The sequence below is a fragment of the Misgurnus anguillicaudatus genome, chromosome 8 (assembly GCF_027580225.2).
Source record: "Misgurnus anguillicaudatus chromosome 8, ASM2758022v2, whole genome shotgun sequence".
Taxonomy (NCBI): domain Eukaryota; kingdom Metazoa; phylum Chordata; class Actinopteri; order Cypriniformes; family Cobitidae; genus Misgurnus; species Misgurnus anguillicaudatus.
The window spans coordinates 3162090-3450447 of NC_073344.2; the positions used below are offsets into that span (position 1 = coordinate 3162090).

General features: G+C 37.9%; 3 protein-coding genes and 6 long non-coding RNA genes across 27 annotated transcripts in view; 4 read left to right on the plus strand and 5 right to left on the minus strand.

Annotated features, from left to right (window-relative positions):
• Positions 1 to 4370: 4370 nt before the first annotated feature.
• On the minus strand, positions 4371 to 6041 carry LOC129449950 (uncharacterized). The gene is made up of 3 exons (XR_008646216.2): positions 5966 to 6041; positions 5524 to 5572; positions 4371 to 4538 (listed from the first exon to the last, which is right to left on the minus strand). It is a non-coding gene; the product is annotated as an uncharacterized lncRNA (long non-coding RNA).
• Positions 6042 to 21964: 15923 nt separating this feature from the next.
• Positions 21965 to 157734, plus strand: hdlbpa (high density lipoprotein binding protein a). Its single transcript, XM_073870109.1, is given in 27 exon segments — positions 21965 to 22092; positions 23285 to 23356; positions 66416 to 66530; positions 66642 to 66808; positions 66898 to 67113; positions 68433 to 68639; positions 68806 to 69021; positions 90714 to 90920; positions 91128 to 91235; positions 93482 to 93586; positions 111609 to 111687; positions 111789 to 111928; positions 139855 to 139959; positions 140048 to 140161; positions 144854 to 144940; positions 149860 to 149991; positions 152873 to 153091; positions 153742 to 154194; positions 154303 to 154441; positions 154660 to 154808; positions 154922 to 155026; positions 155307 to 155441; positions 155533 to 155676; positions 155769 to 155948; positions 156113 to 156229; positions 156305 to 156445; positions 157439 to 157734. Coding segments are annotated over 25 exon segments (3834 nt in total). The 5' UTR covers positions 21965 to 22092; positions 23285 to 23356; positions 66416 to 66454; the 3' UTR covers positions 157532 to 157734.
• Positions 114481 to 139846, plus strand: LOC141365622 (uncharacterized). The gene is made up of 3 exons (XR_012370694.1): positions 114481 to 122579; positions 123458 to 135280; positions 136992 to 139846. It is a non-coding gene; the product is annotated as an uncharacterized lncRNA (long non-coding RNA).
• Positions 157735 to 165847: 8113 nt separating the features above from the next.
• Positions 165848 to 176766, minus strand: LOC129450906 (uncharacterized). 2 transcript variants are annotated; one of them, XM_073870113.1, is made up of 4 exons: positions 176266 to 176766; positions 175516 to 175621; positions 167272 to 167457; positions 165848 to 166803 (listed from the first exon to the last, which is right to left on the minus strand). In XM_073870113.1, exons 1-4 carry the CDS (start codon positions 176364 to 176366, stop codon positions 166732 to 166734), a joined length of 465 nt encoding a protein of 154 aa, XP_073726214.1. In that variant the 5' UTR covers positions 176367 to 176766; the 3' UTR covers positions 165848 to 166731. The 2 variants fall into 2 exon arrangements, with proteins under 2 accessions (XP_073726214.1, XP_073726213.1); XM_073870112.1 differs by lacking the exon at positions 176266 to 176766 and adding an exon at positions 175756 to 176249.
• Positions 168207 to 174542, minus strand: LOC129450909 (uncharacterized). Of its 4 annotated transcripts, XR_012370693.1 has the most exons (7): positions 173469 to 174542; positions 172406 to 173314; positions 172163 to 172183; positions 171869 to 171935; positions 171605 to 171674; positions 169764 to 169934; positions 168207 to 169269 (listed from the first exon to the last, which is right to left on the minus strand). It is a non-coding gene; the product is annotated as an uncharacterized lncRNA (long non-coding RNA). The 4 variants fall into 4 exon arrangements; XR_008646483.2 differs by lacking the exons at positions 172406 to 173314; positions 173469 to 174542 and having other exon boundaries at positions 168219 to 169269; positions 172163 to 172384; XR_012370692.1 differs by lacking the exons at positions 172163 to 172183; positions 172406 to 173314; positions 173469 to 174542 and having other exon boundaries at positions 168220 to 168894; positions 169073 to 169269; positions 171605 to 172150.
• Positions 176767 to 198637: 21871 nt separating the features above from the next.
• On the minus strand, positions 198638 to 203047 carry LOC129450907 (uncharacterized). Of its 3 annotated transcripts, none has more exons than XR_008646479.2 (3): positions 203030 to 203047; positions 199440 to 199656; positions 198638 to 198878 (listed from the first exon to the last, which is right to left on the minus strand). It is a non-coding gene; the product is annotated as an uncharacterized lncRNA (long non-coding RNA). The 3 variants fall into 3 exon arrangements; XR_008646477.2 differs by lacking the exon at positions 203030 to 203047 and adding an exon at positions 200647 to 200840; XR_008646478.2 differs by lacking the exon at positions 203030 to 203047 and adding an exon at positions 199980 to 200201.
• Positions 203048 to 218927: 15880 nt separating this feature from the next.
• Positions 218928 to 225256, plus strand: LOC129450910 (uncharacterized). 4 transcript variants are annotated; one of them, XR_008646491.2, is made up of 11 exons: positions 218928 to 220202; positions 220307 to 221495; positions 222020 to 222079; positions 222179 to 222237; positions 222367 to 222614; positions 222725 to 222765; positions 222908 to 222990; positions 223294 to 223432; positions 223513 to 223576; positions 223986 to 224086; positions 224475 to 225256. It is a non-coding gene; the product is annotated as an uncharacterized lncRNA (long non-coding RNA). The 4 variants fall into 4 exon arrangements; XR_012370687.1 differs by having other exon boundaries at positions 222367 to 222542; XR_012370686.1 differs by having other exon boundaries at positions 218929 to 220202; positions 222367 to 222765.
• A 2107-nt stretch (positions 225257 to 227363) lies between these two features.
• Positions 227364 to 288358, plus strand: part of farp2 (FERM, RhoGEF and pleckstrin domain protein 2) — a 360413-nt gene continuing 299418 nt past the window's right edge. For all 10 annotated transcript variants that reach the window (XR_012370688.1, XR_012370689.1, XR_008646476.2 and 7 more), the window contains exons 1-3: positions 227364 to 227519; positions 269871 to 270130; positions 282952 to 283056. Coding sequence is in view for 6 of the 10 variants with exons in the window: in XM_055213942.2 (XP_055069917.2) it covers positions 269930 to 270130; positions 282952 to 283056 (306 nt within the window). In the remaining 4 variants the exon portion in view is untranslated. The remainder of the gene's footprint in view (positions 227520 to 269870; positions 270131 to 282951; positions 283057 to 288358) is intronic.
• LOC129450913 (uncharacterized) lies at positions 236161 to 249406 on the minus strand. Its single transcript, XR_012370695.1, has 4 exons — positions 245877 to 249406; positions 245603 to 245672; positions 243350 to 243520; positions 236161 to 242857 (listed from the first exon to the last, which is right to left on the minus strand). It is a non-coding gene; the product is annotated as an uncharacterized lncRNA (long non-coding RNA).

Below are 288358 nucleotides of genomic sequence, written 5' to 3' on the forward strand. Positions count from 1 at the left end.
CTAAAAGGTTAAAGCGCGAAAGTTGTTCGGGTTGATGAGATCTATATGCGTACCAACTTTCGTACATGTGCAAACATTTTTGCCCGTTCTGTGCCCCAATGTTTGTTTTTGCATTACAGGGGGTGGTACAGAGCTCCCTTGCCACGCACGTGGTCCAGCCTTTGCCAGGACCTGATGGCCGACGACTCTAATGTCTGTGCCAAATTTCAAGAGTTTTTGAGTATGTTAAGGCACCCAAAGTGCCCAAAAGTGCCCAAAAATAATAATAATCTGAGCAAAAACAATAGGGCTTCGCACCTTTCGGTGCAGGCCTCCTCGGTGCTCGGGCCCTAATTAAACAAAACAAAACTGTACTTTACCTAAAGTACCTTGCTAATTAAAACAACACAACCACTACACTTCCTCGACGTGGTTATAACTAAACCAACAGACCATTACACTTCCTCAACATGGATCTGAATTAAAACAATAAAATATACCACTTTTAGGCGGTATACTGTCAATTTTGATACACTTTCAACCACACAAAATTGACCTCTGTGCCTTACACTTCCGACCACAGGCACAGACTTCTATATCATACACTTACACCCACAGATATAGGCAACTCTTATGCATTTCTTCACTTAAAATAAAAATAAAAATTTGCTTTGATTTACTTCGATCATCAAAGCCATCTCAAAATAAAAATAATCATCTGTTCTAATACTACCAAGTACTGTTAGTAACAAAACAGATGAGTGCATGCACATATTTCCCTTGAAAATGAAACCCTTTATTCTAATCATTTAGTCTAATAATCATTCATTTCTTCTTTTTATTCTTAAATTTGGAAGAGCAATTGTGATTAATCTTACCAACACGAGCCATCTCAGGTGAACAATACAATCTTTGAATAAGCAAAACGCTTACCTCTTTTAGGTGGCCACCTAATTGTATTGCCAGGGTCCGAAATTAACTTTTTGGCTCACCTGCCACGGGGACTGGTAGATGAAAAAATCCACCAGCCAAACACATTTTTTACCGGCCAGAATAATAAACAGCCTTTTTTGTCACATGTACATTAATTTAATTTGCTGCATTCATGGCAGGGCTCGCAAAATTTCAAAATCCCTGGTAGCCCTTGGGCAGGCACTCTTCAGTTTTTGGTAGCCCAAAATGAATGCAAGTAGCCTGAATAAAAAATACAGTACTTTTAATGTAGAATATTAAGACAAAACATCTATCAAAACACAAATTTGTTGTTGTTTTGATGCTGTTGTTTTTTAAACAAACAAAAAGACTGGATTTCCATGTAAACCAACTTTTCCTGCTCATCCCCACACAGCAGATTTAATCACCATTTAAAAGTGGTTTAGTGGGTCACAAAACTCACAGTTTGGATCATCCAGTTACAGATTGGATCATTTTTTCGATCAGAAAAACAGGGGCTACTGTCGCTTTAAGAGAGATTCTGCACAGAGTCACTCTCTTCACTGCCCGTACAATCTATATCACTTTAAAGTTTGCTGCGAGAGATTTAATTTTCTTACGTGAGGATAGTAATGACTGACAGGACGAAGTTGGAGGATTTGCCAAACAAATCCATGACAAATCATGACGGATTGCTTCCTGTAATGCGTCTTTTCGCGCGATCGCGAAAGTGAAAGTAAAACTCGAGCGCGCGCTCAAACGTAATTTAAATTCCCAATGCCTGAATTTCATACACCATTATTACCCATCCAAATCTGTGAAAGAATGCATAAGCATTTAAATATATGTTTTCCTCCCTATAAGTCAAGATAGCCCGACGGGCAGGGCGGGGATGCATTTTGATAGCTAATATGCAGCAGATAGCTGGAGACCGCAAGTTACCTGCAGTACTAGCTAGCAACAGACCGTCTCTAGTGCGAGACTTGGAGCGTAGAGACGTTCTGTGGCTAGCTCACCTCGTTCCCAGATCAGTTACTGGCAAACACATTATATTGCATTAATATTTTGGTATGAAAATCACCCGCCAGTGTGGCGGGTAGCCTTTTGAATTTAGTCGCCAAACGGAAAATCTACCCGCATTTGGCGCTTGGCGGGTGTTAATTTCGGACCCTGTGTATTGCCCATCGAGAAGCCAGCTGTGGTCTCTGGTTCTGTGCTCTTTTCATGTCCCATCTGGGTTGCCAATTGTTGTGCTCTTTTCCAGCCCCACGTTGGGCGCCAATTGTTGTGGTTTTCCTTTTGGGTTCTTTAAGAATAAAATACTCAAGCTGTAGATTTCATTTTCAAAAGATAGACTTTTATTAACCAGCAAAATAAAAGCCAAGCAGTCCTGCAAAAACTCCAAGACTCACTGAAGTCTCCTCCTATACAGCAGTTATTTAAGCCTGTCTTCGCACGCAATCCTATTCCCAAGGGTTTGTAACATGAAGAAACATATGGTTTATATCATATAGAAACACATGGTATTTACATTCCTGGGACTGTAGGTCTTTTGTTCCTACCCCTGCAATGCAGTCTGGTAATTTTCCATATAGAAAAACATAAAAACATAATGGTAAAGTAACTGGTTATATCCATATAGAAAAACATAAAAACAATAAAAACAAAATGGTAAATATAAACATAAAGTATTTGATACCCATATTCGGATTAAAACAAACTTCTTCATTCCTAAAGAACCCAAAAGGAAAACCACAACATTGTCAATGTTGTATTTTAAGCATATAAGCAATGTTCATATGATGGTACTGTGACACTGTTTAAAGTTTTTAATATTGTTGTTATTTACAATGGAAACTATTGTAACAGAAAAAAATAAAGAGGGGAAATACAAATTATTTTCTATAATGACTTTTAGTGTGACATATAACATACATTTCATGAACTACATATAAAATTATCTATAAGCCATAATCAAAATAAAAATGCTGCACATGCCTTTCAAAATTATGGTCCATCACAGTTCATTTTTCAAATAACGGTCAACACATTAGTTATTTCAAATAACGGTCAAACTCTGTTAAATAATGATTAAAACATGATTTCAGTTTACATTCAAAATATGCTTTATGAAGTGATGGTGTCAACATGTCATTTATATCTACATTCAAATCATGTTAAACAATTGTTACACCATCCTTTTACGTTTACAGTCAAAACATGTTTTATTAAAAAGGGTTTAAACATGTTACGTTAACTTACAGTCAAATAATGCCATTACATTTAATGGTCTATGCATGTATTTGCAATTATACAGACAAAATATGTTATTTCAGATTACATTTTTTTAATTTTATAGTACTTTGGTCAATGTTCTTTTTTCATGTGGCTGTGTAAACATGTTACTTCAGTTCATGGGGTTTTACCGTTATTTTCCTTAATGGCAAACGTTTGGCACCCTGTGCTGCCATGCATTTGCTTGTTTTTTCTGTTTTTTTTTTACAGTGTGGCTTGGTGGGATGTCAGCCAGCGAGTCCTCTGATTCTGACCTTGTTCTTTTACTACTCAGAGTCTAGAACAAGGAGGGCATATTAAGTGTTCATTGTATTTTCATTTTAAGGGAGCAGCTATGGTTGCGCGTTTCACACACAAACACACACCTATACAGAACTTGTTGACACTGACTGACCGACGCATGCGCTTTTAACTTGTAAACGCAAGGGTGTATGGGCAATGTAGTCTCTGCTCTCGGTGGGACGAATTAGGAAGCGTACATTAAGTGCGCTCTGAAAAGCCGCAGCACAGCCAACCCTGGTGAAAAAATAGTATGCTAAATATATTTAATTTTGATATACTTAAGTATACTTGCAGTCGCACTAATGACCAGTATACTTAAAGTGTGCTATTGATTAGTTTATTTAAAGAGTGCTATTTTGGAACAACTAATTTTGTACTTAATATATTTTAGTTGTATATTAATTGTAACAAAGCACAACTTTAAGTGTATTTAGTGTACTTTTGTGTGCTAAAGTGGAACAACTTTAAGTGTATTTAGTACAATTTAAGTACATGACTGTTTTTGTGCTAAATTCATGCTTGATAAGTGAATTTAGAGTGTGTTTTATTTATGTTAGGAGTACATTACAAATGTATTATGAGTGTCTTGCAAACATACAATCAGTATATCTTAAATAGACTGTTTGCGTACATTCTATATATTTTTGGCCAATCCAAAATTATAAAAACTGCCCTGGTGAAAAATGAATATGCCAAGTACATTACATTTTGTATACTTTTACATACCTGCAGCTAGATTAGTGAGTATACTTCAAGTGCGTTAGTAATTAGTTAACTTAAAGAGTGCTATTTTGGGAATAGATTACTTTAGCTGGTAACATAACCAAAATATTTTTTTCCAAATAAATAAAAGCTGATTAAAACAGTCAAAAACAATTAAGTTTAAATATATTTAAAATATAGTTTTATTCACAGCATTCAAAGTGTACAGTATTTGCCTAAAAATTGAACAATTACTCATTGAAGAATGTCAAGATGATTGAGTTTACAACGTCTTTCTCTCCCAAATCAACTTTAGTCTGGCAGGTTTTGGTTCAGCCTAAGGAAATCTGAAAAAGAGAGACAATAAGCTCAATTAAAAAGTGTTTAATATTAAAACATTACATTTATTTAAGACTTACTGTATTAAATCTATAGTTTACTGGCAGAGATTGTATAGCAGATTGTAATGGTTTTGTTCTGTGTTCTGTGTATTTTTGTATTTTGGACTTTTATTTTGATACCCTGCTCTGTTCTGACTTTTATTTTGATATTCATCATGCCATGTTTCAGTTCACACTTCCTGTCTGTTTTGTATATAAGTCACTTCCTGTTCACCTGTTCCCTGCTGAATATTATAGAATAGTAAGCCAGCCTGTTACCTGCTCCTGTTACCTGTTTGAATCTGTTTTTTGTTATCTGTAAACCTGTTGCCTGTATCTGTTCCTGTTTTGACCTGTGCCTGTATTTGGATATTGCCTGTTTTGCCGCCTGCCTTGAACTATTGCCTGTCTTTGGATTTATGATTTGGATTTACCCTTGTTGGATTTGTTTGCTGGCCCTTTTGGGATTTTACTAAATAAACACCTTTTGCACATGGATTCACCTCTTCTCTACTTTCATTAAAGCACCACCTTACAGAATCAAAATACTTCAGCTCCTAAAGAAAGATTTTATTGTATTAAATTTAAATGTAAAAATTGTCAGAAAGAAAATGCAACAAGCAGACAATTGGGTGTTTCCTGGAAAGGGATTATCTTAAAACAGGACTAGGCCTTAGTTTAACTAAGAAATATAACTAGTTTCAAAAAACATGCCTTAATAAAAACATTACCTGTGTGCATTTTGAGGCAAAACAAAGGACACTGGTGTATTTTAAGATATGTCAGTACAAGTTGTTTTCAGTTTGGACAGCTCTTACATTTATTTTAGTCTAGGACTAGTCTAATCCCTGTCTGGGAAACCGCCTCAATATGTATATAACGTTATCTAAACTGAAGCTTGATTTACTACTACGAATGAATTATTATATCTTAAGAGTTTAATATGACTTACCATTAGCTGCAAAGTCCTCCCTACAAATGTCTTTGAAAAACTTTAGCTTCTGAGGAAAGAATGCAGCATCATTAATACTAAATACAGTTAGGTAAAAGCCTTACAACCTCTAAACAGTCAATAAATGGTTAACTTTCACGCTACATTTAAAAAACAGATTTTCTGACGCTACCTTTTTTCATTAACATATACATACACACCAATACATATATTTAACAAAACAATCGGGTGTACTAATTCGAACAGGCTAACAGTGCTATCTTTCAAACCTTTAACATTAGCTATAAGCTAAGCTAAGCTACACAGCAGCTTATCACTAATAGCGAGTTAGATACCGCGTTATTGACAACATTTCGCATTCAAAATATGATAGTCTACTGATAAACTTCAGAATGGTCAAACGATAATCAAATATAATTAATTTTAAGATATTTTAACGTACCTTGGGACTGAATCCGTCCGCCTTGAACAACTGGTAAAAATCAAAATACGTGCGTCGTGACGTCATCACACACACGTCAGATGCATTATTCAAATCTTCTTCTTCTTCTTCTTCTTCTTCTTATGATTTTGAATGGCGGATTGCATCCAGCTTTTTGGAGCATTACCGCCACCATCTGGACTGGAGTGTGGATCAAGAATTATTCAAATCTTAGAATTCACTTTTCTCTTAAATGCATTTACGAAAACTGTTTAAGTTAATTAATGTGTACAGCTAAAAGCGGTATGCAATTGACTCAAAAACTACAAAAAAACAAACACTCATATTCCCCTTATGAAAATGAATGTTTTTTTTTTGTGGTAAAAGTTTAGTAACCATGGTTTTTTTTGGTGTATTTATTATTAGCAAAACCATGGTTATTTTGTGGTAAAACACAGTTAATTGGTTTATCCAATGCTTGACTATAGTGAAGTTAAAGTGTACCTTATTATGTTAATAGTATATAACAAATGTATACATCTACAATATAAAATGTAACTGAACATACTGCTCTCTCGTAATTTTAAGCCCACGTTATTTCTCCATAAAATAATATACATTTGTACGCCACATATACTTTCAAAATGTAAAATATACAGTTTCAAACGGTTACTAAATAATGTATTTTTTAGGAATATGCTCTCAGTGCATTGTTATAATGATAACTTTAAGCATACAAATAATTAAAGTATACCTAAAATACATTTTAAAATAAGTTTAAATTTAGTATACTTTAAAAATTGCACAAAACTTTAACTTTAAGTATATTTTTCTAAAGTATACTTTTAGAAAATATACTAAAGTATAATTATTTTGAAGTATGTTAAAAGTTTAATTGTAAAAAATACGCGCAAATATGTTGTAAGCATACTTTAAATATGTTTAAAGAAAGTACATTCCTTTGTAAGTATATTTGTAATGTACTATTGCAAAGTTAAATATACTTGAAATACAATAAAGTATATTTGTTTTTCACCAGGGAAAGGATTCAATTAAACCTCTGATTTTTAAACAGATGTGCAAATGAGCGTTACGATACGCTAAAAGCACGTTCTGGACGCACGGAGAGGTGGTGCTATGCTCAAGCAAGGCCGTAGCCAGGATTTTTCAAATACCGAGGACCACCCCTAAAAAATTTTTTTTTTAAATTATTTATATTTTTCCATATTACAGAATAATAATAATAAACGTCCAAACTACGACATAGCACAAATGTAACTGTGTCTGTGAGAATTTTGTTGGTGACTAAAAGCATCCAAAATAAACTGCAAAACTATGTCATTTTTTCAAGAAGCTTCTTAAATGTTCAATTTAGGATGAATTTTTAAGAGTATAGAAGGAGTTTATATATAATATGGGCTCTTATTGGCTGATTTTTCTTCAATATTCAGTGTAAGTCATCTATTTCAAAAATACATTTTTTGTTTTCTAAAAATTATTAACAAAAATTACTAGTCAGTTTGGCACAGGCATATTTTTTGTCTACAAAAGTAATTTCAAGCATTTAACCATGCGCCTTCAGATTAAATGATTTTTAAGATCATAGTTAACATTTAGTCAAGTGACCTTAAACTTTTGAACAGTGGCGTAGGTTTGAATCTAATTGGTAGCCGTATTGCATCCCATATTGTAGGCTATTTGCTGCATAACCATTAACTATAACATTCTTGCATAAACATTCTTGCCTTTCTTGCATACTATTCTGGTATAAAAGCAGTGCTTATCATACTTTGTGCTTTGTGCTTGTTGTACTTGCCATCGTTGCGGGTGTCTGCGACTCGGGCAGACTGCATGTGAGGACCAGGCTGCCTGTGAGTGTCTAGCAGCAGCACCCACTGCTCGTTGAGTGGAGAGAATGATACATGCTCTCGCGTCAGTCTCCAACCACGGCAGAAAAGATCGCTAGATTTGTCCTTTTTCGCTTTTTTTAAGTCGCTAAAAGGGTTTAAAAATTGCTAAATCTAGGCTAACAATGAAAATTCAGCCAATCATCATTGGTTATGTGGTTGTCCCACCCCCTCTAACATACACAGGCCAATCATCATCAGTTGAAGAGAAAAACATTGCCTGTCTGATAGTCTACTCGCTTCAGTGAGATTAACGCGCAACATTTTAATATCAGTAACAGTAACGGCGGAAATGTATTTGATTAGGACAATAGCTTTGTATGTCATCTTCGAGCAAGAGAGAGACGCAAGAGAGAGACGCAAGAGAGTGGCAACACTGTTATCGGAGCTCCGCCGAGTTCATCATCTAAATCCTATTTTCTTACTATCTTGTTCCTATCTATATAATATAACTTACTAGTTCATCTTAGGAATACCTTACCGTGACGATTATTCAACAGTTTCAATAAGTGAAACGATTTATCACTGGTAAACACCCAGTATTAGCATATAGCCCGGTAGCATCAGCAAACGAGGAAACGCTGCTCCGTACATTGGAGCCCCGTCGAGTTCATAATCTAAATCCTATTTTCTTACTATCTCGTTCCTATCTATATAATATAACGTACTAGTTTATCTTAGGAATACTTTACCGTGACGATTATTGAACAGTATTAATAAGTAAAACGATCTATCATAGTAAACACCTAGTGTTAGCATATAGCCCACTAGCATAAACAAACATGCCGGTTGAAGTTAGCACTTGCTCACTGTCTGTTTACTGTAAATCTGCCTTCTTTTCATCCGATGTATGTTTTTCAGACCTTTCCTCACCAGAGCGGGAAGCTGTGGAGGAGTTGTGTCTCGGCATTAGCACCAGGCGGTACAGCGTGCCTCACATCACCCTGGCTCCAGGCACCCAGAGACGACCGAGGCACGCAACGAGCGAGCACCCATCTCGATGCAGCTTCACGGACCGCGGTCTGGCGAACGGAGACGCCATCGCCCAGCATGAAAACGGTAAGACTCCGCTTGTCATTGTAACCTGCACTACTTGCCACATGTACAGTTTAGCTTCTTCCGTCAGCATAGAGGGGTTTACATGTGCTAAGTGTATTGAAGTAGTAAGGCTGACGGAGAAGGTTGCAAAACTAGAAGCGCGCATCCGAACGCTAGTTGAGGACAGTAAGACCGCTAATGTTAATGTTACAAACATTTCGGGTGCGCCGAGTGTTAAGCGTAATACACTTGGCTCGGTTCCGACTTCAGAGTCAAGGCAGCTGACTAACTGGGTGACTGTCAGGCGGCCTAGTCGCATTCGGCATCCAAATCACGTTCCTGTTTTAATATCAAACAGATTTTCTCCACTCAGCAATACACCGGCTGAGACATCTGTTAAAGGTGCCCGGGTTATTGGAGATTCTATACTCAGGAACGTTGCAATTGAGGCACCAGCCACCATAGTCGATTGTATACCGGGAGCCAGAGCGTCTGACATTAGATCCAAACTTAAAGTGCTGGCTAATGCTAACCGTAAGTTTTCTAAGATTGTTATTCACGCCGGCACGAATGACACCAGACTCCGCCTGTCGGAGATCACCAAAGATACTATTAAAGAGGTGTGTGAAATTGCAAAAACAATTTCAGACAATGAAATTTGCTCTGGTCCACTACCCGCATACCGGGGGGATGAAACTTACAGTCGATTAGTGTCTCTTCATGGCTGGATGTCAAAGTGGTGACCTCAGCAACACGAAGGATTTAAAGACAATTGGAAGCATTTCCGGGGAAGACCTGACCTGCTAAAGAGAGATGGCCTCCATCCGTCTCCGGAAGGAAGTGCTATACTCTCTAGAAATCTGACCAATAGTCTTACTTTTGATATTGTCTGACTATCCAGGGCCCAGGTCAGGAAACAGACAGATCGGCTTACCCATCAGTCTGTTAGCTGCCTTGACATGTCAAGATCACATATATCCCAGCACATAGAGCCTTTTTTAACAGAGTACCAACACATCTCGACTGTGTCTGTTCCTCGAACAAATAAATACAGAGCACCGTTTACCTCGTCTCGTACAAATCTTATTAACATAAAACTAGAACACAATACATTAACAGATGAAACTCAAATGTTAAAATTCGGCCTTCTTAACATTAGATCACTTACCAACAAAGAACCAATTATCAATGAAATTATTACTGACCAAAACTTAGATGCACTATGTTTAACAGAAACATGGCTTAAAGCAGACGATTACACCAGTTTAAACGAATCCACCCCACAAGACTATTATTATAAACATGTTCCTCGTCTAAAAGGGAGAGGGGGTGGTGTAGCTACAATATACAATAAAATATTCAAAGTAAACCATAAATCCAACCTAAAATTTAATTCGTTTGAAATAATACTGTTAAATATGGAAATAACTGATCGCAACAACAAACGGCTTTCGTTCATTTTAGCTACCATATATAGGCCTCCGGGGCACCACACAGATTTTCTTAAAGAAATAGCAGACTTCCTATCTGAGCTTACAGTCACTGTAGATAAAGCTCTTATCGTTGGTGATTTTAATATCCATGTGGATAATCCAAAAGATGCATTAAGACGTGCGTTTATGGATGTTCTAAATTCTCTCTGCATTAAACAAAACGTGTCAAGGCCCACGCATACTCGTAATCACACACTAGACTTAATTCTGTCACTCGGACTCAATATTAATGACATCGAAATATCACCCCAGAGCGATGCCGTTTCAGACCATTGCCTTCTGTCATACACAATACTTCTAGATAGGACCGCTCAGTCTACAACATGCTACAGATTAGCTAGAACAATAATTTCCACCACTAAAGATAGCTTTATTAGCACTCTTCCAGACCTGTCTCAAATGAAACATGTAGCAGATAATCGTGAAGATCTAGATATTATAATAGAAAACCTGAACAACGTCTGCTCTAGCACGTTGGATGCCGTTGCTCCCATTCGAAAAAAGAGAATCAAAGAAAAACCGCCAGCTCCATGGTATGACCATCATACTGCAGCCCTTAAAAAAGTAGCTAGAAAAATGGAAAGAAACTATCGAAGCACAAAGTTAGAGGTATGGCGTTCAGCATGGAAAGAGAGTGTTCAACACTACAGACAGGCTATTAAAACTGCCAAATCTACCTATCTCAGTACGCTTATTAAAGAAAATCATAACAACCCTCGTTTTCTATTTAGCAGAGTTGCGAGAGTGTTCAACACTACAGACAGGCTATTAAAACTGCCAGATCTACCTATCTCAGTACGCTTATTAAAGAAAATCATAACAACCCTCGTTTTCTATTTAGCAGAGTTGCGAAACTGACTAGAAACAAAGAACAAACAGAAACCAATAGTAAACTCCAGCACAATAGTGACGACTTCATGAACTTCTTTACTAACAAAATTATGTTTATTAGGGAAAACATAGAAACTACGCAAGCAGCCACCACTCTACCCAATAGTAAATTTTCCACTAGATTACCAAACGAACATCTTGAGTCATTTAATCCTACTACAATAGAAGAGCTCTCTAAACTAGTAACGTCATCCAAATCATCGTCCTGTATACTAGACCCCGTTCCTACAAAATTACTAAAAGAGGTATTTCATGTAGTGTCAGACACGGTACTTAATATCTTTAACTCATCTCTAGAATTAGGATACGTTCCAACAGCTTTCAAACTAGCAGTTATTAGACCGCTCATTAAAAAGCAAAACCTTGACCAGGGAGATCTTAATAACTTTAGACCAATCTCAAATCTACCTTTTCTTTCTAAAATATTAGAAAAAGTAGTGGCAAGCCAGCTACGCACATTCATAGAGAACAATAATACATATGAAAAGTTCCAATAAGGATTCAGGCCCCACCATAGCACAGAGACAGCGCTGCTTAGAGTTACAAATGACCTCCTATTAACATCCGATGGTGGTGAAATCTCAATCCTTATATTACTAGACCTTAGTGCAGCCTTTGACACAATAGATCACACAATCTTACTCAATAGACTAGAAAACTATGTTGGCATCAGTGGTCAGGCGTTAGCCTGGTTCAGATCGTATCTAACCAATCGATATCATTTTGTTTATGTAAATGAGGAAGAGTCATATCACTCCCCCGTTAAATACTGTTTTTCTCATACCTCAGGGATCAGTTCTAGGCCCTATCCTATTCTCGTTATATATGTTACCTCTAGGAGACATTATCAGGAAACATAACATAAGTTTTCACTGCTATGCGGATGATACCCAGCTTTACATCTCGTCGCATCCTAGCGAAACCCACCAGTTTTCTAAGCTAACAGACTGCATTAGTGATATTAGGGACTGGATGGCACAAAACTTTCTTATGCTAAACTCCAATGAGACAGAGATACTTATTATTGAACCGAATCGCTACAAACATAATATGTCAGATTACAAGTTGCCCATAGATGGCTGCACGGTGGTGCCATCTTCCACGGTTAAGAATTTAGGCGTAATGTTCGACAGCAATCTATCTTTCGATAGTCATATCGCCAACACCTGCCGCACAGCATTCTTCCATCTTAGAAATATCTCAAAAATACGCCATATGCTGTCTGCATCAGACGCAGAAAAGCTTATACATGTTTTTATGACCTCTAGAATAGACTATTGTAACTCGTTACTCGGGGGATGCCATGCAAATCAGGTAAACAAGCTACAGCTGGTTCAAAACGCCGCCGCAAGAGTGCTTACTCGATCTAAAAAGTATGACCACATCAGTCCAATTCTGGCATCTTTACACTGGCTACAAGTTAAATATCGCATACAATTTAAAATATTACTAATCACCTACAAAGCCTTAAATGGCCTAGCGCCCTCATATATTAAAGAACTACTATCAGAATACAATCCATCACGTAAACTGCGCTCACAAAATTCTGGTCACTTAATTATCCCTAGAATATCAAAAGTGTCTAAAGGTGGTAGATCCTTTTCCTACTTAGCCCCTAAGCTCTGGAATGATTTACCAAATAATGTTCGAGTATCAGACACAGTCGATCAATTTAAATCTAAACTTAAGACATTCTTCTTTAACAAAGCATTCACATAAAATGTCCAGTAAATGTACATTTCCTGCAGTAGTTAGTTTGTCTAGAACAAAGCACTCACATACCTCATATGGGTAATATACTATTGCCACAATAGTTAGCCTGTCTGGAACCGAGCTGACTTGAACCACTATAATGTTTGACATTTGCATTGCATGCGAACGGCCCCTACACTAATAGAATTCTGTTTTCTCTCCCTGTCTCGTCCTCGACCACGAGGACCATGAGACAAACAGACCCAGTCCGGTTGCTGTGAAGATCATTGCATCACTGATCCACTGGCTGTCCTTCAACGTGATGACCAGCCGATGCCCGACCAACGACCACCGGCTAAACCAGTTTCTATATATATATAAATATATATTAATTCCTCCCAAGGGTTTTTGTCCTTCTAGGACTTTTTCCCATTGGGTTTTTTTTTCCTAGAGGGTTTTTAGTCCCAGGGAGAGTCAGCCAACTTTGGCTTAACTTAGCACTTTACTGTATACGTTACATTATTAATATGCTCGCTTGTACGGTTTAACTGCTTTCTCTACTTCTTATATTATCTATTGATTTCTGTGTTCTCCTCTACATCTTCTCATGTAAAGCTGCTTTGCAACAATTAACACTTGTGAAAAGTGCTATATAAATAAAATTGAATTGAATTGAATTGAATTACTTGTTACTGAAAAAATAACACCGCTAGTAACGACATTTATTTATAACACCGTTATTTCCATTACTGCACGTGATGGTCCGTAGATGCAAGGATAATTGTTTCGTCTGCTATTTTCACATCAAAATGAAACGAAACTTCAAGAAAAACTACAGAGGACATGACCTCGGTGTCCTCAATGGTAGCTACGGCCATGCGCTCAAGAGCTATTTTTGGAAGTGGCGGTACTGAGTACCGGGGCGTTCCGGCCCACTTAAAGCACTGGCTGTACCCCTGGGGTGTAAGAGGCACTCAAATTTCCCCATTGACTTATAATGGGGCAGGGAACATGCCCATATAAGGGAATAAAAACGTCCCAGATGGAATATCTTCACTTTAGAGTGTCGTAGAGAGTCTCTTAGGATTGCCCCACAGCTATTAAGCCACACCTCTAGCAACAATTTTGGGTACCCTAGCAACATCTCCCATAGACTACCATTATAAAAAGCCCAGATGGATGTCTTTGCACCACAGTGTCATAGAGACATGGGGGTGGGTTCATTTTACTCAGGCATCCAATCAGTCTCTTAGGATTCTTATTGAGGTATTTAGCCACGCCCCTAGCAACCAAATAAACAAAGCCTTATATCTCTGGATTCGAACATCATAGAGACATTGGGGTTGAGGATTTGGGTTTTGTTAGCTTCATGCTAGCTTTATTCTAATTTCATAATAAATCTTGCTAACTTCATGCTAAATCATGCTAGCGTCATGTTAAATCTCGTTAGCTTCACGTTAAATCATGCTTGCTTCATGCTAATCATGTTAGCATCATGCTAATCATGCTAGCTTCATGCTAACTTCATGCTAATCATGCTAGTTTCATGTTAGCTTCATGCTAATCATGCTAGCTTCATGCTAATCATGCTGACTTCATGCTAATCATGTTAGCATCATGCTAACTTCATGCAAATCCTGTTAGCATCATGCTAGCTTCATGCTAATCATGCTAACATCATGCTAACTTTATGTTAATCATGTTAAGATCATGCTAACTTCATGCTAATCATGCTAACATCATGCTAGCTTCATGCTAATCATAATACAATCATGATAGCTTCATGCTAATCACGCTAGCATCATGTTAGCATCATGCTAATCATGTTAATATCATGCTAACTTTATGCTAATCATCCTAACATCATGCTAATCATGTTAGTGTCACAGGTCGGAGCGGACCACTACTATCTGGAGTCTCTGTTTCCACCCCGAGGAGGTCCCAAAACACCCCAATGAACAGACACATGAGAAGTATAAAATATAACAAGGTTTATTGAATAAAAGAAGGGGAGGGGGTAAAGGGGAAATCTAAATATAACTTCTGGAACCAGGTGGGGGCTGGAGAACTAGAGTGGATGCCCGTACTCGTCCTCTTAGACAAAAGGGAGCGTAGAAGGGAACGCCTCTAATCGGGCCTTGGACATGGCAGGTAAGTACTCCCGGCTTGTCTTCCTCCTCTCACCCCTAGACGGCAGGTGGATACTCCAGACTTTTGTTCCTGGACTCACAAAAGAGCGTTACAAGTGAAAGTATACAGGTAGGTACGTATGCAGTTAAAGACAACAACTCTTAGCTGTGGGGTATTCAGGGGACATACAGTCCCTGCACTGAATTCTCCGCGTTAAGCGTGCAGCAGACGTCCAGGTGAGTATGCGAGTGCGTATCCCAGCTCTTCTTGTTAACAGACGAGAAGCATACAGGTGAGTACTCTGGGCCTTCAGCTTTGGGCAGACAGGTAAGTGTACGGAGTCTTTAACTCTTGACGTACAGGTAAGTACACGGGGTCTTTAACTTTGGACAGACAGGTAAGTACACGGGGCCTTTAACAATGGACGTACAGGTGAGTACACGAGGCTTTTAACTTTGGGCATACATGTAGATACACTGGGGTTTTACAGGTGGGTATTCGGGTAAGTTTAACTTACGGGCAATCAGGTGGATACACTGGGCTTTAGCTCCGTGCGTGCAGGCGGATACACTGAGCCTTTAGCTTTTGGCGAACAGGAGGTTTTACAGGTGAGAATTCAGGTAAGTTTAACTTACGTGCAAGCAGGTGGGCACATATGCAGAACTTAGCCCTTCGAGGCACAGACGGGTGTAGGAGACGTGTGTGGACACAACCAAACTGTAATTTTCGGCTTGCAAGCAGACTTACGGAGAACTCCCAGGCGTTTTCACTTTCCAACATTCAGTGGAAACAGTCCCACGTCGATACGAGCCCTTAGCTCTGGACCTGTAGGCTGGTAGCAGAGGACACACAACTTCACTCACAATTATCAACTCCACTAGATGTACAGCAGAACATAAAACACGCAGGAGGAAGATGGAAACGATCCTTCGGTTGTGCACGTGTATAGAAGCTGTCCAACACCACCACTAGGCTCTTCATACACAGGGCTCTTTCCTCGGCCTAGGATATGACCACTGACAACACTGATGACAGCACAGCACTGCAATTCTCCACGTGTACTCACTTCAATAAAATCACCCACCGCAATCTTCACACTCACAGTGAATTAGGGTCAGGGTCACGGCTTCGGCCCAGGCTCGGAGACCTGGATGAGCAAACGACAGAGGCAGGAGGGCAGCATGTGAAAGCGTAGAAGCCACGATCCTAGGACTCCTCCTTCTCCTCCGCTAACTCCCACACAACAGTAACTGAAACAGACTGGGTGGTGAATAAATACTGAATGTTGCTACACAGAGACGAGTTTGGACAATGATAGAGCAGAAATAAGGATGGCAGTACACTACAGAAGGAGTTCCAATGTTTCACACTGTTCCTTTAACTGTACGATACCTCACTCCTAACAACAGACATCCCAATTATCCGAAGTGCTTGCCCAGCGGACTACTTCAAACTCCTCCGTCTCCGCTTCCTCTCCTTAGATCCACTTGCTACATCCGTTCGACATCTCCAGTTCCTTCAACACACATTTCAAAATCACAACAGCACTGCAGCAATGAATGGTCTTTCACTTATCTCTGTGTGTAGTTCAGCCCAATATCCGTCTTTCCTTGGCCCAGCCTGTAGATCCACATAAAACGTCTTCTCCAACACACCGGTAGCTTCCACCTCAATTCCCAGCGCACACCGGAACAAACTTCACGCTTCAGTCTCCTTGCTGCCCTATTTATGGACCTCCTCTTCCCTTGAAAGCCCACTTGCTGATCGCCACATTCGCCTTACACACCTGATCGCTATTAATCCAGATTTCTTTTGCCCGGGTGTTTGCTGAATTCGGTCCGGGCGGAACTATTTCCACCATTTTCGTTCCGCCTGTATTAAGTCACTCCATGACATCAGCATCATGCTAACGTCATGCTAATCATGCTAGCATCATGCTAACGTCATGCTAATCATGCTAACGTCATGTTAATCATGCTAACATCATGCTAATCATGTTAGCATCATGTTAACTTCATGCTAATCATGCTAACATCATGCTAACTTCATGCTAATCATGTTAGCTTCATGCTAATAGAAGGGTTGCAGGTTTACAAACATTACTGGGTGTGCGCGCATCCAGGAGGCAGAAAGCCTGCTTGGTGAGCTGATCCGCTACGGCAACAACCCTAATTATTGAAGCGTTCTTTATTCTTTGTATATAAATCAAACTTGATTTTAGTTGGATCTGTTTTTCTGTCTTTATTTTTGCAGTGTTACTGTGATACATGTATGAATTATAATGTTAGGCTAGTAACTTAATAGTCGCATCTACTGGTATGTTAACATCAGGCACCCAGCACTGACTCTGTTGGTACTATTTTCCACGCAACAACTCCTTGGCATTTTGACTTACAGACACCGCTACTAGCCTACAACACAACACACGTCTTTTCTTTCTGCCTCTCGGTTGCGGGCGCCGTGCAACCCGTCTATTATGTTAGCTTCATGCTAATCATGTTAGCGTCATGCTAGCTTCATGCTAATCCTGCTAGCATTATGCTAAATCATGCTAGCTTCATGTTAAATCATACTAGCTTCATGTTAGCTTCATGATAAATCATGCTAGCTTTATGCTAAATTATGTTAGCTTTATGTTAAAAAGCTTCACACTTAAAGCTCCACTGTGTACTTTTTTTAGTTAATTCTTAGCAAAAACCGATGTGTTCTTTCAAAAGTATGTGCTCATTCATATGTAATTACTTCCACCCACTAATCAAAATATTCTCGTAAGTGTAGAATCTGCTATTTAAAATACATACGGTCGAGTCCCTCGACTGGCTTAATCCATGTTGTGCCTCCATCTTTAAAAATACATTCGCCGACGAGGGACATTCCTAAAATTCCAGCTCCGCCTTTCTCGCTTTCAGACTACACTCATGCTGGCCGTTAGCTGGAGCTCCCGAGGTTGCATGTGTAGGAGGTATAAGTCATTAAGACAGTCTTATTTCGAATATTAACAATTAAAAAGCTGACAATTATTCTTAGTTAATAGTAAATTGATGTAATATGCTGATGACTTGCGAATGTAATGCTCAGTTAACTTAAATAAACCAGGCTTGATGATGTATGCAGCCTATGCGACCTGCGTAGACTGAATCCTTTGGATTTTACAACAGCCACACACTGTGATGAACCTGCGATCTAATGCTTTGATTTGAGGCAGATTTGAAAGCCTGTTGAAAACCTATTCTCGAGGACATTAAAACAAGTCGCCAAGGAAGCGAAAAGGGGATTTAAAACGACAATGCGACAGGAGAAACAACAAGACCAAAGTCAATATTGGAGTAATGTTAGTTTTCCAAGATCATGAGGATCACGGGACACCGAAGTTACCTACTTTCTATCTTCTCCACAGTTAATTCAGCATATTTGTTTAAATCTATACAGTCTATGGTGTAAACTCGAAGTTTTATAATTGCTTGTGTAACTATGGCATGGTTATGCATAACTCTTGTTAGTGTAAACACGCATGTGGTTTAATGTGTTCGAACAGCCACACTCTGTCTCTCCGCCCATTTATGTAATCTGAGGTACTGAGATCAATGTTTTTCATCTTTTCTGACCTCTAGCACAAACACACAGTGTACAGCGCTATTTTTAGCCTTTCATTGATAAAAGCGTCTGATCTGCATGTCTTTCGTTTCATTTTACAAGCGTGTGAAAGTTGCGCGATCTTTTTTCACCAATATCAGAGAAAGCTCTTACATATACACGGACATGTAATGTTTACTTAAAACATAAGCATTGGAGATAATATTAGTTCGTGTCCATTTAAACCCGTCATTACTCCCGCTCATGTTTAAATGACAGGAGAGGGACTCGTCCACAGCCCATCCCCTCAGTAATCTGGAGAGAAGCGGTCGAAAATGTACAAAAAGAGACGGATTTAAGTGTAAACGTGATGTGTTTCTCTCATCCACTTGTGATCCGATCGACGAGACTACATCTTAATACCAAGTGTAACAGCCCCTGGGATATTTTTCCTCGCGTCGATGAAAAAGTAGTGTCAAAGCTATGTTTATGGTTGCTTTTTGTTTGTGATTTAAAGCTGACATATCATGAAAATCTTTTTTCATGTTTAACATAAATCTGTGTGCTATGACGGATCACAGGCAAAGGACATTGAAAATTGTTCATTATTTTTCATTGCTTTTGCTTTGTACTGGAAGCCATGTTAACTTTGACATGACACGGCCACCGTACGAGTTAAAACGTGCTCCGAATGGGGGGGCTAGAAAGTAATATTCAGTTGGTTGTCATATAGAATTTCACCGCTAGATGGGAGTAGATCCTACACAGTGGAGCTTTAACCATACTAACAACCAGATAGCCTACTAAACCAAACTTCTGTCAAACTGTTTAAAATGTTCAGACCAGGCTTTGTTAAGCCAACATAAAGTTTGTCCTCAAACTTTAAAGGCGGAGTCCATGATGTTTGAAAGCCAATGTTGATATTTGAAATCACCTAAACACACACGCCCCTACCCCAATAGAATCTGGACCTTCTGTTGATAGACCAGCCCCACACATACGCAACCCGGCATTTGATTTGATTTGATTGGCTATAAGTGTGTTTTGGTAGTCGGCCCGTCTTTTTTTCCAACGCGTTTTTCAAACATCGTGGACTCCGCCTTTAATATCTAGTTATAACACTAATTATTAGTTTAAAGGGGGGGTTTAATGGTATTTCGAGCATTCTGACTTATTAACACAGTTATAGAGTTGTTTCCTCATGCTAAACGTAGGCAAAGTGTCAAAAATGCAGTTGGGCGTGTTTCAGAGTATTTGTGTGTGGAATGCACTTCGCGAGGGGGCGTCCAAGTTTCGGCTAATTTTTTTCGATTACGGTTCTAACTGACGTTTCGGGGGTTTTCGATACGTATCACTTCTTTATATGGGCTTCCGCCGGAAAACTTCCCCCGGAAAACCCCGCCCAGCCGTCAGTCAGCGGGAGACGCTAGAGCTTGCTAACAGCTTATCACGCCACTCAGCCTTGTTTAATTTCAAAAGTCAACAATGGCACAACAAGAAGTGTGTTTTTGGATGTAAGGAGAAGACATCCAGCCTTATGGAAACAATGGATATAGTTTATTATCCGGATTAGCAGCGGAGTTTTGCGTGTGTGTTTGATGCGGTGGATTTTCAGAACCGGGTCATGACGAGTTACACGTGGTAAGTAAGACTTCTGTCTTATGTTGGAAATAGGCGCGTGTGTATTATATAAATGACACGAACATGTAGTGAATCATAAGATAAACAGTGTTGTATAGTGTTGTATGACTCGTACTCGCTCCTCCTGTGTTATAACTCCTCCTTCTTCATTTTTTCGTTCGTTATCGGAAAGATTCGGTAAAGCTAATCTTTCTTTTATAAATCTGATTAAACTAAAGACTCTTCAGAGATATAAAGGATGTCATACTACTCCATAGGTACTCCAGATTAATATCAGAAATGCAGAAACAGCGTGTGTTACGTGAGCTTTAAACACTAGTAGATTGGGAAGAAATCTGATGGTTCAGAATTTCACTTGCCCAGTCAGAATTTTCACTGACATCACAAAAAAGTAAAATATAAAATACAAATAAAATAGGCCTAATCTATATTTGTTGTTTCTGACATGTGTAACCTTAAATATGAAACCTAAGATTAAATGAATGCGTTGAATGCTTTGACATAATATGTTAAATTGTTCTTTGATATTTACATACAAGGTATGTGGCTTTATTAAGTGCAAAAATTATACAGAAACGTTTTTACATGTCCATTTACAACCCTAGGATTTGTCATTTGAATTAAATTCTACACAAGACATTCTACCAGTCCAGTTTAAATTACATTGGTCTTCATTTTATTTTCTTCCCTTTTCCAACTTTGATTTCATAAGTTACGTTTACAAGTATTAAGGTTTAGTTGGGTGTCAGAATGTGAAATTTGCACCTGCAAATTCAAAGCAAAGTAATTATGCCACGTGTACAAAGTTTTGACAAAGTAAAGTCATTTGCGTTATCAGGTCTGATTTTCCTACTTCGATGGTCTATTTTTGCCCTATTTGAAAGGGTCATGAATAATAATGTTGAGCTCTGCTCTGAGGCTCATGCCAGAAGCTCACATTAGTAAACAGACTTTATATTTTGAGCCCATATCAGACGAAAATACAGATTTTGAGGAACAACTAATGGTTAACTAATCTCTGATAGCACACATACATATACAAAAATAATCTGCAGGGAATGTTCTGGGAAGGTTCCCGTTAGGTTACCTAAAAATTAACCTGCAGGAAACGTTCTGGGAAGGTTCCCGTTAGGTTACCTAAAAATAACCTAAAGGGAATGTTCCTAGAACGTTCTTATTTGGTTACAAAAAATAACCATGGGGACGTTAGGGGAACGTTCTGTGTTTGCTGGGATGTTTTCTTTACTGCAAAAATACAGAGTATTGGCTGCTAAAGTTCAAACAAAGACCGGATGCTTTTGAAAATGTTGAAATAATGTCTAGAGATTTACCAATTATTGATTCATTTAAGAAAATCACTGTGTGCCCATATCTGCAGGCTGCAACCAGGTTCTCAACATTCAAGGATATGTAATGAATGGAGTTCTGTGCAGATCTTTAGATTGCATATGGGCCAAAGTATTTTAAGCAAGTTTAGCTGTATGTTATATGCATTTCTTCATGTTCATATAACTTTAGCATAAAATATAACTGTTATACTAATGTTTGTTATATTGTATTTGTATTATCAATCTTTATGAATATAGATAAACAATACAATGCCTTGACATTTTAGTTAGTTTCCTCTCCAGTAAACAGGCGTGTTCATAAGTGTTGACGTAAGGGAATGTGATTGGATAAAAGCTGTGGTATATAATTCTCAGGCAGCTGCTCCTCCCTTTCGTCAGTGGAGTTTCACTACAAGCTTCTGCACCACACAGGGCAGACGGGAACACAAACACAAGTAAGTCATTCTTCATCTCAAAATTCATTTTCCATTATCATACACACACAAGCCCGAAATGTGTATTCTCGAGTTTATACAAGTACGTTCATAAGATAATGTTTTGCTGTAAAAATATGCTCTGGCTCGACTCCATGTAAAATTCTCCCCACTGTTTCAACCTTTGCTAATGCTTACGTGGACTTTGAGTGTAGACAGTTAGTAATGCTGATTTTGTCTAAAAGTAGCCACACTCCGCGATCGTTGAGGCTGTGTTTTTACTTGCTTATTAGACGTTGTCACTCACGAAACAGCATGTTTTAATGGGTCTATAACAGTAAAGTTTTCCTGTTGTGGTGTTTGTTAGCGCTCGCGCTAGCTGGTGTACGTGTCACTATCGCGCACGCGCAGCTCAAAGTTTAGTAGAGTTGGTATCTAGCCTTGACAAGTTTTTTTATCTCAATAAATCAAAGAAACGATACTGTTTTCAGTACAAAGTAGAAGCATTTCGACTGGGAAATGCCGATATATAACGAATTCTACAGAAATTATTGTAAATATATCAAAGATTTAAGGAAGAGAAATCCTTCTTTCGTAGTCTGTTAGCCGTTAGCATGGCGTGTCATGTCTTGTAGCGCAGGGGATTTTTTTCACCATTTGATGTATTCCACACAAGACATTCTACCAGTTTAAATTATATTGGTCTTCATTTTATTTTCTTCATATTGTTTTGTCATTTAAAAAACGGCAAGTGTAAATCCGACATATTTAAACCCATATAAAATTGACATACGCAGGAACGGCCACGTTATCAAGACGCGAGAGCTGCTGGGCCATGTCGTATTGATATGAATAAATCACCTTTTTAGTTGAACATCCGTCATGTATTCTCGCCAACAAATGCTAATTAAGACATTTTGGGTTTCGTAGCTATGATTTAATATTTAAAAACTCATGTTTATATATTCATGACAACGATTAAAAAGTAGGTTACTAAAACATGCGTAAACAGCATAGTTCCCTTTTCCAACTTTGATTTCATAAGTTACGTTTACAAGTATTAAGGTTTAGTTGGGTGTCAGAATGTGACATTTGCACCGGCAAATTCAAAGCAAAGTAATTATGCCACGTGTACAAAGTTTTGACAATGTAAAGTCATTTGCGTTATCAGGTCTGATTTTCCTACTTCGATTTGTTTTTATTTTCTTTTTAGGCAAAAGCTGGCAGGCTGACACGAACGAGCAGCTCTACAGGACGGATTATCTGGTAACTGACCATTTAGCTGGTAAGATTATTGACTACCTTTGTTTCTAATGGAAGGTTAAATTGCTGAAACCTGAATTGGTTATCCTGCTTGTTGCAAGTTTGAACTGCGGGAGTTTTCGCTTCTTGTGTTTGTAGCCACAGGGCATGAATTGCTTGCCCTGTGTGAATCATTAAGATGAGATAAAAATTTAATATCGTCCCTGCTGAAAAAAAAACAATAAAACCATTACAGAAAATTCTAATGGTTTTATTGGGAATTTTATTTGTTCTAATGGAATATGGGCTAAAACACACTACAGCGTATTGGTTTTTGTTTGTCTGTAATGGTATGTATTGGTTCTAATGGAATATGGCCCAAAACACACTACAGTGTAGTGGTTTTAAAGGACAAGTTCGGTATTTTACACTAAAAGCCCTGTTTTCAGATTGCTTATAATGAAATGGATCGGTTTTGACTGAAATTTGGACTAGGGATGGGCATTTTCCAGTAATTTACCATTCGAATATTTAAGCTCATAAAGAACGAATATTCGTTTATAGGGGTGGAACGGTACACACAAGTCCCGGTTCGGTTCGTACCTCGGTTCAGGCTTCACGGTTCGATTCACTTTCGGTACATTGGAGGAAAAAAGCAAAACAAAAATGAAGAAGGCATTTTTTTTAAGCTAATCTTAAAAACATAGGTGTCCTTATCAGTGTTATATTGTGATGTCATGAATATGAACTGAAATGCATTTAACATACTATCTCGTATTTCAAAAATATATACCACTTTAAGTAATCTTGTACTCATCTTGCATACAAATAGGGGTTCAAATGTATTACAAGTGTTACCTAAATACTTTTTTAAATTACATTTTGGCCTTATTTCATATTAATGTACTAAAGAACAAAAAATAGGCTTGTAGGATGAATTAATAGGTGTGTACGACTTCACGAGGCGCTGCAAGAAACGACAAGTGGATGACGTCAGAGTAACGCGAGAGCGATTTGAAATCAGCCTCTTCCGCAAGATTTCTCGCGGTACTCTGACGCTGATGGCGCTGCATAAAGTTTAGCACACTTAAAAAACTGAAAGCAGCTGAACTCGACAGAACTGCCCTGCGTATGCCTGTTGTATATAGCAGGACAATTTATCTCCTACTTCTCAGCGTGAGAAATACAAAGTGTGGCATTTGAACTGACTGAAATGCGTGTTTGTCAAGGTGAATGCGTGAGACTTGAGAGCCCTGATTAGATGTATTTCCACTCACATACCTAACAACTGCTGAACAACGCCGATGCAAGGTCCTCGTCTTTTCCACTAATCTCTCGCCTGTACTATTGTAACTGACTGGAAAACTGAAGTTTTGCCAAACTTGCGATCTTAAAGGGGCCGGCGGATCCTCACCACCATTTGCCATAATCGCTGTCGCTTCTATTTCACTCACTGGACCGTGAACCTGACAAAAAACTGCAGAGTGCCAGAATGTAGACGGGCTCTGATAGAGCGCATACATAGGCGGAGCTCGGCTGCATCGGCGCCAATCAGAGCTTCAGAGCTAAAGCGGGGCAACAGATTAGCTGTCCATAAAGAACCCGCGTATCTAACAGTAGTTCCGCATTACATTAATTATTTTGCACGCAAGTTTTTTTTTATTTTCATACCGTGTATTCTCCGTTTAAATTCATGCACCGAACCGTGACCCCCGTACCGATTCGGTTCGAAACGAATACATGTATTGTTCCACCCCTATTCGTTTATTTAAATTATGTTAATTAAGACATGCGTGTTTTGTATTTTTCATTTTGTCATAATTATACAGAAGGCTTATAATTAGGAAATATCCACAACAAGCTAAACTTATATTCTGAATGTATATATATATGTATGTATTTTTAAGTTGAAAACAATGTAGAAAATATATATATTTTCTTAAATTCTTCTTAAAAAATATCCTACAGAAAAAAGGCGTTAAAACCCCACGCGGAGCGAAGTCTGAGTCAAATCCTTAGTTTCAAGTCGGTCAGTATGAATTAATTACAGTTTGATATTACATACATTATATTATACCAAATATTATATACTAAACCCAAATCTAAGCGAAGTTTGAGGACTTTCGAAGTTTAAAGTTTGATGAAATGACAAAGTAGGCTATCATCATTTAAACAGACTCAAAACACCAAAGAGCCCGGAGCAAACGAAAAAACACATCTACATAACCGACTGCTCAGTCGCCATATAAATATCTCCTCAGTTTAGTTTGACATGTATTTGTGAATAAAGACAATTATCATATTTATCCTACCTGCTTCAGTGAAAGCCCGTTCTTCTGACTAGATACAATTATGACGGTGCTGCGGAGAAAACTCTTCCTCGTGATGATGGTTATCCGATAAAAACAACAGACGGATTGAACAAGATTGAATATCTGTATTTAATATTATTTTACAAATAATGTAAGCGGCTCGATACCTTATTGTTGACTGTGCAAAGTTACTAACGTTAGCTTAATTGAACAACATTTCACAAAGATGGAGCTTTGCTTTTAAACTGCCATGTGCAGTTATCCGGTTCATTTTCGAAAGAGCACCGCATATAATAAATGTTCTCCGTTTCATTTCGTTCTCCGTGTCTGTCTCGTTATTAACAAAATAAAGTAGACTTTATAACAGAAAGCTTACAAATCTCTCATGATGTGTTGATGCGAGCGGCGGAGAAGCACGTTTAATAACACGTGAGCCCTCACTGAGCCAGCCAGTGGCCAAACACGTCGCACCGCGGACAAACCCGGAGATAAAGGAAAAACTTAAATTCGTCTGCAATCTGCATTGCCAAACAATCAGAAATACATGCAAATTAAAGGCTCTCTAAGCAAATCTGCGAGACGTTAGTTATTGTTGACGTTTGAAACTGTTGTCAAACAGACGGAGCGTAGCTAACTCCTCCCCTTCCCCCTCCCTTCCGTGCTTTCATGAACGCGCCCAGCCCCCACCCCCAAATCCTTTCTGTCGTTTATTGGCTGGAATACTTTGTTTTGCTTTGTGATGCTAGGTTTGGCCACTTGTTGATATTGCCGTTTGTGAAGCCTGGGCTGTCTACAGAGATCGCATTTTTTACAGTTTGATCAGCGGACAGGCAGCAAGCAGATAGTGAGGAGATGTTTCCGGTATGTAACGAAGCGTTTTAGACCATAAAACATTTTTTAATTCGCTTAGAGCGCCTTTAATGTTCATGTATATTTTACATTTAAGTCTGTAAAAGACAGTATAGATGAAGTGAAAAAGCATTAAATAAGCCGTAACCCTTTGGTGGCACATTAAAAACAAACAAACATTCGAATAGCATTTTTTAAATTCGAATTACTATTGCCGATCGAATATTCGAATATCCGTGCCCATCCCTAATTTGGACATATGATGCTGTCCCGTGAATTTTCGGGTGTTTGTTCCATCACCTCCCACCTCTACAATGGGTGTATAGGTGGCACTGGAACAATCCTTCCTAAAATGCATTAAACTTTCGTTTACAAAGACGTGAAACTCACCGAGTGGTCAGGGGTGTTCACTAGGGGTGGAACGGTACACAGAAGTCCCGGGTCGGTTTGTACCTCGGTTCAGGCGCCACGGTTCGATTCACTTTCGGTACAATGGAGGGAAAAGCAAAACAAAAATGAAGGCATTTTTTTAGTACTTAAGCTAATCTTAAAAACATAGGTGTCCTTATCAGTGTTATTTTGAGATGTCATGAATATGAACTGAAATGCATTTAACATACTATCTCGTATTTCAAAAATGTATACCACTTTAAGTAATCTTGTACTCATCTTTCATACAAATATGGGTTCAATTGTATTACAAGTGTTACCTAAATACATTTTAAAATTAGATTTTGGCCATTTTTCATATCAATGTACTAAAGAACAAAAAAAGGCTCTTAGGATGAATTAATAGGTGTGTACGACTTCACGAGGCGCTGCAAGAAACGACAAGTGGATGACGTCAGAGTAACGCGAGAGCGATTTGAAATCAGCCTCCTCCGCAAGATTTCTCGCGGTACTCTGACGCTGATGGCGCTGCGTAAAGTTGAGCACGCTTAAAAAACTGAAAGCAGCTGAAATCGACATAACTGCCCTGCGTATGCCTGTTGTGTATAGCAGGACAATTTATCTCCTACTTCTCAGCGTGAGAAATACAAAGTGTGGCGTTTGAACTGACTGAAATGCGTGTTTGTCAAGGTGAATGCGTGAGACTTGAGAGCCCTGATTAGATGTATTTCCACTCACATACCTAACAATTGCTGAACAACGCCGATGCAAAGTCCTTGTCTTTTCCACCACTCTCTCGCCTGTACTATTGTAACTGACTGGAAAACTGAAGTTTTGCCAAACTTGCGATGGCTGGCGGAGCGTCTAACTCTTGTGGAACACCACTTGCCACCCTCGCTATCTCTGCTCACTAACTGACTGGACCTGCGTCGACGTGACAAAAAATTACAGAGTGCCAGAATGTAGACGGGCTCTGATAGAGCGCATACATAGGTGGAGCTCGGATGCATCGGCGCCAATCAGAGCTTCAGAGCTAAAAGCGGGGCAACAGATTAGCTGTCCATAAAGAACCCGCGTATCTAACAGTAGTTCTGCATTACATTAATTATTTTGCACGCAAGTTTTTTTATTTTCATACCGTGTATTCTCCGTTTAAATTCATGCACCGAACCGTGACCCCCGTACCGATTCGGTTCGAAACGAATACATGTATTGTTCCACCCCCAGTGTTCACTGATATGCTCACACAAAAATCGCTGCAAAAGATGCTTTACAAAGGGTGTTTTACTAGCATTCGTTGTAAACTTGTGGACCTATTATTATGCCTCACTCCCGTACATTATTCCGTTGTGAGTAGGGTTGTCACGATTCTCCTAATCCTCGATTCGATTATATTTTCGATTCTAAGGTAACGATTCGATCCGATTTCCGATTTTTACATATTTTTTATATGGCATATAATTTAGACAAAAATGATATGCCATTATTTATTATTATCGTTATAATACTTTAACATTAACATGCACATTGCACAACTCGCATGGGGGTTTTTGGGCTTCACTTAACGTGAGAGCTTGTAGAGAGAGGATTCCTTCTTGCACACACATGGACTATGCGCGGTTGGCAGTTACATGGATCGGGCGGATGACGTGACGAAAAATAATATTTTAATTAAATTCGGGCGGGTGCCGGATCGACTGCTAGTTATTAGCTCTGTCCTTCTAAGCATGCGACATCTCTGTCTTTCATAGTGGCAGCCTCAGAAGTTCAAGAAAAGAACTGAAATGAGACGGTCTAGCCTTCTGAGGACCCAAAATTTGCGTCACCTGCTGCACACGCCCCCAGTAGCACCCACCGCGCCTGTCACCAGAAAACAGCGGAGACATTTCTGACTTATTAAAATAAATATGTAATCACAAAAATATTAATTTATTTTAGAACATATGACACATTGATGTAGATTAATCTATTAAACAGCATATCAAATAATCAACCTAGAAATATACGCAACATAAACAGAATAATATTAACACAAAACATAACTTATAATACTAAAACAGTGACAAGAAAAAGTTTTCTAATAAATACACACTTTTATTTAATAAAGCTTTTAATTGCTTGGGTTATCCTCGGCTGTTAAGGATCCATTCGTTCTCATTAACAGCGCGGAGAAATGAGGATGCATTTTGACACAGCTCTTATCAACGCTGGCGAAGGAGGAACGTGGCAAACTCAAAAAATGAGAATTAAAAACAAAGGAAATAGAATGTCAGAAAGGGTTGCCTGGAATAAGTTTTACAACGTGGTAAATCAGGATGACACCAGTGCAGGCTATGTAATTCGTGTGTTTAATTTAGGCTATTTATTTATTTATTTTTGTCCCTGTGCGCCGATCGAAGACGGAGTTCACTGCTGACATTCAAGAGGTTTCTAGTCTCGCGGCTGTCATCAGCAGCAGCGCCTTGCATCGCCCAGTCAGCGAATGGCGGGCGGGTGCAGTTTTGAAAACTGGTCAGAAACGGTGGTGCGCATGGATGGTGGACGGATGATGAGTTTTGTTATGCGGTTGCGGATGAAATACTAGTCCATCCGCGCATCTCTAACATGGACTTAATGCGCGTGTCTTGGACTCATAGCATCTGAAATAAATCCAGCATAATAAGCAGCTGCGCTTCTCTCTGTCTCACGTGCACGTGCTCGCATCTGTCCGAAGTCTGAACATAAACTAAAGTAGTAATCCTTATGTATTTGTTCAGTTTAATGCATTTCATGCAAGCTGAGGCAAACTATCCTTTTGTATAAGTTAACCCGCTGCATCTTTGCGCCTCCCTCACTATCGTGCACGTGCAGAGAGCTGCACTCTGTCCAAAGTCAGATCACTGGTAATCCTGTTTATGATATGCATTTCAAGAAGTTGTAGCATCCCTAGTGTTTAAAATATGATCGCGTTCCGCTGGACAGATGTTTTTAAAGGCATCTCTGAGAGTTTTTTTCCTCGCTTGGTAAGCCGACCGGACGTGAAATGGGGGCGTGGCAGCATCGACGATCCCATTTTTTAATTCGAAGTTAGAAGCTGTGACTTAATTTCGATCGATTTCGATTTAAAATCGAAATCGTGACACCCTTAGTTGTGAGCTTAAAAAATAAACACTCCAGCCCAGTTGGTGGTGATAATCTGCCTTTGCCAATTGCAAAAATACAAAGTTCCCGGCGCTGAGTAATACCGTACCTCACAGCACATCTAATAAAAGTCAATGGAGTTGGATAAAAACTATGATAAAACCAATAAAAATAGCATACTGTTTCACCCGGACACTTTTAGAGGAGGCACACTTCAAAAAATGTGGCATTACATTGTAGGCGTTAAGAGGTCTGCAGAGAAAACATCTCAGGAGGAGCCAGTGGACAAACAGGCGAAGGTCAAAAAACATTTTTTTTGTAGAATGATGGAGAAAAGCAGACAATGGGGAGTCCTGCGATTGGTTAGTTTACGATGGTCCTGTACACACTTCATATTAATTCAAAGTTGTCACTTTTCCTTTTGATGCTTAATCCTGTTCTGTACACACACAGTTCAGTAATTTATGGTACTGACAACCGCATTCTACAACCAAATTAACTTCTGCAAAATGATGGTTGTGACAACCGCATTTACAGAAACTCTACATAGTGGATACATAACTGAACTGAACAACTAATAGTTAATAAAGTGTTTAAATGTGCATCATGGACATGTCAGGTCTTTCTTCTGAAAAAATAAATGCCTAGAATGGGAAAAAGTCTTCTGTATGCGCGGTACAGAAAATGACAGAGGCACAAGCTTTTGCTGACAAGTGTTGCCAGATCTTACACGAATAAACGGCAAACAAGAAAAATCCAACAATAAACCAAAATAAATCCAAATGCTTTATTTCAAAGATCAAAATATAAAAGTACTGGCACGTTCACACTTTAATAACACCAAAAACTTGATCTCTTCATGAGCCAAAAGCCATAAAAGGTTAGGCACCAAAACTGTATAAGAACAAAAAAGGACACGCATGCGCGTGCAATACACAATGCTAAGAGGAGGTTTATTGCAAAATATAACGCTGTTAAATTATATTGGTCAAAGCTGTGAGTGATGAGCACACGAGACATTTAAATGCGGTTGTCACTCCCGAAAGTAGTTTGCAGTGTGTATGAGGCCGATGAGACAAGTCTGACAATGTTCTGCTCTGTTCTGCTCTTATATTTCACATATAAAGAAAACATCTTAAAGGGATAGTTCACTTTAAAATGAAAATTGTCATTTACTCATCCTCATGTTGTTCTAGACCTGTATGGATTTCTTTTTTCTGGTCAACGCTAAACAAGATATTTTGAGAAAGGATGGTAAACACACAGCGGTAAGTGACCATAGACTTCCATAGTAGGAATAAAAAATATGATGGAATTTAATGGGTACCGTCAACTTTGTGCTTACCATCATTTATCAAAACATTTTCTTAGTCATTTATCACAATACTTCCAAAATATTTTTTCCTATTATGGAAAGTCAATGGTCACTTACTGCTGTGTGTTTACCATCATTTCTCAAAATATCTTCTTTTGTGTTCATCAGAAAAAGAAATTCATCCAGGTTTAGAACAACATGAGGATGAGTAAAAGATGACACAATTTTCATTTTAAAGTGATCTATCCCTTTTAAAGGTGTTTGTTTAACTTAATCTTCCATACTCCAGGGAACTACACTGCGACCATTTTGGTCGCATATGCGACCTTTTGAAATGCCATTGCGACCCTAATTTTTAATGGGTCGCAAATGTATCACTGATTATTTTTGTACCTACTTTGTTTTTGCAATATGCTATGATTTACTATGAGCATTTATTAAAACAGAAATGTGTATTCTAAGAATACGTTTCATAACGTGCTCTGAGCCTTCAACGAGGTGAGCGTTCGCGTGCTTTGTTTCTCAATGAATTGGGACCAGTGCTTTAAGTGGGCCGGAACGCCCCAGTACTCAGTACCGCCACTTCTAAAAATAGCTCTTGAGCGTACCACCACCTCCACGTGCGCCCAGAACGTGCTTTTAGCGTACCGGAACGCTCATCTGTTTAAAAATCTGAGGTTTAATTTAATCATTTGGCTGCGCTGCCGCTTTTCAGAGCGCCCTTAATGTACGCTTCCTTATTCGTTCCACAGAGAGCAGAGACTACATTACCCATACACCCTTGCGTTTACAAGTTAAAAGCGCATGCGTCCTTCAGTCAGTGTCAACGTGCTCTGGAGAGGTGTGTGTTTGTGTGTGAAACGCTCAACCATAGCTGATCGGTTAAAATGAAAATACCATGAACACGTAATATGCCCTCCTTGTTTTAGACTCTGAGTAGTAAAAGAACAAGGTCAGAATCAGAGGACTCGCTGACATCCCACCAAGCCAAAATGATAGCTGCAGGTCAGACGCAAGCCTTGTAGGTACGTGATAATCTCCGCTGTCGCGGCTTTCAGTTTGGTTCCCCTCGACGCAACTTCGGATTTCCTGAGGCGATGTGCAGAAAACAGTCTTGAAATTGTAATATACATTTAGTTTAATTGCTAAACTAAAAGTAAACGAAATTTCAATGAATTTGAACGACGTGCACAGTAGTTTTACCACCCGCAAAATGGAAAACAATGGGACAAAATAAATGACTTTAGAGTTTCAAATGGCCAGTATTTTGTTATTCTTGACCCCATAGACACGGTCTTGGTGTCATTTTAATGTTTTTTTTCAAGCTTTTTCTATCTGAACCACTAGTTTTAGCATTTAACCATGCTGAAAATTTTACTCGCATATCTACCTTTTGCACATTTTATTTATGTTCAAAAACTCTTTCTACAGTAGCTCTTTCTAATGGTATTTTTTCAAAATCCTTTTGCACATTTTATTTATGTTCAGTAGCTATTTCTAGCTCAAGCAAATCCACAAATTTATAAAAGGATTAATTATTTTTTACAAGGTCGTCTTTTGACTGCTAAATATAAAACCCCTTCAATATAGGAGTCGAGTCAGCAAAAAAAAAATAGAGTACCGGCACCTCTTTTGGGCCACTTAAAGCACTGATTGGGACGGTGTGACGCGAAGCAAGTGTCACATTGTATCCTTCAATGTTTCTTGAACTTGAGCAGAGTTTTACCATTAGAGGCCTTCACGGAATACTCGAGACCTGTGCGGTTCTGGGTTTACATTTTAAATGGTCAGTCGCGTCGGGGTCAGTCCTAGTTTCATTACCTTGGTGCCCAAGTCTGATTAATATTTTGTGTAAACCCGAGTCGATCGGAGAACGGCCGTGAACGCTACCGCGCTAAAGCTTGAGTGAAGTTTCAGCGTGCCTCCAGTTTCTATGGCAATCACAACTGGCTCTGTTACGACCAGTGTTGGTCAAGTTACTTGGAAATAGTAATTAGTTACTGATTACTTCCCTAAGAACTGATTACTTATTTTCAAAAGTATGTAGTTACTTTACTAGTTACTTTACTAATTACTTTTCAAAAACATGATGCTATGCTACATAGGACTGGGACAACGCGTCGACGTAATCGATGACGTCGACGCAATCGATGACGTAGACGCAAAAAATACGTCGATGCAAAATATGCGCGTCGATTCGTCAGACCCAAAAAGGCGGCGCCGTAGAATACGTCAGACCCAAAAAGGCGGCGCCGTAGAATAGTAGCAACGCGACTGACTTCAGTCCAAGCCGGTTTCACACAGCAAGTGTGAGCAGTACGTGCGGCGCGTGTTTTTTTCAGCGCCCATGTTAACAAACATGCACCCCGCCGCATGAGCAGCGCGGGCTCGCGGCTCTGTAGCAACAGTGCTGCAATCGTTTCTGCGTCGGTTCTGCTGCGCTGCTCATGCTCAATTAAAGTGAAAGTGCTTTGTTTATGGTTTAAATGCTCATGGATTGATGCGAAAAAGTGTCATTTTGCCTTAAAATCATGAATGTGAAGTGTGTTTTAAACAGTCATGACTTTGAGCAATTTAACAGAAAGCAATGAAATATGTCACTGTTGCCAGAAGACTGCGCTTTCATTCACTCTCTGTACAGCAGTAAATGAGTCCTAGTCTATCTTAACAAACTGCAGAGAAAGAGATTTAATAATATATGTGCTTCTTAAGTCTATAATTGTGTTTATATCTGTCATTAAATGGACTAGAACAGCACGAAAACAATGTGGATTAAACAAATCAAGTTATAAAAGTTACTGACCATCAAAAGGCACATTGGAGAGGTTTTGCTCATAAATGCATGTAAAATAAAGTAATTTGAACTTGAGATTTTTATACTGTTACTAAACTGCACAGTATGAGCTGCAAACGCTTTATTGAATGCTACCTCTGACTAAGAATGCATTTTTTTATTTTGAAATTTTAAGAGCAATGAACATATATTGAAATGTTTACATTCAGATAGGGCTGCACGATAAATCGCATGTGTTTGTCACGCGCGTCTCGTCAGTGGTGCCGGTTCCTTGATTGGTGTTGGATCGCTATCAGCTGTTTTCGGATGGAGCGGCTTTGACTGCACGGAGCCGTAGTTCACTGACGATCGGGGCAATTTCGCATTAATTATCGCTGACATATCGCCTGCGATGTGTATGCGATGTGGCCCGGCTTGTCAGGGAACTACGGCCCTGTGCAGTTAATGTCGCGCCATCTGAAAGCAGCTGTTGGCGATTTAATACTAATCAAGGAACCGGCATTGCTGACGTGATGTGCGTGGTATCGCATGCGATTTATCGTGCAGCCCTACATTCAGATATGTAAATCAACATGTATAAATTGCTATTAGTTAATTAATGGGGAGATAATCGAGAGTCGAATCGAATCGAAGTCGAATCGGACTGATAAAATGAATCGTTAGATTAATCGATGCATCGAAAAATTAATCGCTAGATTAATCGTTTAAAAATAATCGTTTATCCCAGCCCTAATGCTACAGTATAAAGCAACAGGGCCTGGTTGCATAAAGCACCTTAAAGCAACACTATGTAGTTTTTTTTTACCTTTAAATAATGTCTCTAAAATTATTTACCTCCTAGCTGCTACAAGCACAGTCTGAGAGTGGCGGTGGAGGGTAGAGCACACAGCCCCGCCCCTCCCCCTGCCTGCAGAAGAGTGTCTGATACCAGGCACTGTTGCGCTTTTCAACCACATGGGGGAGCTGTAAGTCATTTTTACATGGAAACTACATAGTGTTGCTTTAAGTGTAATTTTCCCTTAAATTCACCCTTATGTTTCATTTAAACTTAAAGGAATAGTCTACTCATTTTCAATATTAAAATATGTTATTACCTTAACTAAGAATTGTTGATACATCCCTCTATCATCTGTGTGCATGCACGTAAGCGCTGGAGCGCACTGCGACGCTTCGATAGCATTTAGCTTAGCCCCATTCATTCAATGGTACCATTTAGAGATAAAGTTAGAAGTGACCAAACACATCAACGTTTTTCCTATTTAAGACGAGTAGTTATACGAGCAAGTTTGGTGGTACAAAATAAAACGTATTGCTTTTCTAAGCGGATTTAAAAGAGGAACTATATTTAATGGCGTAATAGCACTTTTGGGAGTACTTCGACTCTGCGCAGTAACAGTCCCTCTCCCATTATGAGAGTGAGAAGGGGAGCGGACTTTTCAGGCGAGTCGAAGTACTCCCAAAAGTGCTATTACGCCATAAAATATAGTTCCTCTCTAGCAGGGTTTCACAAAATAAAACACAAATAAGTTGTAATTATATTAGTACAAATATTACTCTTCCGCCAAACAAAGTAGTTCCTCAGAATCAAGTGTGGCTGGCTGTAACAGAGCGCAGTTCACAAACAACTAGGGCTGCAGCTATCGATTCTTTTTGTAATCGATTAATCTAGCACTGAATCGATCGATTAATCGAGTAATCGGATAATTTTTTTTGTGTTTTTAAACAACCAAAACAAATAATGCATAACGAAAATGACTTGGCTGTAAAATGTTCAAGCATTTGGCTTTTATTTCTAAAAAAAAGAGGTATTTGGCTCCAAGAAATAAGCCTATTTATTTCAATTTTTTACCCATTTAGTGTTTATAAGTGCCAGTGCCAACAATTAAACACTTTAATTTATTAATATGCACAACAGGTTTCATGCTGTAATCTAGCCCTGACATCAAAGTAAATATCTGGTTAATGTACATTTCTACACCTGCAGCATTTACCATTAGGCTTTTAACATATAATATATCATTTCTGGGGTGAGCCTATTTGCTATGGTAACAACCTGTGTGTATGCGCGCACGTGCACTTGTGTTTGTGTGTGTGCACGCGTTCTGTGCGTGAGGAAGAGTGACACCCCAGTCAGACGTTCAGTTGCTTCATTGCATTTTGGTACTGCAGAAATACATACATTCATTTTCAATAGAACGCTGCATTTGGTTTGCATCACTTGCATTGCGGTGCATTTTAGGTTAAGAATCCGTTCGAAAAATCACAACATCACGTCCCGCTGTATACAGTGAATGCATGCAGCTAAAATTATTGTTGCGTGGCTACATAAAAGTTTAAGCATATGTGATGCATTGCGCGATCGGTCTGACTCGCGTGAGAGAGAATAACTTCCTTATGCTAAACTCCAATAAGACAGAGATTATTATTATTGAACAAAATATGTCAGATTACAAGTTGCCCATATATGATTGCACTGTGGTGCCGTTTTTTGGTACACACACCTGTAGTGCATGCGTGTGTGTCAAGGGGTTCTTTTTTAATCTATACTGTCCTGCAATTGAACGTGAATACGTTTACTACTTAAAAACATCAAAGCTAAACATCATATCTAGTCAAACCGCATAACGACATCGCTACAAATACAGTATGGGATTAAAATCAGCGGAAGCTACGTTACCTTGTTTCATCGACGCTTGGTGAAACAGCAGTGGATATTTTCGGTTCAGATGCTGAATGTAATGATCCCAAACTTTAGACAGTCTCTCTCTGCCGTTTATGGACATATTCGCTCCGCCATCGCGCCAACTAAATTCAAAATGTACCACGCGCAATGATGTGCTTCCTGAACATTGAACAACGGTCCGTGTGAATCAGATCTCGGCGCGTGTAGTGCGCGTCATAGGAATTTAACGAGGCTTCGAGGCAGAATTTTTGCCTCGAGGAATTTTTTGAATCGAGTAAATCGAGTAACTCGATGAATCGTTTCAGCCCTACAAACAACACAGACGCAGCAAAGACACAATGAAAATATGATTAAAGACTGTGGTGTTTATTTTTATATATCAACATTCATCTAAAATATACATTAACATTTATATCGTGCAACTGTTGAAGTGATGATCAAATAACTTATGCTTGAAAGCATGCTTAACTCTTTCCCCGTCAGCGTTTTTTTTTTTTAAGTTGTCACCCAGTTTTAGTTTAATGCCGTACAGAAAAATTATCTTCTTTAAATAAACATAACATATCAAATGAAAGAACAGTCCATCCGCTTTCCAACAACATCAAAAAACGTTTCATCCTACCTTCATTTGTTCTCTTATCAGTTATCACCTCTCAAAATTTTCAGCTAAATGCGGAGATAATTCCATTTTTGTGAAGAACTTTAAGAGATCAGATTCAGAGCCTGATCAAAACTCACACGTCACGCTAAATCCACCACAACGCTGTTGTGTCGAGTGAATGCCTCAGTGTTTAAGTTGGGTAAGATTGCCATCTAGTGGATAATAGCGGAAATATCAATAAGACAAAAAATACATCAGAGAACGAGAACGTTTTCTCTTTATTGACGAAATGTTTTATTTATTGACATTTATCTGGATATCGCCATAATTGTGCAAAGGTAGAAAAATTTAAAAATTATTAAAGACTGTGGTGTTTATTTTCATAAATCAGTACGCAGCAACAGTGGCGCTGTGATATTTGTGATGCGGTCTGAACCGTGGGTTTACCGGGGTATTTTATCACGTCTTAGAACGCGTTTCAACCAATCAGAAGAACCAGAACGAGCCGTTTTATAATAAGCTTTTTTTAATCAGCAAGAAAGAAATAGAAATTTGACCACTTTTACTGCTTCTGCTCTATCTAATAAAAATTATAACCATTATAACATCAGTCACATTTATAATCTTTAGACCTGCACTGTCTATTAATATAGGTATACATAATATTGTATTGAGTTTAATTATAAAGAGGTCATCTAATTGCTTGATATATCAGTGCAAAAACAGTAGTGTTTTTGTGGAGTTTTGTTAATGTTCAATAAATCAAAGTATTGTGTTTGTGTCACACATTATTAGTTCTTTGTCACATGTATAGTAGACCATTTTTTTGTCGGTGGGGAATGATTGCCCTTTTCACGGCTTCCACCACAAGTAAATTTCAGATCTGTGGTAAACACTGCAACGTTAAAAAAACAAGGCGGCATGTGGTTTAAAATAAGGCAAGTAAAATTAAAAAGAGAGAAAGAGAAAATATCAGTATTTCATTGAGACTTGAGATTAAATAAACTACTTAAAGGAATTTTCAATTTTCTTAAAAGAAAAATCCAGATAATTTACTCACCACCATGTAATCCAAAATGTTGATGTCTTTCTTTGTTCAGTCGAGAAGAAATTATGTTTTTTGAGGAAAACATTGCAGGATTTTTCTCATTTTAATGGACTTTAATTAGGGCTGCACGATTAATCTAAAAATAACCGAAACCGAAATTCAGAAACATTAAACGACCCTATTTTATCATGTCGGTTATTTCGGTTTTTAATCCTGTTAATACTTTCCCTTTAAAACTACGGCGTGTGAGGTTACGAGGCTCCGCCCCATCCAGTCAGTAGCATAGAGACACATGGAGGAGAACTCAAACACTGTGTTAACTGAGCAGATCAATTAGTGCCAAAGAAATACGAAGTAGTCGCGCGTGTGCGGGCCGTGTGATAAAACTACGGAATGCGCGATTGGGTTTTTACCGCAAATTTGCATGACGCGTAAAAGTTTATGTCACCTTGCGCTCAGTTGAATCTACCTATGAGTCTACGCAGCCCGAGAAAAGTCAACACATGCCTCAGAACCGCGAGAAGACGCGGGAGCGCCCGCGCATGTTAAATAGACATGGCAGGATGAGAGAGAGAGAGAGAGAGAGAGAGGGAGAGAGAGAGAGAGAACTTCTAGTCTACAATAACACCAGAAACATTATAGATGAGAGTACGGTAAAGGTCTTGTATAGCAGTGCCCAGTTAAGGAACACTGAATAGAAGACAAGAAACGTGTAAAGGATACAATGTGTATTATCCTGCCACTCAACTCATTATCTGGATATAACTTATTGTGTATCTTATGGCTAGAATTAGTCATGTGGTTTGTATGAATCTTTGGTTCATAAGTTCCTATTCTGAAAGTTGAATCAATTGTGCATAATAACATGTGCAGCAACTGCATATGGTCAAGTTTATTTAGTATTTTTCAGTAATGCAGTTATTTTGGGGGGAAATTTTCTGCTTGTGCTCCTTAATTTTCAGTCAGGGGGAACAGTACTCCTAATAACAAAAAAGTTAGTCTGAAGCCCTGAGGTACTAGACTTAAAAAAATAGTTAGTTATTTATTTTCTACTTTTTCTTTAGGAAACTTGCAGTATACAGTAAACTAAAATGTTTTCATTTCAAGCAATGTGTGCTTTGATTTCAGTTGAAGTCAAAATATTAAATAAATAACCTTAACAACTAATACTTTCCTCTTCACTTAATTCTTTTAAAATCACAAAGATAACAACAAATGCCCTTTCAATAGAAAAATATATCCCACCTTTAATATCTGAGCATATTTAAAATACAAACCTTGTCAGCGAACTATGAGGCAAAAAATAATAATAATCGCTCATTAATCGTAACCGATGTCAAATGTTAAATTAACCGAGGTTTTGATTTTAGGTCAAATCGTTCAGCCCTAACTTTAATAGAGCCCAACATTTCATGCTTGACTCAACACTTAACAGTTTTTTCAAAGAGTTTCAAAGGTCTATAAACGATCCCAAACGAGGCATTAGGGTCTTATCTAGCGAAATGATTGTCATTTTTGACAAGAAAAATAAAAATATGCTCTTTTAAACCACAACTTTTCATCTAGGTCCGGTCCAGCGTGACCTAACGTAAATGCGTAGTGACGTAGGGAGGTCACGTGTTACATATATAAAACGCACATTTGCAGACCATTGTAAACAATAAACTGACACAAAGACATTAATTAGTATCAGCTCTGACATACAACAACGTAGGTACGGTCCTCTTTCTCAACACTTGTAAACGCTGGGGCGGAGTTGTGCGTTCGTCCTCTATGACCTCTTGACGTCATGATGTATTACGTGGGGTCACGCTGGCGCATCACGACCGGATCTAGACAAGAAGTTGTGGTTTAAAAGTGGATATTTTTTATTTTTCTTGTCAAAATTGACAATCGTTTCGCTAGATAAGACCCTTATGCCTCGTTTGGGATCGTTTATAGACCTTTGAAACTCAGTTGAAAAAAACTGTTAAGTCTTGAGTTAAGTATTAAATGTTGGGCTCTATTAAAGTCTATGGAATAAATTTCCCGCCTAATGTATTAATGTCACGGATCAAAAAATAATATGCGCGAATAAAAAAATAAGCGCAAATTTGATCTTTAAACAGAATTAAAATTAAATTGCACAAAACTGAAAACGAATGCAAAGTTATCCAAATTGCATACAAAATGACATTTTCTTTGTTTATACTACTCCTTTATTTCTTCTCTCGAATATTTTTTGCTCATATTTATTTTTTTGTATGCTTGTGCTGTTTTTTCTCTTGCTCTTGTTTCCACACTCTGCGCTTGCTTTTCCGGGAGTTGCCGTTGGAGTTTCATGCAAATCGGGGTGGACTTGGGCGTCGCCGTTGGTCCGCTGGTTGTGGATTGACAGCTCCTTTAGCCAATCAGTTGAGGAGGAAGTTGACGTCACTCCAGTGCGACTACCGGCTGCATAGTCGTGCAGGATAACCGTCAGCTGGCAAATATTGGACAATTAAATATCATTAAACAAAATGTAGTTAGTGTTTGACAGAAATACACTTATGTCTGTTGTGAGTACTCTGTCAGTTCTTTAAGATAATGTGTCATCCAAGTAAATGAAAGTCAGTTAACACACATCCTTTAAGCTAGTTTAGGTTTAGGCAGTGGAGTGAGTCTTTGCAGTTTAAGGCTAAAATGAATTACATACATTGGCTTTACACATTCTATGCTCGGTACACTATAATGATAAAGTGATAATAGTTAAGTTATGTGCGAACGTATACAGTATAAAACTAAAAATATTATGATATCATAGGCATTCAGACCTTTCATAGATGGCTGTCTGCTTTTTAGGACAAATACATTTATGAAATTACCATTGGTAGACTTCAGCCAAGTTGTACATCTGAACGATCTTGACTAAAAAAAAACATAATAGCAAATGGCCTGAATATCAGTGTGGTGCTTCAGGTTTTTATTTTGAATAAATGTACAGTAGTTATAACATGTTTCAAAAGGAAGCTTTGTGTTGAACACTACTGTAGGGGTTTTCCCAATATTAATAAGAAATAAAGGCATTTTTAAACGAATTGCTTTTGTTTTATTTTCAGACCCATTGTGTTTACTCGGGCATTACATTATTTGTATTAATATAAATAAATAATAAATAATACAACTCAACAATACAAAAAAAGCTTTGTTTATTATCTGTGCTAGGTATAGATGAGCTGCATAACCGAGTTAAATGACACAAATTAAAATAACTATATCCTAAATTTACATAAATTATAAACTGATGCTTTAAGCTCCAAAGTATCCAGCAAGCTGCACAAAATGAAACTAAATATATCTGCCAACAATCTCTGAATTGTGAATTTCCATTAATAGTTCTTTATTGAGCCAATATTCATATTCTGACAGCATACAAAGAAAATAAGTTTAAAACACTACATTACTTTCTTGCATATGTCGTGTGTGAGTAAATAGATACACATAATATACTTTAAAGATACAATTTGTATTTATGCGCCGCTAGATGGCGCCAGATCAAACAAAAACAATGATGTTGTTTACTGACGCTCTGAAGCAGCGTGGAATTATGGGATTTGTAGTCTTTAACTCAACCGCTGATGGCCATCAATCAGACGAGAACGAGAAATCACGTTGACTGATAAGGTAATCAGGTCTTATAAATGTTGCGTTTGATGACATCGTTTATTTCATTATGTAAGTTTATATGTGATGTTCAAAAACGAAATTCTTAGGCATAGATATTACAGTATTAGTCCAAATTTGATGGTTAACACAGCACAGAATTAAGTTTTCAACTTACAATCTACAATGATTTTTCACATAATGTATTGCAGGGGTGCAAACTTGTCACCTTTCGGCGAAATTCGCCGGTTTTAATCCAAAATAGGTCATTCTTGTGATTCGTCTAGATCCGATGAGTTTTTGAAAATGAGGGGTGAGGGGGGTCTGCGACAGGGTCCCAATGAATGAAAATATGAAAATCATTTCCAGATATTGTGGTAATGATGTCAAATCACTAGCCAGTTTGGCGGTTTATGTTTTACAATTTATAGTCACCTTATTTGCTGCCGAAGTTTAAACAGTCTGTGCAGAATGAGCGCACACACTTAACTCGTAGTATTTTCTAATCAAGGTTACGCGCCCACATCACATCGTGTGGTCACCAAAACGTAACATTTGTAAAGGTATTTAAGCACCGCAGTTTTAAAACAAGTGATTTTAAGCCGTTGAAACAAAAACAACAGTGCTATATGCGCGCATTAGCTGTTTCAGTTTGAAAGGAGCGTGCAGTCGCGCATCCGCCTCTCATTGAGCTTGTGAGTATTTTGCCACTGTATTAGCCTCAAATAAGTTTACACACATGCGTCAAAATTCCCGTCTTTGCAAGTATCCTTATAAACAAGACTATTTAGGTAAGAGAAAGTAAACAGCTCCTGTCACTCGTATTAATAAAACGGCATTGAGAGAAAATCTATCACTGCTCTTAACTAAATCACTTTTCTACCTTTAATACCTGTAATATTTGTATATCGAATTGTATAGGAATTGAATTCGAGTTGCTCGTTCAGGGTTCATAATCATACTGTATTAATATAGCTATGACTGTGAACTAGGGCTGTCGCGGTTACCACCTTCATTTACTAAAATAAAATTATTTTTTAAAATCCAGAACAATGAGGTCAACTAATGTAGAAGGGTAGGCTACATGTATTTCCTCTTATGAAAAAAAAGATTAACACAAGCTATACTACAGCTAAATATATTTTTGAGAAAATAAATTGAAGAACATCATTTAGGCTTGTTAAGCGCAAATTAACAGAGCATCGGTCAATACAGAACACAGCAGTGTCTTAAAGAAATTAAAATTAGCCAGTATTTGTGCACCTGTAAATGTACAAAACGAATGCAATACAGAAGGCAGTGCATAATAATTTAGGGTATTTTTAATAATACATTAGTAGATAAATTAACGTGTGTATATATAAAGTATGAAAACGAATGTATCATTATTTTGGCTAAATTAAGCTGGAGATGTCATTTTTAGTCACACAGATTTGTCATCATTTCAGAACAAGCTTAAATGCTATCTATAATAACTTACATTATATCTTGTGTCTTCCTTTGTCGAAAATATGTAAAAAGCAGAAACGTTTAGCTCACACGGAGCGAAGGAAAGCTGTTAATAAAGCCGACTCTCCGTGTATAGAGGATGCTGGGATGAAACAGTCGAGTCGGCAGATGATCATCAATGTTTAAAATGTTTCACGCAGATACTGTTGATGAAAAACTTGCATATCTAAATGTCTAGGTGAAAGTCAAGTGTGCATTCAGTTCACAAAAGCAACCGCAGCGTTATTGGCTGCATCCACGGAGCGGACGCTGCAGATGCACAAAGAAAAAACCTAAACCTATAAAGGTCTTTTTTATGAGGTTTTAATGCTGGTAAGCAACCAGTTATATTTTGGCGTTATTTGTGTTGATCAGTTATTTCAAAGTAATTTTAATCTTTAAAACTGCATCTAGAGGCAGACGACGCCACAGTTATTCTGTCATCTCAGTTTTACTTTTTCACACATTCACTGTATGATTTAACGAAATATGAAGTATTACATTTTTTATTGAAATTTACGAAAAAAAATTGGCCTACTCTCTTAACTCTTGACAATCTATTTGGCCTTTTTTATGCATGTACTGTATGATGTGAAAAACAAGGCGGCATATAGTTTCATGAATTTAACGTGAAAGGCGCGGTTGTTGCGGTTGCTTTTTTTCCATGCGGTTGGGCTTGTCAGTAGTGCGGTCATGTGGTAATGCGGTTACTGCGACAGCCCTACTGTGAACAGAACAAACCCTGAATTGTTTGTATAGGCCTACTGAATAATAGGAAATACTAAGTTTCTTTTTTAAATACGTTTCTGTAACACTAAACACTTTGTATTTGTTCACATTAGTAAATGCATTATGATCAAACGATGAACAATATATTGTAAGCATTTATTAGTTCTTGTTTATGTCATTACAGTAATTGATGTTAGTTTGTGGTTAACAGTTTCAAATTTGATATATATATATATATAGTACAATGTACAATTGTATGTTTGTCACCTTTTTCACCCCTGAGGAGTTTGCACCCCTGGTATTGACAGTACAAATCTTATTGTGAAGTGTCTTAAAATTACCATTTATATTGCTGTACAATACCTTTTGATGTGCATATCGTCCGCGGGAAGACGCGCTGATTACAATCTACACACGAATGTTGTGATCAATATAATAGCACATTTTTTTGAAGTGTTACGAATCAAAACAACTCACCCATCGCGTAAAACACAAGCAGGATCAGAATCTCGGTCTAGTTAAATGTTGTTGTGAAGCTCTCTCCATCCAGATAATGCAACAACAAATTGATCCTCTCTCGTTTTGTTCCAAACTATTCTTGGGTCGTTTGGTTGGCCCGTACGCTTACAGGAGCTGACACAACAAGCGGCAGACGGTAAAGAGTTATCCATAAGTTCATAAGCAAGCGCATAGCCCGACAGGCGCTATCGCATAGTTACGCATTTGTCCACGACACTGGCTGCGTCCGAAAACTCAAGGCAGTGAGGACTTGTTGCCTCTCTCCCTCATGAGGAAATGACTTCGGACTCGGAGGCCTGAAGGCAGCTCAGAGAAAGGCTTTCCGACGTACTTCAAAGGCAGCGTGTTTGAAATATAAACAGAGAGCGCCTTTGTGATAACTAATCACATATTTGTTTATACGTTTATTTTTACTAAATTTGTGCTCCAGTCGCTTCCTTGGCCGCCATTTTATTTTTTCGAGCTCGACCACTGTTGTCATGTGGTTTATGTCAGTAAAGGCGGTGACAAAGGGTCACATGGATATTAACGTCATTGACAGGAGACTGCACTGCCCCGTAACAATGTTTTGAATGGAAATTTTCTCACGATTTACAAGTAGTTGAAAACATTACAGATATTGATAGTAATCAGCTGGACAAAATATATAACACTGGCCTAGTGGTTTTTGGACATTTTACTGCAAATATCTTACAAATTGCACCTTTAAATATTGGACATATATAAATATTGGACATAAGGAGATTGGTTTAAAGATGTTTAAAATCTCCAGCCTGTCTCTTGGTGTGTCAGCCAGAACACAGAAATGGATCAAAGTTTAGTGCAAAGGTTTATTTATCTCCACATATATTAAGATTATTTAGGCGACAGGCAGGGTTGTAGAAAGGCTACACGTGTTTCAAACTGTACACGGGAAGGCACGTGTACAGTGTACAGTTTTATAGGATCTGTTGCAATAAGACCACGTTATATTGTGCCAAAAAGTGTGCAATATAAACGTAAAAACAAATATATAAACATGCATTTATATCCAGCACAAAAATGCCACTGTGAGTGTATAATGAGCACATTAAAAGCAAAAGTATTCATATAGGCATTTAATGTCTCGTATTACAATAAACATAGCTCTCATAAATTCACATAACAGCATAAATTCATGAATAAACATATAAAGAAGCAGGATTGATATGCAAACTGTACTATTATTACTTAAATAAAGGTTATATTACTGAAGTAAACTTTGAGATAAATACGCTTTAAGCGCTAACCGCTAAGTCTAAATAAGCTCAATAACAGTAGAAAAATAAAATTTTCTCAAATGGACTCTAAATATAATTATTGGCATTTATAAAGAAACTGTACATGCATACTTCACTACCTGTGAATATACAAAAAGTTATCTGAAATTATCAAAGCCCATCTGACGGTTATCCATCTTCACCTGCACAATCACCTGCTTTGAGTCGCACCGAAGTGACGTCAGCACCCTCTCTTCCACTGATTGGCTAGAGAAGGAGCTGTCAATCTAAAACTAGCGGACCAATGGCGACACCTAAAGTCTGCCCTGATTTGCATGAAACTCTAACTGCAACTTTTGGAAATGCAAGCGCAGAGTGTGGAAATAAGAGCAATGGAAAAACAGCACAAGCATACAAAAAAATATATGAGCAAAATATATTAGAGAGAAGAAAAAAATGAAAAATATAAACAAAGAAAACGTCATTTTGTACGCAATTTGGGTAACTTTACATTCGTTTTTCAGTTTTGTGCAATATAACTTTAAATTTGTTTAAAGTTCTGATTTGCGCTTATTATTATTTTATTCATGCATATTATTTTTTAATCCGTGACCTCAATACATTAGGCGGGGAATTTATTCCATAAAAGTCCACTAAAATGAGAAAAATCCTGCAATGTTTTCCTCAAAAAACATAATTTCTTCTCGACTGAACAAAGACAGACATCAACATTTTGGATGACATGGTGGTGAGTAAATTATCTGGATTTTTCTTTTAAGAAAATTGAATATTCCTTTAAGTATTGTAGATCTTGTAGTCAGGGCTTGACATTAACACCCGCCAAATGCAGGTATATTTTGGCTGTGGTGGGTAAGACAGCCAGTCCCACTAGCCACTTTGGCTGGTTGAATATACTTTTTTTTATTGTAGTTTTCTTAAAAGTTATGCGAAATGATAAACAATGCGAACTAATACTGGGAAACTACAACTTCCATGAGCACTCCCTGCACCCAGTGCAATGTACTGAGACCGTGCGATCAGCAGAGCGTTGCGAACCAAAGCGGCACCTTTTTACCAGAGAGAGTGCGAGAGCTGATGGATTTGCGAATGCATGGGATGCAGTCTGAGCGCACACACGTACACTTCGGGAAAGATAGTACAATTGCATGGAAGTGATTGAAGAGATTTAAAGTGCTTGTCCTAGTTTTGTCCGAAATCAAAGGAAACCCACGAGTTTAATGTACGTTGTGCAATAATAATGCCCTCTCGACATTTGCCATTAAAAGTCTTAAAGGCGGAGTCCACAATGTTTGAAAAACGGGTTGGAAAAGGAGAGGGGCCGACTACCAAAACACACTTATAGCCAATCAAATCAAATCAAATGCCGGGTTGCGTATGTGTGGGGCGGGTCTATCAACAGAAGGTCCAGATTCTATTGGGGTAGGGGCGTGTTTGTTTAGGTGATTTCAAATATCAACATTGGCTTTCAAACATCATGGACTCCGCCTTTAAGTAACTTTTAACAAAAAACACGATCATATCAAATTTACTGCTGTTGTTAATAAATATTTAAAGTGTTTATCTAGGGTTTTTGTGTATCTTTTCAGTTAACCTTCTACACCCCGCTCCACTTTTAATATATTCATTACAAGTTAATCTATTTATGCCTTTCTAACATGTTTTTTATGCACCTAAATATATGATATGATCTATACTGATATTACCAGCTAAATAATGTAGTCTTAATTTGGGGGGTCAGTCTGTATTTGAAAGTCAATCTGCATCTAATCTAGCTAAATCAAGTACATTTACTCAAATTAAAGTCATTTTAGGATGCCAAAGTCAAGTTTAATTATATAACATTTATTTTATCAGCAACACAATTGTGGCTAGTGAAGATGCTGAGTGGCTAGTAACTTTGGAAAACAACTAGCCACTTTGGCTGGTGAGCAAAAAAGTTAATGTCAAGCCCTGCTTGTTTTTAACCGTTTTTAATGTGTAACTGCATGTGAAAATTAATACTACAAGAAAGTGGCTGATAAAAACTTTTTGAAGATTTTGAAATCCACCAGATTACTGAATCTATATATGACTTTAAAGGAAAACACCACCGTTTTTCAATATTTTATTATGTTCTTACCTCAACTATAGGGGTGTGACGGTTATTATATAACCATGAGACCGACGGTTATGGTTGAACACCGTCATTAGAACTCTATAACCGCCAAACCGTGTTATTAAAATATATTTTTAAAACATTTTTTTTTCATAGAGAATGTTTAAAGGAACCAGTATGTAAGAAATGTATATCAATTAATCATAAAATGGCCCTGATATGTCACTAGACATTAAGAAATCATTTTCATTTCAAATACTTATAACACTGACAACAGTGGTCTGGCCAGGATATTGTCATTTAAAAAGTGAAGTTGCAGCCCTCAACTGATGTTTATGTTGTCATTTTGTGTATTAGCCACCAGTTTTGTGGTTGCAATACCAGTTTATACATACTGTTCCTTTAAATACTGATTAAAAACAGTTGTTAACAGTCTGTGTTAATAATGTTCTACGTCGTTTCCAAGTGTATTTGATTCTTTGAAAAACAGCATAAGTGAGATGTGCTGACAATGTGCTGACACATAGTACAGACCAGGTTACTTTTTGGTTACTTTTGATATTAAACATATTAAACAAAGTCTCACCTTTCAAATTATTTCTTCAATGTAGTTAAATTATAGCATCAAATAAACATGAATGATCATAAGAAGGAATATTGTTTTAACCGCGGAAAGGTGTCCGTACACTCTGCTTTTCAAAATCAAATCCTTCAGTGTTAATCTAATAATTCTCCTGACTGCTTTGGATGGCAAAGAAGTATGATTGGTCAGATCACCTGTCAATCAAGCTCCATGTGAAGGGTCAATCTTTTCAAACGAAGGGAGACAAAGGTTAGAGGGAGATGCTTCTAGAAGGGGGTCATTGAGTGATAGCGGTGAACGCACATTAACCGCTACACTGCAAAAAATGACTTTCTTACTTAGTATTTTTGTCTTGTTTTCAGTAGAAATATCTAAAAATTCTTAAATTAAGAAGCCTTTTCTTGATGACCAAAATGACCTAAGTAAATAAGTCTAGTTTTAAGACAAATAATATACAATTTAAGTGAAATTGTTCTTAAAACAAGCAAAATTATCTGCCAATGGGGTGAGAAAAAAAATTGTGAAATAAGATTTCGTTTTTCTTAAACACTTAATTCAAGTAATTCAATTTTCTCACCCCATTGGCAGATAATTTTGCTTGTTTAAAGCACAAATTCACTTAAATTGTATATTTTTTGTCTAAAAACTAGTATTATTTTCTTAGGTCATTTTTCTTATCAAGAAAATACATCTTGATTTAAGAATTTTTAGATATTTCTGCTGAAAACAAGACAAAAATACTAAGTTAGAAAGTCATTTTTTGCAGTGTAGTTGTCTTGCTGTTGATCTTAGATAAACGTAGAGCAAGTAGTTAATTAGTGTCTGCTCGTTTGTCAGTTGTCCTATAACAGACAAACGTCGCAAAGTGCAAAGCGCATGATGTCTTATGATGTCATAAGGAGCTCTTATTAACATAATAACACCCCTTAATCTGCACTATCCAACTACAGCACTGCCATTTAGTGCAGAGAAAAGCACAATTGAGTTTTAATTGCAGCATACCACCATCATTGTGATCAGTGTTTGAATTTCATCAGCTCATTGGCATTTTAAAGGACACACCCAACATGGCACATTTTTGCACACGCCTACAAAGTGGCAATTTTAGCTTGCTATTATAAATTATTTATATGGTATTTTGAGCTAAAAGGTCACATATGTGCTCTGGGGACACCAAAGATTTATTTGACAACTTAAACCCCATTCACATAGACCTTTGGTCCCAGAAAATACACGTAAAATTGCCAGACAAGCGTCTGTGTGAACACAAACTTGTCCCGTTAATCTTCTGGGATCGTTGCCGGAAAGAGGACCTAGTCAGATACACGGATAACTCTCTGTGAACAAGAAGCCGAAAGAATGCCGTAATGGGCGTGTCGTAGTGAGGACGCGCGCAACATCACAAAAAAAGTTATGGTTCAGCTCCTTAAAACGAGAGATAACATGCATATAAACATTCACCACGAGAAATGTTGCAAACTATATTGACGCAGTTATCAGGGAATGATAAATGAGACGCATAAACAATGACACACGTGCTGTAGTGAGGACGCGCGTGTCATGGCTCTTGGTAGCTGATGATGTCACTTGTTACGGAACAAAAGAATGCGGATGCACAAACTCAGTGTGACAAGGAAATACTGACAATTTCAGACAAAATGAGCTCAGCAGAAAAACACAACCAATGTTAGACACAAAATAAACTTCAGTATTTATAATGTTTTGTCTTTATTTATCCTCCGATAACATTCCGCTCCAACACGAGCTCAAAAACAACAACCGGCTTTCCGCCCGGGCTTCATAATAAAAGTCCCCTTTTAGCTTCGGTAAAAGGTTATGTGAAATAATAAACAATATTTAGCATGGAGCTATAATATACATAAACACATTTTAATGTCTTAAACTTAACAATGGCAACATGAAGTTGGTTCAACTCTTTAAAATAAGGGATTTACAACATTCACGACGAGAAATGTCAGCAAACTGGACTGAAGCAGATATCAGGTAAGTTAGCTCGTTACTTACTGCGTTGAAACGGAGATCATTCAGCAGCATAAAAGAATATCGCGTCACGTGTTCATTGAGCTATAATTCCGGAAAAATCCCAGATGCCTTTTCTGTGTATTGTACGTAATGTCTGTGTGAAAAGGGCTTTAAAGTCTTGTGCCATGGGCCCTTTAAAATATAGATCACGATTCTCAAGAACTTTGTTAATTTTAAAGCCGTACAACTCCTGAACGTTAGTTAAACATTAGTTTTTACAGGTGCAAAGAATTATGCTTCTGAAAGCTTCAGATAAGTGTAGAAAATTCTTAATTCAGTTAATGTCAATTGTAGAGTGATTATGTATTCATTTTATTTAAAGAAAAATAAAATGCATTTTAAGTAGCCTAAATAAAACTGCCACATTAATTGACATTATTTTATGGTAATAAGCTATGATGTGGTTCGGTGGCAACTAATCCCAAGGCGGAAATGTTTGGTGGCAACCAATCGGAAGGCGGAAACTGTAATGTAAGTAGTCGAGCAGTCAAGTGCAAAGACCGCAAGTGTGGTTATTTGGATGCAGGCTCCCCAAATGTTTCCCCCTGTGCTAAAAATCGAATTGAATCGAATCGAGATCACAATCTTTTAACGATTAATCGTGCAGCTCTACCTATCTTTTTTTAATGCGTGCACTTTTAATCTTTGTACAACGTTTCTTGAATGTGTTAGCATTTAGCCTAGCCCCATTCATTCCTGAATGTTAACGATATGCAAAAAGTACATACCCCAAAGTAAACTATGATACGAGTTATCGTCTCCAAGTAAATCTCTTTTCTTGGACTAAGCAAAAACACACAGATTGTAGGTAGGGATGTTAACAATTAATCGATCTTCGATTAATTGTCTATAAGAATTTACTCGATAAAACTTAACGATTGTTGAAAAACAAGATCATGCACGTGTGTGCGGCGCCTGCGCAAAACACATACAGTCGGGAGAAAAAAAAATTAAGCAAGCGCGCAAAAGTTAAACTACTAGCTATGATCACAACGATGCTCGATGCCAAGCACACGCATGTGCTTTTTAACGTCATGCGAGACGAGGCTGGCTGGCTGCCAACGCAACGAAATTACATCCGCAGTGGATCTGACAGGGTCCGACGCAGAAAATGCAAATACGTTTAGGATACTGAAAGCAAAGACCCTCTTCGGGGAAGCCTGCAAGATGAGCATAGCAACGCTTCTATATACAGAGAAGGAGACCAGAAGCCGTTTTTAATGAACAGATTAAAATGTCATCTTAAATTTTGGCAAGAAACTGTCAAATGTAAACTGTAACTGACTGTCGTACACCCTGAATGCCCGCAACATATATCACTGATCATCATTATTGACTGGCTGAGGCGCTGCGTGTTTTCTAATGGAAGGTTGGCATCTCCGTAATATAAGCATCTTTGCTGAAAGTACGTCTAAGGTGAGGTGACGACGAGAAAAGTGCCCTTCGTGTGCTTCTTGGATATAATTACAAACAGTGTATCAACGACTCGGAAAGCGAGGTAAACAACTTGATAAATAACACTTGATGATAATAAAACTGTTATTTTGACATGGACTTTCATGCGTCTGTTGCAGAGTGCCCATGTGAGGCGGAGTTTACTGTGTCTATTAGTCATTATATTTCATTACGAGATAAGTTTAAATTGATTTATCAAAACAACAACTACATTGACTCATTTTACAATCCCACTAGCATGTTATTTAGACAAAATTAAAAAATTTAATTCGCGTGAGGAAGCTGTCGTTTTTATGCACACGTTTATGTCCTTGGCGATATGCCCCGGCAGTGAAGGCGTATGGCACGATTTCTGTTAACGATTATTCGATTGATTGATCGTTAATTTAAATGATCATCGAATATGGGAAATTGCATAAATTGACATCACTAATTGTAGGTAACTTCCTGGGATTGGTGATGTAGACAAGGCTGACATTATCATAATTCCTCCCGCTTGGACTCACAGCCTGTAAGTTAACTCCTGTTAGCCTTGTGACATTGTGCATTGTGACCGACTCTTTCAAACATGGTAAGGAGCATTACGTTTTCGCCTGTCGTCAGAGGTATTCAGACCAATCACAATGTACAGATTAGCCTGCCAATCAGGCACACAGGGCTTTTCAAATCCGTGTGTTTCAGGAAGAGAGTGAAATCTGAAACCACAAAAATGTAGGGTATGTGTGTTTTCTTACCATAAAATTACCATGAATTAATGCAAATAAATAGATGTTTTTAAAGGGGGTTCACCATTAAAGTGCACTCATTATATTGCTAAAAATGTTTAATACTGATGACAGCAAAGCCACTGGTGTGTTTCAGTGACATTCTGGACTTCTGATAGGATTTGATAAGTTTCAGCTTTAAATCTGTGTCAGAGGTTGACCCAAAATATTTAAAAAAAAGCGTCTGAACTTTAAATGATGCAAGTCTATGAGTTTAAACCCTATATCCATTTGTTGCACATGTCATTATGCACAACTGATCAACAAGAAAAGGTACAACACAGAGTACTGTATCAGCAACATGTCTTAGAAATTAGCCATAGAGATTCCCTATGCTGGTCAGCAGCTAGTAAAAGATTGCAAGCTCCTTTTAAACCCTTAGATGTGTCTTACAGCACACGCAAAATCATCTCCACACCCTCGCGCTGCATCCTCTTTCACCTGCTACATTTCGCTTGCGCGAATACAATTCTTTTTGCCAGTCGAGGGGCGGGACTTATTTCTTTACATGTAATCTCAAATGTCATTGGTTACTACACTATTCTTAAAACCGGTTGTGATTGGACAGTCGTGGTAATCAGCGGCCGCCATTTTGGGGTGAAAATGTCAACTGGACAACAGCACAGATACACACACAGAATGACAACGAAAGAGAAGTCAAAGTGGAAATAAAACACGCAATTTTCAGCAATCCACTGCAAAAACTATTAGTGTGATAGTATCATTGTTTGCTAGTTTTAACCCTTTTTTAGTGTAATAGCAACTTAATTCCTTTAAGAAACGGCAAGTCCTAGCCATAGAAACCATAATAATGATTTATATGAATATGATACTAATTACAATGAGCTTATTAAATATATTTAGTGAATTCATTTATTTCATTGATAACTTATTTTGTATGTGTACCTCCCGGGAAACGGATCTAATGTTATTAAGCAAGAAGAACTCATATCACTTTACTCTTAGCTGTCATTTAGAGAGAAATCTAACATTAATGAATCTCACAGACAAATCAGACAAGAAAATAGCAGCAGATAATTTCTCACATTAAATCATCAGTGAATTTTATGACGAACCTACTTTAATAGCTGTATTATCTTTTCAGGTAGTTTTAGCCTACTTTATTGTGTATTGTTTTAACAACTTTATAAATATATTTACTATTACTTACTAGTATATCTGAAATATATATTGCATGTTTTAATCCCCTGGGACACACCACAAACACAGATTTTATAGAACTTTAATGCTTTGTGTCATAATTTAATAATTAAATAATTCTGGAAGCCGTGGCTGTTTTTAAATAAGGGTTTTATGTTTACAGTCTTGCTTTAATGGGCATTAACTACTCTTTCCCCAACAATTGACAAGTTATCTATTAAGAGAAATTATTACACCAATCCATATTTTCCGCAATTATTCACTAGGTGGCGCAGTCACCCAACTTATTAATTTAGTAGTAGTTTATTTTTTTAATAAGAATATTACCAGCTATATATGAACAGCTATACAGAAAACATATTAATAAAAATATTTTTCAAATATAAGCCATTACTAATAACATTACATAAATCACCTTATTCCATCACTGTCAACATAAAACATAAGATAATACAGCTTTTAATGTAGGTAAGTCATAAAATTTACTGATGATTTAATGTGAGAAATTATCTGTTGCTGTTTTCTTCTCTGATAGGTCTGTGAGATTAATTTATGTTAGATTTCTCTCTAAATGACAGCTAAGAGTAAAGTGATATGAGTTGTTCTTGCGTTATAATTACATTAGTCCGTTTCCCAGGAGGTACACATATTACATACAAAAATAAGTTATCAATAAAATAAATTAATTCACTTAATATATTTAATAAGCTCATTGTAATTAGTATCATATTCATATAAATCATCATTATGGTTTCTATGGGTAGGACTTGCAGTTTCAAAAAGGAATGAAGTTGCTATTTAGGGGTGATCCCGAATAGTCGAAGATTCGAGGCATCGATAGGAGAAGCCTGATTCGACCAGATGTGTTATGAAATGAGGATCATTCCATTTTGGCCGTATATGGGTGCACACATTATCTGATTTCACATATAACAGCTTTCTCACAATATATTAATATACAGCATATTATGATAATGCTGCAAATAGTATGTGAAGTAACAGCTTTCAAAAAATATTTTTAAAATGCGTTAATATATTAATCCAACATCCCCTGTGACCGGGCTACACGGAGGTTTCTTCGTTAATTCTACATTTAAAAGACAAAGCTGGCAATTATATTATGGCTATACTTTTCTATTCTTTTAATAATTTATTTTATTTATAAATCACTCTGGGTTATCTGATTTAACTATTTGGCTTGTGTTTTGTTTCTGTGCACTTGAGGCATTTTGCATATTTGTTCTGCACTTTGTTACTTCTGACCTTATTTTATAAAAAAAAATGTATCTATTATAAATGTAAATTCTGATCTAATTTAAGTTTGTACATTTTGGATAGCTTTTCGTTGAATCGATGTTGGGCTATTGCGTGCTGGCCATGCTTGCGTATGTAATTTAGCCGAACGGGCTAGGTGCTCTGCGTCTCATATTTAGTTCATCAAACTAAACATTAAAAAAACGGATGTTTTTCGACAGGCATACGTTTTTAAAATGTATTTATCATACATTTTGGTTATCTTGTCAAAAGTTAAACTACAAAACAGGTAAGCCGGTTTTTAAAATTTCGGTGATGAAACGGAAGCTATCTGCACCGAACCTATTTCTGCCTGACACGAATGTCTTTCTTGTGATTTAATATATGGTCGGTGTTCACTTTCAAATGATAGCAAAGAGATTCCTGAAATAAATAATATCATCCGGTCTTTCTGTATCTAAAGTGAATACAGAGATGATCAAAGTCAGAGCAAGCAAGCAGGTATTTCTGTGCTAAATAATAACGCGTAGGGTCTATAAAATCATTAATTTCAGTGTTTTTCATGTTATAAATTAACGTTTAATGAATTATAAATAAAGATTAGTTTTTATAATTTACAGTCACAATCACAAATTATTTGTCATTTCTCATTTGTCGGGGTTTTTTTGGTCATGACTGCTTTGACGCGCTAAATCTCCAAATTAAATAAAAACACTTAATTGTAGCCGGGGTTTCCAAGGCAGAATCACCTTTATTTTTTTAGGTTTAGTTATCAAAATGTATTTTTGTGTGATGTTCTGTAGATCGTGGCTTTAAAATGTTATGAGGAATAAATAAACAAATGTTGCCTTACCGTAAAACTTCAAATAATAGCCGAGTCCCAAATAGACGCCTGTCTCTTTTAGACGCCTGGGTAAATAAACGCCTGTCTCAAATAAAGGCCTGGTCTGTTTTTTAGTTTCGGGTTGTATTTAATCTTCTAAAACCCGTCAGATAGTCTGTTTAAGACAGTTCTATGGTGCAGATTGAACACGCTAAAGTTTTTTTTGCTTACCGGTAGATGTCACGTGACAGACGCCGTCGTTCCGTTGCTCAACACTATGACAACACAACAAGCTTCGTCGTCAGGATTGAGGTGATGATGACAGTAGCGAAGTGGCAATCGGGAGAGTCAGGACTTTTCCCGGTGGGCCGGTAGTGTTTTGGGGCCACTGATAATAGCCGGGCTTTCAGTCTTTTGTCATGCATGCACTCCCGCCACACATTGTATTTCTCACGCGGAAACACTATTTATCATATTTAATATGCTGCAGCGCCCAAAATGTATCTGGCCGCACTGCTCTCTCTCGCTATCAAGCCCGTCTTCCCTAGAGTTCTAGTCGAGCGAGCCAATACAAAAAAAAGAGAGGCTACACAATAGCCAATCAGAAAATAGCACTGTTGTATCTGGGTAAGATTTCACGCAACAACCAATAAAAAAACATATCCTTGTTTGCTTTATTTATACTGCCAATAATTTAAGACTGTTGTTATTACACAAACTAATTTGTTAAACACATTCAAATTATAAATAAAACGTAATATGTGGTAACCTCCTGCTGTCATGCTGGAACAATTAAATTAAAAGCCTGTCTCTTATAGACGCCTGTCTCTTTTAGACGCCTGGGGCCTCATGTATAAAGCGTGCATACGCACAAAACAGGGCTGGAAACGTGCATACGCCAGTTCCCACGCAAAGGTTGTGATTTATAAAAAAACAAACTTGACAGGAGAATGGGCTTGCGAGGTGGGATATTAGGATGATTCATGTACGCAAACTTGCTGGTGATCTGTGATTTATAAAGGGAACATTGCTTTGCTTTATAAGTCTTCATAATTTTTGGTGTATGCCATTTTTGGCTTTTGTGCGTACGTAGACTTTTAGTAAGAATCCTACGCACAGTTTTATACATGAGGCCCCAGGTGTGATGATAGGTTTGGGAAAATAAAAGCCCGGGCTATTATTTGAAGTTTTACGGTATATATTTTACCTTAAAAAAATAAATATATAAGTGCATCGTCAGTTTTGTCTTTGTTCATCATTTGAAAGACAGTTTTGGTCACTTTAACAGAAAGTTGTTTATGTGTGCTGCTTGTGAAAGAAAATAAAAGTTAGCAATTTGTACCTGGTCTGGCCCCCTCCCAACCCATGCACACAAACATAGATGATTCGACTATCGGTCGACTATGGAAAGATTCGACAATTCCGATTCGAATATGTAAATCCTTAGTCGAGGACACCCCTATTGCTATTACACTAAAAACAGTTAAAAATAGCAATATCATCATCGATGGATGAATCTATGGATATCTACAGTGAGAAAAATAAGTATTTGAACTCCCTGCTATTTTGCAAGTTCTCCCACTTGGAAATCATGGAGGGGTCTGAAATTGTCATCGTAGGTGCATGTCCACTTTGAGAGAAAAAAAATCCAGAAATCACGATGTATGATTTTTTTTTAACTATTTGTATGATACAGCTGCAAATATGTTTTTGAACACCTGAGAAAGTCAATGTTAATATTTGGTACAGTAGCCTTTGTTTGCAATTACAGAGGTCAAATGTTTCCTGTAGTTTTCACCAGGTTTGCACACACTGCAGGAGGGATTTTGGCCCACTCCTCCACACAGATCTTCTCTAGATCAGTTAGGTTTCTGACCTGTCGCTGAGAAACACGGAGTTTGAGCTCCCTCCAAAGATTCTCTATTGGGTTTAGGTATGGAGACTGGCTAGGCCATGCCTGAACCTTGAAATGCTTCTTATCCTGACTGTGTGCTTCAGGTCATTGTCATGTTGGAAGTCCCAGCCTCGACCCATCTTCAAGTTAGAACTGAGGGAAGGAGGTTGTTCCCCAAAATCACACAATACATAGCCCCAGTCATCCTCTCCTTAATACAGTGCAGTCGCCCTGTCCCATGTGCAGAAAAACACCCCCAAAGCATGATGCTACCACCCCCATGCTTCACAGTAGGGATTGTGTTCTAGGGATGGTACTCATCATTCTTCTTCCTCCAAACAAGTTTAGTGGAATTAAGACCAAAAAGTTCTATTTTGGTCTCATCTGACCACATGAATTTCCCATGACTCCTCTGGATCATCCAAATGGTCATTGGCAAATTTAAGACAGGCCTGGACATGTGCTGGTTTAAGCAGGGGAACCTTCTGTGCCATGCATAATTTCAAACCATGACGTCTTCGTGTATTACCAACAGTAACCTTGGAAACGGTGGTCCCAGCTCTTTTCAGGTCATTGACCAGCTCTTCCCATGTTGTTGTGGGCTGATTTCTTACATTTCTTAGATCATTGGTACCCCACGAGGTGAGATCTTGCATGGAGCCCCAGTCTGAGACAGATTGACAGTCATGTTTAGCTTCTTCTATTTTCTAATGATTGCTCCAACAGTAAACCTTTTTTCAACAAGCTGCTTGGCAATTTCCCTGTAGCCCTTTCCAACCTTGTGGAGGTGTACAATTTTGTCTCTAGTGTCTTTGGACAGCTCTTTGGTCTTGGCCATGTTAGTAGTTGGATTCTTATTGATTGTATGGAGTGGACAGGTGTCTTTATGCAGCTAACGACCTAAAACAGGTGCATCTAATTTGGGATAATAAATGGAGTGGAGGTGGACATTTTAAAGGCAGACTAACAGGTTTTTGAGAATCAGAATTCTAGCTGATAGACAGGTGTTCAAATACTTATTTGCAGCTGTATCATACAAATAAATAGTTAAAAAATCATACATGGTGATTTCTCTATTTTATTTTTAGGTTGTGTCTCTCACAGTGGACATGCACCTACGATGACGGTTTCGGACCCCTCCATGGTTTCTGGGTGGGAGAGCTTGCAGGGTAGCAGGGTGTTCAAATACTTATTTTCCTCACTGTATATCTATTATAGGCAGATATAAACAATATCCACATTTAGTATTTAGAGAGACTTTTATTTAATTATTTGTTTAAACAAAAGTTGAAACAAAAGGTGTTACAACAAACCCTTGGTTTGTTACTATTAACCCTACCCTAACGATTGCACTCCTGTCACTTTCATTATATTTGTATGATAACGGTAGGTACCACAAACAAACTTAAGTGTTCCTTTGTATTCGAGATGTGTGTAAAAATAAATATTAATCTAATGTAAATATTTTTCGAACGATGGAGCCAAGGCCAAAAAGCGTTAGGTTGTGCCCTGCTCTCCCCTACCTTAAATTCGCTAAGTTTTGTGATGCATGCTATATACCAGGGGTCCCCAACTGGCGGACTCCGGTCTGAATCCGGACCGCGTGATGCGTCCATCCGGACTGCAAAGACTTTTAACACAATAAAATACATAAATAGCAAACGCTATTTAACGTTATTATAAAATCCTATTTATATCAGGCACATATATGGTCAGCCCAGTAGCGCTATGTGGGTCCTACATCGACACAGGTTTCAAGTGCGGAGCCAGCGCGAACAGTCACAGACAGGTGTGCAGGGAAGAAAGCAGAGCGCCTCATCTTGCTCGCGAATCTGTTGCGGTTGTCAAAAGTGGGGACATTAAACACCATTACAAAACTAAACAAAGACACTTTGAAGAAACTTACCCTCAGCAGTCCGAGGTAAGGGTGCGAAAAATAAACGAACTAAAAGCCCAGTATGAGCGACCCACACGGGTCCTCGCTCACTCACTCATTGCCCAACAACGAGCTATGCGTCATCGAGCCATCTATGAGTGTTCACTGAAAATACAGTGGGTTTTAGGAAAGCATAACAAGACCTTTACAGATGGGAAAATAGTAAAGGAGTGCGTGGATGCTGCATTTTTGGCTCAACGTATAGTTGCGAGTCAGCATTCTCAACACTTAACATTATCAAAAGTAAATACAAGAATGATCAATGAACATTGTTTTTAAACCCTCTGGGGTCTGACCATTTTGGGACACTCTCAGAGGTTCTGACATGCTCTTACATTTGGTCTTTTTTCAGTTGCTTTAAAACATAATAATGGCAAGTGTCTCATACCACTGCGTTCAGCACAAACTGGGCTAAAATATTATATGAGCTACATGTATGTACATGTTTGTATTTTTGAGAGAAAAATGTTTATGCATGGTTTTTAAAAAAAAGCAAAATTTTTATGTCACTGATATAAGTCCACAAAACCCATACTAAACATGTTTTAACAAGACTTTCCTAAACAGAATCTAGTAGTCTAGAGTTTTTTCTTTAAAATGATGTGACAATCACCATGCCTACTTATTCACATAAAACAATGTATTGATTTAGAAATTTGTAAGACACTTTTTGTTTAGAGGGGCCGTATGCGAGAAGGATTGATTGACAGCAAGCAAACAAAGGCTCGCATAATGAGGCAGGAATGTGAGAATGAACTACAGTAAAGAATGTGAGGACAAATGTATACATGTTTGTTTGAGGTTTATTAAGTTAACAATATAATCAAAATAGAAGTAATGGTTAGTAGGACATTTTAAGTTTATTTGGAAACAAACCTTATTCAAAAGCTTTGTATAAACTAAGAAACTGATACACAATAGAGCTGTAAACTTCATGTGGCTCATGTTACCATATAACTTTATGTCCAAAAAGTGTTTTTCCACTTCATAGTTTTGTACTGATGAGAGAGATGCAGACCTCTAAGAGAGTTATAAACAGCTGTTAGCATAAATTGTCCACAGAAATACCCTTACTTATATAACTGATGGGTAAATGTCACTGATACTAAGTTACATTATACTATCTTGTACATAAACTTAATCTCAGATAAACATCTGCAGCAATTCATATAAAAAGCTGTTTTCAGATGACTGTTTTCAGATGCCCATCCCCTTATCGTCTAGCTTCTGTTTTAAACGGGTTTCTGTAAGCGCGTATGAACTTTAAATGTAACAGATATCCGCCATTACGGGAGGTCACACGGATTTGTTTGTAAATAAGCATGTAAACATGGAATCATATTACAGCACACACTTAAAAGATACAGCAGTTCAGGCTTACTGAAAGTTTCCATGAAGGATATAAGTGAATAACTGTGTTTAATACTGTTACAGCATGCAACAGTGAAATCCGCCATTACGTGAGATCGCGTCCGTTTGTAAACAATGCGAAAGTTTTTCAATCTGAAGCGTGCAGTCTGCTAAGGTTGCTTAAAGTTACTGTATGTAGGCTGAACTGCACAAGCCATGAGCATATTAAGTTACATGATAGCAAATATAAATGGTATAAATGAACTGTTAACGTTACTTACTTCTAAAGGCCCGGGTATACTTTTTTTCCGCGTCCGGCTCGCGCGCGCACGCGTCCGCGCAGCTTTCCGAGTATAGTCCCCGCGGCTACACGCGGATGGCCGCGTTCGACACTATACGCAATACAAATGATTTCTTATTCAAATTATTAGTCTAACAGGCTGTCAGGGCAGCACTGATTTGGAGACATTTACAGTACATTAAAACATTAGGATAGGTGAAGAAAAGTAACTGATCCACCATTGCAAACACAGTTTAGAACAAACAACAAGACAACAAAGTCAGGAATCAAACAAACATGCTCCACAGCTTTCTGTTCTTTGAAGAAGTAAAAGTTAAAGAAGAAAAACGATAGTGTGTGTGCAAATGCTGTCTATTTCCTTTGTATAATTGTTTATAGTGGAGTGTTCTGTCTAAATATTTTCACGCGCATGCGCTGTCGTACGCGGACTGTACGCGCACTGTCCGCACGTTCTCAAATTTTGGGCTGCACGCGGACGGTCCGCGCGGCCGGCCGCTGACCCTCCTGATGACGAAAATGACATCATGCGGACGGCACGCATACGCGGACGTCCCTAGTATACTTTCGGCTTATTCCAGCTCCAGTGCGTTCTCCATTGTTATTCTTAGGTAACGTTAAAGATAAATGCTTCTCTTCCTCAATGTCCAGACATAAATGAAGATATTCCTCACGTGTGTGTAAAGTTTATCTCCCAAACATGCGGTAAAGTCTTTAAATCTGATCAAACTTTACGCTTTGCTTGTTATGGTTGAACAGCTCGTGTCTTCATTACCATGTCAACAGCTGTGGGCGTGACCAAATTAAAGATAATGAAGTCAGCCAGGAAAAACTGTACTCTTTACTTCAATGCAGATTACATAAACAGGCAATATTTGTTTTCGATTATATTTAGCTTGATTAAAAGTAGACATTTCAGGCTTTCTTTGGATATGTGTATCATGCTTGTGTGACGAGTATTCGCGGAGTTTCAATTGATTTTTGTAACGTGTTTTGAGAGACAGCTGGCGGAGACAGAAATGTCTGGATGCACACCCTGTTTATTTTCTTTATTTGACAAAAACACAAAGATCTGTTGTTGTGAATGAACACATATTAAAGAAGACCCTTTACCGTTTCAAATGATGTCAAACACGTAAGTGTATGATTATTAATGATGGAGTATTTTAAGTTGATTCTGCCATGATAAGGATAAAACACGTCAATACGCGGCCCCGCGTTTTTGGACCCCAGGGGGTTAACTAGGACTTTTTATTCTTTTGTCTTTTGAGCTTATTTACATTTTTGTAGACTTGAAGGAACAGTACAAATTAGGGATGTTAACAATTAATCGATCTTCGATTAATTGTCGATAAGAATTAAATCGATAAAACTTAACGATTGTCGAAAAAGCAAGCACGTGTGTCTGGCGCCTGCGCAAAGCACATACACAGCTGGTGAAAAAAATAACCAAGCGCGAAGAAGTTAAACTAGCCATGATCACAACGATGCTCGATGCCAAACAACACACACTTGGGCTTTTTAACCTCATTCGAGACGAGGCTGGCTGCTAACGCAATGAAATGGCATCCGCAGTGGATTTGAGAGGGTCCGATGACGAAAATCTAAACAGTTCGGATACTGAAAGCAAAGACCCTCTTCAGTGAAGCCTGCAAGATTAGCATGGCTACGCTGCTAACGCTGCTATACACCGGAAAGGAGACCAGAAGCCGTTTTTAATAAACGGATTAAAATGTAAAACTTAAATTCTGGCAAGAAACTGTTAAACGTAAACTCTAACTGACTGTAGTTACACTCTGAACGCCCGCAACATATATCATTATTGACTGGCTGAGGCGCTACACGCTAAACACTTTTGCAGGTTTTCTAATGGAAGTTTGAAGTCTTCATAATATAAGCATCTTTGCTGAAACTACGCCGCAGCTGAGGTGACGACAGAAAAAGTGCCCTTTGTGTGCTGCTTGGATATAATTACAACAAGCAGTGTATCAATGACTCAAAGCGAGGAGAACAACTAGAAAAATAACACTTGATGATAATGAAACTTTTATTTTGTCATGGACGCACGGACTTTCATCCGACTGTGCGGAGTGCCTGTTATGAAGTGGAGTTTACTGGGTCTATTAGTCATTATATTTCATTTCGAGATTAAATTGTTGATTCTTATCAAAACACCAACTACATGGACTCATTTTACAATCCCACTAGCATGTTATTTAGACAAAATACAGGGCTCAAAATTAACTTTTTTATTTGTTAGCACTGGTGCTCCCAACTTTAAAGAGTTAGGAGCACCAGCAAAAATTTAGCCGCATCCATCAAAAAATTTAAAAGCGCCACAACTACAATGTAAATGTTAATAGATTTATTTTATTAAAAATAAAACACCACCACCGGGCTTTACACGTCCTATGGCCAGCATTTAAAAGTTGGTCTTCTATTTTATTTTATTTTTGCTGCATAAATTCCTAAATTAATACCCAAATGCTGTTGAAATAGTATTGCAGCAATAATAATTTAACAATTACAGGTAACATGATTAAGATTACATAGAAAATCTAGCAAACACGTAAAACACTGATTAATTGTGACATTACAAAAGTGACCCTAATATAGAAGGCTAATATATATTGGTATTGATAACTGCATTACCATTATGCTTTTACTACTAAATAGGCAATGTTTTAAAAAATACAACAAAAACATACCATTAGCATTGTCGTATTCCACAGCAACATGGACCACAAGGATGTTTGTCGGATGTCCATTCACCAGCGCATGCGCACATACACCATCAAACACACTTTGACAGACAGCTCGGTGTCTCTATCAATAATAAACACATTTGTCATGACACGTCTTTTATTTTTGGCACTTTCGCCATGTTTAAGCAAGGTACGTCTGGCGCTTAAAATGTTTTGATTCCGCCATTAACGCCGTTTTACAGGATTTACAGTAAACACAGTAAGTTACATTTTCGTAGCGGAGACACTCGAAATCTTTAAGCCACTCTCTCTGAAAGGTTTAACGTCAACTCGTATTTTCCGGTGGTGGAGTTACATTTGAATCCGGATCGTCGTCAAAAAATACAGTAATAACCTTGGCTGTAATCGGCTCGCTCTCGTCATGCTCGCGGCGCGTTCGTCTTTTCACATTTCCGCGCTTCACGGCAACAAGGAATGACTGACGCTCATATTAGCCAATCTGCGGTCTTCATTAAACGCAAGAACTTAATTGTGAAATTTGATTGGTTATGTATCGTTGGAGAGAACACTGAACCTGGGACAGCGCCAGCACGCAGGATCACAATCAACTCGCGTTACAACAAAATTGGCAGTCGCACAAATGCTCCCAAATATATTTTAAGGTCGCACAGATTAAATTTCGGTCGCATATGCGACCAAAATGGTCGCAATTTCGAGCCCTGAAAATAAAATCTTAATTCGTGTGAGGAAACTGGCATTTTTACGCACTTATGTCATTGGCTATATGCCACTGCTGTAAAGGCTTATTGCACTATTACTGTTAACGATTATTCGATTGATTGATCGTTAATTTAAATGATCATCGAATATGGGAAATTGCATAATTTGACATCCCTAGTACAAATTAAGAGAGAAATGTTTTCCTGCACTCTTTCAGTTTTTTCAACACTGGCAGTTTACTTTTACCTGTTTGTGTTTATGAATGATATTGATGATGATCTTTTACCAGTGCAACTTGAAGCACAGAAGAGGGTGTTCAACATTTACATTTAGTTAAGTACAGACAATAAATGAGAATGAAGGTAACATGTGTTATGATTTGATTAAGCCAGAGAGGTTTGTGTTCATTGATTGTGATTGTAAATCTCAGTTTAGCAGAAAAGAGCACTTTAGTTTTCCTTTTAAGTTGTTATGTGGAAATGAATGTGTGTTTTGCAGATTTAGAGATGAATGCATTTTGCACTGTTCCCTTCATATTTTTGTCAGACATTTTTACTGGATAAATTTAGATATTTTGTACCAAGCAACTGATAGGACATACAGTAACAGAACAGCATTAAAATGAAATCCATTTTGTGAAAGATTATTTATGTTTATACATATGAAGAAACATTATTCAATATACTTGATAATACTATATTTTGTTCAATAAAACAAATATTTACACTCATTTCTTTAGTCTGGCGAAAGCGGTCAATTTATGTTTTTACGTGCAGTACATGATTGTCCGTACCTCGGCTGGTGCGGAGGGTTCATTTACTGGAGCTCCACCAATTTTAGTTGAAGACCCCTGCTATACACCTTCAAGTATGCATGTACATTAAATTTTTTTTAAGTCTATTAGAAATATGTACATCTGCGTCAATGACGTTTATCCTTTTTCCATCTTACGTGACATGACTGGCCAAATTAAGGGTCATTGCGGGCCAACTTTGGGCACCTCTGATCTAGGGTAACAGATGGTCAGCTCTGACTCCCCAAAAAAGGATCCATCCTTGATCAAACTTTTTTCTTGATTTTATTTAGAAAATTATTTCATGGGATTTGAAAAACATTTTTCAGAGCATTGTTGTTTTAAAAATCTGATGTAGGAAGTAAGCTCCACCCACATTAATAAGCAGTTTATTTCCTGGGTCTATTCATTTTAATATTGACAATCATTTCAATGATAATTTCACCAAACCTTCAAGCCTATCTTGATTTGTAGTACTCACCTGAGCTCTTCCTTTTCAGTGGCACACTCGGACTCTGTGTAACCGTGGAATTTCGACCATGAGCTCAGTCGCTGTACTTACGCAAGAAATATTTAATGAGCATCGCAGTGGCCTTCTGCCAGAGCAGGTTAAAGGTGAGCAATTCTCCAGGACCATTAAGACTCATTTTTAACTGTTTTCTAGTGTGGTGAAGCAATCATGTTATTGTTTATCTTGCTTATTAATTTTTTTTCTGTTCCTTTTAGCTCCTGGTATGAGCCCAAGCAGTGCAGAAGAGGAGGACAGTCTCCCCACCTACAAGGATGCCTTTCCACCTCTGCCTGAAAAAGCTTCATCACCAGAGGGAGTGCATGAGGCTGGAAATGCCTGGGCATCTAAGCTCAAACCCCTTAAGTCCTCCGTCATTACCCAGGTACAAGCTAGTTACACTCACATTTTTTGCTAATGATCTATTGGTGAACCTGACTGAGGCTTTTTTTTGCTTTTGTCTATGGCCTTCAGGTTTTTCATGTACCCCTGGAAGAGCGCAAGTACAAGGACATGAACCAGTTTGGAGAAGGAGACCAGGCTAAAGTGTGTCTTGACATCATGCACAAGACTGGAGCTCACCTGGAACTCTCTATGGCTAAGGACCAGGGCCTCTCCATTATGGTATCTGGGAAACATGACGCTGTCATGAAGGCCCGCAAAGAAATTGTTTCCCGACTACAGACTCAGGTTGGTGTTATGGTATTAAACTGGCCTAGATTTGAGACGTATTATTTAGGGCTGTGTTGAAAAAATCGATTAACCGATTCTGAATCGATTTTCATGTTAATTTCTAAAGATCGATCCGTAACTCAGAGGATCGATTTAATAATTAATAACTTAAACTTGCCGCGTCATTAAGTTCACGCATGCGCGCGAGGTGGAAGGACATTAAAACAACAAACATAGCGGTCAGTAACGTTAAGCAAGCAGTTGTTTTGAAAACTGTAGAAACGCTCAAATCTGCGATCTACATGTAAAATAATCCACTCATAACAAACAAACGAGTTATTTGTGTCATTTTTATAATAAGCGCCAGTGAATCCACCGCGGGTCTCCAGCTAAACTCTCTCTCTCTCTCTCTCCCTCCCTCTGTGCTCATGAAGCCGGTCTCTGACGGGCAGAGGTTTCTTGAAGCGCGCGCCAACGAGTCGCCAAATAAAGAGTTCTTCTCGCACATAATGCTAATAGTTGTAAAGTTTTCTGAACTTTAAACAAGCTAAGACAAAACTCGTGTTTATATCAGTGGCACGTGCGCTGCTGGAGCGATGTAGTTTGATGCCTAATTCGCTTATAGTACAAACATCTTTGATCAGAAAGACGAGAAAGAGACGCAAATGTTAAGGTCTAATAATAGAAAGTAAAGAGCGTCAAGACCTTAAAACAGACTTCATCACATCATAGCACCTGTCATATTTATAATATCCATATTGTCTCTCGTATACATGTATTTATCCTGTCTGTAGGTTTGTGGATATATTTACACTTTTCATTTTACATATTATCTATTTTAAATGTACTGTATGGATAAATACAAAATACAATCCATACTATAGCTTCAATAGTCTATAAAATTAATAACTCAAGATTCTCTCTGTCAAGACTTAAATCTGTTGTTATCATCTGGGCATTTTCACTTTAACATTATTAACTTTATATTGTCCATATTTTAAAACTGTGGTGAGCAGTTAAAAGCTATAGTGAGTGGCAAATAACTGCACATTTTTATAATCCAAAAACAATATAAACTGAAAAACATGTATACCATGAAATATACCGTTACCGTGAAATAAAATGACTCATGGAATAGATTTTTGGTCATTCCGCGCACCCCTATCTGGCACCATTTCGGGCTTTTTTTCAAAAACACATCTAAATCTTGAAGATCGAATCGAACAATGATAATCGATTTAAGATCTTGAGAATCGGAATTGAATCTTGAAATTTGAATCGAAACCCAGCCCTAGTATTATTTATTGTGATTAACCTGTACAATTACTGTACAACAGGCTTCAGCTACTGTAGCCATCCCTAAAGAACATCATCGCTTTGTCATCGGCAAGAGTGGGGAGAAGCTGCAGGAGCTAGAGCTGAAAACTGCCACCAAGATCCAAATCCCTAGACCAGACGATACCAATAACCACATCAAGATCTCTGGAACCAAAGAAGGCTTAGAGAAGGCTAAGCATGAGATTCTGCTTATCTCTGCTGAACAGGTCAAAGACTTTATTTCAGTGTAACTTTTTGTTCAATTTAGTAGCTAGTTTAAGTCTAGTAAGCCTTGTAAACCAAACAGAGTTGAAGGTTTTGTAGTAATGTTGATACTAATTTGTGGGATCATTGCTTTTTATTTGCAAAACTTACTCCAGTAATTTAATGCAGGATAAGCGGGCAGTGGAAAGAATGAACATTGAAAAGGTGTACCATCCTTTCATCACTGGAGCTTACAACAAACTTGTAACGGAATTGATGCAGGAAACTGGAGCCCGCATTAATATCCCTCCACCCAGTGTGAACAAAACTGAGATTGTCATAACTGGGGAGAAAGAGCAGGTGGCCCTGGCCATGGTCAAAATCAAGAAGATATATGAGGAAAAGGTAAGCCGTGATGCAAAACAATTAAAAAAGGTTATGGGACTTCAATTGACCCTCCCGTTTACTTAAAGCAACACCAAAGAGTTTTTTTACCTTAAAATAATGTTTCCAAAAAAGTTTCAGTCGTTCATCCACAGGGTGAACGGCACTTTCTCATTCGCTTTGCAGCCCTCTATCGGCCAAATCCGCACTAAAGAAGTTTCCAACTGTCGGGTCACGGTCCTGTAGTTCCAGTGAAAACTACAAAAACTTGCTTTACGGCAGACGTACAATCCAATCAGAGCCAGCTATGCTGCAGTAGGCTAAATTATTTACGACAGTGGTAATGGACAATTCCGCTTCTAACATGTAGGGGGAGCAAAGAGCAAAAACGCTTTAGTGTTGCTTTAACTTTTTCCTAACTTTTTTAAATCCCAAATTCCTTATCTATTAATTGCATGTAGCTAATCTGTTATTCATAACTAGAATATTTTGAAATTGATTAAACCTTTTCATTTGTGCCGTCTCTCTCTAACACACATTACACATATGTTACTTCTGTAACTTCAGTTACATTAAAATCTAGGAAGGTTTTTATTTAAATTGGTAATGAAGGCTTGGAGAAATCTTTTGAGCTAGAATGGCAGATTATGTTGTGTGGGACACACTTTGTTTTCCCTTACCCATTTACATACTTTCCATAGTCTGTGGACCTCATTAAGGAAATAGTTCACCCAAAAATTACGTATTTCTCAATTTACTCACCCATGGAACACAAGTAACTTCCGGCAAACTCTGCAAGAATCAATAACAACAAAGTCATTTGAGAATAGTTTATTTCTTATAACAAGTAAAATTAAAGCTGCAAGCAGCGATGGAAGGGCCCTCGCACCCATGTGCACCGCCACCCTATGGCCTTAGTAAAGCTGTGAACCAGGGGGATATGAATTTAAGTAGTTAAATATAGGTGGATATTCAAAAGAACTTTGATTTGTAACACAGTGTAAAACCTGACATTTCCTGCTGCCAGCAGGTGGCGCTACAACTTTTGAATATTGCCATGTTGATTTGTTCAGGCCAGGACACTTATCAAACATGTGACCCGTTGGTCAGATTAGACATTGTAAGCCTGAGTTACAACAACTTCCTGTTTTATGGCGAAAAACCAACATTTGGCAGGCTGCCACGGACACACCTTCCAATGAAAACTCAAGATCTCTGCAATTTAGCATCGCAAAGGCCTTTAGATGACACGAACAAAATATGGTTTTAATCTAATGAAATCTGTAGGAAGAGTTCATTAAAGTCCGAAGCCCAGAAATAGCAAAATTTGCACTCAAATTAAAGAGGAAATTTTAACCCCACAGGAAGTCGGCCATTTTAGAGCTTGGCTCCAAGAGACTTTTTTGTATGTCTTGGGGTGATACATGATCCTACCACATGTCGTTTCTGTACGTTTAATGTAGCGGGGGGGCTGCTCTCTTGAATTTTTGTAGGTGGCGCTATAGAGCCATTTTTACCTCCCCCCCAGTTCCGAACCCTATATCACATGAAAATTTTCACCACCTTTGACATGTGTGCAACGTTTCATGACTTTTTGAGCTCGTTTAGGCTGTCAAAAATGCGATGAATTTAACAATGTTTTGCGAGGCCGCCACAGACACGCCCTTTAACGAAAAGTCAAGGTCTTTGCTATTTATCATCACACAAGGTCTTGAGATTAGACTGATGAAATATGATGTTGATATAATCAAATCTCCAAGAGCAGTAATTCACAGCATAAAAGGTTGTATTACCTGCTGCCTCTAGGTGGCGCTATGACTGCTACTGAATTATTCCATGTTGATGTGTTCAGGCCGGGAACTTTATCAAACGTGTGAAGTTGGGGGCAGATCGGACCATGTATGTCTGAATTACAACAGCTTCCTGTTTCATGGTGAAACATCACACTTTGGCAGAACGCCACGGACACGCCCTCCAACGAAAAGTCAAGATCTTTGCAATTTATAACCGCAAAGGGCTTAACATCAGTCCGACCAAATATGATGATGATTTGATTAAATCTCTAAGAGTAGTAAATCACAGCGTAAAACATGGTATTTCCTCCTACCTCTAGGTGGCGCTATGAGTGAAGCTGAATATTGGCATTGAAATGTGTTCAGGCCAAGACCCTTATCAAACATGTGAAGCATGGGGCAGATTGGACATTGTATGCCTGAGTTACAGCCACTTCTTGCTTCATGGCGAAAATGCCGAAATTTGTCAGGCCGCCACGGACACACCCTCCAACGAAAAGTCAAGATCTCCGCAATTTAACATTGCAAAGGCCTTTAGATGAGACTGACCAAATATGACAATGATCGAATTAAATCTGTAGGAGGAGTTCGTTAAAGTACGACGCTTGGAAATGTCAAAAAATGACAGAGAAAATTCAAAATGGACGATTTCCTGTGGGGTTTAGAGGTTCGCTCCAAGAGACTTTTTTGTAGGTCTTGGAGTGATAGATGATCCTACCAAATTTCGTATCTGTACGTTTTTCGTAGTGGGGGGGCTGTTCTCTTGAAATTTTGCAGGTGGCGCTATCGAGCCATTTTTACACGCCCACTTCTGACGCCTATACTACATGTAAATTTTCGCGACTTCTGACGCGTGTGCAAATTTTCATGAGTTTTCGGGTATGTTTAGGCCCTCAAAAATGCGATCCATTTCGGAGAAGAAGAAGAAGAAGAAGAAGAAGAAGAAGAAGAAGAAGAAAAATAATAATAATAATAAACGGAGCAAAAACAATAGGGTCCTCACACCCTGGTGTGCTCGGGCCCTAATAATAAACGGAGCAAAAACAATAGGGTCCTCACACTGGTGTGCTCGGGCCCTAATAATAAACGGAGCAAAAACAATAGGGCTTTGCACCCACAGTGCAGGCTATTCTGGCCTGCTCCTCGGTGCTCGGGCCCTAATAATAAACCGAGCAAAAACGATAGGGCTTTACACCCACGGTGCAGGCCATTCTGGCCTGCTCCTCGGTGCTCGGGCCCTAATTAAAGCTGCAAGCAGTGATGGAAGGGCCCTCGCACGCATGTGCACCGCCACCCTATGGCATTAGTAAAGCAGTAAACCGGGGGGTATGAATTAAATTGGGTAAATACAGGTGAATATTCAAAGGGAAACTGATGTGCCACACCGCCTGTGTGCAGCAGGTGGCGCTATGACGGTACCTGATTATTGTTATATTGACGTGTTCAGGCCGGGACCCTTATCAAACGTGTGAAGTCTGGAGTAGATCAAACAATGTATGCCTGAATTAGGGTTGTGCCGATAGACGATATCATCGTCCATCGTGACGGTTGACTGACATCACGATGGAGAGACACCATCGTGATGCCACGCCCCCTCCCCACTCCGCTGCGAGTCGACATACACTTACTCTCTTCTATATAGACTATAGTTAACCTAATATCTTTGCGTGAATTGCTCTATAAATTAAATAGAAAATATAACTAATGCATATATGCTATTTTAAATACTGTAGTCTATGCCTGAGACGTGACGTGTGTTAGTCTGTGAAAATATCCTGTCAGGCATTTGATCTTGACTAGGGATGGGCACGGATATTCGAATATTCGAATGGCAATAATAATTCGAATTTAAAAAATGCTATTCGAATGTTTGTTTGTTTTTAATGTGCCACCAAAGGGTAACAACTTATTTAATGCTTTTTCACTTCATATACTGTCTTTTACAGACTGAAATGTAAAATATACATGAACATTAATTTGTATGTATTTCTGATTGTTTGGCAATGCAGATTGCAGACGAATTTAAGTTTTTCCTTTTATCTCCGGGTTTGTCCGCGCCGCGCCGTATTTGGCAACTGGCTCAGTGAGGGCTCACGTGTTATTAAAGTGCTTCTCCGCCGCCCGAATCAACACATCATGAGAGATTTGTAAGCTTTCTGTTATAAAGTCTGCTTTATTTTGTTAATAAGGAGACAGACACGGAGAACGAAATGAAACTGAGAACATTTATGCGGTGCTCTTTTGAAAATGAACCGGATAACTGCACATGGCAGTTTAAAGCAAAGCACCGTCTTTGTGAAATGTTGTTAAATTAAGCTAACATTAGTAACTTTGCACAGTCAACAATAAGGTATCGAGCCGCTTACGTTATTTGTAAAATAATGTTAAATACAGATATTCAATCTTGTTCAATCCGTCTGTTGTTTTTAACCATCATCAGGAAGAGTTTTCTCCGCAGCACCGGCATTATTGTATCTAGTCAGAAGAACGGGTGTTGTGTCGAAGTCTGTTCCCCCTATGTTCCCCCTATTTTTCCCTTCAGTGTAGTGTTTTTATGGCGTTTTTATCACGTTATAGGTTTTATTATTTATATATTTAAAGTTTTAATGGCTACTGAGATGTATATGCGTGCATTTCTGTAATGTATCTGTATTGTTCTTAATGGTAAGTCAATTATTTTTACAGTATGAATCATATTAAATGTATAATATTTATTTAATTATGTATGCAAACATCACATTTTTAAAACAACCAGTCAAAGGGAAAAAAAAGAAAAAGACAGGCTATATTTTAAAAGAAATACCCTAATAGAAAACTGTCAAATGTATGAAATATTTAATAAATTGTATTATAAAATACATGCTATTATGCCTTTTTGGTATAACTAATTCAAAACTTTAATCTTTCTAAATGTAACGTGATGAAAACGCTATAAAAGCACTACACTCAAGGGAAACATAGGGGGAACTGAGTTCGACACAACACGGGCTTTCACCGAAGCAGGTTGGATAAATACGGTTTTCTTTATTCACAAATACATGTCAAACTAAACTGAGAAGATATTTATATGTTGACTGAGCAGTCGGTTATGTAGATGTGTTTTTTCGTTTGCTCCGGGCTCTTGGTGTTTTGAGTCTGTTTAAATGATGATAGCCTACTTTGTCAAGTCCTCAAACTTTAAACTTCGCTTAGATTTGGGGTTAGTGTATAATATTTGGTATAATATAATGTATGTAAGATCAAACAGTAATGAATTAATACTAACAACCGACTTGAAACTAAGGATTTGACTAGACTTCGCTCCGCATGAAGTTTTAACGCATTTTTTATGTAGGATATTTTTTAAGAAGAATTAAAAAAAAAAAAAATATATATATAACAATGTTTTCAACTTAAAAATACATACATATATATATATACATACAGAATATAAGTTTAGCTTGTTGTGGATATTTCCTAATTATAAGCCTTCTGTGAAATTATGACAAAATGAAAAATACAAAACACGCATGTCTTAATTAACATAATTTAAATAAACGAATATTCGTTCTTTAAGAGCTTAAATATTCGAAAAATTAAATATTAAAAGTAATAGTAAATTACTGGTAATAGTAAGTTACTGGAAAATGCCCATCCCTAATCTTGACATTGCTAGAATCTTGTCTTTTTACATGTTGTACATTGATCTTAAAATAATTAATTTTGACAAGAAAACAGCCCATATTAATCATTTATTAGTATCCTATTGTAGTGTCTTGGGAGATCGTGCTCATTGTTACATTGAGACTATACTGCACTGAAGCGGCAGATTAGGATATAAACCCAGAATTCAGCGAACGTCAAGAACAAGAAAACGGGAACAACACTCCGACCGAAACGCGGGATTTACATACACAGACCATGTTTAAATTTCGATGTGTGTGGCCCTGTTCACTTTGTCTAGTTTTAATAAACTGCGGATTGAAGTGCTGGCTGCTCCCCGCGGTGCTGAAGACCCGCTCTCTGACGGAGTACTGGTGGCACATAATGGACAGATATTTACGTGCAAAATTTGGAAAGCGCGGAGGAGTCGTTGGGTTAGTAAAATAACGAAATTATAGCTTTTAAATAGAAAAAAATATTTATGTAAAGAGATTAAAAAGTGCTTAAAAGTGCACAACTCTTCTTCAGTGGATTAAAGCTACTTTTTCCCTTTATGTGCAACCTATTGGAAAGAGACATTAGTTGGGATAGTAAAATAACAAAATTATAGATTTTAAGTACAGAATAGTATTTATGTAAAATATATATTAAAATAAAAAGTGCACAACTCTTCTTAAGTGGAAGTAATAAAGTAAAATAACGAATAATAATTATATAATAACGAATAATAACGAAAAATTAAAATACCCCCCCACCTAACGATATCATCGTCCATCGCGATGGTTTACGTAACCATCGTCAACTGCCAATTTATGGGGACATCGCCCAACCCTAGCCTGAATTACAACAGCTTCCTGTTTCATGGTGAAACATCACACTTTGCCAGGCTGCCACGGACACGCCCTTTAACGAAAAGTCAAGATCTTCGCAATTTATCATCGCAAAGGGCTTAAAATCTGTCTGACCAAATATGATGATGATTTTATTAAATCTCTAAGAGCAGTAAATCACAGCGTAAAACATGGCATTTCCTGCTACCTCTAGGTGGCGCTATGACTGAAGCTGAATATTGGCATTGAAATGTGTTCAGGCCAAGACTCTTATCAAACGTGTGAAGTGTGTGCCAAATTGGACATTGTATGCCTTAGTTATAACAACTTCCTGTTTCATGGCGAAAACGCTGAACTTTGTCAGGCCGCCACGGACACCATCTCCAACAAAAGTCAAAAGCTCCGCAATTTAACATCGCAAAGGCCTTTAGATGAGATTGACCAAATATGATGATGATCTAATAAAATCTCTAGGAGGAGTTCGTTAAAGTACGACGCTTGGAAATGTCAAAAAATGACAGAGAAAATTCAAAATGGCTGACTTCCTGTGGGGTTTAGAGCTTAGCTCCAAGAGACTTTTTTGAAGGTCTTGGGGTCATAGATAACCCTACCAAATTTCGTATCTGTACGTTTTTCGTAGTGGGGGGGCTGTTCTCTTGAAATTTTGCAGGTGGCGCTATCGAGCCATTTTAGGCCCTCAAAAATGCGATCCATTTCGAAGAAGAAGAAGAAGAAGAAGAAGAAGAAACGGAGCAAAAACAGTAGGGCTTTGCACCCACGGTGCAGGCCATTCTGGCCTGCTCCTCGGTGCTCGGGCCCTAATTAAAGCTGCAAGCAGCGATGGAAGGGCCCTCGCACGCATGTGCACCGCCACCCTATGACATTAGTAAAGCAGTGAACCAGAGGGAGATGAATTAAAGTGGGTAAATATAGGTGGATATTCAAAGAAAAATTGATGTGCCACACCGCCTGTGTGCAGCAGGTGGCGCTATGACAGTACCTGATTATTGTTATATTGACGTGTTCAGGCCGGGACCCTTATCAAATGTGTGAAGTCTGGAGCAGATCAGACAATGTATGCCTGAATTACAACAGCTTCCTGTTTTTGAGACTGATTACATTGGTGAAATATGATGTTGATATGGTTAAATATCTAAGAGCAGTAAGTCACAGCGTAAAACATGGTATTTCCGGCTGCCTCTAGGTGGCGCTATAAGTGTTACTGAGTTATGCCATGTTGATGTGTTCAGGCCTGGACCCTTATCAAAGTTGTGAAGTCAGGGGCAGATCGGACAATGTATGCCTGAATTACATCAGCTTCCTGTTTCATGGCGAAACATCACATTTTGCCAGGCCGCCACGGACACGCCCTCCAACAAAAAGTCAAAAGCTCCGCAATTTAGCATCGCAAAGGCCTTTAGATGAGACTGACAAAATATGATGATGATCGGATTAAAACTCTAGGAGGAGTTCGTTAATGTACGACGCTTCGAAATGTCAAAAAATGACAGAGAAAATTCAAAATCGCCAACTTCCTGTGGGGTTTAGAGCTTAGCTCCAAGAGACTTTTTTGAAGGTCTTGGGGTGATAGATGACCCTACCAAATTTCGTATCTGTACGTTTTTCGTAGTGGGGGGGCTGTTCTCTTGAAATTTTGCAGGTGGCGCTATCGAGCCATTTTTACACGCCCACTTCTGACGCCTATACTACATGTAATGTAGGGTATGTTTAGGCCCTCAAAAATGCGATCCATTTCGGAGAAGAAGAAGAAGAAGAAGAAAAATAATAATAAACGGAGCAAAAACAATAGGGCTTTGCACCCACGGTGCAGGCCATTCTGGCCTGCTCCTCGGTGCTTGGGCCCTAATAATAATAATAATAATAAATGGAGCAAAAACAATAGGGTCCTCACACCCTGGTGTGCTCGGGCCCTAATAATAAACGAAGCAAAAACAATAGGGCTTTGCACCCACGGTGCAGGCCATTCTGGCCTGCTCCTTGGTGCTCGGGCCCTAATAAATATAGCTGCAAGCAGCAATGGCGGGCCCTCGCACGTTTATTTACCGCTACACGGTGCGTCCGTGAAAACGATGCACGGTGGGCAAGTGCATCAAGTGGGTAAATATCAGTGGACTATTTTATGTTGTTACTGACCCATTTGGGGACTGTAGGTAAAAGAAACCCCACATTTTAGACAAACGGGGGCGCTAGTGAGCCACTTAAGAGACACGCCTTTATCTGACCTTTTTGTCAACACTTAACAGCCGACAACTCTAATGTGTGTGCCAACTTTTAGGTTAATCTAAGCATGCCAAGAGCCCTAAATATGCCTGAAATAAAAGTAAAGTTTGGGGCGTTGCCATGGGAACAGCGTTCGAGATATCAAAAATCCCTTCGCAATTTAGCATCTACAATGTCTCAGCATCATGTTGAGCACTTTTGGTGTCAATCGAATGAAAATCTTTGGAGGAGTATTTCAGAGTTCACTGCATGCAACTGTAAGGCTTAAATATGCCTTTTAAATGAGAGTAAAGTTTGACACGTTGCCATGGGAACAGCGTTCAAGATATCAAAAATCCCTTCGCAATTTATCATCTACAATGTCTCAGCATCATGTTGACCACTTTTGGTGTCAATCGCATGAAAATCCTAGGAGGAGTATTTAAAAGTACACCGTATGCAACTGTCAAAAAATCCACCTTTTATGACTGCCACACTTCCTGGTGCCTGTTGGTGGCGCTATACCCGAGACTCACAATAGGCACATCGATGCGATCGGAATCCTTGGCCGAACATACACACTGCGTTTTTATCCCAATAAGACTTTTTTTGATTTAGATATTAGACACTTCCTGTTTCTATGAATTCGCCATGAATTTGTCGCCTCGCCATGGCAACACCGTTTGAGATATCAAAAATCCCTTCGCAATTTAGAAAGTCCAATGTCTCAGCATCATGTTCACCACGTTTGGTGTCAATCGTATGAATTCCCTAAAAGAAGTATTTAAAAGTTCATGACTAACACACTTCCTGGCGCCTGGTGGTGGCGCTATACCTGAGACTCACAATAGGCACATCGATGTAATCGGAATCTTCAGACGAACAAATGCCTCGCTTGGCATCACAATAAGACATTTTTTGCCTTAGATATTAGACACTTCCTGTTTCTCTGATTTCGCCACAACTTTGTCGCCTCGCCATGGCAGGACCGTTCGAGATATCAAAAATCCCTTCGCAATTTAGCAAGTACAATGTCGGACGACTTTGACGTCTGTGCCAAATTTCAAGAGTTTTCGAGTATGTTTAGGCACCCAAAATGCCCAAAAGTGTTAAAAAAAAAAAAAAAATATATATATATATATATATATATATATATATATATATATAGCTGCAAGCAGCGATGGCGGGCCCTCGCACGTTTTTTTACCGCTACGCGGTGCCTCAGAGAAAACGATGCACGGTTTGCAAGTGCATCAAGTGGGTAAATATCAGTGGACTATTTTATGTTGTTACTGACCCATTTGGGGCGGTAGGTAAAAGAAACCCCACATTTTAGACAAACGAGGGCGCTAGTGAGCCGCTTAAAAGACACGCCTTTATCTAAGCTTTTTGTGCACACTTAACAGCCGACAAATCTGATGTGTGTGCTAACTTTAAGGTTAATCTAAGCACGCCAAGAGCCCTAAATATGCCTGAAATAAAAGTAAAGTTTGGGGCGTTGCCATGGGAACAGCGTTTGAGATATCAAAAATCCCTTCGCAATTTATCATCTACAATGTCTCAGCATCATGTTGACCACTTTTGGTGTCAACTACATGATTATTCTAGAAGGAGTATTTAAAAGAACATCGCATGCAACTGTAAGGCTTAAATATGCCTTTACAATGAAAGTAAAGTTTGACACGTTGCCATGGGAACAACGTTCGAGATATCAAAAATCCCTTCGCAATTTATCATCTACAATGTCTCATCATGTTGACCACTTTTGGTGTCACTTGCATGATTATTCTAGAAGGAGTATTTAAAAGAACATCGCATGCAACTGTCAAAAAAATCCACCTTTGTGACTGTCACACTTCCTGGCGCCTGGTGGTGGCGCTATACCCGGAAGTCACAATAGGCACATCAATGCGATCGGAATCTTCAGACAAACAAACACCCCACGTGTCTTCACAATAAGACATTTTTTGCCTTAGATATTAGACACTTCCTGTTTCTCTGATTTCGCCATGAATTTGTCGCCTCGCCATGACAGAACCGTTCGAGATATCAAAAATCCCTTCGCAATTTAGCAAGTCCAATGTCTCGACATCATGATCACCACGTTTGGTGTCAATCCCATGAATCCCCTAGGAGGAGTATTTAAAAGTTCAACGCATGCATTTTTTAAACAATCCAAAATAGCCGACTTCCTGTTGGGCGGAGCTTAAATGTTAGAGGGCGAAAGTTGTTCAGGTCGATGAGATCTATATGTGTACCAACTCTCGTACATGTGCGTACATTTTTGCCCAATCTGTGCCCCAATGTTTGTTTTTGCATTACTGGGGGCGCTACCTTGCCACACACGTGGTCCAGCCTTTGCCCGGACCTGATGGCCGACGACTCTGACGTCTGTGCCAAATTTCCAGAGTGGTCGAGTATGGTAAGGCACCCACAATGGCCAAAAGTGTTAAAAAAAATAAACAGAAACTATAGCGGCAAGCAGCAATGGCGGGCCCTCGCACGTTTTTTTACCGCTACACGGTGCCTCCGAGAAAACGATGCACGGTGGGCATGTGCATAAAGTGGGTAAATATCAGTGGAGTATTTCATGTTGCTACTGATCCATTTATGTACTGTAGGTAAAAGAAACCCCACATTTTAGACAAACGGGGGCGCTAGTGAGACACTAAATAGACACGCCTTTATCTGACGTTTTTGTCAACACTTAACAGCCGACAACTCTGATGTGTGTGCCAAATTTAAATTTATTCTAAGCACGCCAAGAGCCTTAAATATGCCTGAAATAAAAGTAAAGTTTGACGCGTTGCCATGGGAACAGCGTTCGAGATGCCAAAAATTCCTTCGCAATTTATCATCTCCAATGTCTCAGATTCATGTTGACCACTTTTGGTGTCAATCGCATGAAAATCCTAGAAGGAGTATTTAAAAGTTAACTGCATGCAACTGACAGGCTTAAATATGCCTTTAAAATGAAAGTAAAGTTTGACGCGTTGCCATGGGAACAGCATTTGAGATATCAAAAATCCCTTCTCGTTCATGTGCGTACATGTTTGCACGATCTGTGCGTCAATGTTTTTTTTTGCATTACAGGGGGCGCTACAGAGCCCCCGTGCCACGCCGTGTTCCAGCCTTTGCCCGTTCGCAATGACGGACGACTCTGACGTCTGTGCCAAATTTCAAGAGTTTTCGAGTATGTTAAGGCACCCAAAATGCCCAAAAGTGTTAAAAAAATAATAATAAATATAGCTGCAAGCAGCGATGGCGGGCCCTCGCACGTTATTTTACCGCTACACGGTGCCTTCGAGAAAACGATGTACGGTGGGCATGTGCATCAAGTGGGTAAATATTAGTGGACTATTTCATGTTGCTGCTGATCCATTTAGGTACTGTAGGTAAAAGAAACCCCACATTTTAGACAAACAGGGCGCTAGTGAGCCACGAAATAGACACGCCTTTATCTGACGTTTTTTTCAACACTTAACAGCTGACAACTCTGATGTGTGTGCCAAATTTAAAATCAATCTAAGCACGCCAAGAGCCTTAAATATGCCTGAAATAAAAGTTAAGTTTGACGCGTTGCCATGGGAACAGTGTTCGAGATGTCAAAAATTTCTTCGCAATTTAGCATCTACAATGTCTCAGCATCATGTTCACCACGTTTGGTGTCAATCCCATGAATCCCCTAGAAGGAGTATTCAAAAGTTCACCGTATGCATTTTTGAAACCATCCAAAATGGCCGACTTCCTGTTGGGCGGAGCTAATAGGTTTGATTGTGAAAGCTGTTCTGGTCGATGGGATCTATATACGTACCAACTCTCGTACATGTGCGTACATGTTTGCCCGATTTGTGCACCAATAATTTTTTTGCATTATAGGGGGCGCTACAGAGCCCTACTGCCACGCCCGTGTTCCAGCGTTTGCCCGGTCCCAATGGCCAATGACTTTGAGGTCTCTGCCAAATTCCAGGGGCCTCATTTATCAACATTGCGTAGAAAATGTTTTATATTTGTACCTACGAATGAAATTTAGAATGTGCCTAAGTACAAAAAAATCGGGATTTATCAAACGTGCGCACGTGGTTCGTACGCACATCAGTAAGTAATCCTTGATGATAAATCCCACTTGTTCTTAAGCACCATGCTCGTGCACGTTCATGTTCATTTGCATTTCGAAACGCCTCCAATGAACCATATATGGTGACAACACCTCCCGTTATAAGTCACGTGGTTGTGCTTTTTCCCTTGTGGCAATAATGGCAAAGAGAGCATAAAAGAGAAATTACAGACGCATAAATTGAGTTACTGGATGAGTTTAAATCCTAATAACACATCCTGTTTGGTTCACTTAGTATGGGAGGAATGACTAACCAAAGAAAACAAATCTGCATGGGAACATGTTACCAGTGAGTTTAATTCCGTTGGGTATGAGAACACTTTTAGAAATAAAAAAGTCGTTTGACATTAAATTATCAGCAAAAAAAAAAAAAACCGCGTCACAGCACACCGACGTGAAACGAGTGCAACTGGAGGAGGACAGACAACTTTCCACCTTGGACAGCAGCATATATAACCAGCATCATTGGCGCGATCTTTGAAAACGCGCTACCGGCGGAATGGATTATTTGCCAAGTCTTCCAATAACGCAAGATAAGCCATTGCACTGTGTCAAGCATTTGACGGAGACTTCATTAATACAAATCACATGTGCTTTCACAGATACAGATACATATCACAAATAAATAATTAAACTTATTTGCTGTTACCATACTGACATTAATCATTTTTAACACCTGCTTGTGGATAATAAATAGACACTTCTTTATACTCACTGGAACAGGGTGCTGTGTAGTATCGCTATTCTACCACTAGATGCTCTGCGTACGCATACTCCGAGGTGTGCGTATATTTACACACATTTCTAAGTATAAGTGCAATTTGATAAATTCCACACTTTGCGTAAAACTGTTCCTACGCACACTTTACGCACACTTCTGTGCGTACGCACGCTTGATAAATGAGGCCCCCGGTGTTTTCGAGCATGTTAAGGCACCCAAAGTGCATGCCAAGTGCTTAAATATGCCTGAAAATGAAAGTAGAATTTTATGTGTTGCCATGGGAGCAGCATTCGAGATATCAAAAATCCCTTCGCAATTTATCATCTACAATGCCTCAGCATCATGTTGACCACTTTTGGTGTCAATCGCATGAAAATCCTAGGAGGAGTATTTAAAAGTTCACCGCATGCAACTGTCAAAAAATCCACCTTTTGTGACTGCCACACTTCCTGGTGCCTGTTGGTGGCGCTATACCTGAAACTCACAATAGGCACATCGATGCGATCGGAATCCTTGGCCGAACATACACAATGCGTTTCATCCCAATAAGACATTTTTTGCTTTAGATATTAGACACTTCCTGTTTCTCTGAATTCGCCATTAATTTGTCGCCTCGCCATGGCAACACCGTTCGAGATATCAAAAATCCCTTCGCAATTTAGCAAGTCCAATGTCTCAGCATCATCTTCACCACGTTTGATGTCAATCGTATGAATTCCCTAGGAGAAGTATTTAAAAGTTCATGACTGACACACTTCCTGGCGCCTGGTGGTGGCGCTATACCCGGGAGTCACAATAGGCACATCGATGCGATCGGAATCTTCAGAAGAACAAACACACCGCATGGCATCACAATAAGACTTTTTTTGCCTTAGATATTAGACACTTCCTGTTTTTCTGAATTCACCATGACTTTGTCGCCTCGCCATGGCAGAACCGTTTGAGATATCAAAAATCCCTTCGCAATTTAGCAAGTCCAATGTCTTGACAACATGATCACCACGTTTGGTGTCAATCCCATGAATCCCCTAGAAGGAGTATTTAAAAGTTCACTGCATGCATTTTTTAAACAATCCAAAATGGCTGACTTCCTGTTGGGCGGAGCTAAAATGTTAGAGGGCGAAAGTTGTTCGGATCGATGAGATCTATATGCGTACCAACTCTCGTACATGTGCGTACATGTTTGCACGATCTGTGCACCAATGTTTTTTCTTGCATTACAGGGGGCGCTACAGAGCCCCTGTGCCACGCCCGTGTTCCAGCCTTTGCCCGTTTGCAATGACGGACGACTCTGACGGCTGTGCCGAATTTCAAGAGTTTTCGAGTATGTTAAGGCACCCAAAATGCCCAAAAGTGTTAAAAAAAAAAAAAAAAAAAATATATAGCTGCAAGCAGCGATGGCGGCCCCTCGCACGTTTTTTTACCGCTACACGGTGCCTCCGAGAAAACGATGTACGGTGGGCAAGTGCATCAAGTGGGTAAATATCGGTGGACTATTTAGGTTGTTACTGACCCAATTGGGGACTGTAGGTAAAAGAAACCCCACATTTTGGACAAACGGGGGCGATAGTGAGCGACTTAAGAGGCACACCTATGTCTGACCTGTTTGTCAACACTTAACAGTTGACAACGCTGATGTCTGTGCCAAATTTGAAGTTAATCTAAGCATGCCAAGAGGCTTAAATATTCCTGAAATAATAGTAAACTTTGATGCATTGCCATGGCAACAGCGTTCGAGATGTCAAAAATCCCTTCGCAATTTATCATCTACCATGTCTCAGCACCATGTTGACCACGTTTGGTGTCAATCGCATGAATATCCTATAAGGAGTATTGAAAAGTTCACTGCATGCAACTGAAGGGCTTAAATATGCCTTTAAAATGAAAGTAAAGTTTGACGCGTTGCCATGGGAACAACTTTCGAGATATCAAAAATCTCTTCGCAATTTATCATCTACAATGTCTCGGCATCATGTTGACCAATTTTGGTGTCAATCGCATGAATATCCTAGGAGTATTTAAAAGAACATCACATGGAACTGTCAAAAAATCAACCTTTGAGACTGCAACACTTCCTGGCGCCTGGTGGTGGCGCTATACCCGAGACTCACAATAGGCACATCGATGCGATCGGAATCTTCAGACGAACAAACACCTCGCGTGTCATCACAATAAGACATTTTTTGCCTTAGATATTAGACACTTCCTGTTTCTCTGATTTCGCCATGACTTTGCCGCTTCGCCATGGCAACACCGTTTGAGATATCAAAAATCCCTTCGCAATTTAGCAAGTCCACTGTCTTGACATCATGATCACCACGTTTGGTGTCATTTGCATGAATCCCCTAGGAGGAGTATTCAAAAGTTCACTGCATGCATTTTTTAAACAATCCAAAATGGCGGACTTCCTGTTGGGCGGAGCCAAAATGTTAGAGGGCGAAAGTTGTTCGGGTCGATGAGATCTATATGTGTGCCAACTCTTGTACATGTGCGTACATGTTTGCACGATCTGTGCATCAATGTTTTTTTTTTCATTACAGGGGGCGCTACAGAGCCCCTGTGCCACGCCTGTGTTCCAGCCTTTGTCTGTTCGCAATGACGGACGACTCTAATGTCTGTGCCAAATTTCAAGAGTTTTCGAGTATGTTAAGGCACCCAAAATGCCCAAAAGTGTTAAAAAAAATAAATAAAAAAAATAAAATAAATTCGAGCAAAAACAATAGGGCTTCGCACCTTTCGGTGCAGGCCATTCTGGCCTGCTCCTCGGTGCTCGGGCCCTAATAATAATAATAAATTCGAGCAAAAACAATAGGGCTTCGCACCTTTCGGTGCAGGCCATTCTGGCCTGCTCCTCGGTGCTCGGGCCCTAATAAATTCGAGCAAAAACAATAGGGCTTCGCACCTTTCGCCTGCTCCTCGGTGCTCGGGCCCTAATAATAAACGGAGCAAAAACAATAGGGTCCTCACACCCCGATGTGCTCGGGCCCTAATAAACTGCAAGTAGATTACCTTAGTTCAAATCATAGCTAGGGCTGTGCTGATTAATCGTGCAAATGTGCGTTTTCTCAATGAATGAATTTGAATGAATTACGGTGAAATGCCACCACATTCAAAAGCCAGAGGGCGCTCTCGTGTAGAAACTCCATTTGTGCCACAGAAGAAGTAGCATACCAAACACTATTCCAGGAAATGTCTAAAGGAATATTTATTTTGCTGTTCTTCAGATTGTTTCAGGTATTTTCATGATGATAAAAATATTTTGAATTATTGTGTTTGGCAAGTGTTGCTTTTTTAAATGCACGTTATAAACAACTCAAACTCATAGTGATTTTAGATTGATAAGGACTTCCTACTGATTAGGGATGTTCACATTGACCGCTTAACCGTTAACCGAAGATAAGAGTTTATGACCGATTAACATTATCAGTTAAAAGAAAAAATATTTGTTAACGCAAGGTGCGTGTCTTCGTGAGCCGTCAGACATTTCGCCACATCTTTAATTTGTGAATGTCATGTAAATTACACACATTATTGCTGTCCTGATGGTCTGATAAAGTAATCATTTGATTGAGAAATAATTTGTGTGCGTGTTTGGAAGCTGAACGGAGACACGTGTTTCCGCGCAAGATGACGCGGTCCGTCTCCGTCTCGCGCACATCCGGACAGACCTTCGCTGATGGCCTCTGGCCCTGACCATAAACATCTCTCTTTTTTTGCACAAACGGAGAAAGACGACGCAAAAGCAAAACTTTTTGAAAAGCGTCCTGCTTTAGAAATGACCACTGTGGTAGATGAAAAAGAGACAATCTGCCCTTTTTGGATATTAATCCTCTGGACTGATCGCGTGCTCTTTGATAAGGTTATGTTGCGTCAATATCTGATAATGTACGAATCCTGGTTCTGTTGTTGATCTGTCGCTGCTGTTTGCACGTTCAAATGAAATGTTTTGTTTTTACTAGGTCACAGACAACTGTAAACTGTATTTTTACTCAATTACAACTTAATATTAAAATCTTAAGTTAACGGTTAATGTTCGGTTCATAAGCTGTGGTTGTCAGTCGGGAAAATTAACTGAAATGAACATCCCTACTACTGATCACAGAGCCGTAGTACACGCACAAGCTCTGCATGAAACACAGAATCGGAGCCTTGCGATTCAGAATCGATTTCAGACAGGTCTTTTTCAGAGGTGGAAACAGTAATAAAATATTGTACTCAAGTAAAAGTAAAGTTACTTTAATAATATTTTACTTAATTAAAAGTAAAGTTACTTGTCTAAAAAATCTACTCAAGTAAAAGTAAAAAGTAAGTCATTTTAAATTTACTTTTTTACAGCGGGAGAGGTGCAGGATTCTAGTGTAGTTCAAAAACGACAAGGGAATATAAATCTCAAACTAGTTGTTTTTAATTGTAGGAACATCTTTACAATTAAAGTGCAATAACAAAAAGTTAATAAAATAAAAAGCTTTTTAAAGAAACATTTATAGAATTGTTTAATGATTTTTACATGTGAGTTATGCACTTTTGAAAATGGTCAGCAACTAGTAAATACAATCACTATAGGAAGGTTGTAATTGATGTATTGCTGGTAACACATTATTTTATTAAACTATATATAGTTTAAATGGGCATATAATGAGATGAGTCATACTTTTGACACGTTTATTGTCTTCTAACTTCCCTGACCTGGATACCTGATGTCAGACCTTTATTTATTCTCTCTCTCTCTCTCTCTCTCTCTCTCTCTCTCTCTCGACGCGAAGCTGCTAGATTTCGGAAGATAATGCGCATGGTATTAAAAACGCGCTGTGCAAATGAGCGGTAAAAATACGGTCTGCAATTTCGTACCCAAAGCATGAATCCTACCTTTCATAGGAATTAAACACTTGCTTCGCGTCAGTGGAAAGTGGTCGCTTAAATATGACCAGGGGATTCTATCATAAGATTTGAACTGAGGCGGGTCTGCATTAGCGTGCGCCTGACTCGTCCGTCTCCATGGTTCTTTTTGCGCGTTCCCCCACTCATCAATCATCCGTTGCGCTTCTTTATCACCTTGCTTTTTTAAAATATTTTTTTACTCGGTAACGGATAGGGGTGGCACGGTTCACAAAACCCTCGGTTCGGTTCGTATCACGGTTCTATGGTCACGGTTCTCGGTTCAGTACGGTTCTTGTTATTTTTTTTAACACTCCAGAAATGTATTATCTTATTAATGTATTAATTATCCATAATTTAGGATACAGTATTAAAAAAAGTTATATCATGTAATCATGCGCAAACTGAATTTGACTTTAAGCACATTATTGGGAACATCCCTGAGGAAAGCCAGGCGAGATTTTGACACAGCGAGAGGGAAGACATTGATGATTTCAACATGCTTTTCATTTATTTGGCAAAAAAGAGAATGTGTATTGCCATCTACATGAACTTTGTGTGCATTTTTAGCACACAAAGATAACTTGCGTTTATCAAAATGCCAACTTCAGTGTAGCTCTAAGATTTATCACTGAGAGGCTGCTTAAATACTGCAGAGAGAATATGTGAACGAGAGAGAAACATAACGTTTACACCGGTAATATTTAAATCCGTCTCTTTTGTCCACTTTTGACCATTTCTGTCCTGATTACTTTAAGGGGCAGTTTATGAAATAAGATCGCCCAACTTTCACACGCTAGCAAAATGAAACTACGCGGAAATCAGCCGCTTTCGTTTTATCAACGAAAGGCTAAAAATAGCGCTGAATACGAAAAGACGTAAAACAGTGTTCATTACCTCAGATTAGATAAATGGTCGGAGAGAAGGCTGTCGCGTGTGGCTGTATCTATTGTTTTATTTCCGCTGTCATCATAGGTAACATGAAATAAAAAATGTTTCCACACACCAAACTTATACGATGCTGGCGCATACTTCAACTGCGGGCAGACTTCTTATTCTCTCCCTCTTGCCATTTCTACACGTAACATGACCGGCAGCACTCACTCTCCACACCAGTCACCTCTTCTTTCGCGCTATTCGCGAAAGGGGAACACGCTATCTGAAGTTACATACAGGGCACGAGTCTACATACATTGCGCATGCCATGAACCGTTGAACCGTACGACACACACGCGCTCTGAACAGAGACAAGCAAACCGAACGGTTCGGATTTTTTTCATGAACCGTGCCACCCCTAGTAACGGATATGATTTAAAATGTAGCGAAGTACAATACTTTAAATAAAACATACTTAAGTAAAAGTACAGATTTTAAAAACTACTCTCAGTAAAAGTACACAAAAAAACTACTTAATTACAGTAACGTGAGTAAATGTAATTCGTTACTTTCCACCTCTGGTCTTTTTAATGGGGAATGCAATGTATCGGCACAGCCCTAATCATAGCTATAGGGTTTAAAAAATACACCAAGTAGGGCTGGGCCGGTTTGGAGTTTTTCTTACCGCGGTCGGTAATCAACAAATTCCCGCTGTTTTGCGGTTTATTGGCAAGACAACGAGTTAAATAACATGCATGACTTATTTATGTTCAATAAACAACATGTGCAAATTAATTAAGGAACATGTCAAGTGAATATTATTTCCTTCCAAATTTCTTTAATTTCAACATTCAACAACTTGAACAATTAATATTATCAGTTTAAAAAAATGTTAACGCATTGTGCGTGTCCACACTTACGTGCCTACAGACATTTCGCCACTTTTCTATCCTTAATTTATGAATGGCCTGTAAATGACGCAAATTATTGCTGCCCTGATGGTCTGGTAAAATAACCATTTGTATGAGAAATCACTTGTTCTGCATATGTGTCCGTGCTTGAGTATAGCTTGGAAGCCACACAGAGACGCGTGTGTGTGCGCAAAATGACACGGTCTGTCTCGCGCGCGCCCGGGCAGTCCGCATCTGCCTCGCCCGCTCCGTCATTCCTCGTCTGCCTCCCGCGCGCTCGGGCAGTCCGCGTCTGCCTCCCGCGCGCTCGGGCAGTCCGCGTCTGCCTCCCGCGCGCTCGGGCAGTCCGCGTCTGCCTCCCGCGCGCTCGGGCAGTCCGCGTCTGCCTCCCGCGCGCTCGGGCAGTCCGCGTCTGCCTCCCGCGCGCTCGGGCAGTCCGCGTCTGCCTCCCGCGCGCTCGGGACCGCTTCTGTCCTAGACACTTACCATAAACATCTGTCTTTTTCCACAAACGGAGAAAGAAGACGCAAAAGCAAAACTTTTTGAAATGTGTCCTGCTTTAGAAAAGGCCACTGTGGTAGGCTAGATGAAAAAGAGACGATCTAACCTCTTTGGATATTAATCCTCGGACTGATCTCGTGCTCTTTATGTTGCGTGACAATTTAATAATGTATGAAACGTGATTCTGTTGTTGATCTGTTGCAGCTGTTTGCACGTTCAAATTAAATAAAATGTTTGTATTGGTTTTACCGAGTCACAGACAACGTTACCTGTATTTCTACTCAATGACAATTTAATATTAAAATCATATCAGTTAACGGTTAATGTTCTGTTAACAAGCTGCTGTTGTTTAAAAGCTGCGTGTATAACATCCCCATATATACACATAATTGCAGGCCAATGTTTCAAGTTTTTTTTTTTGCGGTTATGACGGTGAGGAGCTCAGACCCACGGCATGGGTCACATGACCGCGGTATGGCGGTATTCCGGTTCCCGCCCCAGGCCTAACACTAAGCCAACATTACTATGTAAAATGTGTACTAAATATAGACAATCTTAACTACAGATTGCCAAACCTCCCATTGAATAGGGGTAATCAATTATTGCCATCTTCCTCATCTTTAGGAAACCAAAACATTTGTGTTTTTTTTAGGTATTTGTTGCAGAGTTCAGTTTAGCAACTAATCAGTCCATGAAACAAACAGATGTGTCCGATGAAACCGTATATAGAAGTGCCGTTATATTTGTGCTGCCTACTGCTTGGACATTATACAAAAAGTGGGAGTGAGCAACAGAGGGAGCATTTTTGGAATGCAGTGTTTACCATACATTCATTTATTTGGCAGTACACACAATCAAAATTGACCACTACAAATAGCTGTTTGCACATTGCATTTATCACTATCTCTTTCTCACATGACAGTTTCTGTACAAACATCCCGCTCCGCTGCCTCCATGTAAGTTGCAAAAATGAAGTGCATACATGCGGATGTGCAGCCACAATCTACAAGTCTGGAAAACACTGGTGTTCCGTCAACTGTGTGCTTCCCATCATTTATCAAAATATCTAGTTTTGTGTTCAACTGAAGAAACAAACTCATACAGGTTTAGAACAAGATGAGGGAGAGTAAATGACAGAATTTTCATTTTCGGGTGAACTATCACTTTAAGGTGAAAAATGGGAATTTGCACAGATGATTTTAAGTGTGGCCATTTGTTGTATTTCAGAAGAAGAATGCAACCACTATTGCAGTGGAGGTGAAGAAATCTCAGCACAAGTATGTGATTGGGCCTAAGGGTAACACCCTGCAAGAGATCCTGGACAGGACTGGTGTCTCTGTCGAGATCCCACCTCTCGACAGCAGCTCCGAGACCGTAATCCTGCGTGGGGAGCCAGACCGGCTGGGCCAGGCACTCACTGAAGTGTATGCCAAGGCCAACAAGCCTCTGTCCATGTTCTAGTGTAAGAATTGGTGAACTTTTTCTTAAGGTTTTTGCACCATATTAGGTTTTTTCCTTGGGATTGTGTCAATACATTACATGACTGTGCTATTACATTAGAAAAATTGTTATATTTTAAATAAAAGTTGTTGTGTAACCTCCTAACCTATTTTTAACATTATTCCTTTACTCCCTCTCCAGGCCAACAGTTACACTGTGTCCTCAGTCTCTGCTCCCTCTTGGCTTCATCGCTTCATTATTGGCAAGAAAGGACAGAATCTGGCAAAGATCACACAGCAAATGCCCAAGGCGAGTCTACTTTGCAATAGTCATATTTGAGTGCCTGACCAAATTCCACCATTGGCTGACTTGATGAGGGGCATGTGTGGAATGTAGCTCTTTTCCATGCTTTAAGCAGACGTTTCTTATTAGAGTAACATGTTAAAGCTATCTTACAAGAGTTGGAGTCAATTTATCAACACAAGCTATTCAGAATCTAAGGCTGCGTTTACATTTTGCATTAACATGCGATCTCGGTGATCCGTTCACGCAGATCTGATCATCCGTATATCAGGACACGTCGCGTTTACATTTGTCACATAAATGTGGCTTCTGTATCTGGATGTGTGATCGGATCCCGTTCAGGGAGACGCGCTGGGTGGATAGCTGTTAATCACGGATGGCTACAGCTGTCTTTAGCTACATGATAGGGTTGTCGCGGTAACCGCCGTCCCGTATTGTATGTGTTACTGAGAAGCAAACAGCAGAGAATAACTAGAAAAACCCAAAAACCGTGATGTTCTCATTTTAAGTTTTTTTTATCTTTAAAGGCTTTATCTTTGTTTATCTGCAACGTCCACGCCAGGATGCACGTTTCAGCCGATGTAACGTTACGTATATGATTTAACTAAAACTGCTAACAATTTCCTAAATTTCCTGTTCATGTCTCCCTCCATAGTGCGTATAGTAATGTAATTTACAAACACATTTATAAGTAACTTACTTTAACTAAATACATTTATTCAATGTTGGCTTTATACAATGTTATTATGGTTTGTATGTGTTTTCAAGTAACTTTAAATGTGTTAAATGAGATAGAAACTGCTGACTGACCAGAAAGAAGCTCAACATTCACGTTGATATGTCGCCATGGAAACTCAAACATTATAACGATTTATTCAATTCTGCCATTAAATATTAAATCACTCCATAAATAGTGTAACATGTTAAACATATAACTGAATAAGTTACATACAGTCAGCAGTGTTAAAATGCGTTTGTATATCGATTTATTTCAAGATACGTTTAAGCTAGCTAGCATTTCTCCACAAATATAAATGCGTCTCTCGCCTGCGCTCCATAACATGACATAACATCCTTTATTTTTGACAGCTGTCAGTGAGAGGAGATGATAGTGGGCGGGGTTTTGTGTGACGTTGGCCTGCGAATGCAGATACGATGGCTGGATTGCGTTTACATTACACTGATATCCGATCACAAAGCGTCCCCGACTACCTCTGCATCAGGACACACAGATCGGATAACATTCCGAACACAAACGCGTTTACACTTGTCTTTTCAGTGTGTATGTGGACAACATCCGGATACAGGTCGCATGTTAATGCCAAGTGTAAACGCAGCCTAAGGCACATGGCTTAAGGGTAAAGATGAAACCCACGAACAGATTCAGTTGCTTTGCATTAAAGGAATAGTCTACTCATTTTCAATATTAAAATGTTATTACCTTAACTAAGAATTGTTGATACATCCCTCTATCATCTGTGTGCGTGCATGTAAGCACTGGAGCGCGCTGCAACGCTTTGATAGCATTTAGCTTAGCCCCATTCATTCAATGGTACCATTTAGGAGATAAAATTAGAAGTGACCAAACACATGAACGTTTTTCCTATTTAAGACGAGTAGTTATACGAGCAAGTTTGGTGGTACAAAATAAAACGTAGCGCTTTTCTAAGCGGATTTAAAAGAGGAACTATATTTTATGGCGTAATAGCACTTTTGGGAGTACTTCGATTCGGCGTAGTAACACCCTCCCTCTCCCATTATGAGAGTGAGAAGGGGAGCGGACTTTTCAGTTGAGTCGAAGTACTCCCAAAAGTGCTATTACGCCATAAAATATAGTTCCTCTTTTAAATCCGCTTAGAAAAGCGCTAAGTTTTATTTTGTACCACCAAACTTGCTCGTATAACTACTCGTCTTAAATAGGAAAACGTTGATGTGTTTGGTCACTTCTAACTTTATCTCTAAATGGTACCAATGAATGAATGGGGCTAAGCTAAATGCTATCGAAGCGTCGCAGCGCGCTCCAGCGCTTACGTGCACGCACACAGATGATAGAGGGATGTATCAACAATTCTTAGTTAAGGTAATAACATATTTTAATATTGAAAATGAGTAGACTATTCCTTTAACGAAACTAGAAAGCTTATGGTTTCATACAGGTCATCATTAAAGATGCAAAAGAAACCAAGTGCTCTTTTGTAAAGAAGCTATGGTTTGACTGTTTTAAATATGTGGTGACAATGTCTTGTAAACAGGTGCACATTGAGTTTACTGAGGGAGAGGACAAGATCACGCTGGAAGGACCTACCAAAGATGTAAAGATAGTACAGGGCCAGATTGAAGCCATTGTCACAGATCTGGTAAGAACTGAGTAGTGTGTCCAATAATGCCCAATGTATACTCGGGCCGTCCGTGTACGCACACTGTCCACATGATGATATCATGCATACACAAGAAAATATTGAGACCGCACACTCCACTACAAACAGCATACACAAAGGCAATAGACAGTGTTTGCACACATATGTAACTGATCATGGAAAGTAGGGACACAAGTCGGAAATTTTGAGTTAATCATAGATTCTGAAAGTTGTGTAGTCTCTAAGCTTTCCAACGATGTGTAACACATGGAAATATGATAATATTTGGAGAAGAGGGCCATTTGAATTTAGAAACTCAAAAACAGGTCAAAGCGGAAAAATTAGCCTCTAAAGCAGGGGTTCTCAAAGTTTACATTCAAAAGCACTATTCGGACGGGATTAGTTTTCCAAACGACCTTTGAGTTTCAACGTGTCCCCAGGACGTCTGTGATTTTATGTACAGATTTGGACAGGATTAAAATGATGCAGGCTATTCCAGAGATGGGAGTGTCTGTTTCATGCATTTGGGCATTGCAGTAGCACATGCTCTGGATACGCGTGTTTGTAATGTTTAATATTTTGCTTTAAATGTAAAATTATGACAGAACATGTAGTTTATTAATTTAATTTTAACAAATCAAAATAAAATATACTGTCTGCTTATAATAATCACAAAGAAATGAAAAAATAATGATTTATAAAATGTAATATCTTTATTAATTAACATAAACATTCCGGAGTTGAACAACTTTGATCGGAGTTTCTTATAACTTTAATGATATTACAGTGGCCAGTCTTAACAGTGTATGATGTTCAGCTCGTCTTGTTTTAATTTATTTTGCCGAATGCGAAAAAAAAACATTCATATCTGAATGAATGGGACTCAGGAAATACAATATACGCGCATTAGTAAGACCTTACGGCAGATCACGTTGGCCAAAACATGAAATGAAACGCGTTTTCAAAAGATATTGCGGGCAAACACAGACATTTGCATTCGGACGGGATTACATTTCTCAGAGGACCTCTGAGTTTGGCGAAAAACAGTAGGTAAATTGCTCTGGAATTCTTACGGAGGTCGTCAGAGAAAAACACAGACATGGCCGATTCGGACGGGATTAAAAACACACAAGACCTCTGAGAAGCAAGATTTTCTTAGAGGTCCCCCTGTGAAACTAATCCCGTCCGAATAGGGCTAAAGGTCCAAATCTGAATTCTCATGATTTTCATAGGTCCGGAAAAACTGGTTTTTACAAAAATTGTCAAGCGTGGTAATAACTTTGTTAATCATTTGTTTATATAACAAATCAACACAAATAGTTTGGAAAAACGTATTTTCTATAAAAGTACATTCATAACAAAGTGTATTTTGCATTTAAAGTTTTTTTTTTTTTAAACATAAACACAAGAAGCATGCCAAAAGTAACCATGTGCAAAATACAGAGCAACCTAGTTAGAGAAATGGCACGGTTTGTTTTCCATCAGATGCATAAACTGTGGCAAAAAAGGTGTGGTTGGTAGACGGAGACACACGGGTGACCAAAATTAGGGGTGCACGGTGCGCCTATAAATGTGCAGATGATGCTTGCTATGCTTCTCAATGAATTACGGTGAAATGCCGCTACATCCAAAAGCCAGGGGGCGCTCTCGCGCAGAAACTTAATATGCCCTACAGACGAAGAACCAGACACACGCAGCTCAAGGAAATGTCTTAAGGATATATTTATATTGCTGTTCTTCAAACCTTTTTAGGGATTTTTATGATAATAAAGAATATGTATAATGATTATGTTTGACTAGTGTTGCTTTTTCAAATGCATGTTTTAAACGGCTCAAACCAACAGTGATTTCAGATTGATAAGAACTTACTGATCAAAAGCCGTAGTACATGAAGTAGCTGTGAATAATATCTGGGATGAAATTTGTAAATAACTCGTTTTATTTTCGGAATACTCTTAAATCTAAAAAGAAAAACAAAACTAAACGAATGGTTTACAAGTTTAATATTCATTTGTAAAGTTGGTAGCAAATGCTCACATTTAATCAATCACATAGAAATGAATGCAGTTGCAATATGAAGTGGACGCGGGTCCGTATCAAGTTCCTGTCGGGTCCGGATGCGGAAGGTAGTAATAGACAATCCAAACAGCGCCGTTGAAAAATGTGACGTCCTTTAGGGATGTAACCAATCGCTCGTTGGTTTCTCCATCAGCCAATGACTTAATGGAAAATATTGATAGTAGGGGTGTAACGGTACGTGTATTTGTACTGGACCGTTTCGGTACAGGGCTTTCGGCACGATGCACATGTGCACCGAATGGCCGAATGCAATCTTTTGTGTCCGGAACATGGGTGGAACATATGTTGTGTGCGTTTCCACACGAACATATTAAGTGGCGGAAGTCTCCGGGTTCAGCGCAAGTCTTCTGTCAAACATATAACACAGTTCGGCCCGCAGAAAGATTTTTATTTACTTAGTTGTATATTCGTTAAACGTGTGTCAACGCGCTGTTTTGTTCTTTCAAAAGTGCGTGAGAGGTTGCGCGTCTTTTGTTGCTACGCAATCATGAGTCACGCTTTCTGTGACAGCGAGAATAAGGAATGCGTGATCAGATTTTTCATCTGCACCTCACGTCAATCATATCATTGTCACAATTCGATCAGCTGGTCGGGACAGAGAAGAGCTGTAACCTGGGCTTACTCAGCTGTTACTTAGCTGCAGAGAGGTTCGTTAGTTTAAGTCACAGCTGACAGGCCAAGATTAGGAGAAACGTGCAAAAGACAAAAGATGGCTATGCATGGAACTCTCTAATCTCAATATGAGTGTATAATAAGTAGGGATGTCCCGATCAGGTTTTTTTGCCCTCGAGTCCGAGTCATTTGATTTTGAGTATCTGCCGATACCGAATCCTGATCCGATACTTCTATTATACATAAAAAAAGAATAAAGAAGAGCGAAAAAACAGATCCAGGATGTTCCTTATGTCATGCCGCACGCGTTGCTGTTTCTGTGTGCAGTCAAAAGAGTCTAACTCTGTGGCAGCGCATAACTATAGATGTGTTCAAAAATAATGAGAATAGATATAGTATATGTAAAGGGGTTAAATTGGGATTTGTTTTGTGGGGGGAGGCTCTGTTAGGAGAGAGGGTTCGAGGGGTAACATGTTTTATCCTGATGACAGCAAAGCCACTGGTGTGTTTCAATGACATTCTGATATGATTTTAAGTTTCAGTTTTAAAGCTGCGCCACATGTTGACCCAAACTTTAAAACCTGAACTTTAAATTATGCAAATCTATGAGTCTGACACCCTATATGCATTTGGTGCACATGTCATTATGCACAATTGATCAAACTTTGAAGGAAGTTATAAAACTCAACCTCCTTGACTAATTCTAGGCATAAGATAGACTACCCAAAAAGACTCAATTAACAAGAAAAACAACATACTGATTCAGCAAAATATCTTATAAAATAACCATAGAGATTCCCTAAGATGGTCAGCAGTTAGTTAAAAAATACCTATAGTTAGGTCGTAATTAACTTGTATAATCAAAATACATTATTTTATTAAACTATACAATAAGTTGTATCCAGATATCTAGTGTAGTGAGATGAGTGACATGGCTATACATACTTTGATACTTTGTTTCTAGACTTCTAAGTTTTTTCGACGTGGGCACCATTCTTACCTCTCTCTCTATCTCTCATCTCTACAGTAATGTCAAATAATCCTGCGCAAATGCGCGTTGTTGAGGTTCTGAGTGAGACACGGAGCTGCGTCTGAGTACATGACAAAAACGATCAACGCGTCGTTTAAATGAGCGGTAAAAACCCCGTTTTGTCGTGGGTTCCTTGCACGCACGAGTGTGAATCCTATGAATGAAAACACGTCGATGGGCTTGTTCGGCTTCATGCGGCGCCGCAGGGATCGGCAGCCGGGTGACGTCAATCTACTGCGAGAAATATGGAGGAGTTTGCTTTTAAATCGCTCTCGCGAAACTCTGACGTCATCCTGCTGCCGGTTCTTGTGGCGCCGCATGAAGTCGAACAAGCCTATTCTCTTCTCGTCAGTTCACACGCACCAGCGCAGCGCGTACACTGGCGCGGAGCAGAGCGAGGCCTTGACGCCGGATTTTAAACCCTGCATATGTATCCGAGTCCTGATCGGGAGGTAACATCCGATTCCGATCGAGTCTGAAACGACGTGATCGGGGCCGATTTCCGATCACGTGATCGGATCGGGACATCCCTAATAATAAGTATATCATCATGTTGCTTGCTACGCAGTTACACATAGAGCAGTAATATTATTTTTATACAGAGATGGTACATAGCCAATTCAATACTGTGAGTTAAACAATCCAAAATAAATCAAAACATTTTGGTGGCAAAAATGTAGGCTAATAGTTCATAAATGTATTCAGGAATTGAATTTGTTAGTTTAGTGCAAGGTTTTAGTAGTAACAGTTTAAGAGAAGGTTAAGAAGAGTTACCTACTGTTATAAAATAATGTAAAAAAAGTATGTTATTTATAGTCCAGGCAAACTAACTCATTTTGGAGCAAAAATAGAAGTAATTGTAAAATAATTTTTTCAGCATAGATCATTTCTATGAGGTGTCCAGAACAACATACTAAAAGCCCTAAGAAATCCTATTTGAGGAAATATGTTAATTTCTCATCAATCCGAAATGTGTGCCAATAAGGCCAGACTACAATACACCCCAATGGGGCTATTTTTTTCCTTTACTCCTATCAAAATGAAACTTTACACTTTTAGTATGTTGTTCTGGACACCTCATAGAAATGATCTATGCTGAAAAAAATCATTTTACAATTAGTCTGTCGTAAAACGCTATTTTGCCTGGACTACAAAGAACTAATAATGTGTGACACAACACAATACTTAGATTTACATTCAGGGTTTCCACGGGTCCTTGAAATACTTGAAAGTTTTTGAATCTGGCGAAAAAATTCAAGGCCCTGGGAAGTTTTTGAAAATATACATACATAGATACATGTCATTAAAAGTGCTTAAATCTATTTTATGCAAAAAGTTTTATGGAAAATCCATAATATTTTCTGTGTAGTGTAGGATAATATCATAAAAATTCTAGACTTTTTAAGCACACATGCTAAACTGTTTGCTTTAAATGTTTATATCTTCTGTATGCAAATGTTGATTCATACCAAAATGCTTTTTTGCATAGTTGTGTTTGACACATGAAAATTTCTGGGGTTATGTATGTAACTTTTGTTTCCTGTTAAGGGAACGAGGCGCTGCGTCTCCCTTGCCATACTTCCTGCGTCCCTGTAACGCTGTCTTTGGCAATATTTCAGATAGCGATATATACCTGGCTCCTGAGTCACCCTGTCTTTGTCGTTAAGCCGCAACATTGGTTGAATTTTATCTACACATATAGACGCACCTACCCCTGGAGGCATCCCCAAAGTGTCACTGCAGTAACGCAGCGTAAGTTCCTCAAAAGGGAACTGTAACAATTTATCTTAAAAGGTAACACGATGTATCCTTGCTCTCACTTGAAATGTGTCCACACATTTAGTCCTTGAATTTGAGGGTATTGGACCTGGAAAGTCCTTGAAAGGTCCTTGAATTTGAAGTTAACTAAGGTGTGGGAACCCTGTACATTATAGTTTGTTAATCCAACCACCCCAAACTATCATTGACAAACAGTGTCAGCTTTGTTCATGGCAAAGCACCACAAAAATACTGCACTGATATATGAAGCAATTAGATGACCCTTTTTATCAAACTCTATTAAATACAATAATATAGTATATTAATGATAGACAATGCAGGTCTATAGATTATAAATGTGACTGGTGTTATAATGGTTATTATTTATATTAGATAGAAAGAGAGGCACGTTTACTGCTTCTGCTCTATTTCTCTTTTGCCGATTAAAAAAGGCTGCGTCCGAAACCGCATACTGTACAGTAGGTACTGAATAAGATGAAGTACCTACTTACTGACCGTTAAAACAGTAGGTACTGTATAGTATGAATCCTGCTAGTATGAATGCGATTCAGACATACTACATCCGCTGTGTTGATACATCATGTGACATACATCGTCATCACGTCATGTCATACCGTATCGAGGCTGCAAAATCAAGCTGGAAGTTGTAGGCCAGGGGTCTCCAACCTTTTTTCATTGGAGAGCTACTTTCTAAAAAATAAAAGTGGTCGAGAGCTACTTGTGTTACGTTATACCTAAATTAGTGAGTTAATAGACACCAGTCTATTAACTCACTGTGATTTGAACTCTTTCCTGCCAGCTTTTTTTTTAAAACAGTTGCCAGCCAGTGCAAGCATTTTTTTATTTTTCACAAAATTGTAATACCTTCCAGAAAATGCTTTTCTTTAAACATAAACATACATCAAACATAAACATACATCAAATGAAAGAACACATCCTACAACAACAACAAAAAAACTTTCATGTTGTCTTTATACTTTTTATCACCTCTTCTAGGATTCATCCAAAAATACCACATTTTGAATAAAAAAATAAATTATTAAAGATCAGATTTAGAAAGATGGTCCAAACATAGAGTATTTACTGCTTTTGGATTCATAATAGGGATGTGCATGTATGTCATGTATGGCTCTCTGGTATCTCTTGACATTTGATGTTTAAATATGAGATGATAACCCTGATAACCTGTGACGACGACTGCAGTGTTTCCGCTATATACATTCAACCATGGCGGCCCGACACGCCTTCGGTTGTGAATAGAAGGGAAACAGCAAACGAAATCTCGCCGGATGAGCACTGTTTTATCCTAATCCTTCACCCAAACCCAACTCTAAACCCAAAATTTCACAGGATTGTAGTATGTATTTGTATCTCATTTAGCCAGAGCCGTTGTTTTCATCCTAATAATCCTACCTCCAAATCTAATCCTAAACTTTTCGGCATTTTCTGTATCCCTTCTAGACAAAACCCACGGCGGCAGCTCGCAAAATAAATAAAGCTACCAAAATGTCCGCCCTGCCAGACTGGCTGTCTTAAAAGAAATAAATTCCTTTCTGGATTGTGCGTTGTTCACTCATTTATAAATAAATCTCCTAAAATATCATCATTTCCTCCATGGGTTTAGTTTCATGCACAAATAGATTTAAATCAACAGATGATGATTAGGCTACGTCTCTGTTCTGAGAAATAATAGTAAAATAAATAAGCCTACACGAAATGTTATAATTATCAGATTGACAAAACTAATTAAAAAAGTATTTGAGTTGCTGTTCTTTTTTTGTGACGCGCTGTTAAACCAAAGCAGCAGAAAACACGTCGTGTTTTTAATGATTTTAAATAAGCACAAGGTTTTCTCTTTATTGTAAGTTTACACAAATAAAACATACACAATTTACAGTTTCGAATGTTATTTTACTTTTATCTGTATGGCAATAAATTAAAGGTAATTTAAGTTGCAAGGTCATCACGCGTATGCTTTTCACAGGCGCATATACACGGATGCAGTGCGGGGCTGCGAGAAATGACATGATTAAACTTTCGATTTAACATATTACGAGTTTTTTGGACATTCATTTGGAATCACTGCACTCATATTATCAACTTATCTGGTCATTAGTTATTCAGAATATAGACTATAAGCGCAGCGCTCTGCTGACCGCTCAGCTGTCAGTCAATCTTCTGTGCTTTAGATCGACCCTCACAAAGTTTCACATTAAATGATAAGATGTTTGTCCAAAAACAAAAGGCTAAACACTGAATACTACTTATATGGGACTGCAAGACATTAATAGTCGAATCTGTTTGTAAGGAAACTTACATTATTCCCGTGGAAGAGAAGGACGTTAAAAAATTGAGGCAGACGGTGAGACTCTTTCATCTGTTTTCAGACGAAACAACAGGGTCGGGTACCCGCGGGTGAAACTTCTAATATTTGATGTAACGGGTGTAATAATATTAACGTGTTATATGCGTTGTAGATCCAGGTCGGGACTCAATAGGCGAGAGTAAACTGCGGGTCTAACATACAAGACCAAAATTCGACTGGATTCCGATAGGTAACAGTTTTTAAATGGCACCGTGCTTTGTGTTTAAGATCTGTCTGCGAAGAGCATTAAAGGTTTCTATTTAACTGCGCGATTTGCGGTGTGACCGGGTCGGGCTCTTTATGTCAAACAGGCCGAGTGTGGAATGCTGGAAAAAATTGCTGCTGATGTCGGATGTTCTGTCAAATCACAGCGGTGCGGATTATCAAACAGGACTGTGCGTGACTTTGTAACCGCTCTGTAACGCTAAACACGAGCACGAACTTGCACACTACATTAAAACTACAATGAAAGATCCGTATGAAGCTATAAAACTTACGTATTTTTTAAGAAAATACAGTTTAGATCAAACATAGAAAATCAATATGCTATAAATATAAGGAAAAGTAAATGACAGCATGAAAATGATAAAAAATAGATGTTAGTTTACTGTAGCCTATTTTCTACATAAAAAAAATAATGTACATTTATAATCATCATGGGCGCCCCCTGCCGTCACAGCTGGAAAAAATCCTAGAGGAAACACTGGACTGTATTTTCGTTTTATCAAAAATGAATCCGAAAATGACGGCATCCATTTTAATCATAGTGCCTCGACTCGAGATGTGCGCGGATCGTCCGATTGCCACGGCGGCGCGAGCTTCACATCGTTGCGCAGATCGTCCGGTTGCCCCGGCGCGGGCTTCACAGCGTTGCGCGGATCGTCCGGTTGCCGCTGCGCGGGCTTCACAGCGTTGCGGAGATCGTCCGGTTGCCGCAGCGCGTGCTTCACAGCGTTGCGCGGATCGTCCGGTTGCCGCATGTGAATTGTGGTTTTTCGGTTTGTCCATCCAAATCTATCAGTTTTATATTCCCTGCACTTTTGTTAATGTACGCGTCCGCATGATCTGCACGCTTATAAATGCCACAGCGAGTTGATATCCAGTCACTGTGCGCTACCTGCGTTAACTCTGCTTGAACTCTGCTTGCAATGCTGGTGTCAGATTTCATTCACGCGCACACACACACAACAGAAATACGACAACAAAAAGCAGGAGAACGACTGTCTTTTAAATCTGAGGTGTGGATTAATTGCACGTGTAGATTACATACAACATCAATGTAAAGATGCAAATTCGCGTGGGTGACGCAAATTGGGCTTGTTATTGATGCAAACGCGCGTTATTTGCCTCAAACACGTCTTCCGTTCTCAAAAAGTTCAACTCAAGAAGAGAGTGCGCATGATGCTAAAATAAATCCCACCAGTAATCTTGATTGAGAAACGCATTCTTGGTTTCTACACAGAGAGCATGATGTATGATTTAACAGTAGTGCAGTAAGGTATAGCCTTCATTTACAATGTAAAGTTTAATTTACTAAGTACAGGTATATAAAATGGCCAATTTATGTAATGTAATGAATTCACATGTTGCCCAGTTTGAATAGGATATAATTTTTATATGTCTTTATTTAATTATATCTTATATTATTGTATCAATACACTAGAAATGTGTAAGATGATTTTGCATTTACATAAAATAAAGAGAACTGCAATTAAAACCAGTATTTTTGCTTCTTAACATCTCACTGTTCCTGTTACCTAAGCACAGAATAATTAAAAAACACTTAAATAGGCCAAGGCACCAGAACCAAAACCGAAGGCCGTGGACAAGAACCGAAAATTGTATTGAACCGTGAACTAAGTGTATTGTTGCATCACTAGTATTCGGACACGCTACTCGCTTTGCCTACTACTTTTCGCCTACTATGTAGTATGGAAGTAGGCGGTTTCGGACGCAGCACATAGCTTAATCCACTCATTATTTCAGATTCAAAAGTCTACTTGCTGTCGCAGTGACAGGGGACTTTACGTTACAGCTTTGCGTTTTGTATATCTTGAGTCAGCTTGAGCTTTGCTCGTTCAGTGCAATAGGCTTAACATTAACATTGTCTTTTTGCTACCATCTTGTTGCAAACTTTTTAGATTTTAGAAAAGATATGGGTTATTATTATTAGGGCTGGGCGATTAATCGAACCGCAATCGCGATGTGAAACGTTGCGATTAGCAAATCGAGAAAGGACGCGATATTATGCGATATGAGAAATATGCGGAGAGGCTTTGTGACAGTCTAACCAATTGAGCGAGCGCAAGTATGGCTGTGCTTTCTCCGTGAGAGGTAAGTCAGCCAAAACAGCGCTTCTCCTAAACTGACAAGGGGTTTCAATTTAAAGCATGCGCGCAGCCTGTGTCTCTCAATGCTTGTTAAATACTCGCGCCTGGTTCCGCATCGCAAGACTTTTCGCGCGCGTCTTCCACAACAGACAAGGTGTTTAAACTTGAAGCACACGCGCAGCCTGTATCTGCCTATTAAATACTCCCGCCTGTCTCCGCAAGTCCGCATCGCAAGACTTCACGCCCGCGTCTCCCAAAACGGCTGATGCGTTAAAACTTTACACACACACGCCCAACAATGCTTTCAAGCCCGGCTTCTTATTTAAAACAAACTAAAATACCATTTAACTGGGTTGCTAATGTCACTTGAATGAAATGACATGACATTGAACGCATTTGGATTTTATATTCATTTTAAAATTCCCAAATGTAGCCATTTAATATTTTGATAGTTATGAAGTTGAGTATTAGTTCTTTGTTTACAAAAAACAAACATGCATACAAATCTTTCCAGTAAAACTCAGTCACCCATTTAAATATTTTAACTTGTTGTTAAAGTTGCAGCTATAATGAATCCACTTATTTAAATAAAGCTAAAGACCATTTTACATTTCATTCAATAAGAAGTGTTAATTATATTCTTAATTTCTTTTTTTTTGTTTTCTTATTTTCACAAAAAAAGTTAAATCACCAGACCCATAAGCAGTATCAGTAAGATCTAACCATCTAAAGCCCCCTTCTCCAAATCTTACCCTGGAGGTCCAGAGCCCTGCAGAGTTTAGTTCCAACCTTGATCAAACACACCTGCGCAAAGCTAATCAAGGTCTTCATGATCACTAGAAAATCACAGGTGATTAGGGTTGGAGCTAAACTCTGCAGTGCTCTGGAGCTCCAGGGTAAGATTTGAGGAACCCTGATAAAGAGGCAGATGCACATTGCATCTGCTACAAAATTTTATCGCAAATCGAATCGCAATCGCAATTCCTTGCAGAAAATGGGCAATTAGATTTTATAATAATAATTATTAATAATATTAATTAATAATAATAATAATCTAAAAAGTGGGAGAAAGAAAATCCAGTGCGTGGTCGTGACTTTCAAAACAAGAGCCAGTTGTTGTTATAGAAACCGGAGGCACACAAGCTTTAGCGCGGTAGCACTCTCGGCCATTCTCCGATCGACTCGGGTTTTACACACAATGTTAATCAGACTTGGGACCCGAAGTAATTTAACTATGACTGACCATTTCAAATATAAACCTGGAACCATACGCGCCGCGGGTGCTCCGTGAAGTTCTCTAATAGAGACAGAGCGCAGCGCGTCATAACCTGAAAACCACGCCCACCGGGGGGGAAAACAACCCAACCGTCTCCTTTGACTTTGTATTGAGAGAGGCCGCCTCCTTGTCATTTCTGGCTTATAACAAAAACAGAATAATGTCTTAAAGCTGCTGTGTGACAATATGTACAGCTAACAAGCCAAAGAACCCAGAAATAGGTTTTTATAAGCTGTCGAGCTCAAAAAACGAGCGTTTACAGACAGAAAAGTGGAAACAGGCAACTTTTCATAGTACTCATATTAGTAGAACTGCGTCCACTAGGGGGAAACATAGTCGGCGGTCCACTTTTTTCTCCATAAAGGCTGGGTTTTACGGCACGACAGTTTGTGAGGATGTTTTTCTGGGTTCTTTGGCTTGTTGGCTGTGCATGTTGTCGCGCAGCGGCTTTTGGGCATTGTTCTGTTTTTTGTTATAAGCCAGAAATGACAAGGAGGTGGCCTCTCGCAATACAAAGTCAATGGAGACGGTTGGATTGAATTCCCCCCGGTGGGCGTGTTTTTCAAATTTGCATAACTGCGCTCTGTCTCTATGGTAAAACTCTGCTCAAGTTCAGAAACATGAAGGATACAATGTGACACGAGCTTGATCGCGTCGCACCCAATTCATTGAGAAACAGAGAGCATGTGAACGCACACCAAACTCATCAGGTCGCACACAAAATGTCATTATTAAAGAGTGTCATCATCATGGAAAAAAATACAAAATTTGATGCAAGATATACTTTGGCGCTTGTTTAATATACCTGGGCAGCCCGCCCAAGTAAAGTCAATGTGTGGAAACACTGTACATGAACAAGATGTTTATTTGGTTTTTAACAGGTTAAACTTGGTTTTGGCTATTAAAAACAAGAACTGTAACCATCTGAAATTAACAGCAGTATCTGTGCAGTAGGCTACATTCAATACAAATATAAGTGGTTAAATGACACCATGCCATAAATAGTTGAGTGAGGGTTGAAGATCTTGCCTGTTTTGCATTATCAACAGACTTTTTATATTCATTGTGTTCTATCGGGTGATGAACTTAAAGGCGGAGTCCATGATGTTTGAAAGCCAATGTTGATATTTGAAATCACCTAAACAAACACGCCCCTACCCCAATAGAATCTGGACCTTCTGTTGATAGACCCGCCCCACACATACGCAACCCGGCATTTGATTTGATTTGATTGGCTATAAGTGTGTTTTGGTAGTCGGCCCGTCTCCTTTTCCGAAGCGTTTTTCAAACATCGTGGACTCCGCCTTTAAATGTATGTCCAAGTTTGTTGTGCTGAATGCAGGACTCTCAGGTTTTATTTAAAAGTTTGGAGTGAGATAACATCTGTTAGGGGAGGGGCCCCTCTGCCCCACTAAATTCTCAAGTTTTTGCTAGCAGTTCAATGTTACCTATTAGGGATGCACGATCTTGATTTTTCATGGCCGGTTTTTATACCGATTTTCTTAAGCAAATTGGCCGATTCCGATTTTTTTTTCTTATCAAGCAACAAAGAAGAAAGAATGAAAGTATACATTAACAATATGTTTATTTGGTATTTAACAGGCTAAACTTGGTTTGGCTATTGAAAAGAATAACTGTAACCATCTAAAATTTAAAGCAGTAACTGTGCAGTAGGCTACATTCAATACAAACAAGTGAAGCATTTGCACTATCAAAAAAGTTTGAATTGTTCCTAAAAGACAATTGCGCTTTTTGGAAATATATGGTTTATTACGGTACTTTCTTGCTTTCCGTCAGCCAATCGCTGCTGTTTGTGGAGAGCTGAAGGGGAAGCGCGTTAGGTTCGAGTGCATTGCAGCAGATAGGTTTTGTATATTTATAAATCAAACAGGCACAAGATAAATACACAGCACACAGTCAGTTGTACATTATAAACATTATGGGTGGTTTCCCGAACAGGGATTAGCTTAAAGGGACACTTCACCCATTTGCATTAGGCTTTGTATATAGTTAGAACCCCAGTCATGTTTTTGAATGGTCGTACATCATTTCCTCAGTTTACACTGATACAGGAGAAATACAGATTTCAGTGTTGCAGTTCCTTCTTTCAATGATGTAAAAATCATCATTTTGCACCATTGAAAGCAGGAAGTCCAATATCTTTGTTGAGGGGTGAGACTACAAACACCCCTTTTCTCTGTCAAATAGGCACTAAATTCGAAACGTATGTTACATTTTGACTACAAATATGACGCACTTTCAATAAAGATTAATGTTTCTACGGGTAAAATGCTCCTTTTAAGCTCAGGACTGCAGTGAATAATACTGTTGAGTGTGCTGCGCTCCCACAGCAACGTGACACTCTTGACATACATATACGAGCTATACATGCTGATAAATGGATAACACATGCATGATCACTGAACTAAGTTTTCTTTCTTATTTATGTTCACTTAAACAGCTGATTTTAACAACAACAAGATTTTAAACAAGATTTTTGTATTTGTCATTTTCTGAATAAAAAGTAGTTTAAAACCATTATTAACTATCTGGTTTTTACAATTTTCATTCAGGAGCAAAAATCTGCCTTTAAATTTGACAGGAATAAAGATTTGTTATTTATGATAATTATCGATATCGACTGAAATGGAAAACATTTTCTTGATAATTTTTTTGGCCATATCGCCCAGCCCTAATTTAACACAAATTTGGCTATATTCAGGAAACCTCTGTTATTTACTGCATTTATCCAAGCAGGGTTTCCGCAGGGTCTTAAAAAGCCTTAAAAACATTGAATTTATTAATTTGGAAAAATACCTTAAAAAGACTTTAAGAAGTCTTGAATTTTGATGTCTGGATCTTAAAAATTGTGCTTTATGTAACTTCTCCATATTGTATTTTTCCTTGTTTGGGTGACTTGTGTGAATCGCGCAAATCCAAAGTGTTTTTTTTTTTTGCGTGCGAGCACATCTTGTCTCTTTCTATGAGTTTGGTGTACGTTCACGTGCTCTCTGTTTCTCGGTGAATTGGGTGAGACATGAAGCGAGTTCAGCGTCACATGTTTCTGAACTTGAGCAGAGTTGTATTCATTAGAGGTTTTCACAGAGCACCGGGTCCGATTAACATTGTTTGTAAAACCCGAGTCGATCGGAAAACGTCCGTAATCAGAGTCAGTCAGTGCTATTGCTCACGTGCAGTTTCAAGCTGCATGCCTCCGTTTCTATGGCGATAACAACTGGCTTGTTTTGAAAGTCACGACCACGCGTTGCACTTTCTTCCTCCCTCCCTTTTTTTAATAATAATATTATTTATGATGAATCTTTTTATATCTGAAAAGTTTGCTCAAAGATCACAGAGATAGTAGCAAAAAAGCAATGTGAATGTCAAGCCCATTGCACGAGCAAAGCTCAAGCTGACTCGAGATATAAAATACGCAAAGCTGTTTTATAAAGTGATTGGTCACTGGGACAGGAAGTAGATTTTTGAATCTAAAATAAGTGGATTAAGCTCTTTTAATCTGCAAGAGGAATAAAAAGAGAGGCACTTTTAATGCTTCTGCTCTATCTTAAAAAAAGGAAAGAAAACTACATAAACCATTATAACAGACAGGTCACATTTATAATCTCTAGACCTGCACTTTCTATCATTAATATACTATACATATAATTGTATTCAATAGATTTGATAAAAGGGGTCATCTACAAGTATTGCTTCATATGTGAGTGCAAAAACCGTAAAGTATTTTGTGGTGCTTTGACAAACATTGTCAGCTTGATCATGTATGGTTGGATTTATTAAATGTAATGTGAAATTAATATAAATGAATGCAGCCAGATGGAAGGCCCTGGATACGTTGCAGGAGGTGGCCAGGAGGAAGAGGAAGGAGTAGCCTAAAGCAAGAAGTGGTGCTAGATAGTTCAATAAGCGTTTGTTTTCAAATTAAAAATTAACTTGAATATTCCAAATTAATGTTGGTGTATTTTGATTTTCGAATTTCATTTTACTCTATATGCCTACAGGGGTTGGCAGGGGTCGGTGGCAATGTAAGTATCTGGATATTTGCCGGGGTGCGAGGGCTTCGATAACCTTTCTCTTTTATGAACATACATGTGTTTGCATCCCTGTTTGATTTAATAACGTAGTATAAATAAAGAGTGGCGGATCCAATAATTCAGAACGCAACACAGTCCCGGGTCACAGTACAAAATACTGCGAACACCTGATGCCTTCAATAAATAAAGATCACGCGCTACAGCACCACAACCATAGACTGCAACACTACACCGCAACAAGCAAAGGAGAAGCGGGAAAAATCAAAGAAAATCTCAGCAATTCCTTAACAACTTAACGTAGGCCATGCCCCAAATGGCGCACTTCATGTGGACTTTCGGTCTCGTAATTGTGAGTGCTCGCTTGGTCTATGAGTCTGTAGGGTGTCCCATATGTCATTTTTATGCTCCGAAGTGTACTCATCAACGCCCTCTTTGCACCCTTGATGTGGTCTTTGGCAAAGCCCGCACTGCAGCAGGCTTCGCGCACTTTACCAACCCAGAAGTCCTTGCGAAATAGCAATCAGACCAATCAGACGACGGAAGAGAGGAGTTCACACTGACGGGCAACTTCTCTTCCTATTTCCAGTGTGATGCTCGAGTCTGTCCCAAAATACGACTCCGGTGCACCCATGTGGACTCGCATAAAGGGTCACTAAAGTCGGCACTACATATGGCGCTTTTCCATTGCATAGTACCCCACGGTTTGGTTTAGTTTGGGTCGGGTCAGCTTACTTTTGGGAGCTTTTCCATTGGGATCACTTCGTAGTACCCGATACTTTTTTTCGTACCACCTCGGTTGGGGTTCCAAGCGGCCCGAGCTGATACCAAACGTGACGCGTAAACATTGTAGTTCACTGATTGGTCTGAGAGAATCGTCATCGGCGCCGTCATCCTATTATGTAAAATATTAGCTTTAGCTTGCTGCTGCGCTGTCTCGAGCAAACATGTTGTCATCTGTGCTCTGTTTTAAGTTTCCAAACACCCTTTTAGCGATTAAAAATCCACAGGTTGTGAATCAGGAACACATAAAAGTTTTTTTCCAGACTTGCAGTTTGTGGCGGCACATTCGCGACGTGCACGTCAGTATTATTTATGCTTTAATGCAACTTCATTGAGGCTCAGCGGAGCGCTGTCGACAGACGCCACGAGTGTTTGAACAGAAACTGTTATGTGAGACAGAGGTAGTTATAAACGCGATGTGCAAAGTAAACTTCTATTTGTGGTGGCCAATTTTAATTTTGTGGCGGCACATTCGCGACGTGCACGTCAGTATTATTTATGCTTTAATGCAACTTCATTGAGGCTCAGCGGAGCCGTCGACTGACGCCACGGGTGTTTGAACAGAAACTGTCATGTGAGACAGAGGTAGTATTAAACGCGATGTGCAAAGTAAACATCTATTTGTGGTGGCCAATTTTAATTTTGTGGCGGACTAATAAATAAATGTATGGGAATGTACAGGACGCTCTCTCTTGTATGATGTCACAGCCTTATGCAGCGCAAATATAACGACACGCCTATAATTCCTCCCACTGCGAAGTGATACTAAACTCAATGGAAAAGCTAACCACGCCAAAGTGAGGTGAGCTGACCCGACCCAAACTAAACTAAACCGTGGGGTACTATGCAATGGAAAAGCGCCAATAATGTCCTCAAAGTGTGGACTCTGAAGAGAACCACAAGTCCGGAGTGTGTCATTTGGGACAGGGCCATTGTTCTGCAAGCTTTCTTGTGGCCTACTGAAAAGTTGTAATTTTTCACACCTGCTTGGCTTATCATCTTTGACCCATTCCACATTTGAAAAATAAATGAACACAAGTTCAAGGATTTTGTTTTTCTTTGCTGGTAGGGACATGAAATAGGTATTCATTTTTTTTATATAAATGGTCTTAAGACTTGAATTTAACTTAAAAAAACCTGTAGGAACCCTGCCAAGTGATTGACATCAGAGGAGCGTGAGAAAAACTCGAGACAGCTAAACTCGACAGTGAACTTCCCTGCGCCTCGTCCAATAATTGTATATAGCAGGAAAAGTTATCAGTCTCTTAGAAATACAAGGTGTGAGCGTGTATCTTACAGTGAATGCGTGAGACTTGAGATCCCTGCGAATGTTCTGTTGTTTCTCTGCGATTAACTTGTCCTTTGCAGACATTGCAGATTGCAATCTTAACGTCCAGCGCACAAATTTCGAAATACTTTCACACAAAAGACATGTTTGCGAATTATTAAAAATGTAGTCTGTGCATGCGGGCGCACTTCCGGAAAAATAACAAAAACGATTTATGGCTGGTCAACCAGTGCATCCCTACTGAAAACATTACTTGTGTGCATTTTGAGGCAAAACAAAAGGCCCTGATGTATTTTACGAAATGTCAGTGCAGGTTGTTTTCAGTTTGGACAACTTTTACGTTTATTTTAATCTAGGACTAGTCTAATCCTTGTCCAGGAAACCGCCCCTTGAACCTTTTCACCTCTCCTTTCATTTTTGCTTTATCAAAGGTTAGCCGGATGGACTACACAGAGATTAGTGTGGACCCCAAGTTCCACCGACACTTAATTGGCAAAGGTGGTGCAAACAGTGAGTATACAGATATTTACATTATATATTGATGTTTAAAGTGAGTATTTAAAGCAAACCTATGTGTTTCTAACCTTGTGTATGGTCCCCCCATTGTCTAGTTAATCGCATAAAGGAGCAGTACAAAGTGTCAGTCCGTATTCCACCCGACAACGAGAAAAGTACCCTGATTCGTATTGAGGGTGACCCTCAGGGAGTGCAAGAGGCCAAGAAGGAGCTGCTGGAGCTAGCGTCACGCATGGCAAGTTGGATTAACTCTTGACTTTAAAGGAGTCATATGACCACATTTCATGTTTTCCTTGATTTTTAGAGTGTTAAAAGATGTCTTAGGGGTGCAAACTTTTCACCTTTTGTCGAAATTCGCCAGTTTTGATCCAAAGTAGGTAATTCTTGTGATTTGTAGGGCTGCAGCTATCGATTCTTTTTGTAATCGATTAATCTAGCACTGAATCGATCGATTAATCGAGTAAGCGGATAAAAATTTTGTGTGTGTTTTTAAACAACCAAAACAAATAATGCATAACGAAAAAGACTTGGCTGTAAAATGTTCAAGCTTTTGGCTTTTATTTAAAAAAAAACAGAGGTATTTGGCTCCAAAAAATAAGCCTATTTATTTCAATTTTTACCCATTTAGTGTTTATAAGTGCCAGTGCCAACAATTAAGCACTTCAATTTATTAATATGCACAACAGGTTTGTTGCTGTAATCTAGCCCTGACATCAAAGTAAATATCTGGTTTATGTACATTTCTACACCTGCAGCATTTACCATTAGGCTACTAACATATAATATATCATTTCTGGGGTGAGCCTATTTGCTATGGCAACAACCTGTGTGTGTGTGTGTGTGTGCGCGCGCATGTGCACCTGTGTTCGTGTGCGCACGCGTGCTGTGCGTGAGGAAAACATGGTATTTCCGGCTGCCTCTAGGTGGCGCTATAAGTGTTACTGAGTTATGCCATGTTGACGTGTTCAGGCCAGGTATTACTCCGCGTAATAATGTTTTATTGGAGAACACTTAACGCGAATTGTTGTCTTTATTCTATGCCTATCGCTGCCTGTACATACGCCTGCATTTTGCCATAACTTTATTATGATGTGTAAAGGACAGAAAGCAATGACCATTGCCTGCTGATAGCGAGGTGTCCGACGAGCCGTGTGTTTCAACTTGCACTGGTGTTTGAGAGGGGCACGTTGGAAGAGGAGACTGAGCCCACATCTCAGGCATATGAATGATTACATCACGCGTTGTTCATACAAAGTTAAGAAACGCGAATATTAAAGTGATTTTCAGTCGCGTTTCAAACGCAATATTCAATATGCTTGTGGGCATCAGTGAAAATGCGTGTGGTTTTTCTCCTTATCGTGCACAAACCTCATTGACATCAAGCTCTATCAATGATCTATCAGCTGCATATGGCGTTTATTAAATATGATCAGTGTATTTCATGTGCACACCCTATCATGTCTCACTGTCTGTTACCAGACCTGTTAAAGATGCGGTTTCTGTAATGTGTGCAAGTATCCCGAACGGATGTTTATAACGCGGTGTTCGGGGTAAAGAATATGCATGCTTATCCTGTAAATACATACAGAAACAGTGATATTAAATTACTTAAACGGTGATTTTTGCCATTTCGCCCACCTCTCTCAACATTCATTTCACTTGCACTACACTCAAAATTACGTTCACGCTCTTCCCTTGCGTGTCATTTTGTAAGAGCAAAAGATGTGACTGTTGTGGCCTCAGAACACGTGTATACACTACTGTAGCATTGCCACTCTGTGCTCCATTGCTACGGCTGAAGAAAAACACGCCCCCTCCTCATTTACATATTAGACACAGAAATGTAGAAATAAATACGTGTGGAAATAAATACATGTATAAATAAATACATGTGGAAAAAATAAATGTAGAAATAAATAAACGTTTAAATAAATAAATGTATAAATAAATAAATGTAAAAAAATAATTAAATGTTCACATAAATACATAAATTAATACATAAATGTGGAAATGAATAAAATGATAAATAAAAATGTATAATTAAATACAGAAATAAATAAAAGTTTTAAAAATATTTTAATACAAAAATAAAGAAATCAAAGTTGCAATACTCATTTATTTTGTTTTTTATATTTCTCTGCATATTTATTTTTGTATTTATTTATGTTTGTTTTATATATTTCTTTGTACATGTATTTATTTATTTAATTATTTCTAATTTTTGCACTCTTCGTCCTCCATACTTTATTACAGAAAGCGATCTTCAAATCAGAGCATAGAGCTCGGGGCGCTGCAGTCACAAAGTCTGGCTTACAGTAGCCCTACATTGCATATACACATTTTAGGAGGCAGTCCCCTAAATGGAATACAAAGCATTTAACTTTAAACAAAGCATTGAAAAGAAGTAAACCTGCCACCACCAATCGTGACGTTTCACCAACCCTTAATCCCATCAACATTACACTGTCTCACTCAGACCATTTAATTATCATATAAATGGGTTTCACACTTAAGCCGAAAGTATACTAGGGACGTCCGCGTGCGCGCGCCGTCCGCATGACGTCATTTTCGTCATCAAGAGGGTCCGCGTGCAGCCCAAAATTTGGGACCGCGCGGACGGTGCGCGTGCAGTCCGCGTACAACAGCGCATGCGCATGAAAATATTTAGACAGGGCACTCCACTATAAACAATTATACAAAGGAAATAGACAGCGTTTGCACATACACTGTCGTTTTTCTTCTTTGACTTGTGCTTCTTCCGGGAACAGAGAGCCGTGGAGCATGTTTGTTTGATTCCTGTTCTTTGTTGTCTTGTTGTTTGTTCTGGGCTGTGTTTGCAATGGTGGATCAGTTACTTTTCTTCACCTATCTTAATGTTTTAATGGACTGTAAATGTCGCCAAATCAGTGCTGCCCTGACAGCCTGTTAGAATAATAATTTGAATAAGAAATCATTTGTATTGCGTATAGTGTCTAACGTGGCCATCCGCGTGTAGCCATGGGGAGTATACCCGAAAAGCTGGTATACCCCGGCCTTTAGGCTTGCCATTCACCTATTACTCAGACCCTTGGTCCAAACCTAAGCAAATGGCCCACCAACTCAAACAATGGAACACAAGGTTACAGGGCCACAGTTACCTGGCTAATTTCTTTCATATTGAGATGAGACCGGGACTTGCCGGAACCCCTTACATTATCATTTGGAGGGCAGTGGTACTTGGTTTTGCTCTCAAACATGATGAACATATAGATGCAGTAAGATAAAGCCAATGACTTTTTTAATTATTTTCCCACAAAGCAATGGTAAGAAAATTGCATAAGATAAGAGAAACTTTTATTGTCCCGAAGGAAATTTGTTTTAGACACACAATACAGCTGCTGCACAATAACATACTACATTCGTACAGTGCAAAGAAAAGACTAACACTGCCTTGCTCACAGTATACATTGAACAAACTAAGTTGAACCTTACCCAGTGTTCAACACACCATTGGTCAACATAACATATGTTGTTACACACACTAGGGATGAAAAAAACTATAATTGTTGACCACTACCTAACTTATGGTTTAGTGCTTTAATGGACAGTGGGACAAAATAATTTTTAAAGCAGTTAAGCCTACATTAAGGGACTCGAAAGCGTCTTCCCGAGGGAAGAAGTTGGTACTCGGAGGGAATAAGTGAAGGATGTGAGTAGTATCTGAAATAATTTTTTGAGCCTGTCTAGTAATGGTTTCCCATAATTTTCATGGCTCTCTGTATTAACTGTGTAATCTGGGCTTTTATGTGTACACCAAGGTTTCCCTACCAGGCTGAGATGCCATATCGTAAAATGCTTTCGATTACAGCATGGTAAAAGAGAAGCAACACTTTCTGATTTACACCAAAGACTCTCAACCTTTGAAGAAAGTACAGACGCTGTTGGACCCTCATACAAACCTTTTGCACCTGAGTATTCCATGTAAGTTTATTATCTGTAAGGGGCAAAATTTGACCCCATCCATCCGTTTGGCCCAACGACGGTAACCAAACATCATGGCAGAAGATCATTGCGCGTTCAGTCTTTTCCGGCGCTTACCAATGACGTTTTAACGTTACGCAACTTAGGTAGCTTTATCTGACTCCAAGAAGATAAAGACATATTGTAATATGAATCAAATTGATATAATTGTGGAATTTGGATAAATGTTTGATCATTCTATTCTCTCATGTTTACATTTAACTCATTCATTCGATTACCAATGTCATATCAGACCACACCGGCCGTTGTGTGGGTACTGAACACAAACTCGACCGTACTAGAGGTTGTAGCTAAAGCAATTTAACAAAGTCAATCTCTTGTTAAAAGGTCCCCATGTAGCTCTCAAAAGTCGCCTATTAAATATAAACATAAGACCATAATCAGAGGTTCAATCTAGCTCCTTCTAGACGAATATAGTTGAATCATAGAACTATATAACAACTTAATTATGAAGAGGTAATTATACTTACCAAATGCGATTACAAAACAACTTAGAAGTAACTTAGAAGAGTCAATAAAACAGAGCAAATTAGAATGAATGCAAAAGGTAACAATTAATTAACCAGGTAGGTAAAACATAATTCAGAAGCCAATTTACAATCCAATTAAAATACGAAAGAATAAAAAGAAAAACCATTGCATACCTGGTAAGAATGAAGATCTGTTTACAGATTCCTCAAAGTAAAATGAAATACATGATGCTATATCAAAGATACAGCATCATGGGGGTGCATTTCTAGATATTGAAAGTCCCGCCTGAGTCTTCTACACATCTCCTTAAATAACCAGAGAACAAAGCATATAGGAGTTTGGTACTAATTGGTTGTTGTAAAATCAGGGGTGTAGCCAAATATACATACAGTGGGTGATTGGTCAACATGTCTAAGTTAGGGGTTGTCTCCCAACATTAGGTTAAGTTTACTTATTTATTGTCACAGATTAACATTGAATCCTGTTGTCATATTAATAAACCCAAATGTACCACTTGCATTAAAACACTTCATATAACACCAAACAAGACCAGTTTCAGATACTTTGTGTATACAGAATGTAGCATTCCATACACAGTTTGCTTGAGAACATGAGGAGAGGGGGACGAGAAGGTGTGGTAGGGTGTCCCACACCATGGGGTAACTGTCTTGGGGGTGTAGATGTGAATTCTTTGAGAGGTTTCAGATGATAATTCAACAGGAATTAGGAAGCGATTCCCTGTGGATTCAGCCATTTGCTGTTGGCTTCAGGAAATACCTTCTGTCAGGGTTTGGCACCACCTTACAGCTCTTACAATCAATCTGAATGCCCAGATATCTGTAAGAATCCACCTGGGCTATATTCTGACCGTTAATGACCACTGGTGAGTGGTTTCCGGTGGATTTAGGGTCAAACAACATCTCCACTGTTTTCTTTGTGTTGATACTAAGGAAATGTTTATCACGCCACTGGACAAAATTCTGTACCTCATGTTTATATGTAACGACATCTGAACTTCCAGATATGATGCCTAAAATGGCTGTATCATCAGAGAATTTAATCGTGTAATTGTTATTAGTACTGCATGAACATTCATTAGTGAATAATGTGAACAAGACTGGAGAACTAACACACCCCTGTGGGGCAACAGTGCTGATGTTCATAGGTTTAGACAGTGACTTATTCACCATGACCTGCTGACTACGGTTGGTCAGAAATGAGTGGAACCACTTAATAACAAAGGGATTCACTTTCATCTGCTGCATTTTTTTTCAGAAGAATATGAGGCTGTAAGGTGTTAAAGGCTGAACTAAAATCGACAAACAGCAGTCTGGCATATACCCTAGGAGTATCAAGCCACTAGGTGCACTAAACTGTTGATTGCAGCATCGGTGCCTCTGTGGCATTTATAAGCGAACTGGAAGTAGACCCACAGTTAGATCCGTATCAGTTTTAGTTGGCTTATGATAATTGTTTCTGTGCACTTCATCACAACGGAAGTTAAAGCGATAGGTCTAAAGTCATTGTTTTCTTGTGGGCAGGATTTTTTAGGAACCGGAGCAATAATTGCCTTCTTCCATAGAGTTGATACAGTGTGAGAGTTTAGAGACACCTGGAAGATAGGGCACCAGACTGATGACAGTTCCTCTGCGCATGTTTTTAATAGACGAGGAGAAATGCCATCTGGACCTGTGGCCTTAGTAACATTTAACTTGCTTAAAAAAACTTGTGAATGGTTTTAGGGTCAATATCCAGTGTATAAGCATCATTAATAGGGATGTCCCGATCAGGTTTTTTGCCTCCGAGTCATTTTATTTTGAGTATCTGCCGATACCGAGTCCCGATCCGATACTTCTATAATACATAAAAAAATAATAAATAAGAGCGAAAAAACAGAACCAGGATGTTCCTTATGTCATGCCGCACGCATTGCTGTTTCTGTGTGGAGTCAAAAGAGTCTGAGCCAGCGCATAACTACAGATGTGTTAAAAAATAATGAGAATATATAGTATATGTACAGGGGTTAAATTGGGATTTGTTTTGTGGGGATGCTCTGTTAGGAGGGAGGGTTTGAGGGGTAGCATGTTTAATCCTGATGACAGCAAAGCCACTGGTGTGTTTCAATGACATTTTGGACCTCTGATAGGATTTTATAAGTTTCAGTTTTAAAGCTGTGCCACATGTTGACCCAAACTTTAAAACCTGAACTTTAAATTATGCAAATCTATGAGTCTGACACCCTATATGCATTTGGTGCACATGTCATTATGCACAATTGATCAAACTTGGAAGGAAGTTATAAGAATCAACCTCCTTGACTAATTCTATGCATAAGATAGACTACCCAGACTCAATTAACAAGAAAAACAACGTACTGATTCAGCAATATATCTTATAAATTAGCCATAGAGATTCCCTAAGCTGGTCAGCAGTTAGTTATAAAATACCTATAGTTAGGTCGTAATTAATCTGTATAATCAAAATACATTATTTTATTAAACTATACAATCAGTTGTATCCAGTTATCTAGTTAACATATTGTAATGAGATGAGTGACATGGCTATACATACTTTAATACTTTGTTTCTAGACTTCTATTAAGTTTTCTCGACGTGGGCACCATTCTTACCTCTCTCTCTATCTCTCATCTCTACAGAAATTATCCTGCGCGAATGCGCATTCTTGAGGTTCTGAGTGAAACGCGGAGCTGCGTCTGAGCACATGGTGACAAAAACGATCAACGCGTCGTTTAAATAAGCGGTAAACACCCGGTTTTGTCGTGGGTTCCTTGCACGCACGAGTGCGAAGCCTATGAATGAATTTGAGAGCACGTCAATAGGCTTGTTCGACTTCATGCGGCGCCGCAACAATTGACAGCCGGGTGACGTCAAACTACCGCGAGAGTGATCCGCGAAATCATACGGAGGAGTTTGCTTTTAAATCGCTCTCGCGGAACTTAGACGTCATCCGGTTGCCGGTTGTTGCGGCGCTGCATGAAGTCGAACAAGCCTATTCTCTTCTCATCAGTTCACACGCACCAGCGCAGCGCGTACACTGGCGCAGATCAGAGCGAGACCTTGATGGATTTAAACCCTGCATATGTATCCGAGTCCTGATCGGGAGGTAACGTCCGATTCCGATCGAGTCTGAAACCACGTGATCGGGGCCGATTTCCGATCACGTGATCGGATCGGGACATCCCTAATCATTAATAGCGATACTGTCAAGCACCGAATCACATTCAGCTGAGAAATCATAATTATCAAACCTCTTATAAAAATGGTTCAACTCATTTGCTTTTGCCAGTTCATCTGTAACATGCAAGGACTTATCTGTTGATTTCATGTTAATTGCTATTTTCATTGAGTCACATAATTTTTTAGAGTTCAGGGGGTGTATTACAGAAACTTTCTATCTTAGGTCTTAACTTAAGATATGGTATGTTAAGTTAAGATTTTTCACAAATTCATATTACAGAAGCAAATCTTAAATTGATTTAGGATTCTCATCTTATCTCACCAAATCTTATCTCATCTCTAGTTAGGAAATCCCAAATCGCTTAATCATGTTCGGCTATCAACTGTCATGTCTGTTACCAAGCAACCAGCCATGCGTGAGCTGCTGCTACAGTAAACAAAAGAATTGTCCTTTTAATTTCAATGGGCAAGAAAAATTAATTTTATTAAATTCATAGTAATCATAGTCTGTGTTTTTTTATTAGTGTTTTAGCACATCATCTATCAGTTATCATTCAATTTAAACATTTAGCAAATGTGACTTACAAAAATTAAAAAAATTGTTCTTCCTAAGTGCTAGGATACTATTGAACATTTCAACATTTGATAGAGACATGACAAGAAATAGATGCTGAGTCAAGTTTGTACTGTATTCACTATAATCCCATCAAGTGTTCACGGATAAGATAACTGTTTTTTAACAGAAATTGAAAGATCGCTCTAGTGAGAAACATTGTGATTATGTGAATGTGTGAAGGTAAAAAACATTCAAAGAGTAATCCAAAAACAAACATTGATGTTTTTCATCCTCCACTTTGTTAAAAATGTAATGTCATTCTCCCGCAGTTCTATCATAATGTGATTGTTTTAGCTGGCTCTCATTAAAGTTTTAAGTTAGGACACCTGTGAGGTTACCCTAAAGTTAAGACTGTTTTTAGGATGTTTTGTCAAGTTAGGATGCTTCTGTAATACCAATTTCCTATCTGCAGTTAAGATAAGATAATGCATTTAGGAACATCATTCTGTAATAGCTTTTGTCTTAAATGAGGTCCTAACTGAAATGACTGTGGTTACCAAACAGTTAAGATAAGATTTTAAAGTTAGGACTTTTCTGTAATTCGCCCCCAGGTTTTGAAAGTTTTCCTCTCAGCCCCCTGTGGTGTTCTTTTGCCTCTTTCAGCCTGTGGTTTAACTCCTTTTGTACAGTTTTAAGTTGTAGATGACCCTTAATCTTAAATGCGTGATGTTTCCTGTTAATGCAGTCCTTCAGTTCCTTTGTGATATAGGGTTTGTTGTCGGGATAGACTTTTACTTTCTTTTTTGGAATCACACCATCAACACAGAACTTAATATAATCTGTAGTGACTACTGTGGCATCGTCCAGGCTTGATTACCTGGAAAATGGGTCCCAATCAGTGAATAGAAAACAGCCTTTCAGTGCTTCTATGCTATCCTCTGACCAAACATTAATAGATTTCACCAGGGGTTTGGAACTTTGAACTCTTTCACCGCCATTGACGAGATATCTCGTAAATTAAGAGAAAACGCTTCCCCGCCAATGACGAGATTTTCCGTCTTTCCGCAATACCGCTATTATCAATACCCTTCCGCAACTTTTTAAACCCGGAAGTATTGCCCTATGGCAAGCTGCTGCATGTCCGTGTCTGTTTTAAAGATCGCTCTGAATGGGATCTCTATGAAAAGTCCGTCACAAACATGGAATTATCTCTGCTTTTTGCTCAAAATGTGGTGTTTTTGCAGAAACCTACCCATATTCAAAAGCTGATTACAAAAGAACCACTAAAGGTAGGATGAAACTGTTTTTCTTTGTTTGAAAGCAGAGGGTCTGTTCTTTCATTTGGTATATTGTATGTTAATATATTTAAAGAAGAACATTTTCTGGAAGGCATTAAACTTTGGTGAAAATCATGAAAAACGCTGGCGCTGGCTGGCAACTTTTTTTAAAAACGCTGGCGGTGAAAGAGTTAAGGGCAGTCTTATAGGTAGGGATCAACTGAACAGTATTGTGATCAGAATTAGACAAGGGGGGTTTAGCTATGGCTGTGTATGCATGTTGTAAGTTACCATAGCATTTGTCTAAAATCCGATTTTTCCTGGTATAACATTTAATGTACTGTTCAAAACCTGGCAGGGCAGTATTCAAATCACAATGATTGAAGTCTCCAATGATGAAAATAGGGGCATTTGGAGTATGTTGCAATTGTTTGTGAACGCAGTCGGCCACCTGTGTAGCAGCCCATGAAGCATTGCCGTTGGGGGGTACATAAACAGAGCAGATGAGAATATTGCCAAACTCTCGGGGCGGGTAAAATGGCCCGAGACTTGCACATAACAGTTCAACATCAGAGTTGCAGATTTTCTCCCGGACTGTCTGTTGTCTACACCACTTGTCATTTATGTACAGGCAGAGACCACCCCCTTTACTTTTCCTGACGTCACACTTCTATCGGAGCGAATATGCGAAAACCTGTCTATTCCAACTAGACCGTCTGGGATCTCTGGATGTAACCAGGTCTCAGTAAAGAGCATGATACAAGACTCACTGTACTTGAAGCATCCTCTTGTTAAAGATCGAAGTTTGTCCATTTTGTTCCTGAGTGACCTCACGTTAATCAGAATCATGGATGGCAGTGGGGGTCGGCTACCTCTCTTCCTTAATCGCTGCCGTACACCTTCTCGCCGGCTCCTTTTCCGCGGTCGCTGCATGCATCGAATTTTCATATCCTTGGGCAAGCTTACAGTAAACAGACCTGCAAACTTGTCGCTTTTCGGCGACAATCGCCGTTTTCTTGGTCAATTGGGTCATTCACGTGAATCACGTAGAACCGGAGAGGGGTTTTTTTAGGTGGTGGGGGGGTCGCGAGGCTGCCCTTTATCTGAATGCCTTGCGGGCTAGAATTGCCAAACATCATTGGATAATTCTTATAATTGACATTTCTCTGGGCCATTCGGAATCTTAGCATTTGCTTTTCTCTGGGCCAATCGGAATCTTAGCATTTGCTTTTCTCTGGGCCAATCGGAATCTTAGCACTTCCTTCAGAATCTTGAAGACAGCGCGGTCCTTTGGATGAGAGACACACCTGGCTACCACGCGAGTCTGATGGACACTTTTAACGTGAAGGAACCATCTTATGCAAGGTAAGTCAACTTTTTGGGAGCAAAAACAACAACTATTTGTTTGCTTGATTTAAATTAGTGTTAGCTACCGCTTATATTGTGTTTTTAGGAACGAGTCAACGTGACTAATGTTAGCTAATTTAGCAGGACGATTGTTAGCTAGGCTTATCGTTACCCGGGTGCTCTGCCCTGAGTTCCGATATATACGGCTACTACTCGAATTCTGAGCTAACGTTACCCTGAGTAACTTCATTACGGTGGCTGTGGTGAGCGCTTGCGCAGGCAGTCATTCGTGATGTGGGTAAATGTGACTGTTTACACAATAGCTGATGCGAGAGTAATGTTAAAGGAAAACCCACCGTTTTTCAATATTTTACTATGTTCTTACCTCAACTTAGACTAATTAATACATACCTATCTTTTTTCAATGCATGCACTTAGTCTTTGTACATCGCATTGTGAATGTGTTAGGATTTAGCCTAGCCCCATTCATTCCTGGTGGCTGTATACCTGGTAAACAGTAATTTTTAACAACATAGGGCTGTTTAGATAAAACAATCTGGCGAGCGTGTTGTCCTAGGCTAATACACCAACAGCAAATTTCTGTATAATAAAGGGCCACATCAAAGTCTGTCAATTCTGACAGACACAACACAAAGTCTTTACATTGTGTTGTTAGTTGAATTTATATTATGAACACTAGCACTTTGAGATTGTTTATTCAATGTAAGGAGCCCAACATATAAAATGCATTATTATTATTATAATTATTGAACAGAAATGTATGTTGATATTCACTGCATATCAGCCATACAGTATGGAGACACGTTGTTTTATCATATTAGTCGTATGTATGATAATTTGCAAGTTTCATTTTAATAATTTTAATTTGCTTTCAGGCAATGGTTCTGGGCACTTTGGTGGAGCACTCACGGCCATTCACAATGGCCCGTCATCGTCAACCTTGCACAGACGCTGGCTGAGGACAAAGTGGCTCTGTCGCACAAAGCTTTTGCGAACATCGGCAAAATATATATATATTTTTTCATTTCTGTCTGTCTCTTGTTTTTTTCATTTCAGTGTCATGCTTCACAACACTTCCAGGCGTTTCCGTGAGTTGTAAATAAAAACATGTGTAAAATATTAAGTGTGTCATGCTCTTAAGGTTCAAGGATTTTTTAACATTGATTTTTGATTAAGGTATGCTGATTTTTGTTAAGTCACGCTCAGAATCATATTAAAATCACAAAAAAATAGAGCTGGGGTAACCCCCCACAAATACACCAACCCCCCCCCCACCCCCCTTCGTGCGACACTGTCACCTTTTTTACTCTGAGGAGTTTGCAGGTCTGAGTAAACAATCGAGAAGAATAGGGTTGGGTATCGTTTGAATTTGAACGATTCCAATTCCGATTCCTTGTTTCGATTCCGGTTCCTGTCGATTCCGATTCTTTTAAGAGGCAGGGTAAAAAATGTTTAGTATATTTTAAATGAGCTAGCTAATCAATGGTCTTTCTGAAGGAAATAGTATGACCTTCTCCATCAATTTAAATTTTATAAACTTTTGACTTTTTATGAACTTTACTATTCATTTCTCACATGGCTGTTTTCAACTACAATATAAATATCAAATCTATGAACTTGAATATAAATATTATAAATTATGAATATATTTTTACAGTGGTACACTTTCCTCAAGAGAGCTTTATTTTTGAAAACCTCATGAAAACACATTTACACATGAGTGTATGATGCTGCTGCAGGTACTTGAACATGTTACCGTGCTCCCATTGATGGGCTAACTAACGTTCGCACTCTTAGCTCGTAAATTGTCTATGAAAAAATACATGGGCTAATTTGTTAGCTCAATGTTGGCGCAAGGCATTCTTTTCAGGGCTCGCAAAATCGCTAGCCCGACGTCCCGGGGCTATTGCGAATTCCTGTCGGGTTACCAAAATGCATCTTCGCTCTGCCCATCGGGCTATCATAGGAAAAATATTTTAATGTTTTTGCATTCTCTCAGATTTTGTTAGGTAGTATGTACGGCGTCGTCTTGTCAGTCATTACTATCCTCACGTAACAGTAAGTGAAACTGAAAGCTTAATTAAACCCATTATTTCTTTCGTGTTCACGTCTGAGATGCGCGCTCCTCTGCATCCCGAAACAGACGCTTCTTCATTGGTGTTCAGCGGTTTCTTTTTCCGGTCGGTGGACTATGAATCGAAACTAGGAATCGAAATTTAAACTTTTGAACGATTCCGGGAAAATCGCAAAGCTAGTCCCGGTTCCAATCGATTCTCGATTCCCAAGCCTAGAGAAGAATCAACTGCGTCTCCACACCATCGCAGCGACAAAAGCAGTTCCCTCGAGTAGACTCGCACCCCAAAAAGTTGAGTTCGAATGAGCAGTTTAAATAACTTACAAAAATCTCTTGATTTCAGACAAAATAATATAACGGTTATTAGCAAAAAAGCCGTCTTCTCATTCAGTGAAATCTCTCCCTCTCTTCTCGAGGAGCACTGACAACTAGAACACTGAAGGAAATGTGAGTGGTGCTTGCAGTGGCAATACTCAGCTCACAAAATGTTACAGTGGTGTTAATAATTCAAAAGGGCCCACCCCCATGTCTCTACGATGTTCTGATGCAAAAATGTAGCTCTTGCAAAAATGGTTGATAACAGGCATGGGAATCCCTCACCTTTCTGCGAAATTCGCCCTTTTGAAGCCAAAGCAGGTGACCCACGTGAATCGTGTAGATTCGATGAGAAAACATTTTTGGGGTTTGTGGGGGTATGCACACGCTGTTTGTTGACTTGCCGTTCGCCGTCATCCAACATGTATCCCAGACATTAGATTTGTTTGAGTTCATGCCGCGCTGAAAAAACCTACAGGCAGGCAGGTGACATCAAAGTACCACTAGAGTGAATATATACAGTATATACACAGACTGACACTGCAAAGTGACCTGAAAGATTTTTGATTGGAATGGATTGGAACGAATGTAAGTCACATTGATCTAACGTTACTAGCCTACTGCTGTTAAATACGTAAATGTAAATATGGTAAAACGGGAAAATACTGCATGAAATGCTGTTAATAAGAACATACTGCTTAAAGTGCCCATATTATGAAAAACTCACTTTTTCTGGGTTTTGGGGTGTTATTTTGTGTCTCTGATGCTCCCACACGCATACAAACTTGGAAAAAAATCCATCCATGCTGTTTTGAGTGAGATACAGGTTTCTGAATGTCCTCTGCCTTGAGTCTCAGATTGCTCGAGTTCAAACTCAGCTCCGTTGTGACGTAACTAGCCGTTTCGTCACATTCAGTTTGAATTTTACCGCCCACCACCCCACTCGCAGGTCTCCACCCACCAGAGGTGTAAAGTACTCGAGTAAATGTACTTCGTTACTGTACTTAAGTATTTTTTGGGCTACTTTGTAATTGTACTGAGTATCAAAAATATAAGCAACTTTTACTCTCTACTCAATTACATTTTTGATTGGGTATTTGTACTCTTTACTCCACTACATTTGAAATGACACTTAACGTTACTCGCTACATTGTTTATTCGTCAAATAAAAATGAAACGAAAGTGTCAGAGGGTGATGATGGATAGAATCTGTGGTCGCGGGGTTAGACGGACACACACAACTGAGGGACTTCATTGGCGCCACGCAGGGCAATCGTGTGAAATCAAAGTACTGCGAGAGCGAATCAAATGCATATGGAGAAGTCTGGTCTCGCGGTATTTTGATACGGTATTTTGGTATTTTGAAACACTGAATGGCTTGCGTTGAGCCACCGTAGCGGGACATCTGCGTGCTGCGTATGTCATAAACTGTAGAGAAAAGTTAGCGTCTTATCTGAGAGAAGAGATAAAGCGCAAACATATGGATGCATATCACATTTGCTTCTGTCAAGAGACCCTTTGTTAAACTTGTGATGCTACAATCAAAACAAAAGTGAAGCGCGATTGGGTCAACTCAAAGGCAAGCACAAATGTTTTATATACTCTAATGCTACTTTATCAGCTAACCTAAGCTGGTAAGTTACATAACTTGATATAACTTACTATATAAGCCAAAATAAACCAGCGATGTCCTGTACTGATTGCTCAAGTAACTTCTTAAGTACATTATAAGATTGATAACAAGTGTACAATTTCACTGTCCTCACATTTAACCAAGTATGCTGTAATGTATTTACTGTAAAGAGGGATGCATGACTAAATGTGCACTTTATGTGAGATAGTGGTGTTACGCACTACATGTGTTTTCAATTAATCTTTCGAATGAACAACTTCCTGTTTTTAATATGCATGATCATATTTCTGTTAGTGTAATTTTAGTTTACTGGAATTTTTTAAATATTAAAATTATATCTTTTTATATCTTTAGGCCTATAAGAATATTTGGTAACACTTTACAATAAGGTTCATTAGTTAACAGTAGTTAATGTATTAACTAACTTGAACAAACCATGAGCAATATATTTGTTACAGTATTTCTTAATCTTTGTTAATGTTAGAAATAAAGCTGTTCATGTTAGTGCATTAACTAATGTTAACAAGTTTTTAATAAAGTATTAGCAATTGCTGAAATGAACATTAACAAAGATTAATAAATGCTGTAAGTGCAGTTCATTTTTAGTTAATGTTAACTAATGTAGCTAACTAATGTTAACTAATGAACCTTATTGTAAAGTGTTACCATATATTTATATCACAAAGTTAGGCTATATATTTTTCAGCATGGCACATTCAAATACAACATGACACTAGACTAAAATTAAATGGGTTTAAATAAAATGTAATGTTAAATAAAATTAGACTAAAACTAAATCAATTCAGATGACAAAAATATGACTAAAACTAAATTAAATTTAAATCAAAAGACTATGACTATGTTTAATCTGTGTTTGTTCTGCCAGGTCAAAATTTTGAGGTGTTTGATTTCTTTTCTATATTAGGAAATAAAACCTCATAAATAAACTTTCTTAGTTTTCACTGACCTACAATGTCTCTTTGTGTTGAGGACTAGTGCATCTTTGAGCCAACATTCAGTGCGAGTAAAAATACTTAAGTACTTTTAAATTGGGTTACTTTCATACTTTTACTCAAGTCGTGTTTAAATTGGTGACTTGTAACTTGTAGTGGAGTAATTTTTACAGTAAGGAATTTGTACTTTTACTAAAGTATGGCTTTCAGCTACTCTTTACACCTCTGCCACCCACCAAGGGGCTAGAGAGAGCACAGAGCAGTCAGTCACTTCGCTGATACCCTGCTGTTATCATGTCTCACTGAAATGCCACCGCTATTTGGATATTATGGATTATACTTCCGCCTACTTTTAAAAACAAAGTTTTAACGCGTGGTTATTGGAACCCGGAGTAATCTTATATACAGTGTGTTACGACGCAAATAGTCATCAGATTGTAGGCGATAAGACCTTCATGCGAAATCTGATGTAAACAATATGTAATGTATCTATATTTCACGGATTATACGCATTTGTGGACAAAAATGGTCATTGGATGTATTTTATTGGACTTTCATGGATCATTCACACATCTGAAACAGACTGGATTCGATTCGCGATCGTTGTATTAACACAAAAGGTAACAAGTCACGTTATATTTTGCATGTTGTCATCTTCTGTCACAAAATACTACATTTATGATGCTAGAGCATCTGTATCTCAAAACAGAGATCATACATTGATGCTAATCCTTTTTAAATGTATAGTGATGTTAAAATTGTGTGTAGACAGTAACGTCAGGCTATATATATATTTTTGCAGGCTAGATAGTTTACAGCGTGGTTTCGAAAGTAAAAAAAAAAATTAACGGCTTTATTTTACAATTCTACAAGAACTAAGTAATAATGCTTTGCCAAACTAATCGAGACCGGGCCTTACCGACCCGGCTTTTCTGACGAGGCTAACCCCCGAGCCTCTTATAACTTTACGGTCCGGACCTCCCGCTAGCTTCTAGCAATTAGCACGTGGTCCACAAGCAGTATACATCCACCGCCGGGTCTTAATTTCTGTAATTTGCGAAAATAATGCGTTTAAAAATGTTTTATAACGGGAATATGTTAGTATTGTCCAGGGAAAACGAGTGTGTTGTTGAGACTCCTACATCACAATTTACGCTGGAATCTTTGTGTGTCATGATGAGTTTGACACACCGAGACCGGGCCTTACCGACCCGGCTTTTCTGACGAGGCTAACCCCCGAGCCTCTTATAACTGTACGGTCCGGACCTCCCGCTAGCTTCTAGCAATTAGCACGCGGTCCACAAGCAGTATACATCCCCCGCCGGGTCTTAATTTCTTTAATTTGCGAAAATAATGCGTTTGAAAATGTTTTATAACGGGAATGTTAGCATTGTCCAGGGAAAACGAGTTTATTGTTGAGACTGCTACATCACAATTGACTCTGGAATCATTGTGTGTTATGAGTTTTTTTCTCCTGTAGTGTACTTATTAGTAATACTTTTCTGCATGATTTGTCTTTTGGCAACATAAACCGTTAATAATAATAATAATAATATATAAAATAATATCACAGTATGGTCTGTACTGCTCACGATATCACTATACACGTGCACATGACGTTAGTAGTGGGGCGTGATCAAAGGAGCAGCAGCTCATAAATATGTAATGACTAGCTCAAAACGGCACAATCTGAAATGCCCTGAAACAGAGGTTCCTAGAGATGGGTAACAATCTTTTCCTACAAGCTATTTCGAGCAAACAACTTTTGAAACATGCTTTATGGAACTCGTACACCTATTTAACTTGTGGAAAAGCAGTCATAAGATGGGCACTTTAATACTGTTAATAGGAAAGTTTATCGTTTACAGTAACATTTAAGCGATTTTACACTATTTGAGCGACAAAGATGCGAAAGTGAACTCTTTTCGGGGCAAACTCAAAAGCCCATGCACTGAAACGAGCGTTTCAAAAATGTATTTGGGCTTGACAGGAGATATGCACAAATGATCTTGTAATACCAAAGTCTGTGCAAGTATTCTCATGAAAACAGTTGTTTATTATAAGTGAGCAGTTGATCATATGCGTCAGTGTATAGATCAGCGCTTCTCCACCGGTGTTAAAGGGACAGTTCCTCTTATAAGAAATGCTTATGTTTGAGTCATTATGTTAGTCAAACTACAGAAGACGAAATAAAAAGCACCTTTATAGCTTTAAAAATATCAATTATAGTTAATTTATAGAATGAAAACGGTGTTATATTATTTTGATACTGTTTCTTCACCTAATCAATACTGCTAGATCTTGTAACAATTTTTTTTTCAAAAATGGCGTTTATCGCGTTTTGGAACCAAACTCTTAAATTACATGTAGGCATTCAGGTCCACCCTATTCCAAGGCCAACTTAAAATTGTATGGCCTTGCGACTGATGGTCAGATTATGGCAAAATAAAATTATTGCAGATGCAAAATAGTAAGGGAATGCTACTTGTTACAGCTTTTCAGATTCATCAACCCATTTAATTAAACATGGTTTCTGTTACTAGTCAAATGTTTACATTTGAAATGTACAATCTAAATTGTCCGTCAGAAATAAATAATTGAAATAATGGTCATAATGTATTTTTTTGCTTAAGATGTTATGTTATATTTGGTTTCGGCTTGGATGTTTGGTTCCTTCCTTCTTTTTTTTGTCCTTGGCCAATCACATGCCTTAAGAATAAACAAGTTAAGTTACAGCATGTCCCCTAATGAGGTCGTAATATTTATTTTGGAGGGCCCCCACCTTGCGTCCACATCAGAGGCCACGTCGCCCCTCGAGCACTCTTCTCACCTTTTTCACCCCTGACCCATTTTCATGCCTTTGATAAGGTATTCTCATTGGTTGCTAGGGAGTGAATTGGCATGCACCAATGATTATAATCCAAGCCATTAAAGGCTTAATCCATTATGACTCGAGGTTTTAGTTGTACTGTAGCAGTAGTTTTAGGCAAAAAATACCATATTTCTATCTCAAAACCACTAGGTGGCACAATGACAAAATTGTGCATGTAACCTCAGGTCATAACTGTGTTGCATCTAGTTAGTTTTATAACTATACACCAGTATTGCCAGTAGATGGCGGGCCAACTGCTGTTGGCACACGTCTTATTTTGAATTAGCCTAGTATAGGCTATCTGTTCTTTTGTCAAGAAACATTGTCTTTACTTCCTATTTAAAAGATGAAAGACGGCATTAAAAATTGCTATAAACATGGTTATGGTCTGTGTATCATTCGTTTTTTTGCAATTTTTGGCCATTTCTGATGGAAATTTTAATATTACGCCTATATAGTTTTTTGTTTAGAAGGTAATGTTCTTCCTATGGTGTTTTTGAGTCGATCAGAATAACGCTCGCTGAGATATTTGCGTGTGTTTTTTAAATGCTATTTTGCTGCGCAGGGTTAATCCATGGATTAAAGTTTTCCATCGCTAGACGGATTTCCATCATTTGCAAAATTATTAAATTCACTATTCATAAAGACGACGTGTATTTACCTTTTTAAGTGGGATGTGATCAAAGCCTGGAGTGGAGCCAAATCACGTTCCTCTCTCCACTGTAAGCATTCTGTAATCACTACGCACCGGATCCACTCCGGGTTTTCTGACAGTGAGCTCATTTACATGCGCACCAATAATGCGATTATAATGGGATTTTGGCAATACTGCGATTATACTTTACCTCATGTAAACGCAATAATTCGATAAAAATAACGCGATTAAGCTCATAATCGCAGTAAGTATAATCGAATTAAAAAAGAGGTGGCGTACGCCGTTTATAATCGCAGTATGCATCCATGTAAACGCTTTAATCGCATTTATACCACACTAACTGAAGTGCGCGTGTGTTTTAGTCACGCACCTTAACCACAAATTTGTTTTAAACTTGACATTAGGAAGTCTTACCTGAACTCTGCCAACACGACTCGCTGTCAGCAGTCTGCCTTCATTTAGAAACAGCTCAAATAACACAACAGCAGTGTATAAAACCTTTAAGGGACATTATAACGATAATTATAATGATAAATATATTAGTGACCACATCATAATGATAACTTCATGCTAATGAGCGCGGCATTACCTAATGTTGGATATTTCTTGTAATAAAAACTTTTTTGCAATTGTTTACATGTCACTGAATATGTACATGCTGTTCTTGTTGTATTTACACAGCAGGAAACCAGCAGATGTCCTCAATGCGCTGCGTTTCGCGTAACTAAACAATGAATGTAGTAGTTTGTGTATATCTTACCTTTTGGCGTAGTCAGTGTGGTAGAAAAATTTCACAGCAACTGCATCAGTGCTGGATACCTGGGGTAATTTTATGTTATAGACCTCAGAAATGAATGAGCTTTCTATTGCATTTTAAGTGCGCGTGCACTTCAAGTTCAAATAGATTTGATTGGCTGTCAATGGTTTATCGTTCATCATGTGCCAAAATCGCTATCGTTATAGTTGTTGTGTAAACTCTGCTATTATCTTTAATATAAAACGATTTTTAAAACTATATTTTTATATCGTTTTAATGTGAACGCCCTTTACAGGCACTGTCATATTTATATCTTCATCACGGCACCGGATAATGAAATACATCTATAACAACGTGTTTGTCATTTAACGTAAGTAAATTTAAACAGTGGACCATATATGTGAGTTCATCATTTGTGCTCTGCATTGGGCTATGTGTGAATAATCCGAAAATAAAAACTGCATGTAAACCAGAGTGAAGAGGTTAGCTCCAGTCATGTAAACATCTTACTGCGATTAAGACCTTACTCGCATTACTGGAAATAATCGCATTATTGGTGTGCATGCAAACGAGCTGAGTGTCACGTTAAGCTGAGGTAAAACTTTATTTCAACTAGCATGGTCAAACTTGCAGGAAGGCTAAGAAAACCAAACAACCAGGTAACTTGCGTGTCTTTGCATAGTATGACTAACGTTAGGGGTCCTGCATTTTGGGGGTAAATGATTTCTCACGTACATGATCATCCGCGTCACGTTTTTTAATGCTATGCTGGTCTAGCCAGTGGGTGATACAACGGGTTTGTTAAACTCGTGGGTAAACTTCATGTGGATCCACAAGAACCAAGAGGCGGATGACATCGGGATCCCGTCAGAGAGATTGACGAGGAATCATAAGAGGAGACTGCTTCCGAAATGCTCTCGCGGGACTTTGATGTCATCCACCATGAAAAACAACGTAAAATGTTTAAGTGCCCTCGGTAGTACACAAACGAGAAAAACGCGTTTAAAAAAAACAAGCAAACATAAAATCTCGCTGTTATTGACAGGGCACATATAAACAAAATTCTCTCCACAGTATTCTTTTTCTAATAAAAACATTTGTTTATGTCTTAAATCTATGTATAGATTACAGTCAGATTAACCTACTTAAGTCTGTGTCATTAATGTTGATCAAACAACCCATGACAAATAGCTCTAAAAAATAATAATATAATTAATTTATTGTGTTATGATTCATTTAATTTGATTTCTGTACCTAATGCTAATTCCAGACCTTATTAATGTACAACTTTGTTCTCTTTTATACATTTTTGCAATTTCTATATTGTTTATTAGATTTTTCCCACCTGCTTTTTGCTGATCCGAAAAATAATCTGATCTGTGCCTCAAAAACTTTAATGTGATCCGAACTGTGAGTTTTTTTATCCGTCACACACCCCTAGTAAAGTTAGTACACAGTGGTAGCCATAAATGCAATTGTACTAATAATTGGCATAATAATTTATTTCGGTGTTTCGGTTTTTCAGCCTTGGTTTTCGGTTTCGGCCAATAATTTTCATTTCGGTGCATCCCTAATTTAGGTCTTAGGAGGAAGAAAACAGCAGAAACATTGAGCATAAAATAGCACATCAGCGCTGCCTCTATTGTAACATAATATTTTGTTGATAAAGGTACAGTCATTCAATTTACAACTGTCACTTTACAACTATGGTTACAGGCATCCTGTGCGAATTGTACACGAATTTGACTCAAGTTACTTGTTCAGGGTTTATATTCATACATAACATTACTGTATTAGAGCTGTGACTGTAAGCGGTTGTGTGAACAGAACAGACCCTGGATTATTCGTTTATGTGTACTGAATAATATGAAATGAAAAAGTTGTATTTGTTCACATTAGTAAATGCATTAAATAACATGAACAAACAATGAAAAATATAGAGTATATAAGCATTAATTAATTCTTATTTATGTCATTACAGTAATTGATGGTAGTTCATGGTGCATTCACTAATGTTTCTACTTTGATTTAAAAAAATTAGTAGTAAATGCTAAAATTAATACATTTACAATTAATAAATTATTAATAAAAGATTCATTAAAGGTGGGGATATTCATGTTTTCTTTTTATATAGGGAGTTATTTAGCTGTTTCGCCTTAATCTGAAATGCCCTGCAAACTACAGCTACCTATACATGCCACAGGAGACTTTAATATGGAATTTATGGCAAAAAAATCTCCCCTTAAAATCCTATTGTTTTTGCCTACATAAAGTGTTAGTTACAGGAATATGACTTGGCCTGAAAAACATTTCAGTCAGTCAGAAGAATTTTTTTCACTTTAATCCATGGGTTAATCGTAAAGCGAATTTTGGCATGTTTGATATCGTTGGACTCGGCAACTATTCAGGACCCCAAGAAAACAAGTCCCGTGAAAATGTCTATCAGAGCCAAAGTTATAGGCGTGAAAAACATAAGACTGACCACTAGGTGGCGCTGTGACGAAACGCTGCATGCCCCCTCAGTTCCTGACTGGCATCACAACTACCAAGTGTCGTGTCAATAGACATAAGTTTGACGAAGATACAGCCTAAAATCTGTTATTTTGCACTCAACATAAAATTTGTTGAAGCGCTATACGACAACAGATTGGTTTATCGAAATTCTTTTAATATCTTTTTGCCTTGAGTGTCTCTAGATGCTACATACCATTTTTCGTGGCAATCAGGCAAAAGCTCTAGGACAAGTTCGCAAAAGTAGGTTTTATGAATAATTAAAAATGGCAAAGTTTCATGATGGAAAATGACGTCATAGGGTCCAATCAAATTTGCTTGAGCCAAGGAATCAGAATTTTTTGTTTAGGACTTACAGGTCAGAAGTTATAAGCAAAAACATAAGTGCAAATTTGGACTGTTGGTGGCACTAGCGGGTTAGAGATAGAGACTCCAAATGTGCTGTGGAGACTTTTGGGACAGTCTTTTATAAGCATGCCAGATTTCATAAGTTTCCTATGTACGCTGCTATGGGCTGCCATAGACCGCAATGGTGGAAGAAGAAAAAAAATAACGGATACAATAGGGGTCTTCGCCCATTCTGGGCTTGACCCTTAAAAACTAACAATAACAATATCGGTCTTCGCCCCTTCAGGGCTTGACCCCTAATAATTATAAGAAAACTAACAAGTAAAATAACTCCATGAAGAACAATAGGGTCCTCGCACCTCGTTCAGGCCCTAATAACATCTTGGGCCCACCTGTTGGTCCGTGACATTTTAGAAAATTACTCTTCCTACGTCATTCTTTTTGCTAAATTGTTTGAAATATGAAAACTACATACAGCTTTCCATTGATATATATAGTTTGTCAAGATAAGTGTAGGTTTAGACAAAGTTATTATTGTTTTAAATGTAATACCAAACGTCCCACCTGTGGGACTGTGACAGTTAAAACCTGATAACCTGCGCGAGGGCGTGGATGTACTGAAGAGCTATTTATTTACATAATGTAAATTACTGTTAGTTTAAATGTACTTACATTAAACAACTATACATCATTAAACAGTGTTTTGATTTAAGATTTAGTTTTTGACCTTTATTTTAATCTGAGAATCCTAGTAACAGTAATTTCTTCATTTTTGTCAGGAGTTATGAAAATGAAAAACGGTACATACCTTTAATTTGAAATATAACCCTCAGCCGCACTCATTGATAAAAATACTCCTCCGTGATCGTCATGAAAGCACTCGATAAAACAACATCTATCGGGGCTTTTAATTCAAAGTATGCATATTTGGAGAAATATTACTTCAATTTTATATGTTTACTTCAAATTTCTGCAGTGGGGGTAATATTTCACCCATTTTTATTGCAAACATGGCGATATGAGGAAGTTTGCAGTCTGCAGTCATTGACACTCAGTTTGTTTCATTCATACGTGAAGCCGGAGGGCGCTAAAGTCTGAAACTCTTTCATAAACTTTCATAGAAAGAATAAGACGTCAGTCAGCTCAGCAGCAGCAGCTGTCAGTCAGACGTGAACTTGAGCAGTGACCTGCAACGAGCGATCGCTGTTTTTATAATAACATGTAAATAAAGATGTTTTGATGTTTTAAAACCATAGAGACAATAAACACGATTAAGATTATATATGGTTTGTCTGTATTTTTAACGCTATGTCTATTATTTTTATAACAGTACTGTATATTATAATGCTATGCTAAGCTAACAGCATAAATAACATAAAATTGTTTATTTTCGGTCTTATTTTATGATCCAAAGCCACATCAGATCACGCATGATTGTTTAAGCACTCGACTTTTGATGTTATAATGTGAGTTTTATTATAAATGCTTTTATTTGTAGTGTTTTGATGGTATGCTAAGCTAACGTACTAGCTGTTCTGTAAACATCTGCTGTCTGGAGATATGAGATATGTGTTTCTAGGAATAATTTTGACTGGTAAAGCTTCTTTAAGGTAAGTTTCTTTTTGTAAGAAAGGACTTTAATAAAAAGAAAGTGAATTGAGACAAAAGGAGGAAATAAAACACTAAATAGAAATTATGAGCAATTATTATATTGTTTATAATAATAAAATAAACATTTAGACAGCCATATCCCGGATTAAAAGTTGTTAATGACTCATCCGGATGCTTATTTAATGAGTCTGTTTAAAACACGGAGCAATAGGACAATAAACTGAAAGGATGTTGTGAGAGATAAATAAACAAACATTAGCTTAGCATTTTTGCTGTTTTCTCTAAATAAATTTACATGACATGGGTCTAAAAAACATTTCATAAAATACAGAGTTTTAGAGGTATCATCTTCAGATTTAAAACAGAACATGGTCAGACCTGTGGCTTTAACTGCAGAGCATTTCTAGATTGCTCCAAGGCCAATTTCATTTAGATTTTCATAACAATATTTCATACATGTTTGGTGGAGTTTATAAAAAAGTATAATTTAAGCTCTCTATAACAACTTTTTTCATTATGACAGTAACTAATGTTCACCTCTTAATAAACTCCCAAGTGTCTGCTTTCAAATGAGACCAAACTTATGCTTTTAGTGCAAAGACTTCATAAACTGTATCTATTTTAGTTTGGCTATGACAGTTTTTGTGGGGGGGTTCAGAAAATGGAATGAGGGCTAACAGGTTAAAGGAAAATTGCAGCCCTAATAGCATCTTCACGATGCTTCTTTGGTTGGGGTTTACCAATACAGCTCGGGAATCAACGTCATTGCAACTTGCGTAGCAATGCATTGTGGGAAGGATCCGCCATATTGTACGCTACGCACAAGCAAACAGACGCTACATTGTACAGAAATTCAAACCCCAAGTGTTGAAGTGTTATGGATCGAAAGATAAAGTTGGAGAAGATGTCTTATAAAGAGGAACTTAACCAAGGTACGATACCTTGCAAAAATAAATTATATCGACGGCATCGATCCCTACTGCCATGAAGTGTGGTTTGGCGATCTGAGTGAACTACCGAAGGTAACGTTCCCGGATCTTTTGCATATCTTGTGTGTGGCGTAAGGGCATACACGCATACAGAATTTAAGAACCATAAATCTCTCGAAGCCCACCAGCAGTTTACAAATGGATGGGTGCAGGATCTTCAGATTTATCGTGTGAACGACCAGAAAACCGTTGTTCGCACACAAAGGTATGTATCAAAAAACTGCCTCACCTGTAGCACTTTTTAGCCATGTTTCTTTACATTGTCAGTGCAACCTTTTAAGTCATAACAGTTTGTTTAAGTCATAAGTAAGTGCTTTGAAGCTAACGCACTCTGTTTGTGTTATTGTTCTCTTCTGGGGATCCCCATTTTGTAACATAAAATAATTCTGTAGCTTACTTATATTTCTATAATGTTGTTACTTTATTTTTGGTTACTTTTGTATGTGCATGCATATTATTTATTCATGTATGTGTTTGTGATAAAAAATAATACATTAAAAATAATAAATACATTTTCACATTTTTATATTTATGTAGGTTTTGCACTCTCAGCGTCTGAATGAACCATCACTACAACCATGGGTGATCCTCTGTGCCACAGGACAAGTAGAGTCTGCACATTGTACATGTATGACAGGCATTGCTGAGTCCTGTACACATGTTGGGGCTCTTCTCTTCAAAATTGAAGCTGCAGTCAGGATACAAGGACAAAAGACCGTGACTGACGTTGCAGCATACTGGATGATGTCCAGCAGCATCGCTAAGGTCCAACCAGAGGTGGGATACAACATTGACTTCACCTCTGGCGCAGCAAAAAGAAAGGCCCTTGACAGGTGCATCAGTGGGGAAAAGAACACACCAAGAAAACGCATTAGTGTTGGGTTCGCAAGGTCTTGTGTGCATCCATCAACCAACCTTTCAAACATGTCATCACTGCTGCAGATTCTACATATGACGAAGTCATCTGTATTTACTGGTATCCCACCACCTGTATAAAAACAAAGTGAAGCCTTGTCTTATGCCCAAGTCGCTACTGAACCTTCGCTACCGTTCAAAAGATAAATATGAACTGTCTGTCTGAGCACTGCAACATTACAGACATGGTACAGGTTTCTGAGACGCAGGCAGCTGGAATGCAAAGCAAGACACAACGGCATTGCTCTCTGGTGTGGTACACAGCAAGGGCTTGAAGAGTAACTGCTTCTAATATGCACGCAGTTGTGTCAACCAGGGACAGAGAGAAGCAGCTTATCAGAGGACCTAAGGGATCTAGCTGATACATGGGAAGCTGATACATGGGAAGGTGGAACTGAAGCACAAACACGCATATTTCATATTTTTGTGTTTTCTATTAGTGATAATGTACAGAAAATGTACATGTTTACTTGATGTGTTTGACTGAATTACTAATGGAGGTTTAAGTTTAGTAATTTTACAGTCATCCATCATTTGGTGTATTTTACTTATGTTTTTATATCTGCATTGTAATTTTTTATTGTTACTGTTCTTACTTCAGTGTTGTTTTTTTAAGTGTTCATTTTGTACCCATTACCCTTTATTTACATTTATTGTTCCTTTGATTTATTAAATTTCTTATTGAAACCTTGACACTTTACATTTTGTTGTTTTCTTTTTATTTACAGTAACTGATATTTGTGATTATATATGTACGATTGAAACAGACACTTCTGTGGTTCATGTTTACTTGTATTTGCCCTGAAGTAACACTAAACTGAACATAGTTCAGTAAGTGCACATTTTTACTGTTCACTTTAAACTAGGCTCTAAATAAAATTTTTCTGTCAGTTAACCTCATTTTGGATGTTATAGAGAAGTCCACATTAACCTCAAATAAAGTAAAAGGCAAGTTGAAAGTGTTTTTGATCATTTCTTATGATATGTATGAAATGCAAAGTTTTCATTCTTTTACAATAGTGGTGTAACAATAACTATTATTCAGTGTTTCATGACAACAAGCTTGTCAAGAAATGTCATCTCAGATTCATGAGCCATTAACATGCTTACTGGTATTATTCTACTAAGAATACTGTATTTAGAGGGTAAACATCCGATCACCCTCTCCACGTGAACCCTCAGGTGAGCAATCTGTCTCGTCTCCTCCACATCTTTAGAATCCACCTGACAGCTAGCGTCCTCTATTAAATGCAGGTACTTTCTCACGTCGATCGTGACTGTGGTTGTGACAATTATGTACACAGCAATAGTTCGCCATTTGGACGTCTTTTGGACTGTAAAATGTAAACTGTTATTCGTTCGCAACTACTTCTCTAGCCTGCACTGCAACCAGCACTACTTCCATAGCGTAAACTCCCACAATGCATTGCGTTGCAGTTCGTAGTCGACGTCACATTCCCGAGCTCTATTAAATTTTCTAAATGGCAGTGTACGTTGCTTTTACTCTATACAGATGAGTTTACCGAATTCTTTTGTCAGGTACTAGGAAATGCTCTATAACCCCTAAATTAAAAGTCATCAGGATTAATTGTAGAAGTTGCTTGGCAATTTAAAATGAGGGCTCTCATGATTTCAACAGGAGAATGAGCGTACAAAGGACATGATCATTGAACAGCGTTTTCATCGAGCCATCATCGGACAGAAAGGGGAGAAAATTAAGGAAGTTCGGGACAAGTTTCCTGAGGTATAAAAAGCTGGTATAATTTTTTTTTATAGTTTTTGAATTGTATGCATATTGATGAAGAAATAAACTAATTTCCGTCTGCATATAGGTTATCATCAACTTCCCTGACCCAGCGCAGAAAAGTGACATTGTACAACTGCGTGGACCTCGCACTGAGGTGGAGAAATGCACAAAATTTATGCAGAAAGTGGTGGCTGAAATGGTATGCAAATTTTCTGTTTAATTTTCCATTTCATTCAAAAGCAAAGTGCCAAAAATGTGACCGCATTGCAATTAGTGTCATTTCCCAGATTGTTTTTCACCATGATAAACTTTTCATGTTTAATTTTTATCCCTCAAATTAGTGTGAAATGATAGTTTGAGCAGATTTTTTTAAAGGGACTGTAAGTGTTTTCATTCAGAACACGTGAACCAGCTGCTACGGACAAGGAGATCAGCGATTACATAACGGTTACCGTAGTTGCAACACGCATTTGGAAAGGGGAGCCAATAGAGAGCACTGTTCGTTGAATGCAAAATACAATTCCACCACTAGATGGGAGTAAATCCTACTTATTGCCCCTTTAAAGGCCCTAACCCAATCCTAAATCTAACATGCACCCTAATCCTGCAATCTGATTGGTTAAAGGCAGGGTTAGGGGTGGGCGATAAACCAGTAAACATAATTAACCGGTAGAAATGTGTCAACCGGTAGAGATTTTGGACTATCGTTTCTATCGAGGTTACGCGCCCACGTCACGCTCCTGTGCGCGTGGTCGTGAAAACGTAACGTTTGTACACGTATTTAAGCACTGCAGTTTTAAAACAAGTTATTTTAAGCCATTGAAACACAGACAGCAGATCTGTATGTGTGAGTTCTTTCTGTGTGTCAGGAGCGGACAAGTCGCGCAACCGCTGCTCTTTCTGTCTGTGAGGAGCGCGCAAGTCGCGCGACCGCTGCTCATTAAGCTCATGAGCATTTTTCCGCTTTATTGGCCTTAAATGCAAAGACAGAAATTTTGACGCATATGTATGTGTAAGCATCCTCATAAACACGACCAGTTAGGTCTTAAGAGAAAGTAAACACCTAAAAGAGAAAGCACATGTGTAACAGTGTTTTGGAGAGGGACTTTGGTCTTAAAGGGGAAGTTACCTAATTTTGCTCCTGATTAAATCACTTTTCTACCTTAAATAAAAATATATATATAGGCCTATACATACATGAATAATTATTTATTATCATTCTTATATCATTGACTGTTTATCTTCAGAGAGCTTGAGTTTTGTTTGTTTGTATCTTTGTTCTATGCTTGTATATGTTTGTTGTGAGAATTATGAACATTTCTATGGTATTAAAGATTTAAACCTTATTAAAACATAAACTCTACCGTGATACATATCGTTATCATGATATAAAATTAATCCTATCGTGATAGAAGATTTTGGTCATATCGCCCACCCCTAGGCAGGGTCTATAATCTCTGAAAGCCAGTGTTTACATTTGAAATCACCTAAACAAACGCACCCCTACCCCAATAGAATCTGGACCTTCTGTTGATAGCCCCACCCCACACATACGCAATCCAGGCAACGATGTTGGTTAGTAGACACACCTCTTACTGCTGATTGGCTACAAGTGTGTTTTGGTAGTCGGTCCGACTCTCTGTTCCAAAGCATTTTTCAGATATCGGGCATTCCACCTTTAATGAAAATGTTGATCGAGGATCACATTCTACTTGGTGAAATCATGTCACCATACACACACACACACACACACACACACACACGCACACCCATAAAATATAATATATGCATGCATAGATTGTGTGTGTGTGTGTGTGTGTGTGTGTGTGTGTGTGTGTGTGTGTGTGTGTACTCACCGGCCACTTTATTAGGTACACCTGTTCAACTGCTGGTTTACGCAAATTTCTAATCAGCCAATTGTATGGCAGCAACTCAATGCATTTAGGCATGTAGACATGGTCAAGACAATCTGCTGCAGTTCAATCTGAGTGTCAGCATGGGGAAGAAATGTGATTTAAAGGGGACATATTATAAAAATCTGACTTTCCATCTTTTAAAGGAGCATTTCACCCGTAGAAACATTAATCTTTATTGAAAGTGTGTCATAATTATAGTCGAAATGTAACACATTAAGAATTTGGTGCCTATTTGACCGAGAAAAGGGGTGTTTGTAGTCTTGCACCCTCAATAAAGATATTGGACTTCCTTCTTTCAATGATGCAAAATGATGATTTTTACATCATTGAAAGAAGGAAGTGCAACACTGAAATCTGTATTTCTGATGTCTCAGCGGCAACTGAGGAAATGATGCACGACCATTCAAAAACATGACTGGGGTTCTAACTATACAAAGCTTAATGCAAATGGGTGAAGTGTGCCTTTAAGTGATATAATTGGGTCCCCAGTGCTTCTATCAACTTAGAAAATGTGAAAAAGATGAACCCAGTAACTTAGTTTTGGTAAACCATTCTCTGCAAGCATGTGAAAAAATAGGTAATGGTAATTTGGTTCCTATTGTGATGTCAGAACAGGTTAATACCGCCCCCTTTATCTGCACTATCCAACCACAGCACAGCCATTTAGTGCAGAGAGAAAGAGAGAAAATAATTCACAGCACAATTGAGGTTCAGTTGCAACAAACCACCATCATTGTCATCAGTGTTAGCACTTCATCCACTCATTTGCACTTTAAATGACACACCCAAAAATGGCATACTTTTGCTCTGGCCCCTCTGGGGTCTAAGGGGTTTTTAGGGCCCTGGGGAAGTTTTGACATGCACTGACATTTGTGCTTTTTTCAGTTGCTTAAAACATATTAATGGCAAAAGTCTCATAACACTGTTTTCAGCACAAACTGGGCTACTATATTATATGATCAACATGTATGTACATGTGTTTATTTTTGAGAGAAATGTTTATGCATGGTTTTTGAAAAAGCAAAATTTTTAAGTCACTGATGTAAATCCACAAAACTCATTCTAAACATGTTTTCCCAAGACTTTTCAAAACAGGATCTAGTAGTCTAGAGTTTTTTTCTTCAAAATTATATGAAAATTCTTCGGCCTACTCATTCACATAAAAAATATATTGATTTCAAATTTCTAAGATACTTTTGCTTAGGAAAAGCTGTATGCTTGGAGGCGGGAAAGCTTTTGAATAATCAGTGATTGACAGCTGAGAAACAATAATTGCATAAGGCCACATAATGAGCCTTGTAGGAATGTTCAATAGGAATGTAACTTTCTCTGTAGTAAAACCATTATAAGGTTTACTTCAGTTATTTTTTAATTTGTTATAAATTCCCATTTTTATTTAAATATTGTCTATTAATTTCACAAGTATACCTTTAAAAACCATACTAATCATGGTAAAGGTATTGTTTGGCCATCGTAAAAATGAACACAGGGTTAGTGTTTGGATGGCCAGCGAGAGGTTTACTTTTGTGCAGTAAAAAGCTCAAAAAAAAACCCTGCCTATCGTTGTCTGGACTTTTATTTGTGATTTGTAATCAATATAGTAAAAACACAACAAGGGACACGCACGATAGACTTATCAATGTTTGTTTACGTTCACGCAGCGCATACGCGCTTGCTCACGCTTGTAATGTGAAACATCAAGCTGTTGTTATTTTCATCTGAAAGAATTACACAATGCACTCTTTTCAGTAAACTAGGACTGTGTGTTCAAGGTTTTATTGAATGCTACTTCTGACTAAGAATGCATTACTTTGCAATTGTAGTCTTTTTTTCATTTTGGAATTTTGAGAGCAATAAACATATAGCCTATTGCATATATATTTTTTTTTTTCATTCAGATATGTAAATCATTATGTATAAATTGCTATTAGTCAATTAATGGGGAGATAATCGAGAATCGAATCGGACTGAAAAATGCACCGTTAGAGTAATCAACACATCTTAAAAAATTATTGCCACATTAATTGTAAAAAAGGTTTATCCCAGCCCTCATATGTGTGTGTGTGTGTGTGTGTGTGAGAGCGTGCGTGTACATTCTATTGAAAACATTTTGTTATAAACTCCCAAGTAAACCTTACCATGGTTTTACTACAGAGAAAATTACATTCCTGTTACATTCCTACAGGGCTCATATTGTTTTATGTGATTGAGTAGGCAGAATGATCTTCACATCATTTTGAAGAAAAAACTTTACACACTAGATCCTGTTTTGAAAAGCCTTGGGAAAACATGTTTAAAATGACTTTTGTGGACTTGTATCAGTGACTAAAAAGTTCAGTAAAAACCACGCATAAATATTTTTCTCTCAAAAATGCAAACATGTACATACATGTTGCTCATAATATTGTAGCCCAGTTTGTGCTGAACACAGTGTTATGAGACTTTTCCCATTATTATGTTTTAAGCATCTGAAAAAAGCACAAATGTCAGTGCAGGTCAAAACTTCTCCAGGGCCCTAAAAACCCCTTAGACCACAGAAGGTTAAACAGCCTGTATAAATTCACATTAATTTACTTCCAAGTGTATTCTCTGTCTGTACGCTGGCAACTACGTTAGCATGCACTGTAGTTGAATAAAATCATTAGTGTTGTTTTCTTTGTGCAAAAATAATTGTTGTTGTTGCTTCATAATAATATTATTGAACTACTGATGGAACATGGACCTTTTTGGCAATGCCTTTCATTCTTTTCTTGTAAAAGAATTGTAAAACAAACTGAAGTCAATGGGACAGTCACAAGCCTCGTGGTTTTCATCAAAAATGATCTAAAAATATCTTCTGAAAAAACAATCGGACTTTGTGCGTTAGAAGGACATAGGGTTAAGTGGTTTATGATGAAATTGTCATTTGGGACATGGGGTGAACTAACCCTTTAACATTAGTTAAGCAATAACTATTTAATGTTTTGTCTTTCCAGGTTGAGAATAGCTATTCAGTCTCGGTGCCCATTTTCAAGCAATTCCACAAAAACATAATTGGCAAAGGAGGCGCAAATATAAAGAAGGTATATAACTGCTTTAGTAATTAAGAAATCTCTGTCTGTCTGTCTGTCTGTCTGTCTATTCAAAATAATAGCAGTGTACTAATATAAGTGAATTAAGTGCAAACATTTTAAAAAAGCGAGTTTATTACCATATTTCAAATGTATTGAAAACATTACACATTCAATTACAAATCAAAGCATTAACAGTTTACAAGTCAGTGTTTTTCTTTTAAAGGGAAGCAAAGAAAATGAATATAAGCCTGTTCAAAAAAATATATATATATCTGTAGACACTTAAAACTGAATACATTTCTTAAGATTAAACTTTACATTAGACTATTGAATTACTGATATTTAGTTGCATAACCATTGTTGTGGTTAACTGCTGCAAATCTGTGTCAAATCAAGTCAACCAACTTCTGGCCCCCGGAAAGAGCTCAGGAGCCACAGTTCCTGTCAAATTTTTAGGTTTTGCATCAGAAACTGCATTTTTAATATACCCACAAGCATTCAATGGGGTGATCAGGGGATTGAGCTGGCCACTCCATAACCTCAATCCTTTTTGTCTGGAATGAAGATTTTGCCCTCTTGCTTGTATTTTTGGGGTCTTGTTGAAACACTTATTTCAGGAGCATTTCCTCTTCAAATTGATCCATGTTCTCTTGTATACAATAAATAGGCCCAACATGGCAGTATGAAAAACATCCCAATACCATGATTTTTGCACCACCAAATTTAACTTGTCTTTTAGGGGTGTAACGGTTCAAATTACTCATGGTTCGGTTCGTATCACAGTTTAAGGGTCACGGTTCGGTGTGTTTCGTTACACTTTGGTCACAACAGGCTTCTTTACAAAAATAAAACCCTAATCCGTTTTTAACCTCTGCCAAAATCAACATTTTCATGTAAGAGCACTTGTATTATTATACTACATGTAGCCTATCAACTTTACAGTAACTTCAAAATGCACATAAAATAGCTTAGACGACTGGGTTACTTTTTTATATTTTATGCCACTATCTTCAAGTTTTTTCGCAAGAAGATCAGTTTGTTAACATTTAAACCAGGGGCGTAGGCAGAAATTGTATTTTGGGCGGGCCGGGGCAAAAGTGAGTGGGCCAATAGTTTATCCTAGAATAAAATGACTTAAATAATAATTAAACCTTAGAGTAGAAAAAAGAATAGACAATCTGCAAAAACGGTGACATCTTTCCTTTGCAATTTTCGGCGAAGGCAATAATAAAACACTGTCTAAACATGTTCAACCAACACATAGCTCAATAAAGGCTGGAAAAACCAGGCCAGGCAGTCTTAGGCTAGTCAGTAGTGCAAAAACAGTTCACCTGAAATAAAGTAGGCTAAAAGTAACAGGAAATTGAAATAATGAAAACTCTCAGCAGAGCACAGTTTTAAATAAATAACAACACACTGCCTAATTTATATTAAATCAACCATATACAGTGCAATCAGCCTGGTGGAAATTAAGCTTTTGTGCCAAAAAATAGCAACTCGTTTAAATTAAACAATGTAACTTAACCTATAAGGCATAAATCTATACACAACACACCACTTAGTTAAATCACTTCCCGAGCAAAAATTAAGGAAATGAGTTAAACAACAGGCTTACCTTTGTTGTTTTCATTCTACAAAACAAGATGCAAGTGCCTGGGTTTAATGTTGAAAACAGAAATTATCTAATTATTGTCCAAAGAGTCACAGAGTTATTTTTCAAAAAACAAAAAGGCACAGGTTTTTGAGGCGAGTAGTACACGTGGATTCAAATTGGGTCGTACGTGGTTCATCAATTGCCGTTAGATCGGCGGGTCAACCTGTGTCAGGCTGACCGGGAGAGCGCACTGGAAGTGCCGCCAGGGAGCAAGAGGCAACCGGCGCCACCAGTGCCTGACTAGCCGCCTTGGGGGTTGATGAGTTTGAAGAACTGGGCTGGTAGGACTCAGCAGATGGAGGCAGTGGCGTATCGTCTTCCTCAACTCTTGCTTTTTTAAATAACACATTAAAGAAACTTTAGCCATTATTGTGGCAATTTTAATATTAGCTAAAAAAGATGTTAGCAAAGTTAGCTGGCTGGCTGCCAGAGCCCGCCGCTCCCCACAGAGTCTACCTGTCAGAACCCCTAGCAACCAATTACATTCCGGAGGCTTCCTACAACTTTCTTTAACAATTCCATTTTATTTAGAAAGCAAATTATACACACTCCGGTCAACAATAAATCAGGTTTATATTAATATATTTTCTTAAATACATTTGAATAATAAAAATAAACAAAAAAATGTATTTCGATTAAACTTGCCTGTGCGGGCCAGGGAGTTATGTGGGCGGGCCAGTGCCGCCCTGGCCCATTACTGGCTACGCCCCTGATTTAAACATGAAGGCAGTGTGTGCTGTTTCTGTCTCACCTGTCTCACTTGAGCATCGCTTAAATGAAGCTGGCGGTGCCTCTATTAGCGTCTTTTCTCCTTGGCTTGCTTAAAGGAATAGTCTACTCATTTTCAATATTAAAATATGTTATTACCTTAACTAAGAACTGTTGATACATCCCTCTATCATCTGTGTGCGTGCACGTAAGCGCTGGAGCGCGCTGCGACGCTTCGATAGCATTTAGCTTAGCCCCATTCATTCAATTGTACCATTTAGAGATAAAGTTAGAAGTGACCAAACACATCAACGTTTTTCCTATTTAAGACGAGTAGTTATACGAGCAAGTTTGGTGGTACAAAATAAAACGTAGCGCTTTTCTAAGCGGATTTAAAAGAGGAACTATATTTTATGGCGTAATAGCAGTTTTGGGAGTACTTCGACTCGCCTGAAAAGTCCGCTCCCCTTCTCACTCTCATAATGGGAGAGGGAGGGTGTTACTGCGCCGAGTCGAAGTACTCCCAAAAGTGCTATTACGCCATAAAATATAGTTCCTCTTTTAAATCCGCTTAGAAAAGCGCTACGTTTTATTTTGTACCACCAAACTTGCTCGTATAACTACTCGTCTTAAATAGGAAAAACGTTGATGTGTTTGGTCACTTCTAACTTTATCTTTAAATGGTACCATTGAATGAATAGGGCTAAGCTAAATGCTATCGAAGCGTCGCAGCGCGCTCCAGGGCTTACGTGCACGCACACAGATGATAGAGGGATGTATCAACAGTTCTTAGTTAAGGTAATAACATATTTTAATATTGAAAATGAGTAGACTATTCCTTTAAACGTTCCGCGCCACACACACACACAAACGCACACACCAATACGTGAGGAGGAACTGTGAGGTTAGCAACAGATTTGCATAGCATATTATGAGTTGATTGGACAGGTACTCTCACGTAAACACACGCAAAGCTTATTCAGAACCATACATTAGCAGTTTTATGCATTGTTTTTTTCACCAAACTATATTAGAAATGTGTGGTAGAGCTGTAATCGGGCCTTAAAAGTTAGGCCCGAAATGTCCGGAGCCCGACAGAATGCAGCCCGAACCCGAACGTACATTTAGATTGACAGCTTTTTAAAAGCCCGAACCCGTTTACAGCCTGACATTATTTAAATGTTCGCACACACACAGCTTTTGTCAAGAATGAGAAATTTACACAGGTTTTAACATTATTTATTCATGACTAATAATCTACACGCCACTTGTAAGTTGAAACAAAGAAATAAAATAAGTCATCTGTAACATTGTAACATCTCATTTTAAATAGGCTTATGCAATACACTATAAATAGGCCAATACAATTATTATTTCTTAACGAATTAAGATAATACATTCTGAATTAAGATGGGTATTTGGCAATAACAAAATTAAGAGAAAGGCTCCGCGGGATTTGCGTCGGCACTTCTCTCCATAACTGCCAACATTAGTTTATATACTCTGTCTAAATTATGTATTTAAGACGCGATTCATATTTAGTTATACATTGAAAAACCTACTCACCAAGATTAGGCTACATGTTTTTGATGAGGGAAATCATTCAATCCACTGTAAATGAATTCAGCGCGGTCCTGCGCTACTGATGCATCCAGCAGCATTGAACTTGACCGCTCATTTACCTCACAAAGCCGGAGCGCAAGCCCGGCCCGAGCCCGTGTAAAATGTTAGAAATGAAGGCCGAACCCGCCCGAGCCCGTCGAGTTCGGGCAAAGATCTTCAGCTCTAATGTGTGGTTGAATCAAATACGGTGCACCGTGGTGCACGTGCGTCCCGAACCGTGAGAGGATGACAGGGCGATTTGATTCTTTACCGAGAACCGTTACACCCCTACTGTCTTTACAGTGTACTGTAAAGTACCCGGGAGTCATCTGAGGTTCTGCCGACAACAATTTTACTCTCATCATGCCACAAAATGTTACACCATTTTTCTTTGGGCCAGTTTACGTGTAGATGTGATTCTGCTCATGCTTTGATAATCTTTGAGGTGATGAGAGGCTGAATATTTGCCATCCTGACTGTTCTTCAATCTGTATTAACTGTAGTTGCTTTCTTTCTTTCATGTGCTTTGGGTTTTTGTTGCCCTTTTAAAGCATTTAAGATCGTTTTAGCTGAGCACCCTAAACTTTGCTGCATTTCTTTAAAAATTTGACGAGAGGGGAAAACGTATAATCAAATTACATTGTTCCTCTGAGCAATGATAGAACGGTCCATTTTACTTAGAAATTCAGCAGCAGATATATTTTATAACAATAGGTGAAACATTTGCTTCCACTCTTTTCTAATAAAGGGTAAAAGGGGATGTTTTTTCATAGACTGAACTGATTTTCCAATTAAACTTCACACTGCTATTATTTTGATCATGCCACTTACACTACTACATCTGTAAGTACATAATTTCTAATGCAGAAATATTACTACTACTATGAATAACAGTGGTTTATCAGGTTACTGATGTTGCACTGCTATTATTTTGAACATAACTGTATATAATAAATCTCCTCAGATCCGTGAAGAGACTAACACTAAAATTGACCTGCCTGCGGAAAACAGCAACTCAGAAATGATTGTCATCACTGGGAAGAAGGCAAACTGTGACGCAGCAAAAAATAGGATCCTGGCCATTCAAAAAGAACTGGTAAGGTTTCTCATTTTATTTATTTTGAAGGTTTATCACGGCTCAAAAGTGTGACCTAATTTCTTAATGGTGCGACTTAGAAAATCTCAGGTAGCACCGGTGTGACCAGGCGTTCGAGGAAAAAAGCTGTGGTCCAGATGTACGTGTGTGTACGTTTAAAAATGCGTGTGTGCTCCAGTCAAACTTGTGGCGCTTTTCCATTGCATGGTACCCCACGGTTTGGTTTGGTTTGGGTCGGGTCAGCTTACTTTTGGGAGCTTTTCCACTGGGTGCAATACGTAGTACCCGACGTAGTACTTTTTTTCGTGCAACCTCGGTTGGGGTTCCAAGCGACCCAAGCTGATACCAAACGTGATGCGAAAACACTGAAGATCACTGATTGGTCTGAGAGAATCGTCCCTACCAGCGTCATTGCTATAATGTAAAAAAAGATTAGCTTTACCTCAGTGCTAGCTTGCGCTGTCTCGCGCAAACATGTTGTCATCTGTGCTCTGCTATAAGTTCCCAAACTCCCTTTTAGTGATGAAAAACATCCACAGGTTGAGAATCAGGGACACCATAACAGTTTTTTCCAGACTTGCAGTTTGTGGCGGAACATTTGCGATAAGCATGTTAGCATTATATATGCTAAATGCAACTTCAATGAGGCTCAGCGGAGTGCCGTCGACTGACGCCACGGGTTGGGTGTTTATACTGAAACTGTTATGTGAGACAGAGGTAGTGATAAACGCGTTGTGCAAACATCTATTTGTGGTGGTTAAATTTAATTTTTTCACGCTCTCACTTGTATGATCTCACAGCAGTAGGCAGCGTAAATATAACGACACGCTTATAATCCCTCCCTCTCCGAAGTGATACCAAACACGATGGAAAAGCTAACCACGCCAAAGTGTGGTGAGCTGAGCTGACCCAACCCAAACTAAACTAAACCTTGGAGTACTATGCAATGGAAAAGCGCCATAAGAGAGGTGAGTAGTCTTGGTCCGTCAGATAAACAGAGTGGATGTAGCCGCGGATAATAAGAGAAGAGGAAAGAACGATTGACAACTTTTTTGTTAAGAATGTTAAGTTAAGGCCTGATCTGTCCGAAGATCATAAACCAATGCTCTGACATCAACCTCCCGTCACATAAGCCCTAGGCTGAAGACGAAATTAGGTAATGAGCCTCTTACAACCGAGCCAGGGCATAATTCTTATAAAGAAAAATTATTTGAACGTAAACCCGAACAGCAATGATGCTGTGTGCACCCAATTTATATATTTATATAATTATAAGAATTATATATATATATATATATATATATATATATATAATTTAGAAAAAAGCCAGGACCGCTGTTTTCATCATAATCTTACTTCCAAGTCTAATTCTATAAACTTTCGGCATTTGCTGTATTGCTATTAGCGCCCTGCCAGACTGGCTGTCTTAAATAGAGAAATAAGTTCATTCCTTGGTTTGCGTTGTTGACTCATTTATAAATGATTGCCCCCAAGGGTTTAGTTTCATGCATAAATAGCATAAAAATCAATAGAACACGATGACTACGTCTTTCTTTGGTGAAAAAATTATAAAATAAATAAGCCTACATGAAATGTTTCACTTAAATAATTAGCAAATTAACAAATGAACTCAAAAGTAGCGTATGAGTTTATTTTTTTGTGTGACGCTCTCCAAAACCGATGCAGCACAAAACACTTTTTTTATTATTTAAAAAAGCATGTTTTGTTATTCTTGTGAATGTAACTTTACATTAATAAAAGTAGGCCTACACCTTTTACAATTTTGAATGTTGTTTTACTTTTATTAGTATGACCGTAATTTAGGGCAAGTTAAGATAATGCAAGATGCAAGCCAGCGCGGGTTTACGCAGGGCGGAGAGAAAGAGACATTAAACTTGAAACATTTAGCATTCTACTTGAGTTTTTTGGACATCCCTTTGAAATCACTGCAATCATATCATCAATTTATCAGGTAGCCTAATTATAAATGTAAGCACAGCGCTTATGAGTGTTTAAACACTGCTGATGGCTCAGCTGTCAATCTGCCGACCCTCACAAAGTTTCACATTAAATGATAATATATTTGTCCAATCATGAACGTGTGCTTATGTCTGTCCATGTTCTGCATGAAGATCTTTAAAGATTTCTATTACTTTGCGATTTGCGGTGCGGCCGGTTGCAGTCTTTGTCAAACGGGCGGATATTAAATAAATTTATGCTGATGTCGGATAACGGGTCAAGTGTTATTTTTATCGTGCGGATGCGGGTTATCAAACAGGACTGTGCATGACTCGTATAAAGAAAATGGAATGACAGCATGAAAATTATAAAATAGTCATGTTTATATTCTGTACATTTAAACCACCATGGGTGCTAAACTGTGGTGTTAAAGGGTGGTTCACCCAAAAATGAAAATTATGTCATCATTAACTCTCCCTCATTTTGTTACAAACCTATATAAATTTGTTTGTTCTGATGAACACGAAGCAAGATATTTTGAGGAATGTTTGTAACCAAACCAAGCATGAGCCCCATTCACTTCCATAGTAGGAAAAATAATACTATAGAAGTAAATGGGACTCATGAATAGTTTTGTTACAAACATTCCTCAAAAATATGTTATGTTCACCAGAACAAAGACATTTATATGGGTTTGTAACAACATGAGAGTGAGTAAATTATGACAGAATTTTAATTTTGGGTGAACTATAAATGCGATGCGGTCAAAAATTTGGGTGCACCTAACTTTTGGGCTGGTGCACCTAAGAAAAAAAGTTATGCGCACCAGTGTAGAGGCCTGTTTATGGATCTTGAGCTTGATTTGTTGCAGCAGAGAAGTATGTGGATGCAATAAGATGTGTTCATTTAAATGTTTATGCAGGCAAATATCACAGAGGTAGAGGTTTCTATACCCTCAAAACTGCACAACTCCCTAATTGGCACCAAGGGGCGTTTTGTGCGTTCCATTATGGAGGAGTGTGGTGGCGTGCACATCCATTTCCCCACAGAGGGCTCTGGCATTGATGCAGTGACAATCAGAGGCCCAGCCGAAGAGGTGGAGAAAGCCAAGAAGCAGCTGCTTTCCTTGGCAGAAGAGAAGGTGGGTTTTTAATAGGGATGCTCCGATCAATGCCGATCTCCACTAATAATACGTTGCAGATCACTATTCTGAATCGGACAGCCGATCTTATTACAGCTATTTCATGTACTACGGCTTTTGATCAGTAAGTCCTTGTCGATCTAAAATCACTGTTAGTTTGAGTCGTTTATAACATGCATTTGAAAAAGCAACACTCGTCAAACATAATTATTAAACATATTCTTTATTATCATGAAAATACCTGAAAAGGTTTGAAGAACAGCAATATAAATATATCCTTCAGCCATTTCATGGAGCTGCGTGTGTATTGTTCTTCGTCTACAGCGCATTTTGAGTTTCTGCACGAGAGCGCCCCCTGGCTTTTGGATGTAGCGGCATTTCACCGTAATTCATTGAGAAACATAGCAAGCATTATCGGCCAATCGATCGGAGCATCCCTAGTTTTTAACTATTGTTAAGAGGCTAATGCATTTTGAAGCATTTATCTAAACTTGATCAGGGTTCAACTTTCTTTGTATCTACGTTGGTTTTAAATTATCAGATGAATCAATTCATTGATGACTAATCTGATTACATTGTAATCTACTTTTGGTTCAGGATTCATTTTATGAAAATCAGTCTGTTTTTACTAAATAATCAATCTATAACAGCAAACTAAAAGCCACACAGCTGAGCTGCGTGCCAAACCTGAATACCACAAGTTCCTTATCGGTAAAGGAGGTGGAAATATTCGGAAGGTACGGGACAGCACGGGTGCCAGGATCATCTTCCCTACCGCTGAGGACAAGGATCAGGAGCAGATCACAGTCATTGGTACAGAGGAAGCTGTAGCTGAAGCACAGAAGGAGTTGGAGGCACTCATTAAGAGCTTTTTTATGTTTTAGGATAACGTGGTAGAGGATGCAATGACCGTTGATCCCAAGTACCATCGTTTTTTTGTGGCACGTCGTGGTCAAGTCCTGAGGGAGATTGCTGAGGAGTATGGTGGTGTTATCGTCAGTTTTCCCCGAACTGCCTCTCAGAGTGATAAGGTCACTTTGAAGGGGGCCAAAGATTGTGTTGAGGCTGCTAAAAAACGTATGCTGGAGTTGATTGAGGATTTGGTAAGTAGGTTACAGAATCTACAATATTGCAATCTATGCTGTATTCATCTTGGACAACTGTTGTTATTTTAAGGTGGTAATGGGCTACATGTTTCTCTTAATCATCAGGATGCGCAAGTGACCATGGAGTGTGTGATCCCTCAGAAGTTCCACCGCTCCATAATGGGGCCAAAGGGATCACGCATACAGCAGATTACTAAAGACCACAATGTTCAGATCAAGTTTCCAGACAGAGAGGACCTACAAGGTATTGTGAATGTCAGTTTGAAAGACCTGCATCATTAAAATAGAAAGAAAGCTCCCTGATCTTTTATACTAAAACTGTTCAATGTAGGTGATTGTGTATGACAGATTCCTTCAACCAATGATTGTCACAGGAAAAACGTCATTTGTGCTCCAGGTGTTGATAATAAGTAACAAATATGATATATGAGCAGCGAATCAGAAACTCTTCTATTCATTCAGCTGCTTCAACTGATGTTCCAGTGCAGGAGAATGGAGAGGCCAATGGTGAGGTGAAAGAGCCTGCTGATCATTCGGCCCCCAAGAAGTGTGACATCATTATAATCTCTGGCCGTAAAGAGAGGTGTGAAGGTGCTGTTGAAGCACTGAAGGTGTGGCTAGTTACATGGTTTTCCTTCAAAAATGCATGTAGCTGTTCTGATTGTATGTGAGTACATTTTGTTGAATACAATGTGTTGAATATGAGGAATATGGATGTGTTTAGGCCTTGGTTCCTGTAAGCATTGTGGTGGAAGTGCCCTTTGAGCTTCATCGCTACATCATTGGTCAGAAAGGAAGTGGAATCCGCAAGATGATGGATGAATTTGAGGTTGGTCTTGTTGTGTGCCTGGTTCAGGCTTCACAATCGTTTTGTCGAAATTTATCAAATATACCAAATTTCCTGCTGCACAGACTCGTCTGGTTAAAGCTGATATCATTGGTTTCATAAGTTGACATTGCTACATGTATATTCAGATACATCTCAAGAGGGTTTGTTGAATAATTGGATTAGAGGAATGATGTGAATAACTTCAGTGATAAATGAATTGCTATTGTGGATATTCCTTTTACTGCCCTTTTTTTAACTGAACAATGCCTCTTCGTCTTAGGTTAATATTCAAGTGCCTGCCCCTGAGTTACAGTCTGACATTATCTCCATTACTGGCCTGGCCACCCTCCTTGACCGTGCTAAAGAGGGTCTTCTTGAGCGTGTGAAGGAACTACAGGCCGAACAGGAGGATCGAGTGAGTTTCAAGCTAAGATTACACAAGCTTGCAAGAGGTTTAAAAGTATAGGATGTTGTTTAAACAATTTGACTTTATTTCTGTTGAACAGGCCCTCAGGAGCTTCAAGCTTACAATCACTGTGGATCCTAAGTATCACCCCAAAATCATTGGACGCAAGGGTGCCATAATCACCCAAATCCGCAATGAGCATGAGGTCAACATTCAGTTTCCAGAGAAAAATGATGAGAACCAGGTATTGAACAGGAGCCTACAAACTTTCTGATCATGACAGGAGATTTTGTCCAAACGTGTTTGTATGACAAAAATGAAACCCTTTTTTGATAGGATCAGATTACTATTTCTGGCTATGAGCAGAATGCAGTGGCAGCACGTGATGCCATTCAGGCTATAGTTGATGAACTGGAAGAGATGATATCTGAGGACATCACCCTGGACAGCAGGGTCCATGCACGCATCATAGGTGCACGTGGAAAGGGCATTCGAAAGATAATGGATGAATTTAAAGTGAGTGCGTAGAGGTATTCCTAAAAAATTTTGGCTTACCCAACAAAGAAAATTCTGCTGTTACTCTGCAGATATTGTAGTCCAGTTTTAACAATTTTATTTTAGTTTTTTTTCCCTGATGTATCTGATGTTAGGGTCAGAAAACAAAATCTTTTCATTTCCAGGTTGATGTTCGATTCCCTCAGAGTGGAGCTTCAGATCCCAATTTAGTGACTGTGACTGGTCGTCCAGAGCAAGTTGATGAAGCCATTGATCACCTTCTGAACTTGGAGGAGGAATATGTAAGATTTATTTTCTGCAAAACAAAGACAATTTCTTAGTTTCTTTCTGAAAGAAAACTTTCTTTTTTATTTCAGTTGGCTGATGTAGTGGAAAATGAAGCAAAAATGGCTTATATGAAGCCTTCTGGTAGTTCTTCTGCCCATGGTGGAGAACCTCGTGGCCCATCCAAAGGCTTTGTTGTGAGGGAGGCTCCTTGGACCACAGGCAATGAAAAGGTAAACTATTACCCCGAGTGTTGTGTTCTAATATCAGAAATAAAAAACATCTGCTAGGGCCAACTTTCTGCTTGTTAAAGGTGGAATACGTAGAATTTGCCACTAGATGGCACCAAAACGGCAATAACAACAAATGACAGCACAGAATTAAGTGTTCAAACTTACAATCTAAAATGATTTTTCACAATGTATTGACAGTACAAATCTTATTGTGAGGTTATGATGTAAAATTGTGATAGACTGTACAGTACCAAACTCTATTAGTAAGTGTCTTATTGCTGTACAATACCTCTTGATGTGCATATCATCCGTGGGAAAACGCACGGATTACAATCTACACACTAATGTTGTGATCAATATAATGGCATACAATTTTTGAAGAGTTAAGAATCAAAACAACTCATCCGTCACGTAAAACACAAGCAATTTTAGCAACTCTGTCTAGTTAAATGTTGTCATGAAGCTCTCTCCATCCAGATAATGCAACACCGATATTGATCCTCATTCTTTCTCTCGTCTTGTTCCAAACTCTTCTTGGGTCGTTTGGTTGGCCCGTACGCTTATGGGAGCTGTCTTTGCTGACACAACAGCGACCGACGGTAAAGAGTAATCTTAGTCCATAAACAAGCGCGTAGCCCGTCAGGCGATAATGCATTCTTCCGCATTTGTCCATGACACTGTTGTCATGTGCTTTTTACGTCAGTAAAGGCGGTAACAAAGGGTCATGTGGATATTAACGTCATTGACAGGAGACTGCACTGCCCCGTTTCAATATTTTGAATGGCAATTTTCTTACGATTTACAAGTAGTTGAAAACATTAGAGATATTGATAGTAATCAGTTGGACAAAATATATAACACTGGCCTAGTGGTTTTTGGATATTTTACTGCAAATATCTTATAAATTGCACCTTTAAAGATTAAATGTATTGAACTGTCGACATTTAAAAAATATAGCTGGATTTAACCTGTTTTTGGCCTTTTTGTCTTTAGGCCCCAGATATGAGCAGCTCGGAGGAATTCCCCAGTTTTGGTGCACCTGTGGCTGCTGCAAGATCATCTCCTTGGGGACCCAAACGTTTCTGAAATGTGTGACAGTCAACGGTTTTGTTTCTCCTGGTGTTCTCCTTATTGTCCCCCATTTGAACAATTTGGATGTGGATTGTGACCTTAATGTATAATGTTTTCATTCCTCAACTTGGTTCTGCAAATAAACAAGGGTCTTAGTGATTCTCTATGTGAACAGCTGAACAGGTGGTAAACATTTCTGTTCATGGTGATGATCTCGACCTGGTCTGCCTCATTTTTGCTGAATATTTGTGTGTGAATTAGTCAATCTGTTTGCATTTGGAGAGAATCATATTGAAGGATAAAAGAAATACTCCTAGCAATTTTTCAGGTTTGTCAATCCAGGTTTAAGTACATTTTTATGACTTCATTACAAAAACATTTTTGTCACAAATGTCACTTCTTGGGTTTATCAAGCTGCTCTGTTTCATAGTTGCCTTTGCTATAAGGTTGGAGAAAATATACTGTATACCTCTAAAATAATACTTCTGATTTGAAGTCAAATTTATTAATAGGAAATGGGTAACCAGCTGTACTTTGCCTCATACCTTAAGGTAGCCATTCTGTTGCAGAATTTTCTCTTTTGTTCCCTTAACTTTTTGCGTCTGGTCAGGGAAGTTATTCCATGCACCCTTTAAAATGTTAAACTTTAAGAAGGACTCTCACTACAGAAGTATTTTCAAACTGCCATTTGCTTTGGAAATTCCAAGGTTCTCAAAGTCTCTAAAAGTTACACTAAGCTTGTTTAATTTTCCTTTTAATATTCTTTAATGTTTATTAAGGCCATTTCACACCTAGTCAAAAGACACCAACAAACGCGTCTGTTGGATCAGTGTGAAACCCATGTTGGGCAGTTGTTGGATCAAAATTAATGAGACTTTAGAATGTTGGGATTTGTTGGAGTTGGACCAATGTGAATTGGCATTTAAAAAGGAAGATGTAACATGTGGAAGGAAGAAGCAGACACATTTGTGCCAATGAAATATTAAGTGATGATATGTGTTGCTTATTTTTGCTAATGGATTAGTGTCCAGACCCTTTTTGTCTTCCAAATGCTATGCAGGTTGGTCTGAAAACATAGCAACAGTCCTCTTAAATAGCCTTAATAATTATGCAAAAATGACGTGGTAAAGTTAAGGATGACACTGAAAATAAACTGTCCAAAAAAATGTTTAAATGTGCCTTGCTTTGTTTTGATGAGCCTGTTTTTACATGTATCCAAAAATTATACAATAAAATATAAGACTGAATAAGTTAAGCTAGAATATGCATGTGACGACTGGAGCAGATACTATCCCAGCAAACAGGGTACGTCCCCCGGACGTCGCGAACGTCCTCTTAGGTCCGCATAAGGTCCTCAATTGGTCCGCATTGTAACGTTCGCTGGCGGACCTTCCGGGGACGTCCGCATATGGTCCGCTAAATAACGTTCGCTGGCGGACATTCCGGGGACGTCCGCTAAAAAACTTTTCTGGCGGACCTTCCGGTGACGTCCGCATATGGTCCGCTAGACAACGTTCGCTGGCGGACCTTCCGGGGACGTGAAACCACTCGAAGCTTTAATATAAACCTATACTACACATTTAACCATAAGGCAGAGAGTTACACTTAGAGTTACCCTTTTATGCAACATCAAAGTAAAAATGCTGTTTTTGCTATGGCTTTACTAATGAAAATCGTAATTTATAGTATCTAATATTAAGAATTTTTTTCTTAATTTATAAACTACTTATGCTAAAAACGTGGCCTTTATATCGACCCTTAACTGACTATATTACATAGATTCCATTAAAGCTGCTTACAATTGTACTATAATTTTATTGCATTTAAAGTAAATGAAAGATCTGGCACCTTGTCTTTTTTAGTAAATGATTTTCCCCACTATTCATAAGACATAACTATGGTCAGTAAATCGAAATCACAATGCACATATTCATGTAATAGTTAAAGAATCCACCATTGTGAAGTTACATATCACTCGATTAAATATAAATGAAGTGCAAAGAGTTGTTTATTTTTATTAATATGACACATACATTAATATGAGTGTTGTGTGGTTCTTCAAGCGTTGTCTTTCTCATATATGAAGCACTGCATGATAAATAATTGTAAAAATGTATATAAATACATTATATCAAGGAAAAACAAACTTGAATCTACAACTACAGTTCAAATTTAAAACTTTTTGCGACGTTATTATTGCGAAGGATTCAAAATGCAAGCAAAGCAATGCAAACAGAAATGCAGAATGACAGTCGCTCAATCTGTTGCAAGCAATGACTTTCAAACAGCAAGTGCTAAAGAGGCCAAACACGCAGAATTACAAGTCCAACGTTGAAACTGCTGGAAAAGAACAGTGAAAAAGATACAGGTAAGACATTTACACATTTTTAGGTTTAGTATCAAATTGCAATGGTAACACTTTACAATAAGCTTGTATTTGTTAGCATTTGCTACCATGAACTAACAATAAACAATACTTCTACAATATTTATTAATCTTAGTTCATGTTAATTTCAGCATTTGCTAATCCATATTTAAAATCAAAAGTTATATATGTTAAATGTGTATTATATTTTGTTGTGGCATCTAGCGGTGAAATTGCAAACAGCAATCAACCTTAATTTCGAAACGCAATGAGATTCTATAGTTGCTGCCACAGGACAAAAATGTCATCGTCTGATGCCAATGTTATAGTGCGTGCGTAAGGTCTACACCGTAGGTTATCCCTAGCCTGAGCGTAGCTCTGCGTAGCCTGATTTTTAACAGTGCTTCAGTTCTACGCGGACTACAAGCGCTGTTACTGGTCCATTAGAACCCCTCTCATCAGGTAAAAAAGTGCATCATAGCCATTTCCAATTGCGACGGTGAGAACAAAGATAGGCCAAGTTGAGGAGTGATTTTACTTAAACTGCAACGATTCGCTGTTTATTTACTTCCATCACTGCTGGTCAGTGGCGTACGTTACTCCTCATCCGAGGAGCTAATTCAAAATAAGTGTAAGAGTATCATGTGCCTTTTTCAAAATATGTGTCCTGCGTGTTTAGAGATCCTGTGTGCATCACATGTTTTGTCATAATAAGTGCCTGCTGCACACGCGTCAAAACCGTTTATGATAAAGAGACGCTCACATTCACAAAAAACATGCAAGACACTGATTACGCATGAGATTATGTGAGTGTCTGGCAATCGTGAGTGTCTCTTTTATCATAAACCGTTTAGATGCATCTGCAGCAGGTTATTTTGACATGACACGTGATGCACATAGGATCTCTCAAAGCGCAGAACACATATTTTGAAAAAAGAAACCACACACATGACGGGCTACATACATGTTGTGACGAACTTCGAATCGAGTGCCCTCAAAAAAAGAAGTCACCGGCCGCCACTGCTGTTGGTCTTCTCAAAACATACACAACAATCTGCTGTTTCTTCATTTGTGAGTTAAACTGGCCAAGCTGCTTCTGTGGTTACACGCGTGGAAACTGCCTACCAGCGGTCTGCATGTATGTTTGCTATAATGAGCCCTTGAGACAACGTATAGACGAAACACGCTCTGTAGAACAGTTTGTCCGTTTTGGGCTACTGTAGAAACATGATGGTTACTTTCATGTATGGTGGACCGCGCTGTTTAGACATAAAAACGGCTCACTCAAATGTATTCATCTGTGAAAGATAAAAATCTCCATATCTCATTAAATGTGAATAAATGTTAAGATCAAAATGCCGTGTTTAAGTTTTAGGTTGTGATGTGTCAGATAAATTTGCTTACCTAAATCCTTCAAGGCACGAAGTAGGACACTTTTGGCGCTTTTCCACTGCATAGTATGACCCAGTTCAGCACAGCTCACTTTTGGGTGAGGAGTAATGGGTTTCGGATGCGAAGTCATGTGCAAAGCTACAAAAATGCAGAGCACACCACCATGCCTATGTCTGCATGGCATTTCTGCAACTCCGCGCATGGCTCCGCATCCAAAACGCACCAAAAATATAGGCGTCATGGCTTAAATGTTCTGTCCGCGGAGTGCAGGTACTGATGACATGGGTGTTTGTACAGAACCTGTCATGTGAGAGAGGTAGTGGAAAATGTAGTTGTGGCTGTCAATTTTGATTTTGTGGCTACATTCCATTAATATGCTCTGTTGCTCCATGTTGTGTGTGTGTGTTTGTATCGCATTTACGATGATGTTACGGCAGTAGAGGGGACGCAACTGTAACAATAAGCCTATAATCAGGGGTGCACATAACTTTTTTTGTCCTGGTTCTAAAAGGAGCACCTGGAGAGCTTGCTCTCTTCCATTGGTGAAAAGTGAAGCCGCCAGTGTCGCCGCTGACATCTTGGGTTTTGAGTCTGCGCAGTAGCAATTTCGGGACCAGTCCTGCGCAGTAGTGAGCAGGAAGTAAAGCTGCGAAATCAAGGCCCCGCCCTCACTCTCCCAGAATGTGCATACACAGCTGTCAATCATGACGTGACACCACCGTTTTTATAGCATTAACTAACTAACTAAAAACAAACTTATTTTAAAAACAAACACTTGAATTTACATCAGCATGATAAAACCTACAGTAAATGACAAAAACCAGCTTCGGAAAAAAGATAATTGAAGTGTAATTAAATTGTTTAGTTGGTCTTGTTAAGTTTAAGAAATTAAAAATGTGTTTATGTATATTATAGCTTTATGCTAAATATTGTTTATTATTTCACATTAGAGATGCGCGGAACGGCTATTATTTCATCCGCAACCGCATCACAAAACTCATCATCCGTCTGCCATCCATCCGCACCAACGCTTTTGACAAATTTTCAATACCGCACCTGCCCGCCATCCGCTGACTGGGCGATGCAAGGCGCTGCTGATGACAGCCGCGAGACTAGAAAGCCCTAGCATATAAGCAGTGAACTCAGGCTATGTTTACATTAATGCGTTTATCCTTTAAAACGCGTTACTTTTGCTACGTTTACGCCTTTTATCTACACTACATCACCGTTTTCGACCCTCATAAACGGATTAGTTCGTCAACGCTGCAGACCCTGTTTTAGTTTGAGAACTCAGACGTTGCGCTGAGTGTAAATGTAGATGGAGTCTTATGTAAACGAACAGCTGATGTTAACGTGACAGCGCATCATTTTCAAAGTAAAATTTATTTTATTCAGGTAAATGGATGTTTGCAACGGAGGTTTTGACAAAAATAGTAAACATCTACCAACCAGCTATTATACACGCTATATCGGATTGTTTTAACATGTATCATCATAGATAATGTCTATTTTATATTTATGTTTGAGTATTGTTGGGTTTGAATATTGTTGTAATGTGTTTGTTTTGTTTAAATTTAGTTAGCTTATTACGAAAGATAGACTGTAATTTTAAACGCCATATAGGGCGTTGTAAAGGCCAATATGAAGGGAGAATTGTAATGGGTCAGACATTATTTTCGAGTTTAATTTAAGTTTTGTTTTCTACTTTAAAATGAATTTCGTTTCAGATAATTTGTCTCTTAATTTTAATCGATGTTTTGTTGATAAGTTCATAAGTGATGTGAATATAAATTAATAAAAACAATAAACTCAACGTCATTAATATTTAATGCTCGTTTAGCCGATTGCGCTTTTAGCAATTTCAGCATTTTCTGTGTTGCTAGCGGAGGACGTGCACGGACCTCGCACACATTTAAAAATTAATGCCATTAGCATTTCTGTAGGCTAAATCTATACTTCACCTCTTATATATGTTTGATTGAAGTTTGCATTTGCTGAAATTTATTTTTGCTTCAAGTTCGTTTAGTACTGTTCACTTGAATGCTTTCTTTTTAAATTATAAGACCAGTCTCCGATCGGCGCACATGACATGGGACAAAAATAAATAAATAAATAGCCTAAATTAAACGCACAAATTTCATAGTCTGCACTGGTGTCATCCTGATTTACCACTTTGTAAAACTTATTCCAGGCAACCCTTTTCTGACCTTTTATTTCCTTTGTTTTTAATTCTCATTTTTTTGAGTTTGCCAGGCACCTCCTTCGCCGGCGTTGATAAGAGCTGTGTCAAAATGCGTCCTCATTTCTCCGCGCTGTTAATGATAGAACGAATGGATCCTTAAAAGCCGAGGCTATCCCAAACAATTTAAACCTTTATTAAATAAAAGTGTATTTAGAAAACTTTTTCTTGTCACTGTTTTAGTATTATAAGTTATGTTTTGTGTTAATATTATTCAGTTTATGTTGCGTATATTTCTAAGGTTGATTATTTGATATACTGTTGTTGAATAGTTTAATCTACATCAATGTGTCATATTTTCTAAAATAAATTCACATTTTTCTGATTACATATTTATTTTAATAAGTCAGAAATGTCTTACTGGGGCGTGTGCATACAGGTGACCCAAATTATGGGTCCTCAGAAGGCTAGACCGTCTCATTTCAGTTCTCTTCGCGAACTTCTGAGCCTGCCACCTTGAAAGACCGTTTAAAGTCGCATGCTTTGAAGGACACAGCTAATAACAAGCAGTCGATCCGCCACCCGCCTGAATTTAATTAAAATATTATTTTTCGTCACGTCATCCGCCCGATCCGCGGTTTTTCCGTGGAGTCCGCGGCTGTAACCGCGAACCGCGCATCTCTATTTCACATGACCTTTTACGGAAGCTAAAAGGTGACTCTTATTATGAAGCCCGGGCGTAAAGCCGGTTGTTGTTTTGGAGCTCGTGTTGGAGTGGATGTTATCGGTGGATAAATAAAGAGAAAACGTTTTACATACTGAAGTTTATTTTGTATCTAACAGGTCTCAAGTCCCATTGAATAACATGGGGGAGGCGGGGTTTATGACCTATACTGGGACCAGTCACTGGGGAGTGATCGAGACGTTATGAAATCCCTTATGTCGCGGTAAATTAGCTAACTAACAAAATTCCAGCAACGTTGGTACGCTGGAATTGTTTCTAATCGCGCATACACACCCTTATGTGCACCCCTGCCTATAATCTCACCCACTCTGAAGTGATACTAAACTGTACTGGAAAAGCAACGAAAGCGAGCTGAGCTGCATTGTGCCGAGCCAAGTTGTACCCTACATTGGAAAAGCGCCATATCATGACATCAGACCCTGGAACACAAAAAAGCATGAGACAGTAAAAAGCATCAGATGTTCGGTTGTGTTTGAATGCTTTCTCTGAACAATTTCCCCATGAACTATGCATGTAAACGAAATTAACCAAGCTACCTATTATTTCTTTCCCCTTCTTAAACATCCTGTAAAACCATAGCCAGAAAACTCACCATCTCAGCTTGTTATTAACAATATCCTTATTTGTTCAAACAAATATAACTATATAACTTGCTATAGAAGTCAAATATACAAATATAACTTAATAATCTTATTAACAAATATTACCAAATTAAATTATTTTAGCCAGGGAAACTTAAATGGCACTAAACTGAAATGTCATATACCGGTATGGTTATAAAAGTATACATTTTGACTCACAGCTCAATATGGTGGTCTGCAGGTCTTCATTCTTGATGGGATTCAGAAACTGAACTACTGTGTCTTCACAGACAAATAATCCCAAATCAGCCTAAGAGTGTGGAGTAAACAGCAAGCCTCTCTTTAGGGGCCAGTCACACCAAAAGCGCTTTAAACGCTTGCAAGCGCAAGGCGCGACGCACTGCCTTTTTTTTTTAAAAAGAGCAGTGCGACGCGGCTTTTCATATTGCTAATCAACCACCGAGTCAGCTGTCTTGTCAATCAAATATTGAAGCGTGAGCGCTCTTTTGCTGTTAACTGTCATATTAGCAGAAACTTTAAAAAGAGGACGCTTGCTCTGACCTTGTTTGAGGGTGAGAGGTGCACAAACACGCAGGAGAGAGTGAGCGAGTGGAGTCCGGTTCTTCAAAGCAACTGTAAACTTCCCTCACCACAACGTAAGGCCCGCATCTCCCCTCATTCGATTGGACAATGGAAAGACACGAATGACGTCGGGCGCTTCTCCGCTCTCAGCGCTCCTTCAAAAACGCGTGCGCGGCAGGCGGCAAAAAACGAGTCGTGTCTGTCTGCGTCCTGCAAGACTGAAGCCGTCAGTTGTAGTAGGCGTGTTGTAGTAGTAGGAGGCGTGTCTTGTACTTTTCTAAATCGCGGTCCACCACGCGAGATCGTCGTCGAAGTCAGAAGCACATCAACAACGAAAAGCATTTTAATGGTAAATTTCGTTTTCTTAATGCAGATTCATTCAGTATTGTGTAATTAAAGAGGCAATTAAAACAGTGTCGGTACATTGTGCATATTTATGCATAAAACGAATGGGTGGAGTGTTTTTGAACTGGGATTCTGCTGGTTGATTTAAAGCAATACATTTATTAATTCCTTGTAATAATAAAATCTATATATTTATTCTTCCAGGGATTAATAATAAGTGAAAGTGATGAAGATGGCGTTTCCAATCAGATATTTAAATCAACAAAAGAAAATGAGACTAAGCCAGGGGTATTATTATATTTAACAATAAATTAAAGAAGTGCCTTATGAGTCTATTTTTTACGTTGTTCTTTGTATATTTACAAATCAAACCGGTATGAGATACAAACACAGCACACAGTCAATTGTACATTATAAACATGCATAAACATTATAAGCTTACATACTACACAGTGTTTAAACACACACGTAAACATTGCAAATTAATTATTGTAAATCAATGCGTTACAACAACCTCCTTTCCTATGTCCCCGTTTTAATAATAAACACCTTTAACAAAAAGACAGCAGATTAATAATTCATTTTTTATTTAAGACGTTTCTCATTTAACACATTCATTTAAGACGTTTCTCATTTAACACATTTCTCATTGAACACATTCATGTAACACATTTCTCACGTAACATTCATTTAAGACGTTTCTCATGTAACACATTTCTCATTGAACACATTCATGTAACATTTCTCATATAACACATTCATTTTAGACGTTTCTCATGTAACACATTTCTCATATAACACAGTCATTTAAGATGCTTTAACAAGCCACAATGGACTTTAATCGTTGTATTTTCAATTTTTTGAAAAAACAATTCCATGTCCTCAAAATACTCAAAATTAAAAACGAACGGATCCATAATTTCATGCTTTTCATCAGCATTTAAGGTGTCACCATTAAAAATGAAATTCTCCAGTGACTCTACAGCCTCGCTGTCTTCCATGCCAAGGAACCGTGGCACCTGGACCTCACCTTTTGAAGAGGTTCTGTTCCTTCAGCTGTGCTACCAAATTGCTCGCTTCCTGCATGTCTTCAATATTCTGCATGAGGTAAAAAACAATGAATTAAAATAAATATTACTGATGATAGAAACAAGATAAGAAAAATCTCACTAACAGGAGGATAGTTATGAGAAAGCCTTCACATGTCATGTATTCATTGGCATTAATTTGTGACCATTTTGCATTTATAATAACATTTACCAGTTGGCCACACCACCACCTTTCATACTAAATATTGCTTTTCCATAAAAGTAGTTTTTGTACTAAACTTCAATAACTCTGGAAGATCTATGTGTCATACTAACAAAGAAATAGTCTGGCTAAAATCAGAAGTGGAACATCACGGTCATGACTACATTTTTGCAGAGCACATTCAGAATTGGGTCAACATTCTGTTTACAATAACTAGATCTAAAGTTTGACAAAATTCACTGTATGTCCTTTTATACTATTACCATTACTAATTCTTTGTGCTATTTGCCAGTCTTAAATAGTAAAATATGTTACCATTGTTTTCACTGGTGGCTCCTCTTCTTCCTCCACTCTCAAAGCCTGAAACAGACAACACAAACTTATTTGCATTTTGTGATGCTTTTGCAGTAGAAAACTTATTTGATGATAAAGAAAAGTGACCTTGGGGTCATCTACCGAAATTACAGGAAGCCTCTGTCCTTGCTCTTCCACACTCAAGGCCTGATAGAATAAAAAGGAAGAGATACAACAGGTATGTTTATGTTTCTTGTGAATTGTACTTTGTACAATAGTTTCAGATTCAAGGGAATACAATACAGAAGATGGGACGAATATACAAAGAATGGAGGTGGGCTTACTGAGGATGGGCAGAGCTGTTGTGGCAGGGGGTAAGTGTACTGTGTATGTTGTGAGGGTGGCCTTACTTAGCCCGATATGACCATCCGCTTTCACTACACTGTAAAAAATTTCCTGTAGAATTTACAGTAACTTACTGGCAGCTGGTTGCCAGCAACTTACTGTAAATTAACATACAGTAAAAATACTGTATACAATTTTACAGTACTATTTAAAGTACTGTATGCATTTTTACAGTACTATTTAAAATACCGTATACCGTTTTACAGTACTATTTAAAATACTGTATACCGTTTTACAGTACTATTTAAAATACTGTAAACAAATTTACAGTACTATTTAAAATACTGTATACATTTTACAGTATTGTTTAACATGCTGTAACTGTATTTACAGTATTTTATATTTTCTACTGTAAAATATACAATAATTTTATACTACAATGTATATATTACAATGTGTATTTTACCGTAAAATTGCCTGTGATTCATTTTCCCATTTCTATTTACTACAAAACTGCACAAAATTTAAATGGAGGTGTTAAAACAGCTCTAATTAAATAACAAAAATAAGCAATGACAACATGTTTTTAAAATTTCTTTTAGTTTTTCAAATACATGAAATCAGATTTTCATATTTTTTGCATACTGAACTTTCAGCTTGCATCACAAACTGTTTTTCTTAAACCTGCAATAACATTTACTCATAGATATCATATTACAGAATTTTAAATCAAGTCATGAACTAACTCAGTCATAATAACAATGTTCAAATACAAAATACTTTCCTGAGTAAAATACAAAACATTTACACACACATATCACAGCATCAATTCATGAACAATACATTCAAATGCAGTCATAAGCAATGTCAAAAACTTATACATTCAAAATATTATTCTGAGTAAATTGTAATTTCTTGCAGCAACAGCTTTTTCAAAGCCAATGTAACATTTACTCACTGTTTCATTTCACAGTATTATCAAATAATACTAGTACAAATTCAGTTATAACTATAGACGGTTTCAGCAGTAACATCATAAACAAGCGGCTGTCGCGGTTCGCATGAACTTCCGATAAACTCCGCTAAGAATAAAAAACAACAAAGTTCTTTAAACGCATTTTATTTATATAACAAGCAAAAAAACAACACATAGATTAGCTCGGAAACCAAAACATTTGTTATTTTCAACGAGGCTTTTGTTCAAGAGATCAGTTTAGCAACTAGTCAGACCATTAAAAAAGCGAAACCGGAAGTAAGGATCGGATCCAGACGTGTGTCATGTGCGTCCGATGAAACCGTCTATAAGAATAATTAAAAAAAAAAACGTAACAAAACCTCTCCTGCATAGACTTATTTTGCTTTTTGAAGCAACAGTAGTAACATGTATACACTGGAGTTTCATATTACAATATTATAAATCAGTGCATGAACAAATTAACTAAAAGAAACCTTTAAGAAAAAAAAGAACTTCACAAACCTCTGGTGAGTTGAGTAGAATGTATTTGCTTTAGTTGCTTAATAGTTTTGCTTAATTCATAAAGTCCTTAATAAAGGTGGATATATACATGATGGTTCAGGCCAGAGTTCTTCCTTTGCACCATCTTCCCACTTCTTTTGCTCACCTGGAAGTTAGAGGAGCACTTGCTGTTGTCGGGGCTGATCCTCACAATAAATCTTTACATAAAATAAAGAATTAATTAGATAATTTGATGTGTAAGAGAGGGACACTCCACTTTTTTTTTTAAATAGTGCCATTCCTAAACGTTGCTATACGATAATATCCTCATATTGCTCAGGCCCACTGTAATTACCACAAAGGACCAGCAGTTGCTAATAGATGACAAGACTTTGCCACTTCCTGAAATCTAAAATCATATATAAAAGCCCTTATGTCCTTCCTAACCTGTATGCACTTTCTTTAGTGGAAAACAAAAGATGATATTTTGAAGAATGATTGTTACCAAACAGCTTTGTTGATGGGAGTCAACAAACCAATGAAAGTCAATGAACTAAACATGTTTGGTAAACAACATTTTTCAAAATATCTTCTTTTGTGTTCCTCTGAAGAAAGAGCATAAAGGTTAGGAGGAAGGACATAAATGTAAGTAAATGATGAGTCTTTCTTCAATATTTACCAAATGTTATAGCATACCGAAAGATGTACTTACCTCTGAATAAACTCCAAAGTAGTGGCTGCTTGCACATGGTACTTGATGTTGAGCACGTAGTAGCAACCAAAGTGAACAGCAAATGCTGAAGAAATGGTAGGTCAATCGCAGGAAATCGGACTTAGCCTTCAATCGGCAGCATCCATTTTTTGTTTTGTAGATCTGGATCCTCTGAAAATAATTAATTAATAATAGCGTTTGTTATTTGATTTTGGTGTAAGTAACAACATTTAGATGTTAGAGCTTTTCTCAATAATTTGAAATCTATCATTTTAAAGTGATAGTTCATATGTCCCCAAAATTCTGTCATCATTTACTTACCCTTGTATTGTTTTAAGCCTGTATGAGTTGATTCTGTTGTATTTATTAGTACACAAAAGAAGACATGTTAATAATTGATGGTAAGCACAGTTGATGGTACACTCTAAAAAAACAAACGGTGCTATATAGAACCAAAACTGTTGATTTGAATCGTAACCATAGAAGAACTGTTTTTAGTGCCATATAGCACCGGTGAAGCACCGGTGGGGCACCTGTGTGGAGCCGTGTAGGGGCCATGTGGAACCACTATAGCACCACATTTGGTTCTGCGTGGCACTATGTGGTTCTGCACAGGTGCTTCACCGGTGCTGTATGGCACTGGAAACGGTTCTTCTGTGATTACGAGCAAAGAACCACTTTTGGTGCTATATAGCACCGTTTGTTTTTAAAGTGTACCCACTGACTTCCATAGTAAGAAAAACAAATACTGTGGAGGTCAAGGGGTATTGTCAACTATTAGATTACCATCATTTATCAAAATATTATCTTCGCTCAAGAAATTTAACTCATGCAGGTTAAGAACAACACAAGAATAAGGAAATGAGTACAGAACACAATTTTGGGGTGGGGGCCTACCTAAAAAGGCCAATCATCATTTCATTACTCTTGATATTCAAAACTCAAGAAGAATGCTAAAATTTAAGCATAATGCTTAACATTAACAAATCATTAAAGGGATAGTTCGGCCAAAAAATGATATTAATCCCATGATTTACTTACCCCCAAGCTGTCCGAGATGCATATGTTCATCGTTTTTTAGACAAACACATTTTCAGATATTTTAGAATATGTTTTAGAACTTTCAGTTAATTAAATGTGAAGTTACGGGGTCCACGTCCTTCAAGTCCAAAAAATGTGCGTCCATCCTTCACAAAATATATCCAAGTGGCTCCAGGATGATAAACAAAGGTCTTCTGAGGGTACTTTGTGTGGTGCTGTTGTAGAAATATCCATATTTAAAACTATATTAACAAAAATAACTACCTTCCGGTAGCGCCGCCATCTTAGACTCCTCTGTATTCAGGAGAGAGTATTAGTGTAGTGTACGCACTTTTCTTAGTGACGTATGACAAATTCAGAGGGCGGGGGCACAGAGCAGCAGCAGAGTAACCTCCGTAAGTTGCGTAAAGCTCTGATCTTGAATGCGGACCCGACTAAGATGGCGGCGTTACCGGAAGGTAGTTATTTTTGTTAATAAAATAGATACTTCTACAACAACACCGCGCAGATTACCCTCAGAAGACCTTTGTTTATCATCCTTGAGCCGTTTGGATTATTTTGTGAAGGATGGATGCACATTTTTTGCACTTGAAGGACGTGGATGTAACTTCACATTTAATTAACTGAAAGATCTAAAATTTTTTCTAAAATGTCTGAGGGTGTGTTTGTCTGAGGACCGATGGACGTGTGCATCTCGGACGGCTTGGGGGTGGGTGGATTATGGGATTAATATCATTTTTTGGCCCAACTATCCCTTTAATCTTTTTAATGTTCCCAAAGTATGTGTTAAAGAATCTTACCAAGCATGATCAGCCGTGGAGTGGAAGCAAGGGAAAGCGTGGTCTCTACATCTGCCGTCGTTGTTGTGACCTGCACACGCACACACACGCACGCACACACACACACTTTTTGTTACTGGCAGTTATATCAATTTAATTCAACGACCCATCGTCAATTATTCCTTGTTAGATGTGCATGTTAGAGAGAAACTGAGAGACTGACTTCAAAATAGCGTTAAACACAAAAGCTCAGTTTGTCGCCTAGCATTTCAGATGAACACTCACCTGTACCAAACGCAGTCAAACAAGAAAAAGAGAACCGTTTATGTTAATATGTTGATGGTGAAATGTTCTAAAAAGGGGAAGAAAATAATTAAATATGATTATATGCACAGAAAGTTGCGTTTTCTTCAGTCTTAAACGAGTTTCTACCTCAAAGCTCTCTAACTATCTTGTTCACAACAGTGAGGTAAATTACCGTCAACTGCGTGTTGTTAAGTGTTTAAAAAAAGTGTTTCAAATTAATGAACTAAACCAAAAATATTAAATATGGTAAGAAATCACAAGAAGATTACTTACCTTTGCAGATGGTGAAATGTTCTAAAAAGGAAAAGAAATAAATATGATAACTTGCACCGAAAGTTTTGTTGAGTCTTAAAAAGAGTTTTCACAACAAAGCTCTCTCCCTATCTGTTTAGTCACAACAGTCCTAACGTGTGAGGTAAATTACCGTTAACTGCGTGTTGTTAAGTGTTTCAAATTAATTAACCAAATAAAAAATTAAATATGTTAAGAAATCACAGGATTACTCATTTTACTTACCAGCTGTTTAACTCTATATGGGGAGGCTGCAGACCTGGAGCCGGTGGGTCTGCGCCCCTGGCGGTTTTGCGCCCCTGGCAGTTTTGCGCCCCTTTTGCTCCTCGTGCGTTCAGTAGGGGGAGAGGGAAATACAACTACGATACTAGCCTATTTAAACAACCGTTTATGAGCACTATTGATTAATATTACACATTTAAACGAAAATTGGATAAACTTACAGTGTACACTGCAGTCTGCACACTACGGAAAAATCCATATAGTCCAGGTCTGGTCATCTTGGTTTTTATTATTGGAGATAAAAATAAGGATCATTTGTTTAAATAATTTTGCATCATGATACGAGTGTATATTAGCGTGTTTTCCTGTGGCATTTGAAATCGATTGAACCCGGAAGCGGCGCATGATGACGTCACACTTAACTTTATATTTATTTATAAACTGTTTTTATATACAAGAGACTGGCTGATATGATGTTGTGATTTTATGGAATGGAGCTTTATTTGTCATTGTACAAGTACAACGAAATTACAGCCATCAACCTGTCCATACATACAATACATAAAAAACAATGGGGGGTAGACAGTGGGGGTATATTAAGTTACATTTAGATTTTAACCATATTTAGGCCATTAGACATAAACTGTGTAATCATATGGATCCTAAATGCTGTACAATTCACAATAGGTCGTCATACAGCTACAAAACATGTCCTACATAGCATTTTATGAAGACAAACACAATGTAACTTTTCTAAAATTCCAAGGATCATTTAAAAGAAAGAGACAATATGGTTCACAAAAATTTTTATTAACACCATGACTTGGTTATTTACTCCTGTAGATGACTCTCCTATGGTTTGCCACTCTTCTTTGAATGTTTTTTATCCTGCTATCAAAGTGCTCTCGCTCACTAATAAAAAATAAATAAATCAAAGGTTGAATAGTGTTAGAAACAATGGTTACTTATAATTAATGGCAGTATATCGCATCAATCGTTTATAAATAATAAATGTACCATTATAATACAATCAACAACAATAACTTCAGCAGATTATTTAACATACCTTAATTAGTATCGCTTCAAGAAGGTCTGCTGCTATCATACGGTCTGCTGTTTTGATATATGACTAGGCTCATATAATAATATACAGCCTCCCCCTGCTGGACGCACGAGGAACAACAGGGGCGTAAAACTGTCAGGGGCGTAAAACTGTCAGGGGCGTAGATCTACCGGCTCCAGGTCTGCAGCCTCCCCCTACTCGTTTAACTTGCAACCATTGTCCTGTGTTCTTTTTTCCTTCGGGCGGGGATATCCGTGCCTTTCTGTAAAGTGTCAGGGTTTCGCGCTCATTTTTTTACTGTATTTCGATTTACTGATGGCTGGTCATAGTGCAAAAGAGCGCACTGTACCTTGGCCATACGCACACAAAAATATAACAGCGTGTAAGGTCCGCGTTCAGTCATGACTCTTCTCAAAAAATAATGTGACATACAAAACTATAACATTGATTCATGATAACATTAAAAACGTTTACTTTACATGTAATAAATAACCGGATAATCTTTTGCAAGTGAGCTGCGGGTTTGTGTACAGGCACGTGATCAGCACAGACGTGATTACATCCAGGGCTGTGTCTCAATTCGTTCCCTATAGCTCCCGAGGTGGGGAATCATTATATCGTGTAGTATGCGGGTTCGGCCACTGTCAAGGACCCTCACTTTATATTGGAACACTGTTTCGGTTTCCTGTGTCGTGGCTGCTTACACGCGTTGAGAAAATTCACAGCTGGTATTCATCACTCATCAACAACCGGCAAAACCTATCTCTAATTTTTAAACACTTACATTTGTAAATTAATTGGAATATACAAAGCTTTAATGAAGATGATTATATTGTGTTTTGGTAAATAAATCAGCTCTACTTGCACTAATTTAGTTGTTTGATTGTTTTTAGGACTTTGTTTAAGTCTTCTGAATTTTACTTTACATTTTAAATCAATATTTAAATACAATAATATTACATTATTTGTATAAGATAGCTTTCTATATTGGATTGTAAGGCTTGACACTCAACATTAACTCAAAGTCCCCTTTAGGCTTAACTATGCAACGACACAAAACCATAATCAGAGAGTTAATCCCACAAAAAACAAATTATCACCAACTGCCATTAAAATACAGTATTTTTAATTAACTGTAAATTTTACAGTAAACAGAAAATACAGTATTTTACTGGCACAAATATTACATTTCCCACAATGCAACATCAAAATACAGCAACATACTGTATAACATGCCCTACGGTAAAATACAGTTCATATTACAGTAAAATACAGTGTAATTTACAGATATCGTTAACAGTGTACGTATATGGTGGAATTAAATTAAAGTCGAGCGGAGCCACTAGGCGGCGCAGCCTAGCTAGGTCTTGATGTTCTACATGCAAACTTAGTATAGTGTGTAGAAACTATTTTAATTCTATCCCTGGTATCATTTCTGGTTAATGGACCCATGTTGCAGCAGGCAGTTAAGTCAGTTTTTCCAGGAAGTAGCAAAGTACCATATTTTTCGGACTATAAGTCGCTCCGGAGTATAAGTCGCATTAGTCAAAAAATGCATCATGAAGAGGAAAAAATATATATAAGTCGCACTGGACTATAAGTCGCATTTATTTAGAATTTTTTTATTTTCGGCTGCATTTTTTAATAATTGCAGTTTGTAATCTGCAGAATAGGATTTTCTTTTTGGGGTCATTTTGTTAAATCTTTCTCAGTTGTCTTTCAGTTTACAGTTTCAATTGTTTTCAGTTAATTTATTCAGGAGTGTGCTAGAAGAGCAGCATAAAACGCCCTCTGGTGGCTGTAGACAGTAATATTTTATATTGGTTCATGTTAATTTTGGCATATAAGTCGCACCTGACTATAAGTCGCAGGACCAGCCAAACTATGAAAAAAAGTGTGACTTATAGTCTGGAAAATACGGTAAGCGCAGGTGTAACTATTAAAAGCCAATAATTTGTCTTGACAATGTTTACTTTTTCATCTAGCAAATGTACAAGCAACCATCATCTGTGTTTACGACCAAGCATTCTATGAAAAGCAAACCTATTACCTCAATCTCCTTTAACTTGCACTTCCTCAGATGCATAACAGGCTGCCGATGACCTTTTAGGAGATCCATGGACTCATTGGTCCAATGTGCAAAAAGCTTGTCGTGGCTAAATGAGGTAGTGGAGGGAAATAAGAGTGAAATACAAATATTATCAGAAATGCAATAACCTGAAGCATAAATCCTGCTATTAAGTGTTAAATCATTTGAGAATCTGTAAATGCCCTAATGTTCAATAAGTACTTGTCCAGTTGGAAGTTCTCCATCAACATGATACACAACCACCTCCTAAGGGCCATACCCTTATTGGAAAATAGGTGCATACTGTTAATTACAAATGTTCCAAAGTTCATGGTGAATTCAGTGACGTTGTGAGAAGGAAATCACACTATCTGAGAACCTAGGCTAGACTTTATATATCATGTCTGTTGCATGCATGTTGTGTAGAGTCGTAAAAGCAATCCTTTGTTCATTAACCCTAACAATACAGTGACTGTAAAGAGTAGAACAATATTCAATATGACCTTAAACATGACATATCCCACATGGAAAAAACATATATAAACATATATGTTTCAATATAGGTTTTGATATAGGTTTTACATATATGTGACATATATAAAATTGGCCGTTTTCCTATATTATATGTACATATGCACATATATGTTAACCTATATATTGGTAAAATTATTAAAATCTGTAGCTGCTAATAAATTAAACATAAATAAAGTTCCAACCAATGACAGTCTGCACCTGCAGGAGCCAGGATTCAAACCTCCAACCTTCCGATCAAAAAAACAAAATCCAATCCCATACGCCACAGTTGGGATTCGAACACCCAACCTTCCGATCATTAGACAACTCGCTCTACCACCTACGCTACTGTCACTGTTAAAGAACCTGGAACAGTAAGGCTGTGTTCACACGGTACCATAATACGGTTGCCCGTATTTGAGTCCTTAAGACGGTTCCGTTCATACGCAGTTCGGTTATTTACGGGTTTGACAACCGCATTATATAACCGACTTCACACCCGTAACTTTACGGGTTTCACAACCGTATTTACAGAGAAACTGTGCCGTGTGAACGGAATCGCACTGGACAACCAGTTGTCTGTCACGTCATTCGTTGCTCTTGTGTTAAGATAACGTTACAGTGCATGAAAATGACTGCAAACTACGCACCAGAATTGCTCCATAAGATTAATGTGATATTATATTACCTTCATAGACGCCACAGAACATATTGCATTACGCATAAAATTGCGTGCAGCCAATTAAGTGAGATATATAAAGTTTAAACTTTAAAAGTGGACGATTCATATAATGTTAACTGTATAATAAAAGGGATATAAAAATTAGCTGTTTATTTACTCACCTTTTATCTTCAGTAGAGCAATAAAGAAGATATTTTGCAAAAAAACCCATCTGTGATTCAAATAATGCAAGCAAAAGATGCGTCAGTTTGAGAGGTCAAAAAGCAGATATATCCAATACAAAAGTAATCTCCATGACTCCTGGTGACATTTTTTGCTGCTTGTGAAGCAAATCGGTCGGTTTTTGCAGGATATTGAACGTTATTTACAACATTATTAGCGTCCATACAGAACTGTTGCAACATATAAAGTGCCCTTTTTACACTCCCGCTCTTTAGGTGGCGCTAAGAGGCTGGTTTTGCCTGCGGTTGGTAAACCATACTCTCTGCGCCACCTACAGAGCGGGAGCGTAAGCGCACTTCCTATTTGGCTGCGTTAATGGTTTAAATAAAGTTCGATTTCTTGCCAAAACGGATCGATTTGCTTCATTATGATTTGCTTCATTATGCTTCATAAGTCATTATGATTACTTTTATATTGTATATATCTGCTTTGGTAAAACGTGCAGTTGCTGAAACTGATTTTATGTTCATTCATTTTGGAAATTAAAACTTTAATAAGGAACCACCCCTGTTTATTTTTCTCTGCACAATGGTAAGCCTTACACCAGCCAGCTGTTTTTGTTAATTACATAAATAAAGTTTGCCCATTGCATAAATAATACTTTTTTTAATATATTCGTCCATCACTATGGTTACAGGCGCCGCGTGTAACTAGAATACGGGTTTGAGGTCGGTTGCTCGTTCATACAGGCAGTGTTCTATTTGTGTCTTTAATTTGCTGTCTGAACAGGACACTTCCAGACTCACACCTGTAAGTAAATACGGTTGTCACTCCCGAAATTTTGTCGTGTGAACGCACCCTAAGAGTTTCGTTGCAAAACGAGAACCAGTTTTTTATTGTTCAGAAATCTCGATTTTTGGTTGTGCATTCCAATTAATATCAATTCAATTGCAGTTGGTTTGTTTTGATTTAAACCTTCATAACTTAAAAAGTACAGCTACGTATATAATATTATAAAGTCTAGCTTAGGTTCTCAGATACTGTGACTCCCTGCTCACAACGTCACTGAATTGACCATTAACTATATTGCTTGTAAAAACAAAACATTCATTCTTGTTAATTCACTTCTTTCGTACTTACCGACATCATCTTAACTTCCTCGCGTGATGCGTGATCTAGATTCTAGAAGTTTTACCGCGAAAGAGGCAGATCTCCTTCTTCTTCTTCTTTTTCTTTGAGCTTATTGGCGGCTCGCATTCTTAAAAGAGCATTACCGCCATCTACTGTGGGTAATGGATCGGAAAGATCTCTTCTTCTTCTTCTTGTACTGTTTATTTGCGGTTGACAAGCCAACTTATGGTGTATTACCGCCACCAACTGGACTGGAGTGTGGAGCATTATTTATGGCGCTTTTCCATTGCATAGTACCCCACGGTTTGGTTTGGTTTGGGTCGGGTCAGCTCACCTCACTTTGGCGTGGTTAGCTTTTCCATTGAGTTTAGTATCACTTCGCAGTGGGAGGAATTATAGGCGTGTCGTTATATTTGCGCTGCATACGGCTGTGACATCATACAAGAGAGAGCGTCCTTGTACATTCCCATACATTTATTTATTTATCAGTCCGCCACAAAATTAAAATTGGCCACCACAAATAGATGTTTACTTTGCACATCGCGTTTATAACTACCTCTGTCTCACATGTCAGTTTCTGTTCAAACACCCGTGGCGTCTGTCGACGGCGCTCCGCTGAGCCTCAATGAAGTTGCATTAAAGCATAAATAATACTGACGTGCACGTCGCGAATGTGCCGCCACAAAATTAAAATTGGCCACCACAAATAGAAGTTTACTTTGCACATCGCGTTTATAACTACCTCTGTCTCACATAACAGTTTCTGTTCAAACACCCGTGGCGTCTGTCGACGGCGCTCCGCTGAGCCTCAATGAAGTTGCATTAAAGCATAAATAATACTGACGTGCACGTCGCGAATGTGCCGCCACAAACTGCAAGTCTGGAAAAAACTTTTATGTGTTCCTGATTCACAACCTGTGGATGTTTTTAATCGCTAAAAGGGTGTTTGGAAACTTAAAACAGAGCACAGATGACCACATGTTTGCTCGAGACAGCGCAAGCTAGCAGCAAGCTTAAGCTAAAGCTAATATTTTACATAATAGGATGACGGCGCCGATGACGATTCTCTCAGACCAATCAGTGAACTACAGTGTTCACGTGTCACGTTTGGTATCAGCTCGGGTCGCTTGGAACCCCAACCGAGGTGGTACGAAAAAAAGTATCGGGTACTACGAAGTGATCCCAATGGAAAAGCTCGCAAAAGTGGGCTGACCCGACCCAAACTAAACCAAACCGTGGGGTACTATGCAATGGAAAAGCGCCAATAGAGAGGAGGACATTTATTAGAGAAAAAACAAAAAAAAAACATTAAGAAAAAACACATTTTAAATACACTAATTTTACTTAAACATTAAACCTTTGTCAATTGTTATATTCTACAGTCTAATCTTGTGTTTTTAAGGTACCTAATTAATTCCGTTTGCACTATGGATTTTCCTGTACAATTGAGTAAATCTGAAAGGATTACATTGCTGTTTCCAAAGTTTCTCATTTTATTTAATAAATCTTCTCTCTCCTTATTATATTTCCCACATTTCATTATTACATGCTCAACAGTCCCAGGCTCTTCTTCATCACAAAATTCACATAAACCTGTTTGATGTTTCCCTATTCTATGTAAATATTGATTTAATCCACAATGTCCAATTCGGAGTCGAGAAATAATAGTATCATCATTCCTCTTATTCCTAACCATTCTTCCTTTACCAACATGTCTTTGAATATTATAAAGGTGTCTGCCTTTTGTTTCCCCATCCCACATCTCTTGCCATTTGATGCTCATTAGTTCCCGAATTCTTCCTTTTACTTCGGTTTTACTTAGTGGAATTTTAAAATCAATATCCACATGCTCCAGAGCCTGTTTAGCTAATTTGTCCACCTTTTCATTGCCTTCTACACCTACATGTGCAGGTACCCAAAGAAATCTCAATATTATTCCCATATTTTGAATTCTATTGAGATACATTAGTATTTCATAGATTAAATCTTGTCTTGAGGCAGACTGTCCACTTTTTAAACTACTTAAAGCAGACAGTGAGTCTGAACAAATAACAGTCCTTGATGGTTGAGCTTCTTCCACCCATTGGACGGCTAGTAAGATAGCTATTAGTTCAGTAGTGAAAACTGAAGCAAAATCAGAAGTCCTTTTTAGGATATTTATTTGAAAACTTTGCACATATACTGCTGAAGCTGTACGTCCCGATATTGGATCCTTAGATCCATCTGTATACACTTGGATCATTGAAGAGTATACCTCATTCAGATACTGTTGTACAAAGCTTTCCACAGGAATAGACATTTCATTTTTAAATTGATGCAAATAAAGATCAACTATAGGCACAGGAAATAACCATGGAGGTACATTAGGCACAGTTACAGTTGGACTAACTTCAATTTGGATAATACCCAAATTTGTAGCATCCTTATTTACTATCCAACCAAAACTTCTGACATTATTTTTCCCATATTCCCAGCATTCCTTTAGTATATCCTTAACTGGGTGACTCTCTGAGTGGCCTTTTAAACTAACCCAATAACTCATTGTCAGCTGTAATCTTCGTATACACATGGGCATTTCTCCTACTTCTACTTGCAATGCTGATACTGGAGAGGATCGATAAGCCCCACAGCAGATTATTAGTGATTGAGCTTGCACTATTTTCTTAAGCAAGGATAAAGACTCAGATCCATTTATTTTACATCCATAATCCAACACTGATATTATCAGAGCTTATACGCTGCAAGGATTTTCGACTTGCGCCCCATTTGACTCCTGCCAAACACCTTAGAACATTATTACTTTTTTTACATTTATCTACCACTTTCTGAATATGTATTTTAAAGGTCAACCTAGAATCCATCCATAATCCCAAATACTTTACAACTTTAAAATAAAATTGTATGGGCAGGTATTAGAACAGGTTAATTTCTGGGATACGATTTCTTTTTGTGAAACATATTAGTTGAGTCTTGGATATTGACAACCGAAAACTCCACTTATTTGCCCATCTCTCCACTTCACTAACTGCAGTTTGTATACCTTGAGTTACGTGTGATATATTTCTACCCCTCTTCCATATTGCTCCATCATCTGCATAAAGGGATCTTCTTACATCCAAATTAATTTTTTGAAAGATGTCATTTATGATAAGTTTAAATTGTACAGGACTGCACACACTACCTTGAGGAGTACCATTGTCTATTTTATATATCTTGGAATATGATGATCCAACCCTTACCTGAACTGTTCTATCAAGCAAGAAATTTTTTATCCAATTAAACATTCTACCTTCTATCCCGAGTTGTTCTAATTTAATTAACAGCCCCTCTTTCCAGAGCATATCGTATGCTTTTTCAATATCACAAAATATACCAACTACTACTTCTCTGTTTATTTGTGCTTTTCTTATATCTGTTTCTAAACATAAGGCAGCATCTATTGTACTACGCCCTTTACGAAAACCATTCTGATAAGGTGAAATAATATCCTTCTTTTCAAGTATATAATTCAATCTATTCACAATTAACCGCTCCATTAACTTACACAGACAAGATGTCAACGCAATAGGTCTATAACTGGCAGCATCATGTTTATCCTTGCCTGGCTTTAATATAGGGACAATTACTCCATGTTTCCACGCTGCGGGGAGTTTTCCTATATTCCATATTTTATTAAACAAACCAAGTATTATATTCAAGGACATATCAGATAAATTTTGAATCATCACATAACAAATTTCATCTTTGCCTGGAGATGTTTGCTTAATTCCCCCCAAAACTCTTTTCAATTCATACAAAGAGAATTCCTTATCTATAGGGTTATTAGTAGGCATTTTATCCATCATAATATTAGGATGTTCCCTTCTTTTTAACTCTCTACTTTTCTTCATTTCTTCTGATAAATTATTGTTACTATGTACTTTAATAAACACCTCTGCTAGCATCTCAGCTTTTCCAACATTTGTCACAGCATTTCTATCCCCATTATTCAAAACAGGGAGATCAAAGTTTCTTTTAATCCCACCCATTTTTCTAATCATGCCCCAAATTTCACTGACATCTACTTTTCCCCCAATAGTGTCACAGTAGTTTCTCCAATAATTCCTTTTTGTAGCTCGAATCACCCTTCTCACATTTGCTTGTGCTTTCTTATACCGAATTAGATAATCAAATACATTATTTTTCTTAAGCTTTCTAAACGCCCTGTTCCTGTCTTTTATCGCTAAATCACAATCCTCTGTCCACCATGGTACGCACTTCTTTCTATTTATACCTTTACGTCTTCCAATAATCTCTTCAGTAGCATTGTACAATACTTCACATACATTTTTATTATACATTTCTACATCCTCTATTTCCTCATTAGATTGCATCTCTAACAATTTAATTCCACTAATATATTTAAATGCCTCCCAATTTGCTGATTTAAATTTCCACCTACATACCTTCTCCTCTATTACATCATTTATATCCATAATAACGTAGTGATCACTACCTACTGTAGTTTCATCCCAAACCTGCCATGTACATATTCCTGCTATACATTCTGATACTAACGTTAAATCTATAGATGAACATACACCCCTATTCACATCAATTCTGGTAGCCCTATCATCATTCATACACAGTCTAACATTTCTTCCACTATTCGCCCATTATGATCAGTAACTCCACTTCCCCACAGTGTACTATGTGCATTAAAATCTCCACACCATATCACTTTAGTGTGATCTCCTCCTATAATTTTGTCTAATATTTCACTAGTTAACCTATTGCAAGGATTATAAAAATTTATTACCTTAATACTCTGTTCTCTTAAGTATAACTCAACAGCAATTGATTCATATTCTTCATTTATCTCTATTATTCTATGAGGAATTTCATTTTGGATAAAAATAGCTACCCCACCACCAGTGCCTATTCTTCTATCCCTTCGAACCCCTACATATCCTTCTATTACAAAATCTAGGTGAGGTTTCAACCATGTCTCCTGTATACATAAAACCTGTGGTTTGCATTCTTTATCCTCTATAAACTTTTTAAACTCTTGCCCATTCGAAATTAAACTCCTTGCATTCCATTGAGCTACTATTAGCATTACTAGGATCCTCCATAACATGTTTGCGTATCTGATATTTGGCTCTTAAGTTTTTCATTCACATGTTCAAGGGTAATTCCCTCAACCTGCAGATGTTTTTCAGCTGCCTTAATTATGATTTTAATCCTCTCAGTTCTGCTTTCAGTTTGTGCTGCACAATTAATTACTTCAGCCAAAAAAGTCATGAACTCAACTTTTCCCATTTTTAAATAATCATCCTTTCCTTCATTTTCTACCACTGGTCTTGTATTCTGAGGCATCTGAGTCACTGGTCTGTTTTCCTGACTCGGTTCTGCTTGTTTTGCCTTCTTAACAGCCTCTGCATATGATATTCCCTCCTTCATCCTAATGTTCTGAACTTTCACAGCATTTTTATGCACCTTACATCCACCAAAGCCAGCACTGTGCTCCCCTCCACAGTTACAGCATTTTAGCTGTGTCCCTTGCTCACAATCTCCATACTCATGATTACCACCACATTTAGCACAACGCTGCTTTCCTCTACACACTGCTGCAACATGACCATATTTTTGACATTTATAGCATCTGATTGGAGGTGGAATATACGCTCTTACCATGTAGCTAACATATCCAATATACACTCGGTTTGGAAGTCTTTCCTCGTCAAAAACAAGCATTACAGAAAGGCTCTCAACTTTCTCATTATTCCGTACACACTTTAACCGCTTCACTTCAACCACCTTTGCTCCTACAATATTGCTCTTGATTGTATCAATAGATACTTCTGTCGGAATTCCAGAGATTACTCCTCTTAACCAAACCCTCTTAACCGGCAGAGTACAACTCACCGCTTCCCCCTGTATTGACTTAATACCTTGTGCAATTTTTTGCTGTTTGGCATTTTTACAGAAAATTAGTAGATTACCACTTCTCAAGTACTTGGCTCCCTCTATATCACCTACAGCTTTCTTCAAAGCTTTGGTAAGCTGAATTGGGTTACTCACATTTTTATTTTTAAATTTAATCATTACCTTAAATTCCTCCCTATTTGTCTGTGTTGAAGTCCTATCCTTATCGCTATCCGTTTCTGATTGCCTTCTAGATGTTTTCTTCCTTTTACGCTTAGAGGTTTTACTCCATTCTCCTACTCCACTACTCCCGCCACTAGCTTCATCCCCCATCTCTACCTCACTTCCGATACTACCGTCACTTCCTTCCATCAATGCGCCAGTCACAGTCCAGTGTTGCCAACCGCCCGCCTGCCTCTGAAAGATCTCTTCTTCTTCTTCTTCTTCTTCTAGGGTTTTATGGCGGTTGGCAAACCAACTTAAAAGGTGCATTCCCGCCACCTACTGGAAAGGAGTGTGAAGCGCATATTTGAAAGGAAGATTTAAACTTAACCTACTCTGTCAAAAAAAAAAAAAAAATTATAAATTTAAGAGTTTACACATAAGTGATTTTACATCCTATTAAATACTCCTGTTTCCTTTAAAAATATAATTAACTCGTGATATATTTTTGATTGCTTAGCACCTTTCCCTAGTAGAACTTGAAGTGTCATCTCATTAATCTCAATACTTCTTAAAGCTTGTCTTAACTTGAAACGCTCTCTTTCATAAGCTTCACATTCTATGAGCACATGTCCTACAGCTAATCCACATTTATCACAATTTCCATTGTCATGCTTACCAATTCTTTGAAGACATTTATTTAATAAACAATGTCCTAAACGCATTCTTGTGATTAATACATCCTCTTTCCTATTTCCGAATCTTCTTCTCACTGAACCAACTTCTCCTTGAATACCGTAAAAATGTCTACCTTTTATTTCTTCATTCCATTCCTTCTGCCAAATTTCCTGTATTTGTTTTGCTATTATCACTTTAATTTCTGTCTTACTTAATGCCACTTCAATATCCTTTTGAGGATGTTTTAATGCCTGCTTGGCCAAATTATAAGCCTCTTCATTTCCTTCCACCCCCATATGCGATGGAATCCATACAAAATTGACCAATAATCCATACTGTCGTGATCTGTAAAGACTCTGCATTACTTCAAAAATCATGTCCTGCCTTGCTGATGATGTTCCACTTGCCAAGCTATACAAAACTGAAAGAGAATCTGTACAAATCACTGTCCTTGTTGGTTGTATTTCTTCTATCCACTGTAGTGCTAGACATATTGCTATTATTTCTGCTGTGAATACAGAAATATGATCTGAAGTTCTTTTTGATATTCTGATATTAAAGAGTGGTATATATACTGCTACTGCTGTTTTCCCGGATTCTGGATCTTTTGAACCATCAGTATATATTTGTACTGCACTATAATAAGTTTGGTCTATGTATTGCTGTATATCTAGACTATTTAAGCCATCATTCTGCCTTTCTTTACTCAATTGAGTATCTATTAAAGGCATTGGGAAAAGCCAAGGGGGGGTTGCTGAACTATTTACAGTGGATGCAACATTTAATTCATTTAACCCCATCTTCTGAGCCTCCTCACTGGCCGTCCATCCAAAACTCGATATCTTTTTAATTCCATGTTCCCAACATTCCTGCAACACCATTTTAATTGGATGACGATCCGAATGTCCCTTAATACTTATCCAATATCTCATTTTTAACTTAAGTCTACGAATTTTTGAGGCATTTCCCCCATCTCTACTTGCACTGCCGGTATTGGAGAGGATCTAAAAGCTCCACAACAAATTCGCAAAGCCTGCGACTGAATTGTCTCTAGCTTTACAAGTTGAGCTTTAGATGCAGTACAATATACCATACTGCCGTAATCTATTGCCGATCTTATTGTGGCACAATAAACTGTCTTAAGGGACTGACAACATGCTCCCCAATCGATTTCTGAAAGATCTCGCGTGGTGGACTGCGATTTAAAAAAGTACAAGACACGCCTCCTAATACAAGACACGCCTACTACAACTGACGCCTCCGTCTTGCAGGACGCAGACAGATACTGTTGGAAAAAACCGCAAGGCGCTCGGCGCGCATAAACAGCGCGCAAACGTATGGAAGGCCAACAGGGCAAAAACATGTTAAAAATTATGGCGCTCGCTTTGTGTCAATTGGAGACGAGACTGACAAGCACGACAGATAACACACGTGTATACGTGCGTGTACATCTCCATTTGTTTTATATGGAGACGTACACGCAAATATCACGTCGCGTAAACACGTCAATAACGTGTAGCTGTTGATCTATACAGACGTCACGTTGGCGTCACGTTAGAAATCACCGTGTGGATTACGTCTGTATGTAGAAACGTCTAAAGGACATGCGTCTGCCATACGTCTGAAGAACGTGCGTCTGTCTGGCGCGTGAACCGGTCTATTTTTCATTATTGTCTTATACATTTACTGAGCACTTGCTATTAAATCAATGATGAATATCAGACAGGGGCACTTCAGATTTCATTGGCCAATTGTCATTAGAGATAATCATGTTTATTTTGGCAAAGTTTACGTAGGACTACATTTGATTATATCTAATGCTGAATTTCTGTACCATACATCATGTATCCCAATGCTAGACGTAACTTTGTTATTTAAGTGTACTGTCATGTATTGTCATACGATCTGCTGAGGGGAAAATAAAACAGCAGTATGCTAAAAAATTAAGATAAAGTGTTTTATTATTGTATTAAACTGTTGTATTAAAAGTGTTCTATTTTTTTATTGCTTCAACTAGGCTACTACTGAGGATGTAATGTCATTACATTTAAAACTATTTAAGATAAATGTACTATTTAATAGAGCTATAAACATCAAAGTATTTATAAGTCTAGCAGTTTATTAAATCTTAGCCTGACTACAATTTTTGCAACTACAATGTTGAGAGCATACAAAAATCTCACCCAAAGTCAGACAAAACAATTTACAGCTCGGATAAATACACAGAGGAGCAGTAATAGAGAAGCAACTGATGCATTTTGTTTATGGAAAAACAAACACTTGAAACTAAATTAAAACAAGAAATTACCACTAATTCATCTAACCAGTAGATGGCTGCAGAGGACCACTTGCATTATCACTTCCACTCCCTAAATCGACTAGAGTAGAGAAAATACTGACCCATAGAACAATTATGATTCATGCTTTCCTTTATCCCCCCCAAAATTATTTTCTTTAAAACACATTTGATAATCAATAAAAATTGATTTTGTTTGTTTAAATGTACGGTTGTTGATTGCAAACTGTACAGAAACTGTCGTCCACATTACATGGAACAGTTTCACATGACTGTATTTTTGTTTTGAGCAAAAAGGGGGGAACAATGTTTCACATGTTGTAACAATTTAGCAGATCTACATCAGATCTAAATTTCTCTACTTCTTAGTCTTGTTTAAATAGTCAGAATAAACTGACAATGTTATGTTGAAAGACGTAGTTATAACGCTCACCTTAAAAAATGTTTGCACTACTAGATGTTGTGTATTCAAAGGAAAATATTTCAGTCAATTTCATTGGCGGAGTTTTACGTTTATGACTGAGGGGCACCTACAGGCAAACAAAGGTACTGTAATACTTTGAGATTTGCAAGAGTGCGGTTTCATGATTTTCACGTAATTTAATTCATTTCAACCATCTTATTCTTAAGTGACTTAATCTACCTATTAAAATTAGACAAATAAAATATGAATTCTTATATTTCTATTTCATTAGCTCATACAAAATCCCCTTTGGCTCTGGTCTCTATTCATGTGTTTGTTTGTCCCAGTTTTGGCAAATAAGTCTTGATGTACTGATGAAGCCAGTCATTTTAAATCCAAAATATGCAAATTCAAGCACCTTTAAAAATACTGCACTGCACCTTTTTCACAGCATGTCAAAGCTCTAAATGTTATCCTAGGCTACAGTTTTCTTTGTGTTCACTGTATACTTTACTTTGTTGTCCCCCAGGGGAAATTTGTCTTGGGCCTCACAATCACTGCATTACAAACGTACACAGCTCATACATGGCAATTAGAAAACAACAGTTACACATACAACCCCCCCCCCACACACACACACACACACACAGTACACACATTACAACAAGGAACAATCCAGTCCAAAGCTCCATACTGCACTGTAAAATGTAATTAGTTGACCTTACTTAAAAAAAGTATGCAAACTCGTTGCCTCAAAAAAAGTAAGCAAAGTTAGCTTAAGATTAGTGATTTAGAAAATCTTGTTTATTTTAAGTGTGCAGTACTAATGTAGTAGTACCACTAACACGCTTTTTTTAAGTTCATGTAACTTTTTTCATTTAAACCCCACTTAGAATTACTGAATACCTACAACTTAATATTTTTAGTTCTGCTTACTCAAAGAAACCAATTTCCTTTAATCCGTCCTTGTTTTGTTGTTACGATCTAATAAACACATCACAAACATGTAATTTAAAAGAACACTCACTTGATTCAGCTACATTACATCATTTATTCAATGCACATTCACGTACATAACAGCAGCTAAACAAAGTTGTGGTTTATTTAAATGCAGACAGTTAAAATTTAACTTTTTTTACATTAAAAAATTGTATTCAGTTAAAAATTGCATTTTAAACTGAAAGTACAACAAATGCTTTTGTGTCCCAAAGTGAGCAGTGAAAGGATTAAAGCAACACAAACAAAAACATCACTCCTTGGGGTTTGTATTTGTACTACATTACAACTATAAAAAGCTTTCCTAAAACACAAATGTTAACAGTACAACCGCGGTAGGTTATTTTCTGACATTATTATCTAATACTAACACTTAATAAACAACTCTTAATAAAACATGGTGGCTCTGTTTCCAACATTAGCATACCTGCATAACATTACAGACTTTAATAGAATTTCTTTTTTTATTAAGATCAGAAGCAAATACAGTTGCATGAAAACATTAATAGCTACAAAGTGCTATCTGACAGCTCTTTATTGTTCTAACCCAGAAGACTGTTCTTCAGAGTCAACCGTTTTGGTGGGAGGTTTTTCTTTCCCAGTCCAAGCATCACAGTCGAGTCTGAATGAAGTTGAGTGTATTTGCCATGCATTTTGGGTAATCCAAATGCAATGCATATGTAAGCCCAAACAAAAGACTTGAGGCAAGTTCTTAACATTATCCATAACAATACCTCCCTCCAGAATGATGGCAGTGGAGATGGGCTGGAGGACCACTAAGCTTCGTGAGGACTATCTTCACTGACAACCGTCAGGACACCAACAGTGATGCGTTCTAGAGCCTTGTCTCTTGCTGCATCCTACAAAGACACAAATTCTTTAGCATTGCAATTTATGCTAGTCTAAAACATTCATTTTTATTTTTGTAATGTTATCAGAGAATATGGCTTTAAATACGTTTTCACATTGGATTGTAACAATAAAGCAAACAAAATATATTTGATTTGGTTAAACTACAGCTATGAAGATCCAATAAGGTCTATACATATTTGAACAGTAACACTGACTGTTCAACCTAGACTCCTAATCCTTAAATTTGAAATGAATGAATATGTATAACGTTTATTTGGAACATTTTATTTCTACTTACATCTCTCAAATTAGTTGTGTAGGTATTAGGGGTGTAACAATAAGCGTATTCATATTGAACCGTTCATTGGACCATTTTCCCTGCAACCAATATTTTTTTATTTTAAATATAGGCGCATCGCGAGTAGGGATGGACGATATGGCCAAAAATCCATATGTCGATATGCATTGTGGCCTCTTGCGGTATGTATTGCGATATGTTAATTTTAATAGGCTCGTTTCAGAACCGGTTATATAGACCCTTAGGAAAGCCAAACTGCTAAATGTATTTTTTTATACAAGTAAATCGTTTATTTGGCTCTGGTAATTTCTACCTACCGCGGGCTCTTCTACTAGAAAATGACAACAGCATCAGAAGCATACAAATCAGCACTACGCTGCCCCTCTCTCTCTCGTTTGCTTACGCATGCGCACACACACACACACACACCGTGGATCAGCTCCTGCGTGAAGGCAAGAATGCACATCCTGGTGAATTTTGGAAGTTAGACGACTGAGCTGCAGCAGCCTGGCATAAGAAGAAAGGCACAACAACTCAAAAGACTTGCGTGTTTCACAATTAAAGACGATAATGCCAATTTCGCACGTGGAGCAGCAGTTAACTTATGTGCGATCTACCGCTCTTGCGATCGACTGGTTTCAGCCACGTTTATTCAGAATGACAAATATGATGATGCGTTGCAGGTATAGTTTTATATTCATGCAGAACAAACTTTTTTTATGTGCAAGTACTTACAGAGCAGGTCTTGTAGAATTCACTGGAGTCGTCATGCCTTTGAGGACAAATGAGCGAAGTACTGTCACGTCTGGTGTCTAATGATACACAGAGAGAGAAAAGATAAGTTAACAGAGTAAAGTGCAAGGCACAAGCAGACAGGAAATAAAATAGGTTGGTCTGGATTGTCTCATTTAAAACCTGATGAACTATCATACAGATCAAAAGCAAAATGAACCTACTTACCAGCCAGTTCATGTGCTGCATCAGCTCCTTGAGTTTCTGGCCAACTCAGTCCTTAAGTTTCCCTTTTGGTTTTGAAAAGTTTGATGAAACGTGGGGAATACTGGTCCAAAGCCTCAAGTCTCCCTCAAGATTCTTACTGGCGATTCTATTAAACTCAGCAAACACCTGAAAAAGTAGAGAGGGGTATTAACATTCCAACAAGTGTTTGGATTTCTAGCCACACACTTTGAATTTGTTTTTGATTTACATCATTTTATTGGTTGAAAACAAAAATAGGTTACCTGTCTCTCTGTGAAAAGTGCTGGCCATCGTTTAACCATGTTCTGTACAGCAGGCCCTTGTTTTTTAGAATTTCTTGTCTGCATAGTGGGAATGATTGGTCCATCATTTGTGAAATGAGAGTGCCACATTTGGTTGTTTTTTCTTCATTTCTTCCACTAAAACACAAAGAAGTGAGATTATATGGGGATGATGGGAGACACCCACACAAATAAGCTCTGGTTAAAAAAATAATAATAATTTGGGTTAGTGTGTAAGGTAGATTTATAAAAATTCTCTCACATCTTCATGGACACAACAATGAATGTTTTAATATTTTCCTTGTAATAATGTATGATTAGCAAAAATGAAAATGCATCCGTGAAGATGAGGGAATCAAAGTGTATGCTTGTTGTGCACACACTACATTATGGCCAAGCATGCTCGCTTAAAATAACATCTGAATACCACAAGCAACGCTTAAAACAATTCCTCCACTGACTTTAGACATTGGGAACTGCAAAATAGCATCAGGGATTGTTTGCGCCAGAACACGCCTTATTTTTTTGCACTGAACAGCCCAGGGAGCACAAGTTCATTCCTAGTTTACTAACATGCGTCTGTGGAGGGAAAGTCCGCTGTGCATCGGGTGCAAGATAGGGCCGGCTGCATTATCAGACTTTAAATACCAGAGCTATAGGAAAAACGAAATCCTTGCAAAAATCTAATTATCAAGCTTTTCAACATTGAACTTCAAGACAAGTGAACAGAGCAGTACAAAAGGTAAATGACTCACTTATGTGGTTGGCATCTAGGATACTGTAGTCCTGGGTATGATGGACTGTCCACAGTATCTATAAAGACAGTTCAGAAATACCAATTACATCAAATATTTGAAATTCAACATATGCACAAAATATTCTGTATGATGAAATATACTATAATGATAAATTCATTTAGACACACAAGATATTTACTTTGAATTTTTTTAATTGATTCGCTTTTGTTGTAATCCAATTGCTCTGATGAAAGCATAACTTTTACTTTAACATGCAATAACAACAGTTATTAGTTGAAAATACCTTTTATTGCTGGGATTATGGAACGTGAGGAGGATTGATTACCATTCTGCTTGAGCCTGAAAGAGGACAGTTTAAAAAAATACAACAATTTAATACAACCAAAGTTCACCACAACTCACAAGTAACGTTACATGTGAAAACTAACATAGGCATATAACCCACCGACAGTTCCCCTTATTAAAATGTGCACATTATATACAAGATGACCTTGAATAATAATGTTAGCAACGGAGTATGCCAGCAAATACGTTACCTATCATAACAGGCTATGATAAACGGTGTACAAAAATTCAGACAGGGAGACACTATTGTCTGTAACATGTCTGATCTGGGTACTACACGTGGTAACCATGGAAACGGCAAAGTTACGAATATCGACCAGAGTTAAGTGCGAGTGTTAAATAAAATAACATTGTGGGGATATCCCCAATCATGTGTCGACACACGTGGTAATCTTAGGTGTGTTCGACTTCATGCGGCGCTGCGCAGACCGATCGGCGGCTGCCTTGAAGCAGTGCATTTTGGTTAGTACTTTTGTCCGACTTCAGCTGGCGCTGCAGGCACGTGACTGTGTCATATGGTTTTTAAGTACCGCGAGAGCGTTTCGAGAGTAGCCGGCTGGCTCAGCCGGTGCAGCTTCTCCAGAGCGGCTGCCCGGAGTTGTGATGACGTAACAGCTTAACTTGATTGGTCGCCTCATTGATGACAACGATCACGTGCGTTTCAAGTTTAATCCAACCTTTAGTTTCACTAATAAACATTATAAATTCATGTTTTAAAACAGGAAAAAACACTTTAATACCCTAAAATATGTTATATTGTGTCGTGTAATAAAATAAAAATGAAAATAACAAACTTTATTGGTATTTTAATAATATAGGCTTGTTTCCCGTTATTTTCGGGTATACAGTTTAAGCAGCAATTAAAATATTCGATATAAAATGTTTCTGGTTGCAACTTTTTATTAAAAGGTTTGTTTTTATCAAATTCAGCATCTTATTCACTTCATTTGCGATTATAAACAAGGAAACACGGCGCACACGTCACTACGGCAAGCAGCAGGTGTCCGGCTTGACGGCTCCGTCTTCAGTTCCTCCCTCGACTGCAAGCGGCAAACCTCGCCGATCGGTCTGCGCAGCGCCGGATGATCTCGAACACACCTCTTGTCTTAGATAAGCACAGACTGTTTTTATTGGTAGCTAAATTAGCATTAGTGCTAACTTTACAGCCTAGCTTAAAATAAAACGATACATACTTGTTCTGCCTAAACTTATAAAATTCAGTTATAAAGCTCTGGAAACTCACAAACCACCGGGATCAGTCTGTCATCATGCTAATCAGTACGTTACTCGACAAAAGTTACCTTACTAGGCTTCTTCGACTTCATGCGGCGTCGCAAGAACCGACAGCCGGATGACGTCAAAGTACCGCGAGAATGATTCAAGCAAATCTTATTTCGTCTCGTTCTCGCGATACTTTGACGTCATCCCGCTGTCGATTCTTGAGGCAACGCATAACACTGCAGTTATTCCTGAATTTTAACGTGTCAAAAGTCTTAAGTTACCAATTTTCAACACCGAGGAAGTTGTGGATTGAAAAAATAATAAAGTATTTACCAAGTTTCAGCAAAATATAGCCACGTTATGTCTATAATATATAGTTAGCTACCGTAAGCAGACATTACTACACGCATATCAAGCACAAAACACTAGGGCTGACTTACAGAAACAAAACGGTGTGCACACGGGTAAAATATTTACTCACCAAATGAGTGTGCCAAGCAAAATAATATCGGCTGAAGATAATCACAAGTGCCGTAGAAGCGATGTTTAGGTCCAGCTCCACCTGGTCAGTTGCAGCATGTGGTGAGGTGACATAACGACCGTCTGCAAAATTACGATTCCCGCAAATCCAAGACCCGCCCCACGAAGCACCTTGATTGGTTGGGTTTAGGCATGTCAGAGAGGACTGATCTGCGCATGTCCACATGTCATAAACTTACTTTTTCTATATTAATCCAGCTCACGTAGACTGAGCTGGTAAGATTTTTCAACCTCAAAGTACAAGTAACTCACTAAAAGCAAGTGTTAAAAGCAGGTTGATAAAAACTGATTAAGGTCAATTTACTATTTTTAAGTAAGTACCATGTTTGCATTTACAGTGTGGGTAACGTACAAACAACCGGCTATTTATCATTAATCATCTTTATGGCAGTTGGAATAAAAGAGTTTTTATATGCATTTAATTTGCATTTTGGTACTCTGAAACGTCTACCTGAAGGTATAGGAGGACAAACTCCTTATACAAGATGTGTGTGGGGTTATCTAAAATTTTCCGTGCCTCCCTGAGAACTGACTTTTTATAGAGTGCCTGCATGTAGCCCTGGTCTGAATGACCTACAATCTTTAGTGCAGTTTTAACCAGACGCCCCAACCTGGACTTTAACTGAACTTTCAAATTGCCATACTAGGTCTGCATGCCATACTGTATAACATTCTCTAAGATTATATGGAAAAATAAGAACAAGAGCCCGCTAACGACACCATACAGTCTCAATCTTCTAAAAAAATACATCCTCTGCCGGAGCTTAGAACAAAGACTTTCTATATGAACATGCCATGTAAGTGAGCAGTCCATAAAAACACAAAGATATTTATAAGAAGAGACCTGACGTATATGAAGAGACCTGACGTATGGGAGTGCTGTGGATACTCACTAAACTTGATTCAGAAACTGCTCTAGGGTCAAAGATCATTTCCTCAGTCTTTTTCACATTCACAACTAGATGGTGAGCGTCACACCAATCTACAAACTGCTTAATTTTGGAGTGATAGGATGCTGTGTCTTGATCCCTATATAATAAGCCCAAGATGGCAGTGTCATCTGAAAATTTAACAATATAATTGTGTGGGTGTTTACTCACGCAGTCATTTGTGTAGATGGTAAAGAGGACTGGGGAACTCACACACCCCCGAGGGGTCCCTGTGCTTATAGGCTTTAGTTGTGAAACTTCTTTATTGACTCTAACATACTACATCCTATTTGTTAAGAAAGAATAGTACCATCTAATAATACAGGGGCTAACACACATATTCTTCAGACTTTCTAACAGTAAATAGGGCTGTATTGTATTGAATGCTGAACTAAAGTCAATAAAGAAAAGACGTGCATAGGCCTTAGTGTCCTCAAGGACCAGGTGGGTGATGCTACTTATGGCATCGCCTGTGCTTCTCTGGCATTTGTAGGCAAACTGCCAGGAATCAAGTTTGTGGCCTACCTGAGTTTTTAAAAGACAAACCATGTATTTCTCAAGACATTTCATGACTATTGAAGTCAAAGCTATTGGTGTAAAATCATTATTTTCTACAGGACATTGACATTAACAGGATAACATTGTGTTATAGATCATTTACAGCCAAGATTATGTCATTAAAACATTAAAATATAACATGCCATATGAACCAACAACAGCGCATATAATTACCTAGATTGCAATTTATAATGCAGCAACTTTAAATTCACATGTTTCAATTCTGTGTGATTGAATTTGGAAAATAATTTTTAAATATAATGAAAATCTGCAAACTGAGAATTTTTTTTTGAGGATTTAAAAAAATATTTACAATTATGTTCCTGTAGTAAGTAGTTTTCATCTTTAAAATTGTATTAGAAAATCATATGTCTAGGGCTGCAACGATTCATCGAGTTACTCGATTAACTCGATTCAATAAATTCCTCGAGGCAAAAATTCTGCCTCGAAGCCTCGTTAAATTCCTATGACGCGCACTACACGCGCCGAGATCTGATTCACACGGACCGTTGTTCAATGTTCAGGAAGTACATCATAGCGCGTGATACATTTTGAATTTAGTTGGCGCGATGGCGGAGAGTAAATATGTCCATAAACGGCAGAGAGAGAGAAAGTCTAAAGTTTGGGATCATTATTCTTATCATTACATTACATTCAGCATCTGAAACGAAAACGGAAGGCTTGCAGGAATGAAACACATACACTGGTGTGTCACCAAGCGTCTCTGAAACAAGGTAACGTAGCTTCCGCTGATTTTAATCCCATACTGTATTTGTAGCGATGTCGTTATGCGGTTTGACTAGATATGATGTTTAGCTTTGATGTTTTTAAGTACTAAACGTATTCACGGTCAATTGCAAGAGAGAAGCTTAAAAAAGAACCCATTCACACACACGCATGCACCCTTGTCTCTCTCTCACGCGAGTCAGACCGATCGCGCAATGCATCACATATGCTTAAACTTTTATGTAGCCACGCAACAATAATTTCAGCTGCATGCATTCACTGTATAGAGCAGGACGTGATGTTGTGATTTTTCGAACGGATTCTTAACCTAAAATGCACCGCAATGCAAGTGATGCAAACCCAATGCAGCGTTCTATTGAAAATGAATGTATGTATTTCTGCCGTAACAAAATGCAATGAAGCAACTGAACGTCTGACTGGGGTGTCACTCTTCCTCATGCACAGCACGCGCGTGTGTGTGTGTGTGTGTGTGTGTGTGTGTGTGTGTGTGTGTGTGTGTGTGTGTGTGTGTGTGCACGTGCGCGCACACACACACAGGTTGTTACCATAGCAAATAGGCTCAACCCAGAAATGATATATTATTTGTTAGTAATGGTAAATGCTACAGGTGTAGAAATGTACATAAACCAGATATTTACTTTGATGTAAGGGCTAGATTACAGCATGAAACCTGTTGTGCATATTAATTGTTGGCACTGGCACTTATAAACACTAAATGGGTAAAAATGGAAATAAATAGGCTAATTTTTTGCAGCCAAATGCCAATACCTCTGTTTTGTTTTAGAAATAAAAGCCAAATGCTTCAACATTTTACAGCCATGTCATTTTCGTTATGCATTATTTGTTTTGGTTGTTTAAAAACACACACAAAAATTTTATCCGATTACTCGATTAATCGATCGATTCAGTGCTAGATTAATCGATTACAAAAAGAATCGATAGCTGCAGCCCTACATATGTCCTTTTGAAAGAAGTGGAACATTTGCCAAAATATAACAATGCCTTGCCGCCACCTACTGGCGGTCTTATTTTTTATTTAGTTTTATATATGTTTGGGTTCCTTTAATTTTGGGATTTACAAGTTTATATGAGCTTGCTAGGATTTCATTTTTATAACAGATACACAGAGCATAAGGATGCCCGGCCTAGTCTAGTTTATTTTATTATTCATTTTAGTATATTTCCTGTCCCAATGCATGCATTTGTTGTGAGATTACCTTTTTGATCAAAGTATATTGCCTTGATTTTTCTCAAGGATGTTAAATATTTACTTTAAAAGTCTATTTTAAATAGCTATTTATGTGATATTTCTATCTGCTGTTGAAATTACTTATCTAATTTGAAAATATCTTAAATGATCGGATTTTACAGCCATCACTGTTTGAATGGTGTCCTAAATAACACAAGCCCTTCATACAAGTAACTGTATAACAGTTTATGTGCACTATTTTGAAATTAGACACGATAAGTATGACGTTAAGACAAACGCACGTTCTCCACGCGTATAACAGACGCACGTTCTTTACGCGCATGTCACGCGCACGTTAACACGTCTTTAAGCTTGGTTTGGAAAGAAATGACACAAAGCGAGCGCCATAAAAATACGTGTTAACACGCACTACGTGTTAACGCGTAAATCACGTGTTAACACGCACTACGTGTTAACGCGTAAATGCATGTTAACACGTGATTTACGCGTTAACACGTACCTACACTGTTTTCTTTACCACCACCTACTGGTGTGGAGCTTTGAAAACACAAACAAACAAGGCTTGGATATCACAGGATGTAATCTAGAATATATTTTGAGCATTTTATAAAAGCATTAGTAGGCTACAACTACATATTTTTAAACAGTTAACTATAATCGTTCAACCCTTGAAATTCATGACCACTTTCACAAATTTCTCCAAACTATATTTTTAAATACACTTTAACTTTATCATGTTTCTAAAGCCTAACTGGTAACTGACAAATGAAAACAGGACATTATGTTTTCACAGGTCAACCCATATGCATTATATTTGTTTGCTAGTCCCTTTGATAACCACCTTAAGTCTTATGAAGCTGCTATTGGTTTAGATAGCTTTATAGTAAATATAGTAGTTTTGCTTTATCCTTAAAAGTATAATTGATCAATTTTTTTATTATCATTAGACACACACAGGAAAAAAACAATAAATAACACTGGTGAGGATCATATACGTCCTCCAGATGCTGTGTTGCCTGTGTAAAATGTGTCGCGGTTGTAAAAAGAGGAATACTATGTGAATTAGTCCATTTTTTGGGGATGTTTTCATCTTTGCTGGAGATGAAGCAAGCAGTACTGTAGACTCCAAATACTCATCCTGTTCAATATTGTAATGAAAACAGAGATGTATACCATAGTTTAATGTTGCATGTGCAAATAAACAGTTGTTTTGATATGATGCTCTCTATTTTCCTTGGCTTTTTTCATAAGGGTTATAGTGCCTGACACACTACTAGTAGAATACATTAGGAATGAAAAAAGATACATGATGCTTTTAAAATAACATAATATTTATATTTTATTTATGCCATAAAACAGTAATTACTAAATGTAAGACTCAAATTCCACAGGAAGAAATATCTTTGCTTTTCCATAGCATTTCTTCATTTAATAATTGACAAGTTAGTAAATTGTTCTTTGCAGTATCCAGATGTGATAAGGAACATGGCCCTTCCATTGTATGGCACATCGCATGGAGTATGAACTACCCTATCTTATGTGATTTTGTTAAATGGTTTATGAAGCCTTTAATGGACAGTGGTCCCCTGCTTCAAAAACAGCAGACCTCCAACATCAAGCTTAGCAGAGCTGGGGTGGTTGGTGAGAATCATTTTGGTTGGCTGAAGAAAGATGGTGATGACCTCAGAAGTGCAATGCCTGCAACACATGGTAAAGTTTATTGTGCTGCCCTGGGAAATGGGTGACCTAGGAATGTTAGTATATGTAGGCCTAATGCACATCACAGACTGTAAACTGTTAAGTCTTATAACTTCATTCAGAATGTACTGTAGTAAAAACATAAATGACAAAGAAAACAAAACTTTATTACATGTACTCTAGTAAGAATTAGACAAATTATAATGGAATATAAACTCCAAAAGGATTTTTTTTTGCTCAGTTATAAATGAATCTTATTTAATATTTGATTATTAATAAAACCCATAAACAACAAACATTGGCAACAAAGGCATATAATTGTTTTCAACCAAAAACATTGTAATAGGTAGTATTGACATAGGAAACAGAAATACAGACTCTCTAAAAAATGCTAGGCCCATCATAAAGACAACTGTGTAACTAGAAATCAATATTAAAGGTATAAAGTTGAGACCTTACTTGCATCACTTGGTCAAAAAAAGTCACAGACTCAACTGTAGGCACAAAACAGTTTATTGAATGGGCAATGAAAATCTCAATTCCAGAATGCAGAGAACTCACCAAGCAGCAGGGTGGCACTAAATTGAGTCACTGCTGAGAATGGCACCTTGCAGAAAGAGTCAGAGTGCAAGGCATCAGTCAGGAAATGTTATCAGGGAGAGCAGCGAGGCAGGCAGACGGGATGAAGAGAGCCAAAGAAGAGCCAACCGATGTGAAGCTAGGCATAGAGAGGGAAGATGAGGCTGGGAGAACGGGGCAGATGGCATCAGGGCACAATCTGGAGAGAACAAAGAAGAGTCAGAAAGAAAAAGCACTGACAACACATCTCATAATTAATGAGATGATGACTAGACGGAGGGGAGGATATAGCCTGGGATACACTGCATGATTTTTGGCGGTCCCAAACGAAAGATTACCATTGTGAAACATTCGTGGCAATTTCTGTGATCGTGGCTCTTCGGTGGTCCTATATCGACCAGCGTACCAGTATTTGTTTAACACTAGCACATGCTGGTGACATTGCACTTAACTGGAGTCACAGTCGTCACAACCTATGAGTCACTAGGTGTCATCATTATACAGTCTACATGCTTGTCATACCCAAGTTTAAATGATCCATGTCGCACAGTGTGATAAGGTAATGATATTATAGGAGAGCAAAAATCTTGCAGTGTATCCTGGGCTTAAGACAATGACTGGTACGTGCATGGCCACCTGTCAAAACAAACCAATGACAAAACACACAGCGTACAAAACACATAAACAGAAACAACCGATCAGAACAAAGCTGTGACACACTTTTAGCTATAGTATTCAATCAGATACTGGTTGCCCAAATTCATTGATTGTTTCTATCTAAGTAAACAGGTTTTGGAATGTTTGGTGTGATGGTTGTTGTATCAGTCATGTTAACAAGTGAAAACTCTTCTGTAATCAAGTGCTGTTTGGGGCTGAAAATTTCATTTAGTATGAAAAGTAAAAGTTGCACTCTGATTTTGACCTTAAATGCTTAAAAATGTCTACATTAAGTGCAGGTGCAAAGTCATAGATATATTCATTTGTGACAGTTCTACTGTTTGCACTTGAAATAAACACAGACATGACATGTAGATAATACAAATCTTTAACAAAAATATCATCTGAAAAAGGATAAAAATATTTTAACAATTTAAAACAAAACTGTTTACTAATAATAAAACAGACAATAGCAGAAAGAATAAGCATGCATGTTTAAGTTAAGAAGAATAATGAGCTTTTTAAAAAGTACCTGTATGTCCAGTGGTGCGGTCTGGAGTACATTGCTTTGCATGTAGTCCTATAAGGATCGCTTGGTCTTCTTGAATATATTAAGTCCTATAACTGCTTCAAGTCCGCATTCTCTCATCAGGCACACTCTTACAGCCTCAGGGTGGGTCATTGTTCATAATTTGGTCATCTAAATTAGCTTCGGTCAATTTTGTGAATAAACACTGGGTGAATAATCTGTGAAAGACAAGCATATAGAAAACCATAAAAAGTTGCTTGTATTAGTAATAACTAGAATCAGATTTGTTTTCATGATTTTTGAAACAATGGTTATTCAAATGTAAAATCATAGTATTAATGTAAAATCAACAAGGAAATTATATAGACCAACTTACTCTAATAATGCTACACAGTAGGCCTACAAAGGAATATAGTTTCATATTTGGACAGATCTGTGTTCTGCCAGTTTGTCATGAGTCATAACTTTATGTTCATATTTTGAAATGAATAACAAACACAACGCATTCATTTAAACAGCACTAAAATTTTACCTCACTATATTGTCTCCATCTGTGAAAGCCTTACACTGTTTCCACTAACTTATGTGATTGCAGTTATAAAGACTTTTGCCCAAGGCCATTTATCTAACAAAACTGTTTTCTGTTGTTGTTACTGCTGCTTCTTTTGTGTTTGTATTCCTCCATAGTACTTTTTGGCTCTTCCGTGTGGTTACGTTACCTTCCGTCAGCGTACCTGGCTTATATGGCTATGAGGTAAGCTTACTGCAAACTCGACGTAATGCTCACCAGTGTTACGCAAGTTACTTCCAAAGTGTAATACATTATATATTACAAATTACTGTCATTTGAAAGTAATTAGTTACATTACAATATTACTGTCTCTGAACTGTAATGAGTTACACTACTTTTGCGTTACTTTTGAGTTACTTTCATCAAAAGAACAGAAGTATGACTAGGCATTATAAAATATTAAAATGTAGTTTGTTGCTGCTTATAAATCTAGAAGTTATGTGTTGGCCCTCGACCTTTGAATAGGCACAGTGAAGACTTATGGCAAAATACAGTAACAATCACTGTCAGAATCAAAAACATAGACAAATGATCTGGTAAATGTCTGGTAAATTATGGTACACATACCAAACACAATAGAGCTAGAGCCCACTATAATGCAACCTATAGCCTAATAACATGGTAAGACACGCAACCTTTTTTCATTTCTATTCTTTAATTCACTTTTAATTCAGATTCACAGCACAAACCTGGCATGCACTTGGTTGACACAACTTATCAAAAATTGCTATTGGAGGATTAGGTCTCAAGGAATACAGCTCATTTCAGTACAATATAAGGATTACATGTAAACTAACATAAAAAACACAGCCAAACAGAGGAACACTGCTTTTTGCCAAACAATGAATATAGGTTCCCATACAAAGGCTGGTAAAAACTTTAAACAGTGATGTTTAAATGTTCTATTTAGATAACCATGTTTAAGTCTTCACTATGTTATGTTGTAGTTTAGGTTGCTGTTTGTAATAAAACTGTAGATAGCATAGGAATAGCCTAGCAAATAGCAATCTATTATGTAAATGGACTGTAACCATAGCAACGTTAGCTTACCTTGTCATTGCTGGTGTGATATGGATTTTACTGGCAACATTTGTAAAAGTATCTTTACTTCTGAGGTTCAAGCAGCACAGGAGACCGATAGAAACTTTCTGTTGCTTTTACTTAGTGCTCTTATTCGCAAAATTATGCGTGTGCGCGCTACCGGACCTGATTGCGACCACTTTAGTCAATGCTTATAAAGCCGCGGACTTCCCAGATTCGGCTCTTTAAGAAACATGTCTATATTTGACGCGCACCGCGTCCAAAATCGCATTTCAAATACAAAGTTAAAGTAAAAATGAACATGTTGCATACAGCACGTGGAAACAGGCATACGCTGCGTCCCAAACCGCCTACTTCCATACTATATAGTAGGCAAAGAGTACGAGAAGTAGTGCTTTTCGCCCACTATATAGTATGGAAGTATGCGGTTTGGGACGCAGCCACGCAGCTTTTTCATGTGTGGATGCTGGTTGCGCGCATTGGTCAAAAATAAAAAAAATTCAAATAACACGGTCTAATTTTGAAATGCATTGTTGTAACGCGCTCCTTACTAAGACTGTAACGAGTAAAATATTACCAAAATTTTATTAGTAATGCGTTATATTACTGCGTTACAGCAAAAACTAATATATTACTGTAATATATTATATTTTGTAATGCGTTACTCCCAACACTGAGGATCACTATATCATTAATTATTCACACAATGACAGTTCCTGTCGTAACGCATTCGCTGCAATATAATTATTCATAAGCTTGTGAGCGAACACTAACCTAATGCTTACGATGAGCCACCTCATCTCTGACGTTACAATCTTCATCTTCTTCTTTTGGTTTAATGGCGGGTTACGAACCAACTTTAAAGGTGCATACCGCCACCTGCTGTGATGGAGTGTGAAAATAATGATCTGCCTCTTCTATATCCTGTTATATAACACACTATTCTTAATAAATCTCAAACTGCATTTGACTTCCTGATTTTGGATCTTCATTTAATAAGTTGGCTATAGTAAAATCATTGCATGCTATTGCTTGTAAATCTTCCTTTTAAAATACAACTCAAAATTATAGTGGCGAAGAAGTCATCTGCCATCTTGTGCTCATTAGTGGTAACGACATGCAATGCACAAATGACTAAAACGAGTTATTGTTTTTAAAGCCAGTTTAATTGAAAGCATGGTTTACCGACAATGCATTAATGATCTTATCATTTAATAATATATTAATAAATATATGTCCAAAGTTAAGAATATGAACGCAAAACACTATGGGGCGGTTTCCCGGACAGGGATTAGACTAGTCCTAGACTTAAACACTTTTAAGAGCTCTCCAAACTGAAAACAACTTTCACTTACAGATCTTAAAATACATCAGGGCCCTTTGTTTTACTTCAAGATGCACACAGGTAATGTTTTTAGTAAGTATGTTGTTTAAAACTAGTTATATTTCCTAATTAAACTAAGGCTTAGTCCTGGATTAAGCTAATCCTGGTCCGGGAAACCGCCCCTAAATGACAAACATTAAGTGGAGTTTTCCCGGACAGGGGTTTTCTTAAACTAGGATTAAGCCTAATTAGGAAAAAATAAACAAACATACCTTACTAAAAACATTACTTGTGTGCATTTTAAGGCAAAACAAAGAGCACTGATGTATTTAAGATATGTCAATGCATTTTTTTTTAGTTTGTACAGCTCTTACATTTATTTTAGTCTAGGACTAGTCTAATCCCTGTCCGGGAAACCGCCCCTAAATTGCTCCCAATACAATTTTGCTGTGTTCTCCACTGTACATTGATTGTACTGATTATAATCCAAAGGTCAGACGGGCCAAGTAATTCCCACGTCATCCATTATAAAGGGAGTTTTATTGTGCAGTGTAGCCAATTTCTATACAATTTAGTCCAAGTTTGAAAAACCTTTTGTTTCCATGTCACTCAGAAAGTCAGTGTGATGTCTTGAATTAGTAAGCAAGCAAAAACCATTCAAACGTTTTAGCCTATAAAATGAATTACCTATAAAATGCAATTAAGCATTTTAATGTAGTTTATTAATCAACATTAATTATCATGATTATCGAGGGCATAATCAAAAATAAATATTTTTGTTTTATTCTTGCAGCCCCCTGTAGTGAGTACTGAGTAGCCTATCTGTCTCATATCTGCTTGGAGTTTGAAAGACTCTTCTGATGCTTTTCTATTAAGTTTATTTACATATTTGACATTGAAGTAGTCTAAAGGTAAGTCTTGATTACTTTCATTTTGTGATACTTGAATTAGGTTACTGCATCTCTTTAAGGTTATTTGTAACTGTATTGGAAATTATGTTGAAGTAGTTCTCCCAACCCTGTTCATACTTACACACAAATATAATAACAAAATTACAGAAATCAAAGTATAATCAGTTCAATGTAAGAAGTTATTATGATTACTAATAGAAGTGTACTCTTTGTCCTGTTATTTTCCTTACCTTGCCACTCAGTCCTTTAGGTTAGGGTTGTTGAAACTATTTATAATTTCTGCAAACCTACACAGCAAAAGCTCCAGAGTTAAATCAACACTGCTTAGATTCACACCCAAGGTGTTAAATATTACCACAGATTTTTTTTTATTCTTCCTACGAACTATCACAATGCATCAACAAGCAAACAATAAGATTTTTGCTTAAAATAAGGGTCAAGTGCTCAGCTAAAGGTAAAACTAATCACTGATAGAATGACTTCTTGATTTTATCTTTCTTGTTAACAGCAAGTGTTCATCATAAATATTCATTTCATTATTTAACTTATCCTAGGGGCTTATCCTAAAATTATTAGACTAAAATATATGTTTGAGCTCGCTTAATTTAAAAACAACTTGCACTTACGCTTTTACTTTGTATCAATATGTGAAACAATGAATTGTTGATAAAAGGCTGTTAACAGTTACCAAAAAAGCTTATCTTCTTAAATATAACATAATATTTACATCATAAGATAATAGGCAGTCATAGTCTAATAGTTAGAGTCGGCCTTATAACCTGAGAGTTTTGCTGGTTCGAGTCTCACGGCTGACAGGTTGCGACTGAGGTGCCTTGAGCCAGCCACCTGTCTCCCAGTGTTTCCCGGGCACTGCAGTACTGCTCTGGGTGTGTATGTTCACGACGTGCAGTGCGTGTTCACCACTCATTTGATAGGTTAAATACAGAGGTCACATTTCAAATATGGGTTACCATACATTGGTCATTATGTCACTTTTACTTTTCCTTAAAAAGGATCAGATGGAAAAAAAAATAAAGGTGAAAACAAGAAAGCACTTTTTTTATTCCAATCAAAGCTATAGACATGTGTCTTATTGCCATTCTTCTTTTTTTCCAGTCATCACATATGCATTTATTCATTTAGTTTATTACATTAAGTTTATTACATTTGCATAATTGTTCTAGTATATGCTGCAGAGTAGTTAGTTACTATGACAAACAAACGGTCTGAGCGTGACTAATCCATTGGAAGCCTCAGATTGATCTATGACACATACTTTCTGATATGGAAACTTTGTCTGAGGCAACGCGTGCCAAAAAGTAAAAAAAAAGCTTAAAAGGTTTGTAGTAGAAAGCCTCCTTCACACAAAATAAGATTATCAATTAAACTCAAAAAGCATGTTTTAAAGCCTAACTGCTCTATACAATGACATTGATGTTCTCCCATTAGGCCATACATATAGAGTTCCATCTGTTGTTCATATGCTAAATTGGTTGTAATTATATAGTGTGGTATTGCTATTAGGGATGTTAACAATTAATCGATCTTCGATTAATTGTCGATAAGAATTAAATCGATAAAAATTAACGATTGTCGACAAAGCAAGCACGTGTGTCCGGCGCCTGAGCAAAGCACATACACAGCTGGTGAAAAAATTAAACAAGCGCGAAGAAGTTAAACTAGCCATGATCACAACGATGCTTGATGCCAAACACTCACTTGGGCTTTATAACCTCATTCGAGACGAGGCTGGCTGCTAACGCAACGAAATGGCATCCGCAGTGGATCTGAGAGGTTCCGATGCCGAAAATCTAAACACAGTTAGGAAACTGAAAGCAAAGACCCTCTTCAGGAAAGCCTGCAAGATTAGCATAGCAACGCTGCGAACGCTGCTTTACACAGGGGAGACCAGAAGCCGTTTTTAATAAACAGATTAAAATGTAAAACTTACATTCTGGAAAGAAACTGTTAAATGTAAACTGTAACTGACTGTCGTTACACTCTGAACGCCCACAACATATATCATTGATCATCATCATGATTGGCTGGGGCGCTACACGCTAAACGGATTTTCTAATGGAAGGTTGAAGTCTTCATAATATAAGGATCTTTGCTGAAAGTACGCCGCAGGTCTAAAGCTGAGGTGACGACGGGAAAAGTGCCCTTTGTGTGCTTCTTGGATATAATTACAACAAGTGATGTGTCACAGGTGACGGTTTGTGAGGGCGGAACCAAAAGTGTGGAAGACGGGTTCCGCCCGATGATGGTTCCGCCCGGACGCTTCACTCTGAACACCGGAATTTCCGGGGTTTCCCCGAAGCCGAAATTAAGCCTGATTAAGCTCAGGTGGGGATAATTTACACAGCGGTTGCTAATAGGCTGACAAGGAGAAGAGTCAGAGCATAAAAAGACCTTTGAAGACATCAAACGGGGTGCTTGTTGTGTACTTTGTATACGCTGTGTTGCTGCTTTGCAGACGGACCGCGCTGGCTGGATCGTTCCCCTGGGGAAGAGAGAAAGGGACAGTCAGCTGGCGAAGGAATATTGAGAGATTTCACTAGAGAGAGAGCGGACACAGAGCCATCAAGAGTGCAGATATTAGAAATCGTTGACAACGAAGAGTGAGTAACAGCTGTAGTACTTATCTGTGTAATACTTGTAAGAAGAGTTGCTTGGTGTGTTCCTTTGTGTTTGAGGTCCCTGGCCCCACTGGAGAGGAAAGCGTGGGCGAGCCGCGGGTTGACCGGAAGCACGGAAGAAGCATTTGGTAGGAAGTGTCGCACACAATAGAGCAGTGGCCCTGTGGGAAAAGGAAGCGCAGGTGAGCCAGAGGAGTGAGAAACAACACGCCGGGCCTGTGGATAGCCTGCAACTCACTCTCATCGTTGGCCCAGTTATCGCCCAACTAATCTCTCGAGGGAGTCGAAGCCAGGTGGCGAGGGCGATTTAAAACCACGTGAAGTTTGTATAAGAGTGCTGTGGGTGAGTTTTACTGATTGATGGTATTCACGCTATGCTTGCTGTGTGTATGCTGTGCTAATAGCGTCCGAACTGCCTAGCCTCGGACGAGTCGCGAGACGACGACATCTGTTGTGGCCTGGGTCCTAAGGAGAGCGAGAAAATTTAGCCCTGTGCCCTGGGTGTGTCAACGAGAGCTTCGTTCTTCCATAGAGCAGACAGTGGTGAAACCCAGTGAGTATTATAAAAAGTGTGAGTAACGTAACCTGTGAAGTGAAATTAACCTGTGCTTATAGCAATCCCTTACCTGTGTTCCAACGAAGGCTCCGTGTGAGCGAAGATCCCCAGTGCTGTGAGTAACGTAACCTGTGAAGTGAACTTGATCTGTGTTTATAACCACTACTTACCTGTGTTCAACGGGGCTCCGTGTGAACGAAGATCCCCAGTGCTGTGAGTAACGTATTCTGTGAAGTGGAAATTAACCTGTGCTTATAGCGATTCCCTACCAGTGTTTGCAGACTCTTGGCGAGTGAGGAACCCCAGTGTTGGTCTGAAGAGCCACGCGACTAAGACACGGGAGAGAGAGAGAGAGAGAGAGAGAGAGAGGAAGAAGGGTGAGAAGAGTAGCGACCTGCAACAAAGTACCATACCATCGACTAACTTTTATTTGATTCTGCCTCCAGGAAGAAGCGGAGCGCGCCACGGATTTTCGGACCAGAGCCCCAAAAGAGCCCCTGTCCCCGGTCCTTGTCCCAAGTGGCCCTGGAGGCGAGAAGAAGACCCATTAGTTTTAAATTGCCCCTTTCCCTTTCCCCCCTTCCTTTTAATTATTTAATAAAGTTTATTTTAACTGTAGTTTACTCGTCTGTCTGGTCATTGGGGTGGTCTTGGGAAACTCCTCGAGGTGGAAGAGTTGAGAGGGGCGTGACCTTAAGTATAGTCGGGTCCGCCCCCGTGGTGTGACAGATGTATCAACGACTCAGAAAGCAAGGTGAACAACTAGAAAAATAACACTTGATGATAATTAAAACTTATTTTGTCATGGACACACAGACTTTCATCCGACTGTGCGGAGTGCCCGTTATGAGGCGGAGTTTACTGTGTCTATAGGGAATGTTAATGTACGTCACTGCAGTGTTGCATTATGGGACGTGGGCGCCATGTTTAGAGGCACCGCCGACTGCTATGCCATTTAATTGTGGGCATGTTAAGCTAAAACTAGGTAAAATTGAAGAAGAACGGAAGAAATCGAGAAGTTGAAAGAAAAAGGGAATGGATCCTATCGGGAGAAACTAAATGCTACTGCCAAAAAACTTTATTTGGACAAATAAACAACATAGATCCATATGATTTAGCAGCCCAAGACTGGATTACGGACCTCCGCTTACATATCGGCCAATAACCTTGTTTTTGCAGGACTTTATTTACACTTTGCAGGAGTTTAAGAGCTATAAATCCCTTCAAGCTTATAATAAGGTGACACTTCTTTTTTTGGAGTCGTATGGTTGGCAAACCAGCTATTTACTGACAATGTGTTAATACCTACGTATCTTAATGATTCTATAAAATAATTTCTCTGTTGTATTCTGTGCGATGAATCAACACATGTTCAAAAGATGGCACTTCTGTTTTGGCCAAGTTATTAAAACAATCAAAATGCTAAATATTTAGCTAACGTTGTTATTTAAAGAGTCACAAGCAGTTGCATTTAATAAAAAATATGTGTTACAATCGTCAAAATATTTATTTTTATAACTCATGTGTTTAGGGTGATCAGAAATGAATGAATCAATCAATAACTTACATTTGCAAGTTAGTTTGACAGTGTTAGCATAAAAACAAGACAATTTAAGTGGTTCTGCTTTTATTAATCAGAAATTACTGAATGACTGAAAATGCAGCGAACAAACTCTCGCTGATGCAGTTATTTTTTTTTTGTTGAAAAGTAAACGTTTGTCTCCTGATTGCAGCAGGCAAACCACGCGATCCGGCGTCTTTTCGTCAGCTCCTGCACCGGCTTCCTGTGTTTTTTCCGCGAATAAAAGCTGGAAAAACGTATTCCGTTGTTCAGTTTCCTCCCTGAACGATCGCGTGACCTGCTTGATCGAGCAGTACTGACCAAACATATCGAAGTTTATTAAAATACAAAAACAACCTCCAACACATGAACTCAAATACAGCGGGATAGGACGCGTGCCTGCAAATATGGCGGATTACACATAATGCAACACCGCGTGACGTCAACTCCACATTCCCTATTAGTCATTATATTTCATTACGAGATTCAATTGATGATTTTTATCAAAACACCAACTACATTGACTCATTTTACAATCCCACTAGCATGTTATTTAGACAAAATAAAAACTTTTAATTCGCGTGAGGAAGCTGGCATTTTTACGCACACTTTTATGTCATTGGCTATATGTCACTGCTGTAATGGCTTATTGCACTATTACTGTTAACGATTATTCGATTGATTGATCGTTAATTTAAATGATCATCGAATATGGGAAATTGCATATTTTGACATCCCTAATTGCTATACTGTATTATTAAGGATATGTGTATGACACTAGTGAAAAACAAATTTTATAAGGCATTTATAAACTAGCTGAACTAGCTTTAAGTGCAATCAGATCATGATGGCAGGTAGTCCAAAGACTTCATACGTAGAACATCATAATGTGTGTGTGTGTTCACAAATGATGCAGATGTACCATCTGCTTGAGCATACATTCCATTTGCGTTCATAATCTTGCTATTAACCAATTGTTATTAACATAAACTTAATTAGATTACCTGTGGTTAAGTAGTGTTTAAAGACATTTTTCTTGTAATATTAATCATCCTTTACTGTTTATAAGAATTGTGTGACACTACTGTATCATCATTAACACCTCTATTTTTAAGAATATATTTCTTTCCATAGGCAGGTACTAAAAGAACAAGATATTAGACACAAAGTAAATAGAAATTGGGACTATTGCCTAATTCACAAAGCTAACAAAATTATTTATAACAAAATTAAATGATACTATAATTATTATATATAGTCCAAGCTGTAACCTATTTTTGATCATTATTCACTGTTAATTACTTTTAAAAATATATATTTAGGATAAAATACTTTACAACCCTATCTATCTGTCCGTTCTGTGTATTTAGGTCAGATTCGCCACACCACTAGATGGTGGTAAAACTCCATGTCCATGATTTCTAACGCGTTAACACGTGATTTACGTGTTAACACGCACTTACGCGTTAACACGTAGTGCGTGTTAACACGTGATTTACGCGTTAACACGTAGTGCGTGTTAACACGTATTTTAACATGTTTTTGCCCTAATGGCCTTCCATAAAAAGGCGCCCTGCCCATAGAATATCATTCAAAAAAGGCGCCTGCAACTGCCATAAACGCTTTTGGTGTGACTGGCCCCTTAATAGGGAACTTATCTACAAAAACAAACACTTGTTATACTTTTATGAATTATAAAGTTGTACAACACACAGCAATTAGGATTTAGACAAACAAAAAAATCACAGATATTAATTTTATTGTTGTGTCTAATATATATAGAAACAACTTGTGTTGTAAAAGAAAAGATGACAGCATATCTCTTTATCACGTGCCAGAATAGGCCCTGACTGCACGCGAGAACATTTGAATTACCTGGCACGAGGCCTCACACATCATACTTCAACTGACACAACGGTCTCGATGGTAGGAATAAGCAAAAGCTCATTTAAATTTCGTAATTTTTTATACACATCCCGTTTATTTTGTAGTTAATTGTTAGATAAGTTAGTAATTTCGTCAAGTTTTTGTTACAGGGTAAGATTTCGTTACCATATACAGTAAATATTGGTTCAAGAGCGCAGTTTGATAACTCATTCGAGGTTTGTAAATGGTAAATAACTTATTCGAGGTTTGTAGCCATATTTAAGTTACTCGCTTACTTTGTTTCAGTGTTTGAGTAAATGTTATAAAGTAATAACAAAGAGTATAGAAGCCCAAGAGGCGAAACTTATGGACTGAAAACTGAAGGAAAACGCCGAAAAATAATGAGAGTCAATGGCACTGAACCAACTTAACATAACAAAACTTGGCATAACTTTTTTTTTTTTTCTGGTGGTCATATCTAAATACGAAAACAACGTGGTTATGCATGGCCTAATTATCCTTAGGAAAATAGTATTTTGGGACAAAATATTACTATAAAAGTACGATAAGACTACTATAGAAATACTATAGCGGCTCTAGGATATTATAGAGGTATTACAGAACATAACATACTTCTGTGATGTTCTAATACCTCTATAATATTTTAAAGCTGCTATAGTATTTCTATAGTAGTCTTATCGTGCTTCTATAGTATGTCCCAAATTACTATAGTATTCCTTTAAGATTACTATACTATTTTGTCCAAAAATACTATAAGATTCTTTTTCGTAAGGGTATGTCCCCCACCGAATCGGCTTCATTAGCCTACCACTTACGGTTTGCAAAGATATCAATATTTATGTTATATTATGCATTTTCCTTGTTATATGAATAACAGAAATTCATGAAATAATATATAGACAGACACACAGTAATAAGATATTTATTCAAATGTTGATTTTGAAATTAGTGAACATCATATGATTTGAAAAAATAAATAAATAAAATTATAAATGAACATTTCTTAAAGCTCCAGTGTGTACTTTTTTTAGTTAATTCTTAGCAAAAACCCATGTTTTCTTCCAAAAGTATGTGCTCATTCATGTGTAATTCCTTCCACCCCACTAATCAAAGTATTCTCGTAAGTGTAGAATCTGCTATTTAAAATACATACCGCCGTAGCGCTCTCTGGCTGAATCCATGTTGTGCCTCCATCTTTGAAATACATTCGCCGACAAGGGACATTCCTGAAATTCAAGCTCCACCTTTCGCGCTTTCAGAGTACACTCAAGCTGGCCGCGAGCTGAAGCCTACGGAGGTTGCATGTTTAGGCGGTATACGTCATCAAGACAGTCTTATTTCAGAATATTAACAATTATAAAGCTGACATTTATTCTTAGTTAATTGTAAATTGATGAAATATGCTTATGACTTGCGAATGTAATGCTCAGTTAATTTAAATAAACCAGGCTTGATGACGTATGCAGCCCGGATATGCGACCTGCGTTAGACTGAATCCTTCGGCCGCACGCCGTGATAAACCTGCGATCTAATGCTTTGAAAGCCTGTTGAAGAACTATTCTCGAGGACATTAAAACAAGTCGCCAAGGAAGCGAAACAGGGATTTTAAACGACAACGCGACAGGAAAAACATCAAGACCAAAGTCAATATTGGAGTTAGTTTTCCAAGATGGGGCTCATTGGACAATGAAGTTGCTAGGTTACTTCACCACAGGTAATTCAGCATATTCGTTTACATCTATACAGTTTATTTTGTAAACTTGTAGTTTTATAGTTACTTGGCTAACTATAGCATGGGTATGCGTAACACTTGTTAGTGTAAACATGCATGTGGTTTAATGTCTTTGAACAGCCACACGCCGTCTCTACGCACATTTATGTAATCTGAGGTACTGAGATAAATGTTTTTCATCTTTTCTGACCTCTAACACAAACACACGGTGTACAGCGCTATTTTTAGCCTTTCATTGATAAAAGCGTCTGATCTGCGCGTCTTTCGTTTTATTTTACAAGCGTGTGAAAGTTGAGCGATCTTATTTCACCAATAGGGAATGTGGAGTTGACGTCACGCTGTGTTGGATTATGTGTAATCCGCCATCTTTGCAGGCACGCGTCCTATCCCGCTGTATTTGAGTTCATGTATTGGAGGTTGTTTTTTGTATTTTCTGTCGAGATTTTAATAAACTTCGATATGTTTGGTCAGTACTGCTCGATCAAGCAAGTCACGCGATCGTTCAGGGAGGAAACTGAACAACGGAATACGTTTTTCTAGCTTTTATTCGTGGAAAAAACAAAGGAAGCCGGTGCAGGAGCTGACGGAAAAGACGCCGGATCGCGTGGTTTGCATGCTGTAATCAGGAGAAAAACGTTTACTTTTCAAAAAAATCCCTGCATCAGCGAGAGTGTGTTCGCTGCATTTTCAGTCATTCAGTAATTTGTGATTAATAAAAGCAGAACCACTTAAATTGTCTTGTTTTTATGCTAACACTGTCAAACTAACTTGCAAATGTAAGTTATTGATTGATTCATTCATTCATTTCTGATCACCCTAAACACATGAGTTATAAAAATAAATATTTAGACAATTTTGACGATTGTAACACATATTTTTTATTAAATGCAACTGCTCAAACCCACTGCTTGTGACTCTTTAAATAACAACGTTAGCTAAATATTTAGCATTTTGTTTGTTTTAATAACTTGGCCAAAACAGAAGTGCCATCTTTTGAACATGTGTTAATTCATCGCGCAGAATACAACGGAGAAATTATTTTATAGAATCATTAAGATACGTAGGTATTAACACATTGTCAGTAAATAGCTGGTTTGCCAACCATAAGACTCCAAAAGAAGTGTCACTTTACTATAAGCTTGAAGGGATTTATAGCTCTTAAACTCCTGCAAAGTGTAAATAAAGTCCTGCAAAAACAAGGTAATTGACCAGATATGTAAGCGGAGGTCCGTAATCCAGTCTTGGGCTGCTAAATCATATGGATCTATGTTGTTTATTTGTCCAAATAAAGTTTTTTGGCAGTAGCATTTAGTTTCTCCCGATAGGGTCCCTTCTCTTGTTCTTTCAACTTCTCGATATCTTCCGTTTTTCTTCAAATTTACCTAGTTTTAGCTTAACATGCCCAGAATTAAATGGCATAGCGGTCGTCGGTGCCTCTAAACATGGCGCCCACGTCCCATAATGCAACACTGCGGTGACGTACATTAACATTCCCTATATCAGAGAAAGCTCTTACATATACACAGACATGTAATGTTTACTTAAACATAAGCATTGGACTCTGACATATTAGTTCGTGTCCATTTAAACCCGTCATTACTCTAGCTCATGATTAAATGACAGGAGAGGGACTCGTCCACAGATCATCTCCTCAGTAATCTGAAGAGAAGCTGTCGAAAATGGACAAAAAGAGACGGATTTAAACACCAAGTGTAAACGTAATGTGTCTCTCTCGTCCACTTGTGATCTGATCAATGAAAACACATCTTAATACCAAGTTTAACAGCCTGTGTGATATTTTCCTCGCGTCGATGAAAAAAGAAGTGTCTAAGCTACGTTTATGGTTGCTTTTTGTATGTGATTTTAAGCGGACATATCATGACAATCAGACTTTTTCCATGTTAAACATAAATCTGTGTGCTTTGATGGATCACAAGCAAATGACATTGCAAATTGTTCATTTTTTTTTCATTGCTTTTGCTTTGTAACTACTGGAAGCCATGTTAACCTTGGCATGACACGGCCGGGCCACCGTACGAGTTAAAACGCGTTCCGAATGGGGGGGGCTAGAAAGTAAAATTCAGTTGGTTGTCATATAGACTTTCACCGCTTGATGGGAGTAGATCCTACACAGTGGAGCTTTAAGAGTTAATCTTTTACATAGAATATCACAAAAATATTAACAAGTTTCTGGTGGACTGATAATTTTTGCAATTTATTGCAGAACACTGCTTGCGTTTTAACCACTTGCTCATCTTCACAGTTGTGAGGCGCACTAACGATTTCAGCAGCTTACAGTCCATAATGGCGGCCGTGGCTCTGCAGCGCCATCTACAGACTGTTACCCATAACACAACAGAGTTTCGCCCTTTTGGGCTTCTATACTCTTTGGTAATAATTAATATAAGTTACTGCGCGAGCTCATTACGGCCGTTTCTCACAATCCGAAGGCTACTGGAGGTAGCATTTGTAGGCTGTATACGTCATCAAGACTGTCAGACTTAAGAATATTAACAACTATAAAGCTGACTATTATTCTTAGTTAATCATAAATTGTTGTAATATGCGTATGACTTGCGAATGTAATGCTCATTTAACTTAACCCTTGTGCATTGTTCAAATTTACTACCTTTCGTGTTGTTAGTGGATGAAAACATCCACTAAATTCAACGGCTATAAAAATGTATCAGATGAACATTTTTTCCAAATTTTTTTACATAAATCTGTTAATCAACCTCAGTACTGATCAAAACTACCAAATCTTCACAAAAATTCCATGATTTTAACCCTTTAATTGCCAAGTTTATAAGGTGTGTCACTGATTTGGGGAAAAAAACACACACAAAATGACCGATTTTCAATATAAAAAGTGATTGTAAACTGGATTTTTTTAAACCTTTTTCACAGTCTTGGGCATGCCAAAGATTGGTAAAAACATTGGCTTTGAAGCATTTTTGGTTTTTGTGTGGCATCGGTTTTGATTTTTTTCTCCCTCATTTGTTGTTGGTGGCTGTTTTTGCCCCATTGACTTCCATTGTGGCCACGTTTTTTGATTGAGGAGCTGTGACGCCTTTTTGTCATGCATTTTTGAATGTTGGTGTTTTTTTTCTTTTGCTAAGATGTCAAATTAGTCATTTTTGGTGTTGATCACCATGTGGCCCTATTGGCCCTTTGGTGGCCCTGTGCAAGAGCGGGGCTTGGGTTCTGACTTGTACATTGTGTTTTACATTATTGAGTATAACTCCATAATAAAAGCGTATTTGTGTGTGTGTGTGTGTGTGTGTGTGTGTGTGTGTGTGTGTGTGTGTGTGTGTGTGTGTGTGTGTGTGTGTGTGTGTGTGTGTGTGTGTGTGTGTGTGCACGCACGTGTACCTGGTAATTATCACGTTGTGGGGACCAATTGTCCCCACAAAGATAGGAATACCAGTATTTTTGTGACCTTGTGTGGACATTTTGACGTCCCCATGAGGAAACAATCTTATAAATCAAATAAAATGATGTTTCTTGAAAATGTGAAGTAGTAGAAGGGTTTCTGTGATGGTTGGGGTTAGGAATGGGGTAGGTAAGGGGAATAGAATATATAGTTTGTATGGTATAAAATGCATTACGTCTATGGAACGTCCCCACAAAACATGGAAACCAGAATGTATGTGTGTGTGTGTGTGTGTGTGTGTGTGTGTGTGTGTGTGTGTGTGTGTGTGTGTGTGTGTGTGCGTGCGTGCGTGCGTGTGTGTATGTGCATGAAAAAGGGATTTTCTGTAGAAATCTTCTCTGCATTAGACATTAGATTTATGAACATCATTATTATGAACACATAAGTGTTTAGTCATTCCAGCAGGACTTGCAGCATATCACTTGGGGCTCTCTGCAAGTTTGTCTGGAGGGACAGCAACTCATGCATGAGGGAGGTGAAAAGCTGTTTAGGAGAAGGCTTTCCTAGAAGACCTGGGAAAATCTCTGCAGCAATATTGAGGAGAGAGCATCCTCCTTGCACACCAGTTACTGCACTGGTGAGAGAGATTCAGTCTCCTGCAGCTGTCTCTCCAGACACAAATCCACAGACACCAGCAGGCACCAGCAGCTCAGGAGTGAAGAGGGGAACATGCAATTGGTGCAAAGAACAAACATGTCAGCACTTGCATCTGTTGTGGTGGACACACTTTCAGAGAGCACCAAGTGATATGCTGCAAGTCCTGTAGGAAATACTGAACACACACACCTGCACACATACACACTACTCTTGCTTCATTGTTTAATTTATTTGAAGTTGTTTTTGTGTTCATAATAAATGATGTTCATAAATCCGATGCAGAGAAGATTTTTACAGAAAATCTTTTTTGCACGCGCACACACGCAGACACGCACGCGCACACACGCACACACATACACACACACAAACACACACACACACACACACACACACACACACACACACACAATAATATTCTTTTATTATGGAGTTATACTACATATAACTCAATGTACTAGTCAGAAATTAAGCTTTGTTTTTGCACAGGGCTACTAAAGGGTTAATAGTGCCACCTGGTGATAAACTGTAAGAAGTACAAGTTTGACCTCTTAGCAAAAGGAAAAAACACCAACATTCAAAAATGCATGATAAAAAGGTGTCATAGCTGTTCAATCAAAAAATGTGGTTATAATGGAAGTCAATGGGGCAAAAACAGCCACTAACAATAAATGAGGGAGAAAAAAATTTAAACTGATGCTACACAAAAACTAAAAATGTTTCAAAGCCAATGTTTTTACCAATCTTTGGCATGCCCAAGACTGTGAAAAAGGTTTTAAAAAATCCAGTTTACAATCACTTTTTATATTGAAAATCGGTCATTTTGTGTGTGTTTTTTCCCCAAATCAGTGACACACCTTATAAACTTGGCAATTAAAGGGTTAAAATCATGGAATTTTTGTGAACATTTGGTAGTTTTGATCAGTACTGAGGTTGATTACAGTTTTTTTCGATTGCTAAACGACAGTGGGCACAACTGAAGTCACGTGCAAAACTCTAACTACAGTCTGCACAGCAGCAGTTCATGTGGACCAAACTCTAGTTCGTTTTTCATTGCTTGAACACAGTTTTCAAAACTTTACACACTTATCCCATGACTTTAAACACAACCTACACAACACTGTGAATTTACAGCACTTTGTTCAAATGCTAACACACTGCTATGAAAACTGTGAACCCTACATTCAAAACAGAATTCATTTCACTCTTGTGCCTTTCAAACACTGCTGACTGCAATTTCATATAAATATAAATTCCAATTTCATATATATAAAATATTACCTTTCATATAAATATGATGTATATATATGTAGAGCTCAGAAAAACTAATTTTGGAAATGGAACAAGGAAGACGGGTTTGTGGAAGGAGAAGGGTGGCATGTAGTGGCCTGATGCTAGAGAGAGGCACGATTAGCTACTCAATTATAAAAAAAATGTTTCATATATGAATTACAGTATGTACTTTTAGTTTCTACCTTTTTTTTCTCATTACTGTAATTCCATAAATTACTCCAGACTATTGAAAGAAACTGCACATTTTCATTTACCTTAAAGAATTGTTCTGTTCTAAACATTTCAATAAATCATGTGATAAATCAATCAATAAATAAATAATTATTTGAAGAAAACATTACTTTGTATGAAGTCACTGAAATTGTTCAATCTGTAAATATAAAAAGTTAGTATTTTGTGTATTGGTGTTTGATGTTAGTGTTTTTCCCCTCAGTGTGTTGTGAGTGACAGTGTGTGTTATCTCAGTGAGGGTTGTGTTTAGTGTTTAGCTGCACTGAGCTGTTTTGAGTCATGTGTTTAGAGTTGTGTTGCTTGAAGTGAGTTTTGCAGGTGATATATACAGTTTAGCTCAGGTAACTTTTGGTATTGCAGACTGTAGTTAGAGTTTTGCACATGCAGCTCCAGTTGTGCCCATTGTCGTTTAGCAATCGAAAAAAACTGTAACAGATTTATGAAAAAAAATTTGGAAAAAATATTCATCTGATAAATTTTTACAGCCGTTGAATTTAGTGGATGTTTTCATCCACTAACAACACGAAAGGGTAGTAAATTTGCCCACGTTATATCGTTGAGTTTTAAAAAATTTCAAAGCATTTTCTTAAAATATATATGTAAATATAAGATTTGTCACCAAAAATCATTCAATTTGATAAAACAGAGAAAAAGTTGTGGCCAAATTAAGAGTAAAAAAAACCTCTAGTGGATGAAAACATCCCCAACAACACATAAGGGTTAAATAAACCAGGCTTGATGACGTATGCAGCCTGCATATTCGACCTCCGGAGGATGCCGCCTTCCGTTTGAGAAACGGCCTACAAGTGTGAGCGTGCGCAAGATTCTGTCTGAATTGATTCTTTAATAATGGCAAAGCAAAGCATTTTAAGGTTTAAATTAAAATGCCTAACTTACCTTTCCAGGGGTTTCTGTTCCTGCAGTCTTTCAGCGGTTCTGGCGCGTATGACGATGCGGACATGAACAGCACACTACAGTATACCGCCGCCTACTGTACTGTAGTACAATAACGTGTAGGATTGAATACTGTGCCAAACGCAGTAAAAAAAATAGCCATTTAATTCATTGTAAAAACAATGGACATGCCAGTTCAAGTAACTTGTGGGCTAAATCACCAAAATAAGTTTGTAGATGTGGTTCAATTATTTTTAATAACTGTGCAGCATAATGAATCAGCCTGAATGCATGTAGCCTATGAATATATCGTTTAGACATTATTTTTAAACCTTTATCTGGTGTATGGTTAAACCTTATGATGGTAGCAATTGAATACAAATCTTAAATTGAATCAAATCTCTTATAATAATACATAAAATCTCTGGGACGGTTGGGGGTACATCTGGGTAACATTTAAGCAGCTTAATTTTTTTATATTCTTTTATATATTTTGATGTGTAGATATAGATATATTTACTTTCTTTATTTTGTTTTCTCCTCGTTTAAACATCTAAACTTGTCCTCCAAAAAGGTAAGTTCAGCACCAGATCAGCTTATCTTATACTGTAATATTGATACTGGTTTGAGAAAAAACTAAGATTTTCTCAAACTAAACCAAAGAAACTAAACCAGAAAAAACATTGGGAAACAATTTTAGCCTAAGGTTTGAGAATAAAGCCAATAGTCCTCTATTAAGGCTAACTGTGTATATTGCCTTTGTGGACTGCAAGCTGAACTTACAGATTTATATGGACTTTACTTACAGGTTTCCTGTGCTGTTTTGCTCCATTTTACTGAACAAAATAAGGCTGAGGTAGCACCATCATTGTGGTTAGAGTGAAAGAATGTGGTAAGATTTTATCCATGTTTTATAAAATACAAATAAACATGAACAACATGGTCAGCTACATATAAAAAATAAAAATAATCAAACATGCTTGTTTTTATCTGAAGGGTATTGAGACCAAAATAAACAATGTGCCATTCTGGACAATATATGCTGTCAGAGTAGCCTATTTTCTCACACAGGTAAAGCATGCAAAGTAATACCAAACTTCTTTTTAACCTCAACAAATACTGTCAAGCCAAATATACAATGTTTGTATGAGGTACTGTGCAAAAGTCTTAGGCCAGCATGCTACCATTAAATTTGTGGTTTTTGCAATTGTGTAATGATCATATATCACTATTTCTCAGTCTCTTTATTAGGATACAACCAGAAAATACAGGAAATATGTATGTAGTATTAAAAAAAGTATAAAAGTTGAAGCTGAAGTGTCAAGTTTTTAGGGTAAACTCTCCTTCCACCTGAGTAATAGCAGGCAGCTGCCGGATCTCTTAAAGGAATAGTCTACTCATTTTCAACATTAAAATACAAACACAAAGAATGGCCTCTCAGCTACCGTAGTTGCAACTCTTGCGTCATCACAACAGGGTGTTCAATGCATCACCGTTTCTGTTTAATAAACGTTGTGCAACGTTTCGTCGGGGCTGAACGCAGCCCTGTTGTGAATCCGTTGTAAGAGGACGTCACTAGGTGACGTATTTTACACGTGCATTTATAGTCCATCATGACCCTCTATAAAAAATCATAAACCTTCTATAAAGTCATTGCGAAATGCTGTGCGTACCCCTTGGTTAATACTGCTATAATTAATTTAAGTGCAAAAAGTAGTTTTTAAGAGGTTGTGAATAGACGTCCACTGACGTCTTTTACACGTATAGACTAGACTAGTAGGAAAAAAACAGAATTATCTTTATGAAATACACGATTTGTATACAAAGTAAATATATTAAATAAATTATAATCACAAAGTGCCCAGTGTGATTGCAAAGCCACAATACATTTTAGTCATTATTTCAACCTGCTTTATTATTAAATGTATGCATATAAATGTAAAGAAAGTATATATCCGGTTACCATTTAGGTCTGAGTTGGATGTAATTTCAAAAACTGCGCTGCCAAGATTGTTTTAACAAAATATTTTACAAAATCACGCGATAGGATAGATTTTCTCGCGAGATAGTTGTCACGTCACGTGTTCTCCCGGAAGTACGTACGTGTGCAGCCAGCAAGCAACGAGGAAAGGATGAATTTACGAAGGAGTTGTGTCTATATATATATTATAAAATCTACTATTGGGTAAGTACATTTTGTATTATTTGATTAACGTGCTTAAGGTTTGCTTGTTGACGAAGGAACCGAAATAAACGTTGCCAGAATTGTCCACACGTAAAATTAGCTAACTCTGAACTTTTACAAGGTATACCATAAAGTATGTTTAATGATAGTCAAAGTTATTACTTTAACTTATCTATGTAGCCTTTTGAGAGTTTCTTTCAGAAAGTTAATTATCTCAAAGAGAAAAGTCATTTGGCATGATGGTAATGATTAACATTGCAGATGTAAAATGTTAAATACTGTTCTGTATTAAAAGCTCAGTGTAAGTGTTTGATTAACTTCCTTTGCTTTTGTTTTGTACAAAGGAAAAGCAGAACCTAATCCAAATAAAAATAAACAAGCTGTTAAAAGGACTGTGTCCTACCCAGATCCTCCTCCAAAATATAACCATTCAAAATCCAATCTATTTGAAAATACACTTAAACAAATGGGAGATGTTATTTGTGGTGTAAATATCATTAATTACAATTTCATTTTATTTACAGTTGAAGATCAACACAAACCAAATGAAGATGTTGCAGATTCTACAAACAATAAAAAAGAAGGTATGGCAAACTGTAGATATGAATTGTGTAGATATGGCTTAAACAGTCTACACATTTGTTAATGTTCTGATTTGTCATATCTCCTTGTTTGTGCTAAAGATAAAGTTTTGTGTCAAACACACTTGGATGAGACGTGCCTGACTTTGTCTACCCTAGTTGTAAGTTTTTGACTGCTTTGCTTAATACTACCGATAATAATCATGCTTTCAAAAAAGAATTTTATATATTTTGATATGAAACTAAAAAATGTATATAAATTGTTTTGGTGTATTTTGTTGTTTACACAGGTGATGGCACACATCATGACAGTAAACATCGGTATCAAGATGGTGTGATTGATCTATATCCTAGAATAAGCTGTGACACTGATGCTTTTTTTTGTGTATTCCCACACTATACAAACACATTGCTTGGCTCCAAATTGCATACAGTTTCATCTTTATAATGTCATTCTCATTTATAGGTAAAAATTTATTCCATGAGTCAGGGTTTTGCCTGAATGTCAACATAATATCCCAAAACTTTGACATAAAAAGTGATTTATTTTAATATTTTACACTACTATGTATTTTTTAAAATACATTGTGCATGTGTATGTTTATTGTACTTAATGAAATTACATGCAAGGTGTAATTTGTTTCGCAGGGTCACATAATGAACAGCCATCTTACAGACAACCGAAAGAGGCATAGTATTGTTTTCTTGTGTATTGTCATACACCTAAAGAGGATTTTTTGTAATCGTGGTGTTATTCATTCATTAATGTGTCCTTTCTTACCTTAAATAACTTATCATTTTTTACACCTTTTGTTTTTATTGTCTATATAGTATTGTCTACAATCCCAAATTCTGGATTGACGATCCAGTACCAGTGGGCACCCCAATCCCAGAGAGCATCCATCTGAAACCAGGTGATGGTGATTTACTACTAATCAAGGAACTGGCTTTACTGACGAGATGCGCATGATATCGCATGCGATTTATCGTGCATCACAAGATTTCACATTAGTGGCAACACAGCTTAGAGTATAAACATTTACATTTCTCTGAATCTGAGTTAATAGTAACAAATACAGAGCTTATAATGTCTGTCATTGCAACCACAAAGACCTAAAAGTACAGCCAGCTGATTTCATAACTAATGCAGTATTACACTGTGAAGTGATTTACTGTTAATATTTTACACTACCATATAATTAACTCTATTTGTACAGGTAAGGTAACACAACGAAAAAATGGAGACTACCTGATTCTTCACCTATGGCCTCAGCTTCAAATGCAAGAAGAAATGCTATATGACTGTGTATTTTGCATTATGAATACATCAAAGATGTTGATAACAAAGTGATCTGCGTAAGTTGTGACATAAAGAATATGTATTTATATTTCCATCTATCTTTCTATCACATTATTTCCATTGTTTTCACATTTAGGTCCAGCAACTGTCTGAGTTGGTAGATATTCTGTCAGAGACTGCGTGAACAATGTTATGAATAGGTATGTATTTCTCTTGATTTGTGTAATCCTGCATAATATTTAAGGAATATATATTGATTACCACCATAATTAACCCAGCTATTTATATTACTTCAATTCAGGATTTAATCCGTCACACATCACTTGTTCAGAAGTTTTAATGTTCGTAGTGACTTAAACAGTTAGCCATACTGAAAACAAGAAATCAAAACATAATTTCATGTAAGCCATTACTTGTCACCCAAACTTATGGATGAGGATATAGTTCATAGCACTTGTTACATGGTAGATGAAACAAGTGAAGTTGTGAAGTGTTAACACATAGTGTATGTTTGAACATTGTATGCAATTGCTCATTACTGTTAATTGTGATTTATTGACCTTTTAGGTTATTTGTCTAAGGTGAAATAATCTTACATTTCTTTTACAGAATGATGTCAAATTGTCTTATGGCAAAGTTCAATATGAGGGGTGGTGGACATCTGGAAAAGAAGTCTTTTAAAGGCACACCTTTGTATTATGTTATTCAAGGTAATTTGGGGAATGTTGATCTAAAAAAACTTGGTCTTGTATATTGATGTAATTTTTATTGTTATGCTTGATCTATTCAGGGGACATCACAGCTCACCTGTCTTTATCAGAAATATCCTGTTCATTTTTTGACAGTTACACACCTAGTTAAGGGTATTTCTCAAGAGCACCACAGTGGTTTTGTAGAGGGAGGGGACAAATGCTGTTTCCCCCACAACTGATCTAACACTTATTTAAAGCAGAACATATTTTGTACAATAATATATATCATATTAATATATCATTTTAGCTGTAGACCATAAAGATTTTGAAAATAAGTGCATGTCATTTACCTCAACATTTTTATTGTATTTATTTTAAAAAGAAACATATTCTTCTCTTCCTTCAGATGCTGTGAAGAGGTGGAGCCCAAATGCCACAGACTCGGAAATAGATGCAGCTGTGGCAGATCACCTCAAGCACGGTCCAGGAAGAGCTGGGGGTGGTGGATAAAAAAATGTCTAACAGCTGTGATGTGTTAAAGAGAGAGTTCACCAAAAAAGGAAAATTGTTATAATTTTCTTATCCACATGTTTCAAACCTGTATACCTTTCTATTTTCTGCTGAACACAAAGATTGAAGAATGTTTGTAACTTCACAACCCATTAACTGTCAAATTTTTTTTTTTTACAATTGTAGTAATGGGTTGTGAGATCTGCTTTGTTAAAAACATTCTTTCAAATATCAGAACATAGAAAGGTATACAGGTTTGAAACATGAGAGGGAATAAATGACTAAATATACATTTTTGGGTGAACTATCCCTTTATACAAAAGTGTTTTGAAATTGTTATTATAGTTAAATGGTTAAAAAAAATAAAAAGTGCTAAATCAGAACATGCTTTTTTTTTGTTATGGCCACAAATAATGTGTTCTTTAATGTGTTTGTGAAGTACACGTGGTTAAAACGCTTTATGGACGTTCAATTTTGAACCGATTTTGAACCTTTGTGAATATGTGTTAAACCTCAATACAATTGATTGCCTTTCACGATGTTACACAATGGGTGTATATTCATTTTATATGCATACATTTAAACTATGCAGCAACACATTTAAACATCCAGAAGACGGCACATTTAGACGTCCAGGGACGGGCAGAAAAGACGTGTAATTCACGGCCAAATGCTGTCAAAGACGTCCGCTCAACTTTAATTTAGGATATTTTTCAACCGTGATGGGATGTGACGAAGGGACGTCTTTTCAACGGTCATAAAACGTCCACATGTTTGCTATATGGGGGCTTAAAACATATATTTAAACTATGCAGGAACACGTTTAAACATCCAAAAGACGGCGCATTTAGACATCCAGGGACGTGCAGAAAAAACGTGTAATTCACGGCCAGATGACGTCAAAGACGTCGGCTCAACTTTCATTTTGGATATATTTTTCAACGCGGACGGGACGTGACGAGCGGACGTCTTTTCAACGCTCATCACACGTCCAAATGTTTGTTGGGTTCCTAGTGGATATACTGCGTATACCGGCGTATCACGTTAGATTACAAATAAACAAGAAAAAACAGAGTTACAAGACCTACTCTAGTAATCTTTTTCATACTGAGCGCTTCATTTTCGCGTTGCTCTTTCTTGTTATCTGTAAAGCTCATTCATGACTCCCATTTCGCGTATTCGCTATTATACTAGCATCTATGGATTTTAAAAGCAGTAAACTCAGCGTGTCATATTCAGCACCAAGATGACTGACATATATATTTCAACAAATTAAATGCAGCACCAAACAATTCCGCACCAACCAATAGGCTGTAAAATACAAAATGAAAATGACTGAACAAATCAAACGAACGCAAGCAAGCACGGAGGCCCCTATTGGCCGGGGCCCCTGGGCTCAAGCCCAATCAAGCCCAATGGTAAGTCCGGCCATGTTTATCGCATCAATAATGCGCCCTCGGAATTAAAATAACACAAACTAAAATGAACTCTAAAGAAGAGAAGTATGTTATTTCTAAAAGCTGCGAGTGGGGACTGTGCAGCTTTTTAGCACCACCTTTGCGCTTTGGTCTGCCCATTTTGAGAGAGAGGGAGGGATAGAGAGGGTAATTTAAGCAGAGCAGCTCCTTGCGCGTTTAGTGATCAACAGAAGACAAGCCGCTGGCCCTGCATTAGGGAGCAGTCCTTGGCAACAAATCAATGCCGTATCGGCCCCCAAAGTGCGTCGGCCCACCAGAAAATGCCCAATTACCAACACAGTCATGCCTACGTTGCAAACAAACGTTGCATTTTGATCTGGTTTTGTTTGCGTAGTAAACAGACGTTATATTTACGTTTTATTTTGACGTTATGATAACGTTATTTTGACACCTAAATAAAATGTCTCACAAATGGTTTATTTTGGTCTGGTTTTATTTTCGTTGTAAACGGACGTGATATTTACGTTTTATTCCAACGTTATAATAACGTTATTTTAACACCTAAATAAAACGTCTCAAAATTTTTTTATTTTGGTCTGGTTTTATTTTCGTAGTAAACGAACGTGACATTTACGTTTTATTCCAACGTTATAATTACCTTATTTTAACACCTAAATAAAACGTCTCAAAAATGGTTTATTTTGGTCTGGTTTTATTTTCGTAGTAAACGGACGTGATATGTACGTTTTATTCCAACGTTATAATTACGTTATTTTAACACCTAAATAAAACGTCTCAAAATGTTTTTCTTTTGGTCTGGTTTTGTTTTCGTAGTAAACAGACGTGATATTTACTTTTTTTACTACCTAAAAAACATACTAATTAGGTGCTTTTACAACGTATTAAAAACGTCTTTTTTTGGTTACATTGTTTTTTTTAATTTAGTGTCATTTTTAAAACGTTTTTAAAACGTTGTGCTGCAACATTACCTAATTACAACCAAAATACAAGGTTGTGAAACGTTGTAAAAACGTTTTGTGTTTACTGGGTGGTACGTGGTAAAGAAAACAGTTTCCAATGTGCCAACACAAAATAGCGTGTTAACGCGTAGGTGCGTGTTAACACGTAATTTTAACACGTTTTTGCATTAACGGCCTTCCATACTAACTGTGTCCGGCTTGCCTGCACTTTTTTCACTCCTCCCCTCACTGCAGCCGACCGTCTGCTCTCGTCTAAATTCCAGGCAAGGCAAGCTGCATCTCAAACAAATATCAACGCTCTAGTCTACACATCAATAAACTGTCGTTGGACGTCACTACGTCTAAACCAATTACATGCAGCTGCAGATAAGCCAATAGTTGCCGAGTATTTTAGGGCAAGTCGAAACCAATAGGAGGTTAAATCTATCCGAATTGGTCCAATCAGAGCGCAGCTTTGATCATAGTTCGCCCAGAGAGATCGCCTACAACGACTGTCGTGTGAACTCACATATAGTTGAGGAAATACCAGGCGAAATATATAAGGTATGAACTCGAATTATATTAAAACAGACATAAAAAGCAATAAACCGGCGTGCATCAAAACTTAAGTAGTTTAAACGTTTCAACGAGTCTCGTTGAAGCATAGATTAGGGGTTGTGATATGTTCGCATGCTTGTGTGGTTTGGCTAACGTTAAACTTTCAAACCCTTTTTATCTCTAAAATAACAAACGGCTACATTTTGTTTTTATTCTTCGTCACGTTTTAAGAAACGTTATTTATGATACTGAAATATACTCCAGCATTAAAATAAGTTTGAAGTGCGATGTTCGGTTTTTGCAAAGATTTTTGATAACGTTATATGACTGTGATTTAAGTCAGGTCCAAACAGCTTTTTCTAATTGCATTTAACGTTACATTACATTAAAAACTGGATGAGGCCTGAGCAGGCAGATAGACCAGAGTTTTAAGATTAAAGTAGGGCTGGTTCTACATATTTGGAGGCCCTAGGCAATATTTATATTGGAGGCCCCTTGCACCCCCCTAATTTTCAAAATAATGTGATATAGTGTCATAAAGTGTTTTTCCTACCCTAAACATTTAAGCACTACAGTTATCAAACATGTTTTTAGCCCATTGCTTTTCTTTTTTTATCAAGTTAACCAATGGATTCAATTTATGTTCAAATTTAATTAGAAATTATGCAAAACCACCCGTTTAAAAAACATTTTAAGGCAGGTAAAATTTGGTGTTGTGGATGCAGTGATTTATTTTCAAAACCACCGTTTTTGAGACAACTAACCGTTTTGCATTCTCTAAAGAGTAAAATTAAAAAAGATGACACTCCATAGCAAAATCCCTAACCCTAAAAAACAGATGCACAAATAGACATTATTTCAGTAGATCAGCATCAGTATCTTTTATTGTTTTTTATTTTAGCTGGGTATAAACAGGATTTCCCCTCTTACTGAACCAATATACCTATATATAAATATACCTTATAAATACCTTAAATATCCATACAAATCAGCTGCTACTGAGAGTTAAACTTCTAAGCAGAATAATTCAATTGTTGGAATATGTTTCAAGAAATATGCATCATGTTTTTATGATTTGAAAAATAAAATAAAGTGTAGAGGGCTTAAAAGATATACAGACAGTTTAGGTACTTTAATAACTCCAGTTTTGTTTGCTGCTTGACTTTAAATACAAACTTTTTTAACTTGACTATTTTGATAGTGAGCTCCCCACACGATGCTATTGTGCACAAAGTGTCATTCAAAGTGTCTGAACAGAGTCAGCATTGCTCACCTTTGATCTTTTCTGAAATTATGTTGATACACAGGACATAGCCAAGTTTATTTTTTCAATACATTATAATCATTTCAAATTACCTGCATCGTGTGGCCAGCTTCGCTCAGCCATGTTGTTTATCATATAAGCTAGGCTTCCTTGACTTAATGCGGTGCTGCAAGAACCGACAATCTGTAGGCATTTGCCTACTCTGCCTATAGGTAGCGCCGGCCCTGGATTAAAGATAAATGAGGCAGATAGGTTAGGTAGTTTTCATTAAACTACTTGTAAAGGACTTTTAATGCTTTTTTAAAATAGGATTTTAAAACATTTACTCTTTATTTCATTAACAAATCACGTTTTCAATGTCGCATTTCATTGTTTTATTGTGCATTCCACTTTATAATACAATTGAACATTATTGGGTTAATGCGATTTTATTTATTGCAAAAAAAAAATCCGATCGATGATATGTAAATTATAAGAATTCATGAAGCTGGATTTTATGATTTGGGTGAATTTAGATCTGAATCGGGAGATCAAATCTGACTGCGATTCAGATCTGAAGGACCACAGCTTGTAACGTAAACTAACCGAAGACATTCAAGTCAAACGACTTAAACTACGTGCTGAATTCGAATGCAAGTAACATGCTGATTTTTTTAATGGAATTTCTAATGGATCTGATTTAAGGTTTAAAAATAGTCTTGCTGTACTGCTTTGTTTTTTGGATCTAATGGTGTCAAGCATATCTGTTTCTCCTTTACGGTGGTGGACGACTTACACAAATCATGTAGGCCTACTTGAGTAAAAGAAAAAAGTACCCAAGGTAAAATATTACCCAGTAAAAGTAGAAGTTCTTGCTTAAATTTTTACTTGAGTAAAAGTACAAAAGTATTTGCCTCAAAATGTACTTAAGAACAAAAGTACTGTGATTTATTATGGCTGTATCATTTTTGTTACGAAACTCAGGCAGAACTCAAATTACGTGAAAAGAGACTATTTGCTCACCAATCTATTAATAGAATGACATTAATGAATCAGACACTGATGTCTATTACAATTTTCATAACCTAAAACCTTAAAGCCAAAAAATTTACTTTAGAACCAAATGAAATAACAAGATTTCAGAGCTGTAAGTCTCATTTCAAAATGTATTTGTTAAATAGTTTAACAGATTATGTGTAATAAAAACTTGAATTAAGCACAGGTTCACATGAGTTTTCTTTTACTATCTGGAGGTTGAAGAAGCATCCTCACTTTCCAGTTTTCTTTCCTTGATGCTGTTATGGCAACACCTTTTAATGTGACTATGCTTTCTTTGCAAAAGGAAAGATTCAAAACATTAAATGCATATCTAGAAACCAGTCTCCCTTTCTTTGACAAATAAGGTTTACAGATTATAATTTAATAAACATTTCATGTGCTTTAGCATGTCGTATGTTGTAATGCATAAATAAATGTAGGGTTGAAACGATTCATCGAGTTACTCGATTAAAAAAATTCCTCAAGGCTAAAATTCTGCCTTGAAGCCTCTTTAAATTCCTATGCCGTGCAATACACACGCCGAGATCTGATTCACAGGGACCATTGTTCAATGTTCAGAAAGCACACCATAGCGCTTAATGCATTTTGAATTTAGTTGGTGTGATGGCGGAGATGTCCATAAACGGCAGAGAATGTCTAAAGTTTGTGATCATTACATACTAGAGGTCGACCGATATGCTTTTTCTCTGGCCGATGCCGATTTTTTTGAAATGAGGGCAGCCGATGGCCGATATGTTTGGCCGATTTTCTATATGTACATAATAATCAAAATGTTCTCATCATTATTAGCTAGTGATGGTCAACCCGGATCTTTTTAAGGATTCGGGTTATTCTGAGTCACTCACTAATATGATCCGGGTTGTGCGAGTCACTTGAGTCACTTGAATCACTTGGTCAAAATCTCCCAGTTCCAATCGCTAATACTAATGCAACTCAGATCACGCATGCAGCTACGAGTCTACGGCTCCTCTGCTCGCAAAAAAGTGCTCATGTGACCTGAGGAACTTGTAAAAAAAATGCATGTCCATGGTAACATTATCAATAACATAATTGTAAAAGTTTGGTGTGTGTGTGTTTAGTTTAATTTCATAACGACAAATATATCAACACCACGTTTAAAAGATGTGAGGCTTTGTTGAATTGGGACGTGAGAGGAACGTGTCCTGTTCAGATTGACTTACAAGATCCACGATAGGCTTTGGTTAATGCAGTCACACAGTCACTCATCCGCGCAAGAACATGATCTTGTGAGTGAGTGAGTCCCAGACAGAGCCGCTCGCCCGCTCCTGCACGGGTCCTGTGAGTGAACCACTCACGTCACTCTGAGTGACTCAGTCAATAAGAGGAGCCGTGTACGTCCGTCGGTGGCGGATCTTTACAGCAGCACTGCTGCAACAGTCCTCGTATTTAACATTTTTAAACATTTGCAGCTTCTACCCAAAACATTGTGCCAGTCAAATATTGCAACAGATTAGCCTACATGAGTCAGTGGGTTAATAACACGAGCAAGGCTCGTTTCTCCTAGTCCAGGATTCAAGCTCTATGAGTTGAGTCACTCTCTGTGTGAATCCCCGAGCCGCCAACCAACTCATTGTCGCGCGCACGCATCCCTGTGTACTCGGACTCGGAGCTGCAGAAAATTACGAGTGTGCTTTTGGCTCACTCGGTACCCCCAGTCGACATTTGGTGATGTAAATTAACTCGTTGTTGCAAGTTATAGAATTTATGGCAGCTTATGTAGAGTTATGTGTTGTAATTCTGTTGTAAACATTTGAAGAGCTTTGTGTTTGATCCAATTTCTCATTTTTAAAGCAAAATCTGAGAGGACTCAACTGACTCGGGTTAATGGTTACTAAGGACTCATGGTTGTCGAGTCATTTTAGGGATCGGGTTAAATGATCCGAGTTTCGAGTGACTCGCTCATCACTATTATTAGCAGATATTTTAAATGCAAAGATGTCACTATTTAAGTCAAAGTATTTAAAAATACATGACTGGTCTTTCTGAAGAGTTTTACAACCTCCTCTGCACCATGCATTTATCAGACACAGATATTACCTGACACTCTGCTGTCATCATCTTTGATCAGTTTTTTACCATGGCTTTTATTGCTTTGTAGGATAAAATCCTTATTTGGTAGACCTGATAAAATATTTTAGAGCTGCAAATTTCGACTATTTTTTCAACCGATTAGTCTATCGATTATTTTTTCGATTAATCGAATAGTCTAAAGATTTTTTTTACAAATAATAAATGTAACATCTGCTATTAATGCCAACATTTTATTGAAGCATTTTCTCAATTAAACAAATACACAAACAGTGCCAGTGCCAAGGAAAATATAACAAATCACATAAAAACAAGTCCAACATTAATTCAGCCTAACATAAACAGTGCAAAAGGGGCATTATTCACCTTAAACAAATAAAATATATTAATATTAAAGAAGTAAAATAAAAATAAATCAAACTGAATAATAACTCCTTATTAATATAAAAACATGTCCCGCTCTTTATTGTTCCAGCCCTAGTGCTAATCATAAACTAATTAAGAGTCATCATTAACTACAAAATGACTCACATGAAATCATTGTTTATTAATACATTAACTAAAAAACATGTCATGTTGTACTTAATGATGACTCTTCATTAGTTTAAGATTAGTACATGCATTTACTCAGCATTAGTTCAGACTGAAGTAAAAATAAGTTCATTGTGATTCATATTATTACTGTTAATATTATTACTATCAGTAGTAACGTTACTGCATTCTCATTTAGCATCAACTTTAACATTTAACTTTTCTTAAGTCTCGTGGAAAATACAAATTTAGTTAGTATGATCTTCTAATATTTTATAAACAGCGTTTACGCTGCTGTTACTTTAAATAAACGGATGTCAGGAATACCTAACGAGACGAGCTTTTATAATATCTGCGCACATAGCAAAAAAATAAGCTATGGGAACTCCGCGCTGCCAGCTGGCTTTCAGTGCACGCGGGCACATGCCTATCTCAGTGTAACAGTAACTTATTATTTCATAACTTCTTAATATAAAAAGGTAAACATGTCCCGCTCTTTATTTACTGTTTCAACATACTGCCCAGACGCGATGCAATGTCGTGTCTGTCAGGCGTCTCGCAGCTCGTATTAAACTAAGATGTAAACACAGCTGTATTAAGCACCATATATGCCTGCATTGATTCTATTGTTGTATAAAAACTTACAGTAAAAATTCAAATACTTACGCTGCCGTCGCGTCATTCTGAGGTCGGAGAGCTCCAGGTTGTTTTCTTTTAAGATGATCATGCACAGATGTTGCGCTGCTGTGGTATGCCATTTCAGTTTTACACAGTATGTGTTTTATTTGGTCTCTGCTTAAAGTATTCCCACACTTTTGATCACGTTCTGGCTGTTTGGTATAACACTTGTATTATCCGGTCGGAGCTGAAGCCGCCTTCATTTGAAAACGTAAACAATGCGACGCATCGACGCATTTCCGGCAAATCGACGTAATTACGTAATCGACGTAATCGATTACGTCGACGCGTCGTTCCAGCCCTAAAATATTTATTCATCATATAGTCTGGTAGGAAGGGGGGGTTCACCTGCACCCGAAAGGTATATATTTTTTTAACCTAGTTTTTTTGTAATCCTGAAGGGGTCTAGAAAAGGAATTTTGATGTTCCCCACGCAAATTATTGTCCCATGTGTGATTTTTTTTTTTGTATCATCTTTTGTGACCGTGCTTGATATTCGGCTGTGAAAAATGTAAACTTTAAATCTACATAGAATCTGAACAGTACATCCTACAGACACAATCCACCCCATTTTCTCTTAATCTTTGCATAAGGAATTGATAGATATGAGGATTGTCATGATTAGATGATGTATGGTGCATTAAAACTCAAATAAAATAAAAAAAATCTGTGACCTTGGATCAGTGGAACTTCTCCCCTATGGACCCTATTGATATATGTTTTCTAACTTTTGTATTTTTACAGTCTTTAGGATGTCTAAGAAGCAAATGTTGATGATCCCTACTTAAAATATTGTCACCTGTTGGTCCAACTGAACATCTTCCATAATAAGGAGTTACTATTCAAACCGTTATTTTGGTATTATATTTATAGAAACAAAAGAGAAAACCACTCATATAGTCAAATATGTGTATATATAGGGTATAACAAATCCCCATTAGAATAAACTGAAATAGAAAAAAGTGATTTTAATCAAAGGTCAAAAGGTCAAGGGCAATGAATTCTATTCATCATACAGCAGGGCTGTTTCTCAATATGCGTTCTTCAGCGATCTTGCGTTCTCGTGTCCTCGCTCTACGTCATCATTAACAGTCGAAGTTCATTCCAATTCTCAAGAACGCAAGTACAGAGGACGCATGAAAATACCCGGATGTGTTCTTGATATCGAGGATGCATCGAGTGCAGACTTGCGCGCTGAAATCACTTTACGCCCCAGAAGTCATTGAGGCAAAACAATGGCGGAGGTCAGGTGACCAACAGGAAGATGGCACACATCTCAATTCTCATAAGTGCGTTCTGTGTTCTCGCGACCTTCTGAGTTCGTTCTTCCGAGGTCGCCTGGCAAGTTCAATCTCCACAAGGACGCAAGTCCGTTCTTTGCGTTCTTGGAATTGAGAAACAGCCCAGGTCTTCATAATCGATCTCTTGCTCCTCGTCGTCTTCACCATCTCCATCCATCTCCTCGACTGTTTCCTCCAGCAAGCCAGTGAGTGAAGTGGGGAGGATAGGTCCACAAGACCACACTGGTTCCAGAGTACCCTCTTCAGTCTTTTCCCAGCCTCGGCCAGGATCATGGGGCTTGGGACACCAGAATATCGGTGTGGCTGCTCTCTTGTAGATGGCCAGACGGTGGTTGACACAGTTGATGTGCGGGACCAGGTTGTCTCTGCAGGGCGGGAGCCCAGACAGATCCACCTTGGATCTGGTGGTAAGCGTCTCATCCTCTCCAATCATTCTTTTCAGCATGATTTTGAATGTGAAATGAACTGCTTTGCCAAGTTGAAAGTTGGTTAGGAGAACTGTTTGAAGAGTTTTGCAAAAGTGACCTATGTATTGAGAAATGTGTCCTAGCATCTGTAAAAAACTGTTATTGCCATTACATGCTACAGAATATCTGCCTTGAAAAAACTCACTTGAAGGCTGCATGGTACTTGGATTACTCTGCAGCTTTTTCAGAGACCCAACCTTCCCTTTGCCTCTAAAGGTACTTGTAAAGCTTTCCCTGTGAAGATGTAGAGGCCGAGTATTGTGCAGTAGTCTGCCCCCTTACATTCTGCCAGTTCGCTGACATTTAGGATCTGCCTGTGCTTTTCGATCCCAATGTCGACGTAGATGGTCAGCGGGACGGATTGGGCGTGGTGTAGGAGGATGAAGAAAATGTCTGTGTCTGCAGTCGTCACCACAGCCACCTTGTGCCCCAGTTGAGCGGCATACAGCAAGTACAGAACAACCCGGTTGTCAGTCTCTTCCTGGGTTGAATCCAACTGAGGTATCTCACATAGTCCTTCTCACATGGCCATCAGTGTGGTCCTTCAGATGAGACGTTAAACCAAGGTCCTGACTCTCTGTGGTCATTAAAAATCCCAGGATGTCTTTCGAAAAAGAGTAGGGGTGTGCCCCTGCATCCTGGCCAAACTTGCCCGTTGGCCTACTAATCATCCCCCCATACTAATTGGCTATATCACTCTGTCTCCTCTCCAATAATAAGCTGGTGTGTGATGGGTGTTCTGGCGCAATATGGCTGCCATCGCATCATCCAGGTGGATGCTGCACATTGGTGGTGGTTGAGGAGAATCCCCCTTTCATATGTAAATTGCTTTGAGTGCTGCCGGAAAGCGCTATATAAATGAAACTAATTATTATTATTCCTATTATTTGACACCATCATCTCTCTTGGATTTCTTTGTAGCAGGATTAAACTCTTCAGACTCACTATCATTTTCTTCCTTGTGTTTCTTTGACTTGGGCATGATTAGCAATGATCACCAACTAGCCAATTAGCTATTATAGTATAACAGTATTGACTTTATTTTTCCTTAATGTCTTCAAGGCAGCTTCAAACTTGGTAAAGAAGTATGTTTTTCAGACTCACCATCGATATCACTCTTCTCTTTTTTGAGGATGATTAGCATGCATCAATTGCAAAAAAAGAGAAGCTGGGAAGATGGGGCCAGCACTGATACAGGGTGGCACTGGATTACTCCAAACAGCTTTTTTTGTATTTTGTGCTTGCTAAGTCTGGACTTTCTGAAGGCCTTCAGAGTTATTAACTTTCGACCACACTTATTGCTCTAAGTTTCAAATTGATTCCAATCTAAATAAAAAACTTGGCACAATATTTTAATGTGGAATATGTTTATCAGACACCTGAAGCATTACAAATATATACCAGTTTGAAAAAGACATTATGTAAATGTTCTTTTTTGCTTTTTTTGGAAATCCAGGGAGGCAACCAATATAGCCAGAAAAGACATACACGTGACAATATTTCAGGTGTGGATCATCAACTTTGTTTATTAGACATCTTACAGACTGTAAAAATACAAAAGTTAGGAGACATATATCAATAGCGTCCATAGGGGAGGAGTTCCAGTGATCCAATGTCACAATTTTATTTACATTTTTTTGTGTTTATTTGAGTTTTTATGCATTATACATCGTCTAATCATGACAATCCTCATATCTATCAATTCCTCGTGCAAGACGAAGAGGAAATGGGGTGGATTGTGTCTGTAGAATGTATTGTACAGATTCTATGTTGATTTAAAGTTTTCCTTTTTCACAGCCGAAAATCAAGCACGGCCCCAAAAGATGATACAAAAAATCACACATGGGACAATAGTTTGCATGGGGAACATCAAAATTCCTTTTCTAGACACCTTAAGGATTACAAAAAACTAGGTTAAGAAAATATAACTTTCGGGTGCAGGTGAACCCCCCCTTCCTACCCTACTATATTCCATCCCAGACATTTGCTCAGTCCCAATTCGCCTACTTATACTACGACCTAAAAATATGTACTGTTTTTGTGAGGAAAATGTACATACTTTTGAGTGTGTAGCAAAAGAGTATGCACGTTCTGGGACGTACTTCGATGACGTCATGCAATGTGAACGAAAACGTGGTTGCCTAGTTACGCACACCACGACTGTTAACAATATTTCATTCATTCTTATAACTTATGTCAAATATAATTTTATTTACTAGTCCCATCTTTTTTTCTCGTCGTTTTTTTCACAATACATTTTACAATGTGTTCTACCAAGTTGAGGAGTGAAGCAGAGCGTCCAAACGCATGTCGTTTGTGAGGCGGCTGGTTCTGACGTTCATGTGCAATGTGATGTGTGTAACGAAAAACTACTTATTTTAAAGTCCAAATATTAAAAAGTTTATAGTATAACTATTGTTTAACGTATTTTTTACTTCATTTTATACTTATGTATATAACTCAAAAAAACCCAGATGAAAATGAACCATGCTTTTACTACAGTAAAAGTGTAGTAACCATGTTTCTTTCATTGGACTAATAAAGTTAACAGTTGTACAGCCATAGTATTAGTACAAATAAGCAAGAGGGTCGGTGTGGTTAAGCTCCTCCCTCCCGCACACAATGAGTTGTGGGCAATATTAGCCATTAGAGTGTGCATTGATCTGCACTTCGAATTCTAGGCGGAAATAGTAGACCATCCGGGTATCTTTGGGATACTCATTTCAAAATACTACGATTTGGGACGTACTAATTCTAGTTTTGAATACTATTTAGGATGGATAGTATGCGAATTGGGTCTCAGCGATTGGGTTTGTTTGAGTTTGTGCTGCGCTGCAAAAACCGAGAGGCAGGCAGGTGACATCAAAGTACCACGAGAGTGAATCAAAAAGTCATAAGGAAGTCTGCTTTCGAACCACTCTCGCGCTACTGTGATGTCATCCTTCTTTCTGTGTTCTTCGTCATACAAGCTTGTTGAAGATGCGTAGAGCGACTGCCTTCGGGACGTAAATTCAACACAAAACGCTGTAAAACTATCAATGTAGATTTCTACTGCGTCAATCAATTAAAACAACATATATACACAGACTGACATTGCAAAGTGAACTAAAAGATTTTTTGTTGGATGGATTGGAACGAATTATGGACATACTCCTCGCTAAGTCACATATGGTCTACTAGTCTACGGCTGTAAGTACTAAATGTAAATATGGTGAAACTGCAAAATTGCAAGAACATACTGTTACTATAATACTGTTAATAAGAAAGTTTACAGTTTACAGTAACATTTAAGTGATTTTAGACTATTTGAGCGACAAAGATGCTAAAGTGAACTGTTTTTAGTGCGCATACGCGCACAAACTCAAAAGCCCACGCCCAACGCTGTTTTTTTTAAAAATCACGCAAACGCATTATTTTTTGGGGCTTGACAGGATATATACACACAAACTAGGGGTGGAACAATACATGTATTCGCTTCGAACCGAATCAGTACGGGGGTCACGGTTCGGTGCATGAATTTAAACGGAGAATACACGGTATGAAAATAAAAAACTTGCGTGCAAAATAATTAATATAATGCGGAACTACTGTTAGATACGCGGGTTCTTTATGGACAGCTTATCTGTTGCCCCGCTTTAGCTCTGAAGCTCTGATTGGCGCCAATGCATCCGAGCTCCACCTATGTATGCACTCTATCAGAGCCCGTCTACATTCTCTAGCACTCTGCATTTTTTTTGTCACGTCGACGCCGGTCCAGTCAGTTAGTGAGCAGCGATAGCGAGGATGGCAAGTGGTGTTCCACAAGAGTTAGACGCTCCGCCAGCCTCTTTAAGATCGCAAGTTTGGCAAAACTTCAGTTTTCCAGTCAGTTACAATAGTACAGGCGAGAGAGTGGTGGAAAAGACGAGGACTGTGCGTCGGCGTTGTTCAGCAGTTGATAGGTATGTGAGTGGAAATACATCTAATCGGGGCTCTCAAGTCTCACGCATTCACCTTGACACACACGCATTTCAGTTCAAACGCCACACTTTGTATTTCTCACGCTGAGAAGTAGGAGATAAAATGTCCTGCTATATACAACAGGCATACGCAGGGCAGTTCTGTCGAGTTCAGCTGCTTTCAGTTTTTTAAGCGTGCTCAACTTTACGCAGCGCCATCAGCGTCACAGCATTCACACGGGGCGTAAGCGTTAACGCTTCTCATTCACTTTTAATGGGTGACGTCATGCGTTGCCGAACTGAATTGTGGATCTGTCGGCGCCACGTCACTGCCGTTGCTCGCGGCAGAAGTTGAACATTTCTCAACTTTCAAGCGGCAACGCGTGCGTCAGCCAATCAGATTGCCTTATGCAAATAACCTAGGCAGAGCCAGCCAATTACGTTTATGGAAGAACGGAGCATGTGTAGCGGCCACTGTGATTGGCTGTTGGCCACGCTTCAGACAAGCCTTCCGTTAAGCGTTAACGCTTACGCCCCGTGTGAATGCACCGTCAGAGTACCGCAAGAAATCTTGCGGAGGAGGCTGATTTCAAATCGCTCTCGCGTTACTCTGACGTCATCTACTTGTCGTTTCTTGCAGCGCCTCGTGAAGTCGTACACACCTATTAATTCATCCTACAAGCCTATTTTTTTGTTCTTTAGTACATTAATATGAAATAAGGCCAAAATGTCATTTTAAAATGTATTTAGGTAACACTTGTAATACATTTGAACCCATATTTGTATGAAAGATGAGTACAAGATTACTTAAAGTGGTATACATTTTTGAAATACGAGATAGTATGTTAAATGCATTTCAGTTCATATTCATGACATCTCAAAATAACACTGATAAGGACACCTATGTTTTTAAGATTAGCTTAAGTACTAAAAACAATGCCGCCTTCATTTTTGTTTTGCTTTTCCCTCCATTGTACCGAAAGTGAATCGAACCGTGGCGCCTGAACCGAGGTACGAACCGAACCAGGACTTCTGTGTACCGTTCCACCCCTAACACAAACTATATTATAATACTACAGTCTCTACAAGTATTCTCATAAAAACAGTTTATTATAAGTGAGCAGTTGGTCATATGTGTCAGTGTATACAGTAGATCAGCGCTTCTCCACCGGTGTTAAAGGGACAGTTCATCTTATAAGAAATGCTTATGTTTGAGTCATTATGTTAATCAAACTACAAAAGACAAAAGGAAAATCACTTTTATAGCTTTAAAAAGATCAATTATATTTAATTTATAGAATGAAAACAGTGGTATATTAATTTGATATTGTTTCTCTACCTTATCAATACTGTTAGATATTACTTTATTTTTAACTTTGTTCCTTTCTATTTTATATGCTTGTAATTTCTTGATTTGTTCTTATTTTATTTCCCCACATCACTTTTTTGCTTATCTGAAAATTATTAAACCCATGACTCAAAAACCATAATGTAATTGATATAACCAGTACTATGTTGTAAAATTTAATTAATTTTAAATTAGATGTAGGCCTTCAGGTCCACCCTATTCCAAGGCCAACTTAAAATTGTATGGCCTTGGGACTGATGGTCAGATTATGGCAAAATAAAGTTATTGCAGATTTAAAATGTGCTTTCCACATTTATCAACCCATTTAATTAAACATGGTTTCTAGGGCTGTCACTTTTGTGAAAAAATCATTTTCGATTTTTAATATATAAGTGTTCATTGAATCGATTGTAAAATCGATTTTCCAAGTAAAAGACGTTTCCATTTTCAACGCCAAATAACAGACAAATGACAAGTCAGCAATATTTCTTATTCATTGTCATTAAGTTTTGTGCAGAATAAAAAACAGCAACAGTAGTGCAACATTCTCTAAAAAAATATGCAGAGTGGACTGCTGCCATAAATGAAAAACATTACTGCAGGCTTCAACCTGCTTTTTTTTTGATTTAGGCAATTAAAAAATTATTTTAAATAATGATTCGATCCATTTCAAACAACTGTTCAAAAATGAAACTTTAAATAGACTTACTTGAAGTTGAGAACATGCTGTGTATTTTTTTATTAAACGTAACCGACACTTAGGCGGCACTAGGCAGGCATAATGAAATGCGCAAAAAGGCTAGGGCCATTACAAATTATTGGTCAGGAAAACAAGTCGATCAACATTTTAGGGGTCAAGAGCAGAGCGCTTTTCATTTACTATTTGTCCATCTGTTCAGAAGACGCACTCCGACCGCACTGATGTCCCAGGGAAACTCGGGTACTTCGTTGCCAGCTGCGTATTTTGTACTGCCAATCTTCCATCACAAAAGCGGGTCGCTGTCAGCTCGCAAGGGTGTCTCCTTGTCATAACTCATCATCTCCTGTAAGGTCACTGTTTCAACGCTCTCTCGTGTTGCACAGGTTTATTGACGTTGTCCTCCATTTTCTTTGCAAAACACTAGATGCAGCGATTGAAAGCGTGAAACTATACACTGTAAAAAATTTCCTGTAGAATTTACAGTAACTTACTGGCAGCTGGTTGCCAGCAACTTACTGTAAATTAACATACAGTAAAAATACTGTATACAATTTTACAGTACTATTTAAAGTACTGTATGCATGTTTACAGTACTATTTAAAATACTGTATACAGTTTTACAGTACTATTTAAAATACTGTATACAAATTTACAGTACTATTTAAAATACTGTATACTTTACAGTATTGTTTAACATGCTGTAACTGTATTTACAGTATTTTATATTTTCTACTGTAAAATATACAATAATTTTATACTACAATGTATATATTACAATGTGTGTTTTACCGTAAAATTTCCTGTGATTCATTTTCCCATTTCTATTTTCTACAAAACTGCACAAAATTTAAATGGAGGTGTTAAAACAGCTCTAAGTAAATAACAAAAATAAGCAATTACAACATGTTTTTAAAATTTCTTTTAGTTTTTCAAATACATGATATCAGATTTTCATATTTTTGCACATTGAACTTTCAGCTTGCATCACAAACTGTTTTTCTTAAACCTGCAATAACATTTACTCATAGATATCATATTACAGAATTTTAAATCAAGTCATGAACTAACTCGGTCATAATAACAATGTTCAAATACAAAATACTTTCCTGAGTAAAATAGATTTGCTTATAGCAAATCTTTTATCCTGTAACACACAAAACATTTACACACACATCACAGCATCAATTTATGAACAATACATTCAAATGCAGTCATAAGCAATGTCAAAAACTTATACATTCAAAATATTATTCTGAGTAAATTGTAATTTCTTGCAGCAACAGCTTTTTCAAAGCCAATGTAACATTTACTCACCGTTTCATTTCACAGTATTATCAAATAATACTAGTACAAATTCAGTTATAACTATAGACGGTTTCAGCAGTAACAACATAAACAAGCGGCTGTCGCGGTCCGCATGAACTTCCGATAAACTCCGCTAAGAATAAAAAACAACAAAGTTCTTTAAACACATTTTATTTATATAACAAGCAAAAAAACACCACATAGATTAGCTCGGAAACCAAAACATTTGTTATTTTCGACGAGGCTTTTGTTCAAGAGATCAGTTTAGTAACTAGTCAGACCATTAAAAAAAGCGAAACCGGAAGTAAGGTTCGGATCCAGACGTGTATCATGTGCGTCAGATGAAACCGTCTATAAGAATTATTTAAAAAAAACGTAACAAAACCTCTCCTGCATAGACTTATTTTGCTTTTAGAAGCAACAGTAGTAACATGTATACACTGGAGTTTCATATTACAATATTATAAATCAGTGCAAGGACAAATTAACTAAAAGAAACCTTTAAGCTAAAAAAAGAACTTCACAAACCTCTGGTGAGTTGAGTAGAATGTATTTGCTTTAGTAGCTTAATAGTTTTGCTTAATTCATAAAGTCCTTAAAAAAGGTGGATATATACATGATGGTTCAGGCCACAGTTCTTCCTTTGCATCATCTTCCCACTTCTTTTGCTCACCTGGAACTTAGAGGAGCACTTGCTGTTGTCGGGGCTGATCCTCACAATAAATCTTTACATAAAAAAAGAATTCCTTAGATCATTTGATGTGTAAGAGAGGGACACTCCACTTTTTTTTTAAATAGTGCCATTCCTAATCGTTGCTATATGATAATATCCTCATATTGCTCAGGACCACTGTAATTACCACGAAGGACCAGCAGTTGCTAATAGATAACAAGACTTTGCCACTTCCTGAAATCTAAAATCATATATAAAAGCCCTTATGTCCTTCCTAACCTGTATGCACTTTCTTTAGTGGAAAACAAAAGATGATATTTTGAAGAATGATTGTTACCAAACAGCTTTGTTGATGGGAGTCAACAAACCAATGAAAGTCAATGAACTAAACATGTTTGGTAAACAACATTTTTCAAAATATCTTCTTTTGTGTTCCTCTGAAGAAAGAGCATAAAGGTTAGGAGGAAGGACATAAATGTAAGTAAATGATGAGTCTTTCTTCAATATTTACCAAATGTTATAGCATACCAAAAGATGTACTTACCTCTAAATAAACTCCAAAGTAGTGGCTGCTTCCACTTGGTACTCGATGTTGAGCACGTAGTAGCAACCAAAGTGAACAGCAAATGCTGAAGAAATGGTAGGTCAATCGCAGGAAAGCGGACTTAGCCTTCAATCGGCAGCATCCATTTTTTGTTTTGTAGATCTGGATCCTCTGAAAATAATTAATTAATAATAGCGTTTGTTATTTGATTTTGGTGTAAGTAACAATATTTAGATGTTAGAGCTTTTCTCAATAATTTGAAATCTATCATTTTAAAGTGATAGTTCATATGTCCCCAAAATTCTGTCATCATTTACTTACCCTTGTATTGTTCTAAGCCTGTAGGAGTTGATTCTGTTGTATTTATTAGTACACAAAAGAAGATATTTTAATAATTGATGGTAAGCACAGTTGATGGTACCCACTGACTTCCATAGTAAGAAAAACAAATACTGTGGAGGTCAAGGGGTATTGTCAACTATTAGATTACCATCATTTATCAAAATATTATCTTCGCTCAAGAAATTTAACTCATGCAGATTAAGAACAACACAAGAATAAGTAAATGAGTACAGAATACAATTTTTTTTGGGGGGGGGGGTTACCTAAAAAGGCCAATCATCATTTCATTACTCTTGATATTCAAAACTCAAGAAGAATGCCAAAATTTAAGCATAATGCTTAACATTAACAAAGCATTAAAGGGATAGTTCGGCCAAAAAATGATATTAATCCCATGATTTACTTACCCCCAAGCTGTCCGAGATGCATATGTCCATCGTTTTTCAGACAAACACATTTTCAGATATTTTAGAATATGTTTTAGAACTTTCAGTTAATTAAATGTGAAGTTACGGGGTCCACGTCCTTCAAGTCCAAAAAATGTGCGTCCATCCTTAACAAAATAAATCCAAGTGGCTCCAGGATGATAAACAAAGGTCTTCTGAGGGTAATCTGCGCGGTGTTGTTGTAGAAATATCCATATTTAAAACTTTATTAACGAAAATAACTACCTTCCGGTAGCGCCACCATCTTAGACTCCTCTGTATTCAGGAGAGAGTATTAGTGTAGTGTACGCACTTTTCTTAGTGACGTATGACAAATTCGGAGGGCGGGGGCACAGAGCAGCAGCAGAGTAATCTCCGTAAATTGCGTAAAGCTCAGTGCCTGGTTGCATGAAACTCCTTAAGTGAGGGTTTCCCTGAGGGGAAAAAATCCCTGAGGTAAGGGATTTATTTAAGACCGTTGCAACAAAGGTCTTAACTGTCACCCTTACCTAAGTGTTTATACTAAGTATTTTACGGTAGTCTCTGCCAAAACACGGCAGTGGAGAAGCGTTGCTATAGTTACAAAATCTCACAGCGTAAACAAATCAACACACGCAGCTTGAGAGGCGGCGGATTTGTGTACAATGAAACATTGCAAATAACAGACTGTAAAGTGCCACATGTATAAAACCTAAAAGTAATTCAAACTGGAAAAACTTTAGATTGACGGACGATCAAACCGCTTTACTCCTAATAAATGTGCATCACTTTTCTCGAAGGGATTATTTGGAACGTTAGAAATGCGCGTTGGTACTTCATTTTCTTAAATAACAATAAAATCAGCCATCACGTGTGACGTTAAGGGACCTGTTATAGTCCCTTAAGTTTTTAAGGGAAAATGGGACTTAAGGACTTTCTAGCAACGCATAGCAGACTTTAAGGTAATACTTTAGCATTTAAGGGTAAATACTTATTGACAGCCTTAAGGTTCACTTAAGGGTTTTTCTTGCAACCCATTTTTTATTAAGGGCAACCTAAACCTTATATTTAAGGGATTTCTAAGCTTAAGGACTTTCGTGCAACCGGGCACAGATCTTGAATGCGGACCCGACTAAGATGGCGGCGCTACTGGAAGGTAGTTATTTTCGTTAATAAAGTTTTAAATATGGATACTTCTACAACAACACCGCGCAGATTACCCTCAGAAGACCTTTGCTTATCATCCTTGAGCCGTTTCGATTATTTTGTGAAGGATGGACGCACTTTTTTTGGACTTCAAGGACGTGGACCCTGTAACTTCACATTTAATTAACTGAAAGATCTAAAACATTTTCTTAAATATCTGAAAATGTGTTTGTCTGGAAAATGATGGACATGCATCTCGGATAGCTTGGGGGTGAGTAAATCATGGGTTTATTATCATTTTTGGCTGAACTATCCCTTTAATCTTTTTAATGTTCCCAAAGTATGTGTTAAAGAATCTTACCAAGCATGATCAGCCGTGAAGTGGAAGCAAGGGAAAGCGTGGTCTCTGCATCTGCTGTTGTTGTTGTGACCTGCACACACACGCACGCACGCACGCACACACACACACACACACACACACACACCCTTTTTCTTACTGGCAGTTATATCAATTTAATTCAACGACCCATCGTCAATTATTCCTTACATAATGTTAGAAACTGAGAGACTGACTTCAAAATAGCGTTAAACACAAAAGCTCAGTTTGTCGGCTAGCATTTCAGATAAACACTCACCTGTACCAAACGCAGTCAAACACGAAAAAGAGAACCGTTTATGTTAATATGTCGATGGTGAAATGTTCTAAAAAGGGGAAGAAAATAATTAAATATGATTATTTGCACAGAAAGTTGTGTTTTGTTCAGTGTTAAACGAGTTTCTACCTCAAAGTTCTAACTATCTTGTTCACAACAGTCGTGTGAGGTAAATTACCGTCAACTGCGTGTTGTTAAGTGTTTAAAAAAAGTGTTTCAAATTAATGAACTAAACCAAAAATATTAAATATTGTAAGAAATCACAAGATTACTTACCTTTGCAGGTGGTGAAATTTTCAAAAAAGGAAAAGAAATAAATATGATAACTTGCACCGAAAGTTTTGTTGAGTCTTAAAAAGAGTTTTCACCACAAAGCTCTCTCCTATCTGTTTAGTCACAACAGTCCTAACGTGTGAGGTAAATTACCGTTAACATGCGTTAAGTGTTTCAAATTAATTAACCAAATAAAAAATTAAATATGTTAAGAAATCACAGGATTACTCATTTTACTTACCAGCTGTTTAACTTGCAACCATTGTCCTGTGCTCTCTTTTTCTTCGGGCGGGGATATCCGTGCCTTTCTGTAAAGTGTCAGGGTTTCGCGCAAATTTTTTTACTGTTTCGATTTACTGATGGCTGGTCATAGAGTGCAAAAGAGTGCACTGTACCTTGGCCATACGCACACACAAATTAACAGCGTGTAAGGTCCGCGTTCAGTCATGACTCTTCTCAAAAAATAATGTGACATACAAAACTATAACATTGATTCATGATAACATTAAAAACGTTTACTATACGTGTAATAAATAACAGGATAATCTTTTGCAAGTGAGCTGCGGGTTTGTGTACAGGCACGTGATCATCAGCACAGACGTGATTACATCCAGGGCTGTGTCTCAATTCGTTCCCTATAGCTCCCGAGGTAGGGAATCATTATATCGTGTATTATGCGGGTTCGGCCACTGTCAAGGACCCTCACTTTATATTGGAACACTGTTTCGGTTTCCTGTGTCGTGGCTGCTTACACGCGTTGAGAAAATTCACAGCTGGTATTCATCACTCATCAACAACCGGCAAAACCTATCTCTAATTTTTAAACACTTACATTTGTAAATTAATTTGAATATACAAAATACTTTAATGAAGATGATTATATTGTGTTTTGGTAAATAAATCAGCTCTACTTGCACTAATTTAGTTGTTTGATTGTTTTTAGGACTTTAAGTTCTGAATTTTACTTTACATTTAAAATCAATATATAAATACAATAATATTACATTATTTGTATAAGATAGCTTTCTATATTGGATTGTAAGGCTTGACACTCAACATTAACTCAAAGTCCCCTTTAGGCTTAACTATGCAACGACACCAAACCTTAATCAGAGAGTTAATCCCCCCCCAAAAAAAACAAATTAGCGCCACCTGCCATTAAAATACAGTATTTTTAATTAACTGTAAATTTTACAGTAAATACAAAATACAGTATTTTACTGGCACAAAGATTACATTTCCCACAATGCAACATCAAAATACAGCAACATACTGTATAACATGCCCTACGGTAAAATACAGTTCATATTATAGTAAAATACAGTGTAATTTACAGAAATCGTTAACAGTGTAGGTGCGTAAAATTGCTGGGTATTTTCTGTCTAACTTTCGCACACCTACTGCACTTTCGTAATTCTGTATTTTCTTTTTCTGTTTGTTTGTGAGTTTTGTTACATCTATAATTTTAACTGTTTTAATCTTTTAAAATTAATAGTGTACATATTTGGTTAAAATCGATTGCCTATTTTCGTTTTCGAAACTCTTTTTGGTTGGTCCGATCGATTGTGCAATCGATTTTCGAACGAAAAGTGACAGCCCTAATAGTTTCTGTTACTAGTCAAATGTTTACATTTTAAATTTGAAATCTAAATTGTTCGTCAGAATTAAATAATTGAAATAATGGTCATAATGTATTTTTTGCGTATGTAATGGTGTGCATTTTGTTTCTGCGCACGTGGAGGGATGTTGAGTTCCTTTCTTCTTTTTTGTCCTTGGCCAATCACATGCCTGAAGAATAAATAAGTTAAGTTACAGCATGTTCCCTAATGAGGCCATAATATTTATTCTGGGGGGGTCCTCCCACCTCGCGGCCCCATTATGGCGCTTTTCCATTGCATAGCACCCCACGGTTTGGTTTGGTTTGGGTCGGGTCGGCTCACCTCACTTTGGCGTGGTCAGCTTTTCCATTGAGTTTATTATCACTTCGCAGTGGGAGGAATAATAGGCGTGTCGTTATATTTGCGCTGCATACGGCTGTGATATCATACAAGAGAGAGCGTCCTTGTACATTCCCATACATTTATTTATTTATCAGTCCGCCACAAAATTAAAATTGGCCACCACAAATAGATGTTTACTTTGCACATCGCGTTTATAACTAACTCTGTCTCACATGACAGTTTCTGTTCAGACACCGGTGGCGTCAGTCGACGGCTCCGCTGAGCCTCAATGAAGTTGCATTAAAGCATAAATAATACTGACGTGCACGTCGCGAATGTGCCGCCACAAAATTAAAATTGGCCACCACAAATAGATGTTTACTTTGCACATCGCGTTTATAACTAACTCTGTCTCACATAACAGTTTCTGTTCAAACACCCGTGGCGTCTGTCGACGGCGCTCAGGCTGAGCCTCAATGAAGTTGCATTAAAGCATGAATAATACTGACGTGCACGTCGCGAATGTGCCGCCACAAACTGCAAGTCTGGAAAAAACCTTTATGTGTTCCTGATTCACAACCTGTGGATGTTTTTAATCGCTAAAAGGGTGTTTGGAAACTTAAAACAGAGCACTGATGACAACATGTTTGCTCGAGACAGCGCAAGCTAGCAGCAAGCTAAAGCTAATATTTTACATAATAGGATGACGGCGCCGATGACGATTCTCTCAGACCAATCAGTGAACTACAGTGTTTACGCGTCACGTTTGGTATCAGCTCGGGTCGCTTGGAACCCCAACCGAGGTGGTACGAAAAAAAGTATCGGGTACTACGAAGTGATCCCAATGGAAAAGCTCCCAAAAGTAAGCTGACCCGACCCAAACTAAACCAAACCGTGGGGTACTATGCGATGGAAAAGCGCCATTAGAGGCCACATAGCCCCTCAAGCACCCTTCTCACCTTTTTCACCCCTGACCCGTTTTCATGCCTGTGTATGAGAGTTTCTGGTTGTGAATTACAGAATGTGCAGTTTGTATCTATATTTAGTTTGAATTTTGACACAATGAAGGTTTTAACAGGATAATACTGGTGAAGAATCTTAAGAAATCATCTTGACCTTATTCATCAATAAATACTTATTAGGAAGAGTCCATACCTTCTTCCACAAAATATTTTTCACTAATCTATTCCATTTTATGACAACATGAGGAGTGGAAACATAGTCATTAAGATAAAGAGAGCGAACATTTCTGTTATTTTTCATTGTGGAGTTAAAACATATTCTACCTACAAAAGTGTCAGTCAGGTCTGGAATAGGCATTACAGAACTTGTCAAACTACTGTTGTTGCCCCTAAATAACAACACCACTAGGGATAGCACCAAAAACAATGGCATGCTGTTTTGGAGTAACAGGAATATTATAACAAGAGAGAAATTCTTGATAAGTAAATAACCATCTTGATTAAATAATTGACTGACCATTCTTGAACCAATTTTCAAAAAAAAATGGATTTATCCTTATTGTTCCATATGAAGTAACTGATCGGAGAAAAATTGTGCTTGTAGATCATAGACCATGCTAATAAAGCTTGTTTATGAAAATTAAGCCCTATTCGCACGGGATTAGTATTACCTGGTGACCTCTAGTGATTTGTAATAATTGCGGAGGTTGTATGTGATCTTAAAGGGGCCATGGCGTGAAAATGTTAGCATTGCCACTTTGTAGGTGTGAGCAAAAATAGGTAATTGAAATTTGGCTTTCCTTATGATGTCATAAGGATATCTTATTAGAATAATACTGCCCCCTTAATGTACACTATCCAACCACATCACTGCCATTTAGTGCAGAGAGAAAGAAAGAGTTTGAATTGCATCAAACCACCATCATTGTGATCAGTTTTTGCACTTCATCCACTCATTTGCATTTTAAAAGACACACCCAAAACGACACATTTTTGCTCAAACCTACAAAGTGGCAATACTAACATTTTCATGCTATGACTCCTTTAATTCCGTGTGAATCGGCCATGTCTGTAATTTGTAAAGTAAAAATTCCTCCGCAAATCACCTTCCATATTTCGCCGAACACAGAGGTCCTATGATCATTTTAGTCCCGTGCGAATTGGCATCTCTGTAATTTGGCCAGCATTTGTTACCTGTGCGCCTTTTTTATTTATTTTTTCTCAGTTTCTGCACCTCTGACACTGCAGCTATGAAGCGCACATACAGAGACACATCCCTCCGATTTTTATTTTGCTTTCATAGTGAAATTTGAGGGCTTTATTAGTACCTATATTTCAGATTTTAAACGTCCTCTCGCCTATCTTGATGATTGATATAAAAAATATGCAGAACTGTCAATATTTGCGATCTCTAAAGTTAGGTGAAGCTATGGCTTTCGTGGTAAAGGAATTTCCCTTGTGGTGATTTTGCGTGGCTCACTAGCGCGTTACCTAACCCGTGTTTATTAAAATAAATAAAATTATTATTTAAGTCCTGAACGAGGTTCAATGAGGTAGAACGCAGGGTGCTACATGTCTTTCCCCTATGAGAAAAAGATTAACACAAGCTATACTACATGCATGAGACTGACTCTCAACCGCTCTCAACTCACGTTCAAAGTCATATTGCAGGCAGCGTCTCTCTTTTCAGCGCAAAAGCCCGTGTTGACAGTTTGTTTAATATAAAGCGGCCTGCGGGAGATTACCAGATACAGTATTTTGCTGGTGCCCATTCTGCCCTGGACCCTTTGGAGGTATTGGGCCCCTGGGCAATTGCCCAGTTGCCCGTATGGTTAATCCGGCCCTGGTTGTTATGTTAAAGGAACAGTATGTAAGAAATTTATATCAATTAATCATAAAATGGCCCTGATATGTCACTAGACATTAAGAAATCATTTTCATTTCAAATACTTATATCACTGACAACAGTGGTCCGGCCAGGATATTGTCATTTAAAAAGTGGAGTTGCAGCCCTCAACTGATGTTTATGTTGTCATGTTGTGTATTGGCCACCAGTTGTGAGATTGCAGTACCAGTTTTAGCCACAAGTTTTGTGATTGCAATACCAGTTTTGGCCACAATCCTACATACTGTTCCTTTAAGTTATAGCCTATACACATTTATTGCCATATGAGACGTCCATTGGCGTTAAATAAATTCTCTCGTCTAATATTCAAATGCGGAATAATGTGTGAATCTTTGAATAACTGTAAGAATACAGTTCCTTTGAAAAATTTTTTTTCCAAAGTTTTTTTTCAAAGTTTTAAGAAATAATGTAGTTAGGATATTTATTGCAGATGTTTTTTGCCGTTGAATAGGCTAACTCTCGTCTATAATATGGAAATCACATAAGCTATGTGATGTGGTATACTGCACAGTTACCCTGCTAATTTTAATTTGTGGAGATAAATAAACCTTTGCAAATCTGCTGATTGAATCCATTCATGTCCTGACCACAGGCTAGAGATTTTAAACATCCTTAATCCACACTTACTAGTCTATCAAATAATATCTCATGATCTATCATTATTAGTGAGTTTCTGGTTACCTGTGCTGTGCAGTTGCATGGAGTGTTTTATGGGCCGCTGCATTTAAAAATATGTCTTTCCAAAACGAGATCTCAGTGTATCATTGATGATATAGAGTTAAGCCCCCTCAACAATTTCACATGCCCCCTCAGTCATTTCATCCTGCAGCCGGGCCTGACTACATCTAAATATTTATTTAATAATAATAATAAATCGAAGAACATTTTTAGGCTTGTTAAGTGCTAATTTAAAAAGCAAGTGTCAATACAGAGCAGTGTCTTAAAGAAATTAAAACTTATGCAGTATTTGTGCACGTATATATGTACAAAACTAATGCAATACACAAGGCAATACATATTAATGTAGGAATAATATATTAGTGGATAAATTAACTTGTATCTATAAAGTGTGAAATTTAGTTGGAGAGATCATTTTTAGTCATTTGGCTTTTTTCATCATTTCAGAACAAGCTTAACTGCTATCCATTATAACTTATATTATATCCTGTGTGTTCCTTGGTCGAAAATATGTAGAAATAGGCTACATGCAAGTAAAAAGGTACAGAACAAAAGCCTACCCACGCGGAGCGAACGAAAAGCCGTTATTAAAGCAGACTCTCCGTAGAGGACGTGCTGAAACAGTCGAGTCGGCAGATAATCATCGTGTTTGTTTCACGCAGATTTGTTGATGAAACACTTGCATATCTAAATGCCCAGGCGAGAGTCAAATGTTCAGTCAGTTAATAATACAGCCATCGGCATCAGGCAGCAGCTCCCCCTTGCACGCTAGAATCTCCGGAAAAACAAGCCGATTTCAACCACAAAATGTATGCTTTTAAAGGGGGGGTTCAATGGTATTTCAAGCATTCTGACTTATTGACACAGTTATAGAGTTGTTTCCTCATGCTAAATGTAGGCAAAGTGTCAAAAAAGCAGTTGGACGGGTTACTGTATTTCTGTGCCGAATGCACTTCGCCAGGGTTCGTACAAGTTTCGGAAAGTTTTTTCGATTACAGGTACAACTGAAGTTTCAGGGGTTTTCTATACGTATCACTTCTTTATATGGGCACTTCCCCCGGAAAACTCAACAATGGCATGAATGAAGAAGTGTATTTTTGGATGTAAGGAGAAGAAATCCAGCCTTATGAAAACAATGGATATAGTTTATTATCGGGGGTAGCAGCGGAGTTTTGCTTGTGTGTTTGATGCACTGGATTTTCCCAACCGGGTCACGAGTTGCATGCGGTAAGTAAGACTTCTGTCTTATGTTGTAAATATGCACGTGCATATTATATAAATGACACAAACATGTAGTGAATCATAAGTTATAAGCGTTGTATAGTGTTGCATGACTCGTACTCGCTCCACCCGCGGTAGTAACTCCTCCTTCTTCATTTTTTCGTACGTTATCGGAAAGATTCGGTAAAGCTGATCTTTCTTTTATAAATCTGATTAAACTAAAGACTCTTCGGAGATATAAAGGATGTCATACTACTCTCTTGGTACTCCAGATTAACATCAGAAATGCAGAAACAGCGTGCGTTACGTGAGCTTTAAATATACAAAAACTGGTATCTCAAACATGGAGAGGTTTCTTCGTGATCTCAACTAACAGATTCTGCAATAAAACGAAAATCACAAATTTTGGAAAAAAAACTTTTTCTCATCTCAAAACTTGTGCTGCCGACTTGTGTCACTGGTTTCCGTGACGGGTAACATTTTACAGTGTACGTAATAAAAATGTGCGCAATGAATGAATGTACTAAAGCAACTAACAAGATTAAACACAGCTACTCCTTTAAAAATTGGGAGGAGACCACAAGAAACTCTGAGTTTACAGGATAAAACCTGCTCCCGACCAGGTTGGGTTTAGAGAATAAGTTACTCCGGAAACAGACTCTGAGTATAAGTCACCTCTTCTACTGAAATAGGCTTGACTTACCCCGCTGTCTCAGGTTTAACCTACCTCCCATCTTGAAACAGAAAACTCATTACATTTTACAAATTACAAATTACATTTACTTCGTTACTGTCCACCACTGCTCTTTTACTTCACACATTGCCAGTGGTTAGAACTAGTCTAGTTACTAGGCTAAATTAACCCATATTGTAATATTTTTAATGGCTAATAGAGCTTGTGTTTCTCACATTGTTACTGTGCTGGATAGTTCTTATTGTATAATAATTGTCAAGTTTAGGTGGTTATTCATTTCTTTTTGTTGGATTTTGTTGTTGTATAGAAATTTAATTGTTGTTTGCTCTATGACTGGTGACTATCTGATGACTTTACATTCTTGTGCAAAAGATAAAACAAAAATATAACAAAATGTATTACTAAAATTAGCAAGGTCCTGCTCATTTGCGGTTTATTATTACTGATCCTGTAGGTCCAGTTAATATTGCCGTCTTAAAATTTCAGGGGTGCGAACTAGTCACCTTTTTTCAGTTTTTGATCCAAAATAGGTCATTCTTGTGATCCGTCTAGATCCGATGAGTTTCTGAAATTGAGGGCTGAGGGGTAGACGTAAGTTAGTATTTTCTCAATGGTTACGTGCCCACTTAAAGCTTAACAAAAGCTTAACATTTGTACACGTATTTAAGCACTGCAGTTTTAAGTGATTTTTAAGCCGTATGCATATATACTATATGTGCATGCTGTTTCTGTGTGAGAGGAGTGTGCAAGCCACGCATCCGCTTCTCATTGAGCATGTGAGTATTTTTTGCAGCTATATTAGCCTTAAATTCACACATGCGTCAAAATTCCCATCTTTGCAAGTCTCCTCATAAACACGACAATTTAGGTCTTAGGCGAAAGTAAACAGCTTAAAGAGAATATGCATGTGTAACAGTATATTAGATCCGGGCTTTGGTCTTAGAGGGTAAGTTACCTAATTTTGTCACTCGTGTTAATCAAACAGCAATGAGAGAAAATCTCTCACTGCTCTTAACTAAATCACTTTTCTACCTATAATAAGATTTGTACGTCAAATTGTACACGAGTTTGATTCGAGTTGCTTGTTCCAGGTTCATATTGTATTAGAGCTATGACTATGAATGAACAGAACAAACCCTGAATTGTGTTTGTGTACTGAATAATATTAAATACAAATTTCTGTAACACTTTATAAAAAGGTTTTATTTGTTCACATTATGCATTATGAACAAAAATGAACACTATATTGTATATAAGCATTTATTAATTCTTGTTTGTCATTACAGTAAACCATTCTGTATGTATGTGTGTGTGTGTGTGTATATATATGTATGTATATGTGTGTATGTGTGGGTGTGTTTGGGTGGATGGATGGGTGTATGGATGGGTGGATGTGGATTTAAACACCCTGCTATTTGCTAAGTTCTCCCACTTAGAAATAATGGAGGGGTCTGAAATTGTCATCGTAGGTGCATGCCCACTGTGAGAGACATGATCTAAAATAAATCACAATGATTTGTTATATGATTTTTATATAATTATATGATTTTTTAAACTATTTATTGGTATAATATAGCTGCAAATAAGTATTTGAACACCTGAAAAAAGTCAATGTTAATATTTGGTACAGTAGCCTTTGTTTGCTGCAATTACAGAGTTCAAATGTTTCCTGTAATTTTTCACCAGGTTTGCACACACGGCAGGAGGGATTTTGGCCCACTCCTCCAAACATATGTTTTCTAGATCAGTCAGGCAGTGTTGCCAACTTGGCGACTTTGTCGCTAGATTTAGCGACTTTTCAGACCCCTTTAGCGACTTATTTTCAAAAAAGCGACTAGCGACAAATCTAGCGACTTTTTCTGGTGGTGTTGGAGACTTTTTACGCGACATTCACTCTACTCAATGAGCAGCTACCGCTGCTTCCGTGGGCTCCACCCCCGTCCCAAAGCATTCACAGGCTGTCTAGTCCTCGCGCAGCAGAGCAGAGTCTCTCCCAGCTGCAGTCAGGACAAGAGAAGTGGTTATCTATCCGCGTCCAGACGGCATAATCGTGCATGCGTGAAGCCAGAGCAGGAGGATCCCGCGATGGCTTACATTAATGGCGAGATGTAAATGTAAAATGGTCTTTGAATAAAATGAATCACTGTACATAAAATAAATGTACTTGAGGGAGCTGAGCAGCAGCACATTTAGAACAGACAAACTGTACGGAGCTGACGCGTTAATGGGCTTTTTACCTACAAAACAACGTTTCCCATCATTTATCAGCGTATGTTTTGAAACTGGACTGTTTGGCCATATAAACATGAACATACACACATTTTGTTTTATGAGAACATAACAGATAAACAAACGAGAAAACATTTTCAGGCATTCATGTGTATTAAAATAACATTTTTGACAGTTCGGAGAGAAAGAGAAACGTGAAAACAGCCAATGTAGTAAGGATGCAAATGCGACGTGATGACGTCACTGTTATGCAAATGACGCAATGACGTAATCTAGCGACATTTAGCGACTTTCCAAGCAAGCTTTAGCTACTTTCCATTGAAAATAGTTGGCAACACTGCAGTCAGGTTTCTGGCCTGTCGCTAAGAAACATGGAGTTTGAGCTCCCTCCAAAGATTCTGTATTGGGTTTAGGTCTGGAAACTGGCTAGGCCACGCCAGAACCTTGATATGCTTCTTAAAGAGCCACTCCTTGATTATCCTGGCTGTGTGCTTCGGGTCATTGTTATGTTGGAAGACCCAGCCTCGACCCATCTTCAATGCTCTAACTGAGGGAAAGAGGTTGTTCCCCAAAATCTCACAATACATGGCCCTGGTCATCCTCTCCTTAATGCAGTGCAGTCGCCCTGTCCCATGTGCAGAAAAACACCCCCAAAGCATGATGCTACCACCCCCATGCTTCACAGTAGGGATGGTGTTCTTGGGATGGTACTCGTCATTCTTTTTCCTCCAAACACGTTTAGTGGAAAATGACCAAAAAGTAGGGATGCACGATCTTGATTTTTCCTTGCCGGTTTTTATACCGATTTTCTTAACAAGCAAATTGGCCGATTCCGATCCCATTTCCAATTTTTTTCTTATCAAGCAACAAACTAGAAAGAATGAAAGTATACATAAACAATATGCTTATTTGGTATTTAACAGGCTAAACTTGGTTTGGCTATTGAAAACAATTACTGTAACCATCTAAAATTAAAAGCAGTAACTGTGCAGTAGGCTATGTTCAATACGAACATAAGTGGTTAAATGAGACCATGACATGGATGGTTGAGTGAGGGTTGATGGTCTTGCATGTTTTGCATTATCAACAGACTTTTGATACCTATTGTGTTCTATCAGGTGATGAACTTAAATGTCTGACCAAGTTTGTTGTGGTGAATGCAGGGCTCTCAGGTTTTATTTAAAAGTTTGGAGTGAGATAACATCTGTTAGGGGAGGAGCCGCTCTGCCCCACCAAATTCAAAAGTTTTTGCTAGCAGTTGAATGTTACCTATTATTCATAACTGACCAGCACAAATATAAATTATAACAATTGGTAAGTCTAATAAAAGACTTATTAATTAAATAAATTGCTCTACATATTAAAAAATACAAATTTATCAAAATTAAACTGAAATCTGTATTATATACAGTAGGATTGCAGCACTTGCCATCAGCGTGTATTTTATGCTGTGTTTAAGAGAGAGATAAGGTTACATGTTACAGTACTACATGGCAATAATAATGAAATACATCTCTGGTCCTTTCATTAATTTCAGTAAGCCTAGTTTCAGTTAGTTTCAGGTAAGCTAAAGCTTCTGATTGCAAAGCAGTTGGAGAGTTTTTTAATAAATCTAGCATAATTTAACACGTATTTGGCTATATTCAAGAAACCTGCGTTATTTACAGCATTTATCGGATCTTGCTCTTGTAACTTTCATTCTATGCGTGCATGCGCCACACATCCACGTGATTGACAGCGAGAGAAAAACTCAAGATAGCTAAACTCAACAGATAACTTCCCTGCGCCTCGTACATTAATTGTATATAGCAGGAAAAGTTATCAGTCTCTTAGAAATACAAGGTGTGAGTTAGGGCTGTCAATCTTCCTCTATTATCCCATTCGAATTTCATTCATTATTTTTTTTTAATATTCGATTTATAATCGATTATTTAATGCTCAAATTTGACTTATTTATATTTACTATGTATCTATCTACACACATTGTAAAAACGGGCTTATGCATTGCCAATGCCACTATTAGCTCGTATAGTTGACTTGTTTTAAATTATGTCCACTAGAAGACATTTGCAGTATTACTAATAAACATGTAATTATTTAAAGCTCCCGTTCTGTCTGTGATTTTGAAGCTTTGATTATGTTTATAGTGTGCAATATAACATGTGTTCATGTTTCACGTGTAAAAAAACGCGGTATTTTTCACACAATTTACTTATTTGTATAGCGCTGTTTTCATGGTCCTCAAAACAAGCTGATGTCTTCCTTGTTCTATGAAGTCCCTCCTTCAGAAATGAGTATCGAGTTCTGATTGTGTAGTTTGTTTAGTGTGTTGTGATTCGATAGCAGCTTAGCTTAGCAGAGCCGTTTGAGCCAAAGCTGGTAACTGACGTATTCCTGTGGGCGGAGTTTAGTCCACGAACTGTTTTACTGACGTCATTAAAGCAGGAAATAGAGGGCTGTAGTCCAAACCGGCGTTCGTTGTAGGCTTTTAAAGAGGAATTCTATTGAAGAAAACATATCGCCTGGCAGTGAACTTTGAGCTTTATCATTTTACAGGTATTATTTATGCTATTATAGCAACATTACACACTAACTAGGGTTTTAAAAATGGTATCAGGAAGAACGTGACCTTTAATAACAGGTGATAGCTTTCTTGCTAATTAATGATTAAGCTTAGACACAAAATTAACAAAGTTGTCAACTTTAATGAACAATTTCATTATCAACGCAGTTCTCTTTGTTCACATATGAGGGCTGCGTAGATCGCATACAATACTTACACACAGCACACACATCCCCTGGCCTCCAATTTCACTATTCTTTTTTCATTTAAACACACCTTAGAGGAAGTGTGATCTTGAACAAGTATTTTGTCACTGGTCAAAAAGACAAACTTATCCAAACAAATTAGCATTAAAGACATTCCCAAAACGGTCGTCCATAGCACTGAGAGCGGTTTTCTCCTGACACTGTCCTCTTCACCTTGGCTGCTCCATTCTCGTCTTCCTCATAACCTTCCTCCGCAATTGCTATCAGCTCCGCTTTCTCTTTCTCACGTACCTCCTGCTGCTGGTCTCGTTTCAAATGAATTAGCCGATGGAAACGCGGGTCGAGGAAGCTAGCGGTATTTAACAGCATAAATGCGTTAGATAGTGAACATATCAAAAAAAATTAAATTCCATTCGAATAGTAGTTTTAACATTCGATTAGTATTAATTTTTTTAATGTTCGAATTATATTCGATTACTGAAATTCGTTTCAACAGCCCTAGTGTGAGTGTGTAAACTGACTGAAATGCGTGTATCTCCGGGGCGGAACTGCAACAGATCCAGACCGGAGCGGATCCGTTCCGGAGCTTATTGCTTTCATGGAGTGAATGAATGCGTGAGACTTGAAAGCCCTGCGAATGTACTGTTGTTTGTTGATTAACTTGTCCTATACAGAAATTGCAGCTTGCAATCTTAATCGAAATGCTTTTACACAAAAGACATGTTTGTGATTTGATAAAAATATTGTCTGCGCACTTCCGCAAAAAACGTCCAAAAAAAAACGTCCGGTTGCCAATCGCGCATAAAACGTTCGGTTCCGATCTCTGTCTGGTCAACCGGTGCATCCCTACCAAAAAGTTCTATTTTGGTCTCAACTGACCACATGACTTTCTCCCATGACTCCTCTGGATCATCCAAATGGTCATTGGCAAACTTAAGATGGGCCTGGACGTGCTGATTTAAGCAGGGGAACCTTCCGTGCCATGCATGATTTCAAACCATGACATCTTAGTGTATTATAGGGATGTGCATAGGGATGGGAATTGATAAGAATTTAACGATTCCGATTCCATTATCGATGTTGCTTATCGATCCGATTCCTTACCGATTCTCTTATCGATTCTCATTGGGTGAGGGAATAAGTACAAATTTGTATGTTTGTATTAACTCGCTTTAATATCTGCTCAGAAGACAGAACAGAGTATACACAAATTATGTGTAGCAACCTCAGAACAAACTTAAAAGTAGGCAAGCTACTTCTTAAAGTAAAGTCCAGGGACCCATAGCCTAGGGCAGTGTTTTTCAACCAGTTAATATGTGATAGGACTAGGAATTAATAAAACAACTAGACTGACATAAAACATGCAACTTTGATCATGCACGAATATTTGTTATTTTCTTTTGAAAAGACATGATGCTGGACAAAATACAGCAAATACAGCAAATTAACCTACCAAAATGCTAAGGCATCTACTGTGGCAAACGGATGCAAACACTTTATCACAAACTTAGTCACTGCTTGGCAGAGGTGGACACTACTTGAGTATTTTAGTTTCATTTTCCAAGCATCTGTGCTTTATCAGAGTGTTGTCTTGGGAAAAATTGACTTTACAAAATAAATTTCACTACATTCTAATGCATATAATCATACTGTGTATTCCTTTTATATTGCATATTAAAATTGATTTAATACATAATTACATAAAATTTTTGTACCTTTACTTAAGTGGTAACACTTTATTATAATGTTCATGATTTAACATTAGTTAATGTATTAACTAACATGAACAAACCATGAGCAATACATTTGTTACAGTATTTATTCATCTTTGTTAATGTTAGTTAATAGAAATAAAGCTGTTCATTGTTTGTTCATGTTAGTTTACGGTGCATTAACTAACGTTAACCAAATTTTAATAAAGTATTAGTAATTGTTGAAATCAACATTAATAAAGATTAATAAATGCTGCACAAGTGCAGTTCATCATTAGTTCATGTTAACCAATGCAGTTAACTAATGTTAACTAATGAACATTATAATAAAGTGTTACCACTTAAGTAAAAGTAAAAAACATTACTAGATTTTCAATGTACTTAAATATTAAATATAAACCAAAAACTTAATTATGAAATTATGCACGAGAGATACTTTCAGCTGCCTCTGAGCCAGGGTGAGAGCCAGCTAGACTCTGGCCGTCATCAATTTGATGGACAAAGACAATGGAGTTTATCCGTATAGTAAAAGTTTACATAATGAAATGGCGCTCACATTAACATTAACACATTACCTTCGGCATTCATAACATTAGCTTTTGCTATCATTTTAGCGATTAGCTGTGTTGTGTCGTCCACTCACCTGTTCTTAGTCAAGATGTAATGTTAATGCTCGTATGGCTCTCTGGTATCTCTTGACATTTGATGTTTAAAGATGAGATGAGGGAACTTGTGACGGCGCTGTACATTTTGCATCTGACTGCCTGTATTTCTGTCCTACCGAAGTGAATCCCAAAATCACTGCATTCTTAAACCATAGTGACTAGGGGTGGCACGGTTAGGGGAAAAAATCAGAACCGTTCGGTTCGCTTGGCTCGGTTTGGAGTGTGTGAGTGCGCACGGTTCGACGGTTCATGGCATGCGCAATGTATGCAGCCTTGTGCCCTGTATGTGACCTCAGATAGCGTGTTTCCCTTTCGCGAATCGCGTGAAAAAAGAGGTCACTGGTGTGGAGAGTGAGTGCTGCAGGTCATGTTACTTGTAGAAATGGCAAGTGGAAAGGAAGTCTGCCCGGAGTTGGAGGATGCGCCAGCGTCGTATAAGTTTGGTGTGTGAAAACATTTTTTATTTCATGTTACCTATGATGACAGCGGAAATAAAACAATAGATAGAATTGCAGTCTATGGGTTAAATTAGTTCGAACAGCCACACGCGACCGCCTTCTCTCTGCCCATTTATCTAATCTGAGGTACTGAACACAATGTTTTATGTCTTTTCTGACTTCTGCCGGGCGGGAGCATACGATGAACAAGCGCTATTTTTAGCCTTTCATTGATAAAACAAAAGCGGCTTATTTCCGCATAGTTTCATTTTACTATTGTGTGAAAGTTGCACGATTTTATTTCATAAATTGCCCCTCAAAGTAATCAGGACAGAACTGGTCAAAAACTCTGCAGTATTTAGGCAGCTTCTCAGTGATAAATCTTTGAGCTACACTGAAGTTGGCAGTTTGATAAGTGCAAGTTATCTTTGTGTGCTAAAAAGGAACATAAGTTCATGTAGATGGCAATACACATTAGGGCTGTCAATCTTCCTCTATTATCCCATTCGAATTTCATTCATTATTTTTTTAATATTCGATTTATAATCGATTATTTAATGCTCAAATTTGACTTATTAATATTTACTATACCTATCTACACACGTTGTAAAAACGGGCTTATGCATTGCCAATGCCACTATGAGCTCGTATAGTTGACTTGTTTTAAATTATGTCCACTAGAAGACATTGCGGTATTACTAATAAACATGTAATTATTTAATAACAGGTGATAGCTTTCTTGCTAATTAATGATTAAGCTTAGACACAAAATTAACAAAGTTGTCAACTTTAATGAACAATTTCATTATCAACGCAGTTCTCTTGGTTTCTCTTATGAGGGCTGCGTAGATCGCATCATTAGTTATACAATACTTACACACAGCACACACATCCCCTGGCCTCCAATTTCACTATTATTTTTTCATTTAAACACACCTTAGAGGAAGTGTGATCTTGAACAAGTTTTTTGTCACTTGTCAAAAAGACAAACTTATCCAAACAAATTAGCATTAAAGACATTCCCAAAACGGTCGCCCATAGCACTGAGAGCGGTTTTCTCCTGACACTGTCCTCTTCACCTTGGCTGCTCCGTTCTCATCTTTCTCATAACCTTCCTCCGCATTCGCTATCAGCTCCGCTTTCTCTTTCTCACGTACCTCCTGCTGCTGGTCTCGTTTCAGTTAGCTGATGGAAACGCGGGTCGAGGTAGCTAGCGGTATTTAACAGCATTAAATGCGTTGGATAGTGAACACACAAAAAAAAATTTTTTTTTAAATCCCATTCGAATAGTAGTTTTAACATTCGATTAGTATTATTTTTTAATATTCGAATTATATTTGATTACTGAAATTTGTTTCAACAGCCCTAATACACATTCTCTTTTTTTGCCAAATAAATGAAAAGCATGTTGAAATCATCAATGTCTTCCCTCTTGCTGTATCAAAATCTCACCTGGCTTTCCTCAGAGATGGTCCCAATAATGTGCTTAGTCAAATTCAGTTTGTGCATGATTACATGATATAACTTTTTTTAATACTGTATCCTAAATTATGGATAATTTATACATTAATAAGATAATAAATTTCTGGAGTGTTAAAAAAAGAAAAAATAACAACAAGAACCGTACAGAACCGAGAACCGTGACCATAAAACCGTGACACGAACCGAACCGAGGGTTTTGTGAACCATGCCACCCCTAATAGTGACTCAGTGATGTGAGCATTGCGCGGGTTGCCATGGCACGGGTGCGCAGACTTTATCTGTTTGTTTTTTAATCATGCATGGTAACGTTACTGATGTGATGTCATACATACGGCGGTCTGTGAAGCTCAACACACTGTCAAACACGCGCACCCAGTTTTTACTACCACAGCCGCTTGTAATGCTAACCAGACATCCAAATGGTGCCATAATCACAAAAAAGAAATAAATAAACCCACATGATCATCGTTTTCATGATCGATCATCGATGCCTTACCTTTCGATGATTTCTTACCTTTCTTAGGATCAATGAGACCCCACGAGGTGAGATCTTTCATGAAGTCCCAGTCCGAGGGAGATTGACAGTCATGTTTAGCTTCTTCCATTTTCTAATGATTGCTCCAACAGTGGACCTTTTTCACCAAGCTGCTTGGCAATTTCCCCGTAGCCCTTTCCAGCCTTGTGGAGGTGTTCAATTTTGTCTCTAGTGTCTTTGGACAGCTCTTTGGTCTTGGCCATGTTAGTAGTTGGATTCTTACTGATTGTATGGGGTGGACAGGTGTCTTTATACAGCTAACAACCTCAAACCGGTGCATCTAATTTAGGATAATAAATGGAGTGGAGGTGGACATTTTAAAGGCAGACTAACAGGTCTTTGAGGGTCAGAATTCTAGCTGATAGACAGGTGTTCAAATACTTATTTGTAGCTGTATCATACAAATAAATAGTTTAAAAAACATACATTGTGATTTCTGGATTTTTTTTTAGATTATGTCTCTCACAGTGGACATGCACTTACGATGACAATTTCAGACCCCTCCATGATTTCTAAGTGGGAGAACTTGCAAAATAGCAGGGTGTTCAAATACTTAGTTTCGTATGTATGTATGTATGAGGGATGGGCATTTATCTCATTTTTTTTTCATTTCAATTAATCCATAGGTCTGAAGAATGAGTACTCGATTAACTGGGGGCGGGGAAATCAAAGGGGCGGGGCATACGCGTAATGGTGAAAATGAAAATATTTTTATTAAAAACACTCAAATTAAACCTTAATTTTGAAGAAGCTCTGACAGAACAATGAATACATACTTAGATTAATGAATTAACAAGTTAACAGACAAAGATCATGGGCGACCTCGCCATTACAGCCGAACGCTAACTGTTTAAATTCATTGCTCATTTAAACAATACTTAGTCAACTAATGTGGTCAACCAATACACCATTTAAAAGATAAAACTACACAGATTCATTTGTGTGTATGCTTTCAACAATATGAATAACTTAGGAGTTTTTGGTTATTCTGTATGAAGAGTAAAACAATGCAAAGCTATAACAAAGCGGACGAATCCTTACCTTTTGTGTTCTAGCAACGAGATGTCTGGTCAAATAATGGTAACACGTATTGCTCTTCTAAGAAAAGTAGTCCAGTATCCAATATCCATAGTAAATATTTGCACAAAACACACTGAACGGTTAAAAAAAGGGTATGTCCATTGTTTACACCCTGATATCCGGTAAACATGTCGTCATACTCCCGTTCACTCGACGATTATGTCTTTCTAACACATTTTCCGATAAATCCAAACTCGTCAGTGCATCTAGTAGAGTGTTCTAAACAAAATGAGAGGAGTTCAAGTCATTTCTGATTAAAACTACCCTGGCAAACTTGTAAAATAGTGAAAGGGGGCGTGTGCTCCAGGTAGCGTTTGCTTGTGCGTATGCAAAAGTTTTTTATAAAAAAAATGGACAAATGACCAATTGAAATCATGTAGCGTCTAGTGACGTGTAGCTAATGATATGACGGATACGCCCATGTGCATATTTGCATAATCGCTTGTATATTACAGTGTTGTTATATGTGCGTAAACATTAGCTCTCCAGAGAGTTACGCACTCGTGCTCGTGACACATACGGCTTTGAGACTCACCTGCTTGTTAGCACTGTTACAATGGAACAGCATCGTGGACAGAAGTTTTTTTCTCCTACTGCTGCCTTGGAAGAACTTATGCGAAGCAGTGATGAAGAAAATGTTGAGGATTCCGGAGAAGAAAGTGTTTCCAGTATCGACTCGGAACAAGAGGAAATGTTTTGATCCTTTTTTAGATCGGTAAGTTTATAAGTATTTCAGCGATCTGTACTGTATTATTCTTACTCCGTATTGTTTAGTGAAAGACGTTTTATTACTTTGACTATTATACCATATTAGTGGATTGATTCATCGTGTAATCACGGTGTTATTCAATAGCTGATATAGCGATATAACGTTATAACGTATTTGAAGGAAGACTATGTGCAAACGAGGGCAAAATGAAACATGTTTTACTATATGTAGAAAGTAAAAAGATCTTGTGTCAATGGGAGGAAAATGCAGTGAATATGTGATAGGTCTACTGTGTGATATTATCAGTTGCATTAGAAGATGCATCTCTAAATTGACATTTGCAAATGTCAATAGGGATGCTGACACTTCTGATGAAGAGCGGTTACCAGAGGCCTCTGGACCACAGACAAAGCATTCCTGCCTGTCTAAAACATCTTCACCTGTCTTCACTGGTGCCAAGGGAAGAGGAAAGAAAACACATATAGAATCTACTCCATCTGACTCACCCAGTACTGTATGTTTGGTGAAAATACAATGCTGTTTTGTGCATATTTATTTAGAAAAGAAAACTGTACTTCGAGGCAGACTGTTGACAAATTATTGTAAGATGGTATTGTGAATGTGTGCAAATAGCATCACTAGAGCAGGCCTGATGGTACATTACTCTGATAGTAATAATCCTAAAGTGTTAACTTTGTGTATGAATAGAGCAGGGATGATGGTACTTTACTCTGATAGTCATAATCTTTGTATAAAGTTTGTAGTTTTGACTCATGTCACAGCACTGCCAAGCTATGTGCAATAATTTGTAAATTTGTAAATTTAACTAAATAAATTCAAATTTGTAATTGCAAAATGCAAAATTATGTCAGTGAATAAAGACATTGTTTCATTTCATATGAGTAAGTAATTGGGTGTCCTTTTGGAGCCTTCAAATAGCACACCAAGAAAAATGCACATAAATGCCTTTTAAAATACATCCAAAAAGTTAATATTTTCCAGGAAAACAGTGTATATTATTCTGTCACATACTAAATATGAATAAAATGTCTGGAAATGGTCAGATAAGCATGTAAGACCTCAATGTAGAAGGTGGTAACCAAGTGTCCCTTTGGAGTCTCCAAGTGGCTTTGTTTGATAGACACCCAGACATACACTAACAAAAAGCTTGTAAAACCCCCATTTTTTATTGTATCAAACTTCAAATTTTAAAAATGGACTGTTAAGACCTGTGGTTTTAGATTTTTTTTTTTCAGTTATACAGTATATATTATATTTTACAATTATATTTTCAGGCTCATTTACCACTGGCTTGTTAATTTTTTTTGCCATAGAAATGTAAAAATGGAAATTTTTCAAAAGAGAAAAAATCTTGAAAGCTGTATTTCTGCAGCCATATTTATAAAATAGTTAATGCTAGAACAGTTCTGCATTTCTAAAAGTTAAATTTGAAGTGTTAGCTTTCAAAAAACACCATGGTTGTGTTTGTAGACAGTAGGATGCATGAGCAACAGCCTTTTTATTTTGGGTATGCCACTTGCCAGAGTGGGGGGGGACTGGCTAGACGTCTAAGAGGTTAAATGTTTTTTTAACAGAAACCTCTTACAGAAATAGCTGCGTAATGAAGTGAAACTAAAGGGTTAATAAGCACAAACTGATGTGTTTCTTTACTGATGCACTCTACACAATATTAAGCCTTATTTACAACATAAATGTATTTATTATACAACATGCATCTATCTGCATAAAATGCAAGACTTCAACTAAGTTTTCAACTAAGTTATGTACAGAAAGTTTAACTCCCGTTGTGGATGTGCACCATAAACGGTGCGCTTTTAAACACGTCCAGTCAAAGCACAAGCTTCATAACATTAAGCAGCTTTAAGTTTTTTGATATCATTTTAGTGATTAGCTGTCTCGTGTTGTCCTCTCACCTGTTGTCGGTCAAGATGTATTGTTAATGCTCATATGGCTCTCTGGTATCTCTTGACATTTGATGTTTAAATATGAGATGATAATCCATTGAACTTTTGACGCTGTACATTTTGCACCTGGCTGACTGTATTTCTGAAAATCACAGCATCCTTTTAAACCATAGTGCCTCAGTGATGTGAGGTGTGGCCGGCTTCGTAGGATCGGCGAGATAGGCACGTTGACGCGCATTACGCGGGTTGACGCGTGGCGGGTGCGCGGAATTATCTGTTTTTGAATCATGCATGGTAATGTTACTGATGTCATAACCGGTCTGCGTAGCTCGACACAACGTCAAACACGCATCTCCAGACCAGTCTTTACTACCACAGGCACTTGTAACACTAACCAGACATCCATGTGCTGCCATATCCACAATAAATAAATAAACCCACATGATCATCGTTTTCGCGATCATTCATCGATGCCACGTCTGAGTACTCGTGCCCATGGCCGGACTTACCATTGGGCTTGATTGGGCTTGAGCCCAGGGGCCCCGGCCAATAGGGGCCTCCGTGCCGGCTTGCGTTCGTTTGATTTGTTCAGTCGTTTTCATTTATAATTTTACAGCCTATTGGTTGGTGCGGAATTGATTGGTGCTGCATTTAATTCGTTAATATATGTCAGTCATCTTGGTGCTGAATATGACGCCCTGCGTTTACTGCTTTTGAAACCCACAGATGCTAGTATAATAGCGAATACGCGAAATGAGAGTCATAAATAAGCTTTACAGATAACGAGAAAGAGCAACGCGAAAATGAAGCGCTCCGTATGAAAGATTACTAGAGTAGGTCTTGTAACTCTGTTTTTTCTTGTTTGTTTGTAATCTAACGTGATACGCAGCAGGTATACGCAGTATATCCACTAGTAATGGTCAAGGATTTCCGTATACCCATTTAAAAAAGCGTGAAAATACTTAACAGTGTGTGACAAACCTTTGACACTTTCATTCATAAATTGACATCTGAATCACTCACCATTCGCATGCTCCACTTGCTACTTTGGCTGGTTGAACCTCATATACAGTCGGCTATTTGATATTTGGTACATTTAACTTCATGCGGCACTGCGCGATCCGATCATTATATGAAATCAAATTATCACGGCGCAAAAGTGATTGTAAAGCAGACGGGTGTATTCACTTGGTTCAACAACAGCCAAAAAATTACATCAAGTACCGCGAGAGCTCACACGGAGAAGTCTGCTTTCTAGTCGCTCTCGCGGTACTTCGACATCATCACCAAGCGGTCTGCGTAGCGCCAAATGAAATACAATCTGCTCGAAGTCTGCAGCTCACACGACCCTGTAACCAAACAGTTTCTGTGGAAAAGTGAACGAGTGGAGCAGGGCTACGAAACATAACAAAATCCGGAGAGTTAACAACGCACATATGATTATGTCAACATTTAAATCATCAGTCCAGTTTATTACTTCATCTGGAGGCGAGGATTCACTAAATCATGGCCATGTTGATGTCCTGATGCTTTTTGATATAATCCACTAGCTAGCTAGACTAACTTTGCTGTAGTTTCTCTTTCAGCATGTTTGCTTGTGCTTAACAGAATCACAGTTTAAACTTCTGAAAAGTGTTCATTTTTATATCTACGTTCAAGGTTTTAATGTATTACGTTCATATCAGACGCAAAAATTAATTAATGATCATCTTCTCCACTTTGGTTTTTGGTGTCTAATATTACATGATGGTCTTGTCATAATTATTAAATTACATCCTAAAATATTTTCTTTTCACTGCACCACTTAGGCTATATGCACAAAATACGCTTGTTGATTATGGTTATAACATTATATGGTGTGTAATAAGGTGAATGTTAATCAAAACATATCATTCTCTTCTTAAGCTAAGTCTAACACAATGATTTTAAATGTTGTTATGGGGTATTTTTTAATGTGCATGATTAATTTGGATTTGTGACATCCCTAAAATACATGATTTAATTTTAGACTGGGCTTATGTTCTGCTTTAGAGATATAGGGGCAGTTTCCTAGTCAGGTTTTATCCTAGTCCAAGACTAAAATGCATGTTTGATCTGTCTTAATTTAAAAACATTTTGCACTGATATATCTTAACATATATCATTGCCATTGTTTTGTCTCAAGACGCACACCAGTGATGTTTTTTGTAAGGTTTGTTTGTAAAAACTACTTGAATGCCCTAATATAACCTAGCAATAGGCCTAGTGCTGGATTAATCTAAACCCTGTCGGGAAACTTCCCTAAAATGTAGTTCTATGATATATTTTTTATTTTAGGTTGTTAAATGTATGTGCACTCTCAGAAGATAATTTACACAAGCTGTCACTGGGGTGGTACCCTTTCAAATAGTACACCTTTGTACCTAAAGAGTGCATATAATGGGTAAAAATGTACCTATATCTGTACCTAAATGGTAAATATTAGGACCCATTTAAAGGGTACCGTCCCAGTGACAGCTTTTGTACCTTTTGTTCTGATAATGTAGGGCCCAAAATTTATTCAAGCCCAGGGGCCTCCACCCTGTTAAGTCCTGCCCTGCTCTTGCCCATCCCTTGTGTGTGTGTGCGTGTGTATGTGAGATCACCTTTTTCACCCCTGATGAGTTTACACTCCTGAATTTTGAGGTGAACATTACTAGATTATCCCATGGTGTTATATGCAGCTATTTAACTAGCTATTTGTTATTTATCATACATATTTTCTTATGTGCTCTCTCTAGGTTCGGAGTGTGTATATATGTGTGTGAGAGAGAGGGGGTAGGCTGCATTAGGAGCAGCTATGGGTGAGATCGGGGGTACCTTCCGGGCCCTGCAGACCCCTGGCACACGACTTGGGGCTCAGTATAACACTGGTATTAGCACTCTGGAGCCCGGGCAGAGCCTCTACTCATATATGGGTGCAGGAGGTAAAGGCTACAGCAAAGGCCTGCAGATTCGTGTCCAGGGCCTGGATGGTGCTCAGGAATTCTTTGAGCTTGAGGTTAGTCATATCAAATCATCATTTTAAATTTCTATTCACCCTCAGTTGTCATTGTTGGCTGGGTTGTTGTTTTGTTTGTTTGCACTGCTGAAACCATCTATAAACAGCAAGTGTATAATTATATTTTGTATATTTTGCAGTGACAATATATTCTGTCCTATGTTTAGTAAATGAATAAACTTTCATTCAAACAACATAAACATGCTTACCAACATTAAAATCGCTATTTCATGCATTCTGACTTATTAACAGTGGTGGACGAAGTATACAAAAGTATTTGCCTAAAAATGTACTTAAGTACAAAAGTACTGTGATTTATTATGTCTGTATCATTTTGTCACGAAACTCAAATTATGTAACTCTCTTGGCTCACCAATCTTTTCATAGAAGGACATTTATTAGTCAGACACTGATGTCTATCATAAGCCTAAAATCTTAAAACCAAAAAATTACATTTAGCACCAAATGAAATAACAGGATTTGAGAGCAGTAAGTCTCATTTCAAGATTTATTTTTTAAATAATGTAACAGTTAAAGGCCCTGTTTACATAGAGCATTTGCGTTTTAAAATGGCATTTTAAAATGAAAACGAGCCTCGTTTATACTGCCATTTTAAAAAGAATCTTCACCACACTATACATGACCATAAACGCATGAAACATGACCAATCACGTAACTGGGCATGCGCATAAAAGTGTAAAATAACTTATTACTCTAATAATAGCTTACCTTTGCGCATTTATGCAGCCTAGGGGTGTGCGATATTAACAAATATCATACCTGGATCTTTTGCAGCAACTACAACAGACACTATTTTTGAACCTATAAAAATGTGTTTGGGAAAGTCTTATATTGTTCTAGCTTTTATAAACCAAACAGAAAGGTCTTTATGATTTAAGAAGGAAGCATTCAAGTAAACAGTACTAAACGGTAGCGAACTTGAAGCAAAAATAAATGTCAGCAAATGCAAACTTCAATCTAACATAATAAGAGGTGAAGTATAGCTTTAGCCTACAGAAATGCTTATTGCTTTAATGTTAGGGAGTTCCTCTTCAACCATTTCACACTGTTATAGGGTATTTATAATAGTTCTTTGTTTGCAGTTTATATTTATGATCTTATACAGTAGTCCATTTGAACATTTTCGTACAAACTGACTGTATTCTTCAGAAAAACACCAAATAACTTATATTCCCTTACCTGTGGCTGTTCAGTGCGTGTGTGTTCCCTCACATGCGTTCTCCAACAAAAAAGCGTGGATGGCTAAACTATTAATTAGGTCCGTGCATGTCTTCCGCTAGCAACACAAATAGCAAAAAGCGCAATCGACTAAACGAACATTAAATATTAATATGACGTTGATTTTATTGTTTTTATAAATTTATTTTCACAAAACGTATCAACAAAACATCGATTAAAATTAAGAAACAAATTATATGAAACGAAATTTATTTTAAAGTAGCAAACAAAACTTAAACTCGAAAATAATGTCTGACCCATTACAATTCTCCCTTCATATTGGCCTCTACAGTCATTCTCTCGTAATAAGCTAACTAAATTTAAACAAAACATAAACAACATTACAACAATATTCAAACTCAACAATACCCAAACATAAATATAAAACAGACATTATAAGGATACATGTTAAAACAATCTGATATAGCGTTAATAATAGCTGGTTGGTAGATAATTACTATTTTTGGCAAAACCTCCGTTGCAAACCTCCATTTACCTGAATAAAAATAATTTTTACTTTGAAAATGATGCGCTGTCATGTTAACATCAGCTGTTCCTTTACATAAGACTCCATCTACGTTCATTTACACTGCAGCGCAACATCTGAGTTCTCAAACTAAAACATGGTCTTCGGCGCTTGCGAACGAATCCGTTTATGAGGGTCGAAAACGGAGGCGTAGTGTAAATGAAAGCCGTAATTGTGGCAAAAGTAATGCGTTTTAAAAGGTAGACGCATTAATGTAAACATAGCCTAAGTGTAGGCATCAGTGGTGACTGGTGCTAAAAAAATTTTGGGGGGCGCAAACACACTCAAAATCAAACTTTTACTGTAGTAATGCAGTAATCTTAATAGCCATTTATCAGTTGATGAGTATCATTAGGCTACTACTTAGCTAAAATGCTGAAAATGTTACAGTTGAAATCAAACGCACGAAATAAATGTACTATATATCTGTAATGAACTAATATCAAGGTAATCATTCCCACACACATGCACGCACGCACGCACACACACACACACACACACACACAGAGGTTGCAATCTCCGTCATTTTTTTGATAAACAGCGTTGTAAAGAGTCATTCACAGTCAGTTATTATCCGTCATTTCATGTTTTAATTATTTTCATTTTCGTTCACATGTCCATTTCTAATCATAAACTTACACGAGCATACAAGTCAAATGTGTAACAGATAAACAGATAAACGGAGACCGTGCATCACTTTACATGTTTAACATCACATGAAGAAGATTAATTAATGTTTTTTTCTCACAATGACAGCGGAGGCAATAAAACACGGAGCTTTATGCTGAACAGGCAAATATGAACAAATCCAAAACACTACTGCGATTAAAAATATCAATAAACATGTAAAAATCTGAATTGAACTAAACTCATCTGAAACCATCTTATGTAATAAACGCATGATGGCAGATTAATGCATACTCTTGTCATTAGATTTTGTATCTTTACCTTAGACAGGCGTCTTGTTGCAGCGCTCCTGTAGTGTTTAACTTAAGCAGCCATGCGCAGACCAATCAGTGTATGACATCAAAATATCGCGAGAATGTTTAGAAACCAGGGCGTCATTTGAGCAACACACTGCCACCAACTGGACATACGTATGGGCAATCTGCCAAAATGGCGTTCAGATTTTTCTATATCCTGCTTCAATTTTCTCCTTTAAAGACTTTTCGTTTAACGCGACCGAACACACACAAAAAGAGACACTAAAGCTGCCTAATCACAGGCTAGTACATTTCTTTTTGCTTTTATAGCAATAGCACAAGCACATTTTTCCCTCACAACAGACTAAGTGCATACAGTTCATCAGCTCAATCTGCATGGTTTGTGAAGTTCCCTTAAAAACAGTGGTTTTCTTGTGGGTGCTTTTTTAAACTCTACAACAACAAAACTTACAACAACAAAGTTGACTAAGCCACGGAATATACCGGATTATATGAGCTCTCGCTCTCATTATGTCCACGTAACACAAGCTCAAACGCGCCACAAAAGTTCATGTCATGCACGTCTATCATGCATTCAGACTTTAAAACAGCAAACAGGGAAAAAAATAAAACTCAAGACTTACATGATATCCAGCTAGCCAACTCCGTTTGCCATGAGAAGTGGTGGAGCACACAGACTGCCATCATTTGACTCCGTTGGTCGATCTGGTCCAAGCTCCTTAATCCTTTATTTATTCATCAAATAAATACCTTGTATATGGTGATTTTGTAAGGATAAAATCTTATTTTCCTTCGTCTCAAGATATTTCACTTGCTTTCACTGATCTGTACTGTAGCTATCAGTTAACACAGCAATCTCCAACGCGGTTATTAGACTCTGAGAACGATCCAATCACAGGAGGTAAAAAACATTAAAAGCAATATTGATTCGCTTACAACATAAGTGGGAGTGTTTGGGGCGCACAGTCCTGCGCCCCAGGGCGGATCCGAAACCAGCCACTTAGAGCTCAGCCTCAGGTCACATGTTTTTACCCTTTTCCCTGACCTACATAGACACTAATTAGGGGTGCGCCCCAGACACACAAACATATGACACAAACACAACAAACTCAGTTTTGATTTTTAATTATTTTAAATAAATTATAACATGACTAACAGTGAAATAGTACAACTAAATGATTTTATTTTGTATTAATTTGCACTATATATTTAACTTTTTGGTAACATGTTAAAGTAGCTTTCCTCTCTGGCCAGCTTTAAGGGGGCGGCGCCCCAGCACCCCTAGTGACCAGCCGCCACTGGTAGGCATAATAAAAACTTGAAATATAGCTGCAAGCAGCGATGGCGGGCTCTCGCACGTTTTTTACCACTACACGAAGCCTCCGAGAAAGCGATGCACGGTGGGCATGTGAATCAAGTGGGTAAATATCAGTGGACTATTTCATGTTGCTACTAACCCATTTAGGTACTATAGGTAAAAGAAACCCCACATTTTAGACAAACGGGGGCGCTAGTGAGCCACTAAATAGACACGCCTTTATCTGATGTTTTTGCTAAAACTTAACAGCTGACAACTCTAATGTGTGTGCCAAATTTAAAGTTAATCTAAGCACGCCAAGAGCCTTAAATATGCCTGAAATAAAAGTTTGATGCGTTGCCATGGGAACAGCATTCGAGATGTCAAAAATTCCTTCGCAATTTAGCGTCTGCAATGTCTCAGCATCATGTTGACCACTTCTGGTGTCAATCGCATGAATCCTATACAAGGAGTATTTAAAAGTTCACAACATGTAACTGTCAGTCTTAAATATGTGTAAAAATGATAGTAAAGTTTGACATGTTGCCATGGGAACAACGTTCGAGATATCAAAAATCCCTTCGCAATTTAGCATCTACAATGTCTCGGCATTATGTTGACCACTTCTGGTGTCAATCACATTATTTCTCTAGAAGGAGTATTGAAAAGTTCACTGCATGCAACTGAAAGGCTTAAATATGCCTGAAATGAAAGTAAAGTTTGAAGCGTTGCCATGAGAACAGCGTTCCAGATATCAAAAATCCCTTCGCAATTTATCATCTACAATGTCTCGGCATCATGTTGACCAATTTTGGTGTCAATCGCATGAATATCCTAGAAGGAGTATTTAAAAGAACATCACATGGAACTGTCAAAAAAATCAACCTTTGTGACTGCAACACTTCCTGGCGCCTGGTGGTGGCGCTATACCCGAGACTCACAATAGGCACATCGATGCAATCAGAATCTTCAGACGAACAAACACCCCATGTGTCATCATCATAAGACATTTTTTACCTTAGATATTAGACACTTCCTGTTTCTCTGATTTCGCCATGAATTTGTCGCCTCGTCATGGCAGAACCGTTCGAGATATCAAAAATCACCACTTTTGGTGTGAATCGCACGCATCCTCTAGGAGGAGTATTTAAAAGTTCAACGCATGCATTTTTTAAACAATCCAAAATGTCCGACTTCCTGTTGGGCGGAGCTTAAATGTTAGAGGGCGAAAGTTGTTCGGGTCGATGAGCTCTATATGCGTACCAACTCTCGTACATGTGCGTACATGTTTGCACGATCTGTGCGTCAATGTTTTTTTTGCATTACAGGGGGCGCTACAGAGCCCCCGTGCCATGCCCATGTTCCAGCCTTTGCCCGTTCGCAATGACGGACGACTCTGACGTCTGTGCCAAATTTCAAGAGTTTTCGAGTATGTTAAGGCACCCAAAATGCCCAAAAGTGTTAAAAAATAAATAAATAAATAAAATAAATAAATTCGAGCAAAAACAATAGGGCTTCGCACCTTTCGGTGCAGCCCATTCTGGCCTGCTCCTCGGTGCTCGGGCGCTAATTATATAACAGTTATCAGCAAAAAAGCTGTGTTTTCATTCAGTGTAATCTCTCCCTCTCTTCTCGAGGAGCATTGACAACTAGAACACTGAAGAAAATGTGAGTGGTGCTTGAAGTGGCAATTCTCAGCTCACAAAATGTTACAGTGGTGTTAATGAGTCAAAAGAGACCACCCCCATGTCTCTACGATGTTCTGATGCAGAGAAATAGCTCTTGTAAAAAGGGTTGATAAGGTATCATAATTGGTTGCTAAGGAGTTAATTGGCATGCACCAATGATCTCCAAGCCATGAAAGGAATAATACATGATGACCCAAGATTTTAGATGTACTGTTGGAGTAGTTTTAGGCAAAAATACCATATTTCTATCTCAAAACCACTAGGTGGCGCAATGACAAAATTGTGCATGCAACATCAGGTCATAACTGTGTTACATCTAGCTAGTTTTATGACTATACACTTTAGTTTAGTGAAGAAACAGTTGTATGACCATAGGGTGGCTTTTTTTCAAAGGTTTTGTTCAATTATAAGGCCAACTAGTGATGCAAGCATACAATTTTTTTCGTGTATCCTCAGACTGTGGTCGTACATCAGCGTATCAAATATGGTGAAAAAATCTCTTTGCTTTACAAAGTTATAACCATTTATGTGTAAAAACACAAAATGTAAAGGTAATTTTTCGTTTTTTTGCAATTTTCGGCCATTTCTGATGAAAATTTTAATATAACGCCAATAGAACTTCTTGTTCAGAAGGTAATGTAATTTTCTTCCTATGGTGTTTTCGAGTCGATCAGAATTACGCTCGCGGAGATATTTGCGCATGTTTTTAAGTGCTTGTTGCGCAGGGCTAACCGTAAGGCGAAATCTGGCATGTTTGGGATCGTTGGACTCGGCAACTATTCTGGACTTCAGGGAAACAAGTCCCTTGAAAAAACACAGATCAGAGCCAAAGTTATAGGCATGTAAATCATAAGTATGACCACTAGGTGGCGCTGCGACGAAACGGTGCATGCACACTCAGTTCTTGACTGGCATCACAACTAACAAGTGTCGCGTCAATAGGCATAAGATTGCCGAAGATACAGACTAAAACCTGTTTTTTTGCGCTCTATGTAAAATTTGTTGATGCGCTATACGACAACGGATTGGTTTATCAAAATTCTTTTAATAACTTTTTGCCTTGCGTGTCTATAGATGCTGCATACCGATTTTCGTGGCAATCGGGCAAAAGCTCTAGGACAAGTTAGCAAAAGTAGGTTTTACGAATAAATCACAATGGCGGACATTTTTTCATGACGGAAAATGACGTCATAGGGAATCGTCTTGAGCCAAGGAATCAAAGGAAGCAAGAATTTTGTTTATAGGACTTATGGATCAGAAGTTATAAGCAAAAACATAAGTGCAACTTTGGACTGTTTGTGGCGCTAGCGGGTTAGTGATTAAGACTCCAAATTTGCTGTGGAGACTTTTTGGACAGTCCTCTATCAGTGTGCCAAATTTCATAACTTTCCTACATACGGTTCTTTAGGCTGCCATAGACCGCAATGGCGGAGGAAGAAAAAGAAAACTAACAGATACAATAGGGGTCTTCACCCATTCTGGGCTTGACCCCTAAAAATAATAATCCAAGCAAAAACAATAGGGCTTCGCACCTTTCAGTGCAGGCCATTCTGGCCTGCTCCTCGGTGCTCGGGCCCTAATAATCAGAGCAAAAACAATAGGGCTTCGCACCTTTCGGTGCAGGCCATTCTGGCCTGCTCCTCGGTGCTCGGGCCCTAAATATCACTGGCCAATGAACCTTAAAGATAACTGACCGTTCACGGTTTATAACATACAGTAAAAAACAGCAGCCGTCAGAACCAGTTTCTGTGGTTTCCATGAAAGCTTGGTGTATGTTAAGATTCTTTATTCGTGATTTTGCAACACAGGCACATCAAAACCACAAATAATAAACCTGATTGAGGCTTTGAGCTGATAAACACTTCTTATTTTTTACTCCCACTCCGGGGTCGTGAGGGTTCCCACCCTTTCTCATCTGTAGCAGGTAGCCGTGACGCTCCCTCCCTGATAAATCTTTGGTTTGAAACTGTGAGGTTTGGACATCATTAATGTTATTCATACAGGTAATCGTACATCGTCAAAACCCTTTATATTGGATCAAATAGCCTGTCAAGTTGTCAAAGTCAGTTGTCATTTACTAACTCTTAGAGCGAGCTAGCCAGTCAGTTAGCTAATGTTATAACTTACCTTCTAGTTGTCGATGTAACTTGATATATACATCTTGAACCACTTTTCCCTTTTGCTCATCGGGCCGAGCATGCTGCTTGTACTAGCCGATGGACATCGGTGATTGTTACTTTGATAGATCTTGCAGACATTGTGTGTAAAACAGCGCCATGATTCAAATCTTCCTCTCTTCGTATCTCGAAACCGGAAGCTTACACGCGTACACTCAAGAAAGCGGAAATAGAAAAACGTCATCCCATGCAACTAGTCCATAATAAGCTGCAAACAATAACGCAAATTTTTAAGCTGTTGTATACTTTGTTTACTGTTTATTTAGATGATATCATCTTGCAATATATAATATAGGCTACATATTAACATCGCCACACTAAGTTATAATTAGAAAACTGTAGTATGGTCCTGTATGAAGATTAACAGAAATATATCTATATATGAGCTTGTGTCTGGTGTTTTATGTCTGGTGCAGTGAACAGATCTCTTGTCTTTTTAGGGTCAAAATAGCATTACATTTTAATTTGTTGTTGTGTTTGAGTATCCAATAAGGGGTTTTTGTTGTATTTGCCATAATATGGTTAATTTTGTTTGTCAGTATTGTTCTGGTACAGAGCATTAGTGATGAGTGTTATTAGATGTCATGTTTTTATCTTAACTATATTAAACAGCAAAAAAGAATACGTTAAAATTGGTGTTATTGTTTGGTTTGTAGCTTATTGCATGGATCAAACAAGACTATTGTTTTAACATAAATTACCTTCTCCGACATAATGGTCATATTAAAACATGGCAGACTGCACAAGATAAAGAGGCGGGCCGCATGTGGCCCCTTACCCTCCAGTTGCCCCTCCCTGATTTTCAATTTACAATAAATTTATAAATGTACATTTTAAATCTATTTGATTGTTAGTTTTGATTGTTGGGTAAAGATAAGGGTTAGGCCGTTTGAGCCTTGGACTCTTTCAGAGGCATGTTGTCATGAATGTTCAAACACTTGTAAATGGTAATTATTTGATGTATATTACGTTATTTAAAATTATTTATACTACCCGAATGGGTGCGATTTAGGTATTACATTTCATTTGAAGTGTTATTAAAAAGGTTTTAAAAAGCCTTGAATTTAGGTTTGACAATCCTGGGGGTTCCCTGAAATGGCATCTTTTGGTCATTAACAATTAAATTTGCTTAATCTCTGTGGCATAAACTGGCCTGCATAGATCCACCCTCAAAACTGATGTCTGAAAATCAGGCTTTATTAGTAGATTTTTTTTGGATAAACTATACATCAGAGTGTTTTGTTTCTGCCTAAGGAGGGGGACTTGGACTGCAAAGCAGAACAGCTGCTTTACGTCTGCAGTTTGTACAAAAACTTCTTTTAAGATCAAGTGATGTTGGATGGAGAGCTGCTGTATGTGCTATTTTAAGGATTTTTGGAGGTGTATAGATGGACAGATCTCTTTTCTTTTTGGACCCCTTAAAACTGCCTGCTTCTAGGATGCCAACTTTCTATTGTAATCTTTTTTAAAGTATGGAGTCTCTTCAGCCTTCAAAGGGCACCACAGACAGACTCACTTATTTGGCTTATAAATGAGCCGATTATTAAGGGTGTCATGAGTTCAATTTTAAATCGAAATCGATCAAAATAAGGTCACAACCTTAAACTTCGAATTAAAAAATGGAATCGTCGATAATATTAGTGTGCATCCATATAAACTCGTCATTACTCCCGCTTGCGTTTAAATGACAAGGTGCAAAGTACTGACAGGAAGTTTTGTTTTATCTGGTATGTGCGTGTACTAGGGTTGTGCCGATAGATGATAGTATCGTGTATCAAAGATCTTCTACAAATCTCTACAAAACATTTGTTTTGACCATAATTCACGCATAAGAGCTGAATGTGACGCACGTGCACCCATGATCTGTATACACATTAAACCAGTAAAACATTTCATAGAAACTGCCAGTAAATAATAAATACAATAACGCCTGTTTTACACACTTCGTTTGCAGTGCGTTGCTAACCGCTGCGTATCAAATGATCATGTGATTGACACTTTCTGTTGAAAAGCGCCGCCTCAATAAACAACATAATAGCCTGCTGTGTTTTTTCACAAAACAATATACTTTAGATATTATTTGATAGACTAGTTAGGATGTTTAATGGGGTCGACTGCGGCGCGGATTTTGGACATACAGATATGATTTATACATCATTTAAAACGTTAAAGTGTCTAGTTTTTGTCTGTCCACTCCCAATAAAAACAGAATATTGTGATTTTTGCAAAATTAAGAAAATAAACATGATGCGCATTTTGTTCTCTCTCCCTCAGTGAAGTCCTTTCTGAAACGCGTCAGAAAAATAAACTGTAACTTAACAAATACTTGTCATAGAAACAAAAGTTAAATGTCTACATAATGCTTGGAATGTCAGCTTTTAAATGATGTAAGTGAGATCGAAAACATGTATTGTCATTCGGTGTAAACTGTATGAGAAGGAGGACAAGTACCATCTCTCTCTTGTTACCTGATTATCTGTAATGAGATGAGATCGCCACACCCCCGCGCCATTGAAGTGAACGAGCAGAAACATCCATATGCATAACTCGTGCTTCCTGCAGTCAATGGATACGCAATTCACAATCCAGTCTGTCCATTCCTTGTTGTTTCATCCGAATGCACCAAACACGACATCTAAATCCTTATTTACTTGCGTATGTGTGTCAGTATCTCCAGACGCGAGTGTTTTCTTTGTTCTACCGTCAAACATTTCACGCGAGGGGAACACACATAAACAAACAAGTCAAGAAACTCGACGCGGTTTTTGGTATTCTTATAAAATACGCGATTGCAAACAATACAATCCTTATTTAGTTGCGTCTAAGCGCATATATCCGCACAGCAAGTTTATTAAACACAGGATCACTCGCGTGTGCACACATACTGCTTTCATGATCAACACGTGAGGGAGTAATGGCGGCGGCTGTAAACAAACATTGATAAGTTTTTACACGCTTGTCCGTTGTTGTGTTTCTACTATAATGATTACAAAAAAACAAATAAGAGTCCAGACAACGATAGGCAGTTTTTATTTTGAGCTGTTTACTGCACAAAAGTAAAACTCTCGCTGGCCAACCAAACACCTGTTCATTTTTACGATGGCCAAAACAGTACCTTTACTATGATTACTATGCTTTTTAAAGGTATACTTGTGAAATTAATAGAAAATATTTCTATATATACACACATTATATATATAATTTTTTGTTATAAATTCCCAAGTAAACTTTATCATGGTTTTACTACAGAGAAAGTTACATTCCTGTTGAACATCCCCTCAAGGCTCATTATGTGGCTCATTATGCAATGGCAATCTTACCCAACTTAAACACTGAGGCATTCACTCGACACAACAGCGTTATGGTGGATTTAGCGTGACGTGCAAGTTTTGATCAGGCTCTGAATTTGATCTCTTACAAAGTTCTTCACAAAAATGGAATTATCTCTGCTTTTAGCTGAAAATTTGAGAGGTGATAACTGATAAGAGAACAAATGAAGGTAGGATGAAATGTTTTTTGATGTTGTTGGAAAGCGGATGGACTGTTCTTTCATTTGATATTTTATGTTTATGTAAAGAAGATAATTTTTCTATAAGGCATTAAACTAAAACTGGGTGGCAACAGTCCGCTTTGCGTCGTGCCTAACAACGCCCCTTAGCTGTTATAAAATGCACTGGTAACCCACTGCTTCTTGGGGTTTATTGCTTTAGCATACTTTATGTATATGCATTTATGGTGAAACTGCTGCATTTTCGTTTCAATCCATGTTCATTTTGAAGACTAAACATGCACTATCACTTTAAATCGGCGCGTGCAGCTTGCGTGCAGTACAGCAAAAATAGACTCGCTGCCGAAACAATCGCAGTACTGCTGCACCGCATCTGCAACGGACCAGACGTACCGCATACGTATGCTGTGTAAAAGCTCTATCCGGTTAACATGGGCACGTCAAAAATTATGCACCGCAAACGCACTGCATATACGGAGTATGTGTGAAACAGGCGTAATTGTTCAAAAACAATTGCTGATAAAAATATGCTGATTTAGCTGGATTATTTACTCTGCTACTATTATTACAAAATGTGATTACAGTACAGAATATATATGACACAAACTGCTTATTAGTTGATGTTTATAGTAGTTCTTAATGTGTTTGCACATACTTTTGTTATGTTTTAAATGAAAAAGCAAATAATTTTAAAATAAGCAAATAATTGCATAAGCTCATCCCTGCTGAAAAAAAACAGCATCAAACCAGCATGGGAATTATGCTGGTCTATGCTGGTTTAGCTGGTGGTCACCGATGTAATATTATTTCATAAAACAAAAAAAAAACACTCAATACATGTAATAGTAGTTTAATAATGTTTATTATGTTTAAATAGCTTACAGTGTGTTAAATGAGAGAGATGCTGCTGACTGTCTGACTGCATGAAGCTTGATGTGTCGCCATAAAAACTCAAACAAGTTCATTAAAGATTGCTGTTTAAAAAAACTCACACCAGAGGGACAGTTGTGACATTTTAAACCATCACCTGAAAAGGTTAAAGACACACATTCTTGGTCTATTCCATGTACAAACACTCGAGTGACTTTTAAATTGTAAAGATACTGGTATGTCTCTGTGCTTTATTATTTACGCATTGAAGACTGTCAACCCCAAGCAACAACATGAAATTATCGAATATATACTCCTCATATTATATATATCAGGCCACTTAATTTTATCCTCACACTGGTTCATACATGGCAGGTGTAGTAAATATTTACCGTAACTGTTAAAATCATGTTTTATGTGTGCTCCCGCTGTTTTCTACTGGCTGGCTATTGAAATGGACGTCTTGCTCAAAGAAGGGAAATATGTCACATAACTTACTTCCGCATTTGAAAATAAGGTGGATAGTAAAAAATAAAGAAATATAAATAACACATTCCCCTTTTTTTCTTGAGTCAAAGGCGGATGGCCAAACTCTTTTATCTGAAGTGTTCCAACGGTTCAATCTCATCGAGAGTGATTACTTTGGTCTTGAGTTCCAGAACCTGCAGATGAACTGGGTAAGTGGCCACTTTAACCCCCTGGGGTCCAAAAACGCGGGGCCGCGTTTTGACGCATTTTTTCCTGTTTCCTGTGACATCCACTTAAAATACTCCGTCATTCATAATCATACACATACATGTAATACATCATTCGAAACTGTGAAGTCTCTACTTTAATGTGAGTGCCTTCATAATAACAACAAAACTGTGTGCTTTTGGCAAATAAAGAAAATAAACAGGGAGTGCATTTCGACATCTCTGTCTCCTTGACCATTTTCCTCAAACATGTTTCAAACATGAACTGATAACTCCGCCAATACTTGTCACACGAACATGATACATATGTCTAAAGAAAGCCTGAAATGTCTACTTTTACATGATGTAATTAAAATCTGAAGAACTCATTGTCTGTTTGTGTAATCGGCATGTAAGTAAAGAGAGGTACAGTTTTTCTGTCTCGACCTCATTAGCCCTAATGTGATCCCACCTACCTTGTGCGCGCCATTCATATGGAAATTACCTGATGCGGGCTATGCAAACAAGATCAACGCCCCCAAACAATGCTTTAAGAAGCAGCGAGTTTTGACAGTTTCATCCACTTATCAACGCGCTGGGAAGATGACACGCTTTACAGGTGAGGAAGCTATACAGATGCTCCTGGCAGCGAGGAAGAGTTCACTGTTTCTTCAGACGAAGAGCAGGACTCCGACGATGAACGTTTGTTTTTTGAAGAGCGACTTGATCCAGCTGAGGATACAATTTCTGAAGAGTAAGTTTTACCTACATTTGTTGAAATGTTGTGTGATGTAAACTTTTATATACTGTATACTGACTATTTGCACGCAGATATTCATAATAACTTTATAGAAACGTCTCGTAATTGGCAACTTGTTTACATTAAAATGATAGTTCTTACATTAAACCGTATGCTGATTAGTGTAATGTGAATATGTTATAAAGCAATATCACTACTATAACTATAGTGTCCATGCCGACTTATCCATAAGGCTTCTTTATTTGCTCGGGTGTAACATTGTGCTGTAAATGAGCCCGGAGATATCATGCGTTAAACAGTATGATTGTATGGTGTGCTGTAAATATACAATATGTCATAAAACAATATCACTATTTAGAATATATTTTGACTAGTGTTTATGCCTCAACAAGTCTTGTTTACGCGACTATCTGGTCGGGTGTAAATGTATCGATGTAGTATCGATGTGCTGTAAATGTGTCCGGAGATATGTAATGTGTTAATGTTTAGCCATAAATATGTCCGGTAATGGCCCGTTAACAAAGATATACGATTCTATGTACCCAATTATCTTATCTCAACTATGCTTTACCGCCTTAGTATTGCTTTATAAGTTTGTTACTGTGGAGAATACATTATGTTAATTATTAAAAACTTTTGTAGGAATGTGGCAGCATCACTCTTCAGCGGGCATTTGCAGAAATGCGACGGACATTCATAAAGGGTAAGTCACATTTGTGGGCTTTTCTGTTTTATTAGTAGACTTTTACTGATGTTTTGCGTAGTAATTTGGAAAATACAAGATACAAATAATTTTTTTTTTAGTAACGTGGCTTCATCGTCATTTACTCGCACGGGGGCATGCAGAAACGAACCCGAAATGTATAAAGTTACATTTACCATATGCATGTATCTGTTCGGGTGTAAATGTTTCGATGTAGCCTAGTATTGATGTGCTGTAAATGTGCCCGGAGATATGTCATGTGTTAATTTTTATCTATAAATATGTCCGGTAATGGCCCGTTAACAAACATATACAGCGCATCTCTGTACCCAATTATTTTCTGCTTTACTGCCTGAGTTATATAACAGTATATATTTGACTGTGGATGCATTTATATAAGGTAAAATGTAAGGCAACATTTGTTTAATTATTCCTCATAACATTTTAATGCCACGATCTACAGAACATCACACAAAAAAACATTTTGAGAACTAAACCTAAAAAATAACAATGATGATCCTGCCTTGGAAACCCCGGCTACAATTTAGTATTTTTATTTAATTTGGAGATTAAGCGCGTCAAAGCCATGACCAAAAAAAAAGACAAATGACAAATAATTTGTGATTGTTACTGTAAATTATAAAAACTAAGCTTTGTATACATTTCATTAAACGTTAATTTATAACAAGAAAAACACTGAAATTAATGATTTTATAGACACTACGCGTTATTGTTTAGCACAGAAATGCTTGCTTGCTTTGACTTTGATCATCTCTGTATTCACTTTAGATACAGAAAGACCTGATGATATTATTTATTTCAGGAATCTCTTTGCTATCATTTGAAAGTGAACACCGACCATAATAGATAACCACTCGGTTTTAAATACATTTTAAAACGTATACCCGTCGAAAAACATCCGTTTTGTAATGTTTAGTTCGATGAACTTCTAAATATGAGACGTAGAGCACCTAGCACTTTCGGCTAAATTGCATGCGCAAACATGGCCAGAACGCAATAGCGCAACGTCGATAGAACGAAAAACAATCCAAAATGTACAGACTTAAATTATATCAGAATTTACGTTTATAATAAATACATTTTTTAAATAAAATAAGGTCAGAAGTAACAACGTGCAGAACAAATGTGCAAAATGCCTCAAGTGCACGGAAACAAAACACAAGCCAAATAGATAAATCAGATAACCCAGAGTGATTTATAAATAAAATAAAGAAATTAATAAAAAACGAAAGTATTGCCAGAATTGCCAGCTTTGTCTTTTAAATGTAGAAACAAAGATGCAATGGTTTATTAACATAGAAACCTCCTATGGACGTGGAGCCCCATCACAGGCTTTGTTAGTTGGATTTAACGCATTTTAAAAATATTTATTGAAAGCTGCTACATCACATATTATTTGCAGCATTATAATAATATACTGTATATTAATATATTGGGAGAAAGCTGTTATATGTGAAATCAGATAATGTGTGCACCCATATATGGCCAAAATTGAATGATCCTCATTTCATAGCACATCTGCAACGATTCGACTGTGAGATTGGTAGTCGAATCCGGCTTCTCCGATGCATCGAATCTTCAACTATTCGGGGTCACCCCTATTAATTATTAAAAAAAGTTCTCAATATTAGTAATACTGATGTGTTGCTTTGTACTTTGAAAATACATGATACTAATTAAGATATGTTTTCAGGAATGTGTCTGCTACACCAACTTCGTCTGGTACCCGCACGTTTTGAACAATGGCACGACAACATTTAACTCCATTCCCAAAGAGTTACAGTGTGTGATGGTTTACAAATGTATACCTTATTTTTTATATTTGGAAGTATTTTTAGATGCACACCAAACTTTCACAGCTGACCATTTAGAATCCTTTTCTTTTAATTAGAGCCATATTGTACTGGTCATATAGAATATTGTTACATGTATACATATTGTTACTTTATTATTTATAATTACAATGAAGCTTCTTCATTTATAATTATAATAAAGCTTCTTAAATCTATTGTATTGTTCATGTTTTTAGCATTTTTTTGCAAGCCTATAAGACTTTTATGTTACTAAAAAAGTTTTTTGTACTTTATTAGGGCCCGAGCACCGAGGAGCAGGCCAGAATGGCCTGCACCGAAAGGTGCGAAGCCCTATTGTTTTTGCTCGAATTTATTAGGGCCCGAGCACCGAGGAGCAGGCCAGAATGGCCTGCACCGTGGGTGCAAAGCCCTATTGTTTTTGCTCGGATTTATTATTTTTTTTTTTTTTTTTTTTTTTTTTTTACGTTTCGGGGCAATTTGGGGGCCTTAACATACTCAAAAACTCTTGAAAATTGGCAGAGATGTCAGAGTCGTCGGCCATTAGGACCCGCCAAAGGCTGGAACTCGGGCGTGGCAAGGGAGCTCTGTAGCGCCCCCTGTAATGCAAAAACAAACATTGGGGCACAGATCGGGCAAAAATGTACGCACATGTACGAGAGTTGGTACGCATATAGAGCTCATCGACCCGAACAACTTTCGCCCTCTAACATTTCAGCTCCGCCCAACAGGAAGTCGGCTATTTTGGATTGTTTAAAAAATGCATGCGTTGAACTTTTGAATACTCCTCCTAGAGGATGCATGCGATTGACACCAAAAGTGGTGAACATGATGTCGAGACATTGGACTTGCTAAATTGCGAAGGGATTTTTGATATCTCGAACGGTTCTGCCGTGGCGAGCCGACAAAGTTGTGGCGAAATCAGAGAAACAGGAAGTGTCTAATATCTAAGGCAAAAAATGTCTTATTGTAATGACACGCGGGGTGTTTGTTCATCTGAAGATTCCGATCGCATCGATGTGCCTATTGTGACTCCCGGGTATAGCGCCACCAGCAGGCGCCAGGAAGTGTGTCAGTCACAAAGCTGGATTTTTTTGAAAGTTCCATGCAATGTTCTTTTAAATACTCCTTCTATGATTTTCATGCGATTGACACCAAAAGTGGTCACCATGATGCCGAGACATTGTAGATGATAAATTGCGAAGGGATTTTTGATATCTCAAACGCTATTCCCATGGCAACGCGTCAAACTTTACTTTCATTTTAAAGGCATATTTAAGCCTTTCAGTTCCATGCAGTGAACTTTTAAATACTCCTTCTAGGTAAATAATGTTATTGACACCAGAAGTGGTCAACATGATGCTGACACATCGTAGATGATAAATTGCGAAGGGATTTTTGATATCTCGAACGCTGTTCCCATGGCAACGCGTCAAACTTTACTTTCATTTTTACACATATTTAAGACTGACAGTTACATGCTGTGAACTTTTGAATACTCCTCGTATGCGATTCATGCGATTGACACCAAAAGTGGTCAACATGATGCTGAGACATTGTAGATGCTACATTGTGAAGGAATTTTGGACATCTCGAACGCTGATCCCATGGTAACGCGTCAAACTTTTATTTTATTTAAGGCTTTTTTAAGGCTCTTGGCGTGTTTGGATTAACTTTAAATTTGGCACACACATCAGAGTTGTCGGCTGTTAAGTGTTGACAAAAAGGTCAGATAAAGGCGTGTCTATTTAGTGGCTGACTAGCCCCCCCGTTTGTCTAAAATGTGGGGTTTCTTTTGCCTGCAGTTCCCAAATGGGTCAGTGACAACATTAAATAGCCCACTGATGTTTGCCCGCTTGGGGCCCTTGTCCGCCGTTCATCGTTTTCTCGGACGCACCGTGTGGCGGAAAAAAAACGTGCGAGGGCCCGCCATCGCTGCTTGCAGCTATATTTTTAACCTATTTTTTTTTTTACAAGCAAAAGATTTTCTCTTTAAGTCTCCCCACAGTC

What these genes read in the sequence shown, in the direction of transcription:
- LOC129450906 (XM_073870112.1), bottom strand. Translation starts at nt 175,865, where the DNA reads ATGAACTTTGGAACATTTGTAATTAACAGTATGCACCTATTTTCCAAT. An exon ending in GCAAGTTAAAGGAGATTGAG is followed by an intron (nt 167,458 to 175,515) that starts GTAATAGGTTTG and finishes TTATTCTATCAG; the next exon opens with GCCTTGAGTGTGGAAGAGCA. An exon ending in AGCCACCAGTGAAAACAATG is followed by an intron (nt 166,804 to 167,271) that starts GTAACATATTTT and finishes TACCTCATGCAG; the next exon opens with AATATTGAAGACATGCAGGA.